At 39.2% G+C, this 243,793-nt stretch overlaps 1 protein-coding gene and 1 non-coding gene across 2 annotated transcripts; both read left to right on the plus strand.

The window, feature by feature from the left end:
* Positions 1 to 7,811: 7,811 nt before the first annotated feature.
* CCDC141 (coiled-coil domain containing 141) lies at positions 7,812 to 233,638 on the plus strand. Its single transcript, XM_052635681.1, has 24 exons — positions 7,812 to 7,913; positions 10,543 to 10,665; positions 65,441 to 65,632; positions 69,251 to 69,359; positions 83,612 to 83,865; positions 104,642 to 104,758; positions 139,970 to 140,164; positions 157,584 to 157,756; positions 170,789 to 170,930; positions 172,976 to 173,095; positions 175,389 to 175,580; positions 181,005 to 181,184; positions 187,402 to 187,581; positions 188,145 to 188,270; positions 190,694 to 190,882; positions 192,132 to 192,311; positions 194,537 to 194,686; positions 208,728 to 208,868; positions 209,585 to 209,773; positions 211,121 to 211,304; positions 215,111 to 215,223; positions 220,706 to 220,822; positions 230,045 to 230,892; positions 233,046 to 233,638. Exons 1-24 carry the CDS (start codon positions 7,812 to 7,814, stop codon positions 233,311 to 233,313), a joined length of 4,584 nt encoding a protein of 1,527 aa, XP_052491641.1. The 3' UTR covers positions 233,314 to 233,638.
* A 9,021-nt stretch (positions 233,639 to 242,659) lies between these two features.
* Positions 242,660 to 242,766, plus strand: LOC128044112 (U6 spliceosomal RNA). Its single transcript, XR_008199081.1, has one exon. It is a non-coding gene; the product is annotated as a U6 spliceosomal RNA (small nuclear RNA).
* Positions 242,767 to 243,793: the final 1,027 nt, after the last annotated feature.

The following is a 243,793-nucleotide window of genomic DNA, read 5'->3' on the forward strand; positions in this document are numbered from 1 at the left end:
GAAGAAGGTTGAGCGCCAAAGAATTGATGCTTTTGAACTGTGGTGTTGGAGAAGACTCTTGAGAGTCCCTTGGACTGCAAGGAGATCCAGCCAGTCCATTCTGAAGGAGATCAACCCTGGGATTTCTTTGGAAGGAATGATGCTGAGGCTGAAACTCCAATACTTTGGCCACTTCATGCGAAGAGTTGACTCATTGGAAAAGACTCTGCTGCTGGGAAGGATTGGGGGCAGGAGGAGAAGGGGACGACTGAGGATGAGATGGCTGGATGGTATCACTGACTCGATGAACGTTGAGTCTGAGTGAACTCTGGGAGATGGTGATGGACAGGGAGGCCTGGCATGCTGTGATTCATGGGGTTGCAATGAGTTGGACACGACTGAGCGAATGAACTGAACTGAACTGAACTGAACTGAGTCCCATTATCTCCAATTTGCAGTGAGGAAGCCTAGGCACAGAGGGGTAAAGGCAGCCTGGCTTCAGAGCCCCTAACCCATTGCCTTTGCCATTTTGAATGGTTTACTTCTTGTTGTTTTGGAATTACTATCAGTTTATTCTTCCTGTTAATTTTTGTACCCCAATAGAAATACCCTGAAAGTATCCCCTGATTTCTCTGGCAAGTTCTAAATGAAACCTTTAGTGATTCAGTCTGATTAACCACTGCCAGTTGTTTTCCCTTAATTTTTATCACTGTAGATTTCTATCTTGGCTATGTTTTTCATTGTTTATGGTCTTTTTTCACTGTAATGTTACTATTTTGAGAACAGAGACCTCTGTTTCGCTCTGTTTCACTCGCTGCTATATTCCTAATATGTTAGTGCCTGGTATGTAGCAAATGCTCATAAACTGTTGGTTGAATGAGTAAGTACTGAGTGAATGAATTGTTTCAAAACGTGATTCGATCAGTCAGCCAATATCATAAGCACCAAATCTGTGCTCTGTGTGTGTGTGCATGTGTGTTTGTGTGTGCATGAGTGCACTGCATTCTTACTTGCTCCATTGGGTCTGACTCTTTGCGACCCCATAGACAGCAATGGCACCCCACTCCAGTACTCTTGCCTGGAAAATTCATGGATAGAGGAGGTTGGTAAGATGCAGTCCATGGGGTCACGAAGAGTCGGACACGACTGAGTTGACTTCACTTTCACTTTTCACTTTCCTGCTTTGGAGAAGGACATGGCAACCCACTCCAGTGTTCTTGCCTGGAGAATCCCAGGGACGGGGGAGCCTGGTGGGCTGCCGTCTATGGGGTCGCACAGAGTCAGACACGACTGAAGTGACAGCAGCACCAGCAGCAGCAGCAGACTGTAGCCTGCCAGGCTCCTCTGCCCATGGGGATTCTTCAGGGAAGAATACTGGAGTGGGTTGCTGTACCGTCCTCCAGGGGATCTTCCCAACCTAGGGATCAAACCCTGGTCACCCACATTGCAGGCAGAAATTCTGTACTATTTGAGCCACCAGGTAAGCCCCTCTGTGCCTAGTACTCTCCTTCATATATATAGTTATATGTGTGTGTGTGCATGTTATATACAACACACACACATATATAGTATTTGCTAAATATCAAGTTCTCTTCTAAGTGCTTTGTGTAAAGCAACTCTTTTTAATCTCTACAATACTCTCTGAAGTAGTCTGCAAAGATTTTGAAAAAAAAAGTTAAGACATAATTCCTTTATGTAAAGAGCCTTAAATCTAGTTAAGAAATAATACCAGTGGAGTGAAATAATTACAAAACAATTCAAGTTTATAATATAAGCATAACATTATTAAATTTTAATTACAATTGCATTTGAAGGAAGGGGAATATATGTAGGCATTTCAACTTTTAAAAGGAACTGATAGGTTATCTTGGTCTTAAGAGATGGGAGGAATTCATATAGATGAAGGGGAGAAGCGGATATTTCTGGGTAGAACAACTGAATTAACGTGGAGAACAAAGATGATCTTTGAGGCTTGGGAATAATGGTGTACATTATTAGGTAGGTAGGAGGACAAGATCATAGACAACCTTCAAACCCAGGGAGAAAAAGTTAGACCTGAGGTGGCTAGAATCAGCGAACCACTGTGTGTGGATATGTGCATGTGTGCGTGTAAGTGTGTGGCTTTAAGAGAGCAGTGGTACATATACACAATGGAGTATTACTCAGCCATTAAAAAGAATTCATTTGAATCAGTTCTGATGAGATGGATGAAACTGGAGCCAATTATACAGAGTGAAGTAAGCCAGAAAGAAAAACACCAATACAGTTTACTAACACATATATATGGAATTTAGAAAGATGGCAATGATGACCCTGTATGCAAGACAGCAGAAAAGACACAGATGTGTATAGCGGACTTTTAGACTCAGAGGGAGAGGGAGAGGGTGGGATGATTTGGGAGAATGGCATTGAAACATGTATACTATCATGTAAGAATCGAATCACCAGTCTATGTCTGATACAGGATACAGCATGCTTGGGGCTGGTACACGGGGATGACCCAGAGAGAAGTTATGGGAAGGGATGTGGGAGCGGGGTTCATGTTTGGGAACGCATGTACACCCGTGGTGGATTCATGGCAAAACCAATACAGTATTGTAAAGTAAAATAAAGTAAAAATAAAAATTAAAAAAAAATTCATAAAGTCAGAAAAATGTCTTTGCAGCCATTAAATTATGTGGATTAAATGCAAAGTACTCATCCCATTCCTGGCACATAACTAGCTATAATTAAACAGTAACTTATTATTTACTGATAATAATAATAATAGAGAAAATTGTGCCTTACATTTTTAATCTGGATAAATAGACTTATTCTGTGTTATTCATATTAAGTCTAATTTGTCTTTATAAACTTAAATACAGTTTAATCAATAATAGCATTAAGACAAATGCTAAGAATGAGCAGACTCCACATATACTCCAGCAAAGAAAATGTGTCGTTTGAATGACATCCTCATAGAGCTAAAAAATAATCATATGACAAACTTTTTATACTATCATCAGTTACCTATATTTCATTAAAATGTGGTCATTGTGGAAAATAGTGTGGTATTTCTTCAAAAAATTAAACATAGAATTGCCATATGATCTAGCAATTTTACTTTTGGGTATATACTCCAGATAATTAGAAAGCAGGGTCTCAAAGCAATAATTTGTACACTCATGTTCATAGTAGCATTATTCACAAGAGCTAAAATGTAGAAGCCACTCAAGTGGCTGAATGCATGAGCAAAACATGGAATATGTATTCAAAAGAATATGATTTAGCCGTCAAGAGAAAATATGACCTATGCTACAGCATGGATGCCCTGGAGGAGGAAATGGCAACCCACTCCAGTGTTCTTGCCTGGAGAATCCCATGGACAGAGGAGCCTGGCGGGCTACAGTCCACGGGGTCTCAAGAGTTGCACACGACTGAGCGACTAAACCACACCGCCACCACCACAGCATGGACAAAGCTTGAGAATATTATGCTAAGTGAAACTGGCGGAGGTTTCGTCGCTCAGTCGTGTCTGACGCTTGTGACCCCGTGGACTACAGTAGTCAGCCAAGCTCTTCTGTCTATGGGCTTTTTCAGGCAAGAATACTGGAGTGGGTTGCCATTTCCTTCTCCAAGTAAAATTAATCAATCACAAAAAACAGCTGCTATGAGATACTTGGTGTAGTCAAAATCATAGAGAAAGAAAGTAGAAGGGTGGTTGCCAGAGGTTTTGGGGTGGGGTAGGGGATGGAATTATTGTCTAATGCGTATAGAGTTTCATTTTTTATAAGATTAAAGAATTACGGAGATAGATGTTGGTGAAGGTCGAATAACACTATGAATGTGCTTAATATCGCTGAACTGTACACTTAAAAATAGTTAAGATGGTAAATTTTGTCATGTGTATTTTACTACAATAAAAGAAAAATTTGGCGGGGAGAATGTGCTATTTGCAACTCTACAGAATTCAGTTATAGCTTTTTGATTCCCCATGGAGGATTTTTCACTAAAACTCAGCTGGTATGAAAAAAAAAAAACAAAAAAACAGGCATTTCCCAGAGGGATAAACAGAGAAGGCATAATAACCTCAGCAAGATCCTCTATAAACTTCAAAGAACATAAGAATGCCTGGAAGGTTTTTTGTTTTGTTTTGTTTTATCCTGCTTTTTTGGTGATGATAGGGGAGGCAGAGTATAAACAAACTGTAGCTCAAAAGCTTTCAAAAAAAGCCCATCTAATTATAGGGTAGCAATTTCTTTAGTACAGTATATTTTATACTTAGTATTTTCCAAACTATTTCCCAGGGTTAATAATGCAGCTTATAATTAAATATTATGCTAGATGAAGGGACCTAGACCAAGTTTCTAAATGAGCAAGATGTAGACAGAGAGGTCTAAACAACAGAGCTTCCAAGGAAGGGCTAAGAAGTTGAAGAGGAAAGAAATAGAAAGCAAGGGAAGGGGAGAAAAAAGTGATTCAAGTCTTTGGAAGCTGTTAAAGCCAAGAATTTGAATTAAAGGACATTTGTTAGAAACCACTTAAATTCATGCATGCAGTTTGCATTATCGTTCATGTCCACCAATGCAGAAAATATTTTCTACGCACCACTTTTGGGTCTGCCTAGAAAGATCATCTATACAAAGAAAGATACCATCACCTTTGCTGCTGAATAGCTGGATTAATCTTCTAACAACGTCTTACATGTTTCTGATTCCTTTTGCCCTTAAGCCTTGGAATTAATCAGATTTTCATGCTAGTTCTCTCTCCTCCTCACCTGTCTCTTCCCTTTCCCTTGCCTTGGGCCTGTGACTCCGCACAGTCCACACTGCCCTCCAAAGGCGTTATAGAGTCATCCACCTGAAGTGGGGCTCTGGGAACATCAGCACTCTTCTAACCATTGTCTGCGTAACCTATTTCCCCTTGCCTCCCGAGGGCCTTTATGCAACTGCTGACACACACTGAGTTTCTAACAGTAGATTTGCTCTGGGGCAAGGTGCACTGTGTACCTTGGGTGCGCTGTTTGCTGTTCCGGTTTGCCATGTACACAAAGGCTTAAGCAAGGCTCCTTTGGGCATTTTAGTTCAGGGTGTGGAGATTACGTGACACACTTGTCAACTCTCAATTTTTCTCGAGGGCAATTAGCTGAAAACTGGTTTCGCTCAATTTGTTTTGGTTTGTTTGGACCAACTGTTTGCTCAAGCAGAAGGAGCCCGCCTTGAATGCTGATACAGCCGCTACAGAGAGGTCAGGATGGTTCTCTGCAAGCTCTCCATCCCTGCCATAGGATGAAACCATTTACAGTGCTTCGGTGTCTCTTGGCATCTGCTCTCCTGAGCTTGCCCCAAATGCACCTTTTATGGCCTCTGCTGAAGTTCTGGAGCCCAGGAACTGGGGCCCGGGTGGTTTCCTTTTGCTGACCAGCAGGCAACTGGGTCATGCCCACATAACAGCAGAGCAGCCAGGATATGCTCTGGGAAGCAAAAACAATTGCCAAACCCAAAATATATGTAAAAACTATTTCCCCTTTGATTCAAAAATGTCATCATGAACAAAGCTGTGGTGCTGACTCAGCCTTCTGAAAAATGAACCTGTACCTAACCATGCTTTCAACTTATGCAGCTCAATTCCAGAAAAATAAACGACCCAATCAAAAAATGGGCCAAAGAACTAAATAGACATTTCTCCAAAGAAGACATACGGATGGCTAACAAACACATGAAAAGATGCTCAACATCACTCATTATTAGAGAAATGCAAATCAAAACCACAATGAGGTACCACTTCACACCAGTCAGAATGGCTGCGATCCAAAAATCTGCAAGCAATAAATGCTGGAGAGGGTGTGGAGAAAAGGGAACCCTCCTACACTGTTGGTGGGAATGCAAACTAGTACAGCCACTATGGAGAACAGTGTGGAGATTCCTTAAAAAATTGCAAATAGAGCTACCTTATGACCCAGCAATCCCACTGCTGGGCATACACACCGAGGAAACCAGAATTGAAAGAGACACATGTACCCCAATGTTCATCACAGCACTGTTTCTAATAGCCAGGACATGGAAACAACCTAGATGTCCATCAGCAGATGAATGGATAAGAAAGCTGTGGTACATATACACAATGGAGTATTACTCAGCCGTTAAAAAGAATTCATTTGAATCAGTTCTGATGAGATGGATGAAACTGGAGCCGATTATACAGAGTGAAGTAAGCCAGAAACACCAATACAGTTTACTAACACATATACATGGAATTTAGAAAGATGGCAATGACAACCCTGTATGCAAGACAGCAAAAAAGACACAGATGTGTATAATGGACTTTTGGACTCAGAGGGAGAGGGAGTGGGTGGGATGATTTGGGAGAATGGCATTGTAACAGGTATACTATCATGTAAAGAATCGAATCGCCAGTCTATGTCTGACGCAGGATACAGCATGCTTGGGGCTGGTGCACGGTGATGACCCAGAGAGATGTTATGGGGAGGGAGGTGGGAGGGGGGGTTCATGTTTGGGAACGCATGTACACCCATGGTGGATTCATGTCAATGTATGGCAAAACCAATACAGTATTGTAAAGTAAAATAAAGTAAAAATAAAAATTAAAAAAAAAATAATGAAGTAGAAAATTTGACAGGGGAAAAAATAAATAAATAAATAAATTGAGCTAAGGGTTTAACCAGCTATATCCTCCACTCTGGCTTCAGCCCAAAGATTTCCGATGGCTTCAGCAGCTCCAGAGTCAGTATCTCTGATGTGTTTGCATCTGACCTCTGACCTAAGCTTCAGTGTTATTTTCAGCTGTTCCTTGACAGGGAATCCAACAGCTGCTGTTTAATACCACAGACAGCTTGTGACACACACTGAGTTTCTAGCAATAGGATTAATCTGTCGATCTTAGGCTCTGATTTAAGCCATCTATAATTTTCCTGCCCCAGGCGTGGGGTGGGGGAGGGTTGGAAATAAAACCAAATCTTAAGTACAATGTTATTCTTTTTAAATGAAAAGTAGCAAAATATACATAATGTTAACCTTTAATCAAAAATACAAGTCATGCCCCTGCTACAATTAAAAGTAATTGGAAAATGTATTACTTCCTAGTAGTCATGATATCTGAACTTGAAAATCCTGTTCAGTGGAGTAGATAGTTGCAAAGAAATCCTGACATGCTGGATATCTATTGATAAATGCTCATTGAGATATTTTTAAAAGTCTCTAAGAAATCCAAGGCTCTGAGAAAAATGTGGCCGTTTCACATAAACTCCATTTGACAAGAGGCAGTTTTAGAAAAGCAGATTAATCCAAAAATGTATTTCAAACAATTTTGTGGCTTAGTCCCAGAATAAATACCAGAACTCTTTTTAAAGTACATCTTTCGGAGTTTGCTTTGCATGAAGAAGACTTAAAAAAATCTTGAGACGATTGATACCCAGGTTAATGACTGGCTGGTTTCAAAGTTCACCATCACTGTATAGATTCGATGGCTAAAGTACCTTGGGTTGTCAGGATGTAATTCGTTTTCCATTTGCTATCAAACATCAGCTGATAGGCAGAGAGCCAGAAGCTGCCCTCTGCATTTAAGATAATGGCCAAAATAACAGGCGCTCAGTATTACCATACTAGGGGTGTGGCGATTCTCTCCCGTTCTTTCCTCTCTCTCTCTCATGATAAACTCAATGAGGTTGTCTATTTTTAACCTCCTGTTCTTTCCTTTTGGCAGAGTAATCAGTGCGAGCGGAGCTCTTTCCCTGAATGAATCCAAGTAACCCCAGTGGTTGCCTTCTGAAATGAGCGGCAGCCACACATCTGCACACAGGCTGTCCAGCGCGTAAACTCTGGTTCTAACATACCATGTCCAGCCGAGAGAGTCCTGCTGTGGAGTTTTCTACAACGACAGTCAGTTCAGTAGCTGTGCAGGCTGGGGACTCCAAAATCGTTATAGCTGTCATAAAGGTAAGTGGACAACTTCCTTTTTTTCCTGTGTGGCAGTAGGCTTCTTGCTATGAGCTGATAATCCTAAAAAACATTCCACACAATCAGCAGTACACAGCATATAGAAAATAACCCAGCAAGTACATCTTAATGCTTCTTTAAATTGGCAACTGAGAGGACCCTCTGCTAAGTTTCAGCCAGTTGCTAGAGTTTCTCTTTCAGTTAGCCATAAAACATATACAGCAGCTTGATTTTTCAGAAAAGCAATAACAAACCCTACCGTATACTTTCAGTTTGGTTTTTAAAGACAAAGCGTTTGTGACCACAGGTTCGTGATTGCTAGGCTTAAGAGTCCAGTGGACCTGTGAAATGTCTGTGATTTTTGAGAGTGGATGTGATGAAGGAGGGAAGAGATAAGGGGCGGCATTGTTTTCAGCATGACGGAGCGCAGGGAACTCCTAACAAGAGACAGTGACACATGCCCTCTGCAGCTCTGGTTTTGACATGGTGAAGGCACTAGTAAATCCTTGTCACACTGGTGAGAGAAGGAAGACCCCACCAGGGAAGATGTGAAGGGCATGTGTCTGACTTGCCCTTAACCACAGGAAATTGAAGCCACTTGGGACTTACGGGATTCTGCATGTTTTATGTCAAGCACTTTGCCCATTTGCAAAGATGAGCACACATCTTTAGGTTGAAGAATGTATACATGATTTTATTCCCTATGAATATGTCCTATGAAAATTCCTGAAGCATTTGCTTGGATTTAGACAACTCACCACCTCAAGAATTCAGGGTTTAATGAAGGGAATCGGTGCTCACCAGCCTGTTACTTTCAAGACCCCGCCAGACTTAACCGAATGAGTTTTCTGGCCTTTGGTAAGAAGCATGGGCAATAAAGCCTGTTTAATTTCACTTAATTGCCGCAAATTTTATGTTACTGTGAAAATTCAAAACAGGAAAGCAGTACCTGACATTGAACAAAATGATTCAGTCTAGAAGCACTGGAAGCACGGAATGCAAAGTGTTCCTACCAAGGCCGCTTGCCCAGGGCTCTCGAGACTTTGTCTCACAATAACAGGGCCTCTGCTGAGTCCCTTGACCTCCATTCTTTTCAGAGGCAATGGATGGACGTGGAAAAAAGCGAGAAGCAAAAGCAGCAAAATTGATAACTTGCCATGTCATTTTATGATGCTCTGAGTTGCAATTATCAGCAGTGAGGGAAAAAGAGGAAAAATTACTGTTTTTTTTAATTCACTTTTCTTTCCCTCAAATATGAAACATTTATTTGAGTAGAATGAGGAAGAATGAGTATAGAATAAATGATAAGAGAATCAGGGCTAAATTGACAGAGAGAAAAAAGAAAAAAAAACCCTCTAAAATTAGACTGTAAACTCTTAACTAAAACTCTTTTAAGAAAGTTCCCTCCATCCTGCCCCCTCAGCTCCCTAAGTTCACTGCTGTGCTGTTTGAAATAAACTCCAAGCTGTTCAAAATGGAAAGTGCGTCTTAATAGAAGTGCTTGTGTCTGATTCATGCGGGCTTCCCGTTTCTAAGCAGTCTCCGGGTACTAATGATCTAGAATAGACGTGTAGCTTTCTCATTTAGCCAAGTGCACGTGCCTGCTAGTGCTTCCTCTTGCTGAATCGACATTGCTTCTTAAAAAAGCAATTCCTTAGCAAATGCAATGATGAATTGTATCTTGGGGCAGGACACTGAAAGGGTCCTTCATGTGGAAAAGAAGTTGGCTGCATTCAAATGGCAGTTGTCACCCATCCAACTTCACTGATGTTTTTGTGCATACTTTATTGACTATTCAACAATAAGATTTGAAAAATATTATGTTTTAACTTTGAAATAAACTAAGAGTTACTTGCTTCCTCTGCTGTTTATTCTTTCTGATTGATTCAGCAAGGTTAAAGACACTAATCAACATAAATTACATTTATGAAACCTTTTCCCTTTGGTGAAGGTCACACTTTACTTGCTCAAATCACTATTTTTATCTAGAATTTGTTTTTTTGAGCAAGAGAACATAAAATTGTGTGAATTATTCTATAATTTTTTAGTGTTCAATAATACATGCTGCTGCTACTGCTGCTAAGTCACTTCAGTCGTGTCCGACCCTGTGCGACCCCATAGACTGCAGCCCACCAGGCTCCCCTGTCCCTGGGATTCTCCAGGCAAGAACACTGGAGTGGGATGCCATTTCCTTCTCCAATGCATGAAAGTGAAAAGTGAAAGGGAAGTTGCTCAGTCGTGTCTGACTTTTTGCGACCCCATGGACTGCAGCCCACCAGGCTCTTTCATCCATGGGATTTTCCAGGCAAGAGTACTGGAGTGGGGTGCCATCGCCTTCTCCATCAATAATACATAACCTGTTGTAAATGTTCCTCATTTTGGAATTTTAAATTTAAATCTAATATGCTAAGAGAAAAGAATTTATCCTATGAATGAAAAAAAGAAAAGCCAGGGCATGGATTTATGTTAGAACTGTTCTGTTCTAATTTAAGTAGGACATGTCTCTATAGAAAGGTTAAACTCTTCACAATGTAACTGGAAGCTTTGAAAAAAAAAAAGGAGAAGGAGAAGAGTGAAAGGGAAGGAGTAAGGGGAACTAAAAGTGCATTTTATTCATTTTTATTTTTAGTGTGGCAAATGGATACAACTTCAGTTGGCTGAATCACAGCCCAATCTTCTAGAAATTGGAAGCAATCAAGATGAAACCAAAAAACTTCTTCACGATCATGAACTTCTTTTGGCCAAACTCAAGGTAAGATATTAAGATATGAAGCAGATACAAAATTAAGAAGAAATTAAAAGCTATTTCTTACACTTCCCCTTAATTCTCCCTTATGTCACTGACCTATGGCTATTTTAACTTCATGCCAGATAGATAACGGAAAAACACTATAGTTGAGAAAACACCAACATTGGAGAAAGTAACAAGATTTTTTTTTAAACTATCCCTAATGCGATAGACAATATGTAGTGATAATATTTTCACTGTGGATAAATAAGTACTTTCTTTTTTCCTGGCTGCCTCCATGAAAAAAAATTCCACCATTTCCATTTCATGCAATGTACTGTCAAGCTACAACAACAGATCCAAGCTTCTATTGTTAATGATACCTGCTGGCAAAAATAATATAGAGGGTTTTTCCCTCTTGAACTATTGAAAAGATCTGATTTTATATTTATTATTAAGAGTTCTTGAAACCAAAGAATTGTTTCAATGAAGAGTTATTATTGCATATATGTTGTGACTATTTAAGTTAAGAATCTAAAAACAGTATTGGTTTGAGATTGCCAGATAAGATATCTAATCAGAGACAGGAATATAGTTTGCGGGGTCCAGCACAAAGTGAAAAGCAAGAAGAAGCTTTTTCTTGGCCTGTCACAGTGTTTTTAAAATCTGTTATTTAATGTCTGGCTCCTTCGGGGAGGGGAATATGTTGGGGTCAGTGCAGCGCCTCACAGACACTGGGCCTCAGCCCCAGCTCAGTGTACAGGGTGTGGACCTCCCCAGCCTTTTTGAGCTGTGCCCTGACACCTGCCAGAGCAGAGGGCAGAGGTCATTGAGCAGGGGCAGGGGAGCAGACAGGATAACAAAGAGTTTGGACCACATGGTGAGTGAGCTCCCATCCTTCAGCACTTCCTCTGTTGCCATTGAACTTTACTTGCAGAACACACAGTCAAAGATAAAATTGTTAAGAACTTCAAGACAGTAATAGGTAAAACATTAAACCCCAAGTGGTTTCTCCCTCTGAGAATGGAACCCTGTGCAGCAGTGAACCCTGTGAGTAATAACCCTCATAGGCAAATGAATGTCATTACTAAAATCAAAGAGGCTGGATTCAGAAGTCTACAATGACTAGGTACTCTGTGTCATTAGCACTTTAATGTTACTTGCTTCTTTGAACATGTAGGCTGGAATTTACACTTGCTTTCTAGATTTAGAGGCAGAGCTGATAGGCCTCTGACAAGCACCAGCAGCAGTAGTAAAAGTAAAAGGATAAATCAGACTAAGAAGTTAAAGAAAGAATTAGTACTGGAGCAGGAGGTTATTAGAGACCAGAATTTATTCTCCTGTGTAGGTAGCTCCTTGTCCTTCAAGGTAGAAATCCCTGGTGACCAGGAAGTCCTTCGTATATCTTAAAAAACACATGCTGATGTAAGCAGTCTTTGAACCAGGGATCAAAAGACTAATTTTGCTAATTTTGCTTCCCTGGTGGCTCAGATGGTAAAGAATCTGCCTGTAATGCAGGAAACCTTGGTTCAATCCTTGGGTTGGGAAGATCTCCTGGAGAAGGTAATGGCTATGCCCACTCCAGTATTCTTGCCTGGAGAATCCCATGGACAGTGGAGCCTGGTGGGCTACAGTCCCTGGGGTTGCAGAGTCGAACATGACTGAGTGACTAAGCACGCACACACATGCCAATAGCTAGTTTAGTCTGGCTAACAATTCAAGGTTTTGCTGCTACAGAAAAAGCTCAATTTTATGACTTGTGGAAATTCAACACTTCCCTACAATTCTTGTTCATCCATAGAGGTTTACTTTCTCAAGGTCTCCTGTGTCCCCAGCCCCTTCATATATACCTGCCAACTGTTTCTGAAGTTAACCCAGAAACTGTATGTCTTCCCCAGGCCCTGCTAGCAGTCCATGCCCAGCCAGCACTTTCAGGTCCACTGATGGGCTGTGGGTAGTGGGGAAGTTCACAGCAATCTGGGTTTCTCGGGCTACCTTTTTTCCCCCAGCCCTGTTCCTATCCAGACCTACAATTCCAGGGAGAATTCTTTCTTAAGCAGAGCAGTTTGTCTCTCCTTAACAACTATGCTCAAATTTGCATGCCTGAATCTATGCAGGAGCACAGCTGGAAGAGGGTTTTCTATTAATGGATTCATGCATAGAAGGTGCTTGTGATTCTCAGTTGTGAAGTCTTGTCCTTTAATGCCAGTCTTCTGGACCTTAGGCTTTTATCTGTAAAGATGATTGGGAAAGGATGAATCAAAGGTTCGTGTCTATTGTGGATCTTGTCTTGATGTGCAGTGGAATAGTGGAAGCATTCTTCCTCTCTGCCTGTGGGTCTAAGAACATGAGGTCTTAAGTAGAAAGACCTTTTGACTTCCTGCAGATCTCTAGCCATGACCTCTTTCTTAGTGTCCATTTCCCGTACCCTCTCCTAACCCAACAAACCAGCCACTTACCCCCAGGAAATTTTTAGTAGTAGCATCATCTTGGTTGAAAAAAATCAAGGAGTCTGAAGTCTGTTTCATATTTGCTGACAAAAGACTTTTTTAAATAAGAAGAATGTGAATTCCATATTGTAAATGGCTGGAGTAACTTAATTTACCAGTTATTATGTTGTTAGGGTAGGTACAATCTTAACCTGTAGCAGGAAATTGTTGTACTGACTTATTTTTAATATGAGCTCTTTGAATGATAGGAACATTAGCAGTTCGATAAGCCAATAATATTTAATATTTAATGTTCACTCCAGTGTTTTCCCTATGCACAGGGCCCTGAGATTTGTTCTAATTATAAAGAAGAATGTACTATTAGGAGTATTGGGAGGGTGTAGGAGTTCTGTGCTGAGTCCACTCTGCTTTGGACAAAGTAGTTAGCCTTTCTGGTCTCAGGTTTTTTATTTGAAAAATTATGGTAGTAATTGATACCTTCAAATGTCTACAAAGGAAATCTGGGGGGGATATGCAATGATTTGCAGAAGTGCTTGCTGCCTTGAAAAGAAAAAGTAGTATACTTATTCTGTTGATAATTAATATATCAGGGAAATCTGGGTATTTAATTTTATAGGGAAGCTATTTTCTGCCTTCCATTAAAATTATCTCAAATCTTAATAATTTAGACTAAAGGGAAAAATTCTGGTGACACAGAGATTGTTAGAGTGTTTCTAATGTTGGTAATGTCTATACCCCAGAGACCTTATTTTCCTTTCATCAGAGTACTTAACAATTCTATGGAGTGTCCAGAGAGAAATATTTTCCTGTTTTCAGTGGGGGAACACATAAACATGTGGAGAAAACACTCATTCCCTAAAGGCGTCTAGATTCTCAAACCACACTCGATTATTATTTTAATGAGAAAGAAGGAATTCAGGAAAGGAGAGAGCGAAATGAAAGCAGGTAACAAATATCTGTGGCCCCTCTCAGCCCCTCTCAGGTGGCTCAAGGAGGAAAGAAGGGTCAGAAATGCCTTAGGAATGTTTCTGCAAACATTCTGCCCCTTATCATCTGTCATACTACTAACTGCATTGCTATTGTGCAATGGAATTACAACTATGTTGTTGTTGAGTCGCTAAGTCATGTCTAACTCTTTTGTGACCCCAGGGACTGTAGCCCACTAGGCTCCTCTGTCTGTGGGATTTCCCAGGGAAGGATACTGGAGTGGGTTGCCATTTCTTTCTCCAGGGCATCTTCCCAACCAGGGATCGAACCCACGTCTCCTGCATTGGCAAGTGGATTCTTTACCGTCTAAGCAACCAGGAAAGCCCAGCTACAACTATAAGAGCCAAGAAAACCTCTGGACTCTGGCTCCTGTATTTGTTTCTAATATATAATATTAGCATTCAGTGAAGAGTGACCCTATACAATGTAACACACTAAAAAGTTCACCTCTAACTTGACTCATAAATCTGTTGACTTCCTGATTCCAATTTCATCTCTGACCCAGTGAATGTGTATTTTAGTCCTATTTTTCTTTACTTAGTTAAAAATGAATAGTCAAAATATATTAGTAATAGTAGTCCTACTAAAACTTATTTCTTAAATAAGAATAGTGTGATTTTTCTCCTGTAAACTGCTATAAAATATGTAAATTCATATTTAGTGCAAATGAATCATTAAAAAAATTTTGTGGTAAATATATGAATTTGCAATTTCAACCATTTTTTTCATTTTTTAAAATTTATCACTCATCAAGGACCTTGGTTCTTGCCCTGCTTATGAGGAATAGGCTGATTTAGTCCCTTTTTGGGCTTCTCTGGTGGCTCAGAGGGTAAAGCGTCTGCCTGCAACGCAGGAGACCTGGGTTCGATCCCTGGTCTGGAAGATCCCCTGGACAAGGAAATGCCAACCCACTCCAGTATTCTTGCCTGGAGAATCCCATGGATGGAGGAGCCTGGTGGGCTACAGTCCACGGGGTCCAAAGAGTCGGACACGACTGAGCAACCTCACTTCAAGGACCTATGATGTATTTAGCATGGATGAAAAAAGAAAATCAAACATAAAGACATTTAAAAAACTTAGATTTAGTAAAAGAAATAAAACAAGAACACTATTATAATTAGAAGAAATAGTTAATAAGTACTACATGCATTTATTTATTTATTTTTTTATTGGGTATAGTTGCTTTACAATATTGTGTTGTTTTCTGCCGTACAACAGAGTGAATCCGCTGTAAGTATATATATATCCCTTCCCTCTGGACCTCCTTCCCACTGTCCCCACCCCCCATCCCACCAACCTAGGTCATCAGAAAATGCAGAGCTGAGATCCCTGTGCTATGCAACAGGTTCTCACCAGCTAGCTATTTTACTACATGGTGCCGTATATAGGTCAGTCCCAATCTCCCAGTTCATCCCACCTCCCACTTCCTCCCCACCACGTCCACCCATTTGATCCCTATGTCTGTGTCTCTTTTCCTGCCCTGAAAACAGGTTCATCTGGACCATTTTTCTAGATTCCACATATATGCATTAACATATGCTCTTTGTTTTTCTCTTTCTGACTGACTTCACTCTGTAAGACATCCATATCCATCCATGTCTCCACAGATGACCCAATTTTGTTCTTTTTAATGGCTAAGTAATATTCACTGGGCATATATATCACATCTTTATCCATTCATCTGTCAACTATATTTAAATGTACAATTCAGTGGCATTAATTGTGTTCACAATGTTGTGCATCCATTACAGCTATCAATTTCCTACCCGAGTTATCATCACCCCAAACAGAAACTCTGTACCTATTAAGCAAAGATTCACATTCCCTTCCCTGGTTAATCTCTCTAATCTACTTTCTGCCCTTAAGAATTTGTCTATTTTAGGTATTTCATGTAAATAGAACCATATAATGTTTATCCCTTTGTGTCTGGCTTATTTCATTTACCATATACTGTTTTCAAGATTCATTCATGTTGTAGCAGGTACCAGAATTTCATTCCTTTTTATGAATGAATAATATTTAAATATATGGATATGCCACATTTTATTTATTCATTCATCTGACCATGGACACTTGGGTTATTTACACTTTTCAGGTGTTGTAAATAATGCTACAGTGAACAGTAGTATACAAGTATCTGTTTGAATACCTGCTTTCAATCCTTTTGGAGTGGAATTGCTTGGTCATCTGGCTTTTCTATGCTAACTCTTTGAGAAAACACCAAAATGTTTTTCACAGTGGCTGCGCCATATTACATTCCCACCAGCAATGTACAGTGTGTTCCGGTTTCTTCACATCATTGCTAAACTTGTTATTTTCTGTGTGTCTATTTGAGTGTGCTTAATTATAGTCATCTATTTCCCATGAAGTGATGGGACCAGATGCCATGGTCTTTGTTTTCTGAAGGTTGAGCTTTAAGCCAACTTTTTCACTCTCCTCTTTCACTTTCATCAAGAGGCTTTTTAGCTCCTCTTCACTTTCTGCCATAAGGGTGGTGTCATCTGCATATCTGAGGCTATTGATATTTCTCCCAGCAATCTTGATTCCAGCTTGTGTTTCTTCCAGTCCAGTGTTTCTCATGATGTACTCTGCATAGAAGTTAAATAAGCAGGGTGACAATATACAGCCTTGACGTACTCCTTTTCCTATTTGGAACCAGTCTGTTGTTCCAGGTCCAGTTCTAACTGTTGCTTCCTGACCTGCATACAGATTTCTCAGGAGGCAGGTCAGGTGGTCTGGTATTCCCATCTCTTTCAGGATTTTCCACAGTTTCTTGTGATCCACACAGTCAAAGGCTTTGGCATAGTCAATAAAGCAGAAATAGATGTTCTTCTGGAACTCTCTTGCTTTTTCCATGATCCAGCAGATGTTGGCAATTTGATCTCTGGTTCCTCGCCTTTTCTAAAACCAGCTTGAACATCAGGAAGTTCACAGTTCACATATTGCTGAAGCCTTGCTTGGAGAATTTTGAGCATTACTTTACTAGCATGTGAGATGAGTGCAACTGTGTGGTAGTTTGAGCATTCTTTGGCATTGCCTTTCTTTGGGATTGGAATGAAAACTGACCTTTTCCAGTCCTGTGGCCACTGCTGAGTTTTCCAAATTTGCTGGCATATTGAGTGCAGCACTTTCACAGCATCATCTTTCAGGATTTGAAATAGCTCAACTGGAATTCCATCACCTCCACTAGCTTTGTTCGTAGTGATGCTTTCTAAGGCCCACTTGACTTCACATTCCAGGATGTCTGGCTCTAGATGAGTGATCACACCATCGTGATTATCCGGGTCATGAAGATCTTTTTTGTATAGTTCTTCTGTGTATTCTTGCCACCTCTTCTTAATATCTTCTGCCTCTGTTACATTCATGCCATTTCTGTCCTTTATCAAGCCCATGTTTGCATGAAATGTTCCCTTGGTATCTCTAATTTTCTTGAAGAGATCTCTAGTCTTTCCCATTCTGTTCTTTTCCTCTATTTCTTTGCATTGATCATTGAGGAAGGCTTTCTTATCTCTTCTTGCTATCCTTTGGAACTCTGGATTCAGATGCTTATATCTTTCCTTTTCTCCTTTGCTTTTCACTTCTCTTCTTTTCACAGCTATCTGTAAGGCCTCCCCAGACAGCTATTTTGCTTTTTTGCATTTCTTTTCCATGGGGATGGTCTGTACAATGTCTCCTGTACAATGTCACGAACCTTATTCCATAGTTCATCAGGCACTCTGTCTATCAGATCTAGGCCCTTATATCTATTTCTCACTTCCACTGTATAATCATAAGGGATTTGATTTAGGTCATAGATAGGGAAACAGTGGAAACAGTGTCAAACTTTATTTTTGGGGGTTCCAAAATCACTGCAGATGGTGACTGCAGCCATGAAATTAAAAGACGCTTACTCCTTGGAAGAAAAGTTATGACCAACATAGATAGCATATTCAAAAGCAGAGATGTTACTTTGCCGACTAAGGTCCATTTAGTCAAGGCTATGGTTTTCCCAGTGGTCATGTATGGATGTGAGAGTTGGACTATGAAGAAGGCTGAGCACTGAAGAATTGATGCTTTTGAACTGTGGTGTTGGAGAAAACTCTTGAGAGTCCCTTGGACTGCAAGGAAATCCAACCAGTCCGTTCTGAAGGAGATCAGCTCTGGGATTTCTTTGGAAGAAATGATGCTAAAGCTGAAAACTCCAGTACTTTGGCCACCTCATGTGAAGAGTTGACTCATTGGAAAAGACTCTGATGGTGGGAGGGATTGGGGGCAGGAGGAGAAGGGGACGACAGGGGATGAGATGGCTGGATGGCATCACAGACTCGATGGACGTGAGTCTGAGTGAACTCCGGGAGTTGGTGATGGACAGGGAGGCCTGGCGTGCTGCTATTCATGGGGTCGCAAAGAGTCGGACACGACTGAGCGAATGAACTGAACTGAACTGAACTGAATTATAGTCATCCTATTTGATGAAGCAGTATCTCAGGGTTGTTTTGATTTGTATTTCTGAGAAGACAATGGTGACCTACTCCAGTACTCTTTCCTGGAAAATCCCATGGGTAGAGGAGCCTGGTAGGCTGCAGTCCATGGGGTCGCGAAGAGTCGGACACGACTGAGCAACTTCACTTTCACTCTTCACTTTCATGCATTGGAGAAGGACATGGCAACCCACTCCAGTGTTCTTGCCTGGAGAATCCCAGGAACTTGGGGAGCCTGGTGGGCTGCTGTCTATGTGGTCGCACAGAGTTGGACGCAACTGAAGTGACTTAGCAGCAGCAATGACTAATGATGTTAAACATCTTTTCATGTGCTTACTGGACAGTTGTATACCTTCTTTGGAGAAATGTCTTTGCCCACTTTTTAATTGGGGTGTTTGTTTTTTGTTATTGAGTTATAAAAATTCTTTGCATATTCTGGATATAAATTCCTATAAATTCCTCATTATAGGATTTGCAGATATTTTTTCCCATTCTGTAGATTATCATTTCACTTTGTTCATGATGGGGTTTAATCATATATTTTAATAAAGTAAGACTGTGTGACTTGAATTTTATATATTTACATGTTGAAAAAAATTTATAGCATGTGTGTTGTGAATGTCATAGAATGCTTTCAGACAGGGTTGGAAGAGGACTAACATATTTTATAAGATCTGTGTCATAACAATGATTTACCCTAAATGTTTACCTCATATAGGAGACTTGTTTTCTCTCCTTTCTGTTTTCCTGTAAGACCCACAATTTAGGAAATTCTTCTCTCTCAGAAATGTTGGAAAGGATGCTTTCGGCCATGTCTCCTCTTCCTATAGGAGTGAGGGGCACTGTGCTACCAGTTGGCGAGACTAGGGGAAGTGTTCAGCATGGGGAAGCCAGCCTCAAGGCTCTCTCTGCAGACCATGACTGCCTGTGGCTGCGGGTTCTCTATTCTTTCTGCTTCTGCTGATTTGGCCAGATGTCCCTGCATGGCAGAACAGGCCGCAGTCTGGCCTACACAGAGCAGCCAAATACATGTCTATACTTCAGACCCTGTTCTCTCCAGAGGCAGGTCCCAAGGACTAGGTTTTAAAGAAAAATAAGTATAAAGTCAAATCAAACCCGTCCTCCAGTCCAGCTTTGCCAGTAAAAACAGCAGATATTTTGATCCATATGTATGGATTTAGATGTCTGTTTCTCAATTGATCTGGAATCTTGAGGGGAGAGAGGTGAAATTAATTGTCAGCTTCCAAATTCCAGCACTTAACTTATCTGTGGTTCAAAGGAATCTGTGTCGTAGTGTTCTCTACATGTAAAGTACCTGTCACAGTTTGCTGGTCATTTTGACGAAGGTCAGGGAAACAATACGGAACCAGTACAGGGTTCTTGGGGGAGTGGGAACCTAGTGGGCGGTATGATTTCTCTTTTAGGCTTTTGAGAATAGAGGGCTTTTCCATTTAAAAAACAAAAATATTATTCTCACAACTAAGAAACAGCAATACTTCCTAGTGATTCTCCCTGACTGACATAGCACTTTCCTATAGGGTATTTCTTTTCCCAGACATTGAATTCCAGTGCACAGTATGGAACTGTGGGGTGAAACAGAATTTCTTTAGAAATAGAATAGAATAGAAATAGCATTCTTTAGATTTTGAAAGTGCCATAGGCAATCTTATAAAATATTGTTTTTATGAGATAAGTTGGCTTAAGAGGCTAAAGAGTCCATGCCAATAGGCCTCTCAGACATGAAGTAAAGGCACATTAAGATTTGGGCTAAGCAGCCCAAACTGGTTTGTCTATGGAATATGTCCATACTTACTGAAGTCTTGATTCGAGTTGGTTTACTAGAGGGGAAGGAGTTCTAGAAGGAGACATTTTTGTCAGCACAGACACTGAATTCAGAGTAAAAAAATTTGGCAAGGATACCCTCTATCTTACCCGTGTCTTGGTTTAGCAGTCAAGGTTGGGCTCCTTGGCAGAAGCTGAAGGGTCCATGGGAAATACGAAACACTCATCATATTTCTCTGTGGCTGGGACACCAAGTGACACAGAGTCAGAAGGAACTGAAGTTTTTCCACACTTCTGCAGGGAACAGAGCAGGGCTCGGTTATAGCAAATACTGATTTGACAACCCTGGAAGGACCCAATATTTGGCAAGGTATGGTAAATTAAAGGTGACCATGATGTCTTTGGCACTCCTCCCATTGAGAAGTGGGGTCTAGGTTCATTCCCTTAAAACTGGGCAGACTCTGACTGCTTTGAGCAAATGAATATAGCATAGATGATGATGATGCGGTGCCAGTTTTCAGTCCAGTCTCAAGAGACTTTTACTTTTACTTCCTAAATAAATTCCAAATAGTAATTCCAAATAGTCATTCCTGGAACCTAACCTATTGAGTAAGTCAAGGACCATTATAGAGAGGCCCATGTGGAGACGAACTGAGTGTCCCAGCAGCAGCTCTGGCTGGCCAGTCGTGTGAGTGAGGCATCTGGAAATTGATTCTCCAGAACTGGCTGGAGATTCTCCAGAACCTGACCTCTACAGAGTGGGCACAAGTATTACCCACTTAGCCCAGCCTGCGAATGAATTGTGAGCAAAGTAAATAATTGCCATTTTAGGTCTTCAGAATGTGCAGCGGTTGTCACGCAGCAGTAGATAACTGGAACAGAAGGCAACAGTAATGCTGGCATCCTCTCAGGATTTTGAAGGCAACCCTCATGAATGAAAACAGACAAGCAGAAGGAAAGAAGAGTTTTCAGGGGTAGACAGTTGAGAAGTAGAGCTGCTGCTGCTGCTGCTGCCGCTGCTAAGTCGCTTCAGTCGTGTCCGACTCTGTGTGACCCCAGAGACGGCCTCCTACCAGGCTCCCCCGTCCCTGGGATTCTCCAGGCAAGAACGCTGGAGTGGGTTGCCATTTCCTTCTCCAATGCATGAAAGTGAAAAGTGAAAGTGAAGTCGCTCAGTTGTTTCCAACTCTTAGCGACCTCATGGACTGTAGCCTACCAGGCTCCTCTGTCCATGGGATTTTCCAGGCAAGAGTACCGGAATGGGGTGCCATTGCCTTCTCCAGAGAAGTAGAGCTAGGATTCTCTAAAATGAAAGATGGTATGATAATACTAATGATAGATAAAAAGAAAACTTTGAAGTTTGTGAATGATCTACTTTTAGAAAAACGAAAGCAGATTCAAAGATATCTGTTATAACGCTAGTCTCTTTGACTTGAATTTGATATTCTTTCTTGATCAGGAGGGAAAAATCTTTAGTTATAACTCAGCACACAGGGATGTGTGCAAAATATTATGGATATATTGTGCAAGGAGTGACTAATTCTTCCAGGAAAACCAGGGGAAGCTTGACAGAGAAAGTGATATATGAGCTGTTTTGTAGGTGAGTATGAGTTTTCCAGACATCACTGACCAATTTAAAGGACAAACAATGAACTAGAGGGAAAATACTTGCAATTTATATGACAACAAAAGGGTTATTATACTCCTTTATATTGATAAGAGAGTCAAATAAATATAAATACTAGACTATTCACAGAAGAGAGACCAACTGCCAATAAGCAGGTAAAAAGATGCTCAACATCAATAATGCTCTAAGAAATGAAACTAGATAGTGATAAAACGTAAATCATTCATTGTCTTACTTCCTGTTGTTCAGTTGCTAAGTCGTGTCTGACTCTTTGCGACCCCATGGACTGTACCATGCCAGGCTCTTCTATCCTCTACTATATCCCAGAGTTTGCGCAAATTCATATCCATTGAGTTGGTGACGCTATCTAACCATCTCATCCTCTGCTGCCCCCTTCTCTTCTATCCACCATTATAAGTTAACATATTGGTAACATCTGGTAAGAATGTGAGGAAAGCGGCATTCTATACTGTTGGCGAGAATCTGGATTATCAAAATTATTTTGGAAACTTGCAAGCATTAAAATGTAAAATGCTCACATCCTGAGACTCAGCAACCTCACCTCTGGGAATCTGTCCTTGGAAATGAAAACACTAGTTAAGAAACTAGATGAAGCTGCTTTGTTATGATATTAAGCATCTTTTCACATGTTTTTGATAGAATAACTTAACTGGAAACAACAAAAACAATGCCCAACAATGGGGGGATGAAGTATAAGAAGATTATTTATGTCTCTTTTATACTATAGGAGAGTATATTGAGCCCTCAGGTATATAGGAGGTATACCTATAATATATGGGTATATTATATAGGAGGTATTTTTACCTCCTTATAATATAGGAGTTATATTACTGGGGTGACACGAACAAACTCTTGAGTGTTTAAACCAGTGTTTAAACTTTACATTGTCACCAACATGTTCCTATTTGAAAACTGGGTCAAAAGTCAGGATCATAACTAGCATTTTTGAGGTCATAGACCTGTAGCTTCCAAGCTGTTAATTACTTAGAAAGTAGTCCTCCTTTAAAATACAAATCTACAAACAGAAAGTTTTTACAGAAAGTAGAACACATAGTGCTTATTATGAAAAAAAGGGTTTAGGGCTAAGATTTGGACTGAAAAGGCAGAATTCTGATGTTCAAGATATACAAGTGAGAGGTGGCCAATGTTAGATGATAGCACAGAATCTACTCACCCCCACTCCCAATCTTCAGTATACACCGAGTTAGACTAAATGTCAGGATAAAAATTTACCTTTTGTATTCTATTCAGATGATGACAGATACTTCTGCTCCGGAAAAAATGTACTTAATCAAGAATGAGGGAATTTTGTTTTGTTTAAGTCTTCTACACTCCCACCTGATTAGCCTTAGCCATAATGCATCTTGTCTAAAGAACAGACTTAGATTTACTTTAAGTATAAATGTGTAAAACTCAGGATGTTTTCAAATAACATGGCTCTGTCATTCTCATGACAAGTCTAGCTATTACTCCTCAGGAGAATACGGCGAACTTCTGATTCTGTGGTTGGACCTATCCTTCAAATGATTAATATCTGAGTCCTCCATCTCCTGCCTAACACATATTTGAAGTTTGGGGACTTGACTGAGATTAGAATTTTTGTCTTTAAAAAAAATGTCTTAAAATTGGATACTCATTCTACTTCCAGGAAAGATGGACTAAATACCCTCCACCCTGTCTCCATTCAATGCAGCTATAAACCTGGCAGAATGTATGTGTGCTGAGGATGCTGAAAATGAGGGACTACCATGTAGATTAGGGAAAGTGTCCAGAATTCCAAAGATCACCAAGCCAACAGTGTTGTTGCTTTTTCCCCCTCTCTTCAGTATTACTCAGCTCAGATCCAAAGCAAATTTACACCCTGAAGAATGCATCAGATATGGACAGAAAAATTTTCAGAGAAGTCTTCTCTCTCAGATCTGAGACCTAGGATGAGGACTTTTGTGAGTTAGAAAGGGAGGAAATACCTTGATTTTTTTTTTTTTTTTTGCCTCATGTTTTCCTATTCTCTGCTCCAACCCAGGCAATTCCCAAGTGTTGGTAAAGATGGAGGCAGTAGGCAGGGTCTAAATCTCTGAGAGAGGGGATCTTATCTCTGACCAAAGAACTGTGGTCCCCAGTCTAGTCACTCAGTTGTGTCCAACTCTTTGTGATCCCATGGACTGCAGCATGCCAGGCTTTCCAGTCCATCACCAACTCCCAGAGCTTGCTCAAACTCATGTCCATTGAGTCGCTGATGCCATCCAACCATCTCATCCTCTGTCATCCCCTTCTCCTCCCGCATTCAGTCTTTTCCATTAATACTGTCTTTTCCAGTGAATCAGTTCTTCACATCAGGTAGCCTAAGTATTGGAGCTTCAGCATCATTCCTTCCAATGAATATTCAGGATTGATTTCTTTTAGGATTGACTAGTTTGATCTCCTTGAAGTCCAAGGGACCCTCAAGAGTCTTTTCCAACACCACAGTTCAAAAGCATGAATTCTTTGGTGCTCAGCTTTCTTTATAGTCCCAACTCTCATATACATACATGAGTACTGGACAAATCATAGCTTTGACTAGATGGACCTTTGTCAGCAAAGTAATGTCTCTGCTTTTTAATATGCTATCCAGGTTGATCATAGCTTTTCCTCCAAGGAGCAGGCATCTTTTAATTTTATGGCTGTAGTCCCCATCTGCAGTAATTTTGGAGCCCAAGAAAATAGTCTTTCACTGTTTCCATTGTTTCCCCATCTATTTGCCATGAAGTGATGGGACCAGATGCCATGATCTTAGTTTTTGAATGTTGAGTTTTAAGCCAGCTTTTTCAATCTTCTCTTTCACTTTCATCAAGAGGCTCTTTAGTTCTTTGCTTTCTGCCATTATGGTGGATGTCATCTGCATATCTGAGGTTGTTAATATTTTCCCCAGCAATCTTGATTCCAGCTTGCACTTCATCCAGCCTGGCATTTTGCATGATGTACTCTGGATGTAAGTTAAATATAGCAAGGTGATAGTGTACAGCCTTGACATACTCCTTTCCCAGTTTGGAACCAGTCCATTGTTCCATGTCTGGTTCTAACTGTTGCTTGTTGACCTGCATACAGGTTTCTCAGGAGGCAGGCAAGGTGATCTGCTATTCTCATCTCTTTAAGAATTTTCCAGTTTGTTGTGATCCACACAGTCAAAGGCTTTGGCATAGTCAATAAGGCAGAAGTAGATGTTTTTCTGAAATTCTCTTGCTTTTTGTATGACCCAACAGATGTTGGCAATTTGATCTCTGGTTCCTTTGCCTTTTTTAAATCCAGCTGGAAAATCTGGTAGTTCTCATTTAATGTAATGTTGGAGCCTAGCTTGGAGAATTTTGAGCATTGCTCTGCTAGTGCGTGAGATGAGTGCAATTGTATGGCGCTTTGATCATTCTTTGGGATTACCTTTCTTAGGGATTGAAATGAAAACTGACCTTTTCCAGTCCTGTGGTCCCAAAACTTGTCATAAATTCACATTCCTTTTTTCTTCCCTCTTCTCCCCACTGCTTGGTACTGCAGATACAATGGTGGGAAGGAAATCAAAGCCCCAGGTTTCAGGCTAGAGGACCAGTAAGAGGGTATCTGTGGTACGTATTGCAGGCATGTGTCAAGCTGGTGAAATGGGAAGACAAAGAAGGTGAGAGAGCAGTCTCATGTTTCAGCTTGATATCTCATGTTAGATAGATGGCTGTCTGATTTTCTTAAAGAAATCCTAATTACTCTATGAGTAGAGAAGGAGCTCTAAAGAATCATGAGCTGTCAGATTCAATTTCACAGGACATGTTTTTTTACTTTAAGTTTCAGCTCAAAATATATCCCAAGTATTTATGTAATTGGAGCTAGAGGAACTCGAACCACTGAAGGCTGTTGCTGACTGCTTTCTGAAACCCTGAGATTTTTGATTCAGTGTTCCCATAAGCTATTAAACTTTTACTAATGTGTTAGACAGAAAACACTTCTTAGAGTAGCAATAAATAGAAATGTATAATATGAACCACAAATGTAATCTCATGTAATTTATTTTTCCAGTTTTATTGAAAGTTAATTGATATACATCACTACATAAATTTAAACCTTATAGCATGATAGTTTAATTTTACATATATTATAAAATGATCGCTACCATAGGTCAGCTAACATCTATCTTCTCATACAGGTACAATAAGAAAAAAAAAGAAAGAAAAGGGAAGGGGGAAAAAAATTATTGTGATGAGAACTGACTCTTTTAAGTTTCCGCTATATTATGCAGTAGTGTTAGCTATAGACATTGGATTGTACATCTTACAACTGTTAATTTGTACTTTTGAACCACCAGTTTCCCTTCTCCACACCTTCTGCCTCTGATAACCATCAATCTGTTCTCTGTATCCATGAACTCAGTGTTTGTTTGGTTGTTAGATCCCATATGTGACTGAGATCATATAGTATTTGTCTTTCTCTGTCTGACTTATTTCACTTAGCATAATGCCTTCAAGGTTTGCAGATGTTGTTGCAAATGGTAGAATTTGTTTTTTTATGGCTGAATACTATTCCATTGTATGAATATACACAACTTCTTTATCCATTCATCCATCAATGGACACTTATGTTGCTTCTATGTCTTGGCTATTGTAAATAATGCTGTTATGAACATGAGGGCTGCATCTTTTGAGTTACTGTTCTCACTTCCTTTGGTTATAGTCCCAGAAATGTATCATTCAGTAGTTTTATTTTCAACATTTTGAGGATCTTCCATTTTGTTTTCCATAGTGGCTGTACCAGTTTTTAATCCTACCAGCAGTGCACAAAGGTTCCCTTATCTTCACATCCATGCCAGCATTATTATCTCCTGACTTTTTGATGAGGGTCATTCTATCAGGTGTAAGGTGATATCTCATTGTGGTTTTAATTTGTATTTCTCTAATAACTCAGCTCAGTTCAGTTGCTCAGTCGTGTCTGACTCTTTGTGACCCCATGAATTGCAACATGCCAGGCCTCCCTGTCCATCATCAACTCCCGGAGTTCACTCAAACTCTTGTCCATTGAGTCGGTGATGCCATCCAGCCATCTCATCCTCTGTCGCCCCCTTTTCCTCCTGCCCCCAATCCCTCCCAGCATCAGAGTCTTTTCCAATGAGTCAACTCTTTACATGAGGTGGCCAAAGTACTGGAGTTTCAGCTTTAGCATCAGTCCTTCCAAAGAACACCCAGGGCTGATCTCCTTTAGAATGGATTGGTTGGATCTGCTTGCAGTCCAAGGGACTCTCAAGAGTCTTCTCCAACACCACAGTTCAAAAGCATCAATTCTTTGGCACTCAGCTTTCTTCACAGTCCAAGTCTCACATCCATACATGACTACTGGAAAAATCATAGCCTTGACTAGACAGACTTTTGTTGGCAAAGTAATGTCTCTGCTTTTGAATATGCTATCTAGGTTGGTCATAACTTTCCTTCCAAGGAGTAAGCGTCTTTTAATTTCATGGCTGCAGTCACCATCTGCAGTCATTTTGGAGCCCAGAAAAATAAAGTCTGACACTATTTCCACTGTTTCCCTATCTGTTTGCCAGGAAGTGATGGGACTGGATGCCATAATGACTAGTGAGCATTTTTTCATATACCTGTTGACCTGTAATGATGTTGAGCATCTTTTCATATGCCTGTTGACCTTTCAATATATTTTCTTCTGAGAAATATCAGTTCAGATCCTTTGCCCATTTTTAATTTTTTTTTTTGCTATTGAATTATAAGCGTTTTTATTCATTTTGGCTATTAACCTTTTATCAGATATGTGATTTGAAAATATTATTTTCTCATTCCATAGATTGTCTTTTCACTTTGTTGACCTCTTTGAAAAATTCGACACCCATTTATAATGAAAACTCTCCAGAAAGCAGGCATAGAAGGAACATACCTCAACATAATAAAAGCCATATATGATAAACCCACGGCAAACACTATCCTCAAATGCAAAAAGTTGAAAGCATTTCCCCTAAACTCAGGAACAAGACAAGGGTTCCCACTCTCACTAGTCAACATAGTTTTGGAAGTTTTCACCACAGCAATCAGAGCAGAAAAAGAAATAAAAGGAATCCAGATTGGAAAAGAAGAAATAAAACTCTTACTGTTTGCAGATGACATGATCCTCTACATAGAAAACCCTAAAGACTCCACCAGAAAATTACTAGAGCTAAGCAATGAATATAGTAAAGTTGCAGGATATAAAATTAACACACAGAAATATTTCTATACACTAACAATTAGAAAACAGAAAGAGAAATTAAGGAAACAGTACCATTCACCACTGCAATGAAAAGAATAAAATACTTAGGAATAAATCTACCTAAAGAAACTAAAGACCTATATATAGAAAACTATAAAACACTGATGAAAGAAATCAAAGAGGACACAAATAGATGGAGAAATATACCATGTTCATGGATTGGAAGAATCAATATAATGAAAATGAGAATACTACCCAAAGCAATCTATAGATTCAATGCAATTTCAAGCTACCAACGGTATTTTTCACAGAACTAGAACAAATAACTTCACAATTTGTATCGAAATAAAAAAACCTCAAATAGCCAAAGCAATCTTGAGAAAGAAGAATGGAACTGGAGGAATCAACCTGCCTGACTTCAGGCTCTACTACAAAGCCAAGGTCATCAAGACAGTTTGGTACTGGCACAAAGACAGAAATATAGATCAGTGGAACAAAATAGAAAGCCCAGAGATAAATCCACACATCTATGGACACCTTATCTTTGACAAAGGAGGCAATAATATACAATGGAGAAAAGACAATCTCTTTAACAAGTGGTGCTGGGAAAACTGGTCAACCACTTGTAAAAGAATGAAATTAGAACACTTTCTAACACCATACACAAAAATAAACTCAAAATGGATTAAAGATCTAACTGTAAGACTAGAAAATATAAAAATCCTAGAGGAAGACATAAGCAAAACACTCTCCGACATAAATCACAGCAGGATCCTCTATGACTCACCACCCAGAGTAATGGAAATAAAAGCAAAAATAAACAAATGGAACCTAATTAAACTTAAAAGCTTTTGCACAATGAAGGAAACTATAAGCAACGTGAAAAGACAGCCTTCAGAATGGGAGAAAATAATAGCAAATGAAGCAACTGATAAAGAATTAATCTCAAAAATATACAAGCAACTCCTGAAGTTCAATTTCAGAAAAACAAACGACCCAACCAAAAAATGGGCCAAAGAACTAAACAGACATTCCTCCAAAGAAGACATACAGATGGCTAACAAACACATGAAAAGATGCTCAACATCACTCATTATCAGAGAAATACAAATCAAAACCACAATGAGGTACCATCTCATGCCAGTCAGAATGGCTGCTATCTAAAAATCTACAAACAATAAATGCTGGAGAGGGTGTGGAGAAAAGGGAACACTTTTACACTGTTGGTGGGGAATGCAAACTAGTACAGCCACTATGGAGAACAGTGTGGAGATTCCTTAAAAAACTGGAAATAGAACTGCCTTATGACCCAGCAATCCCACTGCTGGGCACACACACCAAGGAAACCAGAATTGAAAGAAACACATGTACCCCAGTGTTCATACAGCACTGTTTATAATATAGGACATGGAAGCAACCTAGATGTCCATCAGCAGACGAATGGATAAGAAAGCTGTGGTACATATACACAATGGACTATTACTCAGCCATTAAAAAGAATGCATTTGAATCAGTTCTAATGAGGTGGATGAAACTGGAGCCTATTATACAGAGTGAAGTAAGTCAGAAAGAAAAACACTAACACAGTATATTTACGCATATATATGGAATTTAGAAAGATGGTAACAATGACCATATATGCGAGACAGCAAAAGAGACACAGATGTAAAGAACAGACTTTTGGACTCTGTGGGAGAAGGCGAGGGTGGGATGATTTGGGAGAAGAGCACTGAAACATGTATATTATCATATGTGAAACAGATCGCCAGTCCAGGTTCGATGCTTGAGACAGGGTGCTCAGGGCTGGTACACTGGGATGACCCAGAGGGATGGGATGGGGAGGGAGGTGGGAGGGGGTTTCAGGATGGGGAACACATGTACACCCATGGTTGATTCATGTCAATGTATGCCAAAACCCAGTACAATATTGTAATTAGCCTCCAATTAAAATAAATTAAATTTAAAAAAAGTGTCAATTCAGATCCTTTGCCCATTTTTAATTTCTTTCTTTTTTTTTTTTGCTATTGAATTATAAGAGCTTTTATTCATTTTGGCTATTAACCCTTTATCAGATGTATGATTTGAAAATATTATTTTTTCATTCTATAGATTATCTTTTCACATTGTTGATGATCTCTTTTGTTGTGCAGCAGCTTTTTAGTTTGATTTAGTCCCACTTGTTCATTTTTAATCTTGTTGCTTATGCTTTAGATGTTATACCCCCCAAAATTATTACTAAGACACATGTCAAGGAGCTTTGTTTCTATGTTTTCTAGGAATTTCATGGTATCAAGTCTTATATTTAAGTCTTTAATCCCTTTTCAGTTAACTTTTTAAAGTGGTGTGGGATACGGATTCAATTTAATTATTTTACATATGAATATCCAATTATTCCAGCACCATTTATCGGACTATGTAATTTTAAATTTCTTATTAGCCTCATATAGATTTTAGAGCGTTAAATACTTACTTTAGAAAATGATAAATGTCTCAAACCAACAATCTAGGTTTTTACCTTAAACAGGAAAAATAAAAACAAATTAAAAACTGAGGCAAGCAGACTGAAGCAAAAAATAAAGAGCAGAAATTAATGAAATTGACAACAGAAAAATAACAGAGAAATGAATGGTTCTTTGAAAAAGTTAGTAAAATTGATTAACTCTAGCCAGACTGAGAAAGGTTAAATGAAAGAAGATAAAAATTACCAGTATTAGGCATGAAAGAGGGGACACCACTCTAAACCTCACAAACATTAAAAATATAATGTAGGAATACTAGGAACAACTCTGTGCACATCAGTTCAACAATTTAGATGAAATGAACCAATTCTTTGAAAGCCATAAATTACCAAAACTCATCCAACAATATAAGTTTTTAAAAGTGAAGTTAATTTAGTAATATGTCTAATTTATCCTAATATGTCTAAATTATTCAACATATAATCATAAAAACTATTAATGAGATATTTAAAGTTTTTTCATTAAATCTTTAAAATCCAGTATTTACATAATACTTATGACACATCACAGTTTGAACTAGCCACATTTAAAATGAGTAGTGGCTATCATATTAGTGAAGATTTAGAGACTAAAGAAGATTAAATCTTCTGGGAATGAAAATACTTTATTTTTTAGCTCAGGAGAAGTCTGCTTATAACCAAACCAATGTATGCAAGAGTCTTAAAGAATGATTATGAGATGAGATTTCTTTCAGGTACAAAAATGAAAGAAAAGCATACCAAAATGTTTCTAATAGCAAATTATTTTTGAGGGTGATTAATGAAGCAGTGTTGTTTCACAGGAGTAGAAATATTTTTCCCAGTATAATATTTTCAGAAATGTAGGTGTGTAATTGTGTTTGCACTTGTGCTTTAATTTTCATTTTTTAAGAAGGCAAAAATGTTACTTTTATTAATGTAAAGATGAATTAGAGAATATTGATTAGTGTGAATGCCAAAGTGGGTGATGGTGGTGATGCTCAGTTGTGTCCAACTCTTTGCGAACCCATGGACTGTAGGCTGCCAGGCTCCTCTATCCATGGAATTTTCCAGGCAAGAAGACTGGAGTGGGTTGCCATTTCCTACTCCAGGGGAGTGAAACCAGGTCTTCTGTGTCTCCTACAGTGGCAGGCAGATTCTTTATCACTGCACCAACTGGGAAGCCACTGAGTGCCAAAGTAGGGACTATTAAATGAACTTCAGAGTTATTCAAGATTCCCACCCAGTATCAGGCAGGAAAGACAGCTTTGAAGAGCAGGAAAGAGCTAGTATTCTCAGCAGGCAGTTCTATTCCAAAAAGAAAAGGACAGTCAAGTATTGTAACTGAGCAAGAGGCATTATGGGGCTCTCCCAGGACAGACTCTACAATGTCCTCCACTTGCCTCTTGTTTGTAGAAAAGCTTTAGTTTCCCAAGCCTCCCCAGAGTCACAAAAGGCTGGCTCAAGAGTTAATGATGGAAAGAACATCAATATATAGTAATGACAAAAAGTAGCAGTTGGGTCAGGGGAACAGGAAAAGTTTAAACAGCAAATCATCCATATAGCAGTCACAGAATCTTTAGTTCCTCCATGAAGGACAAAGATAACAATCTGATTCACATTCCTGAGTAATTTTACAGCTATTAAAACCCTACCAGATGGAAGAAGTTAATTGCCTCATGAGCACATGGCCCCCACCTGGAGCCGGAAGATTGAGAATGTTAAACACCTGTGGCAGCACCGCTGTACCCTCACCATCAACCAATCAGAGTGTTGTGCACAAGCACCATGATATGAGCTCCCCTCCCTCACTTTGCCTCTAAACACTCTTCCCAGAAACCCATCTAGGAGTTCCGTGTTTTGAGCATTAGCTGCTTGGTCTCTGCTGAGCCCCGCACTTGCCTTCACCACAACCAAGTGTCAGTAGAATGACTTTATTGCTCGCGGGACAGTGGCCCAACGTTTGATTCGGTAACATTGCACATGTGTTTTAGCTATTAGAATTGATTTTACTTGAAGGAGTAATTTCTTTAAAACAAATTACATAAGCATTTTGAAAGGATGAAATGAAAACTTTGTACTACTCTATTTTGAAAGATTGATGGTAGAAGGCAGTAATTAAATGGCGAATTGTCCGGTTGTGAGTTCTGGAAGTGTTATTGCATATTTCATTAATAATTTCATATGTATTTATAATTATGTTCATTGCTCAAATATTGCTCAGTGAACTTATATTTTGTTGCTTAGCAGTACTAATAACATAGGATACCAAATGCAATGCAGATTCTAAGGATAACTGAAAGGCTTCTGTTAACATGCCTTGATTAATTTTGCTTAATACTGGTTAACAGATCATTAAAGACTGTATCAGAGAAGGTGATGGCACCCCACTCCAGTACTCTTGCCTGGAAAATACCATGGACGGAGGAGCCTGGTAGGCTGCAGTCCATGGGGTCGCGAAGAGTCGGACATGACTGAGCGACTTCACTTTCACTTTTCACTCTCATGCATTGGAGAAGGAAATGGCAACCCACTCCAGTGTTCTTGCCTGGAGAATCCCAGGGACGGGGGAGCCTGGTGGGCTGCCGTCTATGGGGTCGCATAGAGTTGGACATAACTGAAGTGACTTAGCAGCAGCAGTAGCAGCAAAGACTGTGTATTTTGTTACTTGAGTGATGAATATAGAGAAAGGATATACTTTTCATTAACATATTTATAAAACTTGGACCAACAAAGAATTATTCTTTGTATTGCTTAATTCATTTACAAGTGTATTATATATGCATAGCTCACGCTCCAAGGTTCTCAGTCTGATGACTATTTCCAGGCCCCAAACTGAGGCAGGAAAGCCAGAGAGAGGGAATGATACAGAAATGAACAGTCTACATGGGGCAGTTAGAGGTAGGCAGGCTTAAGTAGGTGGTTCTCATCCTGACAGGCATAAGAATCTTAAAAAATAAAAGCGCATGGATTATATATGCAGGCCCCAAAGCCCAAGTCTACTGTATGCTGGGACACCTGTACATTTTTAAAAGATTTTGCAGTAATTCTGATACACGAGAAGGAATAAGAAGCTCTGGCCCAAACTGAAAGAATAAGACAGCCACATTAAAAGGCTTGTGCCATCCAATGGAATAGGAAAAGGGCCAGCCAGGAAAGATTAGGGGCAGAATAATCAGGGTCTCATAACGAAAATTTGGGCAAATGGAAATTTCAAGACAGTATTGGATACTGTTGGAAGCAGCGGAGTGTCTGAGGAATGTGCCTTGAGATTTGACAGTGAGGAAGTTGGTATCGCTCTCTGAAACCTGTCTGGAATGCTCCCCTTTTATGCTGTTGACCACATCCTCTTCTGAGGCCCCTCGTAAGAACTTGTTGCCTGCCTACCTCTACTATAGTATCCAATTCATGGAAAACCTGTCTGTTGCATTTTTGTCTTCCTTAGACTGTGAACATGTTTCCACTTAGCCCTAGCACTGTGTGTAGATTATATATTCAATAAATGTTTGTAGAGTTGAGTGAATAAATGAATGAGTGAATGAATGAATACATGTACCCATTACATAATTTCAGGGACCATTCATCTCTATGTAGGAAAAAAAAACCATGTGAAAAAGGACCGTGGTAAAGAAAATAGTGATGGTTTATTATTTGCATACTGTACTCTCACAACAGTTGGAGGTTTTTAAGACTTAGTTATTAATGTATAGAACATTTGGGCTTCTGAGAGAACATGCTGGAACTTATAAATTACTCATACTATTGGTCTTCCTGTTCTATGTCATTATTCCTCTTTGAACTGAGGAATGAGCTGGAGGATGAGTTTCCAAGTGAATGACTGGTATCTTTATTTTGGAATGCTAAGTCACTGTCCTCTGAGAAGCACTCCCTGGGCTCCAGCTCCACGTTGGGCCCATCTGTCTCCACTGGTTTCCACTGAGCTTCTCAATCATCGCCTCTTTATTAAGTGCTGTCTCACACTCTACTATGGTACTCGTTCAAGTGTGGGCTGTATAGATGTGTTTAAAGTGTTGTTTATGAGCATTTACACCAGAATCATCTTGGGTGCCTGTTAGCTCTATGTGATAAGACAGCTGGGTAGGGCAAGGGCAATCCACACTTGCCACCTGCAGCTCCAGTGGGCTTTTCTTCATCAGTTAGCCTCGCTTTTAAAATTGGTTTGCTTAGTTGTTGTTTTTTATTTTAACATACATATATATTTCTCTTAAGAGTTTAAGGTCAGCATATATTAAGTTATCATCTAGATCATTTCTGCCTAAGTTAGTTGTAAGAGTTTTGGAGCCAAATTATGATATAATGTAAACATAATACAGTGGGTTTTTATAGAGTACTTACTACACGTCAACCACTTTTAAAATTTTAATATTGCATATCAAGTATATTACTAAATATTTTAAAAGTATTAATTTGTTTAATCCTTAAAAATAATTCTGAGCAGTAAATTTTATGAGCGGTAATGCACCTTGCATGTGAGCATGAAGCTCTGCCTGCCTAGACATGAATCCCAGAGTTGCTCCATAGGTGTGTGACTCTGGAAGAGTTCCTTGCCCTCTCTCTGTCTCCGTTTCTTTCCCTGTAAATAATAATACCTGCCTAGTAAGGTGTATGCAAGTGAGTGAGAGTGAGTGGGTGAGTTAGTGAGAGTGAACGAGTGAGGTCACTTCAGTCGTGTCTGACTCTTTGCAACCCCGTGGACTGTAGTCCACCAGGCTCCTCTGTCCATGGAATTCTTCAGGCAAGAATACTGGAATGGGTTGCCATGCCCTCCTCCAGGGGATCTTCCCCACCCAGGGATCAAACCCACGTCTCTTATGTGTCCTGCATTGGCAAGCAGGTTCCTTACCACTTGTGCCACCTCGGAAGCCCTCTGTCATTGGTATGCTGGAATTATAAGGATATCATGCCTCCACTGACCTAAAAGGACCACCCTGTAATTTCTCACCAACGTTACAGTCATGGGTCTCAGAGGATTTTCAGGAGTCCAGTTGTGGTAGCATCGGGATGACTCGGCTCTGCTGGACTAGACGCCCTGTCTTCTGCATTCCTGGCTCTGTGTTTGGCATTGCAGTGTGAGGAGACAGAAAAGAAGTGAAAGAGACATCCTGGGCCTCTAGAAACTTGTATAATGACACAGGGGGAAGTAACTGTAGGAGACCCATGAAGCTATGAAATAACAGTGATATAACATCATCAAGGCACTGGATGATTAAGTCCCCAGGTGACAACTGATGATAGTGAAAGTAGTATAGGCAACTTCAGATGACAAGAGAAATTGATTTAGCTGGAGCAGTTCTATGGAGAAGCTGGAATTTAAGGTCAACCTTGAAATCCAGGGCTGTGGGAGTAACAGGTGTAAGAAGTCTCATTTCTGGAGCAGGGCAGAGAGCAAACTCTTTAAGACAGAAGTAGCTCTCTCTTTCCTCTACTTTGGCTTCATCCTGTGGACAAATGTTAGTTTAGTACTTGTATTTATTTATCCTTCTGTTTGGTACAAAAACATCCCAGTGTTTTAGCTTTCATCAAACCTTAGGGAATGTGTCATTCTCTTTGTTGTTATTTTGGTGTTTTATTCAAGCATGGTAGAATTCAAATTCTCCAGTAAAACACACAATGACATTCTTGATAAGCCTCCAGGACTCTTTTTCTCAGTCACATAAAAAGCTACAGATCTGAGGGGAAGGTAGTAAAATCTAAACAAATCCAAGGGTATCAACACATCCCTCAAACAACAGGAGCCGTCACTAATAATCTAATCCGTGCACCTGTAGATTACTTCTAATTATATTATTTACTTCGTTTCACAAAGCAGACATAGAAGTCATTTTTATGCAAATACTCAAGAAGAAAAAATTTAAGAAATGCATTTATGAAAAATTATGTTGTAGAGTTCTTTGCTAACTGCTGCTGCTAAGTCGCTTCAGTAGTGTCCGACTCTGTGCAACTCCATAGACGGTAGCCCACCAGGCTCCCCTGTCCCTGGGATTCTCCAGGCAAGAACACTGGAGTGGGTTGCCATTTCCTTCTCCAATGCATGGAAGTGAAAAGTGAAAGTGAAGTCGCTCAGTCATGTCTGACTTTTCGCGACCCCATGGACTGCAGCCTACCAGGCTCCTCCATCCATGGGATTTTCCAGGCCAGGCCTAATTCTGTGGCCCCAGCTCTTGCCCTTGGCAATGGTTCACACCCTGAAGAGTGGCTTCTCTCTGGATCCTAACAAATCCTTTGGGTGCATTTAAAATATAATCTTTTATTGGGTCTCTACAAAAATCTTTTTAGTACAAAAATTGCTTTGCAGTAAATTGAGGAGAAGAAAATATCTGATTCTATTTACATTTAATTATAAAGGAACTAAGTTGTAACTTTGAAAGGGAAAGTTTGCTCTGGCGTTTCCTTTGTGAGCAGATTTTATACTAAAATGGACCTTTTATGGGCTTTTAGTAAATGGCTCTGGTTTGACCAAAATAAATAAATAAATAAATAAAGCCTACTTATTTTGTTGAATCTAAATTGACTGATTCAATGCAATGCCAGAGTTTCCCAAGTTACTTTTCTTAGTTTCATCTTTTTCTGTCATGGCTTACGTTACTGACATTTCCTAGCAACAACAGAACCATCTGATAGTTTACTAATTTGGTTTTAGCACGGGAACCACTGAAAGAGCTGCCCTGAAGAATTCTTAACTGAATGAGGGCCGTGGTCAGCTTTCAGTTCGAGGCTATTTCCACCCTGAACAGCTGTGGCCCTCACGCTTTTCAGCATCCATTAGCTGCAGCTTCTGTTTCAAACTGGAGGCCAACCAGACATCGAGTTCCGTTATGTGTGCCAGCTGGGATGAGGGGCGGCCCTTACAAACAGGGCAGGATGGTAGCATCATCAAACAGACGTGTGCAGTCAGGTTTTCACAGCTGGAATTAGGTGTGGCATGTTGCTTTTTCCTTGCATCAGAAAATATTTTAAGCCAGAAAGCCATTTTGTTTCCATACTGTATGTGTAAACTAAAAATTAAATTTAAGAAGTATGGTATACAAAGGAGGGTATAACCTGTGTTGATAGTGAAGTGAAAAATAAAGTACCCATGAAAAGAAGTATGTGATTTCCAAATCATTTATGATCTTTCATTATCTTACATTTTGGCAGTTGTTAGTAATGACTGATGACTAACAGATACTAACCTTTATGGAAGAACAGTGGCCAAGCACTGTGCTAAACACTTTCCATGCATCATCTCATTTTATCCTTATGACAATATTATGAGAAAAGCACACTGCCCCTGGAAGCCACCAGTCTGTTTTCAGAGAGGTTTGATGTCTTGCTCAGGGCGGATACTGGCTGACCTGGGACTCCCACTCTGATTAAAATCCAGTTTGTCATGATCTATCCACTGTGCTGCATCCTGAGGTCTCCTGGCACAAGCTGAGCACTCAGGCCTTGTCCTGTCTGGAAGTGTACCCTTGAATTCACAAAAAGTGCTGTCACATCACAGCCAACAATGAGGATGCCTTGGTCCCCGATGGGGAGGACAGACCTAAGTCTTGTCCAGTGCCGACATGGAAGATTCTTTTGTGCACATCCTCAAGGCCCCTGGTGAAGGCAGCGTGCATTGGCCAGAGGACTCCTGGTGGGGAACGTCACATGACTCACATATATAGGGCTAAGGACAAAATTAGGTACAATTATATTTTTAGATTTTAGTTCTAAAGATCCTCATATAGTTAAGAGTAGGAGAACAAAATACAGCTTGTATTGAGACATGCAAATACTTTCTATGGAGTTCTTTGGATTCCAAGTGATTCGATTCCTGGGTCAGGAAGATCCCCTGGAGAAGGAAATGGCAATCCACTCCAGCACTCTTGCCTGGAAAATCCCATGGACAGAGGAGCCTGATAGGCTACAGTCCACGGGGTCGCAAAGAGTCGGACACGACTGAGCGACTTCACTTCACTTCACTATAATGTTGTAATTATATTATAATAAAGTTACTTATAATAATAAAATAACACCAAGTTATTTCTCATGTCTTATCTAACCTGTGAGAGAGACTAAGAGCTGTACTGATGTATTTGAACTATGTTGTTTCAACTTTTTAAAGTTAATATTAATTATTATTTAAAAAATAGAATTTTATATTTTTAATATTGTTTTGTGCTTTAAAGTTTCAAGTTATATAGTTAAAGGCTAACAAGGCATTTTTTGTTTATTGAGAACTTACATGAGCAACAGTTAGAGTAACTGTGTGCCTGTACTTACTTGAGTAAATGAAACACAAGATCAAGTGGACAGTTAAGGAGATAAAAAGAATGTTTTGATATGGGTTACTGCAATTCTCATGATCAGGGTCTGAGACTGGGCATCTTTTCATCTGTTACCATAAGTTACGACCTATACATGCTAAAGCAATAGATCTTCTATTTCACTTGTCTCATTCAACAGATTTTGACTGAAAACATCAAGTATGCAAGCATTGATCTTGGGATTAAGTAGTGGACAAAGCTAACGGTAGTCATTGCCCTTCTGAAACTTATAATCTAATAGAGGAAGACACCCCCCTCCAGTGCTCTTGCCTGGAAAACCCCATGGATGGAGGAGCCTGGTGGGCTGCAGTCCATGGGGTCGCTAGCAGTCGGACACGACTGAACGACTTCACTTTCACTTTTCACTTTCGAGAAGGAAGTGGCAACCCACTCCAGTGTTCTTGCCTGGAGAATCCCAGGGACAGCAGAGCCTGGTGGGCTGCCGTCTATGGGGTCGCAGAGTCGGACACGACTGAAGCGACTTAGCAGCAGCAGCAGCAACTGTAGAATAATCACTTTATTTTTGATATAAAGCAAGGTATGAAGTAAAGAACATAGAGAAGGAAAACATGTAATAGTTGCGAGTAGCTTTGTCTACCTGAACACTACTAGAGGTGTTATGTAGTTAAATTAGAATTTCTGACACAAGTATGATATTGAGTAAGTATACACGAGTGAAGCCTCAGTGTTGATAGGTCTTTATAATGAATACCTCCCTCTTACCATTAATGTTCTGCACATTTAAAATCAAGGCTATGAGAGTCATTTATTTTTCTGAATATAAATATACCTCACTCATCAGTGGTGTAGATCACAAATATGTTCTATCAATTCCTAAAGTCTCTAGGAAGACTCACCCAGATGATAGAAATATTTGGGATATGTATTAAGTATTTGGATGTGTATGAAGAAATTGGATCCAAGAAGACTTTAATCTTACAATGGCAAGTAGATAGAGCCAGTAAGCTGTGTAACATTGGCCCTGTGGACATAATTATATTTTTGAATGAAAAAATAATTGTTAACATTTACAAAGCACAAGTTTCTGACCTTGGAGCTGTGGGAGGCTAAAGGAAATAGGACATGGTCTGGCTTCTGGAAACATAATCTAACGGGAACTAGATTTTTTTTAAATTAAGTTTCATTTATTTATTTTAGCTGTGCTGGGTCTTTGTTGCTGTTTGGGTTTTTCTCTAGTTGAGGGAACAGGAGCTACACTCTAGTTACGCTACACGGGCTTCTCATTGCCGTGGGTTTTCTTGTTGAAGAGCAGAGGTTCTAGGATGTGTGGGCTTCATAGTTGCAGCTCCTGGGCTCTAGAGAAGGGGCTCCATAGTTGTGGTGCGTGGACTTAGTTGTTCCAAGACATATGGGATCTTCCCAGATCAAGTGTCGAACCCACGTCTCATGCATTGGCAGGTGGATTCTTTACCACTGAGCCAGCAGGGAAGCCCTGGAAACTGGACCTTTTTTTTTTTTTAAATGGCTTTTAAGGAATTATTATCTGAAAATAAAGTTAATTTCCAGGATATGGATTTTATTTATTTTTGCTTTATAGAATCACTAGAAGTTTATTTTGTAGTTATATATTTCTCTTTGTCGTACCTCTGTGTGCAGTTGTGGTCAGCCATCACCAGCTTTCATCTGATCATGTAATAAAGAAAAGAATACCAAATGTCATGCATTAACCTTTATAAATCTACAGTCTTCATTGTGTCAATAAGCACACTGTTTAGTGCAGTGGTAGTTTCTTTTCCATGATAGGGTTTTCTTGATGAAAGAAGCATAATGTTGATTTCCATTCTAGCAAAACTCCTTAGTTGTGAGTCCAGGATACTTTCTTATCATTTCAATTGTGCCATCAGAACACATTTCTCCCCAAAACTTGCATTTCAAAATATATTATTGACAATGCAGTCCAATTTCATTTTCTACATTTCAGAGCTAGTGTGTTTATCAACAATTAGCAGGAAAAAAGGAGTCCTTCCTTCATATCACCTTAATATTTACCCTGCACATGTAGTAAAACATTTACCCTGTTAGCAGTATCTGCACAATAATTACACTTTAATAAGCAGATTTTCTAGTTCGAATTTGTTCTTTGAGTTGGCTTTCAGTATCATTAGCTAGTACCTGAGTGTGTGGAGCTGAGGTGTCATTGGAAAGTACCTAACCTCCCTTCCTTACTGCAAATTCATGAGCATTGGTAAGCAAACATCCTTTACTAATGCCTTAATGACTGTTTATAGAGTATCTTACTCTTCTACACACACAAGGCTACTTTATGAGAAACCCAGGAATCACTATAACGGCATACGAAACTTCTGATTGTGTTGGCTTTTATATTCAAAACTTTTTCAGAATCTGAAATTTAAGGCACTGATTTTACTTTTTTTTTTTTTCTTTTTTTGGCTATTTACCTTTTGCAGTAGCATCAGCTTGAAAAAGTTGAAAAAAAAAATTTTACTCTCCTGTAGAACACCCATGGCTGATTCATGTGAATGTATGGTAAAAAAACACTACAATATTGTAAAGTAATTAGCCTCCAATTAAAATAAATAAATTTACCAAAAAATCGATAAAACGTTCTTGCTCTCATCTAGCTTGTAATCTATAGAATTTAAAACTTTCTCTTTCACAGTTGTACTATAGAGTGAAATGCAACATCCAAATTAGAAAAGTGAAACTAGTGACGAAGGAGTCTGGGGAAAGGGGCAATTGCTTTTGGCTGGGGTAAATAAAAGGCTTTCAATGGAAGGGTCAGTATTGGAACTGGGGCGTGAAGCCTAACAGGCGGTGGAAATGGAAGTGTTAAGTATTCTAGTTAGAAAGAGCAGCAAAGGACAGAATGCATCCTTGATGTTACTAGCAAGAGACTGACAAAGGTAATAAACTTAACAATCTACTATTCTTGAAAGTTTGCACAAAGTTCATTCTTTGCTTTTAAGTATCCTCAATTAACTGCCTTCATTTTAGTGGTAAAACTAAGATTTTTCCCCATATGAACTAGAAACTGTAACCTGTATCATACAGTCTGTATTACGGATAGACCCTGCAGTGTCAGGAAAACATAGGCAGGATGCGCCACATATATTTGCTCTTTTAGGAAATTGCTATTTAGGGGACCGTTTAATGCTCCACTGAAGAGGAAATCCGTAATCCTCTCTGTGTGCTGCATGGCACTTGAGGTGGTATAATGTCCATAAAATATGCTCCACTTCAAACCGGTGATTTCAGAGCTACGCTTAAAATGATAGAGTGCATTTTTCAAGTATCACAGAATAGCCCTGGTTTCCTATTCCTTTGGAACCTTTTAGCATCTCTTTAAATAACCAGCTTTATGATGTTGGCCAGAGTATCTTTTTCTCAGATCCAATTCCAAAATACTTTCCTGAGTTTAATGACTAACCAAGTGGGAGAGGAAAACTTAAATTAAGCTGGCCTTGACTGAGTCCTGAGGCAAACTATTTTTCATGGATTGCTCATCTTAGGAGCTCTATGTCTCATTGTCAACACAAAGCCTGCTTACACTGTAAACTGGGCATTCCATTTTGTTCTGTTTAACAACTAGCTTAAAAAAAAACAAGACTAAAGGAAACCAAAATACGTTATTACTGCTACTGTCAACTAAGCGTTTTATTTGGTGACTGCCCTGAGCCTTCTTTAACCTGAGAATGGACTTTTAATATCTGAAATATGGTTTTGTTTTTGTTTTAAAGTTAAGACAAGATATTGATCTTTTTCTTTAGACTTTGTAAAACAAGTGTTTGGTTTTTTTTTTCACCTCAGATGGTGTCTAACTAATATTTCTTTATGATACTTTGTGTAACCCACATGCCACTTTCTTCTGATTTAAAGAAGACACAGGGTGAAAGGAGGGCTTCGTTATGCCCTGAAGCAGGTGACAGGGAATGAGGATGTAAAGAAGGACTCAGAGAAGACTCATGAGGTGAGGGCCCTTGTGTTTCTAACTCCCCAGAAACACCCTGATAAAACAGTTTGCTTCCAAATTAAGACATGAGTAGAACTGGAAGCTCATTTGTAGAATGGACCCTCCAGTTTACAGGGAATGATGTGTCTCCTTAGCACAGCTAACACCATCAAAAGATAGAACTAGTGTCATTATTAATTTTTTTGCAAAGGTCAATTATTATTTTGATAGAAATAAAAATGTAAGATGTCGGGAAAGTTGAACTTGTAGGTTGCTGGCAGGCACTTATTTTTGTTGTAAGTAATTATTAAATTCAGAGTATTTGAATAAAATTAAAATTTTGATCATTGTAACCTTCAAGTATTTCTGCTGTGTAAAAATTGAAATTCTAAATGAATAGACAGATGCATTTTTTTGGGTGTGCAACTCTTTCTCAGCCCCTACTAGGGGAAAAAAAAAGAATTCTATAAGTATGGGGCCTGACATAGGGAACACATTTTGCACTGAGGTTTGCTTAGGGGACAGTTCACCCCAACTTTACTGTTGCTAGCACCTTCTACCCTTTGGAAGCAGAGAGTCTTGACAGCTTAGAAAGTCCAACCTCTCTCTCTGACCCTCCAGCCTCAGCTGGAATTCAAACTATTTTCTGTGAGGCAAAATTCAACTCATGCATCAGAAGAGATCAAGGTATTAGTGTGCCCTTCCCTCTCACTCACTGATTCATTCCGTAGCTAATTAAAATTAGATATGGGCAATAAAAGATGAGTGTGATGGTTCCTGTGTTCCAAAACTTACACAAAGGTAGGGCACTAAAGGCATTTAACGTTTCCTTTTGAAAAACTTCAGTCCTACAGAAATTCTTCATCGAGATTTCCTCATTGTTAAGATTCTTCCATTAACATTGCTGTCTCTCTCTCCCCCTCTGTCCTCCACTCTCACTCTTGCCTTCTCGCTCACTTTTTCTTTTTGAGGGAAGGAGGGAACTACTTAAAGTTCAGTTTCAGACCTCAGAAGAGGAGCATTTTAACAAGAAAGTCCAGTAAGTTTAGAGAGGCTTCAGCAGAAATCTGTATAAAATATAGTTATAAGGGAAAAGGAGAGTATAGGAAGGAATCCGAGCATCCTTTATAAGATTTTTTTCCAGGTGTAAGAGGTATGGGTACACACAGCTGAGCAGTACCAAGGGCTCAGAGCTGAGCCAGTGTGGAGCATTAGCAGAACAGTAAATAATTTTTCATCACTGGGCTTCAGGCAGGGGAAAAAGGAATTGAGAAATAGGTTCTGGGACAAATAGGAATGGATATGTAGGCAGTGGTCTGATCATGGCGAACCAGGTATGCCACAGAGAGGAGGTTTCTCTTTATCTTAGGGTTGATGATTAATCATTGCTATGCTTTAGGTAGAGGGTAGTCTATGCCTAAAGTTAAAAGAACTATTAATACTATAAAAGAGAAATTATCAGGCTTCCTGATAAATCTAGTAACAGAAGTATTTTGGGAATTGATAAGCTTTGAATAGCTGTCCTACTTTTCCATCCCCAGAAGAATGGATATGTAGAAAAGCGCTTCTAAAACGTGGTTGTATATCATATTCAAGTGGGAAGTTGTTGTTGTTTTTTTTTTAAGAAACATAGATTCCCCAGTTTTTTAACTCCAAATCTGTTGAGTCAGAAGTGGGGCCTGGGAACCTGCATTCTCCCAGATCTCCCCCAGGTGGCGCTGGTGCAGCCAGTCCACGGCCGAGGTTTGGTGGCATCGCTCAGCAGCGGGAGGATAAGGGAGGATTCCGATGCATAGGTCTTTGCAAAGGGATCAGAACTGGTCAGTCCCCAGGATAGCTCTACCAAATGCTGTGAAAATACATCCATCACACCAGCCTGCATTGTTCAAGATGCCATTGCTATGTCTCTTTGTGACCTTGGAAAATATCTCAAAGTCAGCCTCATAGTAGGCACTCCACAAATGTCTGATGAATGAGAATTGCTGAACCCTAATGTTAGCAAAGGAGATGTCTAGCAGTATGTTATGTATCTTTGACCAAAACACTAAAATTACTTATTAAAATCAATGACATAGATAACCTAAAGTCCAAATATTTACTCAGACTTTTCAACAACTCTACCAATTTTTTTTTTAAATCAAGACTCAGCCATTTTGTTAAAATATCTGCTCTAAAGTAGATAACAGAAATAGGAGGTGACATCACTGTTGGATTCACTTTGTGAACACTGCCACACTTAGACTTCATGGACTAAACGAAGAAAATGTATTCCCTGGGACTCCTTCTGAGTCACTTATCATTAGGGTGTGATTGTGACAGATAAGCTAAGTGATGACAGGTACAGATAATAATGATAGTTAATCCAGACATATATTAAATAATAGAGATAGGAGACATCATTTAACACTGGTCTTGACAGTGATCCCATGATGCTTATTTCAGAAGTGTTTTGAAATGTGAAATATTTTATCATCTTACTTAGTACATAGAGACAGTAGTACTGCACAATTGTTACTTAACATTTCCATTATAGATGTCAAAACCAAGATTCTTGTCAGACTTTAAAAATTTGTCTTATTTCTGACCTCCAATGATTTAAAGTAAAACTGTTTTATTTAGTCATTGTGGGTATGGGAAGGGACTGAAGAAGCAGTTAGAAAGTGGGTGTTGGGGGAAAAGAACTGATCTTCAGTGACTGACACTTCACTCTGTTCAAAAACCATGTTCCAGAGTAATATATTTTTCAACTGTTTTTTTTATTCCTTAACATTATGGTTTATTACAGGATATTTGATATAGTTCCCTATGCTATACAGTGGGACCTTGCCGTTTATCCATTCTGTGTATATGGTTTGTATCTGATAATCCCCAAATCCTAATTTATCTCTCCCCTACTCCCTTTCTCTTTGGTAACCACAATTTCTTTTCTATGTCTGTGAGTCTGTTTCTATTTTGTAAGCAAGTTCATTTGTGTCATATTTTAGATTCTACATATAAGTAATATCATATAATATTTGACTTATTTCACTTAGTATCATAATCACTAGGTTCTCCCATGTCGGTACACATGGCGTTATTGCATTCTTTTTATGGCTGAGTAGTATTCTATTGTGTATAAATACACCACAGTTCTTTATTAATTCATCTGTTGATGGCCATCTAGGTTATTTCCATGTCTTGACTATTATTAATATAAATAAGATTGTAAATGAGCATTAGGGTACCTGTATCTTTTCAAATTGCAGTTTTCTCCAGTTAAATGCCCAGGAGTGGGATTGCTGGGTCATACGATAACTCTATTTTTAGTTTTTTAAGGAACCTCCATACTGCTCTCTTTAGCGGTCGTACCATTTATATCCCTCCCCCCACAGTGTAGGAGGATTCCTTTTTCTCCACGCTCTCTCCAGCATTTGTTATTTGTAGACTTTTCAATGACAGCCATTCTGACCCATGTGAGGTGGTACCTCATTTTAGTGATTTAAATTTTATTTTTAATTGGAGGATAATTGCTTTATAGTGTTGTGTTGGTTTCTGCCGTACAGCAGCATGAATCAGCCCCAAGTATACATATGTCCCCTCCCTCTTGAACCTCCCCCTCCGCACTCCATCCCACCCTTCTAGGTTGTCGCAGAGCCCCAAGTTTAACTCCCTGTGCTGCACAGCAACTTCCCCACTAGCTAGCTATTTTACATATGGTCATGTATATGTTTTCCATTCTACTGTCTCAATTTGTACCACCCTCTCCTTTTCCCACTGTGTCTACAAGTCCATTCTCGACGTCTGTGTCTCTATTCTTGCCCTGCAGATAGGTTCATTGGTACAATTTTTCTAGATGCCACATAGTAACAAGGTTTTTAAAGTGGCTAAATGATGCTGTTTATCATATACAGTTCTTTAGCTCACCCTCAGTTCAAAGATGAAGGTGATTTTAATGTGTTTCATGCACTCATTAAGTAAGTTCAGTTTGGCAAACCCATGAAAAATATGAACTAAATCTCTGAATGTGTTTACTTGTGTGAATAGGAGAATCAGTCATGGCTGGATCAGGAATACAGTGATGTTGTCAAAGCTTTGTCTCTCCGTCTCTTGGGCAAATTCTCACACATTGCTGGCAGGATGGCCAATCAGCTACATTAGGCTCACATCCTAAGCTTAGGAATTCTGGTGAAAGGTCTTTCCAGATAGCTCTCACAGGAAGGACTCTGGAAGAATCAGCTTTTTCCAGGCTTGAATCACCTTTCATCCCTGAGCCAATCACGCTTTTATCCTTGAGCCGTTCAACCAATTCATGACTAGGATGGGTCAATCCTATGTCGGTGCCTTTGCTCATCAGTGGGGGAGGGAGCAGGTTGGCCCTTCCTAAAATCACGTACTGTGGGTTTCTCACATAAAACACGGGTTCTGTGGACGAGAAGAAAAGGGATATTGTTTTGGCATAAAGGAAAGAAAAAATCAACATGCCTGCCATAGCAGCTTCATTTTCTCCTGAGTGTGTGTGTCTAGAAAAGGAAGAAAAGGTGACGTCTTCAATGGCAAAATCAAATTATGTCCTATCACTGAGAAAAAAATAGATTTCTTCAATAGTATAGACAGTGCTTTTATTTTTGTATTGCAATAAGGACTTGACTACTATGAGCCTCTTAAAACACCAGTATTGAAATATGGTAGAAAACAAAGTTAAACATGTCACAATCAAAGTGTCTAGATTTCAGCTGCTGCTTTTACCTTGTAAGTTGTAAGTACTCAATAAATGCTGAGTGAATTAATGAATTACTGTATTGCAAAACCATGGAATTTGATGGGACCTTAGACATCATCTAGTTAATCCCTTAGATGGCTGTGGACATCTGCAGTATCCTACAGAGTGGTTGTTGAATACTGTTTGGACAGTTTCATATGAAAACCCCCACTGATTTCCTCTTGGGGACTTCTTTGCCATATACTGACATCTTAGAAAGGATTTAGAAGCTGATAACTTTGAACAAAGGTGCATTCACATTGTTTAATTTCTTTTTTCTCTCCCTCTTTACCCCATACATGTAAATGCAAATAACAAATTACAATCAAGTGATATCTCAAATAATATTACCTGCAAATGAAACTCAGATAAACAAGCTGGACTTTGTTGAGGGAAATTGGGGCAGAATTCTGGCCAAGGAATTGATAGAAGGGAGACAGAGAAGAAGGCCACAGAGCTTTATTTCAGGCATAGATCCTTCAAGGGCAGCCTTGGAGCTGCCTAAGGGGGAGGCTCAGTAATGGCGATACTGGGTAGTTGATAGCTGGTGGGTTTCCTTGCGGCCGGTGGAAGTGTATTTTCTCTGGGGTTACAGAGAGGAGGGAAATGAGGTGTTGCCTCATCTGGAAGAGAGGAAAGTGCGGAGTATCCCAGGGAAGAACCTTGTATTAAGAAACACACACTGTATTGAATCAGGTTAAGGATGGGAAACAAACATCCATTCCTCTTGTGTCATTATTTGTTATCTCTGGTAACAAAAGCTCTTTATAGAGTGCAGTGTGCTGTGCTCCTTCATTGCAATATTACTTTTTTCTTATTGTTATATTTTTCCATAGATTAATCCTATATGTAAGCCATCTCTAAATACATCCCTCTTTGGGGTTAACTTGCTTTGTTCTATTTTTGACTTAAATAGATTATCCTAAAATATTCTCTGAATTTTGGTATGTTTGGTAATTTCACACTCTCAAGAAGCCAAAAGAAATTCTTCAGCTTTCAAAACTAGATTTTATGCTCTTCTATACTTAGGATGTATTTTAGATTACCTGATAGAGAGCATGTGGTGTGTTTTCAAGAAAACATTAGAAAATTGATATTCAGATCTCATTTGTAGGCAACAAGTTTCAGGTGATATCTTAATCCTGACTCTGAAATGTGATCTAATAACAAAAATGCTTGGCAGTAGAATTAGAATCAGATTGACAATAAATTATAATATTTATTAATTCAAAGACTGTTATATTTATATATAAACATAATTCACCCATCAGCAAATGGCAATTCTTAACAAATTAGTCATTAGTATGAATTGTATGATGCATTTTGAAACAAATTGGTCAGGACAGTTCTTAGCATTAGAAGAAATAGCAGGAGACCACTATAAACTTTGATTTAGAATGCATTTTATATCAGCATTGGAAATGTGGTTGTGAAAATGACAGAACATGTTTACTTTCACATATGTTTACTTCATTTTAGTGAGGCATAAAAAGGAATCTGTTGATGTCTTCCTAGTCATTCATATAGCTCTCAGCCAATAGGAACTACAAATCCCAGAATGCAACATTCCATTCTTAAACATAGATTTCCCACTCAGTTTGATGAGATAATAGGATTTACTATGCTTACTCCTTAGAAGGAAAGTTATGACCAACCTAGAGAGCATATTGAAAAGCAGAGACATTACTTTGCCAACAAAGGTCCATCTAGTCAAGGCTATGGTTTCTCCAGTGGTCATGTATGGATGTGAGAGTTGGTCTGTGAAGAAAACTGAGGGCCAAAGAATTGATGCTTTTGAACTATGTTGTTGGAGAAGACTCTTGAGAATCCCTTGGACTTCAAGGAGATCCAACCAGTCCATTCTAAAGGAGATCAGCCCTGGGTGTTCTTTGGAAGGAATGATGTTAAAGCTGAAACTCCAGTACTTTGGCCACCTCATGTGAAGAGTTGACTGATTGGAAAAGACTCTGATGCTGAGAGGGATTGGGGACAGGAGGAGAAGGGGACAACCGAGGATCAGGTGGCTGGATGGTATCACTGACTCGATGGACGTGAGTCTGAGTGAACTCTGGGAGTTGGTGATGGACAGGGAGGCCTGGTGTGCTGCAATTCATGGGGTCGCAAAGAGTCGGACACGACTGAGTGACTGAACTGAACTGAACTGGTGAAGTCCAAAATGCTCACTTGAACTTTACTAAACATAGACCTTTGTCAGGTTTAGTACCTTTCTATATTCAATTTTAAGAAGCAAAATATTTGTACTGTCCACCTCATCTGTATATGTGATAAAATTATTTTCATACATTAAAAAAAAATAGCCATTTCACCATAGTGAACTAGTGTAAAATTTAAGGACAAAATGATCAATTGAGAATTTTTCTGGAGGAGCAATTCTTTCTAAAATGTTCTAAAATCAATTCTTTCTAACATACTTGTTCTTTGGAAGTAGCTCACTGTTATTTGGACTCAGATTTAAATATCTTATTAATATATTTTGGACTTCTATTAGTTCTGAAATTATTAGTGAAGGCTATAGTGATTGGCATTCATGTAGGCACTTCTAATCGGAAATCATTTTCTATTAAAGGTTTGAAGTCATTTTGTTTATTCCTGCAGGGACCTCAGTATATTCTCCATCCAATGTTTTTATAAGTATGCAAAAATTATACTAGTAATGTAACTAAAATAATAGCTCACATTTATTGAATGTTTGCTTTCTAGTCATTCATATTGCCTTCAGCCAACAGAAACTGCAAATCCCAGAATGCAACATTCCATTCTTAAACATGGATTTCAGACTCATTTCAGACATTTATTGAATGCTTACTATATACCAGGCACTGTACTAAGAGCTTCCATGGATTACTTTGGTCAATCTTCATAAAACCTTAAAAGGTAGGTGGTATTGTTGTTCCCATTTTACAATAGGCCAAGACTTAATGAGAAAAATTAGCTCATAAAATGTTCAGAGCTGCTAAAGTGGATCTAACATGTGGACTGCAGCTTCTGTGTCTTAATTCACTATGTTATACTGCATACCTTGCATCACAAAGGAAACATTATTATTGTGTACTGTGGCCAGTACATCACCACCAGTGTAATAACACTTCAATTTTATGAATTTTTGTTGATGAGAAAAACATCATTTTTGAGCCTGAAAGGCAGGATTGCTACTGCTATTAAGCCACTTCAGTTGTGTCTGACTCTGTGTGACCCCATAGACGGCAGCCTACCAGGCTCCTCCGTTCATGGGATTTTCCAGGCAAGAGCGCTAGAGTGGGGTGCCATTGCCTTCTCCGAAAGGCAGGGTAGTACCTCAAAATTTTCTTCATGCGTAAACCTTGTTTCCTCCTGTAAGAAGTAAATTTTTAAATTTCATCAAGAAATGTTAAAATAGACAGTTGAAATAATTATTCCAGAAGCAAGCACTGAGCAAAAAAATCTTCATCTCATTTTCCAGATTGACTAAATGCATCAATGAAATTATCGGAGTAATTGATCAACTTTCACTTATGTTTCCTGGCAGCATATACTTCATAGCCATTGTGACTCCACAAGAATAATATCAAGTACTCTTTATGTTTGTGAAACATATCAGTTTGATGTGTTGTTGATGCTTCCTAGGAGCTTCACACCATCCATTACCCTGTCCTTAACCTTCAACCTTCCTGCATCAAACTCTGGGAAGACTTCATCTCTGGACTCTGTTAACCCTGCCACATCTGCCTCTATTCTTGAGGTTTCCTAATTTCCAGGTGTTTTGTTATCCAGCACATCTCTCCCCTTTTTAAACATACTCCTCCAATCCTTTTGGTTCAATCCTATGGTTTTTTCCCACTTGAAGCTTTACCCACGTTTTACCTTCCCCAAGTGGTACCACCACAAGACTGAGTGGGCAGAAGTGGTTTCTTGCTGGTTGGAAGGTATTGATCACACAGCTTGTCAGCAGGGAGCATCTCTGGGGCAGTTTGGTGTCACTGCAGCTACACATTTGACAGCGAGGTGCCTCCCCCAAGGCCCCGCTCATCATCCTACGTCCTCTGTCTCATTTTTTCTCAAATCGTGCCTCTCAGATCCCGAGGACTTCAGAGACACATTCTCAGAGATCCACGTGAACCTGGGTTATTACAAGTTTTTAATGGGATGATCTTAAGATATTTAAGTTGCTAAATTTCAGAGCTTACACTTGTATTTTTCGTGTGGTATCTCTGAAGGAGTAGTTTGACTTTTTTTTTTTTTAAGTGGTTTTTCAAACTGGGAGTGCACAAACTTGTTTTTTTGAGTTCTGAGTTCTCAAGATTGAGAAACACTGCTCTGCTATACTGGAAATGGGACTGGCTACACATTCCTCACACATCCACTGTGTGCTTCCTATGAATCTTGTACTCTGCTGTATGCTGCTGCTACTGCTAAGTCGCTTCAATCATGTTCAACTCTGCAACCCCATAGACGGCAGCCCACCAGGCTCCCCCATCCCTGGGTTTCTCCAGGCAAGAACACTGGAGTGGGTTGCCATTTCCTTCTCCAATTCATGAAAGTGAAAAGTGAAAGTGAACTTGCTCAGTCGTGTCTGACTCTTAGAAACCTCATGGACTGCAGCCCACCAGGCTCCTCTGTCCATGGGATTTTCCAGGCAAGAGTGCTGCAGTGGGATACCATTGCCTTCTGAGAGTTTAAAAAGTCACTGTCCTCAAGGCTTAGTGGGAAGTCAGATATATAGAAAGACAGTCATTATATATTGTAATGGTGCTAGTCAGTAGGTACAAACTTTTTAGAGAACAACTTTAGCAATTGAATCAAGAGCATTGAAAAAGTGGGATAACCTTTAACCCAATCATTCCACTCTTAGGAATTTATTTTTGGGGACTAAGAAAGAGCCACAAAGATTTATGTGAAAGGATTAAGAAGTCAAATGAAATGAAGATTGTTAGAACTGACTCAGCCTGATATATTTTACAATAGTTAAAAATGGAGGCAAGGTTTAATATTTAACAATAGGAGGATACTTAAGTTATGGCACCCTACTAATGGGTATTCAGTTCAGTTCAGTTCAGTTCAGTCGCTCAGTCGTGTCCGACTCTTTGCAACCCCATGAATCGCGGCACGCCAAGCCTCCCTGTCCATCCGGTGTTCACTCAAACTCACGTCCATTGAGTCAGTGATGCCATCCAGCCATCTCATTCTCTGTCGTCCCCTTCTCCTCTTGCTCCCAATCCCTCCCAGCATCAGAGTCTTTTCCAATGAGTCAATTCTTCGCATGAGGTGGCCAAAGTACTGGAGTTTCAGCTTTATAATCATTCCTTCCAAAGAAATCCCAGGGCTGATCTCCTTCAGAATGGACTGGTTGGATCTCCTTGCAGTCCAAGGGACTCTCAAGAGTCTTCTCCAACACCCCAGTTCAAAAGCATCAATTCTTCGGCACTCAGCCTTCTTCACAGTCCAACCCTCACATCCATACATGACCACTGGAAAAACCATAGCCTTGACTAGACAGACCTTAGTCAACAAAGTAATGTCTCTGCTTTTGAATATGCTATCTAAGTTGGTCATAACTTTTCTTCCAAGGAGCAAGTATCTTTCAATTTCATGGCTGCAGTCACCATCTGCAGTGATTTTGGAGCCCCAAAAATAAAGTCAGCCACTGTTTCCACTGTTTCCCCATCTATTTCCCATGAAGTGATGGGACCAGATGCTATTAGACAACGACTAAACATAATAATACTTTGCTCCAATACTTTGGCCACCTGACGGAAAGAGCCAACTCATTAGAAAAGATCCTGATGATGGGTAAAATTGAAGGCAGGAGGAGAAGGGGAAGACAGAGGATGAAATGGTTGGATGGCATCACCAGCTCAATAGACATGAATTTGAGCAAACTCGAGATGGTGAAGGGCAGGGGAGCCTGGCATGCTGCAGTCCATGGGGTCACAGAGTTGGACATGACTGAGCAACTGAACAACAAAAACAACAAAACATTATAAATATAGAAAATATTGAAAGAACTCATAATGTTAAGCAGAAAAACAACACATAACTTTCTACATCAGAGGTGAGCAAACATTTTCCAGTAATAGGTCACATTGGTTAATATTTTAGACTTTGTGGGTCATGTGAATTTGAGAGTTGAAATTGATAAAACTCTGCTATTTTAATGTGAAAACAGCCACAGACAGTGCATAAACAATTGGGCATGTTGTTTGTCAATAAAAATTTATTTATGGACATTGAAATTTGAATTTTGTATAGTTTTGGTGTGTCAGGAAATATCAATAGTAGTTTTAAATTTTTCATTTTCAACCATTTAAAAAATATAAAGCCTGTTCATAGCTTGCAGACCACATGAAAACAGATGGCAGGCTGGATTTGGACTGTGGGCCATAGTTTTCTGATCTCTGATCTATACTATGTGACTTTAAGTGTGTGTGTATGTGTGTTTGTATGTAGGCAAAACCATAAGAATATTAATGGTGGTTATCTCTGGGTAGTGGGATTATAGGTTATTTTTTTAATGATTTAAAAAATATTTTTACTCATTTTTAATATGAAATGACATTTTTGATCATCAGAAAAGTAAAAAAGAAAATTCACTATAATAATTGCTGTAATAGTGGAAAGCACTCTAAAGGGGTAAATGTCTCAGATTCATGGAGGCTGAGGGTGAGGAAAAAGTTGCTGAAAGAGTCAAAACTAAACAGTGTGTTGAAGGATGATGAAGAATTTCTCAAGTACGGTGAGTCACAGGAGAGAGAGAGAAGAGGGGTGGCAACAAGGAAAAGTGTTCTGGGCTGAGACTGGGAGGTTAAGCTGTGGGAAAGTTAGGGAACCACAAGACTGTCAGAAGGCTGGAGAGCAGTGAAAGTGAGCAGAGAGAAGATCAGAAAGAGAATCAGGCACTGAGGGTCTTACTTGCTGTGCTTACAGTTTGCATTTTTATCTTAAAGTCATTTGAAAGCCGTTGAAAGATTGATAAGTTGCTAAAGGAAGTGGTCGTATTTCTGATTTAGAAAGACCTACATGGCATCAGGGCAGAGAATGGATTGGGTAAGGGTGAGCTGGGAGGCAGGAAGACAAGTTGAGAGGCCATTGTAGGAATCCATGTGAGAAGTGAGAGACTAAACCAGGGTAAGGCGGCGGGCTGGGGAGTGGAAACAGAGGAAGGAGAAAGTTTGAATGAAATATAGGATGTCGACTAATTAGATCTTGGAATTGAAGGAGATATGGGGGAGAGAGGAATAAAAGTTGTCCTCCATGTTTCTGCCCCTGAAAGCCAGGTGAGTGGGAGATTTGGTTGAGAAGATGGCATGATCAGTTTTAGATGTCTTGAATATGAGAGCGCTGTTGGGTGTTTGTGGGCAATTTTTCAATACAGTTTAAAAATCAGGAGAAACCAATTACATAGACAGTGATTGTAGTAATAAGAACTTAGGCACTCACTTGGAAAGAAGTGTTAAATAATAATTTTCTTTTTCTCTTCCCCTCCTTCCCTCATGGATTATGTAGAAACACAGTCTAATCAGTACTAGTGGCTCATTGTGATAGTCCATTCAGACTCTGGGGTCACTTGCCCTTGAGACCACATTAAAATTTTGTGAAGAAGTTGAATATAGTTTGAAAAAAGTCACACAAGTGAATTTATTATAAGCTCCCTCGTCCTACCACTGACACCTACTTGTTGAGTGAGAAGAAATGAGCAAAGACTGTGGTTTCCTGGAGCACTGTGGCTCCACAACCTAGGAAGCTACCTGGATGTAATCGGAAGCTGATCCCCTGTGTGGAGGGCAGGGAGAAACAAAGAGATGGACCGCTCCAGGTGGCCGGTGGTAGGTTTAACAACCAAGAGAACTTATTTAGGAGGCTTGTCCTGGGCAGCCACACCCCTGTCTGCCAAATCTTAAAAGTTCGTATAGAGTCTTTCACTGTGTTCCATTATGTGTTCCATCCAGATAGTCTCAACACCACATCACTGTCTCAAAGCTGTGTCTGTGGGGGCAACTTCTGGAAGCCAGGAATGTAAACCTACTAAACATAGAGCAGGGAGTGAGGAGCCTCTAATTGCCTGGACCCAGCTTACAGGTCAACCACCAGGTCATGTCCTTTCAATGACCTCCCCTAATAGACACCCGAGAGTGAAAGTTAGAGTGTTAGTCACTCAGGCGTGTCCAACTCTTTGCAACCCCATGGACTGTAGCCCACCAGGCTCCTCTATCCATGGAATTCTCAAGGCAAGAATACTGGAGTGGATTGCCATTCTCTTCTCCAGGGGATCTTCCCAACCCAGGGGTCGAACCTGGGTCTCATGCATTGTAGGCAGATTCTTTACTGTCTAAGCCAGCAGGGAAGCACAACAGACACCTAGACATTTAAAAATTAGGCAGAGAAAGTGAGCCTGTAAAAGAGTGCCAAAGCACAGAAGGAAAATCAAAGTATACTTGTAGTTGATGGAAGAAAAAAAATTTTAAGGAGCACATAGCAGTATTAATCACAAACAAATGATTAAATGAAGATTATTTAGCCTTGACAAATGTAAGGTCATTGTGGATCTATACAAAAATATTTCACTGGCATGGTGGGAATAGAAGCTATTCAGAAGAGAATTGAGAAGTAAATGAGGATTAAGAAAAAGCTGAAGCATCAAAGAAAGGAAAACAATACAATCCAAACTAGATGCTTGTCTCCTCAATTTTCAGATATATTAGTACAGTTTGTATCATTTGATTAAGAGATGCTTGAAAAATTCTTGATGAATGGTTGAGAAAGTGGATGAGTAAATATGCTCTTGAATAACATCAGGTTCCATTAGGTATTATCTGCTCTGAATCCAAGGAGTCGTTGAAAATATGATTGTATTGTGTTTGAACAAGTGACTGATTTTAGCTGTAATGGAGGATAAAGAGCCCCTTTCTATTCAAGTGAAATAACTTGCTATAGATTCCTGTTGACTGAGGATATTTTAAGTGCTGTGGGGATAATATATAAACATTTAAACTGTAAAACACTATACAAATTTTATTATTTGCACTGCAGTATTTTTACTGTGCTAAAAAAATAAGACATGCAAAAATGAGATTTCTCCCCCTTTAGGTATGTTTTCCGATACTAATATATCTTTTGACCTTACGGCTTTTGATAGTCTTCAACCTGGAAGAGCAGCTTCCCTTCAATTAGGTAAGAAGTCCCTCTAGAGCCAACAGCAACTGCATGCATAACCACCCAGTCATGTCTGACTCTTTGCTATCCAATTTGCTGTAGTCCGCCAGACTCTTCAGTCCATGGGATTTCCCAGGCAAGAATACAGGAGTGGATTGCCGTTTCCTTCTCCAGGGGATCTTCCCGACCTAGGGATCGAACCTGTGTCTCCCACAGTTGAGAGAGGCCATTTGAAGAGATGGGGTGAAGGTGGGCTCACTTCAGGTGTTCAGAGTTATACCCCTCAAGGTTACCTGGTTTTAATTTTCATGATACGTTAATCCTATGAACAGTTTGAAAGAACTCTTCCAGTGTATATAAGGGATAAGAGACATAGGCTTGCAGGGTGGCATCAAGAGTCTTCTTGACAACTATGGGAAATCTGGGATCTGTGGCACTCTGGGAAATGAGGAGGCAAAATTTGGGACCATCTAAGAAAAGTATTTTTCCAAAAACTATGGCAGGTTTTGCTCCTAAACTAAAGGAGCCCTGTTGGTCTAGAGTGGGTCTGTGTTTCAGTTTTGTGAGACACTTCCTAAGGCTGATGTCAAATTTTATAAGTGGCCTCTAAACTCTCTAACAGCCTGTGAAATAAAGAAATGATTTTCAAGAGAAGGTAAATGAAACCTCGTAGACCTCTCATACATTCCATCACAAACATTTGTGTAAGGCATTCAGTGTTTTTCAGTAAGATTATTATCTGGGAGGACAGTTCTTCACTGAACTCCTCCCCCATAAATCACACAAACACATGATGACAATTAGAAATGCCTTAACATGACTGGTACTGGAGCTGTAAACATGAGCGAGATAGAACTCAGATCTCTTGTGTCTGTTTCACAGATTTGAAATCATCATTAACATACATGGGTAGTATGACCTCTAGCCCTCTGCAGTAGAACTTTATTTGCCTTTGTGTTTCAGGCTACCAAACTGATAGATCCTATTCCTTGAGGGAAGAAAGAGGTAGTCTTCTTGAGGACTCAGGATTAAAATAGAACAGTAAGAAATGAGTGTGCTTCCTAACACTTTTTACCAAGGTTGGGGAAGAAGTATCACAGAGATCCAAGTACTATACATCAAGCACCTGTATGGTGGAATTTTGCCTTGTGTACAGATCAGCCTCCGTTCCAGGAATATCCCAGAAATAAACCCCAACTGGTTATTATCTTAGATTTTAGATTGGTTTAGAAACGTCTCTATTCTATGAATCCTGCCTAGTTCACTCTGTTGAAATCCCTGTCTCGTCCGTTATTTCCGATGGTGTTTGATGGGGGGACATTAATTGTACCTGGCCTTGATCCCAGCACCCCAAGAGTGATCTGAATTCCAAGAGCATTTGGAGCAGATAGTTTTCTACAAATCTTCAAGACAGATGTCAACTGGCTTCCTTGGAAAAATACCAAGTGTAATTTTTACCAAATTAAACCCAGAAAGTTCTGCAAGAATTTTCCAGCCTTGGGATTACAGTGAATCAAACGTTTTATAGTTCATACTGGAGGTCATGGGAAAATCCCAAGGAAATATAGAAAACCAGAACTGTAGTCCTTCAAGTTGCCTGTCCCCAAAACTCCTGTATTATTTGTTTACAAAGTGTCACGTCAGTAGGAAAAGAACCGTATTAAGAGAAACCTAAATGTATTTGATAAGGCTAAATATACTTCCAAAGGCAACCCTATTTGATAGAGAAGTAGCCAACTTTCAGATTCATCTTACCACCATCTTGTCAAACCTGAGAAATATCACTGAAAGTCTAAGCGTTCACTTGCTTTGCTCTAGAATGAGTTTATTGCTCATTATTTCTTATTCCCTTCTGCATCTCTGTCATGAGACTGTCAAGTTTTTCTGCTTTCAGTTCTTTGTCATATGATTCAGCCTTTGTCATATGATTGCAGTATCTTAGAATTTAAAACTTCTAATTTAAGTCTTGAGCCATCATAAGTAAAAATTGAGGCCAAGTTATTCCATTTTAATGGTAAAATATATAAAATGGAGAGAACATAGACAATATAAAATTAGCCAGCCCTTGTCACATAAGGAGGAAACTAAGAAAGTGCACACGTTTGATCTAACTGTCCTGGCAATTTAGGCAATCATATGTGTGGTTAGCCTAAATACCAAAGAGGGTGGAGTGGGCAAGTGTTCAATAGATGTCTCTGAAGAGTTAGTTCATTGGCATGTTCAACCCACTCTACCTGAGGGAAGTTTTGAATTAAGTATGAAATTGTCTGGCTCTTTGTTGCATTATGAATTTTATTGTCTTTCTTTATTAAGTATGAGAGACCCTTGAATGTCTAATGCATAACAAATAATTTTACATTTGTGAATCTACCTGGCTATGCTAGGGTAACAAGCAACCCCAATGTTTATCAGCAGCATTATTTACAATAGTCAAGAATTGAAATCAGCCTAAGTGTCCATCAACAGATGAATGGATAAAGAAGATGTGGTGTATATTTACAATGGAATATTACTCACCCATAAAAGAGAATGAAATGTAGCCATTTGCAACAACATGCCCCTTTCTCTCTTTGTCCTGGGACGCCTGTAATGCAAGTGTTTATACTCTCAATTTGTCCCAGAGCTTTCTTAAACTATCATTGTTGTTCTGATTTCCACTACTTTGTCTTTCAGATTGGGTATGTGTTCTTTTGCATCACCTAATCTGTACTTTATTCCCTCTAGTATATTATTTCAATTATTGTATTCTTTAGCTCTTTTTATATCTGGGTGGTTTTTTTTGCCTTAAAAAAATTTTTTTTTTATTTTTTTACTTTACAATACTGTATTGGTTTTTGCCATATATTGACATGAATCCACCACAGGTGTACATGAGTTCCCAACCCTGAACCCCCTCCCACCTCCCTCCCCATATCATCTCTCTGGGTCACCCCAGTGCACCAGCCCCAAGCATCCTGTATCCTGTATCGAACATAGACTGGCGATTTGTTTCTTACATGATAGTATACATGTTTCAATGCCATTCTCCCAAATCATCCCACCCTCTCCCTCTCCCACAGAGTCCGAAAGTCTGTTCTTTACATCTGTGTCTCTTTTGCTGTCTTGCATACACGGTTATCATTACCATCTTTCTAAATTCCATATATATGTGTTAGTATACTGTATTGGTGTTTTTCTTTCTGGTTTACTTCACTCTGTATAATTGGCTCCAGTTTAATCCACCTCATTAGAACTGATTCAAATGTATTCTTTTTAATGGCTGAGTAATACTCCATTGTGTATATGTACCACCACTTTCTTATCCATTCATCTGCTGATGGACATCTAGGTTGCTTCCATGTCCTGGCTATTATAAACAGTGCTGCGATGAACATTGGGGTACACGTGTCTCTTTCAATTCTGTGTCTCTTTCAATACACGTGTCTTTATTTCAATTTATATCTGTTTTATGTTGATTGGTTCTTTTTATATTTCTTACCTCTGTTGGAATTCTTATTGTGTTCCTCCATTCTTCTTCTGAGTTTGGTATGTGACTTTATGACTGTTGCTTTGGACTATTTGGGCTTCTCCAGTGGCTCAGACATTAAAGGATCCACCTGCCAATGCAGGAGACACCGGAGACGTGGGTTCTATCCCTGAGTTGGGAAGATCCCCTGGAGAAGGAAATGGCAAACCCCTCCAGTATTCTTGCCTGGAGAATTCCATGGATTGAGGAGTCTGGCAGGTTACAATCCCTGGGGTCGCAAGGAGTCAGACATGACTGAGCAACTAACAGTTTCACTTTGTACTTTTTATCAGGCAATTAGATTGGTGCAAAAGTAATTGCAGTTTTACATTGTTAAACTTTGCCCTTTCATACTGGAATACATTCTTAAGTGTGGTTATGTAATATAGTGAATATAGTGAAGTCGCTCAATCGTGTCTGACTCTGCGACCCCGTGGACTGTAGCCTACCAGGCTCCTCTGTCCATGGGATTTTCCAGGCAATAGTCCTGGAGTGGATTGCCATTTCCTTCTCCAGGGGATCTTCCCAACTCAGGGATCAAACGCGGGTCTCCCGCACTGTAGACCGACGCTTTACCGTCTGCACCACCAGGGAAGTCTGGTTATGTTATACATCATTTTAAATGCTCATTTCTCACTTTGTTTTTTTGCTAGTGACATTACTTCCTGTTTACTTTATTTTAGACTATAGAAATGATATTAGACAAAAAACAAATTTGAGTGCTTTTTTTTATTCAAGTACAAAATGGGTTGTAAAGCAGCAGAGATAACGTGCAACATCAATAACGCATTTGATGCAGGAACTGCTAATGAACATACAGTGCAGTGGTGATTTAAGAAGTTTTGCAAAGGAGACAATAGCCTTGAGATAAGAAATGCGGTGGCTGGCCATCAGAAAGTGACAGTGACGAATTAAGAGCCATCATTGAAGCTGATACTCTTGCAACTACACGAGAAGTTGCTGAAGAACTCAGTGTTGACCATTTTGTGCTAATTCATCATTTGAAGGAAATTGGAAAGCTGAAAAAGTTCGGTAAGTGGTTGCCTCATGAGCTGATAGAAAATTTAAAAAAATTGTTGTTTTGAAGTGTTGTCTTTTCTTATTCTACACAACAATGAACTATTTTTTGATTGGATTGTGATGTGCATTGAAAAGTGGGTTTTATATGACAACCTGCGATGTCCAGCTCGGACTGGACTGAGAAGAAGCTCCAAAGCACTTCCTAAAACCAAGCTTACACCAAAAAAAAAAAAAAAGAATCTGATGTTCAGTTTGGTGGTCTGCTGACAGTCTGATTCACAGCTTTCCGAATCCTGCAAAACCTGTTACATCTGAGAAATATGCTGAGCAAATCGATGAGATGCACTGAGAAATGCGATGCCTGCAGCTAGTGTTGGTCAACAGAATGGGCCCAGTTCTTCACAACACCTGACTGCGCATCACCCAACCAAAGCTTCAAAAGTTGAACAAATTGGGCTACAAAGTTACGCCTCATCCACCATATTCACCTGACCTCTTGTCAACAAACTACCACTTCTTCAAGCATCTCAACAACTTTTTGCAGGGGAAATGTTTCCACAACCAACAGGAGACAGAAAATGCTTTCCAAGAGTTCATCGAATCCTGAAGCATGGATTTTTATGCTACAAGAGTAAACAAATTTATTTCTCATCAGCAACAATGTGTGGATTGTAATGGTTCCTATTCTGATTAGTAAAGATGTGTTTGAGGCTAGTTAAAATGATTTACAATTCATGGTCCGAAACCACAATTACTTGTGTATCAACCTAATACTTATCTCCATTTCATTAGGGTTTTTTTCACTAGGATAAAACCCTGGGTTTTATCTTGTTCTTTCATTTGGAACAAATTCCTCGTTTTAGTTTGGTTTTCTGAGTTTGTTTCTATGGGTTAGACAAAGCAGTTACTTCTCCCAATCTTGAAGGTATGATCTTGAGTAGGAGCATCAGTTCAGTTCAGTCATGTCCGACTCTTTGTGATCCCATGCACTGCAGCACGCCAGGCCTCCGTGTTCTTCACCAACTCCCAGAGCTTGCTCACACCCATGCCCATCAAGTCAGTGATGCCATCCAATCATCTCTTCCTCTGTCATCCCCTTCTCCTTCCACCTTCAATCTTTCCCAACATCAGGATCTTTTCCATTGAGTCAGTTCTTCACATCAGGTGGCCAAAGTATTGGAGCTTCAACTTCAGCATCAGTCCTTCCAATGAATATTCAGGACTGATTTCCTTTAGGATGGACTGATTGGATCTCTTTGCAGTCCAAGGAACTCTCAAGAAGTCTTCTCCAACCACAGTTCAAAAGCATCAATTCTTTGGCACTCAGCTTTCTTTATGGTCCAACTCTCACATCCATACATGACTACTGGAAAAACCATAGCTTTGAATAGATGGACCTTTGTCAGCAAAGTAATGTCTCTGCTTTTTAATATGCTGTCTCGGTTGGTAATAACTTTCCTTCATCTCCGAGGTATTAATAGACTGCACGTACGGGACAACTTGGGCAGGCTGGCTAGAGCAACAGGCACGTTTCAAACTTTTGCCTCTGCACTGAGACTCTAGTGAGTAAGTTAGTGTACAAGCCTCCTAAGAGTCTCAGTTTAGTATAGTGCTCTAGCTCTACAGAAGCCCTGCTGGTTTTCAAAGTCAGTTAAGGGAGCCATATCCTGCAGTGCTCGTACCAAAGGCTGAGGTGCCCAACATGAGGCTTGAACCCCTTGCTCCTTAGGACCTTTGAATCTGTGATATCCCTTCCCACTTGCGGATCCCTGCACTGGTGGTATGTATACTGACTACATTACATCTCTGCCACTTCTCTCCATCTTGATGTAGTTTTCAAAGTTTTCCTTAATTTTGGAAGAGCCGTTTATACTAGTCATCAGATGTTTCTCAGAATGAGTTGTTCTATATGTAATTGTAGTATCGGTTTGTCTGTGGGAGGACATGAGCTCAGGATCTTCCCACTCTGCCATCCTGATCCCACCTGTCAGATGTTTCTATATTTCATTTGGATTTTCAGTGACTCAACCTTTTAAAAAATTGATTCTTATATGTATCTCTCATTTGTTAATTTCTGATTTGATATTTAGTAAGTTAATCCCCTTTAATTTTTGTCTTAATTTAGGAGTCTTTTTCTATAATTTAGACTTGAATGTTTAATGTATTTTTTCTTTTTTTCAAAAAGAAAGTTGTCTAATGCTATGAATTTCATCTAAGCATAAAATATCTGTGTATCTTAAGTTTTAAACATAGTAGCCTCATTGTAATTTTTTTCTTCTAAATAGCCTGTATTTATAGCTTTTTCTTTATTTGATCTAGGAATTTTTCTTTAAAGTGTTTTCTTAAAATTTCTAAGAGATTTCTTTCATCATCTGGTCTTTTGTTGTTTATTTCTACTTGTACTGCATTTTGGTCTGACTGGGTATAGGTGGCGCCAGTGGTAAAGAACCCACCTGCCAGAGCAGGAGAGTTAAAAGACGTGGATCCAGTCCCGGGGTCAAGAATACCCCCTGGAGAAGGGCATGGCCACCCACTCTGGTATTCTTGCCTGGAGAATCCCAGAGACAGAGGAGCCTGGCGGGCTACAGTTCATAGGGTGTCAAAGAGTTGGACATGACTGAGGCGACTTAGCATGCAGGCACATACCTACTGTAAATATTTTAATGTCATAAACATCATGAGTGCCTTATTTCCCCTGTGAAGTGTGTAATTTATCAATATAAAGTACTGTTTTTTAATCACAATGATTTTTTGTTTTGATTTCTAATTTGTCTGAGATTAACATTGCTGCTGCTGCTGCTGCTGCTGCTAAGTCGCTTCAGTTGTGTCTGACTCTGTGTGACCCCATAGACAGCAGCCCTCCAGGCTCCCCTGTCCCTGGGATTCTCCAAGCAAAAACACTGGAGTGGGTTGCCGTTTCCTTCTAATTCTCCTTTATTTTTGTCTCTGCTAATATATTTCATCTCTTTATTTTAAGATTTTATATCTTTTTAGTTGAGGGATGACTCCAGCAAATATAAAGTAGTTGAATTTTCCCCCCTTAATCTGATACTGTTTGCCTTTTAATTGAAAAAATTAATGCATTCATGTTTTGAGTGTTAACTGATATTTAATTATATTCCTATCATTTTGGTTTGTGTATCCTAATAAATGTATTCTTATTTACTTCATTTTCTTCGTTGTATTTTGCATCATCACATGTTCAGTTTCCTTTTCTGTTGACATTTTAGAATTTATTCATGTTATTGTTAATGTATTATATTTTAAAATTGTGCCAATATCAAGAACAGAGTAGGATCTGTGGGATCCTCCTCCTGTCCCCAGATGAGACAATTATGAAAGCACATGTTGCCCTTCCTCTTCCACAGTTTGTTCAAGCAATAGGCAGTCTTGGTTACAGATATTCTAATTTTTACATTATGACTATTCACTTTCAAGAACTTACTCTTAACATTTACATTAAGCTTCACAAGCTTGTTAACAGTAACAACTATTTAGAATAAAAAGTTTTACTGGGTTTATTTGTCACAATATTTTTTCATGATTACTGCTTTCTAGAAGTGTTTCAGTTAGTTCTCTTTTTGTGAAATGTGAAGTTGGCATAGTATTCTGTACCCCTGTGTATGTAATCATGCAGTTTTTAAAATAAATCACTGAACTGAACTGATGGTGTTTCGACGACATTCAAATGTGGATGCCTTTAGCCTGGCGATGCTCCCCGTTTACCATCTCAACTGCTCTCTCCTGTATGCTATACTACCTGCCTGCACAACGATTTGTGTTTATAAATACTCTGCTGCTGCTGCTGCTGCTAAGTCACATCAGTCGTGTCCGCCTCTGTATGACCCCAGAGACGGCAGCCCACCAGGCTCCCCCGTCCCTGGGATTCTCCAGGCAGGAACACTGGAGTGTGTTGCCATTTCCTTCTCCAATGCACGAAAGTGAAAAGTGAAAGTGAAGTCGCTCAGTCGTGTCCCTCTCTTAGTGACCCCACGGACTGCAGCCCACCAGTCTCCTCCATCCATGGGATTTTCCAGGCCTTCCTAAACGACATATAATTTCAAAAATCTATGTGTTTAAAATATGATCCCAAGTTCTTACACGTGACACTCTGCCTTTTTTTTTATTCCTGGACTTAGGCTTTGGAAGATCGAGTATGGGAACTCCTGCAAGAAGCAGACAGGACTGCTGAAGAGAACAAGGATCAGAGTCAGGTCTATGATGCCATGGCCGAGACGCTGGGTGAAGCATGGGCAGCCCTGGTATCCATGCTTGAGAGGAGGAGGGAACTTCTCAGATTGACCTCTGAATTTTTTGAAAATGCCTTGGAGGTTTGTTAAAAAAAAACTTGCCCTTCTCCACTTCAGAGTAAATGGATGACACTCCTGAAAACCCTTTCTTTCTGAATAGACATTGTGATCAGATTTTTTTTAAAACAGCAGAATAACCAAGTTATATACATTTAAATTTTGATTGTCAAAATAAAATTTTTAATGCTTTGAATGTATACCTTCAAACAAAAATAAATGCAGTTAATTAAAATTGGCAAATATTAAGTAAAAATGGGAATTTTTACCCATAAGCCATTTTGATATATTTCTCTCTTTAAATAATAATAATGCAATTACTAAATCAAACAATTACCTCTGATTACAGGATTACTAGAAAATGCTGATCTAACATGTTCTTGTTAAGTAACAGTTGGAGGATGCAGTTTCTGCTGCTTCTTATGATAAGGCAACTGCAGAATAGTCCATAGAATGTTTGACTTGTCAGCATAGCAAATGACAGAGTACTCTCTAAGGCTTGTAGTTGAATTTCCATAGTTTGAGCTTGTTAAAATATATATGGAAGGAAAAAGTCTGGACCTAAGAAGATCATGATTTTTCTTGAATTCTGCAGTTTTTTTGAAGAACCCAATTTCAAAATGTGAGACTCAAAGAACAGTTTAAAGGAGGTGTTATATTTAGTGTAAGGTAGTTATTGGAAATGTCCCTTTTAACTTCTCTGTCAAGTGGCAGTACATTCATTTTGATGTGAGAGCACTGCTTCATTATGATAAAGCACTAGCTTTGAAAAATATGATATTTCCAAACTGAAAATTCAGGACTTAAATCCAAAATAATGAAAGAAAGGAGATTAGTATTAGAACACTAAAATTGAGGTAGGCAATCTCATGAACTCGTTTAAAAGTTAAAAGGAGGAGCAAAAACCTTACTGTAACTTTAAAGGTTTGTTTTTCACAGTTTGGACAAGGAAGTCCAACTCACAGATTATTTTGGGAAAAAGTCCCACGGATAATTTTCTTTCCTGAAAAGAAATAAACCAGGTGAAATACACCTACAAGGGTCAAATTACAGATACATCTGATTCATTTTGTCTTAGTAGGTGTGGTATAAGTATTAACTTCCCTTGAAATTCAGGTTGCCTGAGCATAGGAAGTTATCTTTTTTCAAACATGAAGTCCAATATTTGTTTCTCACTGTGTAGGAGCATTAATACTAGCTGATTTTCTATATGATGAGAAATGACTTCCAGATATTACATGAAATAAAAGGAATTATACTTCCTAAGTCAACCCATAATTCAGCCCAGTACTCTGATTCCTAGTGAAAAGATGAAGTTTCTTATATTATCCTCCTTCCAATTTTGTGAACCACTTCATACTTAGCTGGTGGAAAACTCCTACATGATTTTCCCTGCCCCTTGTGTAAGCAAAAGTAAGAAGAGGGTCTTTGAAAGGTGTCCCCCTGTTGCCACTTCCATCCTATACTGACTGTAAAAAGAAGAAAAGTAGGGAAAAGAAAATATCCCTGAGACAAAGGTTAATATTAGAACATTGGGGAAGCTTTTTCTGAGTAAAGCATTCTTTGTTTATTGGGTTGTCTTTTTAAAAAAGATGCCAAACAACAAGTTGAAATATAGATATAAGTTACACAGTGACTCCAAAATTTCTGGTAATGATCTACAGGGAAAACCTCCCAGATCACCTCCCAGGGTTTTGTTTTTCCTTTGAAATTTCTCTTCAAAGAATATCCTTGTAATCAACTGTTAGAATGATTTAGAGATGTGAATGATGTATAGATAGGATCCCCTTAGTGAACTCTGTGCATGCAGAATTTCTTTAGAAATACAAAATGACCTGTTATTGCATGGTTGATGGTTAGTACAAGATGACTTCAGACTCACAAGCTTAACCATCATATAGGTTATTCTCTCCTGAAACACTGTTCTTCAGTTTAGGAACACTGCCCCAGTTGACACTGGCTGATGTCTGTCTGCTGGTTCTAACAGGATGATGCCAGCCTCCTCTGTATTTCAGAAGAGGGTGTGCTTAGCAATTGCTCTCTCATCTTTCCATGCCATTTATATCTGGATTTTATGTTGCTGTAATCATCAAACACGGTAGATCTTTAAACTGTCACATAAAAATATTAGATATCACTAAATCCAAAGACGAGAGTTTGGATAAAACTTGAAAAAGATGACAGGCACTGTGATAGGCTTTTGTGTCTTTCTCACTGATACTTCTCTTTTGTGAGTTTATTCTATACATCATCCAAAGGTGAATTGTTGATTTGAATGCTCTCATAGATGGTAATAGTTTCCTGTGAACTTTCATGCTGAGATAAAAGTTGTTTGTCTACTACTGTGGATATGCTGTGGGCTTCCCAGGTGATGCGGTGGTACAAGAATCCACCTGCCAATGCAGGAGATACAAGAGACGTGGGTTCCATCCCTGGGTCAGGAAGATTCCTGGAGGAGGAAATGGCAATGCACTCCAGTATTCTTGCCTGGGAAATCCCATGGACAGAGCAACGTCATGGGCTATAGTCCGTGGGGTCCCAGAGAGTCAGACACGACAAAGCTACTGAGCGTGCACACACACACAAACACACACATACACTGTACTAGCATTACCGAGGATGTTTTGCTCTTTTCTAAAATTTGCTTCTAAGATTATTCCCCTGAGGATCTTGACATCACTTTGAGCATCTCCCTTTCATACTTCCTCTATGGAGAAATACAAAAAGAGAGGCTGGTCACATTCCTTACCATTTAGGGTGTCAAATAGCTGTTTCCTTTTTTTTTTTTTTTTTTTAAGTAGAGACATTTTCCATTTTTCTTTTTTACTGCATCTACTTTCATTTTTATTTGTATAAAAGTACATAAAGTCATTGATAAAAATGCAAACAAAATTACAAATTATACATCTAAAAGCTTACCATTCCTCATCTGTCTCTAACCTATTCCTTCTCATAAATATAACCCTTTGGTATGTATCTATTTGGACCACATATATTTCAATACAAATATATGTATTTTGCTTTGTATAAGAAATAGGATTAGACATCACTTTTCAGCCCTAAAATCAAGTGTAGAGATGGGATTAGACTATGTTCTGAGACTTACATTTTTTAATTCTACATCTAATTATTGAAGAAAAAATCAACTATGTATTTCAACCTCTTTAAGTGGATTTTTAAGTTAAATTTACTAATAACTATGTAGTTTACTGGCTACACAAACTTTTGTAGGTTTCTGTTAACAAACATTCTGTTTGTTCTTTGAGAAACTGCTTTAGAATGTTGACAGCGGCTGTATTTGTTTTATGGGACACAATAATTTTACTTGAAAATTTCAATAGACATTAGAACAGTAACCAAATGGGTTTATTTCAGCATGCACATGTATTTCCAGGTATGAAAGAAATGCAATTCAGACAGAGGAAAATTCTTATCTTGGCACTTTGCAAACTGACTACATGGGCACACAGACCTCATACAAACATGTGAGCCAGCACGTGCTCACATAAACACGCAAATCATCCCAGAAACACAAACACAATCAGCTAGGCCAATAATTCATGGAAAACATTTGCACATAACTAAATGTGGCACTTCGGTTTTCGTCTTTTCAAATGTGTTTCCCTTGTATTTCTGTTGTAGTTTGCCATTAAAATAGACCAAGCAGAAGATTTCCTCCAGAACACTCAGGAGTTTGAGAGTGCCGAGTCCTTGAAATCACTCCTTCAACTTCATGAACATCATACCAAAGGCAAGAACTACCTGTCTTCCTCACATAAGCTTTTTTTTCCCTTACTATTTACTCATTTATTTTGTGTGCGCCGAGTCTGAATTGCAGCCTGTGGGATCTTTGATCTTTGTTGCAGCATGCAGGATCTTTAGCTGTGGCATGTGAACTCAGCTGGGACATGTGGGGTAGAGTTCCCTTGCCAGGAATGGAACCTGGGCCCCCTGCGTTGGAAGCCCTGAGTCTTGGCCACTGGACCATCAGGGAAGTCCTCTCACATAAGCTTTTCAGAGTTCTCACGATGTGAATATGAGAATGCTCATGCATGAGAGCATATTTTAAATTTATCTGCTTATGAATACCTCAACTTGTTCCAAGTAAGGGTAAAGAAAGCTTTATTTTTGGTCATCTTCTACAAGAAAGAACTAGTTGTAAATGATGCTAAGGGATGGTAGAAGACGAACCTCTGGGAAGTTCGGTTATTCAGCCTGCTGGATCTCAGTTCCTGAGGAGGAGCCAAGGCCACCCTGCTCATCTTTGTATCCTCAGCATCTAGTGAGGTGCCGGCCCTGGGTGGATTGTCATGAAATATTTCCTGGTTAAATAAATGGTTGAATTCAGTGACTGTGCCTCCTAAGGGTCGGTAAATGAAGATCACCTTTTTAATAACAGCTGTTAATAAGGAAAATTTCTTTCACTATTGCAGTTAAAAGAAATAGTGACTTTTTTCCAGATGAAAGTCTAATAAAACACTATATAAAATTATTTTCAACTGCCCCTGAAACAACTATAAGAACAGCTTAATTGTTAACCAACAGTTTGTGTGTTACACCTTTTCCACCCCAATTTGGGCTGGGCCAGTACTGAAGTAAGGAAGGAATTTGCGGAAGAATAGCTGTTTACTGTAATCTTCTTCTGTGAAAGCAGATTAGCTAGCAGATAGGAACAATCACTTCTTTTCTTCCTAATGGATTCTTCTAATTATTACTGCCAAATAGATCTGAGTACAAGTAGAGGGCTTCCTGAATTCATTTGTCTCATTCTAACCCCATAGAAGGCCTCCCCAGACAGACGTTTTGCTTTTTTGCATTTCTTTTCCATGGGGATGGTCTTGATCCCTGTCTCCTGTACAATGTCATGAATCTTCATCAGGCACTCTATCTATCAGATCTAGTCCCTTAAATCTATTTCTCACTTCCACTGTATAATCATGAGGGATTTGATTTAGGTCATACCTGAACGTTCTAGTGGTTTTCCCTACTTTCTTCAATTTGAGTCTAAATTTGCCAATAAGGAATTTATGATCTGAGCCACAGTCAGCTCCCAGTCTTGTTTTTGCTGGCTGTATAGAGTTTCTCCATCTTTGGCTGCAAAGAATATGATCAATGTGATTTCAGTGTTGCCCATCTGGTGATGTCCATGTGTAGAGTCTTCTCTTATGTTGTTGGAAGAGAGTGTTTGCTATGACCAGTGTGTTCTCTTGGCAAAACTCTATTAGCCTTTGCCCTGCTTCATTCTGCATTCCAAGGCCAAATTTGCCTGTTACTCCAGGTGTTTCTTGACTTCCTACTTTTGCATTCCAGTCCCCTATAATGAAAAGGACATCTTTTTTGGATGTTAGTTCTAAAAGGTCTCATAGGTCTTCATAGAACCATTCAACTTCAGCTTCTTCAGTGTTACTGGTTGGGGCATAGACTTGGATAAATGTGATATTGAATGGTTTGCCTTGCAAACGAACAGAGATCATTCTGTCGTTTTTGAGATTGCATCCAAGTACTGCATTTGGGACTCTTGTTGACCATGATGGCTACTCCATTTCTTCTAAGGGATTCTTGCCCACAGTAGTAGATATAATGGTCGTCTGAGTTAAATTCACCCATTCCAGTCCATTTTCGTTCGCTGATTCCTAGAATGTCGACATTCACTCTTGCCATCTCCTGTTTGACCACTTGCAATTTGCCTTGATTCATGGACCTGACATTCCAGGTTCCTATGCAATATTGCTGTTTACAGCATTGGACCTTGTTCCATCACCAGTCACATCCACAACTGGGTATTGTTTTTGCTTTGGCTCCATCTCTTCATTCTTTCTGGAGTTATTTCTCCACTGATCTCCAGTAGCATATTGGGCACCTACCGACCTGGGGAGTTTCTCTTTCAGTATCCTATCATTTTGCCTTTTCATACTGTTCATGGGGTTCTCAAGGCAAGAATACTGAAGTGGTTTGCCATTCCCTTCTCCAGTGGACCACGTTCTGTCAGACCTCTCCACCATGACCCTCCCATCTTGGATGGCCCCACACAGCATGGCTTAGTTTCACTGAGTTAGACAAGGCTGTGGTCCTAGTGTGATTAGACTGACTAGTTTTCTGTGATTATGGTTTCAGTGTGTCTGCCCTCTGATGCCCTCTCTCAACACCTGTAGTCTTACTTGGGTTTCTCTTACCTTGGACGTGGGCTATCTCTTCACAGCTGCTCCAGCAAAGCGCAGCTGCTGCTCCTTACCTTGGACGAGGGGTATCTCCTCACCGCCGCCCCTCCTGACCTTGAACGTGGAATAGCTCTTCTCGGCCCTACTGCCCCCACACAGCCACCCCTCCTTGGATGTGGGGTTCCAAAGAATAGCAAGAAGAGATAAGAAAGCCTTCCTCAGCAATCAATGCAAATAAATAGAGGAAAACAACAGAATAGGAAAGACTAGAGATCTTTTCAAGAAAATTAGAGGTACCAAGGGAACATTTCAGGCAAAGATGGGCTCAATAAAGAACAGAAGTGGAATGGACTTAACAGAAGCAGAAGATATTAAGAAGAGGTGGCAAGAATACACAGAAGAACTGTACAAAAAAGATCTTCACAACCAAGAAAATCACAATGGTGTGATCACTCACCTAGAGCCAGACATCTTGGAATGTGAAGTCAAGTGGGCCTTAGAAAGCATCACTATGAACAAAGCTAGTGGAGGTGATGAAATTCCAGTTGAGCTATTTCAAATCCTGAAAGATGATACTGTGAAAGTGCTGCATTCAATATGCCAGCAAATATGGAAAACTCACCAGTGGCCACAGAACTGGAAAAAGTCAGTTTTCATTCCAATCCCAAAGAAAGGCAATGCCAAAGAATGCTCAAACTACTGCACAATTGCACTCATCTCACATGCTAGTAAAGTAATGCTCAAAATTCTCCAAGCCAGGCTTCAGCAATATGTGAACTGTGAACTTCCTGATGTTCAAGCTGGTTTTAGAAAAGGCAGAGGAACCAGAGATCAACTGCCAACATCCGCTGGATCATGGAAAAAGCAAGAGAGTTCCAGAAGAACATCTATTTCTGCTTTATTGACTATGCCAAAGCCTTTGACTGTGTGGATCACAAGAAACTGTGGAAAATTCTGAAAGAGATGGGAATACCAGACCACCTGACCTGCCTCTTGAGAAACCTATATGCCAGTCAGGAAGCAACAGTTAGAACTGGACCTGAAACAACAGACTGGTTCCAAATAGGAAAAGGAGTACGTCAAGGCTGTATATTGTCACCCTGCTTATTTAACTTCTATGCAGAGTACATCATGAGAAACACTGGACTGGAAGAAACACAAGCTGGAGTCAAGATTGCCGGGAGAAATATCAATCACCTCAGATATGCAGATGACACCACCCTTATGGCAGAAAGTGAAGAGGAGCTTAAAAGCCTCTTGATGAAAGTGAAAGTGGAGAGTGAAAAAGTTGGCTGAAAGCTCAGCATTCAGAAAACGAAGATCATAACATCTGGTCCCATCACTTCATGGCAAATAGATGGGGAAACAGCGGAAACAGTGGCTGACTTTATTTTGGGGGGCTCCAAAATCACTGCAGATGGTGACTGCAGCCATGAAATTAAAAGACGCTTACTCCTTGGAAGGAAAGTTATGACCAACCTAAATAGCATATTCAAAAGCAGAGACATTACTTTGTCGGCTAAGGTCCTCTAGTCAAGGCTATGGTTTTTCCAGGGGTCATGTATGGATGTGAGAGGTGGACTGTGAAGAAGGCTGAGCACTGAAGAATTGATGCTTTTGAACTGTGGTGTTGGAGAAGACTCTTGAGAGTCCCTTGGACTGCAAGGAGATCCAACCAGTCCATTCTGAAGGAGATCAGCCCTGGGATTTCTTTGGAAGGACTGATGCTAAAGCTGAAACTCCAGTACTTTGGCCACCTCATGTGAAGAGTTGACTCAATGGAAAAGACTCTGATGCTGGGAGTGTTTGAGGGCAGGAGGAGAAGGGGACAACAGAAGATGAGATGGCTGGATGGCATCACCGACTTGATGGACGTGAGTCTGAGTGAACTCCGGGAGTTGGTGATGGACAGGGAGGCCTGGCGTGCTGCTATTCATGGGGTCACAAAGAGTCGGACATGACTGAGCGACTGAACTGAACTGAACCCCATGGATAGAGGTGGCAGGCTGCAGTCCATGGGGCTGCAAAAGAGTCAGACACAACTGAGCAACTAAACAGCAACAACAACTCCCCCTTTAGCTTCATAAACCTGATCATGCTGGATAGTGACAGAAGGTGTTTTTAAAACCACAAACAAATTTTGTATTTTTAACACCCTCCAAAGGAGCCTAGATGATAGATCATTATTTTTCTAAAACTCAAAGATTCAAGGACTCAATCTTTCCTGTGTAAATTTTTTGAGATCCAACCACATATATGCATATATGTATGTTGTAACATATTTACAACATATATATATGTTGTAACAGGTTATGGTTCTATAGGACCTGTCACTAACAGGGGTTATAAATAGCATCAAAAGTATCAGTGTTAGAGCAGTGGCATACCCGTTTTTATACAGCAGCAGCAGTCTAGCTGAGCCTAAATTGGGTAAACAGGATCACCCAAAATTACTGTTAGTCTGGAAAGTGAATCGAATATTGGCCACTGAGATGGGTTCTGTGGCCTCAATTCAGTCTTTATCCCACCAACATGGTCATAATGCAGCAACTGTACCTCTGGAAACCTGACACTGACGGATGCTTTTGGTGAAGAGGTTTGGTACTAAGGCCTCATGTGACAGCACTTTCCAGAGGGACTGGAGGGCGAGGGCTTGTGGTGGAAGTAAGGGACTTTTCCAAAAACATTTGGGGAGAAACCAGAAGAGGGAGTGCCCTAATGCCATTGTTATTGTTGGCTCCTTCAGTTACTAGGATCTGTGGCTCAGTGAGCCATTTGTCATGGGGCACAAGCTGCTGTGTTTGGAGGGCTTAGGCTACAAGGCCCTGGCATCCAGCTGATGGTGGGACGGATGCCCTGCCTTCTAAGGGAGTCCACCAGACATCCTCTTACTCTAGAAAAATGGGTAACAGAGCTAGCCAAAGATAAGAATCATAGTTTACTTTTGTGATGACAAAATATTCTTCCATTCTGGGGGCATGTTTATCACGACTTTTTTGTGTTCCTCTGTGTAACACTTGAAGCACCAAGATTGCAGGAGGCTCTCATCAGGATATCTGGCTCTCACTTCATATCCCCAACGTAGCTTTAAGGGCTTTGTTTTCATAAAATGGGAGTTGGTGAAGCTTATTAGTCAACTAATTCAGCGGAATATAATTAAGATTAGCTGATTTGAAATGCATATTCAAGGGCAAAACTCTCATTTTCAGTTAAGGACGTTGTATCTTCTTAGTTCATTTAGGATGCAATAACAAAATACCATGGATTAGGCAGCTTATCAACAGCAGAATTTTATTCCTCACAGTTCTGGAGGCTGGGTGTCTGACATCAGGGTGATGGTACGGTTGAGTGAGGGCCCTCTTCTGGGTTACAGACTCCTCATTATGTGCTCACATGGCAGAAGGGGTTGGGAAGCTCCACGAGATCTCAAAGGACGCTAATCCCATTCATGAGAGCTTCATCCTCGGGACCTGTTCACCTCCCAAAATTCCCATTTCCTAATATCATCACATTGAGCATTAGGATTTCAATATAAGAATTTTAGGAAGGACACACATTCAGATCACATCAATATCTATTATCTTTAAATTTAGGGAAATAAATTATAGCTGCTGCTGCTGCTAAGTCGCTTCAGTCGTGTCCGACTCTGCGCGACCCCATAGACGGCAGCCCATCAGGCTCCGCCATCCCTGGGATTCTCCAGGCAAGAACACTGGAGTGGGTTGCCATTTCCTTCTCCAAAGCATGAAAGTGAAAAGTGAAAGTGAAGTCACTCAGTCGTGCCCAACTCTTAGCAACCCCATGGACTGCAGCCTACCAGCCTACCAGCCTACCAGCCTACCAGGCTCCTTCGTCCATGGGATTTTCCAGGCAAGAGTACTGGAGTGGGTTGCCATTGCCTTCTCCAAATTATAGCTAGACTGTAATTTATAATAAATTATAATATTATAATATAATATAATAAATAAATAATACATTATAACAGGACTTCCCTGTAGCTCAGTGGTAAGGAATCCACCTGAAAATGCAAGAGGTGCAAGTTCTATCCCTGGGTTGGGAAGATCCCCTGGAGAAGGAAATGGCAACCCACTCTAGTATTCTTGCCTGGGTAGTCCCATTTGCAGAGGAGCCTGACAGGCTAACAGTCCAAGGGGTGGCAAAATAGTCAGACGTGACTTGCAACCAAATAAGAACATAATTATAGTTAGGAATTATCATAAGGTTCTGAGATGTTGATTAGTGAGTAGCACAAAATGTGAATGTTAGGATGACAATAGTTAATAATATGATTGGAAAAACTTTAATCAAACCTATCTCTAATATTCCCTGTATTTAAATTTACTTCAAAACCTATACTTTTTTCTTCTTCAGCAATGCTAAGGTTGTGTTACATGTTGAAGACTTATTTCATAGCATTTCAGACATTACAGCCAGGATGAATGCATGGAAGATTTTACCCTCTGGAAAGTTACAGAATAAGTTCATTCCCTCCACTATGTGACAGTCTTGGAAGTAGTTGAAGACTAAATGTCCTATGTAATCTTCTTTCATTTAGGCGAAACATGCCTACTTAAAGTCTTTCAACAAATAATTTCCAGACTGCTTACCAGCCTGGTTGCTCTCAATACAACGACACATAATTAAGCCAATGTTTTCTGAACCCATGCCAGGTGAGAAACCCAGAGGCATGTGTATTGAAGAGAACCTGGCCTTTGTCATCAGGGAGCCTACAGATTAATGGGGGATGCATACATTTATTGGTGAATTTTGTTTCCTATGAGTTCTTCTGATTTACCACCCAGCATATTGTGTAGTAATAATTTATTTCCCTATTTGTTTACATTACCAGATTATATGATTCTGGAGGAGTGGAATTAGTACATTTCAGAATCTCCAGGGTTTAGAATAAGATCCAACTCAAAGTATGTTTATTGAGTGTTATTTGTATATAATCCCAATTTAAGACTCAGCAGCATGATGTAAAAGTGAGCAATAACTGTTGGTAAGAATGTAAATTGATACAGCCACTATGAAGAACAGTATGGAAATTCCTTAAAACACCAGGAATAGAACTACCATATGGCCCAACAACCCCACTACTGGGTGTATACCCTGAGAAAACCATAACTGAAAGAGATGCATGGACCTATGTTCATGGCATCACTTTTTACAATAGCTAGGACATGGAAGCAACCTAGATGTCCACTGATAGATGAATGGATAAAGAAGCTGTGCTATGCGTATACAATGGAATATTACCCAGCTATGAAAAAGAACACATTTGAATCAGTCCTAATGAACTGCTTGAAACTAGAGCCTATTATACAGAGTAAATAAGTCAGAAAGAGAAAGACAAATATTGTCTTTACATTGAAGAGCTTACTATGATACTGTAAACAGTTACACACATACAGTTACACAGGAAGTATGGGCAGGTGGCAGGGTTTCCACATATTCCTTATGCTTTTCTTCCTTTCACTAACCAGCTCTTAGACACAAAATGTCAAAATGTGACCTTGATGCTTTTTGAAAAGGAGAAAGACAAATGTTAATGCATATGTATGGAATCTAGAAAGAGGTGCTGATGAACCCATTTGCAGGGCAGCGATGGAGACACAGACATAGGGAACAGACTTGTGTACACAGTGGGGGAAGGAGGGGGGGGGTGAAATGAGAGAGTAGCATGGAAACATACATTACCATATGTCAAAAACATAGCAAGTGGGAGTTTGCTCTGTGACACGGGGACCTTAACCCATGCTCTGTGACAATCTAGAGGGGTGGGATGGGGTGGGAGGTGAAAGAGGGGTTCAGGAGGAAGGGGACATATGTATACCTGTGGCTGATTCATGTTGGTGTATGATAGAAACCACAATATTGTAAAGCAATTATCCTCCAGTGAGAAAACAATTTTTAAAAAATGAGCAATAAAGTACTACAGGGACATTAAAGAGGACAAAATTGTTTCTAAGGTCTGAAGAATCACAATTACACCCTCCAATTTTCCAATGGCCTTTTTATAATGGGCATAATGCTTAAAAAGCGTCCTTACAGGAACAATCATATTATAACTTCCTTTATCTTAAATTTCTACATATATTTTAAATGTAGCTGAGATATAGGTACATTGTGGTCTATTATACTATTCAGTATTTTCTCTACATTTGTATAATTTAAAAATACTCATTGAATAAGTTTAAGAAACACTATCTCATTGAGTAACACTGATATTTAAAAATACATTTGAAAGAAATATCACCCATGTTCTCAATGTCAAAATGTCAAAGCATCCCACACTTGATGCTTTTTAAAAAATACTCATTTGAATTTTAACAAGCTATAAATTCACTTTAACTGGTGTATACCCCTCATGGATCCATCTTGACTTTGTTATTTATACTTCATAATGACATATTATTAGTACAATATATACTTTAATATTACTTTTTTAGATATAGTCACAATTAACCAAAACAAACAAAAATTTATTCAATATCTAGAAGCCTCATATAACAGGGTATTGTGTTGTAAGTACGGTTTGTATATGCAAAAAATACAATCTTTAAGTGCACTATCAGTTCAGTTCAGTCGCTCAGTCGTGCCCGACTCTTTGCGACCCCATGAATCGCAGCACGCCAGGCCTCCCTGTCCATCACCATTTCCCAGAGTTCACTCAGACTCACGTCCATTGAGTCCGTGATGCCATCCAGCCATCTCATCCTCGGTCGTCCCCTTTTCCTCCTGCCCCCAATCCCTCCCACCATCAGAGTCTTTTCCAATGAGTCAACTCTTCGCGTGAGGTGGCCAAAGTACTGGAGCTTCAGCTTCAGCATCATTCCTTCCAAAGAAATCCCAGGGCTGAGCTCCTTCAGAATGGGCTGGTTGGATCTCCCCGCAGTCCAAGGGACTCTCAAGAGTCTTCTCCAACACCACAGTTCAAAAGCATCAATTCTTCGGCGCTCAGCCTTCTTCACAGTCCAACTCTCACATCCATACATGACCACAGGAAAAACCATAGCCTTGACTAAACGGACTTTAGTGGGTAAAGTAATGTCTCTGCTTTTGAATATATTATCTAGGTTGCTCATAACTTTTCTTCCAAGGAGTAAGCATCTTTTAATTTCATGGCTGCAATCACCATCTGCAGTGATTTTGGAGCCCCCCAAAATAAAGTCAGTCAGGTTTCCACCGCTTCCCCATCTATTTGCCATGAAGTGATGAGAACGGATGTTATGATCTTCGTTTTCTGAATGTTGAGCTTTAAGCCAACATTTTCACTCTCCTCTTTCACTTTCATCAAGAGGCTCTTTAGTTCTTCTTCACTTTCTGCCATAAGGATGGTGTCATCTGTATATCTGAGGTTATTGATATTCCTCCGGCAATCTTGATCCACCCTGTGCTTCTTCCAGCCCAGCGTCTCCTATGATGTACTCTGTATATAAGATAAACAAGCAGGGTGATAGTGTGCAGCCTTGACATACTCCTTTCCTGATTTGGAACCAGTCTGTTGTTCCATGTCCAGTTCTAACTGTTGCTTCCTGACCTGCATACAGATTTCTCAAGAGGCAGGTCAGGTGGTCTGGTATTCCCATCTCTTTCAGAATTTTCCACAGTTTCTTGTGATTCACACAGTCAATGGCTTTGGCAGTCAATAAAGCAGAAATAGATGTTTTTCTGGAACTCTCTTTCTTTTTTCATGATCCAGCGGATGTTGGCAATTTGATCTCAGGTTCCTCTGCCTTTTCTAAAACCAGCTTGAACGTCTGAAAGTTCACAGTTCTCATACTGTTGAAGCTTGACTTGGAGAATTTTGATCATTACTTTGCTAGCATGTGAAATGAGTGCAATTGTGCGGTAGTTTGAGCACTATTTGGCACTGCCTTTCTTAGTGGTTGGAAAGAAAACTGACCTTTTCCAGTCCTGTGGCCATTGCTGAGTTTTCCAAATTTGCTGGCATACTGAGTGCAGCACTTTCACAGCAGCATCTTTTAGGATTTGAAATAGCTCAACTGGAGTTCCATCACCTCCATTAGCTTTGTTCATGTGAGTTGAAGTGAAATGAAGTTGCTCAGTCGTGTCTGACTCTTTGCGACCCCATGGACTGTAGCCTACCAGGCTTCTCCATCCATCGGATTTTCCAGGCAAGGGTACTGGAGTGGGTTGCCATAGTGATGCTTTCTAAGGCCCACTTGACTTCACATTCCAGGATGTCTGGCTCTAGGTGAGTGATCACACCATCATGATTACATGGGTCATGAAGATCTTTTTTTGATACAGTTCTATGTATTCTTGCCACCTCTTCTTAATATCTTCTGCTTCTGTTAGGTCCATACCATTTCTGTCCTTTATTGAGCCCATCTTTGCATGAAATGTTCCCGTGGTATCTTTAATTTTCTTGAAGAGATCTCTAGTCTTTCCCATTCTGTTGTTTTCCTCTATTTCTTTGCACTGATCACTGAGAAAGGCTTTCTTTTTCTCCTTGCTATTCTTTGAAACTCTGCATTCAAAAGGGTATATTTTTCCTTTTCTCCTTTGCTTTTCACTTCTCATCTTTTCGCAGCTACTTGTAAGGCCTCCTCAGACAGCCATTTTACTTTTTTGCATTTCTTTTCCATGGGGATGGTTTTGATCCCTGTCTCCTGTACAATGTCATGAATGTCCATCCATGGTTCATCAGGCACTCTATCTGTCAGATCTAGTTCCTTAAATCTATTTGTCACTTCCACTGTATAATCATAAGGGATTTGATTTAGGTCATACCTGAATGGCCTAGTGGTTTTCCCTACTTTCTTCAATTTAAGTCTGAATTTGCCAATAAGGAGTTCATGATCTGAGCCACAGTCAGCTCCTGGTCTTATTTTGCTGACTGTATAGAGCATCTCCATCTTTGGCTGCAAAGAACATAATCAATCTGATTTCAACGTTGGCCATCTGGTGATGTCCATGTGTAGAGTCTTCTCTTGTGTTGTTGGAAGAGGGTGTTTGCTATGACCAGTGCGTTCTGTTGGCAAAACTCTATTCGCCTGTGCCCTGCTTCATTCTGTACTCCAAGGCCAAGTTTGCCTGTTACTCCAGGTGTTTCTTGACCTCCAACTTTTGCATTCCAGTCCCCTATAATGAAAAGGACATCTTTTGTGGGTGTTAGTTCTAGAAGGTCTTGTAGGTCTTCATAAGACCATTCAGCTTCAGCTTCTTCATCATTACTGGTAAGGGCCTAGACTTCGATTACCATGATATTGAATGGTTTGCCTTGGAAACTAGCAGAGGTCATTCTGTCATTTATGAGATTGCATCCAAGTACTGCATTTCAGACTCTTTTGTTGACTAAGATGGCTACTCCATTTCTTCTAAGGGATTCTTGCCCACAGTAGTAGATTTAATGGTCATCTGAGTTAAATTCACGCATTCCAGTCCATTTTAGTTCACTGATTCCTAAAATGTCGGTGTTCACTCTTGCCATCTCCTGTTTGACCACTTCCAATTTGCCTTGATTCATGGACCTAACATTCCAGGTTCCTATGCAATATTGCTCTTTATAACATCCTTTTTACTTCCATCATCGGTCCTATCCTCAAGTGGGTTTTGTTTTTGCTTTGGCTCCATCTCTTCATTCTTTCTGGAGTTATTTATTTCTCCACTGATCTCCAGTAGCATATTGGGCACCTAGCAACCTGGGGAGTTCATCTTTCAGTGTCCTATTTTTTTGCCTCTTCATTACTGTTCACAGAATTCTCAAGGCAAGAATACTGAAGTGGTTTTCCATTCCCTTCTCCAGTGGACCAGGTTTTGTTAGAACATCTCCTGGAGAAGGAAATGGCAACCCACTCCAGTACTCTTGCCTGGAAAATCCCATGGGCAGAGGAGCCTGGTAGGCTATAGTCCATGGAGTCGCAAAGAATCAGACACAACTGATGACTTTACTTTCAGGCAAGCTTTCTAAAAAAATTATTGAATATCTCTCTGTGCCAATCACTACAGTCGTGCTAAGGATACGCTCGTGATCCCTGTCCTCATATTGCATTGGAGCCTGGTGACAAAACCAGACATTAGTCAACTAACCTGACATATAAGTATAGAACTATATCTGTGAAAAGAGCTGTGAATGAGAGGAACATTGTGTTTGGGAACACTGAATAGGAAGATTTGTTCCAGTCTGATTTCTCCTTTGAGAAATTGAGCATTGACTAAACTTGAAGTATGCATAGAGTAAACGTAGAGAAGTAAGGGATGAGGAGAATGGTGTCCCTGGCCAAGAATGTAGGGAAAATTCTGGGGCAACAGGGAGTCAACTGTGTGTGAGGTAAAGAAGATATGGATGGAGGTAAAGAGATTGAGACCATCTGAAAGGAAGATAGGGACCAGACCGTGCTAGAACTGAAATCATGTTAAGGGGTTTCTCCTTCATTCAAAGACAATGGGAAGCCATTGGGAGGGTATGTGTGTGTGTGTGTGTGTGTGTGTGTGTGTGTGTGTGTGTGTGTGAGTGAGTGTGAGTGAGAGAGAGAGAGACATACTGTGTTTAGAAGCAATCTTTCTGGCTAATATATGGATTGGAGAGGAGATGTGATTAAGAGATGACTACACAAATTCACAGAACAGATGATACTTTCTGCTGTGGATATGGGCTTCCCAGGTGGCACAGTGTTAAAGAATCTGGCTGCCAAGGCAGGAGACACAGGATCTTCCTCCCTGGGTCAGGAAGATCCCCCAGAGGAGGAAATGGCAACCCACTCCAGTATTCTTGCCTGGAGAATCCCATGGACAGAGGAGCCTGGCGGGCTACAGTCGATGGGGTCGCAAAGAGTCAGACTCTACTGAGGACATGTACACACAAGTTCAGGGAACAGATGATGCTTTCTGTACTGGGGATAGAGAAAAACAGACAGATGCAGGAGATAGAAGGTGAAATCGACAGGTCTCAAGAGAGAGGAAGTTCGGGTGAGGGGCATGTCATGGCTGTCTGCTGGGTTTCTGGCCGTGGAGACTGGGTAGTTTTCCAGCTGCTCTTCCAGTTGATCCCCAAGTGAGGCTGCTCTTGCAGTGCGACTCTCAGCTCCCTCTTCTGCACTCTCTCCCTTGGTGGCCCTTTAATTTTCAGGCTTAAGCTTCCATTTCGACAAGATGTTGCCCAAACCTAAAAAGCTGTTTACTCCAGAGAGCACAAGTGGTGGCCCATTTGCCAGAGAGCCATGTTTTGTTTTATTCTTCAGTTAAAATTATTTTTAATTTAAAAATACAAATTACAAAACATTTAAAAATCAGAAACTTTTACATAAAAATCCATGTTTATAACTCTAAAATTCGGTAACTCTATCAACACTGAATCCATATTCTCTGATGTCCGCAGTTGATTGGCACTAATGACAGCTGATCCTGTGAGTCTTAGCACGTATTTTCCACTTTACCATAGTCTCTGGCATCTGGGCACCTGGACAGCACATCCACTGAGCTCTTGTTCAGTCATTGCGGGCATTGGCCTTGAAACCTCAGATTTAGTCCAATCACCTCAGGATGTAGAGTGTGCCAAGGAGAGTAGGCGCCTTAACCAGCATCATACCACTAAAAACGAACTGAGCCAGTGCTCAAATCTCAGAGTCTTTCCATTCCCTGTACTGATTTATGCTAATGCTGAAAACTTCAGCCTCCTACCACTTAGCAGTTGGCATCATAGCAATTGTTAGGCTGAGCTGTCTGACCAGTTGAATCACAGGCATTTTATGTTTACATGTTTGAATTCCTTATTTTTAATAGAGGTTTACATATATTTTAAATGATATGAAAAGTCCAACTATTACTATATAAAAGCTTGCTCATATCACTGTTGTTTGTTTGTTTTTCTCTCTAGAACTCTTAGAACGATCTCTAGCCCTTTTAAACAAAAGTCAAGAACTCACTGACTTCATAGAAAAAATCAAGAGTGATGGACCCAATGTAAATGCTGAGATGATTCAGGGAGCTCAAAACAGCTGCCTGAAGATCGACAGTCTTCTTGAACTTCTCCAAGACAGGAGGCGGCAACTAGACAAGTACCTGAAACAACAGCAGCAGGAGCTGAGTCAGGTTCTGCAGATGTGTCAGTGGGACCAACAGGAAAGTCAGGTAACCCGAAGGGGCACTGATGTTATCCTGACCTTGGCTAACGAAACTGGCTTGGTATGTGGATGATCTGTGTCCTGGGACAGCTTTTCAGTTGTCATGGTCAAATCCTTTGGTCTTTGATCCAAAGTACCATGTTGTTTTCCCAAGCAAGTAATATAAAAACAAAGATTTTATTTCTTCTCATTATAATCCTCATTTGTTTTTAGTGGGAGGATATCCACTAGCAGTTTTGAAAATGACTAGGTCTTATTGTTGGATTCTCTTTCTTGCTTCCATCCAGGTCACTACTTTAAGATACATTTTTCTGAAACTGGGAAACATTCCTTGTGGATTTCTTGAATGTTGGAGATGCGTGATGGTGCGGAATTGCACTAGATTGTTGCTAATGCCAGTGAAAGTCTATCAGCCTGAAATAGAGATACTGTTCTTAGAGGAATATTCTGATACCAATGAAGAAATGTAACCTTGGCCTATGGTTGGATGCTCAGTGGTTAGAGGGATTTGGGGTGGGAGGGTGATGAGCTGCAGGCTTGTTAGAGCCCACTACCCAGATTATGGGCCCCACGCTGGTCATTTGTCACCGTGCTTGCTGTAGGTTCCTTGTGCCCCAATCACTTGAAAGTAAGAGTGGATAGAACTCTTTGCAAAACCCCAGCTCAAATAGGTAGGATATTTATTGCTATGTTTAGAACTGCCCCAGTCCCATGCTTTAACCCATGCAGATTAAGTGGAAGGAATTTTTAGGGAGAAATGATGTGGAAGGAGGTATCCTGGTCTAGATGCATAGGAAAGGGGTCTCTTCATATACTTTATATTATTGCTCTGGTCTAAACTGGAGAGATTGACATAGAGCTGGTAATAAGTATGAGTCCAGGAGAACTGGTTCTTCTTTCAAGCTGGAAAAATGAGGATTGAAATGACAATTAACCTTTCAAGTAATACTTATCGAGTACCCACTGTTTGCTGTACTGCTGTGCTTAGTCGCTCTGTCATGTCTGACTCTGCGACCCCGTGGACTGTAGTCTGCCAGGCAACCTACTGTATACCAGATCCTACTGTAAGTACTGGGGATACACAACGTACAGGATAAAGTCTTTTTCCTCTAGGAATTTTCCTTCAACGCATTTCCTTAGGAATTTTCCTTCTAATCCATTTCCTAATGCTTAACTGTCAATAACCTCAGCACTATTGACAGTTGGTGCCAGGTAATTCCTTTGGGAGGCCGTCCTGGACACTCTAGAGTGTTGCGCAACATTCTACCTATCAGATGCCAGTAGAATATACTCTAATTGTAACAACCAAAAAGGTCTCCAGACATTACTAAATGTCCCCTGGGGGGCAAAATTACCCCCAGATGAGAACTACAGTTCTAGTGCTTTTTGTCGTTATTGTTCAGTTGCTAAGTCACGTCTGACTCTTTGTGACTGTAGCCCTCCAGGCATCTCTGTCCATGCGATTTGCCATCTAGAATACTGAAGTGGGTTGCCATTTCCCCTTCCAGGGGTACAATAATAAACAAATGAACAATGACAAGTGCTATAAAGAAGATTAACTAGGGCAGTGAATTGTACCTTTGGTTGATCTACTTTTAATCAGAGAAGGAATCATAGAAGGCCTCTCTGAGGAGGTGTCATAGGACAGACACCCAAATGCAGACACCTCCAGACACATAGTCATCTTGCATTTTGCCATCTCCTCCTCTAAGTCGCTATATATGTCTCAGCCCGTCTCCACTTTCAGCCCTTTTGCCTTGACTACCATTTGCTGTCCTGCTTCTGCTGTGCTTTGCCTGCTAAGCCACAGCCCTTCCCCACTTTAGTTCTTCCCCCACCACACCTTTACATGCTCAACACCCAGAATCCTTTTATCTAATGCAGTAGTCTTTAACTGAGAATTCTGGCACAGCAAGGGATTTCCTGGTGGCTCAGACAGTAAAGGGTTTATCCACAATGCAGGAGACCCTGGTTCAATCCCTGGGTCAGGAAGATCTCCTGGAGAAGGAAATGGTAACCCACTCCAATATTCTTGCCTGGAAAATCCTAAGGGTGGAGAAGCCTGGCGGGCTACAGTCCGTGGGGTCACACAGAGTTGGGCACAACTCAGCAACTAACACTTTCACTTTCTGGCACAGCAAAGGAGAATTAATGCTCAGGACAAGAAAAAACATAAAGTTGTTTATCAGACAACCGTTTCCAGAGTTCATTGACCTCCCTATTCCATGATACTCTACCCCTCTCCTTCTCTTTGTCCTTCTCCTTCTCCCCTAAGCCTGACCTGAAACCATGCTCCCAGAGATGCTGTTCACTTAAAAAGAAGCTTATTTTCTTTCTATTGAATTCATAACACCTATCCCCTACCTCTAGTGCTTCCAAGAATACATTAAAAGCTCCTCTAACTTTATCATGTAGAGTAGTTTATCCGTTTTAAACTACAACATCTCTTATCCAGAGACATTCTATCTGCAAAGAGGCTTTCAAAACACAGAACAGTTTCCCAAGAATGAAAAAGCAGCTACTGTATGTTTTATTTATTTTTAAGGTAGTAATTTTGCCTTTCTGCTTTGAGACTATGACAGTAATCATCCACTTATCCTCTGCAGTAAAAAATAAATAACCACATGAAGATTCAAAATGAACTATCTAAGAATGTGCTTAAGGGAAATCTAGATACCATGCCAACCCCAGAAAGCAGAAAGATGTCTTGATAATAACTAAAGTAAGAGATTACAGAAGGGTTTTGATTTGGTGAGTTCCCTAACTTGCATTGCTTCATATTTTGGGGAAAGTGTGTGTTCTTTTTGAGGGAATACTTTTTAAAATAGAATTTATTTATTAGAGAAGTTTTAGATTCATAGCAAAACTGAGCAGAAAGTACATGATATCCTTTGTTCCCACACATGCACAGCCTCTCCCACTATCAACATCCCCCAGCACAGTGGTACATTTGTTGTAACTGACGAACCTACACTGACACATTATTATCACCCCAAATCCATAGTTTTCAATAGGGTTTACTCTTGATGCAGTACATTCTATGAGTTTGGAAAAATATGTAATGACATATATCAACCATTTAGTACACAAAATATTCTGCTGCCCTAGGAATCATCTATGCTCCACCTATTCATTCCACTCTGCCTAATCCTTGGCAAAAACTGATCTTTTTACTGTCTCCATAGTTTTGCCTTTTCCAGAATGTCATATTACTGAAATTGTATAATATGTAACCATTTCAGATTGTCTTCTTTTGCTTATTAATATGCATTTAAGATTTATCCATTTTTTTCATGACTTGACAACGCATTTCTTTTTAGCACTGAGTAATATCCCATTGTCAGTCACCTACTGAAGGCCAGCTTGGTTGCTTCTAAGTTTTGACCATTATGAAAAAAGCTGTAATGAGTATTCCATGTGCAGGTTTTTGTATGAACATAAGGTTTTAATTCATTTGGGTAAATACCAAGGAACACAATTGCTGGATGATATATGCCAAGAGTATGTCTATAGGAAATGGCCAAACTGCCTTCCAAACTGGCTGTACCACGTTCGACAGAGAGTTGCTGTTGTTCCACGTCCATGTCAGCACTTGATGCCATCAGTGTCTTAGACTTTGGCCACTCTGATAGGAGCATAGCAGTATCTCATTGTTGTTTTACCAAGTCTAATCTTTAAATTGGAAATAATAACAATTCACAGACTTGTTCTGAGGATTAAATTCAATAACATGGGTAAAGCATGGAGCACAATGCCTACCATTTTAAAAGATGCGTAATAAATATTAGTTTTCTTGTCATCACTGTTCTTGGATATACCTTACAACTTAGAATTTTTTCTCCTTTCATTCCTATTCATCCCCCTGAGTTTAGTATTACTGTTGTTATATGTGTCTAAGTCTCTTAAAACTATTTAGTTTTTGGAGGCTGCCATAGGTATAGTAAGGCTTTAAGAATTCACAGTTGTGGTTACAAGAACCAGGCTTTCATTTAGACTCTACTCTTAATGGTCTAGAACCAAAATCAATTTAGTAATTATCTTAAGGATAAATTTTATTTTAAGTAAAACTGGTCTATTTCCAAAACATACAAACAACTCATACAGCTCAGTATCAAAACAAAACAAAACAAGAAAACAACCCAATCAGAAAATGGGGTGAAGATCTAAATAGATATTTCTCCAAAGAAGACATACATCTGGCCAACAGGCACATGAAAAGGTTCTTGCTCAGCATTGCTAATTAGTAGAGAAATGCAGATCAAAATAATAGTGAGGTATCACCTCAAACAAGTCACAATGATTGTCACCAAAGAGTCTAAAAATAGTAAATACTAGAGAGGATGTGGAGAAAAGGGAACCCTCCTACACTGCTGGTGGGAGTATAAATTGGTTCAGCCACCATGGGGAACAATATGTAGGGTCCTTAAAAAACTAAAAGTAGACTTATCATGTGACCCAGCAATCCCACTTCTGGGCATGTATCTGGAACAGACTATGATTTGAAAAGATACATGCACCCCAGTGTTCGTGTTGTTGTTGTTCTGCCAGTAAGTCTTTGTGACCCTATGGACTGCCGCATGCCAGGTTTCCCTGTCCTTCACTATCTCCTGGAGTTTGCTCAGATTCAGGTCTACTGAGTCCTTGAAGCTATTCAACCATCTCATCCTCTGCTGCCCTCTGCTCCTTTTGCCTTCAGTCCCTCCCAACATCAGGTTCTTCCCCAAAGAGTCAGTTCTTTGCAACAGGTGACCAAAATATTGGAGCTTCAACTTCAGCATCAGTACTTCCAATGAATATTTGGGGTTGATTTTCCTTTCAAACTGACTGGTTTGATTTCCTTGATGTCCAAGGGACTCTTAAGAATCTCCAGTACCACAATTTGAAGGCATCCATTCTTCAGTGCTCATCCTTCTTTATGGTCCAACTCTCACATCCATACATGACTACTGGAAAAATCATAGCTTTGACTATATGGACCTTTGTGGGCAAAGTGATGTCTCTGCTTTTTAATACACTGTCTAGGTTTGTCATAGCTTTACTTCAAAGTAACAAGCATCTTTTAATCTTGTGGCTAAAGTCATCGTTTGCCATGATTTTAGAATCCAAGAAAATAACATCTGTTATTGCTTCCACTATTTCCCCATCTATTTGCCATGAAGTAATAGGATTGGATGCTATGATTTTAGTTTTTTTCATGTAGAATTTTAAGCCAGTTTTTTCACTCTCCTCTTTCACCTCATCAAGAGCCTCTTTAGGTCCTCTTCACTTTCTGCCATTAGAGTGGTCAGTTCAGTTCAGTTCAGTTCAGTCTCTCAGGCGTGTCCGACTCTTTGCAACCCCATGAATCACAGCACACCAGGCCTCCCTGTCCATCCAGAATTCACTCAAACTCATGTCCATCGAGTTGGTGATGCCATCCAGCCATCTCATTCTCTGTCGTTCCCTTCTCCTCCTGCCCCCAATCCCTCCCAGCATCAGAGTCTTTTCCAATGAGTCAACTCTTCGCATGAGGTGGCCAAAGTACTGGAGTTTCAGCTTCAGCATCATTCCTTCCAAAGAACACCCAGGACTGATCTCCTTCAGAATGATCTCCTTCCAAGGGACTCTCAAGAGTCTTCTCCAACACCACAGTTTAAAAGCATCAATTCTTCAGCGCTCAGCTTTCTTCACAGTCCAACTCTCACATCCATACATGACCACTGGAAAAACCATAGCCTTGACTAGATGGACCTTTGTTGGCAAAGTAATGTCTCTGCTTTTGAATATGCTATCTAGGTTGGTCATAACTTTTCTTCCAAGGAGTAAGCGTCTTTTAATTTCACGGCTGCAGTCACCATCTGCAGTGATTTTGGAGTCCTCAAAAATAAAGTCTGACACTATTTCCACTGTTTCCCCATCTGTTTCCCATGAAGTGGTGGGACCAGATGCCGTGATTTTAATTTTCTGACTGTTGAGCTTTCAGCCAACTTTTTCGCTCTCCTTTTTCACTTTCATCAAGAGGCTCTTTAGTTCCTCTTCACTTTCTGCCATAAGGGTGGTGTCATCTGCATATCTGAGGTTATTGATATTTCTCCCCGCAAACTTGATTCCAGCTTGTGCTTCTTCCAGCCCAGCGTTTCTCATGATGTATTCTGCATATTATTTAAATAAGCAGGGTGACAATAGACAGCCTTGACGTACTCCTTTCCTGATTTGGAACCAGTCTGTTGTTCCATGTCCAGTTCTAACTGTTGCTTCCTGACCTGCATATAGGTTTCTCAAGAGGCAGGTCAGGTGGTCTGCTATTCCCATCTCTTTCATCTGCCTATCTGAGATTGTTGATATTTCTCCTGGCAATCTTGATTCCCACTGGTTATTCATCCTGGCTGCATTTCCCATGATGTACTCTGAGTGTAAGTTAACTAAGCAGGGTGACATTATACAGACTCGTACTCCTTTCCCAATTTTGAACCAGTCCATTGTTCCGTGTTCGGTTGTAACTGTTGCTTCTTGACCTACATACAGGTTTCTCGGGAGACAGGTAAGGTGGTCTGGTATTCCCATCTCTTTAAGAATATTCCACAGTTTGTTGTGATCCACACAGTCAAAGGCTTTAGTGTAGCCAGTGAAACAGACGTAGATGTTTTTCCGAAATTTGCTTGCTTTTCCTATGATCCAAAGAATGTTGGCAGTTTGATCTCTGGTTCCTCTACTTTTTCTAAACCCCACTTGTGCATCTGGAAGGTTTCAGTTCGCATACTGCTGAAGTCTGACTTGAAGGATTTTGAGCATAACCTTACTAGCATGTGAAATGAGCACAGTTGTACGGCAGTTTGTACATTCTTCGGCACTTCCCTTCTTAGGAATGGAACGAAAATTGACCTTTTCCAGTCCTGTGACCACTGCTGAATTTTCCAAATTCACTGACTTATTGAGTGAAGCACTCTAAATTCATGATCTTTTAGGATTTGAAATAGCTTAGCTGGAATTCCATTATCTCCACTAGCCTGATTTATAGTAATGCTTCCTAAAGCCCACTTGACTTCTGACTCTGGGATGTCAGCTCTAGGTGAATGATGACCACACCATCGTGTCTATCTGGGTCATTAAGACCTTGTTTTGTGTAGTTCTTCTGTGTATTCTTGCCACCTCTTTTTAATCTCTTCTGCTTCTGTTAGATCCTTACCGTTTCTGTCCTTTATCCTGCCTATCCTTCCATGAAATGTTCCCCTGATTCTCCAATTTTCTTGAAGATCTCTAGTGTTTCACATTCTATTTTTTTCTTCTATTTCTTTGCATTCTTTATTTAAGAACACCTTTTTATCTCTCCTTGCTATTCTCTGGAACTCTACATTCAGTTTGTATATCTTCACTTTCTCCCTTGCTTTTTGCTTCTCTTCTTTCCTCAGCTTTGTGTAAAGCCTCCTCAGACAACCACTTTGCCTTCATGCGGTTCTTTTTCTTTGGGATGGTTTTGATCATAGTGTTCATAGCAGCACTATTTACAATAGCCAAGACATGGAAACAACCTAAATGTCCATCAACAGATGAATGGATAAAGATGTGGTATGTATAAACAACAGAATATTGCTCAGCCATAGAAAGAATGAAATGATGCCATTTGCAGCACGTGGATGGACCTAAAGATTATTATGCATGTCTGAGGTAAGTCAGACAGAGAAGGATAAATATCATATGATATCACTATATTTAGAATCTAAAAAAAAAATGTTATCAATGAACCTGTCTACAAAACATAAATAGACCTATAGACAGCAAACTTAGGGGAGAGTAAGGGGAGGGATAAATTAGGGGTATGGGATTAAAATATACACACTACTATACGTAAAAGAGGTAACCAGTAAGGACCTACTGTATAGCACAAGAAACTATATTCACTGTATTGTAATAACCTGTAAAGGAAAAAAATCTAATATATATGCATATATATATTTATAACTGATTATGTCTGTGTATGTGTGTGTGTATATATATATATTGCTATATATCTGAAACTTACACAACATTGTAAATCAACTAGATTTCAATAAGAATTTTTATGAAAAGGTCATGAGGGACTTTCCTGGCAGTCCAGTGGTTAAGACTCTGTGCTTCTACTGCAGGGATTATGGGTTTAATCCATGGTCAGGGAGCTAAGATCCCATGTATCGTGTGTGTCCAAAAGAAAAAAAAAAAAGATCATGAGACCAAAAAATAAATTTTTAGAGTATATCAATAAATAAATTAATCCTTTCCTTACATATAAAATTTAAGAATCATTGTCTTAAAAGATCCCATGTTATGTTTTCTTTCACAAATGCCAGTAGCAGCAACTCAAGTATTTAATAATGGTCACTGTTGTTTCTTTGTGCTTTTATGATCACAGATCCTGGGACCAGCTTGTTCAATTCAGTTCAGTCACTCAGTCATGTCCGACTCTTTGTGACCCCATGGACTCCAGCATGTCAGGCTTCCCTGCCTGTCACCAACTCCCGGAGCTTACTCAAACTCATGTCCATAGAGTTGGTGATTCCATCCAACCATCTCATCCTCTGTCATCCCCTTCTCCTCCCGCCTTCAATCTTTCCCAGAATCAGAGTCTTTTCCAATGAGTCACTTCTTTGCATCAGGTGGCCAAACTATTGGGGCCTATTGACTGCATTCGAATCCTGACTCTGCCATTTACCAGTTGAGAACCTGTGCAATTATTTAACCTCCCTGAGTTTTCTCATCAGGGAAACCCATCAAATGTCTTTTCTCATCTCAACCCATAAAATGAACCTTCTGTAAAATGTGAGGCAATAGTACCTACACCACAGTGTTATTAGAATTATCAAACGAGTTATTCTATGTCAAGTGCTTAGAACAGTACCTGGTACATGGAAAATGCAATATTAGTATTAGCCTTTTTTATCATCATGTCTGAAAAGAACAGTGAAGACCCAATGCATTACATACTCCCCCAATCCTACTCATCTTTGCTCTCAGAAAGATTGGTCTTGCATTAAAGGCTAAATTCATTATTTATTTTGCTTTCACAGGGTATGATCAAATAAGTCACTTTTATAATCTTAGCCATACTTGTTTAATGGAAACTCAATTAGCAATTTTAAACAAAAATAGAATTGTATTTTTTCTGCTTATGATTTAATGTTTATCTATTAATTAGTTAAAACTATAGATTAGATTACTAAGCATACAAATAATTGCAAATTAGCATTTGACTTCTGCTGTGTTTTAGACTTTTATCCAAGCATGAGCATATCACAGGCACACATACATTAATTAAAGAAATAGCAAAACAAGCAAACAAAAACTAATAACCTATGCATATTACCTTGTTATCTTATTACCTAATACTCAAATTAAACATGTCCTAGAAAATCCCATGGATGGAGGAGCCTGGTAGGCTTCAGTTCATGGGGTCACTAAGAGTCAGACACGGCTGAGCGACTTCACTTTCACTTTTCACTTTCATGCATTGGAGAAGGAAATGGCAACAACCCACTCCAGTGTTCTTGCCTAGAGAATCCCAGGGACAGGGGAGCCTGGTGGGCTGCTGTCTCTGGGGTCGCACAGAGTCGGACACGACTGAAGTGACTTAGCAGCAGACATAGTCTTGTGTCAAAAATACCAGAGATAATTTTCATGTTCTATTTCACTCTCTGAATGTAGCACAATTTAAATAATATCTTCTTGATGTGGAAGTAGAGTCTCTTCAGTTTCTCACTATTATAAATAATAAGTAAGATTTACTATGTTGATAATTATGTGAACAAGGAAAGATTTTTAAATCCAGGTAGATAGAAGCATAATTATCTTACCTAAGTTTTCAAGTTTTTCCTGAATGTTCTATGGTAAAGTTTTGTTGAAGATACACTGAGGAAGATTAGCAGCAGGGACACCAAATTGATTGTGACTCTGTTAGTGATTTGAGTTCTGTGATTGTCATGTTCCTGGATGAACTACCCCATAAAGCCTGGAACACTGTGGAACCACAGAGACACATGCTTCACTGGAGGGTAAAGATAATTTTGTCAGTTCTGTACTTTTTTTTAAGGAACACAGGAGCTGTCAAACCTTGCATTGATAAAATATCAGCTTTGTCAATCATTTTAACCATGTAAGAAGAAGGAACATTAAATGGAGAATTAGAGCAAAGATTACGGATGAATAACAATGTGGATGTCTGAATATCTAATGCATCTTCTCTCGTAAGAGCCATTTAAAAGATGCATTTAATACTCCTCTGTTTCTAAGTGCTTATAACCTAAGGCTTTTGAACTGTAATAGTTCAGCTAATTTCCTTTGGAAAAGAAATCAGGTGACCACAATGATGGCAACTTAAAATTTACATCAGTTTCAGAAAAAAGCAGATGAAGACCACATACTTTTCTATCTTAATTGGGATGTGATAGCCTGAAAAGCATAATCATAGCATGTCCTCTCTTTCGTTTCTCAGATGTACAAATGTGCACTTGTTTTACATTTAAAGATGAGTAGCTGACCTTTTTTCCCAACTCCAGCAGCATCTTATTTTGCAGATAATCTGCTTCATTAATGAGAATCAGAAGCAGCTTGGAATACTTCGTGCATAATTAGTGATCTTGGCAATAAGATTTATGAATGTAATTTTTCTCAATTGCTCCAATCAGGAATAAGTGAGACAAACAAATAAATTAAAACGAAGTTATTCATGGTCTTTTTGTACAAGACAGTATCAAGGACATCTAGGAGAATTAAATAAGACATGAAGGCAGATAATCTTTTTACTACCCAGATCACATATGGCTTACAAGATACCCATCTTTGTGGGAAGAAAAGTGGGTAATAGAATTCATATTTGGAAGTTTTTTAAATTTGAGTACCACGTATATCATAATCATATGTCAATAGGCAATTAAAATGATATCTGCAATGACAGTGTAAGCGCAGCATCAGGGCACAAGTCTTGTACCTGCTGGGCAACTGCAAAACCCTGTGTGTGTGTCCACAGATGTATGCTGCTGCTGCTGCTAAGTCGATGCAGTCGTGTCTGACTCTGTGTGACCCCATAGACGGCAGCCCACCAGGCTCCTCCATCCACAGGATTCTCCAGGCAAGAACACTGGAGTGGGTTGCCATTTCCTTCTCCAACAGATGTGTGCACATACATGCACATACATGTATATTCTCCTTTAAATGATACTACCTTCTAACCAGGGTTTAGAGCTTGAATGGTTGACCAGCTTAAATTAATATGAAGTAACAAAAAATTGCCTGGCTTAGTGGCTACAACACAGTGAGGGTTTTAAAAAATCTTTGAATTTAGCTTAATTTTTAAAATTGAAGTATAATTAATTTACAATGTTGTGTTAGTTTCAAGTGTACAGCAAGTAATTCAGTTATATATATATGTGTGTGTGTGTCTATGTATGTGTGTGTATATCTATATGCATTCTTTTTTCAAATTCTTTTCCATTATGTGTGTATGCTCAGTCATTCAGTTGTGTCGGACTCTTTGTGATCCCCATGGATTGTAGACCTCCAGGCTTCTCTGTCCATGGAATTTTCCAGGCAAGAATACTGGAATGGGTTGCCATTTCCAGTTAATGGGTTACTCCACGGGATCTTCCCAACCCAGGGATTAAATCTGCATCTCTTGCATCTCCTGCATTGGCAGTCAGATTCTTCACCACTGTGCCACCTGGGAAGCACTGTCCATTATAGATTGTTAAAAGATATTAAATGTGTTCCCCTGTGCTAAACAAGTTTTTAAAAATCTTTGAATTTAGCTTAATTTTTTAAATTGAAGTATAGTTAATTTACAATGTTGTGTTAGTTTCAAGTGTACAGCAAGTGATTCAGGTTTATGTATATATGTGTCTATGTATGTGTGTGTACATATAATGGAAAGGGAAGCCCATTTCACACCAGTCAGAATGGCTGCAATCCAAAAGTCTACAAGCAATAAATGCTGGGGAGGGTGTGGAGAAAAGGGAACCCTCTTACACTGTTGGTGGGAATGCAAACTAGGACAGACACTATGGAGAACAGTGTGGAGATTCCTTAAAAAAACTGGAAATAGAATTGCCATATGACCCAGCAATCCCACTGCTGGGCATACACACTGAGGAAACCAGAATTGAAAGAGACACGTGTACCCCAATGTTCATCTCAGCACTGTTTATAATAGCCAGAACATGGAAGCAACCTAGATGTCCATCAGCAGATGAATGGATAAGAAAGCTGTGGTACATATGCACAATGGAGTATTACTCAGCCATTAAAAAGAATACATTTGAATCAGTTCTAATGAGGTGGATGAAACTGGAGCCTTTCCATTATAGGTTGTTAAAAGATATTTATCCCCTGTGCTAAACAAGTAGGTCCTTGCAGCAGCAGCAGTGTGTATACGTTAATCCTGAACTCCTAATTTATCCACTCCCCTACTATGAGTATAGCGTTTTGTCATTGGGTGACATAAGACCAAAATAAGGGTTGAATTAACTTATTAATGGATACTGGTATCTGATAGTTTGGTCCAGTAAAAGATATCCATGACTTTCCAAACGCTTGTAGATTAAAATTTATCACGGAATTTCATTTTTAGCACATATACTATTTCTAGAATTCACTCTAAGTTATGCAAAATATCTTAGTGTTTGTAGGAAAAGCATGTGATTTTGAAAGCAATAGAACCCCCTCCTAATTAGAATGCATGTTCCCACCATTACTTTCAGTGACATTGCCTGTCAAATGTAGTAACTGAGGGACTCTGGTACAGATGGTGTGGATAGCAATCCCAAATTTCACATTTACTTATGATATGACTTTGGGAAAGTTACTCAGACTCTGTGCCTCAGTTCCTTTTCTATAAATTGGGAATAATAACAATATCTATTTATAAATTTGTTATAGAAATAAACAAGATTATATATGTAAACATTCTTAGAGCACAGCTTGATATATGTCAGTGCTCAATAAATGTCCATATGTTCACCATATCACTACACCTTTTGATGATTACTTTCTGAGCTTTACTGGATAATCACCAAATTAGCCAGATCCCATACCAGTTTTCTAAATCATTCAATAATCTTAGCTTTCTAAAATTATGTGGAGGGGGAATAAATGCCATTTCATGGCTTAGTATCCAGACTATTTTATTCAAAAGCTCAACTTTTTTGTAAAATTAGGCTAAAAATCAATTTTCCTCTCCCTTTCTCCACCCTTTAACAATTTCTTTAGCTCATTTATACCCGTTGTAATTGATTACATTTTCATTAAACTTAGTTTTTCTCCTCAATATTCCATTCAGTTGGACTGATGGCTTCACAGCATTTTAATTAGACACCATTACTTAAGGCTGGTAAGAGGGTTGGGTGACATGCCCTGCGACTAAATTACATTCTCACCCGTGATCAGACTGCTGACATAGCTGTTTCCTGTGCATGCTACCTGGAAAAAGCTCCACATTGCTCCCTTTGCATGCATCTCCCCATTGTACAACCAGGTTAGCGGCCTCTCCTTAAGCTGTGTGCCTGTATCTTTCCAGCACCCTGAGCCCTTTGTTTCCCCTGCCTCTGGTGCTGGGAACTGTTGGCTTTCCTTTTCTCAACACCACTGCCGCCCCATACTGGGCAGGGAGTAGAACTCCGTCTCCTCCATCCTCATTTCCATGGTTCCCAGAGATAAACAAAGAAGCCCAGTTAATATTAGTGCTTTTCATAGGGTGACTCATAAGCAAACAAACTAAACGGCACACTTTAAAAGGATAAAACCTGCTTTAACATACAATAGTTGTTTATCTGTTTGTCTGATAGTTTCTGACTCTCATTTTTTCCCGACAACCCAGTGTTTTGGTCAGAGCCTCAGTGTGAACTCCATCAGGCACGTGACCTAGGATCTGGGATGATAATATGAAAATCAAACTTTGGTCTCACTCCCAAGTAGACCTGTATGTTTTTCTCCCTTCTCTCTCTTTCTCTCTCTCTCTCTTTCTCTTTCTCATATGCACATATACAGCAAATGGCTCCAGATCATTTACGGTGGAAACTAAATTGTACTGGGAAAATCACACCCTAGATATCTTAGGCAGAGATGCGCGTTACTCGGACACTGGGCTGGGTCTCTGTTTCCTTTCTTGAAAAAAAGACTTCCTTCTGCTGCTGGTAGGATTCTTCTTAATGGCTCAGAGTTAATGCTAGAAATAGAATTTAGGTCCAGAAACTACCCTGTATTGATTTTATCTGTTGGATTAAATAGTTTCCAGTGTTTAAGTAGTTGGAAGTTAAGAAACTGCCTAAACACAAGCAAGAGTTGAGGGCAATCTTGGGAAAAGAAGAAGTCCTTAATGTCATTTTTCCTGAAATATAGATGTGACAAGAGAAATGATACATTAACATAGAAAATAATCAGAAGACAGATATGTTAGCACAAGTCCGAATAATTAAATACATAAAATTATGGTTCTAGACAGGGAGATAGATTACCTGTGAAGCTCTTGAAGTAACAGAAATTTTGCCTCAAGACAAACAATGCATTTTAGCTTTCCTGCTGCCCATCAGTAGAGAATACTGGGATTTGATCATTTGTTGAGGAGATACTTATGCCTTCCAGTTGACTTCAGTAATTCATGGAGGGCTTCTAAGTTCCACATAAGAAGATTGTGAGCTTTGTCCCCCTAGAATCTCTGAGATAAAGTCCAAATAATAACAAGCCAATAATTAGACCAGTCCCAGAATACATCTCAAGCCACATTTTGTGCAGGAAATTCTTTATTTCCCTGCTTCTGAGCCCTCAAATACAAACATTAAAGACAAAAATTTCATGCCATTTCTTTTTGCAGGGGATCTTCCTGACCCAGCGATCGAATCCAGGTCTCTCACATTGCAGGTGGATTCTTTACCATTTGAGCCACAAGGGACACCCCTTCTAATATGTATTATCTCCTAATGGAGCTAATGGATATTTGAGGTCTGGTTACTGCCTAGCTAAATACAGAGCACATTTGATGAGATTGCCTAATACAAAATAATAGCAACTAGTTTCCCTACTGTAAAAAAGGAAAAGAACAAAACCTGTGGGAGCTAAAACGGTTGTTATAATACTAGCATGTCTTCAGAATCAAACCAGACATTAGAACTGTCACCTGTGGCCATCAACTATAATTGAAACCACCTTTTTTTTTTTTAATAATTGAAAGACTATCAGAACATCTTGAATTGAAGAAGATACATAACTGATGCCTTTTCCCTCTTTATCAGTTTTTTTGTTTCTAATAGTAACTTGTTATTTGACAAAAACTGCTCTGCACATGGAAAAAAAATGAAAGGACTTTGGAGAGATTTTCATCTTCCCTTAAGCATTTCTGTTAAGATGTTTGAATTGCTTATTGCTAGCTTGGCTCCTCCAGCATAGTTTTAAACAAAGATCAAAAAAGTAAGATCTGACTTCGGATTGTAGAACCAGTTGCAGAAAAAGAGACCAGGAAAGTTTACGGTCATGTGACGCCTAGCTTTGAGTGTAGCAAAAGGTCACCTTCTGCCACCTGAGTGGTTTGTGCTTGACAGAGCATTTTTCTATGGCTTTTGTTCCCAGCATTTCAGTCCTGACTTTGGAGCGTGCTATTGGGAACTGGAATTCTCAGTTTATCCTCATCGGCCTCTTCCTCTGAGGCAGTGCTTCTGGCAGGCCTGGCCCACGTGTCCATTCTCTCTAATGCAGCATTTCCATTGAGGCCCCGTGATTATTCACAGGACTTACTTCCATATTAGGATTAAACTCTGTAACTATAGTGTTGCATTTTGGTTTTCTCTTAAGAACATTCATAAACATAGCCTAATAAGAACCATTCCCTCTTCCCTGGAATTCCCTTCTCCAGACAGATGTGGTGAAGGGAAAAACACTCTGACCACAGCCTTTCTGCCTCACCCTGTGGGGGTCTCCTCCTGTTGCCTGTGTGACCTTGAATGAATTGCTTACCCTGACTGGGTCTCAGTTTCCATATCCATTGAAAAAGCAACTGTCTCCTTTGTAGGAGGTGTAAAGATTGCTCGAGAAAATCTGAGACCTGCCTGGAGTAGTACCTGACTCTGATCTGGGAAGGCCCAGATCACTCTCTTTCCTCATTCTTATCTCCCAGCAGGGGTCAAGGTGAGATTGGGTTATTCAATATTGCAAAAACTAGCCTTTCCTTGCCCAAAGCTGATAAGTTCAATAGTGTTCTCTGCCAAACTCCCCACTCTTTCTGGTACATTCCTGCCTCAGTTCTGCTTAATACATCTTCAGTTCCCAGACAGAAATGCTTACATCTCATCTAATCAAATAAAAAAAGTTGGGAAGAACCCATCTGTTACGTTACCTCTGCTTTCCTCAAAGCTGTTGTCTGAGCCCCCCTTTCCTTAGCCAATAAACTTCAAAATAGTCATTAGTTTTACTGCCTTACCCCTACTCAGTGACCCATTCATGTTTACCAACCAGTATCTCATCCCACTGTTCTCGTGATTCTGCGATTTTAAGTTGTCTGTAATACTTAGTCCTTAGATCTACATTTAACAGATTAAGATTATTCTGAATATCCTTAAATTATAGAACCATCCAAGAAGAAATACAACATAAGCCATAAATGTGATTTTTTAATTCTCTGAGCCACATTGAAAAGTGAAAAAAAGGTGAAAAGTCACGCAAACATGGGCTTCTCAGGTGGCACAATGATAAAGCATCCACCTGCAATGCAGGAGAAGCAGGAGACATAGGTTCCATCCCTGGGCCAGGAAGATCCCCTGGAGGAGGGCATGGCACCCCGCACCAGTATTCTTGCCTGGAGAACCCCATGCATAGAGGAGCCTGGCAGGCTACAGTTGATAGGGTCACAAAGAGTTGGACACAACTGAAGTGACTGAGCAGGCGCGCACACACACACACACACACACACACACACACGTAAAAAAGTGAAAAGCAAGAACACGTTTTGTTTAATCCAACATATCTAAAATAGTATTTCAGCACTGAATCAATATTAACGTTCTTAACAATATATTTTCATTATTTTTTATACTAACTATATGAAATCATTTGTGCATTTTTTTTTTCTTAGAGCATATGCCAATTTGAGTTTGTCACATTCCAAGTACTCAATAGCCATGTGTGGTTAGTAGCTACTTGTTTAGGACAACGCAGGTCTGTACCGTTTGACTGAGTTTTCGTGGTATCTCTATTTAACTTCCAAGGCACTCCTTGGTTTTTACTGAACATCCCTGATTGCTCTTTCTGTGCATCTTTGTAGATGTCCCTTCCTTTTCACTCTGTCTTCCTTCACCCTGTTTCTTTCCAATCCCCACTTCCCCTCTGCAAAAAAATCTACCCCACTCCTTCTCCACCTTAGTTCTACATCCTCTGAGCACTGAGTACATAGAATCTCATGTCAGACAGATGAGATGACCACAAACACATCACTTAGATCAATCTAAAAGGTAAGAACCAGGAAGAGAAAGGAACAATATTCTCATTTTCCCCCTTAGTCCATCATCACCCAGAACCAATGTCCGATGCACACTCTGAATTTTTGTTCTTTCTTTCTTTACACATGTTTCCAGATCTTAACTCATGTTTTTTTATCCTTTTGCAGGGACCATGTTCTAAAGAATGTCCTGATGCATCATTTATTGTCCTTCTCACTCAGGCTTTGGGATAACTGCTGATATAATCTAATGTTTATAAAAAATGTTTTTAGAGTATCTATGCAGCTGTCTGCAGTAGCTACACACAGAATACAATGGCTGATTTACATTATGGTTGACATACTGTCGGTTGTTTAGGGTGTCTTGCTTTTACATCAGACAGACTCCGTCTATTCTGTGTGCATCTCACAGCCATAAAGTAAATCTGATCTAAGATGCTGCTCACGTGTGTGACTGCCTCATGATGACATTTAACACCCCCATGATGAACCATTTTCTTCTGAGTGTTATGCCACTTCGTTTTCAAGTTTATTCCCAGGGTGCATTTAGGTAGTAAAAATGTGTAGCTCTAGAGACTTGGTATGCTTTATTAGGCAGGTGTATGACCAGGATATATGGAATACCACTGTAGATCTTGAACTACATTCTCTTATAGGAAATATGTATGGGCATGCCCAAAGGAGTATATCCGTTGGAGGTTAAAATAGTATTTGCCAAATCTAGGGGATGATGTCAGAAGATACCTTAAACAATCAAAATAACTGACTCCTTCCTGGCATTCATCACCACTGACATGTGTTAGATGACAAATCTTTGACTCACAAAATCGAACAGGATTATCTGAGGGATCAGACTTCTCACCTGTTTTTAGAGATTAGTGAGCACCTGTTTGTCCCCATGTTTTCTTCACTCAGATTCTATATTAACTTTCCCTATTAAAGCATTCTTGAGATTTCTGAGTTCCTACTACTTTAGATAAAAATAGACGACGCTCACTCCTGGCACTTAATAAAATAAAGGATTTCTGAAAGTTAGTTATATTCATGAGCCATTTTCTTTGATGAAACCCTTAAATCATCCCTTTTTTGTTTTTATGCAGGCCTATAGCATCTTTTGTGAGATTTTTAATGCAATTTAATAAATTAATGTACAAATTTTGTAGCTCTTGATAAAATACCCTCCATGGGTTCTAATATGCATGTAATACATATCATTTAGGTCTAATTTCTGGGCTGCCAGAAAGACAAACCACCTTCAGATAGTTATAAACACATAAACACGGCACTTTAGATATGGGGACTGGCTAATGGGCGTATTATGCACAGAGTACCAAATATTCTGAAGAGAATGAGGCAGACTTCACATGAAAACTGCTGCAGGGTCTCTATTAGTCTTTTCTTTGCACTGACAGTAGCCTAAAATGCCGGTTAACAAAGGTTTCCAATTAGCAGAAAGCTGGAGAGACCCTCTTGCTGCCCACTTGACTGCTTATTCCATGCTGGAAAATGCTAAGTCTTGGTGTAGACAGCCAACACTTATACCAAGCATCTATATACTTGGTATAAATCTATACCAAGTATAGATCTAGCTGTGTGATGTTATCAGCCCTGTAACAGTAATGGAGGGTATTATCCTATATAATCCCTAACTTGACTCCTCTGTAGTGTGTATGTATGTGTGTGTTGGTGGGGGAGGGGGGCGGCTATATGTTTATTGTGTGGACCTTCAGGACTTCAGGACTAACCTAGCTTCCTCCCTGGCCACATTTCTCCATGTTATGAAAATACAGAGAAATCCTGAGGCTGCTGCAGCCAAGACAAACTAGGCTGGACACAGTGGATATTCTGGACAATGCCCACCACTTTGAGTGGGCTGCTGGGATTCATTTTTCAAATGTGAAGTAATTTCCCCTGATACCAAAGACTTTCTGTTACCTGAGGATAGCAACAGGGCACAGTGGAAAGAGCATGGACTTTGGAATAACATAGGTTTGGGGACAAATCCTAGCTCTGCCATTTACTCTTGGCCCTGGATAAGTTGCTTAACCTCTGTTTATCTCAGCAAGATCAATATAGTATCATACTTGTTACAGAGTTGTTGAGAGACAAAGAGATGATGCCCAGAAAATAACTAGCAAATTGTCTAGCATATTGTGGGTTCTTAGGAATCAGTAGCGACAATGTGATCATAAGAATTATGCTGTATAAGATTTGAGAGTAAAAATCCAACTCCCCTTTAATTGGGACAAGGAATCTGTATCTGGGGGCCACAAGTTATTGGTCTCAGTTCAGTTCAGTTGCTCAGTCGTGTCCAACTCTTTGCGACTGAGCACGCCAAGCTTCCCCGTCGTTTCAACTCCCGGAGCTTGCTCAAACTCATGTCTATTGAGTCAGTGATGCCATCCAACCATCCCATCCTGTGTTGTCCCCTTCTCCTCTTGCCTTCAGTCTTTCCCATCATCAGAGTCTTTTACAATGAATCAGCTCTTCACATCAGGTGGCCAAAGTATTGGAGCTTCAGCTTCAGCATCAGTCCTTCCAATGAGTATTCAGGACTTATTTCCTTTAGGATGGTCGGGTTTATATTGCCTACCCCTTATCTAGCAGATCTTCCCGACCCAGGACTCAAACTGGGGTCTCCTGCATTGCAGGTGGATTCTTTACCAACTGAGCTATCAGGGAATTTTCTTTTAATCAGTCTCATGTCAACTTATATGATCGTTCTTAAAAAAATGTCTTTTATTATTTGTTGTTTTAATGCTGTGTAAGGTGCGTATTGTAAATCAAGTCTAAGGGATTGTAAGTTATGCCCTTAGCCATTTATAAGGTCTATGGAACTTTAGTAGCTTCTCCATTCGTTTTTTTGGATATAGATATTCAGGAGTTGTAGCAAACTAAGTATTTGTACATTATCTTCTAATAGTAGAAATATAATTCTAGAAACACTATATAATATCTTCACATAACAATGTAACTATACTCAGATTGATCATCTTATACAGAAAAGATTTATATTCTAAAAGAATGCATGGTTTATAGACTGTGTGGGATCTATTTTGGTTCTTGTTTGTTAGGAGATTTTAAATTTGAATTATTTTCTTCATGCTATGTGATCCAGTGAAATGATATGTTGTTTTTATAATTTGGGGGTATTTGTTTTTTCTCTTAAGCATGTAGAGACTGAAATGAAGAAAAATGAAATGAAAAGATTGAAATGAAGAAAAAACCTGATCATACTAGTGAAACACATGAGTTTATATATAAAAAAATTGAAGTAGTTTAAGTTTTAAAAACATGAAGAATTTTGATTCATTTATTCCAGTATCTGAAATTTGACCTCTCTTTGTTGCTTCTTACCTAGGTCACTTGTTGGTTTCAGAAAACTATAAGAGATTTAGAGGAACAAGGTCTAGGTACATCTCTTTCAGACAACGAGGAGCTTATTCGTAAGCATGAGGAACTGATAATAAAAGCAAAGGTAAGAGACCCATTAAACAAAACAACTGAAAACTGCATGGACTTCTCTTGAATACACTTCTATAGGTGATATAGTGGAGTAGTAAAAACTGGCTTTGTATAGTTTGCTTGCTGTTCGCATTTGTATTTTCCTTAACTTGTTTCATGTTCTTAGTTTTGCAAAAAGTAATTGCTATCAGTCAGGCAGCCACTTGGAGGTGCTTGGATGTGTAAAATGGAACCATCAACTGTTGAGAGCAGGAGGAGCAGAACAACCTCTAGCAGGGTTCCTCTTGCCATTGAGTCTTGCTGTTTGGAAACTGACTTATTTGTACATGTGAGAGTCTGTAAAGATTTTCCAAGGTTTCTGGTGCTCCATTTTGATTTTTTAAAAAACCTGTTCTAGGTAAACACAATCTGCTGCTTCCTCTCCCACCATCCTTCCAAATCCATCCTCCCAAACATATAAAAATGTGTTGCTTTGACGTTATGTTCAACTATTGCCTAGTAGGGTTGGCCCATTGTATTCCAGAGCTTCATGACTTAGCTGTACCTACAACTATCAACTACCCAAGATATTAATAACAGAAAGTTCTCTAAATCTTGATACTGATTAAAGTATTCACTGTTTTCACTCTACTACAAATGGACTTTCAGAATATAAGCTCCTCCTTGTTTCAGACAAGTTGACTACTTCTTTTCAGGATCCTGAGCCACTTAGGAGCCAGTTATAGATCTCATACAGAAGCTGAGTATTACTCCATATACTCAGTAAGTAGTTTTTGGGCCCAACTGGTTTTGGAAACTGAGGCAGAGAAACCTCTTTTTCTAAAGCATCCTTGCAAATAAAGTTATTTTCTAAAAAAAAAAAAATGTTTTCTGGGGAATTGCTGTTTTATTACTTTCTTCAACTACGGGCTGGCCTTTGGAACCCCTGATCTCAATGGCATCTTTAAAGATTTTCAAACATTGAATATCTATTTAGAGATGAAAGCTCAAACATAACTTGATAAAAATTGATGACAGTTGTCATCAGTTTGTGACACTAGATAATCCAATGGCAAGATAACTGGTTATTCAAGATGGCAGAGGTCCCTGTGTCACGTGGGTTGAAAAAGACCCCGTCAGTGTTAATGCAGAAGGGGGAGTGACACTGTCCCAGGGTGACCCAGGATGGCCTTTCAGAGGAAGGGATTTGAGCAGATGAACGGAGTAACGATGGTTGGTTAGGCGAGTGTGATCATTCCTAAATAAGGTAGAATAAGGGAAAACAGTGATAGACCAATTTGTCTGTGATGAGAGTTAAAGGTCTGGGCAATGTTCAGTCCAGAAATGGTAGACCCAGGGCAACTGTTTCAGAGGCCATCCTTACCCACAGCCATTCCCTAGAGAAGACATGCTAACAGGGCGTGGTCATTACAGAGAAGTAAACTTCGCTGGATGAAAAATAGAAGAGTATTCTGAGGCCACAGAAGGTGGGCCTAGATAACCTTAAAACTCCGAAAACCCTAAAGACTCCACCAGAAAATTATTAGAGCTAATCAACGAATATAGTAAAGTTGCGGGATATAAAATCAACACACAGAAATCCCTTGCATTCCTATACACTAATAATGAGAAAGTAGAAAAAGAAATTAAGGAAACAATTCCATTCACCATTGCAATGAAAAGAATAAAGTACTTGGGGATATATCTACCTAAAGAAAATAAAGACCTATATATAGAAAACTATAAAACACTGAGGAAAGAAATCAAAGAGGACACTAATAGATGGAGAAATATACCATGTTCATGGATTGGAAGAATCAATATAGTGAACATGTGCATACTACCCAAAGCAATCTACAGATTCAATGCACTCGCTATCAAGGTACCAGCGGTATTTTTCACAGAGCTAGAACAAATAATTTCACAATTTGTATGGAAGTTCAAAAAACTTCGAATAGCCAAAGCAATCTTGAGAAAGAAGAATGGAACTGGAGGAATCAACTTGCCTGACTTCAGGCTCTACTACAAAGTCACAGTCCTCAAGACAGTATGGTACTGGCACAAAGACAGAAATATAGATCAATGGAACAAAATAGAAAGCCCAGAGATAAATCCATACACCTATGGACACCTTATCTTCGACAAAGTAGGCAAGAATATACAATGGATTAAAGACAATCTCTTTAACAAGTGGTGCTGGGAAAACTGGTCAACCACTTGTAAAAGAATGAAACTAGAGCACTTTCTAACACCACACACACAAATAAACTCAAAATGGATTAAAGATCTAAATGTAAGACCAGAAACTATAAAACTCCTAGAGGAGAACATAGGCAAAACACTCTCCGACATAAATCACAGCAGGATCCTCTATGATCCACCTCCCAGAATACTGGAAATAAAAGCAAAAATAAACAAATGGGATCTAATTAAAATTAAAAGCTTCTGCACAACAAAGGAAACTATAAACAAGGTGAAAAGACAGCCTTCAGAATGGGAGAAAATAATAGCAAAATGAAGCAACTGACAACTAATCTCAAAAATATACAAGCAACTTATGCAGCTCAATTCCAGAAAAATAAATGATCCACTCAAAAAAAGGGCCAAAGAACTAAATAGTCATTTCTCCAAAGAAGACATACAGATGGCTAACAAACACATGAAAAGATGCTCAACATCACTCATTATCAGAGAAATGCAAATCAAGACCACAATGAGGTACCATTTCACACCAGTCAGAATGGCTGTGATCCAAAAGTCTACAAGCAATAAATGCTGGAGAGGGTGTGGAGAAAAGGGAACCCTCTTACACTGTAGGTGGGAATGCAAACTAGGACAGACACTATGGAGAACAGTATGGAGATTCCTTAAAACACTGGAAATAGAACTGCCTTATGACCCAGCAATCCCACTGCTGGGCATACACACTGAGGAAACCAGAATTGAAAGAGACACATGTACCCCAATGTTCATCGCAGCACTGTTTATAATAGCCAAGACATGGAAGTAACCTAGATGTCCATCAGCAGATGAATGGATAAGAAAACTGTGGTACATATACACAATGGAGTATTACTCAGCCATTAAAAAGAATACATTTGAATCAGTTCTAATGAGATAGATGAAACTGGAGTCTATTATACAGAGTGAAGTAAGCCAGAAAGAAAAACACCAATACAGTATACTAACACATATATATGGAATTTAGAAAGATGGTAATGATAACCCCTGTATGTGAGACAGCAAAAGAGACACAGATGTAGAGAACAGACTTTTGGACTGTGTGGGAGAGGGAGAGGGTGGGATGATTTGGGAGAATGGCATTGAAACGTGTATACTATCATGTAAGAAACAAATCGCTAGTCTAGGTTCGATACAGGATACAGGATGCCTGGGGCTGGTGCACTGGGATGACCCAGAGAGTGATATGGGGAGGGTGGTGGGAGGGGGGTTCAGGGTTGGGAACTCATGTACACCTGTGGTGGATTTATGTCAATGTATGGCAAAACCAATACATTGTAAATGTAAAAAAATTAAAAAATAAAGGAGACAGGATTTAGATGACAGTAACCATTATGCTTATTAAATTTAAAGTAACATGAAAAATACCTTTTCAGAGATGGTTGAAATGATGGACTAGACTGGAAAAATGGCAGTATTTCTTAAACGTGGAGATAGTATCTTCTTCATCTTGGTATTCCCAGCACCTAGGACAGTGTCTGGTATTTAAAAAGGTTGTTTGATTCATGTCTGCTTTTTAAACCCTCTTTCCAGAAGAAAGAAACATCCTTTTAGTGCCTGTCTGTGATTCGCTAGTGACTTTAAATAGTGACTTAGCCTCCTTTTATCTACCTAGCCATCCTTATCTTTATGTATTTATTTTTAAGTGTTTGGTCCTGAGTGTAGAGTTACACAAACTCTAATTCATCTTAGATCTCAGGGTTAGCTTCTTGGTTTATTTTATTATTTTCCCTTAATCTTTATCTTCCTCATATCCCCATTCTCATAGGCATCTACTCTAACAGTGTGTGTCTTTAGACATATTCCCATTCTTTAAATATATACGGAGTTACATGTTTTCAATCTGCATGAATTGTATTAAGGCATAGATTTCTTGTGTTTCTTTCCACAACACTGGTTGCATCTAACTTACATAATTCTTTGTGATCTTCACTATGGTAATTTCTAGATGCAGCATAACTTTGGAAAGTCCTGGAACATAGATACTGATGTCTTAATTCTACCCTTCATAATGTTGGTTGCCTTCCATTTCTTTATTCCTTACAATACTTGACCTTCTAGTCCACTGACTCTTCTACTGAACTCCTTGCTGCTCAACTCTTCTGCTGACTTCTTCACTTCAGCTATTAGGTTCTTCATGCCCAATCCCTCACACTGATTCTGCGTCATAATTTTTTTTCATGCTTCATCTATCTAATGTCCTTCTTTATATCCTAACGTGTGCTTTATTCATAGATTAAATTTTTGGTCTGTCCAGTGCATTAATTCTCGGTTCTCATACTTAGATATTTCAGTGTGTAGTGTGTGCATCAGGTGTTATTTTCCCCTATGAGTTAATATTCCCTTGGGATATCAGCAGCTTCATTTGGTAAAGAATGGGAGGTGTGAAAGCCAGTGCTCCAGCTTGTCCTTTTCTGGGTGAATTGGCTTCAAGGTACAAGGAGATGCCTCTGAGAGCTTGTTGTTAGTATTAGGGCTCTCCCACTTCTGGTTTGCTCCTTTACTCCAGATATACACAAAGGAGGGGACTCCTAGGAGGACCTCCCACTGATTGGACTCTGAACCCTGCTTTGTTCCAAAGACCCATTTCCCATATTCTTCCCAGCTTACTTGATGGAGAGTTGAGAGGGCACACCAAGAAAGAGTCAGGTTGCTTCTCTTTTATATATTAGCTGTCCACCTGTCAGAGTCCAGTCCTTTCCTGTTTATTTCCTCTGGTTGGTACTGGGTTGGGGCTCTGATTTTCTTTCCTGAAAATGACCGTTGACAAACAATGACCAGGCAGGTGGGGAGAGAAAGCATCACACTGAGAAAGTTGTCCCCTAGCATATCTCTTGTCTAAGGCATCTGACCTTATTTTACTCCAGAAATCCATGTGGCCCTGACACTGAGAACTAACCCCTCAAGGAAGGTTCTTCTCTATAAATTTTACCTTTGCTTTGTCAGCCTTTGCAGGAAGGGAAAGCTACATAACTTGTAGGATCCAGTTTAAAATGGAAATATGGAAGCTTTTCTCAAAAAGTTACTGAGATTTCAATACAGCAGCAGCAGAGTATTAAACCAAGCATGGGGCATTATAAATAAATGTTGCTGTGTGGCACAGGTCACTTACCCATAATGCTAGTCCTGTGTACAATGTTTGGATTTTTGAAAGGACTGAGAGACCTACGCTGGTCAAACATTTCCTTTAGTAATCTTTACTAACTCTTCCCACCTATACTAGCGTGTTTTCTAAAAATACAGATTTTAGTACTATCAGTTCAGTTCAGTCGCTCAGTCGTGTCCGACTCTTTGCGACCCCATGAATCACAGCACACCAGGCCTCCTTGCCCATCACCAACTCCCGGAGTTCACTCAGACTCACGTCCATCGAGTCAGTGATGCCATCCAGCCATCTCATCCTCTGTCGTCCCCTTCTCCTCCTGTCCCCAATCCCTCCCAGGAAAAGAGTCTTTTCCAATGAGTCAGCTCTTCACATGAGGTGGCCAAAGTACTGGAGTTTCAGCTTTAGCATCAGTCCTTCCAAAGAAATCCCAGGGCTGATCTTCAGAATGGACTGGTTGGATCTCCTTGCAGTCCAAGGGACTCTCAAGAGTCTTCTCCAACACCACAGTTCAAAAGCATCAATTCTTTGGCACTCAGCCTTCTTCACAGTCCAACTCTCACATCCATACATGACCACAGGAAAAACCATAGCCTTGACTAGACGGACCTTAGTCAACAAAGTAATGTCTCTGCTTTTGAATATGCTATTTAGGTTGGTCATAATTTTTCTTCCAAGGAGTAAGCGTCTTTTAATTTCATGGCTGCAGTCACCATCTGCAGTGATTTTGGAGCCCCAAAAAATAAAATCTGACACTGTTTCCACTGTTTCCCCCATCTATTTCCCATGAAGTGATGGGACCAGATGCCATGATCTTCGTTTTCTGAATGTTGAGCTTTCAGCCAACTTTTCACTCTCCACTTTCACTTTCACCAAGAGGCTTTTTAGTTCCTCTTCACTTTCTGCCATAAGGGTGCTGTCATCTGCATATCTGAGGTTATTGATATTTCTCCCGGCAATCTTGATTCCAGCCTGTGCTTCTTCCAGCCCAGCATTTCTCATGATGTACTCTGCATATAGGTTAAATAAGCGGGGTGACAATATACAGCCTTGACATACTCCTTTTCCTATTTGGAACCAGTCTGTTGTTCTAGGTCCAGTTCTAACTGTTGCTTCCTGACCTGCATACAGATTTCTCAAGAAGCAGGTCAGATGGTCTGGTGTTCCCATCTCTTTCAGAATTTTCCACAGTTTCTTGTGATCCACACAGTCAAATGCTTTGGCATAGTCAATAAAGCAGAAATAGATGTTTTTCTGGAACTCTCTTGCTTTTTCGATGATCCAGCAGATGTTGGCAATTGATCTCAGGTTCCTCTGCCTTTTCTAAAACCAGCTTGAACATCAGGGAGTTCACGGTTCACGTATTGCTGAAGCCTGGCTTGGAGAATTTTGAGCATTACTTTACTAGCATGTGAGATGAGTGCAATTGTGCAGTAGTTTGAGCATTCTCTGGCATTGCCTTTCTTTGGGATTGGAATGAAAACTGACCTTTTCCAGTCCTGTGGCCACTGCTGACTTTTCCAAATTTGCTGGCATATTGAGTGCAGCACTTTCACAGCATCATCTTTCAGAATTTGAAATAGCTCCACTGGAATTCCATCACCTCCACTAGCTTTATTTGTAGTGATGCTTTCTAAGGCCCACTTGACTTCACATTCCAGGATGTTTGGCTCTAGATGAGTGATCACACCATTGTGATTATCTAGGTCATGAAGATCTTTTTTGTATAGTTCTTCTGTGTATTCTTGCCACCTCTTCTTAATATCTTCTGCTTCTGTTAGGTCCATACCATTTCTGTCCTTTATCGAGCCCATCTTTGCATGAAATATTCCCTTGGTATCTCTAATTTTCTTGAAGAGATCTCTAGTCTTTCCCATTTTGTTCTTTTCCTCTATTTCTTTGCATTGATTGCTGAAGAAGGCTTTCTTATCTCTCCTTGCTATTCTTTGGAACTCTGCATTCAGATGCCTATATCTTTCCTTTTTTCCTTTGTTTTTCGCTTCTCTTCTTTTCACAGCTATTTGTAAGGCCTCCCCAGACAGCCATTTTGCTTTTTTGCATTTCTTTTCCATGGGGATGGTCTTGATCCCTGTCTCCTGCACAATGTCACAAACCTCCGTCCATAGTTCATCAGGCACTCTATCTATCAGATCTAAGCCCTTAAATCTATTTCTCACTTCCACTGTATAATCATAAGGGATTTGATTTAGGTCATACCTGAATGGCCTAGCAGTTTTCCCTACTTTCTTCAATTAAGTCTCAATTTGGTAATAAGGAGTTCATGATCTGAGCCACAGTCAGCTCCTGGTCTTGTTTTTGTTGACTGTATAGAGCTTCTCCATCTTTGGCTGCATAGAATATAATCAATCTGATATTGGTGTTGGCCATCTGGTGATGTCCATGTGTAGAGTCTTCTCCTGTGTTGTTGGAAGAGGGTGTTTGCTCTGAGCAATGCATTTTCTTGGCAAAACTCTATTAGTTTTTGCCCTGCTTCATTCCACATTCCAAGGCCAAATTTGCCTGTTATTCCAGGTGTTTCTTGACTTCCTACTTTTGCATTCCAGTCCCCTATAATGAAAAGGACATCTTTTTTGGGTGTTAGTTCTAAAGGTCTTGTAGGTTTTCATAGAACTGTTCAACTGCAGCTTCTTCAGCGTTACTGGTTGGGGCATAGACTTGGATTACTGTTGCATTTACATAGGAAAAAACAAGTTTGAATTCCTGCTGTCACTCACTATGCAGTCTTGGGTACACTTGAACTCTCTCAGCCTCACCATCTGCACCTGTAAGGAGGAGCCATGAATAATTCAATTAGAAAATATTTGTGAAGGTGCCCCCGTTTTAGTAATGCCTCCAAAAATGTTTCCTTTCCCATCCATGGTGTAAACATACAAATAATTTATATCTGTGGTTTTTAACAATGACATTCCTCATTCTTGGAGGAGGAATCCAATATTTTATGTCCTTACACAGCAAGCGGAATATTACACTTGGATTTTTTTTTTTTTTTTTTTTGAGTGTGGGTATAAGGGTAAGAAGGGGGAGTTTCTTTCAAAGGAGATTTAACATAGACATAAGGCCTCAAGCTGCGGATTCATTAATGAACCACATATAGATAATCTGGTAACATGGAGGAAAGTAGGTGTTTCTGCTCTGACAGCTAAGTCGGACAGCGGTGAGTTGCTCTGTATTGCTCCTTAGTCTACTCGTTATGTTCCTTTTAAATAAACATTCAAAATTCCTCTCTCATTGCTTACTGGAATGCATTCAAATACAAAATATGACAACTTTCAAATCTTATAATAAGCTTTATTTATGCTGTACTGAAAGAAATGAACTCAAAAATTTTTAATACAACTTTTAACTGTGAGTAATTATAACTATGAGTATTAAATTATACTTTCTTTAAACATGAAAAATGTTTTCCTTTTACATATGGAACAGGTTAAGAAATAGCAGGCATGTATGATTATAAACCACCCTTTGGTTAAGCACCTTAAATATGCTTAGATTTTATCCTGTATCAGTTTGGTGCCCCAAGGCTTGAATTCAAAGTCTGGAGCTCAGAGTTGTTTGTAAGGGGTATTAAAATAATATATTAAGAAACACTTCGTTATTGTCTCCTTTGAAAAGACATAATCATTACTTTGTCTGTACATCAGAAATAATGTTTATCCAAGAACTGCCTTCAGCAACCAACATTTACCTCTGCTGGGAGGAAACTTTTTCCAATTTGGGTCCAGTGTTTAGGGCCCTGCAAATTAGCTGAAAATAGACAGATTAACAGGGGTAAAGACAAGGTTTACTTTCACATAGTGTACATGGGAGGTTCCAGTAATGGAAAACTCATGAAATAGCCTAAAGTAAAGGTTTACAAAAATTAATTTTTCAAAAGAAAAGTTTTAGGGCTTCAGTGGGAGACTATGGAAGATTTTACTTGGCTTCTTGATGGTAGATGAGCAGTCTGTCTTCTTCCTGGCTAGGAGTATCCCAAGGGAGTGTTCGTGGCAGCTGAACTCATACTTCCGGAGCACAGTGTCAGTCTTCTTTTAATCAGAAAGCTGCCTGGGAAGGGGTCATTGGAAGCTGTATAGGAGGTTTCACTTAAGTTTAGGTAATACTTCTCTCTGTGGCTGGTAAGTGTTTAGCTATCTTCAATTTAAAGTCATTTTCATACCACCATGCTGCTGCTGCTGCTAAGTCATTCCGGTCGTGTCAGATTCTGTGTGACCCCATAGACGGGAGCCCACCAGGCTCCTCCATCCCTGGGACTCTCCAGGCAAGAGTACTGGAGTGGGTTGCCATTTCCTTCTCCAATGCATGAAAGTGAAAAGTGAAAGTGAAGTCGCTCAGTGGTGTCCGACTCTTAGTGACCCCATGGACTGCAGCCCACCAGGCTCCTCCATCCATGGGATTTTCCAGGCATGAGTACTGGAGTGGGTTGCCATTATAAACCCCCAAATTTTATAGTGTCCACTGTTATTTCAGTTCAGGCCCTTTGCAGTTGGTATACATTAAAATTACTTTACACAAGGGCTTTGAAAAAATACTGGCATCTGGATCTCATGTCTGGAGATTTTATGTAGTTTGTTTGGGGGATCAGGATTTTTAAAAATTCACTACCAATCTTAAGATAATGACGTTTTTTATCAAAAACGAAATCCAAATTTCCTGCTCCTTCTAAAAAATGGAAGAAGACCTGGTAATGTCAAGTTTATCTTTTCACATAGACATAGCAACTCTTGGCTGGAGCACAGCAATAGCTATTTCCTTTAGAAAGGAATGTGTGTTTCAGTTTGCCTTAGTCCCCACCATTCCTCATTGCCTCCTCTCCTGCCTTTGCTTCAGTTGTTTACATTATATACCTTTTGCCTGTTTGAGACCAGATGAGCAATGAGATACAATGTAAGTGGAGTAGTAGCTTAAACCAATTTGCATTTTAGATTACCTTGGAAACAATCTGAATGATAAGAATGGAAGGAGGTCATGCTGAAGGCAAAAATGTCTCAGGAAACAACTGAAGTTTGAGTGAGAGTAACTGTAGGTGGGATATAATATCTTTTGAGAGGGAAGTTATGAATGACTATTTTAAAGGCTTAAAGGAAACCACATAAAGCCTTATTTAGGGTGTGGTTACTAGACAGCAGCATCTGGAAATCATTAGATGTGCAAAGTCTCAAGTTTGACACACTGACTTAGAGAATTTTCCCATATATTTCATGTATGTTCATATTCTCATTAATTTTCATGTATGCATACTCAGTTGCTAAGTCGTGTCTGTTTGTGACCTCATGGATGGTAGCCCACCAGATTCCTCTGTACGTGGGATTATCCTAGCAAGAATACTGGAGCAGGTTGATAGTTCCTTCCCCAGAGAACCTTCCTGACCCATGCCCTGCATCTCCTGCATTGGCAGTCAGTTTCTTTACCACTGAGCCACCAGGAAACCCTTAATTTTCATAGGCGACTATATACTATTGATAAAATCCTTGATTACCAAATAATCTTTGAAGTTTATAAGGGAAGCAAACTGAAAATGGTATAAAGAAACATCATCTTCAATGTTTTAATATAGTAGAATTCACATTCCTCAACTTCAAGATTAAAACTATCTTCCATGATTAATCATCTAATCCAATTTTCCAAGTCATTGAAAATATTTTCCAGCTGTTGCTGAGTGATTTCATAAATTGGATTTGTGATCTTGGCCTCAAGTTCCTTCAAATAATATTATTTGGAGATTTTAAAAAAATATCAGTGCTTAGGTCCCACAGAAAGTTTATTCAGAGGAAAAAGTCAAGCTTAAAGCTACAAAATATTTATAACTATGAGATAAGGAAGTAAAGCAGTCTCTTGCAAGCTTATTTGACTAATTTAAATACATAATTGTCATCAATAGAACCGCCTCAAGAAGGTGGCTCCTTAAAAATATGTTTACTGTTTTATTTTTCTGACTATATAATACACTCTCATTTTGGAAAAATTAGAAATACCTAACCCAGTCCATCCTAAAGGAGATCAGTCCTGAGTGTTCATTGGAAGGACTGATGCTGAAGCTGAAATTCCAATACTTTGGCCACCTGATGTGAAGAGCTGACTCACTGGAAAATACCCTGCTGCTGGGAAAGATTGAGGGCAGGAGGAGAAGGGGACAACAGAGGATGAGATGATTGGATGGCATTACTGACTCAATGGATGGGTTTGGGTAAACTCCGGGAGTTGGTGATGGACAGGGAGGCTGGCGTGCTCTGGTTCATGGGGCTGCAAAGAGTCGGACACAACTGAGCAACTGAACTGAACTGAAAACTAGAGAAAATTAAAATCACTCAATGTGTGTGTATGTAAATATAAATGAGAAGGCAATATAAGACATATAAAAAAACTGAGTATTCCAAACTTGTATATGTATCTGTGTGTGTATACACTGTATGTGTGTCTATATGCAAAATTGTGTATCTGCTATTTTGTAGTGTGGTTTTTTCAATTAACATTATCTCATAAGCATCTCTCTATTCAAATGCATATTTCAAGTATGCTTCTTAATGATTGCTTATTACTAAACTGTGTAGATACAGCATATATTATTGAGGCAACAATGCATAGTATCTCAAAATATGGCACTGGAGTGAACAATACACTTGCAGGGCCTAGAGTTAAATCCTAGCATTTCTGCTTACTTCTGATATACTCGGGGGCAAATTCCTTCTCTATGTGAATCTAAGTTCCCCCTTTTGTGAAAGAGGGTAATAATTGTACCTAATTCATGCAGTTGTTGTATTATTGAGTATTAATTGTATTCTCATACACTAGTACTTAGCATGATGCCTCAGTTCAGTTCAGTTCAGTTCAGTTCCGTCGCTCAGTCATGTCCGACTCTTTGCAACCCCATGAATCGCAGCATGCCAGGCCTCCCTGTCCATCACCAGCTCCCGGAGTTCACTCAGACTCATGTCCACTAAGTCAGTGATGCAATCCAGCCATCTCATCCTCCGTTGTCCCCTTCTCCTCCTGCCCCCAATCCCTGTCAGCATCAGAGTCTTTTCCAATGAGTCAACTCTTCGCATGAGGTGGCCCAGGTAATGGAGTTTCAGCTTCAGCATCATTCCCTCCAAAGAAATCCCAGGGCTGATCTCCTTCAGAATGGACTGGCTGGACCTCCTTGCAGTCCAAGGACTCTCAAGAGTCTTCTCCAACACCACAGTTCAAAAGCATCAATTCTTCGGTGCTCAGCTTTCTCCACAGTCCAACTCTCACATCGTACGTGACCACTAGAAAAACCATAGCCTTGACTAGATGGACCTTTGTTTGCAAAGTAATGTCTCTGCTTTTGAATATGCTATCTAGGTTGGTCATACCTTTTCTTCCAAGGAGTAAGTGTCTTTTAATTTCATGGCTGCAGTCACCATCTGCAGTGATTTTGGAGCCCAAAAAAATAAAGTGTGATACTGTTTCCACTGTTTCCCCATCTATTTCCCATGAAGTGATGGGACTGGATGCCATGATCTTCATTTTCTGAATGTTGAGCTTTAAGCCAACTTTTTCACTCTCCTCTTTCACTTTCATCAAGAGTCTTTTTACTTCCTCTTCACTTTCTGCCATAAGGGTGGTATCATCTGCCTATCTGAGGTTACTGATATTTCTCCTGGCAATCTTGAGTCCAGGTTGTGCTTCTTCCAGTCCAGCGTTTCTCATGATGTACTCTGCATAGAAGTTAAATAAGCGGGGTGACAATATACAGCCTTGACATAATCCTTTTCCTATTTGGAACCAGTCTGTTGTTCCATGTCCAGTTCTAACTGTTGCTTCCTGACCTGCCTCACAAAAACACAATATAAAAGAGCCTTAATACCTTTTAGAACTGACACCCAAAAAAGATGTCCTTTTCATTATAGGGGACTGGAATGCAAAAGTAGGAAGTCAAGAAACACCTGGGATAACAGGCAAATTTGGCCTTGGAATGTGAAATGAAGCAGGGCAAAGAGTAATAGAGTTTTGCCAAGAAAATGCATTGCTCAGAGCAAACACCCTCTTCCAACAACACAGGAGAAGACTCTACACATGGACATCACCAGATGGCCAACATCGAAATCAGATTGATTATATTCTATGCAGCCAAAGATGGAGAAGCTCTATACAGTCAACAAAAACAAGACCAGGAGCTGACTGTGGCTGAGATGATGAACTCCGTATTATCAAATTCAGACTTAAATTGAAGAAAGTAGGGAAAACCGCTAGGCCATTCAGGTATGACCTAAATCAAATCCCTTATGATAATACAGTGGAAGTGAGAAATAGATTTAAGGGCTTAGATCTGATAGATAGAGTGCCTGATGAACTATGGACGGAGGTTTGTGACATTGTGCAGGAGAGAGGGATCAAGACCATCCCCATGGAAAAGAAATGCAAAAAAGCAAAATGGCTGTCTGGGGAGGCCTTACAAATAGCTGTGAAGAGAAGAGAGGTGAAAAGCCAAGGAGAAAAGGAAAGATATAGGCATCTAAATGTGAGTTCCAAAGAAGAGCAAGAAGAGATAAGAAAGCCTTCTTCAGTGATCAATGCAAAGAAATAGAGGAAAAGAACAGAATGGGAAAGACTAGAGATCTCTTCAAGAAAATTAGAGATACCAAGGGAATATTTCATGCAAAGAGGGGCTCGATAAAGAACAGAAATGGTATGGACTTAACAGAAGCAGAAGATATTAAGAAGAGGTGGCAAGAATACATGGAAGAACTGTACAGAAAAGATCTTCATGACCCAGATAGTCATGATGATGTGATCACTAATCTAGAGCCAGACATCTTGGAATATGAAGTCAAGTGGGCCTTAGAAAGCATCACTACGAACAAAGCTAGAGAAGGTGATGGAATTCCAGTTGAGCTGTTTCAAATCCTGAAAGACGATGCTGTGAAAGTGCTGCACTCAATATGCCAGCAAATTTGGAAAAGTCAGCAGTGGCCACAGGACTGGAAAAGGTCAGCTTTCATTCCAATTCCAAAGAAAGGCACTGCCAAAGAATGCTCAAACTACTGCACAATTGTACTCATCTCACACTCTAGTAAAGTAATGCTCAAAATTCTCCAAGCCAGGCTTCAGCAATATGTGAACTGTGAACTCCCTGATGTTCAAGCTGGTTTTAGAAAAGGCAGAGGAATCAGAGATCAAATTGCCAACATCCGCTGGATCATGGGAAAAGCAAGAGAGTTCCAGAAAAACATCTATTTCTGCTTTATTGACCATGCCAAAGCCTTTGACTGTGTGGATCACAAGAAACTGTGGAAAATTCTGAAGAGATGGGAATACCAGACCACCTGACCTGCCTCTTGAGAAATCTATATGCAGGTCAGGAAGCAACAGTTAGAACTGGACATGGAACACCAGACTGGTTCCAAATAGGAAAAGGAGTACGTCAATGCTGTATATTGTCACCCCGCTTATTTAACTTCTATGCAGAGTACATCATGAGAAACACTGGACTGGAAGAAACACAAGCTGGAGTCAAGATTGCCGGGAGAAATATCAATAACCTCAGATATGCAGATGACAGCACCGTTATGGCAGAAAGTGAAGAGGAACTAAAAAGCCTCTTGATGAAAGTGAAAGAGGAGAGTGAAAAAGTTGGCCTAAAGCTCGACATTTGGAAAACGAATATCATGGCATCCAGTCCCATCACTTCATGGGAAATAGATGGGGAAACAGTGGAAACAGTGGCTGACTTAATTTTTTTGGGCTCCAGAATCACTGCAGATGGTGACTGCAGCCATGAAATTAAAAGATGATTACTCCTTGGAAGAAAAGTTATGACCAACCTAGATAGCATATTCAAAAGCAGAGACATTACTCTGCCGACTAAGGTCCGTCTAGTCAAGGCTATGGTTTTTCCTGTGTTCATGTATGGATGTGAGAGTTGGACTGTGAAGAAGGCTGAGCGCCGAAGAATTGATGCTTTTGAACTGTGGTGTTGGAGGAGACTCTTGAGAGTCCCTTGGACTGCAAGGAGATCCAACCAGTCCATTCTGAAGGAGATCAGCCCTGGGATTTCTTTGGAAGGAATGATGCTGAAGCTGAAACTCCATTACTTGGGCCACCTCATGCGAAGAGTTGACTCATTGGAAAAGACTCTGATGTTGGGAGGGATTGGGGGCAGGAGGTGAAGGGGACGACCGAGGATGAGATCGCTAGATGGCATCACTGACTCGATGGATGTGAGTCTGAGGGAACTCCAGGAGATGGCGATGGACAGGGAGGCCTGGCATGCTGCGATTCATGGGGTCGCAAAGAGTCGGACATGACTGAGCAACTGAACTGAACTGAATAAATAAAAAGATGGTAAAATAAATATAACATAAAATCTTACCTTTAGTGCCATTTCGTAAATTCACAGTGTTGTGTAACTGTCCCATTATCTAGCTACAGAATATTTCTATGGCCCGAAAAAGGAACACCATAGCCATTAAACAATTTATTACTCTCTCCCTCTGCCCCTGATGATCATTAATCAACTTTCCATGGACTTACTTATTCTGGAATCATACAAATAGCCTTTTGTGTCTGATTTCTTTGTTAGTACGTTTTTAAGGTCCATCCATATTGTAGCCTGTATTGATACATTATTACTTTTTATGATGGAATAATATTCTACTGTATAAATATACTACATTTAATTTGTTGAGGAATCACTATACTATTTTGTGTAGCAGCTGCACCATTTTGTGTTCCCACCATCAGTGGGAAAACATGTACAGTGGGTTTAACTTCGCATCCTTGCCAAAACTTACTTTATGATCTTGTTCTTATGTTAAAAAAAATGTTTTCCCTAGACATCCTGGTGTGTGTATGTGAAGTCCTATCCAATCGCAGTATTTTTATTTGTATTTCCCTAATAACTAATATGCGGTTCAGTGGTAAAGAATTGCCTGATAATGCAGGAGACATGGGTTCAATCCCTGGGTTGGGAAAATCCCCTGGAGAAGGGAATGGCAACCCACTCCAGTATTCTTACCTGGGAAATCCCATGGACAGAGGAGCTGGGCAGGCTACAGTCCATGGGGTTGCAAAAGAGTTGGACATGACTTAGTGACTAAGCAACAAATAGTCAAAAATTCGTAATGTTGAAGATCTTTTCATGACCATTTGAATATCTTCTTTGAAAAAATGTTTATTCATCCCCTTTACCTATAGTGTGCTTTGATGAGCAAAAGTTTTTAATTTTGAGAAAGTCCAGTTTATCTATTTTTAATTTTCTTGCTTTTGCTTTTGATGTCAAAGCTATGAAACTATTGAAAGATCCAAGGTCATGAAGATTTACTCCTGTGTTTTTTTCTAATAATTTGGTGGCTTTAGCACTTACATTTAGGTTTTGCTCCATTTTGAGCTGATTTATATATATGATGTAAAGAAAGGGCCATTCTTTACAGGCAGATATCATTATTCCAGCACAATTTGTTGAAGAGACTATTCTTTCCCCATTGAATAGTCTTGGCACCCTTATTGAGACTGCTGCTGCTAAGTCGCTTCAGTCGTGTCTGACTCTGTGCGACCCCATAGACGGCAGCCCACTAGGCTCCTCTGTCTCTGGGATTCTCCAGGCAAAAATACTGGAGTGGGTTGCCATTTTCTTCTCTAATGTATGAAAGTGAAAAGCGAAAGTGAAGTCGTTCAGTCGTGCCTGACTCTTAGCGACCCCATGGTCTGTAGCCTACCAGGCTCCTCCATCCATGGGATTTTCCAGGCAAGAGTACTGGAGTGGGGTGAGGCTAACTGGCCACAAACGCATAGGTTTATTTCTGAACTCTCACTTCTATTTCATTGATCTATATGTGTGCCCTTATGCCAATGCCACACTGTTTTGGTTACTGTAGTTTTTGTAGTGAGATTTGAAACGGTTCTCGAACATTGTTCTTTAAAGATTGTTATGGTTACTCAGGGGTCTCTTGCTGTTCTACATGTTAGAATCTACTTTGCCATTCTTAATAAAGAGGCCATTGCAATTCTAATAGGAATTTGTAGATGACTTTGATAGTATTGTCTTTTTAACAACATTAGGTTTTCTAATCTATGACCACAGGATACCTTTCCACTTATTTAGGTCTTCTTAACTTTTTCAGTAGTTTTTGTTTTTTTTTTTAATCATTTTCACCATATGGATCTTGCATCCCCTTAAATTTATTAAGTGTTTTATTCTTTTTGATCCTATTGTAAATGAAAGTTTTTCTTCATTTCCTTTTCATATTATTCATTTATAGTCTATAGAGGGACAGTGAATTTTGTGTGTTAATATTGTACCCTGAAACTCTGCTGAATTAATTTAATAGCTCTAATAGTTTTTGTTAGAACCCCTTAAAATTTTCTATATATAAGGTCTTATAATCTGTTAATTTCCCCTTCCATAATCATTCGTCTCTTGTCCATCTATCTAATGGTAAAAAGACTTCCTTTCACTGTATTTTAGACCAGAGCTAAAACTAAAACTAAAGTATATTCATGAATTACCCAGGGATGTTAAAATGCATATTGTCTTTTGTGAGATCTGCGCTGAGACTTGAGCATCTGCATTTCTAACAAATTTCAATGTAATATTGATGCTATCGATCTCTGTACCACCCTTTGGGTGACAAACGTGTTGAAGGAGAGAACTGCAGTAGAATGAAAGGGAGTTTCAATGATGGAGCTGAAATATTGGGACAGTGTAAGAAAGATGTAAGTCTCAATAAATCTTTGTGTTTCTTTAGGTGTGGACATGATTTCTGAGCTTAAAAGTTGACTTATTTTTGTTGCTGGCAATTATTACTCAGGTAATTGAAGATCAAAAGAGCAGTATTTAAAATTTGATTGTTCCTTTTTAAAAATAGAAATCTTTCCCCAGAAATAGCACTTTCCTGAACTATTTTGTACAAAAGGAGCTACTTGTAGGTCTCTTAGGTTGTTCCGGAAGTGTGTAGAAATATCTAGAGTTCATATATTTATAGTTCCCAGGTTGTCCAAATAGTTTCAAAGTATTTCACAATCATTGTTGGCTGTTTTCTTCTCACTGTGGTATTTGTTAACCTCAATAAAGAAGCTGACTATTCTTCTATTTGAACTTCTATTACATCCCCAAATTCTTTTACTGAAGGTATGCAAAAGAAATGGTATAACCACCTAAAATATATTGCTGCAGTTAATCAGCTGACATCATCTCTGATGATTATAAGGAAAGTCTACAAAATGAAAAAGTGTTTGTTACTTTTATAATGTTTCATCTAATTTAAAAAATAAAATGGAGTCTGAATCTGAAAGGTCTCAAGGCAGAAATTAACTGAATCTTCAAACAGTAGAGACACCTGCATTAGTGCATTTCAATTCCTCTGTCTTCATTTTAGTGAATTATTTGTTTTACTTGTCTGATTTTTTAATGAACTTCCCAATTAAAAGCAGATGTCATTTTTCACAGAACATAAATTAGAAACAATTTAATTACTAGCAGGCAAAATATGTATAAATAGTATTGAATTTGCCTGCAAGCATTGGGAAAATCTATAAAATGATGGGATTTTTCCCTTTGTAACTGTACTTGAGCCTTCCTTAACTTATGGGTTAATTTAAAGCTCAGTGAACTGTGTACTTTCATTTCCAAGGGAAATTTAACCGAGAAAGTTTCTCAGAAATGTTTATGCCCATCTAAAGGGATGAATTAAGAAAGCAAATAAAGAATATTGTACTCTATGATCACTAGGTTGAAACCTACCGGCTGTCACCTTCTTATGAAATCTTTACCAGCTCATTAAGTTTAAATGCTTAGAAATATTTTTTTTGGTTATGACTTTTATAAATATTCTTCCTATATGTTCTTTTTTTTTCTTTTTCTTCTCCTCCTTCTCCTTGTCCTCCTCCTTCTTGTCTTTTGTCAGCCCTTAAATAAAAATTTCTGTAAAGCATGGCTTCATAAAGTTACTATTCTAACTCAAGGTAATATTACTATCATGGTAATAATAGTGAAGTTAAATCTATTTGAGGTGGATGCCAGAAGAGCCATGTTATTATGTCTTAATATGTTGTTGTTTAGTTGCTCAGTCGTATCCGACTCTTTTGCAACCACATGGACTATAAGCCCACCTGGCTCCTCTGTCCATGGGATTTCCCAGGCAAGAATGCTGGATTGGGTTACCATTTCCTTCTCCAGGGGGTCTTCTTACCCAGGGATTGAACCTGCGTCTCCTGCATTGACAGGCAGATTCTTTACTACTGGAGCTATCAGGGAAGCATGTCTTAATACAGTCATACCTTAAATCATTATAATCTTTCTGTGCTAATTTAGCATCCATTTGGTGACATTCAGTTCAGTGACCTTAGATTTCTGTGACATTCTTTTACTCCAAAGGCTTTCACTTCAACTTTCCACTCCTGTGGCCACACTTGTTTTTATGGCATTGCCCAAAGTGCTCTCCGGAGAAGGCAATGGCACCCCACTCCAGTACTCTTGCCTGGAAAATCCCATGGATGGAGGAGCCTGGTAGACTGCGGTCCATGGGGTCGCTAAGAGTCGGACACGACTGAGCGACTTCACTTTCACTTTTCACTTTCATGCATTGGAGAAGGAAATGGCAACCCACTCCAGTGTTCTTGCCTGGAGAGTCCCAGGGACGGGGGAGCCTGGTGGGCTGCCGTCTATGGGGTCGCACAGAGTCGGATACAACTGAAGCGACTTAGCAGCAGCAGCAGCAGCAGCAAAGTGCTCTCATCCTACTCTGCTTCCCTTTCACCATTTTTTTTTTGGCTTCCCTCTCTATACTATTCAGCATGGAAAAAGGCTATTTGTAAATAAATTCAGTCACCCATTTTCTCTTCTTTTCAAAGAAGAATCACCCATCTTCCTGCTTCTCAAAGAAGATGAAACAGTTAGTACACTTTTTCTGGATTAGATCTATTTAAAAAGTAAATGATCTACTATCATTCAGCCTTATAAATTCTCTTCTTTGAAAGTGGGAAAGTGAAAGTTAGTCACTCAGTCGTGTTTGACTCTTTGATACCTGCTGGACTGTAATCTGCCAGGCTCCTCTGTCCATGGAGTTTTCCAGGCAAGCATACTGGAGTGGGTAGCCATTCCCTTCTCCAGGGGATCTTCCTGACCCAGGGATCAATCCCAGGTCTCCCGCATTGCAGGCAGTTTCTTTACCATCTGAGCCACCAGGAAAGCACTTTATTGGCTGTTAATTCCCTGCTTTGTCCCCATAACAACCGGTTTGAATCTTTCAGTCTCTCAAAATTCTCATCCAGCCTTTACCTAACTTCACAGTCACTTAGTCACACAAAGTGAAACCTCTTGACTCTTTTCTTCCCTGTTCTTTTTGTCTCTTGTTCCACTTCTCTTCTCCAAATGTATTTCTCATTCCTCTCTTTTCCAAATTTAAGCCTTTTTCCATTCTTCTAACCCCACCTTTCTCACCTCTTAATTTTGTATATCTCTTTATTCTTAATACCTCATATTTAGTCACCCCTTCTCTTCTTTCAATTACATTTTAGTCTCTCACAAAATATAAAACAAGCATTGCTGCTCAACCTTTATGACACCATTCCACCTTTTTGTGACTATTCTGATAGGTTGCATCAGGTCCACCAACATTTACACATTGAAGTCCTAACCCCTGGTCTCTCAGAGTGTGACTTTATTTGGAAATAGAGTTATTGCCTATGTAATTGGTTAAGATGAGATTATTAGAGTGGGCCCTAGTTCAATATGATTTATCAAAAGGGGAAATTTGAACACAGAGGCAGACATACATAGAGAGAAGATGATATGAAAGGACAAAAGGAGAAGATAGCCATCTACATGGCCAAGAGAGATGCCTGAAACAGATTATATGCTCACAGCCCTGAGAAGGAACCAATACTGTTGACACCTTCATTTCAGACTTCTAGAAGGTCCGTCTGGTGAGGGCTATGTTTTTTCCAGTGGTCATGTATGGATGTGAGAGTTGGACTATAAAGAAAGCTGAGCATCGAAGAATTGATGCTTTTGAACTGTGGTGTTGGAGAAGACACTTGAGAGTCCCTTGGACTGCAAGGAGATCCAACCAGTCCATCCAAAAGGAAATCAGTCCTGGGTGTTCATTGGAAGGACTGATGTTGAAGCTGAAACTCCAATACTTTGGCCACCTGATGCGACGAGCTGACTCATTTGAAAAGACCCTGATGCTGGGAAAGATTGAGAGCAGGAGGAAAAGGAGATGACAGAGGATGAGATAGCTGCATGGCATCACCGACTCAATGGACATGGGTTTGGGTGGACTCTGGGAGTTGGTGATGGACAGGGAGGCCTTGTGTGTGGCGGTTCATGGGGTCTCAAAGAGTCAGACATGACTGAGCAACTGAACTGAACTGAACTGAACCTCCAGAACTGTGAAAGGATAAGTTTCTGTTGTTCATTCACTGAGTGTTTTGTACACATGTCCTTTAGTATCCATGGAGGACTGGTTCTTCCAAGATACCCCTGCAGATACCAAAATCTATGGATGCCCAATTCTCTCAGTCAGCCTTCCATATCCATGGATACTACATCCACAGAGTCAAGCAACCACAGATCATAAACATAGTAATATGTGTACTGAAAAAAAATCTGTATATAAGCAGATCCTTGAAGTTCAAACCCATCCTGCTCAAAGGTCAACTGTACTCTGTTACATGAACCCAAGAAAATGAATACAACTGCTTCATCTTCTGCTTCCCTTGACCTCCCCACCCATTAATCCTTTACATGCATTAGGAAAAGCTGTTCTTTCTCAAGCAACAGATGGCTTGAAGCACTCTGTGCCCTTGGTGCCTGAGACACCACCTTCTCTGGTTCTCCCATCTGTCTGGGGGCTCCTTCTAAACCTTTTTCAATGCCATCTCTTCTTCCACTCTCTCTTTACATATAATGCTTAAAATTTGGCTCTTTTTGTATTTCATATTTTGCTTGTATGAAGTTATCCAGTCCCACATTGATAATATAGGTTTTATCTTAATTATCTCTGGACCTTTTAAAAGATCTCCAACTCTTATGCCTTTTTTCAACTCCAGTCTTCTTCTTAGAAGTTCCTGTGGAACTCAGTTTTATTGAGGTATAACTGACACAAAATTGTAAAATATTTACACTGTTTATCATAATGATTTCTTATACGAACGTAACATTGTGAAAGGATTCCCCCATCTAGTTAATTAACACATCCATCACCTCAGATATTTATCACTGTGTGTATGTAAATTTTAATTATATAGTTTAATGTACTCTTAGCAACTTTCAGTTGTGTAGTACAGTGTTAACTGTAGTCGCCATATTTTACATTAGAGTCTCAGAACTTATTCATCTTATAGATGGAAGTTTGTTCTCTCTTACCATTGTCTCCTTATTTCCTCCTCCCCAGTCCCTGGTGATCACTTTTCTACTCTATTTCTATGAGTGTGATGTTTTTAGACTCCATATCTAAGTGATAAAGAGACTTAAAGTTTTATTTTATTCTTATATGAATAATATGAGAACGTGTGTCTAATAACAAAATAAATAATCCTGTTAGATTTGAGTTTTTCTCAGAGCCTGTTTATAATTCCATAAAATATTCACAGTTTACATCCAATACCTCTGGGGGGTAAACAAGGTTCTGGGAAAAGAAAGTTCTATTTGTTCCAAAACTAAATTGCCTTCATTCATTAATCCATTCACTCATTCACCCATGTGTTCATGCGTCCATGTGTTCAGTGCCTATCATGACATTTGGGCTTCCTCATAGCTCACTTGGTGAAGAGTCTGCCTGTAATGCAGGAGACCAGGGTTCGATTCCTGGGTCAGGAGGATTCCTCTGGAGAGGGAAATGGCAATCCACTCCAGTATTCTTGTCTGGAGAATCCCATGCTCAGAGGAGCCTGGTGGGCCACAGTCCATGGGGTCGCAAGAGTTGGACACGACTTAGCGACTAAACCACCACGTTCAGTAAGTAACTGGGAACCCAGACTGAGGAAGACTTAGAGGAAAAACTCACAAGGGGACTTTTAGGGAATAACCAGAAAGGGTTAGGCACCTCTCACCCTGGATGAATTATCTGCAAAGTAAACAGAAACAGTAAAAGGGAAATTGGTATGAACACTGTTTGATCGCAAAAAGTCCTATTGTTTGTTATGTCACTATGCAGTACTCTTGAAAACTGAATAGGTTGTATCCGTCAAGGGTTTTGCACCTTCTTTGTGCCGTTGCTGCTGTCTGGGGTTGAGGTACGGCATCACTTAACCTTTATGGTAGCTGATTTTTTCACTCATTTTGCTTCTGCATTCCGAGAACAAGAAGAAACCCTGGTTGTGTATGTTACCCACACATATGCACATTTTAAAATGTATTTGAAGCTTCTGGGTATTTAGCTTCTTGTTCCTTTTTTAGGTTTGGGATCTTATTTTGCTTATAGGCAACTTGATATCTCTGTTTTTTCATACTCCTTTTGAATAGACTGTTCTGGTCTAAAAGGCTTAGGATATATTCGGGAGAAATCTGTGAGAGTATTTGCTAATGGAATGTGAGTTTGTGTGAGTGTATATCCATGCGCACATGTGTACATGTGTGTCTAAAGGTCAGTGGTAAGTACTGACTTCAGGAGCTTAAGCACATTCTTTCCAGAGAGGCAAGGAAAAAATCCACAAACTGAATTGTTCTTTCTAATCTATATGTGATTAGATATCTAAATTCACAAACTGAATTTTTCTTCTTCACACTCAAAAATGTCTTCTGTCTAGCTTTGTACATTGCAGTTAAGGGCAATTCAGTCCTTTCAGTCACTCAGGTCAAAAGAGTCTTGTTTCTTCCTCTCACTCACAGGAAATCACCTGGGTCATGTCATCCCAGCAGATCTAGAATAGCCTATCATTTCTCATGATCTCCACTGTAGTCCTGGGGAATGACCCACCTCCATCTTTGCCTGGCTAATTGTAGTAGCTTCCTCAGGAATCACTGTGCATGCCTCCTTGCACCCCTCCACCCACAAAGTATTCTCAAATGACAGCCCTGTGCTTTAATTTCATTTTTTAATTAAATCAGATCCTAAGCACCAAGCCTTCCAACAGCTTCAACTTTTCTCAGAATAAAAGATTTCAGTGTTTACAAGCCCCTGCCTGTGGATCCCCCCACTCAGCACCCACCGTGCTTCTCTTCCTGCTTTCTCCGTGGGGTGCTCAGCTCTATCACCCTGCCTCCTTGCTGTTTCTCCAACCCAGCAGGAAGACTCACACCTGAAAGCCTCCAGCTGTGCCCTCCACCTGGAAAATTGTTTCTCCAGAGACTCTCCAGGCTCATCCCCTCACTTCCTGCCTGTCTTTGCTCAATCTCACTACTTGAAAAGGCCTACCCTGACCACCGTGTTTCACACTGCACACAACTCCCGCTCTTCGTAGCACCTGTCAGTCCCCTAACCTGCTCTATGTGACTTTATCCCACGGTGTGATCATCTTCAGACTAGCTAGAAAGGCACGATTTATCAAGTCATTTGGTTATAGACAAAATAAAACACACGTTACACCGCCACCGTCACAAACATTGGAGCTCCCCTCTTACCCACTACTTAATTCACTGTCCTGGATGAAATATGTAGAAGAATTCTTGGCATACAATAGGCCTGAAAATACACATTTGAACAAATGACTGCCTCGTAATTTTTATTGCTTTTATAAATGGGGTCTTTATTAGAAAAGATAATTGTCTATTGTTGCTGTATAGGAATGCAATTGGTTTTCTTATATTGATCTTGTTCATAGCAACTAAGAGCCATTGTTCTTTCTAATCTATATGTGATGTTCCTTGTGGGTAAAATGTATGGATTCCCCCTTCCCAACTTAATCCATCTGATTGAGGAATATCTTCATAAGAAGCGAACATCAAAACCTAATAATTCTCCCTGTAGTTGAGTTGTATGTTGAGATCCTGAAGATATCTCCAACAGATTCCCTGGAAAATTAAAAAGTAAGTCTTTTGAAGACATTAATTTAAACTGAGATCACCTCATCGGCCAGTGGCACACTCTGATTGTAGGCAAATTGTGTTAGATGAAAACAATTTGGCCAGCTAGACTTTATTAATTTTGATTTTAAAAATGGAAATATCAATACTCCGCAATCTAGCTCTGCTCCTTACTTAATCAACTTGAAGAAAATGTGATTAAGAGGAACAAAACTCTAAGAAAAACAAGGACAAGACACGAAAGAAAAAATAATGATTCTCAGACAACACAAATCTTGGGACAATTTCTTCCCAACTTCCCGTGTAATTAAATTTTTATCTAAAAACTGTGTTGAACCAAGGAAGAAGAAATAAATGTCTTTCTGCTCCAAATGTTATTTTGAAGATTTTGCTTATGAGTGTAATTTGTTTTGATTTTATTTTATTTAAGAAAATTCATTCTGCCGCACATCCTTTTGCTTCAGTCTTAGCAACAAGCACCCTGATCTGTGTAGCTGAACCGCAGGCTCCACTTGGTGGCCGAGCACTGAACAGAATAAAGGAAACAAGAAACTTCCAAGCAGCGTTTTTGTTTTGTTGTTTTTCCCTTGCATCTTTTGAAATATTTGAATGGACTGAGCAAAAAGAGAGCAGGAACTATTATTCAAAGATGACTTTGATGATATCTGCCATTTCTGCTGTAGACTGTCAGTCCTAATCCTGGTAAGGTAATTATGGAAAATATAGCTAAAAACCCAACATTTAATAAGACCTGAAATCCAGGAATTTGAAGCACAGCCAATTCACCATTGAATTCATTGAATTTATAGATGATTCACTAGAGAAGCACAAGCATGTATGAAATGGTGGCGGCTGTTTTTGCACAGCAGGGAAGTAAGGCTCAGGAAAGCAAAATGCTCTGCTGGAGACCACTTACAAAGTTTGGAATAAAAAGTGTCTTTTCATTTCTCCTCTCTTACCTGCAGTCTCTCCTTGAATCAATAGCTATGATTTCTGCCTTACGGCTGGGAGGTGAAACACCATACTTCTTTTTATTTCTAGGTGATACACAAAATCACAGCTTTCCCCTGTTTGCAATCTGTCTGTGTCTTTGCTGAAATGTACCACAGTGAGGGCAGAGTTCACATGGTCTGTGGACACTGAACTCGGTACTCATCCAATAGGCCAGCTACAGATGCCCAGGAAAGGGGCATGAGAAGAAACTGTGACCCTGTTTGCAATCCAGCTCAGCATGATCAGAGACTTTCAGCTTTTCAAGGGCTCACTGCCACTCTCCAAAAACATAAACATTTCTTCTGAAAAAATTTCCTGCTCAAAACAGACTTTCAAATATTCTCTGATTAAAATTGCCAGGTTTATTTTGTTTGTACCATCTGTTAATGCAATCATGTAAAATTCTGTGATTTGATGTCAGTCGACGCTGAACCAAATGGGACTGTAGACTTAGAGACTGAATGAGAAATGAGCTGTATCTAATGAGATGTCCTCCGAGGTGGCCCTGCTGCGGGAGCTACGCATGAGCTGGACTCATGCTTCTGCCAGACGTGTGTGATGTGGCCCAGTCGTCTCCACAACTGATAGTTTCTTAGTCGTTTACAGATATGCTCCCTGTTGTTTCTTGTCCCTCTTCTCCCACTCAAAAGTTACATTCTGAAGCCAAATTTATGAAAATAATTTACCACTTGGTGTTGGGTCATTTAAACTCACCCCATCCACTTCATCAGGGAAGCTTTCATGTGAATAATAGCTTACTAAACATATTGTGAGTATATTGTTTCTGTTCCATTGGAGTGACTAATATTTTACTTTTAAAATTGGCTGGATAGTTTTTATACAAATCCATAATTTTATGTGAAAAGCTAACCTGGGACTGTTAAAAGAGGGGGGGGAGAAGAAATCATTTTTGCTTTCTTGTCTATCAGCACTAATCCTCTTAAAAGTACCCTTTCAATCAAGAGATCCAGGAGAAGCTCAATTTCCTCAGCAAATGGAATACTGAAAGGTACAGTTTAAAAGGGTTACTACTGTGAGTGAAAAAGGAAAATAATGGAGTGACCTGTGGAGACACCCTGAACCCAGGAACACACAGTGCCACACAGATACGCACGTCCATCTGTCAAACTGAAAAGCCAAGGAAATGGCAGGCTTTGACTTTCTGCTGGCGGGGACAAGTCCTGGAAATATTTTATTGCAAAGTGACTGAAACCCAGTCAGAAGTTTAACACTTGTCAGGCAGGCAGCACTGGCTTAGAGAAAACAGACAACAGTATTCTCCACTGGGCTCCTCCAACCTAAACAAACAGGGATAACTACGTTTTAAAGTAGTGTGATGGATTCAGATGACTAAGGAAAGTTTTGTCTTGAAAAAAAAAATAAGAAAAATGGCTGGGGAAATACATTATCAGAATGGTATGGAAGTACATAAGAAACTGCCTATAGATATCCCAAAGAAAACAGAACCAATTTTCTGAGAAGATTGAATAGAAATATTGAGTGAACCTGGCTTCATTTACTGCTATAGAGTTCATGTGAAAAAGTAATTAAGAAGACTGGGGACAGAGAATAAGAAAAGATAGAAGGCACAAAATGGTCCTTTACAGTTTCCTTGGAAGGTCAGAGCCACACATTATGAAGCACAAAGTTAAAGTGGGTTTGCAAAGACTTGGCTCTGCTCCAGAAGTCTCTCTTTAATGTTGTTTGCAAAATTTATACCAAAGGCAGATTTATGAACTCTGTTAGAGAACAGGTATTTCTCATCTTATTCATAGAGAAGAGCTTTATTATTTTGGTTCAGTTGCTAAGCAAAATATAGCTTGAGTTTGACTGTAAATTCTCAGTTATATATTTATTTATTGAGAAATAATAAGCCTTCTGATTGCAAATCAGAAGATCCCCAGGTCATATAAGGACTGTTATCAGTTTCAGGGCCTTATCCAGACCTTATGGAGGTTTCATCTCTGAAATTCTACATTAATGTATTTAATCTTTTTGTAGTGTCAAAAGCACTGTTTGTCACCTCTCTGCAGAGCTGAAGCCTGGATAGTGATTGAGAAAGAAGGTTCTAGAGTCAAGCTAGCTGAGTTTAAGTCCTGGCTCTTTCGTTTACTGGGCTTCCCTTGTGGCTCAGCTGGTGAACAGTCCGCCTGCAATGCAGGAGACCTGGGTTCAATTCCTGGGTTGGGAAGATCCCCTGGAGAAGGGAAAGCCTACCCACTCCAGTATTCTGGCCTGGAGAATTCCAAGGACTATATAGTCCATGGGGTCATAAAAAGTCAGACGTGACTGAGCGACTTTCTTTCACTTGCTAGTGTTGACCTCAGGCAAGTTCTTAATCCTTCTGAGCCTCAGTAACTCCATCTGTAAAATGGTGATAATAACAGTTTCTACCTTGTTGGGGTATGGCAGAGATTACACAGATACAGCATGTAAAGCATTTAGCACAGTATTAGCATAGAGCCAGAAGAATCAAGCCTACTCTCTTGCAGACAGTTAAGATACCAACCCCAGGCTGAGCATGTAATGGATATAACCTATCTCTCCATATCCTAACCTCCTCTCCACTCTCCTTCCCTCTTGTTCTCTGCACCTCCATCAGCTTCTCCACATTCATTAAGTGGTCCTTCTCTAATGAGAACAGAAGATTTTGGTCAATGACAATTTTTTGAAAGAATTATGTCTTCATATATTAAGAATTTCTTACTTGAGTTCCTTGAGGATGAATGTCCCATAGATCTTAACATACAGAAAATGAAAGAATGGGTCCAAAGATAGGAAATGGGATTATTTAGTAGCAGGAGGAATTAGGACAAAACAAAAAGGAAACAAAGATTTATGGAAGCAAGTAAACCCAAAGCTGGTTCATCTGCTTTCAGCCACAACTACAGTGTTTCTCAACATTGTTCCAACTGGAGCATCGACCACTGAAAGTGTTTCACACCACATTTTACTCTAGGACCTTCAATGCTTGTTCAGTTCAGTTCAATTGCTCAGTCGTGTCCGGGTGTTTGCAACCCCATGGATTGTAGTACACCAACAACATCACCCTGTCCATCACCAACTCCCAGAGCATACTCAAACTCGTATCCATTGAGTCAGTGATGCCATCCAACCATCTCATCCTCTGTCATCCCCTTCTTCTCCCACCCAAAATCCTTCCCAGCATCAGGGTCTTTTCCAGTGAGTCAGTTCTTCACATCAGGTGGCCAAAGTATTGGAGCTTCAGCATCAGTCCTTCCAATGAATATTCAGGACTGATTTCCTCTAAGATGGACTAGTTGGATCTCCTTGCCATCCAAGCGACTCTCAAGAGTCTTCTCCAACACTACAGTTCAAAAGCATCAATTCTTCAGTGCTCAGCTTTCTTTATGGCCCAACTCTCACATCCATACATGACCACTGGAAAAACCATGGCTTTGACTAGATGGACCTTTGTGGAAAAGTAATGTCTCTGTTTTTTAATATACTCTCTAATTTAGTCATAACTTTTCTTCTAAGGAGCAAACATCTTTAAATTTCATAGCCGCAGTCAACATCTGCAGTGATTTTGGAGCCCAAAAAAATAAAGTCTGTCACTGTTTCCATTGTTTCCCTATCTATTTGCCATGAAGTGATGGCACCAGATGCCATGATCTTAGTTTTCTGAATGTTGAATTTTAAGCCAACTTTACACTCTTCTCTTTCACTTTCATCTAAAGGCTCTTTAGTTCTTCTTCACTTTCTGCCATAAGGGTGGTGTCATCTGAGGTTATTGATATTTCTCCCGGCAATCTTGACTCCAGCTTATGCTTCTTCCAGTCCAGGATTTTTCATGATGTACTCCACTGCTGCTGCTGCTGCCATTTCCTTCTCCAATGCATGAAAGTGAAAAGTGATAAGTTGCATAAGCAAGGTGACAATATACAGTCTTGATGTACTTCTTTCCTAATTTGGAGCCAGGCTGTTGTTCCATGTACAGTTCTAACTGTTGCTTCCTGACCTGCATATAGATTTCTCAGGAGGCAGGTCAGATCGTCTAGTATCCCACATCTCTTTCAGAATTTTCCACAGTTTGTTGTGATCCACACAATCAAAGACTTTGGCATAGTCAATAAAGCAGAAGTAGATGTTTTTCTGGAACTCTCTTGCTTTTTTGATAATCTAACAGATGTTGGCAATTTGATCTCTGGTTCCTCTGCCTTTTCTAAATCCAGCTTGAACATCTGGAAGTTCATGGTTCACATATTGAAGCCTGGATTGGAGAATTTTGAGCATTACTTTGCTAGTGTGTGAGATGAGTGCAATTGTGTGGTAGTTTGAGCATTCTTTGGCTTGCCTTTCTTAGGGATTGGAATGAAAACGGACCTTTTCCAGTCTTGTGGCCACTGCTGAGTTTTACAAATTTGCTAGCATATTGAGTGCAGCACTTTCACAGCATCATCTTTTAGGATTTGAAATAGCTAAACTGGAATTTCATCACCTCCACTATCTTTATTTGTAGTGATGCTTTCTAAGGCCCACTTGACTTCACATTCTAGAATGTTTGGCTCTAGGTAAGTGATCACACCATCGTATTTATCTGGGTCATGAAGATCTTTTTTGTATAGTTCTTCTGTGTATTCTTGCCACTTATTATCTTCTGCTTCTGTTAGGTCCATACCATTTTGGTCCTTTATTGAGCCAATCTTTGCATGAAATGTTCCCTTGGTATCCCTAATTTTCTTGAAGAGATCTCTAGTCTTTCCCATTCTGTTCTTTTCCTCAATTTCTTTGCATTGATCACCGAGGAAGGCTTTTTTTTTCTCTCCTTGCTATTCTTTGAAACTCTAATTCAAATGGGTATATCTTTCCTTTTCTCCTTTGCTTTTCACTTCTCTTCTTTTCACAGCTATTTGTAAGGCCTGCTCAGACAGCCATTTTGCTATTTTGCATTTCTTTCTCTTGGGGATGGTCTTGATCCCTGTCTCCTGCAGAATGTCACAAATCTCTGTCCATAGCTCTCCAGGCACTGTCTATCAGATCTAATTCCTTGTATCTATTTGTCACTTCCATTGTATAATCGCTTCCCTTGTAGTTCAGTTGGTAAAGAATCTGCCTGCCGTGCAGGAGACCTGGGTTTGATCCCTGGGTTAGGAAGATCCCCTGGAGAAGGAAATGGCAACACACTCCAGCATTCTTGCCTGGAAAATCCCAAGAACAGAGGAGCCTGGAGGGCTGAAGTCCATGGGGTCTCAAAGAGTTGGGCAAGACTGAGTGACTAACCCTTACTGTATAATTGTAAGGGATTTGATTAAGGTCATACCTGAATGGTCTAGTGGTTTTCCCTACTTTCTTCAATTTAAGTCTGAATTTGAAATAAGGAATTCATGATCTGAGCCACAGTCAGCTCCCGGTCTTGTTTTTACTGACTGTATAGAGCTTCTCCCTCTTTGGCTGCAAAGAATATAATCAATCTGATTTCTGTGTTGACCATCTGGTGATGTCCATGTGTAGAGTCTTTTCTTGTGTCAGTAGAAGAGGGTGTTTGCTATGACCAGTGTGTTCTCTTGGTAAAACTCTATTAGCCTTTGCCTTGCTTCATTCTGTACTCCAAAGCCAAATTTGCCTGTTACTCTAAGTGTTTCTTGAATTCCTACTTTGCATTCCAGTCCCCTATAATGAAAAGGACATCTTTGTGGGTGTTAGTTCTAGAAGGTCTTGTAGGTCTTCATAGAACCATTCAACTTCAGCTTCTTCATCATTACTGGTCAGGGCATAGACTTGGATTATTGTGATAGTGAAGGGTTTGCCTTGGAAATGAACAGAGCTCATTCTGTTGTCTTTGAGACTGCATCCAAGTACTGCATTTCAGACTCTTTTGTTGACTGTGATGGCTACTCCATTTCTTGTAAGGGATTCTTGCCCACAGTAGTAGATATAATGATCATCTGAGTTAAATTCACCCACTGCAGTCCATTTTAGTTTGCTGATTCCTAAAATGTCAGTGTTCACTCTTGCCATCTCCTCTTTGACCACTTCCAATTTGCCTTGATTCATGGACCTAACATTCCAAGTTCCTATGCAATATTGCTCTTTACAGCATTGGATTTTACTTCCATCACCAGTCCTATCCACAAGTGGGTTTTGTTTTTGCTTTGACTCTGTCTTTACCTTCTGTTTGAAGTTATTTCTCCACTGATCTCCAGTAGCATATTGAGTACCTACCCACCTGGGGAGTTCATCTTTCAGTGTCCTATCTTTTTGCCTCTTCATTATTGTTCCTGGGGTTCTCAAGGCAAGACTACTGAAGTGGTTAGCCATTCCCTTCTCCAGTTGACCACGTTTTGTTAGAACTCTCCACCATGGCCCAACCATCTTGGGTGGCCCTACACGGCATGGCTCATAGTTTCATTGAGTTAGACAAGGCTGTGGTCATGTGATCAGATTGGTTAGTTTTCTGTGATTGTGGTTCTCATTCTGGCTGCCCTCTGATGGAGAAGGATAAGAGGCTTATGGAAGCTTCCTGATGGGAGAGACCGACTGAGGGGGAACCTGGGTCTTGTTCTGATGGGCAGGGCCATGCTCAGTAAATCTTTAATCCAATTTCCTGTTGATGGGCAATGCAAGTTAACATTGTAAAAGTACTGAGAAGTGTTACAGTAAAGAAACCTGCTTTATTTTGTTTACCTCATGTTATTGACCAATACACAACACTGACCAATAACATTTGGAGAAAGCCTCTACTATTGTTATTTTGGAAATAGGAAACAGGAATTCCCATAAATAATGAAAAATTTTAGGGCATTAATGAACCATGGTAAAATTGATGCACAGAAAAGTGGGATTAATATTTAGTAAGTGCCTATTATGTGTTCAGAAATCATGCTAACTGTTTTAGAAATATTTGCTTTTCCCAATAAGGTTAAGATAATTGTTTTTAAGTGGTAGGGATATTTACAGTGCTTTACAAAATAATGTCATGGCACATATTAGCAGTCCTTAAGTGGGGACAAATAGCTCTTAAAAGAAGAAGAGTTTTGAGAACTCATGTAGCCCATCTTCATGCCTAAGAGTGGTCCTTTTGTACTCACTGAGAAATTTGGAGATTCTGAAGTCTCCTTACTCTCAATCCCCTGGAATGTAGCATTGTATGCAGACCTATGAATAGTCCTAGTTCTGCCACTTATTGGATACATAACCTTGAATAACATACTCCTTTGAGTCTGTTTAAATACTAGGAAAATAATAGCATGTAACCTAAGTTTGTGAGGGTTATTATTACCAAACATAGCTTATAATTGTTAGTCAAAAAATTGCCATTCTGTTAATTTGCAGTACTTATTCTTGCATCCATTGATCAAAATATTTTTCTCTTGCATTGTTATTAGAAAAGGTTATATGGAGTCCATAAAATAATATGCACAATTTCCATTTTCAACTTCTACCAACTGTGATTTGAAATACTACAATTTTGTGTATGTATATTTGTGTGTTTGTAGAACCAGCGTATATTTAATAATGTAAGTATATGTAAAATTACGTAAAACAGCAGTTTATGTATTGTTAAAGGAAAGAACTACATTTTAATCTTTCTTTATATTCCTAGCATGGTCCCAGGTACACAGTATTTAGCTGTCACGTGAAATGAATGAAAATAATAATGGTAAATTGCACTGAAATTATGTTTTATACAATATAATGTAACAAGTGTAATTTATTAACAGGACATTTTGCACTGTGGAGCTAGCCAGGCTAGAGTCAGACTGTAGTTTATAAAATTCAGTGCTAATTTTTGATGCCTTAGCAAACAGCCTATGCTTACAGCTCAGTCTCAGCTGACATGGTACCAGAAAATTCACTGACGAGACTCCTATGTTGGAGATAAGCATTATTCTACGCAACTTGATATGGCTTCAGTTCTTTTGCAAGAAATTTGAATTTCCCTTCTAATAGATTGAATGTTAATATTTTGGTGTACTTCAACTCTTTATTTTCTTTCTTCTCTGTTTACTGTTTTAAGCTTTAGTGTTTTTCACCCTCACGCAGTAGAAAGTAGAAAACTGCCTCTTTTCGCTTTTTGAAATGTTTATAAATCATTGATCATGAAACACTGAGAGGTGAAGCCAGGGTCGAGAAGGAGAGAGCACTGCACAATAACAGCTATTAACTTTGTGGAAAAGAACCGATCTTGATTTCAGTTCTAAGTGTAGGCAGATGCACAAACAATAGCTATAAATTATGAGATTTCCCTTCCTTTCTTGTGCATATTTGCCTACATTGCCAAGGAGACTGAATTGTGGGAGAGAGAGGTCCTTAAACTACTTAAGTGAATAAAAGGTAAAAATGAGTTAGAGATTGAAAAATGCTGGTATACCAAAAAAATGACCATATTTGGGGTATAATTTCAGATAGTGTTAAAGGAAATGGCAGGTGACCTGAATTCAGCACAACTAGACCCTCCATCACGGAGAAGGCGATGGCACCCCAGTCCAGTACTCTCCCCTGGAAAATCCCATGGGCGGAGGAGCCTGGTAGGCTGCAGTCCATGGGGTCGCTAAGAGTTGGACATGCCTGAGCGACTTCACTTTCACTTTTCACTTACATGCATTGGAAAAGGAAATGGCAACCCACTCCAGTGTTCTTGCCTGGAGAATCCCAGGGACATGGGAGCCTGGTGGGCTGCCATCGACGTGGTCGCAGAGTCGGATACGACTGACGCGACTTAGCAGCAGCAGCAGCAGACCCTCAATCACGCACACATCTCAGTTGATCTGCCCCTTTCTACTATCAACCCTCTTTTTTTTTAGCTTCTTTTCTGTGTCTCTTTTTAACCTACCATGTCATGGCACTCAAACCTAGAATGTAGCATTTACTGCTTTAGGATCTGAAAATAACGACAAGTGTCTTATACATTCAACACATCCCGCTGTCCTCTGGGCCTTACCCAAGATTGCCATTTATTTTATGTGTGAAAGCAACTGAAGAGTGCTCTCTTGCAGGAATGGAATGCTGTGATCGAGACGCTGAAGAGTGAGGCGCTGGGGCTTCTCCTCTCCAAGGAGCAGGTGCAGAACGAACACCTGCAGCTCTCTAACCAGAAACTGAATCAGCTTCAAGAGGAGTTTGGTCGGCTCATGGAGGAAAGGAAAAGCTGGCTAAGAAAGGCAAATGAGTTTTTTAACAGCGCAAACAAGGTAAGTGTGAGGTGAAGTTGGTCGTTTTAGGTCATCAGAGCAAACCAGTATGAGGCCTGTTTGCGTCAGCAGGCTGGCGCACATCACAGAAGCCTCGGGTCCACATAGAGTTTCAGAGTTGACAGCAGCAAAAAAGGAGCTTTGAAAGTATATTCCCCTCCGTGACTAAAACTAAGAGACTCTGTGCTTTGACATGTCAGGAGTCACTTGAAAAGATCAGGGGGAATTTTATCTTCGCGCTTTCATTGGTCTGTTTGAAGTGGACACCTGTGTGCCAACATGGCAGTGTTTCTCCTGGAGGAAGGGAATTATAAAATATATCAAGGTTAAAAAAATAAAACCCTGAAACTTTTAACAAAAAAGTCTTCCCATTTTTAAAATCCTCTTTCATTTCTTAGTAATGATACACAAATATTGCAGGCTTTTGGCACGCAGTCATAGAGTTCTGCTTGACTCCCCTGCCTTGGTTTGTCTTAGATTGGAGTATAGTTGACTTACAGCGCTGTGCTTCTTTCAGTTGTACGGCAAAGTGATTCAGTGATATATACATATATATCTTTTTTTTCAGATTCTTTTCCCTTAGAGGTTATTAAAAAATACTGAGTATAATTACCTGTGCTTTACAGTAGGTCCTTCTTGGTTATCTGTTTTATATATAAGAGCATGTATATGTTAATCCCGAAGTCCTAATGTATCCTCTGTTCCTTTGTAAATCAGCCAAAGGAAAATATTGTCTTAGATTCTTTCCAGGCCTTTTTGAGTGAAGGAAATACTGTTTCTCTTGTTGAGTCTTTTAAAATTGATTGCAGTTGGTGGCTCTGAGTGGTAATGTTCATGTACTCCTGTCACTTGAGTATCTGAGGATGGCAATATTTTTTGAAAAATTGTCTGCCTTTCTCAATTGAACATACACCTTTAAATTGCCTTATTGGAATTAATACCTTACATTTCACTGTTGTTTTTAAAACTGGTCAATATGACAGGAAATGAATGCGGAACCCCCAAAAGCTAGATATATTGTGATTTAAGGGCATGACATCAACAATTTGAATACTATGTCCTGGTAGATATGAAAACTGTTACTTAAAGTTTTTTTACTAATAAGAAACATGGAAAGCATGCATAGTAAAGTTCCAAAATAGAGGCACTAGGATTATGGTAGGGACAACATGTTAAAGAAATATTTGTCAAATTATTTGTTGCTTTGGATTTCTTTAAGAGAAGAAACAGACATTTTCTGGAGCTGTTGAGCTAAGTAAATGATAAGTGCTGGTTTAACTTCTTTTCAACAGTCCTATTTTTGAATAAGAGATTTTAAAATTTCTTATTCTACAAATTATACTCTTATTCTACAAAATGAGTTGGTCATCTGCCAGTTAATTAATGTTGTTTCTAAGGAAAAGAATTATAGAACATTGGGCTACAATGAAACGAAGTTTCAGCACAAGCCCAATACTTTATAGTCCTACAAAAAGTAGAGCTCTCTGTCTCATTCTCACTCTCTTACCCTTGCTTTCTCTGCTCTCATTATCTGGTAACTCAACAGGGAAATTTTTCATCTTACCTTATTCCTGCATCTTGAATAAGAAGGAATGCTATCTTTTGCAATAGTAATTTTTAAATAATTGAAGAATAGAGTGGTTACTTTCTCCAGCTTATACAGTAATTCAGGTCAAATCCTAACAAATCATATTTCTTAACCCCAAAGACTTGACTTCTAGATCCCATTTCATGATTTGAATGCCACACCATTCAAGTTATAATTAGTTCAATCGGGACTTATCCATACTAAGTTTATCCATACTATAGAATTCTCTATAGCCAAGTGGTACTTAGACAGGTGTAGAATTCATTCTCCCTTTTCAAAGCATCAGGAAAATAATCTCCAACTCCAAATCTAAGGATTCAGTTTGAAAGATGATGGAAACTTTTACCTCAGCAAAAATAGAACCTAAAATTTAGAAAGTGGATGTTTAAATCATGATTCTTGAAATGAATTATTTACCATATTATTAATAAGCAATAAATGGTTAAATAATGCATGAGCTTCCCAGGCGGCATAGTGATAAATAATCCACCTGCCAATCCAGGAGGCAAAAGAGACGTGGGTTCGATCCCTGGGTTGGGAAGATACCCTGGAATAGGAAACAGCAACCCACTCCGGTATTCTTGCTTGGAAAATCCCTGGACAGAGGAGCCTGGCTATAGGGTCACAAAGATTCGGACACCACTGAACATAGGCACGTGCTAGGCCCCAGCTTCTAAGATGAAATAATATAGTGAGCAAATCCATTTAAATTAAAGAAATTAACTCTTCTCGAGACTCGTAAATGGTATTTTTCTTTCTGACTTCTATTGTAGAGCCTCCAAATTTTATAAAACTCTTACTACTTTACCATGTTTTGGGCATGGCACTCATAAATAACCCTGGTTAAAATAAAGCACTGGATTTAAGACATTATTATAATTTTTAAATCCCTTAAAATATTTTTTTCTAGTCTGGAAGTTTTGTTTTCACTATTAAAGTTATATCTTCATTTTACATCATCAATTTATCTCTGAAGCATTGAGCTTTCCTTCTGAAAATTCACTTCATTGTGCCTTGAGTGTGCCGGGGTTTTTTTATTGCGGTTGTCTACATCCTTAATGAAGCCATGCTGCCAACAGCCGGGAGGTGTCTGAGGCTTTTTACACAACTTTCTAGCTAACATGTTTACTTGCCACAGTTCATGGATGCTCACAGAAGACTCGTGACTTCTGAATCAGTTTTGAAAGACTTTGCTACTCAAAGCCAAAGCAGTAACCAGAGTGTCAGAGGTCACATCAGTTCCCCAAATCCCAATTTCTCCTCCAGAGGCAATGCAGATGGGGCCCTCTGAATGAGGGCATCACTGCAGGGGAGAATCCTAAACTTGGGGAACTAGCTGTTTTGTAGCAAACAGTAAGCAACCCTGCTGTTTGTCTCAGGGGAGGACATTTCCTCAACCCTGGAGGTTGCAAATCCAACACTGAGAATAGCCCAGGTAAAGAGGGGCCAGAGTCAGGCATTCCGACCCACAGTAAGACAGACAGAAGCAGTGGGGATTTGCCCCACATATGCAAATCTGGATATTGGCACTGTGAAAAAAACAGGATATCAGGGCTTTAAGAAAAAAAAGAAGAAGAAACTTGGGCCTCCCTGGTGGCTGAGCTGGTAAAGAATCCAGCTGCAGTGCGGGAGACCTAGGTTCAATCCCTGGGTTGGAAAGATCCCCTGGAGAAAGGAACAGCTACCCACTCTAGTATTCTGGCCTGGAGAATTCCATGGACTGTTTAGTCCTTGGGGTTGCAAAGAGTCAGACAGGACTGAGCAACTTTCACTTTCACTTTTCACTTTACCTCGAAAACCAGTTTCATGCTTGATAAGTGAAATCATTTTTTTAGCACACAACCTCTTGTTCCAAGTTTGTTAAAGCTAAGCCAATATTCTTTAACTTCTGGGTCAACTACGAATGTGAAAAAATGTTAGTGCCATAGGTAGTATATCAATTAGTGAATGTGACAGCTTGAGTGTTTTTGCTCAGTAAAAAGCAAAATATATGATTTTTAAAATAACCTTTAACTTTTTTGAATTTTGTTAAAAAGGAATGAATGTCATAATCTCATCTGCAGAATGGACTATTCTTAGTAAGTTTTCCATGTCATATTTATTCTTTTTTCATCCAGGTTTTTATCATGTGTATCTGGTATATTGTGTTGCAATCATCAGGAAACCCTCTTTTCCTCTTCTTTCCTCCTCTTGTTATCTGTCCCTTTTTCTACCAATTCTATCCATATCTAAGGATGTTCTTATTTACTAGAGAAAAGTCACAGAATTTTTTAAATTGAAGTTGCTAAATAGGTAGTGTGGCAAATTTATGAGAATGATTACTTATTTTCTTTAGGGATTCATTTATTTTAAAAATATTAAAAAAATAATAAAAAATATTTATTGAGCTACGACTGTGTGTCATGCACTGTTCTAAATGCTGGGAATATAGCAGAGAATAAAGCATGCAAAAAGTCTGTAAGCCAACGTAACTCCAATTTGTGAAATTCAGTTAAGTATAATAATTGTCCACATTAGTAAGAGTGCCCCACTACCTTTACTCTGTAGCTTCAGGAGTGACATTGATTTCCTTTTCATCCTGTAAGGGGTCCGTGAATACCCAAGGCTCCAGAGTGTTTCTTACCTAGAGAGTGTCTCTGGTCTTTGGTTTGAGGTGTGATGGTTTGTGCCTGGAAAGAGCAATAGGTGGCAATGTTGGCACACAGGCCCATAGCAGTAGTGTTGCTACGGGTGCTTTTCTTTCTCTTTTTGAAAAATTATCCTTGTTGTTTAGTTGCCAAGTCATGCCCGACTCTTTTGCAACCCAATCTACGGACTGTAGCTTATCAGGCTCCTCCCTCCATGGGATTTCCCAGGCAAGAATACTGGAGTAGGTTGCCATTCCCTTCTGCAGGGAATCTTCCCAACCCAGGGATCAAACCTGTATCTCCTGCTTTGCAGGCAGATTCTACCACTGAGCCACTATTATAGTAATGTTATGTTATTCTCAAGTATACAACACAGTGATTCAGTCTTTTTGTAGATTCAGTTCAGTTCAGTTCAGTCACTCAGTCATGTCTGACTCTTTGTGACCCCATGAATTGCAGCACGCCAGGCCTCCCTGTCCATCACCAACTCCCGGAGTTTACTCAAACTCATGTCCATTGAGTCGGTGATGCCATCCAACCATCCCATCCTCTGTCGTCCCCTTCTCCTCCTGCCCCCAATCTCCTCCTGCCCCCAATCCCCCATCAGAGTCTTTTCCAATGAGTCAACTCTTCACATGAGGTGGCATCAGAGTCTTTTCCAATGAGTCAGCTCTTCACATGAGGTGGCCAAAGTACTGGAGTTTCAGCTTTAACATCAGTCCTTCCAATGAACACCCAGGACTGATCTCCTTTAGACTGTTTAGTCCATCTCCAATGGACTGGTTGGATCTCCTTGCAGTCCAAGGGACTCTCAAAAGTCTTCTCCAACACCACAGTTCAAAGGCATCAATTCTTTGGTGCTCAGCTTTCTTTACAGTCCAACTCTCACATCTATACATGACCACTGGAAAAACCATAGCCTTGACTAGACAGACCTTTGCTGTCAAAGTAATGTCTCTGCTTTTGAATATGCTATCTAGGTTGGTCATAGCTTTTCTTCCAAGGAGCAAGCATCTTTTAGTTTCATGGCTACAGTCACCATCTGCAGTGATTTTGGGGCCCAAAAAAATAAAGTCTGACACTGTTTCCACTGTTTCCCCATCTACTTTCCGTGAAGTGATGGGACCAGATGCCATGATCTTAGTTTTCTGAATGCTGAGCTTTAAGCAAACTTTTTCACTCTTCTCTTTTACTTGCATCATTACAAAACATGACTTTATTTCCCTGTGCTATACAATATATCTTTGTTGCTTATCTGTTTTATACACGGTAGCTTTTATCTCTTAATCTCATATCCTGTCCTATCCATCCTCCTCTGTCTCTCCACTGGTAGCCACTGGTTCTTTTTCTCTGTGTCCATGAGTGTGTCTCTGTTTTGTTGTATACATTCCTTTGCTTAATATTTTAGATTTTACATATAAGTGATAATACAGTGTATTTATCTTTCACTGACTTATTTTACTAAGGATAGTACTCTCTGGGGCCACCCACATTGATGTAAATGCAGAATTTCATTCTTTTTATGACTGAGTATATAATATGTATGTTTACACACGACATCTTGTTTCATTCAGCTGTTCATGGACATTTAGATTGCTTCTATATCTTGGCTATTGTAAATAATGCTGCTGTGAACGTAGGGTTTTCAAAATAATGTTTTCATTTTCTCTGACTGTATTCCCAGTGGGATTGCTAAATCAGATGGCAGTTCTATTTTTAGTTTTTCTGAAGACTCTCCATACGGGTTTTCATAGTGGTTGCACCAGTTTACTTTCCCACTGACAGTGCACAAGGGTTCCCTTTTCTCTACATTCACCAATATTTCTTATTTGTGACCTTTTTGATGATGGCCATTCTAACAGGTGTGAGGTGATATCTCATTGTAGTTTTGATTTTCATTTCTCATGATTAGTGATATTGAGCATCTTTCATGTGTCTGTTGGCCATCTGTATGCCTTCTTTGGGAAAAAATGTAGATTCAGATCTTTTGCCCATTTATTTTCAGTTTTTGATATTGACATATCAGCTGTTTACACATTTTATATATTAACCTCTTATCAATCATATAATTCCTAAATATTTTCTCTCATTCAGTAAGTTGTCTTTTTATTTTGTCAATGGTTCCCTTTGCTGTGTAAAAGTTTTTAAGTTTAATTAGGTCCCAATTTATTTATTTTTGCTTTTGTTTCCTTTGTCTTAAGAGACCAATCCAAATATATATATATATATATATGTATGTATGTATGTATGTATGTATTGCTATGATTTATGTCAAAGAGTGTTCTGCCTGTGTTCTCTTCCAGGAATTTTAAACTTTCAGGTGATACATTTAGGTCATCTTTAATCCATTTGGGGTTTATTTTTGTATATGGTATGAGGAAATGTTCTAATCTCATTCCTTTACATGTAGCTGTTTAGTTTTCCCAGCACTACTTAATGATGAGACTATCTTTTATCCACTGTATATTCTTATCTCCATTGTTGTAGATTAGTTGACCTTGGTGTGTGGGTTTATTTCTGGGCTCCCTGTTCTCTTCCATTGTTCTATTTATCTGTTTTTGTGCTAGTACCATGCTATTTTGATTACTGTAGCTTTGTAATATATAGTCTAAAGTCAGGGAGCATGATATTACCAGCTTTATTCTTTTTTTTCTTCTCAAGATTGCTTTGGCAATTCAGTGTCTTTGTGGTTTCATATACATTTTAGGATTATTTGTTGTAGTTCTATGAAAAATTTCATGAGTATTTTGATTGCATTAAATCTGTAGATTACTTTGGGTAGATATGGATATTTTAATAATATTAATTCTTCCAACCTAAGAAGACATTCTATCTTTCCATTTCTTTGTAGCATCTCCAGTTTCCCTCATCAGTTTTTATAGTTTTCAGTCTTGTGTTTTATAGTCTTTCACCTCCTTGGTTAAGTTTATTCCTAAGTATTATATTTTATTCTTTTTGTTACAGTTTTTAATAGGATTGTTTTCTTGCTTTCTCTTTCTGATAGTTCATCATTAAGGTATAGAAAAGCAACAGGTTTATGTGTATCAATTTTGTATCCTGAAATTTTACAAGTGCTACTGATGTTTTTCATAACCAGATTCAAATGGAGACTGAGTCATGTAACTCAAGAACCAGAGGGACTCCGTTATCATTTTAGAATTATCTACTGCATTTGGTGAGGCTATTTGCTAAATTACTCAACAAGAAATACAAGTATGGGTTGATTGTTGACATTGGATGATAGCTGGTTGGAGAAGAGTTTCTCTGGTTACCAGATGTTGCTAAGAGTTATGAGGACATGGCATGAAATATAAACATAACACTTATTATTATAATTCATCTTGATCTCTTCAAATTTTTATCTTTCATGATTACCTATCACGAAATAACATGCCAGATTATATTTCTGGCATGTTCACAAAAGAAGCTGTGGTTAATGTGTATTGATCACTCAAAATCTGTTTATCACTGTTAGGGAATGTGGTTTGAACCAGAAAGAGATAAATATACATTTTCAAAAGTGGAATAATATAAGCCTGTATTTATATGACAATGATGACTGACCCTAAATCTGCAAAACATGACTGCTGGGTCACAAACTTTCATTCCTATGCTTTCCATTCCCAAGCATATGATTTCATTGGAAAAAGAAAGCAGGGGAGACTGAGGCCAAAGCCACATGGTCTGCTTCTTGGGTCATCAGCCTAAAGGCACAGGTGAAGCAAATGTTGGGGTGACTGGAGGAACACACTAGAAACACTTTGAAATGTAGTAATTTTCACAACTTCTCCTGCTTCTGCCATCACTGCTGAAAAGTTGATATCTTTTTTTAAAGAATGATGTTGCTGTCTTCAGATATTTATAGCAATACAAAAAGTAATGCCTATAGCAGCATTGATGCTTTTGAACTGTGGTGTTGGAGAAGACTCTTGAGAGTCCCTTGGACTGCAAGGAGATCCAACCAGTCCATTCTGAAGGAGATCAACCCTGGGATTTCTTTGGAAGGAATGATGCTGAAGCTGAAACTCCAGTACTTTGGCCACCTCATGCGAAGAGCTGACTCATTGGAAAAGACTCTGATGCTGGGAGGGATTGGGGGCAGGAGGAGAAGGGGACGACCCAGGGTGAGATGGCTGGATGGCATCACTGACTTGATGGATATGAGTCTAAGTGAACTCCGGGAGATGATGATGGACAGGGAGGACTGGCGTGCTGCGATTCATGCGGTCGCAAAGAGTCGGACATGACTGAGCGACTGAACTGAACTGAACTGATAGGAGCATTATTGTTTCAGACAGAAACCAAATAATTAAGCACTGAGTTTGGTTAATTTTTAAAAATTTATATACACACAGTTCTACCTTTTTCAAAATAGATATGTTTTAGGCCAGATGTGAGAAACAATGAATGAAAATGGTCCAGTGTGGTACAGATTAAAAGAAGAAATGTGCCCAAGTAGAAAACCCAAAAAATGTTATTCAGAAGAAATTTGCTGAAGTGATAGAAATGAATTCAAGAACTTAAGCTAATTGTCATTAGACATCAAGGATAGTGTAACTGCTTTCGGTTTCATAATTCTTAGCAACCTCTGATTTCTCACTTTCAGAACAACTTCCATTTCTCTTAGAAAAGCAACTTCCTTTTACTCCCTCCCTTCTTCCCCATTTGCATTCAGCTAGAAATGGCAACCCACTCCAGTATTCTTGCCTGGAAAATCCCGTGGACGGAGGAGCCTGGCAGGTTACAGTCCATGGGGTCACAAAGAGTCGGACACGACTGAGCGACTTCACTTCACTTTCACTTCAGTATGTTGTGTACCCTGTATAACCCATTGTGGTCATGCAGTATATGGATAGTTGAGCTAAAGCAGTGAGAAGTAAAATCCTTTTCTTCAAGACCCCATCAGCCTCACTTGGAGGAGAGAGACGGAAACGGAAGTGTTGTGTGCTGTGGGAGAAGCCATGATGAAGTAACCCTAGGGCAATAGGGAACATAGAGGAGATCCTTAACCTGACCCAGGGAAAGCGTCAAGCAAGGCTTCTCCAGAGGAGCTACCAGTGAGCTAAACCGGAAGACTAGACATTAAGGGATCTGGGGAAGGCTACACAGTATAACACTGTGCCATGTTTGGGGAACCTAAGGTAATTTGTTTTGCCAAGAGTGTAGGGTATAAGCTGAGAGTAACGAGAGGCAAGGAGTAAAAGAGGCAAGCATTAAGAGGTCTTGAGTAGCATGCCATGAAGTTTCTATCTTATGCTCCCTCGTGAGGGACAGGGAGGCCTGACGTGCTGCAGTCCACGGGGTCACAAAGAGTTGGACACCCCTGGATGACTGAAAAACAACAGCAATTAGCATATGATTATTAAATATCTATCTAAAATAGAAAAGTTAATCAAAATTAAGGAACACCTTTAACATCTTAACATTTTTCATGAAAGCCCACAACTCAGTCTATATTTCATTGTCTTATAATTAAGACATTCAGTTTTGTTGTCATTCATCCATGAATATCTTTAACAGTACTGCTATCTGACTTCTAAGACATGAATGTATGCCTAAGTTTAGACTGTCGATCTCCTCCATTGGCAGTAAATATATTCTTCCTGGTACAGATATTTCTGGATAGATTTATTTCCCTTCGCTAAATTAAACTTCCTTCAGGGTAGGAAACATGTCAATTTTGTGTTCACCAGGACACCTAGAACAGTGTCTTCTGGGTAGTAGATGCTCAATAATTATTTGAATGATTAAAAGCAGTAGAATCTTAGAAAATGTGGAGCTTCAAGGTGAACTAACTATATTACATTGTTCATAAGAGATTATTTTGATCCAAGTTAGTTGAGATTAGGACATTCTGAAAGAGAAAAGCTTCATTACTTTAATACACAAGAACACAAATTTCAAGTTCAGTCTCTGTGTCATATCTGAGAAGGAGGGTAGTGATGTAGAAAAAGACTTGCCAATCACCCTTATCACCTCCTCTGAGAGGTCTTCAGGTAGCATTAATTGCTTATTTCTTATTATTCCCATAGTATTTCTCCGTGCTCCTTAGAGATAGATTGTCTTAATCATCTTTGTATGCCACCTAGTGTACAAAACAGTTTATTGAATAAGTGGACAAACGATTGACTATGTGACGAATCAATTTACATTTTGAACTTGAGTTTACTCTTTTCTAAAATGGTCTAACAATTCTTATCTACTTCAGGGAATATTCAGTAATGAAAGTTTTTAATATCAGTGATAAATGTAGAGAATATTTGCAGGGGAGAATTGGAGTGTAAATAAATAAATGAAATTGTTGGGTATTAAGAGAATACTTAGAAACATTTGCTAGGATGACACTTTTGTAAAAGGATATAATGGATTTTGGAGCCAGGCTGCCTGGGCATGAATCTAGTCTCAGACATTTGTCAGCTCTGTGACCTAGGGCAGTTACTTAACTTCTCTGTGCATCTGGCTTTCTAATCTGTAAAACAGAAATAATAATTATATGTATCTCACAAGAGTCTTTGCTCTACCTAGATGAGTTAATACGTGACTAGTGCACAGAGCAGCCAGGCACTCACTGTGTGCTAGTCATTATGTGTCCTTGTATGTGTGTTTAATATGCACTTGCTACTCTAACACGGCCTCAAGTGCTTTTGTTCAGTTTCATACCTGCAGCTCATAGCAGAGTACATGCTCCATAGATTTCAATAAATATTTGTTGAATAAATGGAAAAAATCAGTGCTTCGCACATTACAAATGGTTGTATTCAATGTTAATAATCTCAAGATCATCCTAAAACCATTTAGGTCAATTTAGATAAAAAGAAAACCATAAATTATAAATCGACTAGCTTGCTAATGTTCTACTTTGGAGTCTAGTTTATACATCTCTAAGATGGACTCATTTCAGAATAAGTAAGAAATGGTCAATGCATAAAGTTCTTCGCCCAGCAGCAACCAACTTGAAGAGCAAGGAATAAGCCAGAGCAACAGTAGCAGGCAGCAAATATGGGGAACTGACAATTACCACACCTTGTTGCCCCTGGCCTCCATGACATTTGAAAGCTTGCACAAGGCCTGAATTAGGAATTAGCTTGCCAAACTGGGACCCACCAGAAGCTATCTTGGGTGATATTTAAGAAAAGATGCTGAAGCTTTGTTTTGTTTTGTTTTTTAAACTAAATGCAGAGGAAAATTGAATCTCTGCAGATAAGGTAGAAATCAGTGCTCTGATCAGAAGCTACATTTTGTATATAGGTTCTAACCAAACTCATTCTCCAGCCTTTGGATTCATGAAAGGAAATGTTCAGGGTTCTGCAAGTGTTTCTTCATTTTGTTTTGTTTGTTTTCATGTTGTTTTCTCTTCAGATTAGTCAAGAAGTAAACAGTATTAAACATCTTTGTGAAACAGCATGATATAAGAATTATGCTGATGATTCATGGTTCCTGCTCAACATAATTAATCTCATAGCTATTTTAAAAAGACTACAGTGTGCCAAGTCTTGATATCATCTCTGTTTGATTTGGTGCAGCCTGCTTTGGATCCTGTGCTTAACAAGGGAAAAAGAAAAGATATTTATTAGCATCTTAGAGCACAGCCCAAGCAACTCCTTACTTTTTCCTAAGCCTGGGCCAAAAGAGATGATTTGTCTCCTCCTTGTCTTCTTAAGAACTGAGTGGTACCATGTAAAATAGTCAAAAAGAGCTAGAACCCAGAGGGAGAAAATGTTATCTTTGTGCCTATATCCTTGTTTATTCTAACCTACTCATAAACTTCTATTTGACCATCAAACAAAAGGTTTGAAGAAAAAGGGAGATGTGAAGGAAAGAAAAACCAAATGTGAAATATTCATTCCAAAGGGATTTACATGGAGGTCACACTGTTCTTGCCAGAAATAACCTGTTCTGTACCATGTGTGCAACGGAGAGATTCTTTCCAGACTGGATCCAGTATATCAGGTTCCTTACAGATCTAGTAAATACACAAGCACTCAGTTCTATTCTGGGGGTAGTTTAAGTGAGAACAATGATACTCAGATCGTTTTCTACATGGGAATAAGAGAAATGAGCTTTGCATATAATTCAGACAATTACCAGAGAAGGCAATGGCACCCCACTCCAGTACTCTTGCCTGGAAAATCCCATGGATGGAGGAGCCTGGAAGGCTGCTGTCCGTGGGGTCGCTGAGGGTCAGACATGACTGAGCGACTTCACTTTCACTTTTTACTTTCATGCATTGGAGAAGGAAATGGCAACCCACTCCAGTGTTCTTGCCTGGAGAATCCCAGGGACGGGGGAGCCTGGTGGGCTGCTGTCTATGGGGTCACACAGAGTCGGACATGACTGGAGCGACTTAGCAGCAGCAGCAGCAGCAGACAATTACAGACATATTATCTTGAAAGACTTCTCTTAAAATTAAGAAATTTAACTGTATTTGGGTTTAAAGATTATCCCCATTAGGGTTAATTTAGGATTAAGGATAAGGAATAAACTCTCTTACAGCACATAGGAGGTTTTTGTCAATATATTTGTTGGGCTCATGAAGGGAAAAAAAATCACTCACCTCCTTTCTACTGCTATAGTTCTGTGAAGTGTGATACACAGAGCAATTCATAAGTACTTTCCTGGCACTTTGATCTTTCTTAGAAAATGCTGTGGGAGAAAATCTGGCTATTTTAATTCAAAGTTAAACAACAACAACAAATTATCCTGGTCCTTGATCTACCACCTCCTCCTTCAAGTAAATGTTTAGCTTTTCAATTTATTTCTGTGCCATTAGGAAATGATCCTTTTATGATAACCTTTAGGAATGGGGTGGAGTCATGTCACACATGCATTTGATGTACCAGTGGCTTTAGAGTCTAATTCCCATGAAGATGAGACCAGTGGCCAAGGATCTGAGAGTAACAGCTGTTCAGTGGGGCCACGTGGAGAAAAAGTCACCCAGGGTAAGTAACAGGCAACAGGTGGCGATGCTCTTCTTAGTGGTTTTTCAAAGATATGTCTGATCAGCCAAGATTTAAAGAACCAGCAAATATTTTTCAAGTACTTACTACACTTCCGCCATCAACCCCTTGTTAACTTTCATATTTTCCTTTAATCCTCAGCACAATGACAAATGTGGTATGTGTTAAGATTATGATGGCTTAATTTTAAGATAGAATGGAGTTCAACTTGTAGGCAAGAAAAAGCACTTTTGAAGTCTCTATCCTTTCCCCATTCTCAGTAAGAACTTGAGAATTATCTTAAAGAATGATGCGAATGTCCTCATAGCTAAGTATAGCTGTCTCATTTATCCTTTAGTTTAGCTCAGTGGCTCTTAGTCCTCAGTGTAAGTATGTATTACAGTGCGTGTGCTTCGAGTGGTTAGTCGCTCAGTCATGTCCAACTCTTCGTGACCCCATGGACTGTATGCTGCCAGGCTCCTCAATCCATGGGGATTCTCCAGGCAAGAATACTGGAGTGGGTTGCCATGCCCTCCTCCAGGGGATCTTCCCAACCCAGGGGTTGAACCCAGGTCTCCTGCATTGCAGGTGGATGCTTTACCATCTGAGCCACCAGGGAAGCAAGCATACATTAAACTTTAAGCATGATTTAAGGTAGTTCATGATAATTTTGACTACACCAGATTTTTGCTTTAGGCACTGACTTTAAAACTAACCCTTGATTAACAAGAGAATCCACTTAATTCAAAATATGCAATAAAATTAAAAATACAAAACAGAATTCCAGAAAGAGTGGTTATTACAGTAGTGGCGTTTCAGTGTTATGGAAAGATTGAGAGAGCAATTCAAATCTAACATCAGGAACTGGAGATATTTGGCTCTGTTGCTGATTGCAGGAAAGAAAAAGGATCAGATAAGGGAGAGTTCTTCAGGTTCAGAGTTTCTTTACTGAAGCTATCTTTCTTTTACAGTCCTATAAACATAAGAGAAATTGATCAATCTTGCTCTGTATCTTTTCTCATCTGTAAGAAGGAACAGTAGACACTATTTGCAAAAAGCAAGTTTTTAAATTCTACTTTTCCACCCAAGATGAATGGTCTTCTTGGAAATGCCCCTCTCTCAATGCCTACCATAGAAATCCTTTTCTGCATGGCACCATAGTCCAGGATTTAAGAGCAGAGGCCTCAGGGCCAGACAGATTGAGTACAAATACTAAGTTTGTCCCTGGTACAAGTATGACTTTGTGAAATTCATTTAACTTCTCTGAGACACATTTTCCTCTGTCACCTAAGAAGGAAAATCTCTTGTTCCCTCGCATGGCTGTTAAGAACAATATGCCTGGAACTCAGCAGACATTCAAAAATATTTGTTGACTGACTGAAAAGTAATTGTGAAACACAAAATAGAGAAGAAATACATAGTTTTCATTAAACTATAGTGATTATTTGTATTACTTCCTATCATCTGCTAAATAAACAGGATGAATTTGCTTTATACACTCTCAGTAAATGCAAAGGGCAAATTCAGAAGACATGAGGAAAGACATTGGTCAGAAAACAGAATGTGTATACATGTGCTCAGTCATGTCTGCCTCTTTGTGACCCTCCAGGCTCCTCTATCCACTGAATTTTCCAGGCAAGGATACTGGAGGGGGTTACCATTTCCTACTCCAGAGGACCTTCCCAAACCAGGGATCAAACCTGTGTCTCTTGCGTCTCCTGCTTTGGCAGGCAGATTCTTTACCACTAGTGCTGATATTCTATTCTGGAAAAACATGTAAGAATATCAACATGTAAGTCGTATGAGAGTATTTGAGAGATTTCATTTGCTAATTCAAATTTTGTCCAGTTCCAATTCTGCCATTAAAATTCAATCCCTTTGGTGTGGAGAAAAGGGAACCCTCCTACACTGTTGGTGGGAATGTAAATAGGGGCAGTCACTATGAAAAACAGTATGAAGGTTCCTCAAAAAACTAAAAATAGAATTGCCATATGATCCAGTAATCTCATTCCTGGGCATATATCCAAACAAAACTATAATTCAAAGAGATACATGCACCCAAATGTTCACAGCAGCACTATTTTCAATACCCAAGACATGGAAACAACCTAAATATCCATCAACAGATGAATGGATAAAGATGTGGGGTGTGTGTGTGTGTGTGTGTGTGTGTGTATGTATATATGTATATTTGTATATGTATGTGTGTGTATACACAAGCCACTTCAGTCTTATACGACTCTTTGCGACCCCATGAACTCTAGCCCACCAGGGTCCTCTGTCCATGAGGATTCTCCAGGCAAGAATACTAGAGTGGGTTGCCATGCCCTCCTCCAGGGGATCTTCCTGACCCAAGAATCAAATCCGCATTTCTTATGCCTCCTACATTGGCAGGCGAGTTCTTTACCACTAGTGCCACCTGGGAAGCCCCATGTATATGTATATATATGTATGTGTATATGTATATATATGTATGTGTGTATATATATATACTCACACGCACAATGAAATGCTACTTGTTCATGAAAAGAATGAAATAATGCCATTTACAACAATGTGGATGAACCTAGAGATAGTCATACTGAGTGAAGTAAGTTAGATGAATACCATCTGTTTTCACTTCTATGTGGAATCTAAACTATGACACAAATGAGCATATATATAAAACAGAAACAGACTCACAGACATAGAAAATAGACTTGTGGTTGCCAGGGGGGACAATGGTGGGGAAGGAGGGAAGGATTGGGAGTTTGGGATGCAAACCATTATATAGAGAATGGTTAAACAACAAGGCCTTACTGTATATCACAGGAAACTATATTCAATATCCTGTGATAAACCCTGTGTTTATGTGTATCTGAATAATCTTGTTGTACATCAGAAATTAATACAGTTGTAAATCAACTCTACTTCAATCAAGTTTTTAAAACTCTTTGATGGTGGCCAGACGCAGAGGCCTAGGTGCTGTTACACAGCTCCGTGGTTGTAATCTCTATGTTTGGCTTCAAATGTGTTCCCTCAGCGTTAACCCAGCCTTGCTCCCCTCTTGGGTCTCTCTCAGGTCTCGGTGATAGTTGACTCATGAGACCTTTGCTCTCATTTCTCGCAAGTCCTCCATGGGATCTTCCTTGTTCACCTGGTTGCCACCAGCCGAGCTTTCTGGCTCGGGTGTAACAACGCAGGAAGCCTAGGCCCCTGCTGACCGTGGCCCAGTCAAGCTTGCTGGGATAGGAGTATTCTTCAAAGTGATGTGGAGCAGCCTGTAAAGTGACTTTTTTCAGCAGAGTGAAAGGGCAATGTGCAAAAGCTCCCTTGTTCTTCGCCAGCTCTTCAACTCATGTCTTGCCTCCAGGCCCAAGCTCACAGATGGAGACTTGTGAAGACCACAGTACTCTGATCCCTTTTTGCCTCATGTTGCCATAGTCCTCTTTCACTGTTTGTACATCATATACTCCTCCTTCTCAGTGCCAACTAGGCCTTCATGGCCAAAAGCGTAATTCCTCTCTGTGTTCATCCACTCTGTGCTAACTCTATAAGCTTAATCTCCCATACTTGGTTGCTGATCTGCTATAATAACAAAGGAAAAAAATAAAAGAATTTAAAAATCCCCTCTCAAGACAATATCTTGATTTGCAAGGTGATGTTCTTCTTTTTTCCTCCATAATCCTATTATGCATGTCAGAAGCTAAATATTTGCTTGTCTTAGTCTTTGCACTGCTTCAGAACCAAATCTCAATCTCTGTAGACAGATGCCTTGGGTAGAGTAAGCAGAAAATGTTATACTTGGAAAGGCAAGTGTCAAAAGCCCCCAAATTTCTTGAATACTTCCCCCTGGCATTTCAGATCCAAAGTGCAATTTATTGGGAATTTTTAAAAAGAATATTAAAAAGATATTCAACTTATGAAGTCTGCATAATATTTTGAAAAAATCTCATTTGTTCATTGTATTCAGGACAGAATGTGCAAAATTAAACCTGGTTCTCCAAATTTTATGCAGTTGTAACTGTGTTGTGTAGCTACATTTTCAATGTAAATCATTTTGGTAATTTTAGTGTTGACATTTATCTCTGCTGAACGAAACTATGACCAGTTTCCCCCAATGAAGCCTAAAAGCTATATGCTGTTTTCTAAGACTCGGATTGTTGTTTTTGGTTATGATCAAACCAATAAATTGAGCGGGCTGGTTTAATCTCTAGTATTTTATTGTACACATTGATGTAGACTTTACACTAGACAGGCAGAAAATGAAAGTATGTTTTCTTTGGCAGGCATTTGATGCACTTGGAAGAGTTGAAGCTTACCTTAAGCTCCTTAAATCAGAGGGTTTAAGTCTGCCTGTCTTGGCGGCGAGGCATGAGGAATTACACAGAGAAATTAAAGACTGCACAGCTGATGCTTTGCAGAAAGGACAAGCCTTGATCAGCCAACTAGCTTCCTGCAGGTAAGTGAAGTCTATTTCTTCCTCAGTGTAACAGGCTTTTTTATAGTGTCTGCAGCCTGTTTAAAAAACAATAATAAGAAGTTGTAGGATTATTTTTCTTACTTCTGATGTTCTGCTACATTGTAACATGGCATAGAAGGATCTGTTGAATTTTGGTCAACCGTAATTCTGAACACAGCATTGCTCTTCCAGAAGGGAGGCTATATTCTAACCTGAGGACCTGAAGGTGCTAACACTTCCTTTCTATGAGTTTCTGAAGAGGGAGGAAGGAAAGGAACAAAAGAAGAGACAGAGCTTTCCTTCTGTACACTTTAAACATCCTAGCATCTTCGTGGGATTTCTTCCTGGCTTTTAATTCATAAGTCTTGAGTCTATCCTGTCCCTTTCTGGAAAAAGTAAAGTTCTAGAATTCCCTTTCATTTCTGACCTTGATGGATCAATAAGAAAAACCCTAATTAAAAAATAACATTATTAATAACAAGTAGTAACTACATTTTAAATAGTTGAGAGCCCACCACATGCCCAACACTATCTCAACAGCTTTAGAAGCGCTATCTCATTAATCCTCACAGCAACTCTACAAGGTGTACAATATACTATTAAGGTTCTCTTTTACAAGCAACTGAGACACACAAAGATTAAGTAACTTGCATTCATGTAACTGGTTAATTAGTGGCAGAGCCAGAATTTGAATCCAAATACATGGACCCAAATTAATGGTCTAATGCATCCTAGACCTCTTGCTCTTAACCAGTGGGTTGTTTTTATGAGCACATTCAGTGAGTGTATCATTGTGAGCTTAGAGTTGGGTGGGAATGAGGAGAGAGAAGGACCTAAAGAACAGAAAGAGGATGCAGGAAGAATGTATGATCAAGAACAGAGATTGGAAGACAAAAGGGAGCTGACAGAAAGAGCAGATGATGGAATGGATACTGGCTAGGAAGAATGATGATAGGGCTTACATTTTGACATAGAGAGAGACAAAGATTTGTGCACATGGGATAAGCATGGTTTTTATCTTCCATATCCACAATCCCCTTGAAACTCAAGGGCATTCAGTTTGAGGAACAATGAAATAGGTCAAAGGTGGTAAAATTTTATTTTGTTTCTGTTTTAAACCCTCATTCTGCTCTATTTTAGATGCGTTTACACATGTTGATTCGGTAAGTTTGGGTTTAGGGTATTTTCTTTTCAAAAGATACTCTGAGGACTTTCCTGGTGGTCCAGTCACTAAGACTCTGTACTGGAGGCATGAGTCTGACCCCTGGTCAGGGAAGTTCCACATGCCACATGGTGTAGCCAAAGAAAGAGAAGACGGGGGAGCCTGGTGGGCTGTCGTCTATGGGGTCACACAGAGTCGGACACGATTAAAGCAACTTAGCAGCAGCAGCAGTCTGAGTTCAGACAGATATATTTAACCAGGGCTTGTGATGGTTGTTATAGGACCATGCAAAGCCAAGATCAGAAATAATCCAAGATTTTCCAGCCAGAGCTAAAAAGCTGAGGCTATGAGAAGGATAAATGCTTCTCACCTGATAAAAAAAAAACTAACAGTAGCTGTAGTTACTAAGTTTCCTTACTTTGGCTCCAAACCATGTATCGTGGTGTGTCCAGTTGGCCCCAGGAGCACAAAGGTACTTAGGTCTGGTCCCTATGGATATGAGAACTCCTTTCTCTCATCCTCTGCTCAAGGCCTTCCAGAATGCATGTTTCTTGGACCTGACAGAAGGTATCCTATGGAATGCCTAGACTTGTGTCTGAACTCCAGGTAGCTGTTGGACATTGATTTGAGTTATGTGATGATGGAGCAAGTGGTGAGGTCTCCAGCTATAATTGGGGCATGGTCCCATGTCAGTTTAGCAAGCAGTTCTCAGAGTGCAGACGATTATATTTCTCTGTTCAGGCTGTTCTTTACTTGTGGTGCTTTCCCTGGCCTTGGGCAGTTTCCCTTCACATAGGGGTGGCTCAGGAGGGAGTTAAAGACCCCTCCCTGACAGTCTGAAGACTGTCACTGGTATGCTGTCCCAGAGATTCTAGGTGCCTTGGCTTCCCTGAAGTCTGATCTCTGTCTCCTCAAATCAGTAAGTCCTTTGGACTCTGTTTGGTTCCATTTCCCTAAAGTTTGGTCTAGAAATTATCTCCCAGGCAGCAGGTAAGGCAGATGTAAGGCTCACCCCATTCATTTCCCTTCTCTCAAGGATCACTGCCCTGTGTTACTTGACCCTCAGTGTCTGAGAACCATTGTTTTATTTGCTTTGTCTATTTTTCTAGCTTAAGGCATGAGGGTCACTGCTCCTTGATCAAAAACTGAAGTTTGGTGTTCAGTTTTGATGCTTAAGTCCTGGCGCAGGAAAACTGGTCACAATTTATTACTGCTAGAGAGGGGAATGGCTGCTCCTGTATTCTGGTCTGGAGAATTCCCTGGACTGTATAGTCCACGGGGTCACAGAGTCAGACTCAACTGAGCGACCTTCACTTTTACTTTTTCAGAATTGATCCTGTTTGTTCTAATCAGGGATGCTTTATTTCCTATACTTAAATATAGAGAAGTGCTTCTGTTTTGTATTACATTCTACCCGCAGTGTTCTAGTGACTCTCTTTGGCTATTCATTTGGTAATGGTCAATATGTTTATTTTTATTTACTTAGCTAGTCTCAGTCTTTTTGCCTTCTTTGCTCTTTCTAGTCTAAATTTATATATACATAGTTTTTCAAAGGGGCATCTAAATTTCTATTCTTCAGACTGCAGACTGAATCTTAATAGAAGTAATAGTTAGCCACCATTTTAAGAAACTTGAATTAATAGTTAAGTAACTAGATTAAAAAATAATAAGAAGTAGAGTGTCTGTCAACATCCTAGATATATGAACTTTCATAGTAATTACAAGGTGTTGGTTGCCCTGAAATTTCACAAAATTTTACAAATCAATACTATTTCCATTTTGCAGGAGGAGTTGAAGGTAAAGAGCAATTCATACTTGGCAAAGGACATTCTGGAAATCCATTAGAAGCTGAATTGAAATGCATTAGAATCTCAGTTGCAAACCAGAGCCACACAGTTACTGACCTCAGTCCCATGCATTTCACTTGGGACTTGCTTCCCTTCCTCATGTAATGGTTTATCTGTTCAATGACCTGGGTCATCACCATGGGAGAGAAGCTGAACCTAAGAAGGAAATTTCCAGTTGCAGCCATGGCTGGCTTGAAACCGTAGCTTAGAATAATGGCAAGGGAAATAAACATGAATTCCCACAGAGAAAAGTATGTGTTGCTGAGCATCACAATGGCTTCCCAGACTTCTGATAGCCCGCCACACTACTAGGACACAAAACACTAACGTTCCTGCTGTCCTGCTATCAGGCACTTGAAAACTGGCATGGATAAGAAGCTTAGAACCTAGTATCAAAGGAGTTTTATTTCATGCATTCTGAGAGCCAAAACAATGCCATGACTTTTAAACTTCTTAACTTCTCTAAATGACCCTCAGTTTCTTCATCAGTAAAAATGGAGACACCCATTTTATAGAGAGGTGTTTTGTTTTATTTTTTAATCATATGCAGTAGCACCACTCTTGGTCCACAGGGAGCACCCAATAAACAACTGGTTCATTTACTTATTTACCTTCTATACAAAGAGTTTTAAAAGCAAAATGCTAAGAGTTACATGATTGTTTCAAATGACTACAGTGGAGTCAACTGCATCAAATCATATTCATTTTCACTAACTGGGGAAGGTTATATTAGAAATAGGGCAGATAAACACTTCTCTTGAGGAAATAAAAGGCAAAATCTAGTACTGGGGCACTCAAGAATTTCAGAGACCCTTAGATCTATTTTTTTTTCTTGTTACTTAAGAAAACAGAACTTCAGAAGTTCACATTTATCTGTGGTAAAGCTTCCCAGTAAATCTGAGAATTTTGTCATCATTTTTTGTGTAATTGCTATCTTTTAGGAACAGATCCACACTGTTTTTCTATCCTGGAATCAAATACCTTTGAAGCTGGGGCAGCTTCACAGAATCAATGGTGGTTATTTACGTTTCCTTGCATTTCTATTTCCTCCGTGCATTCAAGTGCTAATTCTAAGTCATTGTTAAATTGTTCATTATCTTTTCAGGGTGTGATATCTGTCATACAATCTAAATTCACTTTAATGTAAAAGGCATTTGAGCGCATTCGTTTGCATGTATTAATAGCTATGATGCAAGTTACCTATGGTGGGATCTGATAATGGTCACACCAGACTTACAGAAAGGTTGAAAGTTCTGGATTCTGGCCTCTTCACCTCCTCTTAGGTCTTACTTGGCATCATCTCTGAGCACTGAGTTTAAAGATGATCCAGAGGTGCCCTGCTCCCAAGCAGAATTCTGCATTTATTAAGCCACAGGAAGCTATAGTGATTGGAAGTGCTGGTCAGAAATGCTGTATGAGGATGAAGTTTTCCATAACTGGACAAAAACTGGGACCCTCCTGTTTTTTTCTCAGTGAGTGCTCAGCTCAGAACTCTAAAACAAAGAAAACATAAACAAAAACATGAGAGAAAATATGGACTGGGAGAAAATACTTGCACATGATGAGACCAACCAAGGGCTTAATTTTCAAAATATACAGATAGCTCATATAATGCAACAATAACAACAACAAAAAATCCAACCGCAATCGAAAAAATGGGCTGAAGATCTAGAGAGATGTTTCTGCAAAGAAGACACAGATGGCCAGAAGGCACATGCAGAGATGCTCAACATCACTAATTGTTAGAGAAATGCAAACCAAACCTACAGTGAGATGCTACCTCACACCAGTCTGAGTGGCCATCATTTTAAAAGTCTACAAATGACAAATGCTGGAGAGGGCGTGGAGAAAAGGGAAACATTCTACAATGATGGTGGGAAGGTAATTTCCCACCAACAGCCACTATGGAAACAGTGTGGAGTTTTCGTAAGAAAACTAAAAATCGAGTTGCCATATGATCCAGAAATCCTACTTCTGGGCATATATCCAGATAAAACTATAATTCAGAAAGATACAGGCCTCAGAAACATGGAAGCACCCAGTAAGACCAGGCTACCTTATAAAGTATTCATTTAGCTTTTCCTGTTTGCTAAAATTAACTTCAGATTTACAGGTAAACTTACTTCTGAATTGACTCAATTTCTATTTCTGCATAAAAGACTGTTTCAGTTTTCATTCTATTTTGTTGTGGTGAATTGAAACTTATAAACCTCATCCTGACTAAACACTTTAGCATAACCTTCAGTATTGCCCTCTTGCTCTAATATTTATTGTTATTTATTTAATGTTAATTCTTCATATGTTTATTCTTTACAGAGAAATAAAAACAGGAATAAGTTAGGATTTTCCTCTTTCCAAGATTTTCATTTATGTTGACAGCCACTGCTTACCCTGATTGATAATGTGAGTGATAGTGAAGTTTGGAGAGACCATGGTTCATTCAGTCACTCATTTTGTCATTGCCCAAATAATATTGTCTTTTGTAAATCAGATGCTCCCAAGTATCCAATGCAGTAGATGAAGTGCCTGCCTTCATGCTATTTATATTCTGGTGGGAAGAAATAGTCAACTGACCAATCAATAGATGAGATGCTCTTGCAGAGCAATGAGTACTATGAGAAAAATAAAAAGTGGAATGGGATAAAGAGTGCCTGTGGGAGGGGACCATCTTAGACATTGTAGTCAGGGAAGGATTCCCTGAAGAGAAAGAGCTATCATGCAAATAGCTGGGAGATGAGAGGCCCTGCAAAATAGCAGCAAAACCGTACCAGAAATAAGTACAGTTTTGCTAGAGGAGAGGGTGACTAGGGAAAAAGGCCTAAGACAAGATCAAAGAGTTAAGTGGGAGTTAGACTATGCCCAAATGCTCACTGGCAATAAAGGCAATGTGTGTGTGCTTTATCCACATTAACAGATTTCATCCTCAAACCACCGTATTATACAGGTGCTTCTATTATCATTGTCCTGTTTTTTCAGGTGGGGAAGCTGCCTCAGAGAGGTTCATGTAACTTGTCCTACCATCTGCCACAGTAGAAGGGGTAGAGAGAGTGCAGGTCTGACCACTGTGTTAGGTTGTTAGCTGTCTCCTCGCTTTCAACTTCAGTCACTAGCAACAAGCCTGGTGAAGGTGGTTTTTTTTTTTTTTTTTTTTTTTGAATTCTAGTGTATTTAGAATGTGCTCCATCTACCTTCTAGTTTCAACTCAAATCTCCCCTTCCATGTGAAGTTTTTCTTTCTTTCAGTTTATCTAAAACATTATTGAACATACGTATATAAGCATCTCACATGACATACCAGCGCTGGGCTTCAAGGACAAAGATGCATAAATCTGTTCCTGAGTCTCCAGAACCTTATTAATGGCCAGTCAGGGAATAAGACGTGAAGGGAGTGTTCTTAGGCCTGAGGAAGCCTTGGGGACCTCTTCAGAGAAGAGAGACACTGTCCCAAGCTCCTGTGGTCAGGATGGGTCAAGTGAAGGAATGAGACTCGAAAGGGCCATTGGTGGATTTGATCATCTAAGATGAGTGAAGGGTCTGCATCTTCCAACCAAGATGAACAGAATCAGTACCCACCACACAATGCTTTTTTAATTCCTGTACATTTGTTGGCTTTATCCAATAGTTTCACTTTTCACTCTGTGGTCTTCTGACTCATTCCTTAATTTTGACTTGTGATAGCATCATCTCTTCATCCAGACCATGACATCAGCTTGAGGTCAGCCCTTAAGGTCAACCATAAAGAAACCTCTTTTATGTTCCTTATCTCAATATTTACCTATTAGGTGACTTGATTTGAAATGTTAAGGGGCTAATGTGGCATAAAGCAAAGCTAATGTCAGGGAAAAAATATTGTAAAAGATCTTAAGTGGAAAACACACAAAAATAAATCACCCACCAACAAACTAAAAACAACAACAACAGAGAAACAAAACCAGAATCCCTTTGTGCCACAGAGTCATCCAAGATCACACGTTGTAGGAATTCTGCTAAGCATTTAAGAACTTAAAAGAACTTTTTTTCTCAAGTCTGATGATATATTTAGATGGTAAATGTCAAATCCTGAAAGTTGGGAAATTGCAAAGTTGAATTCTTGTGACAGTGTTAACTCAGCCACTTTTCCAAATATTTTCAAATCTATATTAAGTTGTTCTCTTTAGAGGTTGAGTAAATGTCATAACTGCAATCTGGACCTGTTACCGTTGTTAAGACTTGTATAATTTTGAAACTCTTAGTACGGAAGGCACTAAAAGGTTACCCTTTCCATTAAATCTATGACTGATTAGATTAGGTTCTTAGAAAATTTCTAGGAGTCACTCATTACAGCATGGATTTATTAACTGATAATGCTGTGATGTGAAATAGTGATGATCCCAGAGCAGAAAGGTTTGGAACTGCAGCATCTACAGAGGAAGGCTGACTGGAGGGGCACACACCTGTGCTTTGGACCACTGAAGGAGAGTTCTCTCCGAGAGGGCTTAGAGAGAAAAGAACATGGGAGAGATGGGAGTGGACATATTTATGAATAAAATGCTTATCATGGTGCTGTTTATAATGGTGCAAACCTGAAAACCACCTACATATGTCCGGAAAATAGGGAAATGTTTGAATAGTTTAAGGGCAAGCATAGTGTGGAATATTCTAATCCAATATCAAAAGAATGTTTTTGAGAAATATTTGAAGACAGAGCATCCTCACAAGATAATGTTGAGAGGGTAAAGTAGGCTCCAAACCACACTGCAGTAACTTTGGAGGGGAGAGGGGTGGAAAGGACTGCAAAGGGAAAAACTTTTTGGAAGGAAATACATTAAAATGTATGTTTCTATCTTCCAAATTATCTCAAATGAGAGTATTTGTCTGTTTAGCTATTACTGTGCCCCTTTTACCTGAGGATATATGTCATCAATTATGGAAAATGTCCCACAATTATCTCTTTAATTATAAATTTCCTTTTTTCTCTCTTTTCCTTCTTCCAGTAACTCCCAGTAGAAGAATCTTGGAGCCTCTCAGTCCGTCTCTTAACTTTCATATTTTTCATTCCTTGATCACTTTGCATTGCATTCCCTCAAAAATGAATCAGATTCATTTTTCTCTTATTAATTTTCCCTTTGTTTTCAACAGTGGGTTCTTCTGATTGTTTGCACAACTGTATTATTTTCACTCTTAGGATTTCTAACTCCTTTTTTCTATCCAATCTTGTTTTATTTCTGACTGTTCTTGTTTCAGAGTTTTTTGTTTCTTTATTATGGGTATTGATTTTTCCTCTATCTCTCTATCTTTCTTTATCTCTCTTTTCCTTTATCTCTCATCTGATTGCTCTACTTATTTTCATTTCAGACGGAGTATATTTAGCTTTTGATTGTTGGGTGTTTTTCCTTGGGATTCATTTTCCTCATGTGCTTTGAAATTGTAGATTGTCCTCTAAATGGAAAGTGTTTGTTGTTCAGCTTCATTGTCCTTGCTTTGTTCTCTCCTCTTTTCTCTTTCCTCCTGAGCAGCTTTGCAGTGACTTCTACCTGGACCTACAGGGTCTCCAGTCCAGCAGCTATCTTCTGCTGTTTGATCAGGGTCACCCAAGCTCACATGGAGATACTGTGGCTCTCAGAGGTGCAGCCAGTAAACCAGGTTGGGGAGGAGTGAGGCTTCCTGACTGCCCGGCAGTGTCTGATTCCTACAGCAGCTAGCTGTAGAGTTTTTCAATCTCCTTTTGTAAGGAGGGAAAACCCCATCACTGTTACTGATTTCTTCCCTTCATAGAGTTGCATGCTTTGGTTTCTCTGTCCTCATAGGAATGAAATTTGTGAGCATCTCTGCATGGATCTGAACCCAGGAACCCTGTAGCTTCAGCCCCACTTACTACTTATGTTTCTTTATTGTCTTGTGTGCATGAGAGATGTGTGTGGGTGTGATATCTGTGTGGTAGGCAGTGATTCAAAATGTATACAACATAAATCAGAAAAAAAAAATTATTGTGAAAACATGCATTTCACTTCCTCAGTTGGAATGGCACTTTTTCAAAGTAAGGATGAAAACTAGGGAGGTGGTTGTTTCCTGCAAAATAAAGATGTTAAACATGAAGAGTTCCTGTCAAGAGAAGTAGCAAGCTAAAGATAAGGAAGATAATTTCTTTCCCATTTTCAAAGTATAATTTGTCCATAGACAATAAGAAAAATATGATCAGCTGATTCCTTCTGATGAGATAGAGTAAGCTGTCAAGTGCTTACCATCTGGTTCAGCTCCTAATCCAGATGGACTGCCAGTAGTAATTTATGAAAGTTCTGAAAGCAACTTGCTGCTCTTGGGAAAGAATTATTAAAACATATTAGCACTGGGATTTACTCCCTTTCTGCAGCCTCAGTTTGTAACAAATGCAAAGGTGTAGGGCAACTGCTTCCATATAGGAAATATAACAGTTTATTTTTGAGCCCGAAGTCAATATGTCTCTGCTCTCTAGGGAAAAATATAATTTTTCTTTCCCCTTCCCTCCCCTCTCCTGGCTTAATGAAGAGGGGAGAAAATACTTCCATGGTGAAGTTTCTAACAAATGTCTAAAGAGCCTTCACAGTCTATCATTCCTGAGCCTCTGTGATGCTTGAAGAAGTCAAAATCGATATCAAGAATAATCCAATATACCCCATGTTCATACTACAGGCAGGAACCATTTAATCCATTCATAGAGTGCCTGAAGATCAAGCAATATTTCCATTGTAAATTACAGAGCTACAGATTTTCAGGCTTAGAAAGCAGGTCCACTGGTCACTTCTCTCCTACCCCATCAGGCAGCGTGTGAGCAGTGTGTCCTGAGTCAAAACAAAATACCCAGGGAACTTGGTTCTACCAAATTTCTTTGGTCTGTCCACAGTTCTTGCCCCATCACTTATGTAACACTACTGTGAAGTAATACTGGGTGACTAATGGAATTCTATTAATTTACTTTCAGTTCATGTAAGAATTGCTGGCAGAGTTTGAGGTCATATTTTTCCTTTGATCAAACAATCTGCACTTCAGACTCTGAGGAAATTGGCAATAGGGAGGCTATACATGTTTTAAAATGTTTTGGAATGTTCAAAAGAAATGTCTGGAATCTTCAAAAGAAAATATCTGGCATCAATTTTTCAAATTTCCAGCTGAAAATGGTGGGATAGGGCGGTTATAATCTGCAGATTAGGTTTTCATCAAGGAGGAAAGGAGAGGAAACAGACCTGGGGTCAGGAGTGTGACAGATAAAGGTTCCATTCAGAGGGAAGGGGTTAATGCCTCCTCACCTGACAGAGATGATCTAGCCAAGGACACAGACGAAAACAGGAGCTGGCTGTTGGGAGCAAAATGATTGAGAACTTATACTAAAAAAGAGGTCTAAGCCACAAATAAGAAGGGTATGCACACGGGACAGGCAATTCAGTCTGTCCTTGTAAGACTTGAAACAGAGGAGATAAGTATCAATGAACCTAACTATGAATCCTAAACCATCAAAGAAGAAATTGGGCAGTTTTCGGATAGCCTAAAAGTTCTATAACTAGGCAAAGGGCAATGTCATCCTGGTTTAAAAACTGTTGGAAACTGTTACTAGTGACGTTTTGAATACAATAACTATCTGTGCATAGATTTTTGCTCCTTAAATTTGTGTCTTCTCTTCCCTTAAATATTGATCAAAGTGTATTTTATTTAATTTGAAAATATGCATTGATTTAATTCTTAACAAGGCTTTGTATTCAAGGTTGCTTAGGATAAATGAATGAAAAGAATATTGCCTTTTCCCTTAATTTACAATGCAGTAGATACACAAGATAAGGTATAAATCACCACAAAATGAGACTGATTTCCTAGGTCTTTGAAAACTAAAAATGAATGATCCATTCAAAGACAGAGAGAGAGAGACATTCTATTTGGCTCGTGATGATTCATCTAAATTAAAATTGTGAGTTGCTAAAAAGCAGTATTTTTACAGAATAAATGCTTGATTGGCTTTTGTTTCCTGTTTCCATTCTCTGTGCCAGAGGGACCTTCAAGATGTGAATCTGAACAAGATATCAGGCCCCTCTAGTGGTCACTTTGCAAACTACCAACAGACATTGAATTATCTGGCCAAGACAATTTCAGAAGAGCATGCCTGCCAGGCTTATCCTGTTTCCATCAACAGTCAGTTCAAGGGAAAGTGAAATTTTAAAAGAATATCCCGCCCCCTTCCCGCCATCATATGTCAGCGACCCAGAAAACTTATTACCATGAGGTGGTAAAGAATGTGGACTCAGATTAGATGAATAGGTTCAAATCCCAGCCCTGCCATTTAATAAATGTGACCTGGGTAAGTTGCTGAGCATTTCTCTACCTCACTTGGCTCATCTGCAAAATAGAGATAACAGTTATAGCCAGATTACAGAGTAGTTATGAGAATTAGAAGAGATTACTTAAAACATTAAAAATGGTGCCTTGTCACCATAAATGGATTATTTTTAGAAAATGCTTTCCCATTTACTTTGACAAGCTTTACCTTTTGTATTCTCTGTACCTTCTTTCCACAGCACTTACTCACCTTTTCTATCTTTCTCATTCCAAATTTGCCTATTTTACAGAAAACTATAACATTTAGGACAACTGGGATTGTAAGGACCTGTTTAGCATACAAAGTCTAAAATATAGTCAAAATATGACTGCTATTACCAATACACTACTTTTATAGAATTCGTGGATATGAAGAATTATTTCCTAAACTCTCCTGATTTCTTGATTATACTCTTTACCGTCTCTGAGTTATTAAAATGTGCAACAAGTTTTAATGTTTTGAAACACTATGTGTCAGGAATCAGATTTCTCCAAAATCAAGCTTCTCTTGGCCTCTGGTGGTCCTACAGGACACACTTGAATCCCATGTACATTCGACAAGATTCTCAAGCTACCTGATGAGCCCTCAACTCTGGCAGCCTCATTGTCATTCCTGTGAAGTCTCTTTCCCTCTCAGGCATTTGGGATCCTGCCCTCATTTCATTACTAATTAAATTCATTTTTACAAAGCCGTAAATTAATTATTTGAGGTAAAACTACTGAATTCTGTATCTTGTTCCAAGATCTTTTTAAGCTCTGGATAATTAAATGTAAGAGTTATCAGCTCATCTTCATGAGTATTGGAAGGAAATGACTGGTGGGAAATTAAAGACTTCAGCTTCTCACATATTAGGAGAGGCTCTGTCTCAGCGATAGGTTGAACACCGTAAAAGTGCTCATTGCATCAGCTCTGTCCTTCCACTGTCTGGCATTGCTGGTAAGCCTGTGTTGGAAATGGTTTGGAAACGTGCTAGTGTGTCTTTAGACCATAGCAAAGGGGGTCCAACTCAAAGTTCATTTGCTGTTTTAAAGGCGTTTTCATTTTGTGAACTGCCATGTCACTTTTTCTCACAAGGCCAGCCCTTGTGAGAAAATTATACCTGCGTATAATTAACAGGTACAAAATTATAATATGAGGCTTGGTTTCTTTTTATGAACGTGTACATCAGATTCCTCATTATTTGTGATAGTTTGGTTTTCACCTAATGATTGCAGCCTTGAGTATTCGTAATCATTCAGAACCAAGACCTAACGTCACATGAATATTTTACCCTATTGGATCAGGCAGTGTTTCGTTAATTGGCTGATATACATTTCTATTCAAAGATCATCTTTAGATAAATGAAGCTTTCAAATAAACCCCCAGGAAAACTCTTGGCAGACATACTGTGCTTTCTGCCATAGGGCTCTCAAAACATCTTAGAGAAATATTAAAAAGTGAATCTTTAGGAAAGAAGATTAGACCTGGTTGCAAAAACGCATAACTCATATTTTCCCTCAGGACGGACTTAAACAAAAGAACATCATTTGGTTTTGCTCTGTGCCGTACCAGGACTGCAGCTTCTTAACTTCTATTATCCTGAAGCCTGAAGCTTAATAACTTTTATCAAGTCACACTTATGGAAGATTCATCTTGCAATGTTCCCTGTTCCTGGGGCTTCTCTATAAGGGTGGAGTGAACTAACAGCTGGCTTGTTCCATTCAGCTCTCGGCTGACCGGTGTCCGTGAGATTATGGGCTGCCTCAGAAGACGGGTAGAACATTTGACTGAACAGTGTTCGGCGCACAGGGAATTTGCTCTTAAGAGACAGCAATTCACAGCCTCGGTGGAGGGCCACCTAAGAGAGGTAATTTCATAAAGTGTGTCCTCTTTCAGGTATAATGCTATTTAGATGCGGCCCCTTACCTGGTGGTGACAGATGATGGTATGGCAATGACGGCTTGTGGGCCCATATGATGGGGACAGGCGTATCTCAGGATTCCCTTCATCCCACGTTAGGCTTTACATTCAAACAGAATGAAGCTGTAATTCGCTGCTACTCACCAACCATCCCTGCCCCAGGTTGCCAAAACTAGAAGCGTCATCCTTCCTGCCGCCCAGCCTCGAGGATGTTTACACAAAGGCAGCTCTCACTGTGCACAGAACTGTGTTAACTGTGTTCACTGAACCAGGTGCACAATTGGGATTGTGTTCTGCTTGAGGTACATGGTTCTGTGCACGGCTCCCATATGCATGCTTTGATTGACATGGCACCATACGATAGAAGAATAGTGGATAATGCTTCCCTGGTGGCTCAGTGCTAAAGAATCCACCTGCCCGCAGAGGAGACACAGGTTCAATCCCTGGTCTGGGAAGATCCTTCCTTTCGCAGAGAAACTAAGCCCCGTGCACCGCAACTATTGAGCCACATCTGCTGAGCCCACGTGCCCTAAAGCCCCTCTCCACAGCCGGAGAAGCCACTGTAATGAGAAGCCTGCACACTGCAGCCCCCTCTCATGGCAACTAGGGAAAAGCCAGCAGAGCAGTGAAGACCCAGTGCAGCCAAAAATAAATTTAAAAATTTTTAAAAAGACCAGCAGGCTGATACCAAAAAAAAAAAAAAAAAAAAAAAAAACCCAAATCATGAGTTTTACAGGTTCCAGGAATAAATTGCCATTATCATAATTTATTGAACTAAGACAGTGCAAAGTACCAAGGCCACTCTGAATAAAACCAGACATGTAAAATTCTTTCTCCAAAGTGAATACAACGGTTTGAAGAATTTTATTTCCTATTTTCAAAAAGGAATGAAACCAGGCAGCTACTATTTGACTAAACAAAAATTACTGGTCTATGGATGGAATTATAGCAAAACCTAGTAGTATCTCAATGACATTAATGCTAATGAACCATGTTGCAAAGGCTGGGTCTCAAATTTTCAATGATTTTTTTTTTTTTTTAATTTGCCTCAATGGACTTACATGTCTGACTTACACAAGTGGAATTAATAGACTTCACAGGAGAGGTCATTAAATAATCAGGTCTCTATCTATATTGCCTCCTCGCCTATTATTGATCCAGAGATGGGAATGTGAGCCTTGTTCTGACGCTTGGGTCCAGGGAGATTACAAATATGGTGGCAGCTGTAGTGTTGCATTCCCTGGAGCCTGAGATTCAAGCTAATGTGGTGGAGGTGGAGAAAACAGTAGAAACTCAAACAGCCATTGCTAATTGTCTTGCTACTGTGAAGTCAGAGCCAATTTGACTCTGGGAAGTATGGCCTCTAGTCAGAGCAAGGCAGTAGCTTGAATTGAATAGAACCCTTTACAGGTCACTATATTCATTTATCCTTGTATATTGAAGTCACCCACTTTCATCAATTAAGTCTCCTGAGCACGCTCCTGTGTTTTGTTATCACATATGTAGCAAGTGGTGCTGCCCTAAGTCCCTCAGCCCTAAATAAAATAATCCATAGAGTGATCTAATACTTGTGCTGAACCTCTGTTTCAAAATGTACCTCTAAATTGGGCTCCATTCAGCATATAGTGCACGGTTGTGATTTAATGAACCAGAAAAGTTCATCTTTATTGATGTGCTGACAAGTACATTATCCTTTCTAGGTAATATAGATAATAAATTTTTAGAGAATGTGTATTGTTGCTGATATCTCATTGCTATTAATAAGAGAAATATCTGTAAACATCTATCCTTTCTTGGTGGGTCAGTAATACTACCTCATATGAAGAGCAGCATTATTAAATATAAAATTCTGAAATATTTTAGACCATTTTTAGATTAAATTGATATATATTAAAGGGAAAGTAGAGAGCAATATCTATCTTTCCTACACATATACATGCATATATGTCAATATTTATTGCTAAGGCTGCAATATATTCTTTATTTCTGAAGGTTGAAATGTCCATTCAGAAAATCAGCACAATACTTTCCAATGCAATGGATGTCGGTTCCAGCCTTTCTGAATCAGAGAAGATTTTGAGTAAATATCTGGAACTAGATAAACAAGCTGAGGTAAATAAGATGAGTTATTATTATAGTTATGATTTTGTAAATATAATTTCTTTTCAGTAGCTATAAAATTTAATCCTAGGTCCCTTAAGGGCTGCAATTCTAAGTTAGTATTATGGGAAATAATGACTTAAAAAATCCTACTAGTATATGCATCTAAATTACTTATATGTGTATTTATTATGGTGTTTGAGCTCACAGAAACTCAGCATTATAGCCTGGTATTAGACACTCATTTGGCCCTCTTTCCTTGCCTGGGAGATGTTAGCAGCTCCTTCTGGGGGTTCCAGAGGAGGCAGGGAGAGTGCTTCTCTAAGGCTATTTGTAATTTTCTGCTAGAGTAAGTTGCAAAACAAAATTACCGAAAGCAACATGCATTAATGTAGATTCCAGGAGGTTTAAAAAAAAAACATGTTTGCACACCCAGTGTTTAGAGACAAAAGATGCCCCCTCCTCTATCTGAAATTTTCTCTAGCATCCTTTCACCCCTTTCGCATGGCGCTTGGGTTCAAATATTCCTGCATAAAGTCCCCTCCTGCCCCACCAGGTGGTTAGGAAGGTGGAACAAGTACCCATGTCTGCAGGAAAACGGCCTCGCTATTCCATCATTTCTTTTTTTAAATTTAATGTTTATTTAATGTTGGGATATTATTGATTTACAATTTGGTGTTAGTTTTTGCTATACAGCAAAGTGCTATACGTGTGTGTGTATATATATATGTATACACACACACATTCTTTTTCAGATTCTTTTCTCATACAGATTATTACAGAATGTTGAGTAGCATTCCCTGTGTATACAGTAGGTCCTTGTTGATTATTTATTTTTTTATGGTAGTGTATATAAAAGTGTATATGTCAATCCCAATCCCCTAAGTTATCCAAGAGTCTCCTTCACAAATAGCATCCCCACCTGAAACTCACAGATGAACCAATATTTAAGGGGGTGTTTTTAATTCATTATTTTTTTTAAAAAAACTTTTAAAATTCATTATTTAAAACATCTAAAATGAAATACATGCCTGAAGTCAATTTCATTTTTTTATTTTAAAAATTTGAGAGAAAGGAGGACATTTCATGGGGAGAAACTCCTCCGTGTCCTTTTTCCCAGAGTCCTCTGTGGAAGCAGCGCTTGTAAATGAAAGTTACCTTTGGTTAGTGGAGTATTTGGGAAGTGTATTAAATACAAGTGCAAGAGCAATCCCTCCTTGTTGTAAATGAGGGTGTAGCTTCTGCCTTTCATGTTTGCTTGGATCCTAGCCTGGTCTCACAGCATAGCTCTGTCACTGGCAATCATGTATGTAGTACATGCCTACCCATCCATCGACTCAGTGGTTAAATTCCATGTGCCAGAAATTGCACTCAAGAGAAAACATACAAGAGCCACCCTAGGCAAGTCAAATTCACTGACACTTTGTTATTCGGACCTCATCTGTAGCGTATTCCCTACATGCATATATATGGAATTTAGAAACATGGTAACGATGACCCTGCATGTGAGACAGTAAAAGAGACACAGATATAAAGAACAGACTCTTGGACTCTGTGGGAGAAGGCGAGGTTGGGATGATTTGGGAGAAGAGCACTGAAACATGTATATTATCATATGTGAAACAGATCGCCAGTCCAGGTTCGATGCATGAGACAGTGTGCTCAGGGCTGGTGCACTGGGATGACCCAGAGGGATGGGATGGGGAGGGAGGTGGGAGGGGGGTTCAGGATGGGGAACATGTGTACACCCATGGCTGATTCATGTCAATGTATGGCAAAAACCACTACAATATTGTAAAGTAATTAGCCTCCAACTAAAATAAATTAATTAATTAAAAAAATTAAAACTTATAAATAAAGATTTTAAGGAGACTGAATAATTAATATAGAATGTTTTTGAATTTAAAAATGAGTAAACAATTTCCATAAATTTATCATCTCTTATATAATACAATTAAGTACTTTCTAGAGCTATTAGTAAATTTCATAAAGCAATTATCATGTATAATTATTTTAAACATGTCTGTTTTATAACCTTTCTACTAAAACTTTCTCCTATCTCTACACACACAAAAAAGAATGTTCTAAATAAGAAGTATAGCTAATAGACTGAAAGAGTAATTTGAGATGGTTTTCATTTAGTGGTGCCTTTTCTTGAAGTTTGAAATATGTGCCTTTTTATTGAGGAGAGTTTTGGTACAAGTTCAATTAATAATCGTAATAGATGGCTGAACCGAAGGTAATGGAATGTGAGTGTTCATGATGCCCCTGCCAGCTACTGACCCCCTGCGCTTGGCTTTCATAGGCGACATCACATGAATTAGAAGCAGCTGCAAAACTCTTGACAGAGAAACATGATTTTGAACTTGATGAACTGGCATCGCTTTCTGCTAAAGCTAAATGGCTAGAGGAAGAATTAAACATATTTGGCCAAAGCATCAACTCCAGGTCACAAGTCCTGCAAACTTATGTGGCATTTCTAAAGTCATCGGAGGAGGTACAGTACCTATGGGCTGACGTCTTTGGCAACACGACAAAGAGGCTGTGTTGAAACACTTTTTACTGTGGCCTGCCATTATTTATAATATTCTAAACATAAAACAAAATTCTTTAAAAATCAGTCATTTTCTATTTTAAAGTAAGTCATCAGTCTCTTCAAAATACCTAAGCAATGTGTATGAATTATTTACAGTACACAGAATTAGAAATTATGGTCTGTTGAGTCTGATCTCAGATCCGTCTTGTTTAATGCTTCTTAATAAGTTTCCTCTGAGAGCTTCTTAGGAAGCATTATTTTGACTGGTTTGTACTAAATAATCTGTAAAATTCCCTCTGGTGGACTAGCATTCCGTCTCTCGATGGTCCCAGCTTCTCGAAGGTGACATCAGTAATAGAAAAGTAATTAGCCTCCAATTAAAATAAATAAATTTATATTTTTAAAAAAGACAAAAAAAGAGTAAAGTGCTGGAGTCCCACCTCTTAACTCTGGCCCCGGTGTACCCATGCTCTGTTGCTCAGTCGAGTCCAACTCCTTGTGGCCCCATGGACTGTAGCCTGCCAGGCTCCTCTGTCCATGGGATTACCCAGGCAAGAATACTGGACTGGGTTTCCATTTCCTCTTCCGGGGAATCTTCCCGACCCAGGGGTCAAACCCGCGTCTTCTGGTTGGCAAGCGGATTCTTTGCCACTGAGCCGCCAGGGGGGCACCTGTGTGCACTCTCCTTTCAGGGAGAGGGGTGCGGCTTCAGTGGCAGGTAGAGCTCTGCAAAATCTCCTCAGGGGTGAAGTCACCGAAGGCAAGTAGCCTTCTCCTCCAGTGCCCTCACCACACTCACCCTTACCTTGCACCACCGTGAGCCTGTCTGCCCTCTTTGCCTCTATCTGCTCTCGTTCTGCAATAGTCTGAGTTCTCGCCATCTGAAGGAAGGCCGTGCCCAGGCCTTGGGAGTCTCAGGGAACCACTGTCTCCTTTTCCACATCTTTCTTTATCCTGGATTTTTCTTTTCCAATTTTTCTTAACCTTGAACTCTCAGGGTTTGGCAGAAGTGCTACAACTGACAGGTTGTTCTGTTGATGAACATTTTCTCCAAGCCTGAAATGGTGGAGAAGGCACAAAGAAGCACTTGCTCTGCATCTTCATTGCGGAAAATGTACCTTCGTCGCTCCCAGTGCAGCTCTTACTTCCACTGGCCACTCTGGCCTCTGGGACCAGGGGCCTGGTGATTAGGACTGAAACCTCAGCTTTACAGACAGCACTTTCACAGAAGGACTCCCTGTCCTTTCATCTGCCCAGCTATCACTCTGTTTTCTCACCTGGCAGGGGCTCCTGTCCCCACCCTGGCAGGGCTTTCAGTCTGTCCAGCCTCCCGTGGGCTTTCCTTCTCTCCTCGCCAGCTTATTCAATTCCATTATACTCCCCATACCCTCACTTCCCTGGCTTCCACCCGAACTCTGCCAATTCCCAATTCTAGATCAGTCCAACACTCTGTTTACCCTGCTTCTCTTTCCAAGCTCCCAGACACTCCTGTGGAAAATCAAACAATTGTGCTGATTGGTGCTGTTACAAATTCAAGCGTCTTTTCCTCAGCTGAGCACCCCCTCCCCCCGCTACCATATGCCCTCTAGCTGCTGCCCGTTCAGTAGTGACTCTCAAGCTTCTTACCACAGTTTCCATTCCTAAATCTGCACCCTTAGCTTGTATGTGACTGAAAAAACACATGAGTCCATTGAGCCAAATTGCCTTGTCTTCTCTCAGCTTCCAAACCCACGGACGTATTCTCCCTTCCTCCACTGTCACCAATAAAGTGGGGTTTCCGCGTGTGTCCCCCCATAACCAGCCCTCGGTACCACCCTGTCTGCTCCCGAATCCTTCAGAACGTAGCTTCAGCATCCATTCTTGAGTTTTGAACCTTTGCTTCTTCTGTTTCTTCCCTCTCTTTCGCCTACAGTTCTCCCGAGCAGTCTTGCCCTCACTACGGCTGCCACTCTATAGGTTTCCTTCTTTCCCATCTGGACTCGTGGGACGGGAAGATGATGTTTCTTTCCTCTCCTTGTTGATCCTCTCCAGTCCTCACCCACTGCCACTGAGTTTATCCTTGTTTCAGTCTTGCCTTTTACCAACTCTTCACTCCATTGAAAACACTCTTATAAGCTTATTACTTGCTAGTTGACAGATGAAATGGTGTATTTTCAGTCTTTATTCTACTTGATCTCTCTGCCATATTTGTTTAACCCAGTTACTCATACTGACCTCTTTTGACTTTATAAAGAAAAACAGATTTAATGAGGTATAATTTACATACCATAAAATTTGCCTATTGTAGGATGTAGTGATTTTTAGTATTTATTTATAAAATTGTGCAAACATCAGTGCACTCCAGTTTTGGTACATTTCCACCACCCCAAAAAGAGCCTATGAATACTTTTTGTCAGTCCTGGTTGCCAATCCCCCAGCCTCGGGCAAGCACTAATCTGTTTTCTGTCCCTGTAGATTCGCCTTAGTTGGATATTTCACGGAACTGGGATAATCATCCTGTTTGCTTCTTTATCTGTTACTTCCTTTTCCTGATTCAATTCTCTGTTCCGGAAGTGTGGTGGGTCAAAGAGTTCTTTTCTGTGCTCTCTTTTGTGCTTTCTGTACACTCTCCCTGTAAAAATCACCTCCAACCAACACATTTTTGGTTTTCAATGCATCAGTAACCCAAAATTAGTTCTTCAGCCCCAACTCTTTTGAGCTCCAGGCCAATATTTTCAACTTCCAATTATGCTACCTACTGGTATTCTGAAGCCTCCTTAAAACTCAACAAAAACACAACTGCTTATCTTTTCTTCAAACGTGTTTCCTTCTGTATTTTGGCATTGATTAATGACCCCACCATCTTTCAGAAGTCCTGTGCAGGAGTTCAAAGTCTGTTCTAATCCCTCTGTTAATGAGCACTTATTTTGTATCAATACCTGAACTTTTAATTCCTAATTTTGTTTCATCCTTATAATATCCCTATATGTATTCACTATTATCCTCACTTTACAAATGAGAGAAACTGAAGCTCTAGGAAGTTAGACGACAGGTAGTAAACATCAGAGCTGAGGTTTAATCCCCAGTCTCCTCCCTTTTGTTTTTCCATATTCTGAAGGCCATGCTATCCTATATCTGTCTTTAGAGACAACCTATGAGATTTCTGAATTCCCATCTTTGTACCATCATCACCTCCTCAGTGCAGGTCCTCATCATCCTTGCTGAAGTTAAAGAAATTGTATCTGCCTGTTCTCTCTGCCTTCTGTAATTCTCCCCTTCATGCCTTTCAAAAAATGATCATTCTAAAGCACATCTGATCATGTTACCTCCTAAAATTCAGGCAATATAACAAATGTAATTTGTGATGCAAATTATAACTATTACTCTCAAATGGATAATGTATTACAGTTGATTATTAATTCACTTAAAAAAAAAGAAACTAGTCCATATTCAAGGGAATTCGTGTAATGACATCATGCTTACTTACATTCAAGGAGGTTTATTTTTGAGCAGTTAGGAAAGGAAGATGACTTAAAGTTTAGGTTTTGAGAATTTCACATAACTGACAGCCCATCAGATTGGCACCCCAGCCTGTAGCGCATGATGCCACTGAAGTTCTGATGGTTGTCATGCTGATTTTGAGTCACTGTGAGAGCTGTCAGTTGTTTCAAGCTAATGAGAAGGTGTCACATCATGTTGAGTAGAGTACCAAATATGTTGAAACCTGCTGGCTGGCTTTATCTCAACCCAATGATCATGCTTGCATCTTAACACTCAGTGTGTGCTATCTGGACTTCACCCACACCAGGATCGTTTATCCTGCTCTTAACCAGCCCGTGTTTCATACTTGTACCTTCACACTCATTATTCCTTCCATCTGGAGCCCCTTCTCCTGTTCCTTGTCACCCTGGACAATTCTGAAAGGCACAGATCAAGTGTTACTTCCGTTGTTCTTTCCAGTTTCTTTAGATAGAGTTGGTGGTCCCGTCTCAGTGTGCCCAGAACATGGTGTGCATACTTGTCTTTGTGGTATAATAATTTGCTTATGGTTCTCTTTCTCCCAGAATTATCTTTGGAAGCCCAGGGAGATAGATGCTTAGTTCTTACTATGAAATCTTAGGCGACCCCCTGGAGGAGGTAGCATTTTAACTATCTCATGAAGGATAAGTAGGAGTTGAAAACTGAGAAAAGATCACTCTGGGCTGAGGAAATAAGCATCAGTAAAAGAGAGGCATGAATAAATGGAATATGGGGAAAGAAGAGAGAACTTCTGTGAGCGCCCTTTGCAGCACTCATTAAATTAAGAAAGATGTTAAAATCTTTAAAATATAGTGACTAACCACTGCCTGAAATTTTGTACCTTCTTTAGATGGCTTTCAGTAGTTATGAACTCTTTGAGTCTTGTCCTATTGGCTGTTATACTGAAAGAAAGTGAAAGTTGCCCAGTCATGTCAGACTCTTTGCAATCCCATTGACTGTAGCCCACCAGGCTCCTCTGTCCATAGAATTCTCCAGGCCAGCATACTGGAATCAGTAGCCATTCCCTTATCCAGGAGATCTTCGCAACCCAGGGATCAAACCCAGGTCTCCTGCATTGCAGGCAGATTCTTTACCATCTGAGCCACCAGGGAAGCCCATTGGCTATTAAGTATTATTCAAAATGCTTAAAAAATTGTTTCAAAATTTTTCTACTACTTCTATAATACCCAGTTTTGTGTTCATCTATAGTTCTATAGGCACATTTGATTTTATATAAACTCTGTCCAAAGAGACTGATTTAAAATAATCTAGTACTGCTTACATTGGTTAGCCAATGAGAAAATATAATTCTAGGGAGGTGAAGTAACCTCAATAACATTTTCTCGTGGAGGCAGTTTAATATTAATACATGTATAGAAAATTCATAATTATTAGTACTCTTTTGTTCTGGCTTATCACTGAGGAGAAGCAAGTCATGATTTACTGATTATGAATAATTTTTTCACTGATTTACATTTCCTTTTGATTTGTAATCCTTGATTTTATATGTTTATATTTCTTCTGAATTATAAAATGCAGCTGTAAAATGAAACCACATTGGTCTTTGACATAAATTGTCCCCAGTTGCAAAGCATACACATGTACAGTACATAAATATGATTTTGGCTACAGTAACTAGGTCTTCTGGATAATAAGCTTGTCAGCTCAATTTACTATCCAGTGGTAGTCAGTCTGGTCTGTCAACAACCTACATAGATTTGTGTCTTTTCAGTAAGTTGACAGTACTTAATAATTATTTAAAGAATTCTGAAATGTAGGTTCCAAGTAAATGTTTATATAGACTTTTACTGGAATCTAGTGTTTTTCCCTTTAAAAATGTTTTGAAGTGTTCTTAACTTTCATTTATATTCTCTCTCTTTTTTTCAGGTAGAGAAGCAATGTCAGGGCCTAAAGGAGTTTTACCAAACTGATATCCTACGAAAGGAGGAGGGCGGTGCTGAAGCCAAGCATTGGTCTGACTCAGTGGAGAAGCAGTGGCAGCTATTTTTAAAGAGGAGTTTTTTAACGCATGACCTTGGGCTCGAGTTCCTTAATTTAATAAATATGGTAAGAATAACATTAAATGAGTCACACCTTCTTCAAGGATTACTTGTCAAAGTCAAGATCATAAATTCAAAATTTCAACTTTCATTCAGCCAGGCTGGTTTAGGAAGTTCTTTCTAGCTTCATTCACCGTGAATAGTCCTGAAGCCCAGCATTTCTGTGCTTTTTTGGTCCTAGACCCCTTGTGAGTTTATCATGTGAAGGCTATTGTATCTGTTAAGAAGAGAGAATGACAATAATCTGAATGCAACATTGTTATTATCACACAGAGTCCTCAGAGGTTCACCCCAAAGTTCTGAGTTATGTTGAGAGCATGCAACAAGATTCTTATAAGATTTCCAGAGGCTGAAGATAACATCTAGGATGAATCTTCATTTTGAAGAATATCTTATAACATCAGACTTTCATAGTGAAGCCCCATTGTACTTAGAAATGTACCCTAATTTTAGTTGTTAAGTTAGATTTGTAAAGTATGCTAGAATAATGCCAGAATACTTACATCAACTTCAGGCCCATCCACTACAGAACTCTTATTCTTAAAAGATGGTTAATCCACCTCTCCTTCAATACCTCAAGTATCTTCCTATTAAAACTGTTTGTTTTATATTAGAAAATGCCAGCTTCTAGAAAGGTTTGTTTCTTTTTTTTAATATTAAGTTGAATCTCTTTTCGTATCTGATTCTAACCCTCTATAGATCCACAGAGAAGAAAAATGTATTCATATTTCATCCCTCTTACACTCAAAAAATTTTCAAACCTGGAAAACTGTTGCAAAGTCTAATTTGAGTCTTCTCCAGCTAACTAGATATAAATCCTTTCTATTATTTAAGAGGTAGTTTTATTTTTTTCTTCATCCTAATCCTCCCTCCCAGAATTGTCCATGACTTGTCAAAACCATTCATAAAATGTAAACAAAAAGTAAAGTACCGCTTCAACACAAAGTGGACATCATTCTTTACCAATGAGAACTAAGATTATACTAGTGCTTTTAGCAATAATTTTACTTTATTGGTTCATGTTAAGCTTGTGATGAAAGAAAACTGTAATTGCATCACATTTTTTACTGCAACTTCTGCCAAGATGGGTCTTTCCCATTTTATATCCTTGTCGCCTACTTATCTATTACATACAAATGTGAGCTTTTATATTTATTCCTACTTTATATCACTTTGTTAGTTTTAACTCATGATTACATCTTGTTAAACTAATTTTGAGCCTGCTGTCTACTACATTAGCCATCTCTCCTGGGTTTAATTTCATATATTAATATGCCTCCCACGGCTGCAATTAGATCTTTAATAAAAGTGTCTGAGGGGCAGGTTGATACTCCAATCCATTAAGCAATCAGTTGATAAACCAGCCTTTAAAACAATCATTGACACTCCCAGTAGTAGTTTATTTTAACCAGCATTTCACAATCTTTTTCTCAAGTCTCTATTGAAAGATGCTGCTAAAAGGAAGGTCTATCTACCCAGTATCCTGTCAATTGTGTAAAATAATTTGGCAAAAACTAGGTTGACTCCTGGTGATCTAAGGGTTCTTTCTGAAGTGCTCACAATCTGTTTGATCAGTGATAATTTTATTGCCCTGGTTTTCAGTATAAAGCTTATTGATCAGTAAATCACATAGTCCAGCCATTCCCCCATCTGATAATCAGGGCATTTTTCTTTCTTTAATTTTCTGGCCCTTCTCCCATTTTCTGTAGATTTGCAAAGACTGCTGACATCTGCAGTTTTCTCAGAACTCTGACATGAGATGAATCTCAATCTGGAGCCCAAATTCATTTGAAACAGTCTCTAACTATTCTCATCTACTTTGAGCTAGAATTTCTTCCTTATCTTAGTTATTTCAAATTTTGTTGTTTAAAGACCATTCTTCTTAAACCTATATAGAAACAAAATATGCAGTAAATAATTCTAATTCATCTAACACTATCCTTAAGCATCAGTGAAGACCTGTTGAGTATTTTACCTACGTTCTTATATTTGTGCTTTACTATAAAAATGTTATTTTTTACTTGGAACATTTAGAACATATATTATCTATCTATATCCATCTTTAAGATTTTTACTTTTTTCAGTATATTGTTATGTGTATTTCTTCACTGTGTACTTCTCTAATTTGCACTTAAAAAGTAATTTACATATTTGCAAACTGCACTTTTCTTGGTCTAGCCTTTTTCATACTATCTTCCTTTTGAGAAATTATATTTTTCAGTTCTGGAATTTCTAGTTAGTTCTTTTTTTACTACATTATACTGCCAGCAAAAATCTCTTTTGTATCCTCTCTTTCTCCATCTTTCCTATACTTTCATGACCATATTAATTATGGATATTTTAAAGTGTTTGTCAGCAAAGTCTAACATCTGGATCTGGAATTGTTTCTATTATCTACTTTTTCTCTTGGTTTCTAGTTGTGTCATCCTGTCTTGGGATGATGAGTGAATATCTATTGAATGCTGGGCATTATGTATAAAAAATTGTGATTCCAGATGGTGTTATGTTTTTTCCCTAGGTAGGTACTGGTGGAAGATCACTTAAGCCAATCAGGAGCTGGTGAAGTTCAGTCTGGACTATAGTTCTGTCAAGGCTCCATCTATTCTGATGACCTTGGGCTTTCATTGTTTTCAAGCTGGAGCTTGGTACATTCTCTCAGTTCTGTCCGCCTGGCAGGTCTCTAGCTTGAGGAGTCTTGGGGGACTGCTAAAAACCTCCACTCTGCTTTTCAGAGGCATCTACTTGGGTTTTCTAATCTACTGCCCTGCCTGGTTCAGCCCCAGTATTTTGTCAATGTTCTAAGATAAACATCAGCTGTGTGCTTGAACCCCCCATGTCCACCAGTGTCTGTCAAAAGCCCTATTAGTTTCTGTGTTCCTCAGTAAAGCCTCATGATCAGCTTTACTGTGCACAGAGTGGGAAAAGGCCCTGGCTGCAGTAAGAGAGGTGACAGGTGAGCTCACTACTCTCAGATTCGTCCTTCCCTGGAGTCTTGGCCTCTTTAGTTCTTTTGGACTTTAAATAGATGCCTTCTGCACTTATTCCAGCTTTTCTGTTTGTCCTAGGTAGAAGCACTGCTCTGCCCCTGGCTACTCCATCCTACTCAGAAACAGAGTCCTTTATTCCTTATTTAGAATGTTTAAGATCATATGGCCAGATTTTCATTTAAGATCTGTAGCAGGAATCCATTAAAAATTTTATTTTATATCTGTGTCTAAACTTAGGTTCTCTGATATTCAAAGGTCCATTTAGAGTTTTCAGAAATAGTGTTCATTTTACTACATAACTTGGTGGCCTTTTATCTTGACATTATAAATGTGGTCACTTTAACTCAAGGTCCTTACCACTATCATATGATAAATTTTCCCTTACTGATAAGAATTATGGTCTACATAATTCTTAATTTTATTAGTTCAGTGACATTCTGAGATAGACAATTGTTGGTAAAGCAAGTATAACATAATTTTTATTCTTGTCATATCTTTTGGACATTAGGCTTTTAAACAAACATTAGTGCTGAAATGTGGTAACCAGTTTGGTGGTTAGGAAGGAAGAAGGCCAGCTGGCATTTTCTGCTGAGTGCTCTACTCTTGATTGTTGCCATGCTCAGATTTTTCAAGCTTGAAATGAAAACATTTTTTCAAATTCATCTAAATATCATCACAATGAGAAAAACTAATTTAGGGTAGAAATCTGGTAGACATCTTGATGAAAGTGCCAATTTACTAATGTATAGTGGCAAATAAAGAATGCTACCTGGAGTACTACCTGCCAGTTATCAAGATATCTGAAAAGCAAGATGTCAGAAGACCGTTCATTGTGTGTGAATCTCCATGGAGAATGGGATATCTAGTGCCCTATTTAGACCACATGATGCCAGATTTGTCAGTGACCTTATACAGAAGTCTATGGATTGAGTAGTTAGTGTTTACTAACCAGACCTCAGGCAAAGCATTTAATCTTTCTGAGTGGTCACAGTACTTAACATTTGCCAAATGCGTAAGCACTTTTCTTGAATCCTGGTAGCTAGGCATCAACAAATCCTACCATGGCACTCTCTTTTCTGGGCCTCATTCAGAGCATACACTCTTCAGATTATAGTTGTCATTGACATGCTACACATTCCAATTTTCCATTAGATCATGTATTATGTAACATTTTAATTAATAGTTTCTTAATAATATGTTAAAGATACCCTATCTTTCTTTATAGCATAGATAAAAATATGATTTACTTTAGGTATTTCTGTGGCTAATATCTTTCATAATATGTGCCTTGTACATCACAGTTATAGAATACACCATTTTATTATTAGATTCCCAAATTCATTGGAGAAATCACATATAGCACCTGCAGGCTTTTTTTGCAATTAAATGATACTTTATAATGTCTACATCAATATGATTATGCAATACTAATGCCATTTAAAATAATTTAAAAATAAGATGGCCCACCTATTATTTAAAATGTCCTGTTACAGATTCATGACACTATCTTCTAACTATAATCTAAAAAGTCTTTTGACTTTTAGATACCCAGCTGTTATTGCCATTATAGAAATTCATGTACAGTTGCTCCTTAGAAATTCAAGGATTTCCTGAGAAGAATTGGCCATAAAGCAGATTTTTGTTTTGCTAAACAAATATTTTTCTGCCTTTTTTGATGTTTGGACATTAAAGAAGTACATGGTTTTACTCCTGGGTCCTCTTATACTTTTCTCTCTAATTGAATTCCCATTATTTAAAACCATTGTTTAAAGGATTTCAAATCAGATAGCCAGAATATATGAAAGTTGGGAAGAGAAGTCTTGGAATTTAGATACCGTGCTTCTGGTATACAGGGTGTGTGTGTGCTCAGTTGTGTCTGACTCTCTGCGACCCCATGGCCTGTAGCCCACAAGACTCCTCTGTCCATGAGATTTTCCCCGCAAGAGTACTGGGTGAGTTGCCATTTCCTCCTCCAGGGGAATCTTCCTGACCCAGGGATTGAACTGTGTCTCCTGCATCGCCTGCACTGCAGGCAGATTCTTTACTGCTGAGCCACCAGGGTATAGAGATACAAACGTAGAGATACAGTTGACCCTCCATATCTAGGGCTTCCACATTCCTGGATTCAACCAACTTTGGATCAACAAAGAACACTATCCAGAGCTGGTTGAAACCTGCAGGTATGGAAAGCCAATCATGGGACTTAAGCATCCACTGGTTTTGATGTCTAGGGCAAGTCCTGGAACCAGTACCCTCCTCCCGTCCTGCCCGCATGAATACCAAGGAACAACTGTATATAGATGCACATTTCAGATCTCATAAAAGCGAGTAACTTGAGGAACTTCTCACAAGGAAAACTTAAAATAATTGTAGTGTATACAGTGGGATAGTACAAAAAGAAAAACCTGGAACAATTTGCCCCCTCATGGCCCCTAACACTGAGATATTGACATAGTCTAATGTGTGTTAAAAGGTGGAATCCACTTCAAACTGTATTCATTAAAATAATCTCAGCTTCAAATTTTCTGTATCCCTGTGCTCATTCAGTCTTCCTTTAAACCCCAGGAAATAAACAAATCTTAGAGGAGGGGACTGAAATGCCAGTGGAGTTGTGAACAACTAGCAAGCTCATGTCCAGGCATGTATTATGGGCTCCGAGAGCCCAGCCTGTGCACAGACCTTTCATGTCATGGTCCATGCGCAGGTTGGAAAAGAATTTCCAGACATAAGGCAGAAGGAGAGGAAAATAAAGTTTGTTAGAGTGAGAAACACTGTTAGAACAGCAGGCCTGCTCAAGGGAGAACCGACATTGAACACGGGTCCTTTAGTCCATTTTTATACTCAGAGTTCAAGGAGCGCGATAGGGGTCTTACAGGTCATTTGCTGATTGGACGAGGCACATACACTGGTGGAGGGAAGAGTAAGGCAAACACCTTCTTCCCGTAGGAGGGGAGGCAGGTTATACTGCTCAGGAGGGCCTGAAATCCTTAAATAGTTATAACGTGGGGGAGGGAAGGACAATAGGGTCTGTTTTTTTCTGTTCCTGCATTCCAAGACCATCCTGGTGTTTTTTTGTTCTTTTGTCCTTGGGACACCACATTTCAGACTTTTCCTGATGGCAGGACTGTGTTCTGCTTTGGCTGTGATAAAGCATTTGCCTCTTAAAAGAGTTGTATGCAAAATCATGTTGTATTTCTTGGAAACGAAAAGCCATTACACAGGTTATTAATTCCACAGGCAAAAGAAAATGAAATATTAAATGTGAAAAATGAAGTACACATCATGGAGAACACTATGGAAAGCCAGAAGGTGGAAAGGGAAGAACTCAGCCGCCTTCGGACAGCCTGGCAACTTAAAGCTGCTGCAAGCAAGCCCGTGAAACAGCAGTGGGCAGCATTCAAAGAGCAGCTTAGAAAGGTGAGAGAACATGCAGTGGGTTTTATTGAGATTTAAAAAGAAAGGAAATTCTGACACATGCTGTAACATGGAGGAACCTTGGAAATGTAAGTGAGATCAGCCAAACACAAAAGGATAAATATTGGGATTCCACTTTTGTGAGATACCTCGAGTGGTCAAATTCAGGGAGACAGAAGGCAGAATAGAGGTTATCAGAGGCTGAGGGAAGGGGGAAATGGAGGTTGGTGTTTGTCTGGGACAGAGTTTCTGTTTGGGAAGCTGAAAAAGTTCTGATGATGGATGGTGGTAATGATTGCACACCAAAGTGCACTAACGCCACTAATCTGCACATTTAAATTGGTTAAAATGGTAGGTTTTTTGTTATGCATATTTACCACAGTGAAAAGAGGGCTTGTGCTTTTATTCATTGGTGGTTTAGAACCAGAAGCTCACTCTAGGTAGTGAGTGTTTTCATGGTAGTTGAAAAGTTTGATGACACACCATGTCATCACTGGAATGATTATGATGTATTTGCTGGTGGTAACAAAGAAAACATATGCATAACTATCTAATGTCTATTTCAGACCACACACAACTTAAAACTTCTTCAGGAAGCGCTTATGCCTGTGTCTGCACTTGACCTTGGAGGGAGTCTCCAGACCATTTTAGGTCTACGGAAAAAATGGAATGAAATGAAGCCTCAGTTCCAGGTGAAGAAGCAAACTGATGACCTTGGGTGAATGAAAAAGAATGAAAAGCTGTTCAGTTGAAACTCACCTAATTAATTTTAACCATCTGATGAATTACAATTTTTTCAAAAACAAAAGGGTTGCTTTTCTAAAAGTCCATGTGTCAGACACATTTTTCTTCCTTTTTAAATGCAATGTGCTATATTTGATGATATGCAAACATTCAGGCTACAAAAGGTCCTTAACATATTCTTACCTTAGATTATTTTAATTTAAATTATTTCCTTATTAATATATTTATCATATATTTATTCTAATTCTTTTCCTAAAAGGTATAGATATGTTTTTGATTCAGAGATCTCAAGGCAAGGCTAGACCCTCTTTGACACAGAGGTTCTGCTGTCCTCTGTCACTGAAATTATCCCTGTGATGTCATTGTCCCCACCCACTGGCACCCCAGCCTTCTGCCACCATCCCAAGAATTTTGTTGTGCTCTCCCATTCTCCCTCTGAGAGCCCTCAGGGTGTGAGAGAAAAAACCATGAGTCATATTCCCAGGCCCTGATGGCTTCTGCACTCCTTAACCCCCACTTCCTGCCACTCCTGAGCCTGACACAATTGCTAGAAAAGTTTGCCAGTCATTTCATCCTCCTATCTGGGTTCTGTTCTTTGCTGCAAAGTTGATACCTGTGTTTCTGTTTGTCACTATTTTGCAAGTGTTGGATGTAAAGAATCCCAGGACTGGAAGTTTGAAGATTCCTTTAAGGAATACCTAATTTATGTTCCTTTAAGACAAAGCTGGGGGCTTCCTGGGTTGGCACAGTGGTAAAGAATCCCTTGCCAATTCAGGAGATGCAGGAGATGTGGGTTTGATCCCTGGGTTGGGAAGATCCCTGGGAGTAGGAAATGACAACCCACTCCAGTATTCTTTCCTGGAAAATTCCATGGACAGAGGAGCCTGGCCGACTACAGTCCATGGGGTCACAAGGAGTCGAGCATGTACATGCACACACGTGTGCACACACACACAAGACAAAAGTGATGTAATACATAACCACCCCCCCCAACACACACACACACACACACACATACCACTGTAGCCCACAGTGAACTCTTTCCTCCAAACTCCTAGAAAATTCTACTAGCCTATCTGTTTCTTTGTTATAGTCTGTGTCATATGTATCTGCATTTCATGTGTGCACACGCCCCTGCACATAAGCAAGTGTGTGTTTGTATAAATTCCTCTAAATCAGGAACTGTTATCAAGATTCTTTAGCTCTGTCACCGTGATGTGTATATATTTGATGGCCATGCACTTGATTTCAACTTGAATACCCTTACCAGGCCGCTCTTCTGCAAATTATCTCCTTAGCTTAAAGCATTTCCATTACTTTTATCCTTGATATAAAATCCAACCCTGAAATCATAGTTAATGGCCATACCACCCTGAACATGCCCAATCTCATCTGAAATTATCGTGGCTTCCTCTTTGAACTCTCCACCAGGATCTAGATTCCTATAAGGGCTATCTGAGCAGTGCTGGGTAGAAAGAAGGTGGTTTGTCCCTCCCTACAAGTGGTGGCTATTTGTGGATTCTGGGATGACTGCCTTTTTTTTGAGGGGGGGAATGACTGCTTTTAAAGCAGCATAGCTACTGTGGTGCTCAGCTGGTGGTTCATTCTGATCATTCTTTTATCCCAAAGGACAGATAATTCACCCAATGTACTTTTATACTTGTCTTCTTGTGGTGTTCTTATCATACCACCTGATTCTAGTTTTATTAAATATCACAGATGGTCATGGCCTTAGAGAGTATCTAGAATATATTTACTTAGCAGATGACTAGATGACTCTGGAGAAGGCAACGGCACCCCACTCCAGTACTCTTGCCTGGAAATCCCATGGACGGAGGAGCCTGGTAGGCTGCAGTCCATGTGATCGCTAAGAGTCGCACACGACTGAGCAACTTCACTTTTAATTTTCACTTTCATGCATTGGAGAAGGAAATGGCAGCCCACTCCAGTATTCTTGCCTGGAGAATCCCAGGGACAGAGGAGCCTAGTGGGCTGCCGTCTATGGGGTCGCTCAGAGTCGGACACGACTGAAGCGACTTAGCAGCAGCAGCAGCAGATGACTCTATGCTATGTCACAGAAATATATGACTTTCCATTTTGCCCTCTAACTTTGAAACAGTTTTTTTGGTGTGTTTTTTTAAAAATTTTTAATTTAATGTTAATTTAAATTTTAAAAAATATATCTGAGATTAGGATGGAATAATATATCCCTAGCATTACACACAATGCCTGGATTTGCAGGGATAGGGCTGAGCCTCACAGTAAGTATTTGTTAACAAGTAAGAGAGTGATTTGTTATTGAGATCTTCATATGTCAGTTGTAAAGTAAAAAGCTCTCTAGAAGCTCATTTTATTGCTTTCAACTCTTCAGCAACTGAATGATGAGGTTCAGTATATTATAAAAGAGTCAGAAGAATTAAATGGCAAAGGAGCACCTGTGAAAGAAAAGTCTCAACAGCTGAAGGACCTTATTCACTTCCATCAAAACCTGAAACAGAGAATCCGAGATTACGAGGACATCCTATATAAGATTATCCAGTTCCACCAAGTCAGAGAAGAGGTAAGACATACCATGGATGTCTGGAAGACTCTCAGTTTTAAACTATGAAATTAAAAATAAACGATTATGTAATAAATAAAGGCCAGGTTGCTTTTTCTGATACTAGAAGCTTTCTGCAATCTGGCTCCAGACTTTTCTCGCACTGAGCCCCATCCTCCCCAATCTACCAGCCAAACAGAGCTTTCCTTGGTCCCTCAAAGATGGCACCCGCATTCCTTATTCCAAGCCCTGACTCTTGAGCTGCCTTTATCTGTCAGGTCCTTCTCTCTCCTCTATACCACTTAAACCTTGTCCCTCCATCTAACAACCCTACCTCCCTTGGAGTGATTTCTCTTCTCTTCTAAATTCCTCGAACTCTCACTGTTTATTTCACACATCTGTCTTTTTTAATATATTGATTCTTAATTACTTTTGTTCCCCTAACAAAAGTTAGGGTAAAAGTAACTCAGGGTGTATGTAAGCAACAAAAGGTAGGGTATAAGCAACTAAAGGGAAGAAAAAAAATTTTATAATTGAAGTGTCAGTAGAACTTCATAGATATTGGCCTCTCAACAGAAAATACCACTGAGCACATACACACAACAGAAAATAGAGATGTATTGAAAAGCCTTGAAAATAGCCTCTGAATTTAGTCAAATCACAGGCCAACATCTTGCTAAAGTTTTAGGCTATGAACAAACAGTGTTTTCTTCTTTAATAGACCCGACAATGTTAGTCCCTTAATTTTACTCTATTGACTTGCACCATTATAACATTTATTTGTCTGTAATATTAATTTTAGATGGGCTTGTCAGCAGTGGACTAGCTAGTTAAATATTTTATAGGAAATAAGCAGTTTTTAAAAATCTATCTTTGAGAAAGACAAAGATACTTATGATATCACATGTGGAATCTAAAATGTACAATAAAATAGTGAATATAACAAAAAAGAAGCAGCCTCACATATATAGAGAATCAGTGGTTACCAGTGGGGAGAGGGAGGTGCGGAGGGGCAGTACAGAGCTAGGGTATTCAGAGGTACAAACATTTAGGTATAAAATAAGCTACAAGGATATATTGTACAGTTTAGGGAATATAGCCAATATTTTATAATAACTATAAATGGAGTATAACCTTTAAAAATTGTGAATCACTGTATCATACACCTGTCATTTACATAATATCATATATCAACCATACCTCTATTTTTAAAAAACTGTTTTCATAAAAATATGAAACCCAGATTAATTGTTAATGGCCTAAATTCCAGCTGGGAAGACTCTTCAAGTCAAGAGAACTGGAGTTTCCAGAACAGGCAAAGGAAATGAATGATGCTCGCAATGCCCAGGTCCTCCTCAGACGCTCTCAGGCAAAGCAGGTGCACATAGGCCATCTCCATAAACTGGCCCTCTCCTTGGGGGTGGATGTCATCTCATCAGTGCAGCAGCCTGTAAGCAACTTAGACACTGTCATTTTTACCTGATATGGCTGGGAGTTGGGCTGTAATATGAAAGAAACCAGGCAGACTGCCTGGTATACATACAATTAAAAACTACATTAAGCCATTGGGATACTTATTTGTGGTAAGTTTCTACCATGTCTAAAAATTTTTTTAAGGGAAAAAAAAAATCTCATTTTAAAAGTCTTGTTTAATACATCCTCAAATTAAGAATTTGAAGAAGGAGTTTTTGTTTCAATTTTATATCAGAACCCAATGTGTTATTTAGGAAAATTTAATCTGGAATTATTTCCATCTCTTTTAAGCTCCTTTGGTAAGGTCAGTCCAGTGGAAAAAGCAGATCCAATGACTGATGCCCAGAGGCCTGGGTGGAGCCAAGGTGCTTGGGCTCCTCTACTCTGGGCTTTTGTAGATAAAGTAACTTTTCTCATGCTACTTTAAAAGTTATAGAATTGTTATCTATAATGGCAGTTGGTTTTTCACATTTGAGATAAAGAGGAACTAAACTTTTAATTTTATTTATTTTAAATTGATACCCAAAATTGTAAACCTTTTAAGTATATTTGGAGTGACTTGGTATGTGAATCTACTAAAGTCTATGAGCTTTAACTACAGAGCAAGTTTTTATGATACAAATTTAACAATAATTGAAATTTAGTCTAAGTTTGAGATATACACTTGATTTCAAAGACTTAATAAGACAAAGAAAACCTTACTAGTGTTTTTTATATTTGGTTAAACAAACTATATTGTAAAAATTAACTTCACCAGTTTCTTTTTAATATGACTGCTAGAAAATTTAAAATTATTCATGTGGCTCATGTTGTATTTTTGTTGGACAATGCTGCTTTCACATGTCAGATCTGAAAGGTAGCCTTGAGATAGTCAGACCCAGGATCCTCATCTTCAGATGAAGAGTCTGATCCCAGAAAAGTTACTTTATCTACAAAAGCCCAGAGTAGAGGAGCCCAAGCACCTTGGCTCCATCCAGGCCTCTGGGCATCAGTCATTGGATCTGCTTTTTCCACTGGACTGACCTTACCAAAGGAGCTTAAAAGAGATGGAAATAATTCCAGATTAAATTTTCCTAAATAACACATTGGGTTCTGATATAAAAGTGAAACAAAAACTCCTTCTTCAAATTCTTAATTTGAGGATTTGAGGGAAGAAAAGACTACGTTAATACTATCCAATATGTATAACAATAAAAATCATAATGGCTAATTTTATTTCAAAGTTCACTTAAGATATCTACTAAACTATGTTGTTGTTGTTCGGTCGCTCATTCGTGTCCGATTCTTTGTGACCTCATGGACTACAACACTCTAGGCTTCCCTGTCCTTCACTATCTCCTGGACTTTGCTCAAACTCATGAGCATTGAGTCGGTGATGCCATCCAGTCATCTTGTCCTCTGTCATCCCCTTCTCCTGCCTTCAGTCTTTCCCAGAATCAGGGTTTTTTCCAATGAGTCAACTCTTCACATGAGGTGGCCAGAGTATTGGGGCTTCAGCTTCAGCATCAGTCCTTCCAATGAATAGTCAGAGTTGACTTCCTTTAGGATGGACTGGTTTGATCTCCCAAACTATATGGAGTGCAGTAAATCTAAAGTACTTTTTTTAATCTGAAAGAAATACAAAATTTCTGTCGCTGTTAATAGACTCGATTTTTCCCAAGAAGGAGCTTTCTTTTAAAGCGTTTTGTTTCATTAGTATATTTATTTTTAAAAGAAAAGAGCAAGGAAGACATCTCACTTTGCACAAATAGTATAAATTGTTCTCAAATTCACATCTGGCTTTGGCTTCAGGAGCCCCCTGCGCTGAGTAGAGATGGGAGCGCTTGCATAATGAACCTGAGGCTAACCTCAAGTTGACAAGAAAATTACAGTGTAGAAGCCAAATGTTTCTAATGCATATTTTATGCCTTTTGAAGTAAAAATTATACCTTACATTGAATGGTGTCTCTGAGGCATTGGGTATGATGAGCAACTCTTCAATACTGAAGTTTTGAGACTAAAAATCTAAGAGTTTGTCTTTCACAACATTGGATGTTGGTGTCTGGCTTCCTTCTGAAATCAAAGAAATTTAAGGTAAAATAAATCAGGAGCTTATTTTCTTTATTGTCATTTATGAGTTTCACAATGCAGGTAAATAGCGTATTGTTCTCATTGCCATTTTGCCCATTCCCTTCATCACTTTCACTTCTCTTTCATTTTCAGAACTGCTCTAACGTTTCTGCAAAGAACCTGCAGGAACAGCTGGACATGCTTGAAGGGGACTGTCTGACCTGGCGTGCCCAGACCGAGGACCATGAGCGGGCCCTGACCCGCAGCCTGGAGTTCTGCATTACAAGGGATGAGATAGGCGAGGTGGGAACACACACACAGAAACAGACACACACACACACACACACACACATGCACACACACACACAGTAAATCAGGAGACTTTCTTTTTACCCTTGACCTTTTAATCTACCAAACAGTGGCCTCAGGGCTCAGAAAGGTTGAGTATAGAGTACACTTTAAACTCCCAAAACTGTTGACGTCAGTATGTTGTCAGTGTGTAGAACCTGGAATGTAGTATTACGGTTCTTTGCTTGCTCCTCCGCACCCACCCCAAACCCTTATAGCAGTAGTTTTGCTTGAGTGGATATAGCTCATCAGGGCAGAAGGGTGACACCTTCCTGGTGCAGCCAGCTCCACCCTGCTGAGAGGCTATTTAAGTTACACTGACTCATGATGAAGGGTCAGGGGAGCAAGCTTGTTGTCTCAGAGGTTACAAAGTATTATCACTAAAGTCAAATGGCTGGTTTCATATTTACTCAAACCGAGTGGCTTCTCTAGCAAAGCAACTCCTAGAGAAAAAGAAATAACGGGTAAGAGGTATCTTCAGTTTTTATTGTTTTTTATTGTTTGCCACTTAATTTTTTTAACTGAAGGATATTTGTTTTACAGAATTTTGTGGTTTTCTGTCATACATCAACAAGATTCAGCCATAGGTACACCCGTGTCCCCTCCCTCCTGAACCTCTCTCCCATCCCAGCTTTCTAGATTGTCACAAAGCCCTTGTTTAAGTTTCCTGAGTCATACAGCAAATTCCCATCGGCTGTTTTACATATGGTGTTATAAGTTTCCATGTTCCTCTCTCCATCAGTTCAGTTCAGTCCAGTTCAGTCACTCAGTCGTGTCCAACTCTTTGCGGCCCCATGAATCGCAGCACGCCAGGCCTCCCTGTCCATCCCCATCTCCCAGAGTTCACTCAGACTCACGTCCATCGAGTCAGTGATGCCATCCAGCCATCTCATCCTCTGTCGTCCCCTTCTCCTCCTGCCCCCAATCCCTCCCAGCATCAGAGTCTTTTCATACATCTCCTTAATTCCACTGCCTCTCTCTCAACTCTACCCACCTCCCTCCCTAAGACACACACTGAACTACAGTGCGACCCTCCCCTAGTGAAACTTTCCATGCAAAGGTGTACTTGTTTTAGGAGAAAAATAAAGGATAGCATGGGCCCTGGTTCCTTACTGGAACTGACAACAGGACAGAAGGTACCATAATTCTAGACTTATCTCTTTTGAAAGCAAGACATTAAGTCCACTAATCTCAAGCCCATGAGGAAAGTGAGTGGAGGGGGAAAGAAGTAGTAAAACTTCTCGATTGTTCTGCTTATGCCCCAGTTACACAATTTCAGCCCAGTGAGTATCAACTGTTATCAACATCAGAGCATAGACGGAAGTATGAGTAAACCTGGGTGGTCGTCAAGCCCTTTTTGGCCAAAGGCAAGTGCAAGAAAGGAGCAGGACTGGAAGGAAAGAAAGAGGGGGAGAGAACAGGAGGGGGCGCTTGGATCCCATTCAGCAGGAGGGAAACTAGCATCCCCAGATTTTCAGCGGAGCAATGTGCCACAAGACTGTGGAGTTTCTGCTCCCGGTATGTGTTCCAGGAGCCACTGTGGGCCAGAGACTTTTTATTCACTCAGAGTTAAACACCTGGTGTACCCTGTCCTCTGTGTAGAATGGCCTCTTCCAGGTCATGTCCTGCAGTTAGCAACACTTCAGCCAGATCTTGTTAAGAAAAACAACATTGATTCTCCCCAAGGCTGCAAAATTTAGATTAGTAGTCATGGAAATATTTTTTTTACTACCTTCTCCTGAAATTGTTTTCTTTATTCGCTTACATCTTCCTCCTCTTCCTTAAAAAAAAAAAAAAAATTGTAAACTTTTCTTGCTGAAAATCTGTCTCTACTGTGATGTTCAGCCCTATTTTATTGAAAGCAGGAGAGAGCAAGCTAAAGGTTATTCCTGGCTGCCTGCAGCTCAGCATCCCTCTTCCTGAAGCACCGTGGCCTTTGTGGACCCGGGTCTCCCCACAGTGGTTCAGGCCCTTCCCATAGTGGTTCTGTTTACAGGCTGCCTCGTCATGACCCTGTGCTGGAAGCCAGCGGGCTGGGAAGACAGATGGCCCTTCCAGTCATAGCAGGGACGCCTGGGATTGTCTGTACCAGAACAAGAACGAGAAACCAGATACGTGTGGGTTTGATTTAGGAATCAGATATCCCTACAACATGTTCTTAAATATTAACAGAGTGATTCTTCTCATTTGCTTCTACTTCACATCCAACTCATGCTTGATACTAGTTACAGTTTCATATTTAAAGGATCTTAAAAAGTTTTGGCCTCTTTCCTTTCTTTTCTTTTTTTCTCTATTGAGTACAAAAGCATTTATTTTAACAAACTTTATATTTAAAATAGAATTTTAATCTGTCTACTCACAAAACCTAATTCAAAACATGATGTATTTATCTCTCTGGCTGATTTGATGTTATTCCTTTGCAAACAATATTCAATTTATAATTATTTTATGAAACTGTACTAAATGAAGTTTTTATTTTATCAGAGATCATTTCCGTTTCAGTTCAGTCACTCAGTCGTGTCCGACTCTTTGCAACCCCATGAACTGCAGCACGCCAGGCCTCCCTGTCCATCACCAACTCCCAGAGTTCACCCAGACTCATGTCCATCGAGTCAGTGATGCCATCCAAAATTAATTTTTATTGAAGTATAGTTGATTTACAATGTTGTGTTAGTTTCTGCTGTACTAACTGAATCAGTTATACATATACATATATCCACTCTTTTTTTAGATTATGTTCCACTATAGGTCATTAAAGAGTGTTAAGGAAAGTTCCCAGTGCTATACCATAGGTTCTTATTCAGGAAATATTAATATGTTAAAATATTTATATAAAAATTTGTTATAAGTCAGATACAACTTTGAGATGAGAATACTTTAGCCCAACCTCTATGATTATTTCTTATTGATTAATTTGTTTATTTTAATTAGAGGCCATTACTTTACAATATTGTGGTGGATTTTGCCAGACATTGACATGAATCAGCCACGGGTGTACATGTGTTCCCCCAGTTCCGAACACCACTCCCCCCTCCCTCCCCATCCCATCCCTCTGAGTTGTCCCAGTGCACCAGCTTTGAGTGCCGTTTCATGCCTTGAACTTGGACTGGCCATCTATTCACAGATGGTGATATACATGTTTCAGTGCTATTCTGTCACACCATCCCACCCTCTCCTTCTCCCAGAGTCCAAAAGTCTGTTCTTTATATCTGTGTCTCTTTTGCTGTCTTGTATATAGGGTCATCATTACCATCTTTTTAGATTCCATATATATGCGTTAATATACTATATTGAGGAGAAGGCAATGGCAACCCACTCCAGTACTCTTGCCTGGAAAATCCCATGGACAGAGGAGCCTGGTAGGACGCAGTCCATGGGGTCGCAAAGAGTCAGACATGACTGAGCAGCTTCACTTTCCCTTTTCACTTTCATGCATTGGAGAAGGAAATGGCAACCCACTCCAGTGTTCTTGCCTGGAGAATCCCAGGAACGGGGGAGCCTGGTGGGCTGCCATCTATGAGGTCGCACAGAATTGGACACAACTAAAGTGACTTAGCAGCAGCAGAAGCAGCCTACTGTATTGGTGTTTTTCTTTCTGGCTTACTTCACTCTGTATAATAGGCTCCAGTTTCATCTACCTCATTAGAACTGACTCAAATGCATTCTTTTTAATAGCTGAGTAATATTCCATTGTGTATATGTACCACAACTTTTTTATCCGTTCTTCTGTCAATGGACATCTAGGTTGCTTCCATGTCCTGGCTATTGTAAACAGTGCTGCAATTAACATTGGGGTACACGTGTCTCTTTCAATTCTGGTTTCCTTTGTGCATATGCCCAGCAGTGGGATTGTTGGGTCATATAGCAGTTCTATTTCCAGTTTTTAAAGAAATCTCCATAGTGGCTGTACTAGTTTGCATTCCTACCAACTGGTGAAGGAAATGGCAACCCACTCCAGTATTCTTGCCTAGAGAATCCCATGGATGGAAAGGCTTGGTGGGCTACAGTCCACGGGTCGCAAACAGCCGGATACGACTGAGCAACTTCACTTTCACCAACAGTGTCAGAGGGTTCCCTTTTCTCCACATCCTCTCCAGCATTTATTGTTTGTAGACTGGTATGAGATGGTACCTCATTTTGGTTTTGATTTGCATTATCTCTTCCCTGGTGGCTCAAATGGTAAAGTGTCTGCCTGCAATGCAGGAGACCTGGGTTCAATCCCTGGGTGGGGAAGATCTCCTGGAGAAGGAAATGGCAACCCACTCCAGTACTCTTGCCTGGAAAATTCCATGGACAGAGGAGCCTTGTAAGCTACAGACCATTGGGTTGCAAAGAGTCAGACACGACTGAGCAACTCGACTTCTCTGATAATGAGTGATGTTGATCATCTTTTCATGTGATTTATTAGCCATCTGTACGTGTTTTTTGGAGAAATTAGTTCTTTGGCCTGTTTTTTTTTTTTTGATTGGGTCATTTATTTTTCTGGTATTGAGCTGCATGAGCTGCTTGTATATTTTTGAGATTAATTATTTGTCAATTGCTTCATTTGCTATTATTTTCTCCCATTCTGAAGTCTGTCTTTTCACCTTGCTTTTAGTTTCCTTCACTGTGCAAAAGCTTTTAAGTTTAATTAGGTCCCATTTATTTTTGCTTTTATTTTCATTTACTCTGGGAGGTGGGTCATAGAGGGTCTTGCTGTGATTTATGTCAAAGAGTGTTCTGCCTGTTTTCCTCTAGGAGTTTAATTGTTTCTGGTATTAAATTTAGATCTTTAATACATTTTGAGTTTAGTTTTGTGTATGGTGTTAGAAAGTGTTCTAGTTTCATTCTTTTACAGGTGGTTGACCAATTTTCCCAGCACCACTTGTTAAAGAAATTGTCTTTTCTCCATTGTGTATTTTTGTCTCCTTTGTCAAAGATAAGGTGTCCATAGGTGCATGGATTTATCTCTGGGCTTTCTATTTTGTTCCCTTGATCTATATTTCTGTCTTGTGCCAGTGCCATACTGCCTTGATGACTGTAGCTTTGTACTATAGTCTGAAGTCAGGCAGATTGATTCCTCCAGTTCCATTCATCTTTCTCAAGATTGCTTTGGCTATTCAAGGTTTCTTTGTGTTTCCATACAAATTGTGAAGTTATTTTTCCTAGTTCTGTGAAAGATATCAATGGTAGCTTGATAGGGATTGCATTGAATCTATGGATTGCTTTGGGTAGTGTATTCATTTTCACTATATTGATTCTTCCAATCCATGAACATGGTATATTTCTCCATCTATTTGTGTCATCTTTGATTTCTTTCATCAGTGTTTTATCATTTTCTATGTATAGGTCTTTTGTTTCTTTAGGTAAATTTTTATTCCTAAGTATTTTATTCTTTTCATTGCAATGCAATGATGAATGGGATTGTTTCCTTAATTTCTCTTTTTGTTTTCTCATTGTTAGTGTATAGGGATACAAGGGATTTCTGTGTATTAATTTTAGATCCTGCAACTTTACTATATTCACTGATTAGCTCTAGTAATTTTCTGGTGTCTTTAGGGTTTTCTATGTAGAGGATCATGTCATCAGCAAACAGTGAGAATTTTACTTCTTCTTTTCCAATCCAGATTCCTTTTATTTCTTTTTCTTCTCTGATTGCTGTGGCTAACACTTCCAAAACTATGTTGAATAGTAGTGGTGACAGTGGGCACCCTTGTCTTGTTCGTGACTTTAGGGGAAATGCTCTCAATTTTTTACACTTGAGGATAGTGTTTGCTGTGAGTTTATCATATATGGCTTTTATTATGTTGAGGTATATTCCTTCTATGCCTGCTTTCTGGAGAGTTTTCATTATAAATGGGTGTTGAATTTTTCAAAGGCCTGCATCTATGGAGGTAATCATGTAGTTTTTATCTTTCAGTTTGTTAACATGGTGTATCCCCTAGATTGATTTGTGAATATTGAAGAATCCTTGCATTCCTGGGATAAAGTCCACTTGGTCATGATATATGATCATTTTAATATGTTATTGGATTCTGTTTGCTAGAATTTTGTTGAGGATTTTTGTATCTATGTTCATCAGTGGTATTGGCCTGTAGTTTTCTTTTTTGTGTGAATTCCTTGTTTGGTTTTGGTATTGGGGTGATAGTGGCCTCATAGAATGATTTTGGGAATTTACCTTCCTCTGCAATTTTCTGGGAGAGTTTGAGTAGGATAGGTGTTGACTCTTCTCTAAATTTTTGGTAGAATTCACCTGTGAAGACATCTGGTCCTGGGCTTTTGTTTGTTGGAAGATTTTTGATTACAGCTTCTATTTCCTTGCTTGTGATCGGTCTGTTAAGATTTTCTATTTCTTCCTGGTTCAGTTTTGGAAGGATATACTTTTCTAAGAATTCATCTGTTTCCCTTTAATCTTAAAGAGTGCTTTGAAAAATAAAGACACCAACAAGAACTGCTTTCAGATGGTACAGAATTTCTTATTTTTTGAAGATTCTGTGGTTGACCACTTCTTCATTAGTCACCTGTAGGAAGAAACCTTCCTCAGCTGCTGAAATGAGGCACTTTATAGTCTTTGCAGCACCACAAAGACTGCACAACCTGGATTTTGTGGTGCCTATTGGAGATATTAATTAGCAAAATAAGGATATGTGTGGCTTAGTTTGTACTGTGAATGTCAGAACCAAACTCTGAGCTGTAATAATATTTGATACTTAAAATTTTTCATTATTAGTAGTAATATTATTTAGTGAAAAGTGAAGGTGAAAATGAAGTCGCTCAGTTGTGTCTGACTCTTTGCAACCCCATGGACTGTAGCCTACCAGGCTCCTCAGTCCATGGAATTTTCCAGGTAAGAGTACTGGAGTGGGTTGCCATTTCCTTCTCCAGGGGACCTTCCCAACCCAGGGATCGAACCCAGGTCTCCTGCACCACAGGCAAATGATTTACCATAAATCAATATATTACAATAATTTTTTTTACATAAAAAATATAGTCAGGTACCCCATCAGAGAAGTAGGCCGAGCATTTGATTTTTTGAGTTAATTTTGAAACTCCGTATTTTGCTTCCAATGCATTTAAAGTGCTTCTTGAAGGTTCACTGACTTTGAACTGTCTACTAAAAAACACAACCTTCATACTGCCAGATTTTGTGGAGGTTTTTTCCACTCATTTCACACAAAGATATATTGGTATGCATGAATGTTAAATCTCACTATACATTTTCTTGCCTGACAGTATAAATAAGTTGTTAATACACAAAGCATTATAGATGTTCTTTGCCTTATTACATGACAGAACATCATCAGTTCCTTATTCTTTACACTTCTCTAGAAATTTAATAACTTGATATTAAGCATGTTTTCTTCTTGCAACCTGACCAAAAAATTTCCTTTACATTTACATTATGTTAGTGGAAATTTGTCACTGGAATCCCATTATGGGTCACAAACAATTACCCTGCAGAGAAGAATAGTAATGACAGAATTGGGTTGGTATTCATTTTCTCAAAGTAAATTTTGCAAACGGAAGTTTTCATATAATTATGTTACTTCAGCCTGAAGTTTTTACACTGAACCAACATCTTACCCATCAGGAAAGAAATGGAATATATATATATATACACATACACACATATATATTAATATATATGTATGTATGTTTGTATGTATTCCATATGTCATAGTTTCTTGTTCCAGTAACACAGATTCTTTTATTCTTCTGTCATTTAGTTCCAAGGAGATAAGGCACGTTAGCAACAATAAGTTAGAATACAGGAATGCTGCTGCCATAGATACATACACAATGAATAACACTCAGTTCAGTTCAGTTGTGTCCGACTCTTTGCAACTCCATGGACTGCAGCATGCCAGGCCTCCCTGTCCATCACCAACTCACAGAGTTCACCCAAACTCATGTCTACTGAGTCAGTGATGCCATCCAACCATCTCATCCTCTGTCGTCCCCTTCTCCTCCCTGCTTCAATCTTTCCCAGCATCAGGGTCTTTTCCAATGAGTCAGCTCTTCGCATCAGGTGGCCAAAGTACTGGAGTTTCAGCTTCAACATCAGTCCTTCCAATGAATATTCAGGACTGATCTTCTTTAAGATGGACTTGTTGGGTCTCCTTGCAATCCAAAGGACTCTCAAGAGTCTTCTCCAACACCACAGTTCAAAAGCATCATTCTTTGGTGCTCAGCTTTCTTTATAGTCCAACTCTCACATCCATACATGACTACTGGTAAAACCATAGCCTTGACTAGATCGACCTTTGTTCGCAAAGTAATGTCTCTGCTTTTTAATATGCTGTCTAGGTTGGTCGTAACTTTCCTGCCAAGGAGTAAGTGTCTTTTAATTTCATGGCTGAAATCACCATCTGCCATGATTTTGGAGCCCAGAAAAATAAAGTCTGACACTGTTTCCCCATCTATTTGTCATGAAGTGATGGGACCAGATGCCAAGATCTTAGTTTTCTGAATGTTGAGCTTTATGCCAACTTTTTCACTCTCCTCTTTCACTTTCATCAAGATGCTCTTTAGTTCTTCTTTGCTTTCTGCCATAAAGGTGGTATCATCTGCATATCTGAGGTTATTGATATTTCTCCCAGCAATCTTGATTCCAGCTTGTGCTTCATCCAGCCCAGCATTTCTCATGATATACTCTGCATACACCTGACCTGCCTGACCTGCCTTTTGAGAAACCGGTATGTATGCAGGTCAGGAAGCAACAGTTAGAACTTGACATGGAACAACAGACTGGTTCCAAATAGGAAAAGGAGTATGTCAAGGCTGTATATTGTCACCCTGCCTATTTAACTTCTATGCAGAGTACATCATGAGATGTACCAGTCCATCCTAAAGGAAATCAGTCCTGGTTGTTCATTGGAAGGACTGATGTTGAACCTGAAACTCCAATATTTTGGCCACCTAATGCGAAGAGCTGACTCACTTGGAAAAACCCTGATGTTGGGAAAGATTGAAGGCAGGAGTAAAAGGGAACGACAGAGGATGAGATGGTTAGATGGCATCACCGACTCAATGGACGTGAGTGTGGGTAAACTCTGGGAGTTGGTGATGGACAGGGAGGCCTGGCATGTTGTGGTTCATGGGGTCGCAGAGTCGGACACGACTGAGCGACTGAACTGAACTGAACCGAACTCTGCATATAAGTTAAATAAGCATGGTGACAGTACACAGCCTTGATGTTCTCCTTTCCTTGCATTGTTGTTGTTTAGCTGCTAAGTCATGTCGGACTCTGTGTGTCCCTATGGTCTGTAGCCCGCCAGTGTTCTCTGTCCATGGGATTTCCCAGGCAAGAATACTAGAGTGGGGTGCTGTTTCCTTCTTCAGGCGATCTTCCTGAGCCAGGGATCAAACCCACATCTCCTGCATTGGCAGGCGGGTTCTTATTACCACTGAGCCACCAGGGAAACCCTCTGACATTGTATGGTTTTTGCTTTTGACAAATGACTACGGACAGCCACCAACTGGCAGGAAAGGAAGCAGAAAAAGAGGGCATAGATGAGGCAGCACTATGGAATAGTGCAGTTAATTACTATTTTTCAGATTGATGATCTTAATTCATCATTATAAGGAAAAGCTAAATTATCATCATTCAACTAATATTACTATGTGACTACTGTCTGCCAAGCCATAGAACACAACAGTCCTTAGGAAACTAATAGTTTAGGGCAACTTAAAGCCCAAGTGCCTTCACAATCACAACTGCTCATCACTAGGCCCCAGTGTGAGTCCATTTAGTTAGTATTTATAATAGGATAGAAAAGACTATAATTTGTTTTGAAATGTCCATTCCATTGGGTTAAAATCTGTTGGAAGTTTGGTGTTTAAGAAGATAAAAAGCTGAACTTTTCAAATCATGGTTATCATGTTCAGAAAATAAAATGTAAATATATTGTGAGCACACAAAACTTGCAGAGTGGATAAATAGCTATTACTGAGATATGCTGCCACCTGCAATTTAAAATGAAGCAATTGTTTTCTCTTTCCAAGCTGCCCCACTTTCTGCTTCTACAAGACTGGCCATAAGCACAGGAAGACAGTCATGTGGTTGCTGAACAGGAGGAGGCCAAGAAAGTCTGGTCCTGAAATCTCTCCAGAACTAAAGCTAAAGTTACCATTAATAATTGTAGCAAGTCACTCAGGTTAAATTAGGAGTTTGGGGCCACTTCATTTCAAATGAAGCATCCCTGGGGTGTTATAACATTATAGCCTTCTTTCTGTTACTGAGAATGAGCATCAGAAAACTTTTTTTTTTTTCCTGGAGTAGGCAAAATGGTGGGCAAAAAATAAAGCTCATGAAATGGACATTAAGAGAAATGGACTACTTGTTTTGTATTTTTGCTTCTGGCCAATCATGTGCCATAGTTCTAATGAAAGCCTTTTATTTTAAAGACATTGTCTTAGTTTTAAAATGTCCCATGTCCCACATGTAAATTGGCCTTGCCAACAACAGACTCACAAATAATGCATCCTTGTGCCAAAGTTGCCTCAGCCAGCTTCATCAAGACTAAAATAGCAAGCCAGCCTCTTTGTTACCCATTTTGTTCCCCTTTGCTTCTTCCCTAAGAAGTTTTGTTTATGTCTAACCCTGAGAGAAGTTTACTGCTCCCTGGGAAATTTGGTGAAGATGCTCATTATGTTAGTTTCAAAAGAACTGCAGTTTTAAGTCTCAATGATTTTTTTTCTAATTACAGCTATATTCCACAGCAACTATGGAGGAGCTGGACAAGTGGAAAGATAGGAAAATCACACTGTCCATTTGCAAAAGTATCTTTCTCCTGATTTTCTTAAGACTTTCAGAAATTTTTATCAATACAAATTATAAAAACATTTAAAGATTTTGAATAGGGTAAACTTATCCTTGCCCCAAGGTTTGGGTGGTTTTCCTTCTTTCTGTGCTCTGGTTGAGCAGTTGTCTTGGCCATCTCCACCATTCCCCTTGCTGATCACCTAATAAAGTTTAAAACAGCTATATGCATGAACAATGATACCATAGCCGAGCAACCATGGCACTCAGTTTTTTTTTTTTAATACATATAAACAAGTTATATGGATATTGGATGGGAAGTTAAGTTTTCATATTAGAATGCGCAGGTAAGAAAATTAGACATGGCTAGATTTTTTCTGAAAATCTGGTTGCTGAAGGTAATTCATGCTTGCTGCCTTCAACTTGTATCTGCAATAGTCCTAAATTTGAGCTGGGAAAGGTGCAGGATTTAAGTGGATTTCCAGTGGGACCAAAAGAGAGAAGCGCCAGCAAGTTTGTCAAAGGAGATCATAAGTCAGAAAGAAACTGATCCCGTTTCACATACCCATAGCACCATGAACATTCTTTGGCCTTGTAAGTCATCTTCAGTGAAAGTACATACATTCTGAGGCAAACAGAAATAAAATTACACTTATCATTTATCAGCCGCAAATTTCTTAATCCAAGGTAAACTTTAAATGTCATCACTTAGAATTAAAAGGTTAAGGCCCATCCTTTCTTCATTTATCACATAGTTTTCAAATAGATGTTGATTTTTTTCCCATTTAAACAAGTGGGCATAACTCAGTGGTTATCAGGTTGATAACAGAGTCCCTCTTCCTTTGTCCAGATTGAAGTTTATAATATATGTTATGGTACAGTCATGGGGAAAAAAAAGAATATAAAATTTTGTTTTCCAATGGATACATGTTAGTGACTGTACATAGTTTTCCTTTCTTTTTATTTTACTTTATTTATTGTTATTAAAAATAAAAATTATATTTTTAACTGTAGTGAATGACACATAACATAAAGTTTACCATCTTAACCCTTTTAGGAGTACATATAAGTGATCTGCTGGAGAAGGAAATGGCAATCCACTCCAGTACTATTGCCTGGAAAATCCCATGGACAGAGGAGCCTGATAGGCTACAGTCCACAGGGTCACAAAGAGTTGGACACGACTGAGCGACTTCATTCATTCATTCATTCATAAGTGATTTTAGGGCATTCACATTGTTGTACTACTATGTCTTCATATCTTAACCTCATAAAATTGTCCTCATTTGTGGTTTCCCACTAATGTCAAACACACACATTTTAATACATCCACTGTCAAAAAATTTAAACATGAATTGTTTATTTTGTAAACATATCAGCTGAATATTATCTTTTAAATATTTTTTCTGAGTTCTAATGGAAGAATAATTTTCAAGTTTTGAAGTTATATTTCTTTCCACTCCTTAATAATATTATTGATTTATCCATTGGAATATTTTATGTGGTCTCTGTGCTTGTAATTTAAAGCTAATGCTCCATACTTTTATTTATCATATAAACAACACTGATGAAGTATAGGTAGAGCAAATGCAAAAATTGAATCAATATAATAATTTCCATGTATGCAGTTAGGGCTTTATCGATTGTTCTTTTCAGAAAGTGGAGAAGGCAATGGCAACCCACTCTAGTACTCTTGCCTGGAAAATCCCATGGACGGAGGAGCCTGGTGGGCTGCCGACTATGGGGTCGCACAGAGTCGGACACGACTGAAGTGACTTAGCAGCAGTTTTCAGAAAGTGTTAAATATCAAAGTTTTGTCTTTATAATATGCAGAATTTGAAATAAGAATTGAAAAGATGAGTGTTTTCTCCAGGCAGATAGTTTTTCTGCATTTTAAACCTAAAATCCAGCATGTGCACAACTGTTATTCCCTCCCAAATAATTTACTTGCTGTCATTGAAAAGAAGTTTAATGTTTTCCTGACTTCTTGTCATAGCTCAAATTTATCAACCATGACATTGTTCATTCTTGGCTGTTCAGTGCTCCCATATAATCTGAGATGCTTTATATTTTCTCTGTACTCCTCTTTGCTGACATTATAGAGTGAGTTTCCTGTCAATGTATTTATCCTTCTTGAATCTGCAGAAGGGCACAGAAAGCAGTGTGGTTAATTGAACTAGACTGCTTAGAATTTTGCTTCACTGATAGAGCTGAACTGTTTGTTTTTGAGAAAGTCATCATCTATGCCCTGTTTTCAGTGTACGGCCACGCACTCTGTTCATGCACAAGTTAGCATCGCCACCATGGGCAACAACTGTCACTTTACATTCCATTTATGAAGGCTCTCTGAAGTTAATGATTTATTTCTAAGAAGTAAATCTCTTCTGGAAACTGTCCGTGAAAAATGATTTTTAATTGGATTTGAACAAATACAGCCCTTTTCTTACTGACTCTCATACTACCTCATTAATGTCCTCACTGGGCTAAATGTTAACACACCGTTGACATCTGCAACATGAACAGCTCCTCAGGGACTTAATAAGTTTATTCATGATAACTGTAAGAGCACTGGAATATGGAAGGATCTGAGACAAATATTAGCACAGAGAGACTAGAATGAGTTGTAAAATAATGTCAGATAAATACAAATAAAATTAGAGTTGTTAAAAATCTATCACATATTAACATCATTCTTGTTTGAAGGCCAAAGGATGTTCTATAACTGTAATCCTAATTATAAATTACAAATCAAAAAATACTAAGAACAATTTATAATTACCTATACTTGGGGAACAGAGAAGGCAATGGCACCCCACTCCAGTACTCTTGCCTGGAAAATCCCATGGATGGAGGAGCCTGGTAGGCTGTAGTCCATGGGGTCGCGAAGAGTCGGACACGACTGAGCGATTTCACTTTCACTTTTCACTTTCATGCATTGGAAAAGGAAATGGCAACCCACTCTAGTGTTCTTGCCTGGAGAATCCCAGGGACAGGAGAGCCTGGCAGGCTGCCATCTCTGGGGTTGCACAGAGTCAGACACGACTGAAGCAACTTAGCAGCAGCAGCAGCATACTTGGGGAATATGTTTAAATTCACATTATATATTCACTTAGCAGACTTGCTTTCTATTTAAAATCACTTTGAATACATTTCAAAGGTTATGAAGATTTTGAAGTACAGATATCTTGATATTGCAAATGAATATCAATGTTCTCATTTTAAGGAAATCACTGGTTTCTTTTTATTGAACTGTAGCTCAAAGAATCATTCAAAGAAATAAAAAAGAAGTTCAACAATTTGAAGTTTAATTACACTAAGAAAAATGAAAAAGCTCGAAATCTAAAAGCTCTCAAATATCAAATTCAACAAGTGGATATATATGCTGAAAAACTACAGGTAATGAGAAGATACTTGTATATGTGTGTGTCTGTGTATGCTACAATTATTGCAAAATTATTTTGCATTTCAATTCTAAATGCCTAACCCTTAGGCTTTTTTTATACCATTAGAACTGAAAAGATAGTTTTTAGTTTTTATAACAATTGGGTGCTTCAAGTAAAATACATAATTTATTGATTTATCTCTTGAAGCAGCTCTGGAATGATCTCTGCCAAACCTATCCAGCCTTATTGCTCCCATTCTCCCTGCTACACACACACAAATACACACACACACACACCTCCTATACATCCCTTTTTCTTTCCTTGCACCCACCTATATCAGGAGCTTCTTCCACTGTTCCTGCAGGCCCTAATACCTTTCCTGATTATTGCTTATGCTGGCTAATTTGATTGCTTTCTCAGGAGACAGTGAGCTGAGTACAATAAAATATTTGATTTTATGGTCTTTGTCTTTTTTAAACAATCAGCATTCTCAAACTATGGAATAGATCCTGGTGTAGAGTAAATTTTCTCTATATTTGCTGAATGCTGAAGCAATAAACTATCTGAAAGGAAACCTATTCTTTCCAAACTGTGTTTTAATAATTATAATCTTAACATATTAAATGAAGGATGCTATGAAAATTTTTCAAAGTTTTTCCCTCAATATTTAATTATTAACTAGCTGAGTAAATAAAAACTGGCTGTCATTAAAAAAATTTTTTTGCCCAGGTTTTGAAAAGGAAAATGGAAAAAGTTGAGAATAAAACTTCTTTCTTAAATTATCCAAATAATAACGTGAATATCCTTTTGGAAGCCATGAGGGATTTGCAGAAGCATGTAGATGAATTTGACAAAGTTGTAACAGATTACAGGAAGAATTTGGACCTGACCGAGCATCTCCAGGAGTTGATAGAAGAGGTATTCTCTTCTTGTTGTCATGTTATCTGTATTGTAATTATTTTTTAAATTTCTCTGTTGCTTAGAACAATGCTGCATTAGCTATTACTGTCATTAAATTTGTGCATCATGCTCCTTTTCATGATTATATCCTTAGGATAATTTCCTAATGCAGAATTGCTGTACCAAAGGGATCATGTTACATGGTTTTGATCGTATTGTCCAGTTGCTCTTTGGAAAGATTTTACTAATTTAACTCTTCTTACCAGCAACATACGAGAAATTCTCATTTCTCCAAAACCTCGTCAACTCAAGATGTTTAATCATCATGGAGCTAATTATATTCACTGTTGAGTATCTGCTAAAATAATCAATAATGACTTATTTCACAGAATTTGAGAATGTTTAGGGAGAAAATTGCTGATTGGATTTTTCAGGTATAAAAATTCTTATTGGTATTATTTCATTTTTATCAAGAGGATAAATGGCAAAGTATACATAAATTATATGAAATTGCCAAGGTAAAGTCATTATTTGTACACTTCATAGTGAAGAAACTCTACACTTGAAGATCTTGAGCATTTTTTGCAGACCATAATTCTGAGTTACAAAACATCTCTCTTTCCCACTAATGCAATAGAGCTTTTAGATTTAACACCACATTAGGAGGATTGGAATGATCATTCTTCCATATCTGATGTATAGGTTTGCTGTACTTCTATGGCACTTATTTAAAGCCAACTCCTAACAGAGTCATGTGTTTCTACTTCTCACTCAGCATAAGTGCTTCTGGCCTTGGTCAGACACATTTCTTTCATCACAGTTATTTATTTTTAGTGAGAAAGTGTCTCAATTCTCCCCTATGCTTTGAAAATATGACTATTTTCTATCAAGAAAAGGTCAAATGCTATTCTTCAAATGATATTTCCTCCATCTACAGACTAAATCTTATTCCTAAAAGAATTTATTTGTTGGAGTGTGATTTGGGCAATACTTTATCCATATATTGTTAATGATTTCAATTAAATAGGCTGGATTTTGTGTGTGAGAGCTTTTTCTTACCTTTAGCTGATATTTGGATTCTTTTTAGTGCCATATGCTTTTTTTAGAATGTAAGTTCTTGTAAGTCTGAAACTTTTCTCTTAGGAATTATATTTCAGGCAAATCTAAGAAAGCAGACAAATCAAATTGATTTCCATACTTTCTTATCTGACTCTAATTTCCAACTGCAAAAGTATATGATTATGCTGTGATGTTTCATTTCTTAGGACTTAAAAAGAGCTCACATTAATTACTTCAGTGGACAAAATGAAGAAATTTGGGAGGATGGTGTCTCTTTAATCTGTGCTTTCTCCCATTTTAATTTAGTGTCACTTTTGGTATGAAGATGCAAGTGCCACAGTTGTAAGAGTTGGAAAGTATTCCACAGAGTGCAAGACCAAGGAAGCAGTGGAGATCCTCCACCAGCAGTTCAAAAAGTTTATCACACCCTCAGTGCCTCAGCAAGAAGAAAGGATTCAGGAGATCAGTGACCTCACTCAGCGCTTATACGGTGAAGTCTCTTTTAAGATACCCATTGATTCACCACTGGACAAATTTCTAGTGAACCTAGCAGACAGCAGAGCATGGCAAGCCCTCAGGGTCCTCACTACGCCAGCCTATTCTGGGAAAAGGTTCGAGATAAGAGCCAAAGTGAATAATAGGGAATAGAGGAAGGAACTCCTGGCTGCAGGAGATGAAAGCATGTGGATTTTTAATGACCATTTGTAGGCCTTCCTTCTCTCTTCCCTTTCTCCCCCATTAAAACCAGAATAGTACTCAGCTTATGTAGACAAAAATGAAATCTAATTTCGATTAGAGTGAGTCCTCAAAACTATACACAACTCCCATAGTCCTTGAAGTAGGGAGAAAGCTAAGACTAAGGTCTACAGCCCTCATGTTTCTATGAGGATTAAGGTTTGTGGATGTAAGAAAGGGCTGGAGGGTCTTCCCCTGTCTTCCTCTCATTTGTGGAATAAATAATACTTGTGTGCTAAGTCATGTCTGACTCTTTGCAACCCTATGAACTGTAGCCTACCAGGCTCCTCTGCCCATGGGATTCTCCAGGCAAAAATACTGGAGTGGGTTGCCATTACCTCCTCCAGGGGATTTTCCCGATGCAGGGATCAAACCCATATCTCTGGTGTCTCCTGCATTGTAGGCAGATTCTTTACCATTGAGCCACCTGGGAAGCCCTGTGGAATAAATGGGAGAGTTCAAATCATCATCTCACGGATTGTGCTTACCTCTTCTCCATGACTGTTGGTCTGACAAGCCTTTCCATGTGAAGAGGGCCCCCATTTAAAATGCTCGTTTGAGGGTGACAGTCCTTGAGGGTGCAAGAAGAATAATTTCATGAATTCCTTGACACTGTTAACTACAATGTAATTAACACGAGTAATTCCTAGTGGCAGAGCAAACATAGCCCCCAAAGATGGAGCAACAGTGCTTCATGTGGCTGCCCACAGCTGCTGCCTGGTGGATAGTCTGTCTTGTTACATGAAGCACTCACTCTCCATGGATAGCCATAAAAATTTTCTAGAACAGCATCTATTGCATTAGCTAATACTAAATTAAATGAGAATGAATTAGTAATAATTTTCCAAAGGAAATGGTAAATACATAGAAATAATAAAATATGAATTGAAAAATTAAAACTAATGTTATGCTTCATTCCTACTGTATAAGTGTACTAAAAAATTTTGGAGGCACTCCATTCCCGTGAAGTGGTTTATGTTTTCTTCAGGTATTATATTTTTTTACACTGTAGCATAATTACCTTTTCATTTGTCTGTCTTCTCAACTGAGCATAAGCTCCTTGAGGGTAAGAGAAATATATTTTATCACTAGGTTTAAGTGCCTATTGAAGTTCAGCACAAAGATCCCATAAAAGTTTCGATTATCCTCCTGTCTTGCAAAATCCCATTTTCTGCCTTGTGTGTATTCTTGGTCTTATCACCAACTGACATATTGTATGGTTATATGTGGTCACCTGGCTCTCCTTACTGAAGTATAAGTTCCTTGAGAAAAGGGATTTTGCCTGTTAATTCACTGCTTCATGGTACATACTAAGTGCTTAACAATTATTTGATGGCTAAATGATCACTGAATGAATAAATGAACAGCATGAGTTTTCATCTGTTCCGTTTGGAAGCTGTGCATTTTTTAGAATTTGCATCAGGTAAGATACTTAAGGAATAGTATAGCATCTTGCATCATTATTGAACCTAGAATTTTAATACAAATAAATTTATCTCAAAAAATTTTTTCAGTACCTATTATGTACTTTGTTCTGTCACCAAGCCATGTCTGACTTTGCGACCCTGTGGACTGCAGCACACCAAGCTTCCCTTTTGTTCACTATCTCCTGGAGTTTCCTCAAACTCATGTCTTTTGAGTCAGTGATGCCATCCAACCATCTCATCCTCTGTCATCCACTTCTCCTCCTGCCCTCATTCAGGGTCTTTTCCAGTGAGTTAGTTCTTCACATCAGGTGGCCAAAGTATTGGAGCTTCAGCTTCAGCAACAGTCCTTCCAATGAATATTCAGGGTTGATTTCCTTTAGGATTGACTGATTTTATCTCCTTTCTGTCCAAATGGACTCTCAAGAGTCTTCTCCAGCACCACAGTTCAAAAGCTTCAATTCTTTGATGCTCAGCCTTCCTTATGGTCCAGCTCTCACATCTGTACATGACCACTGAAAAAACCATAGCTTTCACTATACAGACCTTGTCAGCAAAGTGATGTCTCTGCTTTTTGATATGCTGTCTAGGTTTGCCACAGCTTTTCTTCCAAGGAGCAAATGTCTTTTAATTTCAAGGCTGCAGTCACTGTCTGCAGTGATTTTGGAGCCCAAGAAAATAAAGTTTGCCACTGTTTCCATTTTTCCCCATCAATTTACCATAAAGTGATGGGACTGGATGCCATGATCTTAGTTTTTTGAATGTCGAGTTTTAAGGCAGCTTTTTCACTCTCCTCTTTCACCTTTATCAAGAGGTTCTTTAGTTCCTCTTCACTTTCTGCCATTAGGTGATATTATGGAGCTGTGATTGATATAAAGACCTATACAACCCATTTCCATCATTCAGGAATCCACAGTCTGTGCCTAGAAGTCACAATATGGTAAATGCAGTGAGAAAGGTCTAAAATGTGTGTTTGCTAGAACTGCCATAACAAAATATTATATACTGGGTAGCTTAAATCACAAAAATCAATTTCTTCAAAGTTCTAGAGGCTGGAAGTCTAAGATCAAGGGGCTCAATTAGTTGGTTTTTACCAAGGCTTCTCTCTTCTTGCTCCCTCTTCACGTAGGCATCCCTCTGTGCACAAGCACCCCAGGTTCTCTGATCTTCTCTTGAGGACACCAGTCATAATGAATTGGCACCCCACCCTCGTGGCCTCTTTTTAACTTTATCTACCTTTAAAGGCCTCATCTCCAAATAATGTTACATTCTGAGATACTGGAGGTTGAGTTTTCAATGTATGAATTTTAGGTGAGACGCAATTCAGTCTATAACAATGTATAATACCATTTTAGTCTGAGCTGTGGAGTCCAGTAATCCAATTAAATCTCTTTTGAGCCTGGGATTCTTCATTTGGACAATACAGTAGAACCTTCTAGGGGAAGATTTTGTTAGCTAATGCATATAAAGTGCCTAGCCACAGGCAAATAAGATGCACTCACTACACAATAGATACTTGTATTATTACTCCAGTAGGGAGAGGAAAGTCCAGTTGGGAAAGATGAAGAATATTTCCACAAAGATCTTGACATTGGAGGTAGACCTTGAAGAGTGAGTAGGATTTATCCCAACAGAGACAGGGGTATGGGTATTCTTTCCCCATACAGGAAAGAATAGTCAGTGGTTGTGGGGAGTTTGAGAGAAAAGTTGCTATTTCAGTTTGGTCAGATATTAAGTATGTGAAGGAATTAGGAAGATATATTTTTGAGAGGGGCAGGTCGAAACTATATCACAGAGGGCCTTGACTGTGTACTTTCCAGGTAGTGAAGAACAGATGAATGTTTTGAAAAGGAGAAAAGAGGTTAGAGTGGAGCTTTATGAATATTAATATAGCAACACTATTCAGGTTACATAAGAGGGACGTGGTACAGCAAATGTAACCATTTTTCTAAATGCTTGGTTTTTCCAATGATGCTTTTGTCTATTCAACAAGTATTTAGTAAGTGCTTACTATCTATAGGCCCAGTGTCAGACACTGGGATAAATTAATGGGGTTAATTTATGGGATTTAGCCTGGGATTTTTTTTCTGCTAAGGACTTGACCTTTAAAAATGGTTTTAACACTTCTTCTCCCCAGGTTTTGAAGAAGGGCAGAAATATGCTGAGAAAATAGTGGCCAAACACAAAGAAGTTCTTGAATCTGTCACTGAACTTTGTAGCTCTCTCACAGAGCTTGAAGAAAAGCTGAAGGTAATTGCTTCTTACCAGAATATGTATGTTTAAAAGATATAAATTAAAATGTGTGGATTGAGTGTCTTCTGGTGCAAAGACGTTCTAACGCAAATTCTCAAGGGACATAATGTGCACATTTGTTTCACAGCTTTCTAACATAATTACTTGGTTGTTTTTAATAGTTAATTCTGTTTCTTTCCCATCACTGTGGACAAAAATATTGCTGAGAATGAGAGTTAAGCACAATTAAGGTGTCTCATTTACATTTTCATGGATCATATCCTAATGGATAAATGTGTGCCATTAAAATCAAAGTCTATATTGTTGTTAAGTTGCTTAGTCAGTATCCTTATGTTTTCATTCATAAAGAATGAACATAAGTTATTTTATTCTCTTCCAAATTGTGGCCCCAGAGAAAATAAAACTAATCTTCAGGTATTATAGTCATTGGACATTTAGCTTCATGGAAATATTAAACTAACCATTAGCATCTTTCATGGATTAATAAAATTGATGGTAAAAATAGGAAATATGTTTATGATTTGTCTAGGTAAAATCCAATTAAAATACAGAAATGTATGTATATACATGATGTATGTATACACACATATGTATTTTTTTGTCTTTGTCATTTCCAAGCTGATTTCATTAGTGCTCTTTTCATAACTGACTGAAAGAACCAGTTATTTAGGATTGAAACAGTGGTAAGGTAATTAAGAGCACAGACTCTAGGGTAAAACACAGCCACCTAGGAATACCAGCTCTCCAAATTATTGTATTGGTGAATGGGGATTTAATCTATTAAGGGTATATTTCTTAATGACCCTGAGTCTCTGTTTCCTGATCCATAAAATGCAGGAAATAGAGGAAGCTAATCGCAGGGTAGCCCTGAGTACTGAATGTGAAGACACCTATGATTATTGGTGGGATTTCTGTTGGTATGGAGACATAATGGTGCTCTTGCAGTTTGGAGCAGAATTATATTAATTTTCAGCAAGTATTTTTTCTATATGAATTGCCATGTCAGATATTTGAGTAACATTCTGTTCAAAATAGTTTGCTAAGTTTTTAATTCAGTGGGCATCCAATCAAATTGTTGTTTTTTCCTTTGGTTGAGAATCTAGATTTTTCCATTTTTACCATTTTAAATAACACTATAGTGAACATCTTTGTACATGAAACTTTTTTCTTTCTTTTTTATTATTGTATTATTATTACACAAAAATCCTTTTCTTTCCATAAATGTTTTGCAATTATAATGCCACCAGTAATGTATGAATGCACCTTACATTTTATACTATCTTTTTCAAAATTTTTCATTTCCTCCTCACCTTTATCCCAACCCCTGAGGATGTATCTCTTCTGACTTTTGAAACACAGCCCCAAAAATCATTGCTCTTTTTCACTCTTTGCTGCCGTCTATAGCATCTTTCTCTTTATGTTGTACATCTCCAAGTGAGCTCCACTTAAAACATATGCTCTCTTAAAGGGATACCCCTTTCCAGCTTTTCATCTTCATGCTATTCTTCCTGAAAGCTGTTTCCACTCTCTGCCTCCTTGCACTTTCCCCCTTCCTCCCACAACCCCTGGGGTCAGAGTAGTACCCTCTTTCTCATTCCCAACCTTCCGCTGGGTTATCTTTTGCTAGTCAGGAGCCCCCTATTTATTGACTCCTGCTAGATGATACTGCTAGTGCCATTTTTAAATTCAAAACACCTCCCTACAAACTCTTCTTTGCTTACCAAATGAAGTTCAGACTCAAGGTTTTCCAGTGTTCTGGAACTGATTGTCTTTCCAAACCATTGTGCTTCTCCAGGCATTATTGGTTCCTACCTCAGCGGTCTCCTACCCCACACTCCCAGGTCTGCTTCTAAATTTTACAGTCATCCCTCATATCCACAGTTTTGCTTTCCTCAGTTTGGGGTACCTGAAGTCAACCTCAATCAGAAAATATTAAATGAAAAACTCTAAAAGTAAATATTTTTTATGTTTTGAGTTACGAGAGGCCATATTCACATAACTTTTATTACAATATATTGCTATACTTGTTATGTTTTATGATCACTGTTATTAATCACTTAGCCTACCTACTTTCAGAGAAGGCAATGGCACCTCACTCCAGTGTTCTTGTCTGGAGAATCCCAGGGATGGAGGAGCCTGGTGGGCTGCCGTCTATGGGGTCGCACAGAGTCGGACACGACTGAAGTGACTTAGCAACAGCAGCTACCTAATTTATAAATTAAACTCTATCATGGATATATATGTACTGGAAAAAAAAATGTAGTAACATATACGTAGTATTTTCTGCAGTTTCAGGCATCCGCTGTGGGTCTTGGAATGTATCTTCTACACATAAAGGCGGAGTACTGTACTTCACGTACATGACCTTCCATCTCTCTTATCTAAATTGTTCTCTCAAGGCCAAACCCAAATGTCACATCCTGCACAAGTCCTCCCTTAGCTGCGTCACTCCCTCTCTGATCTGCTGTAGCACCAGTGCTCCTTCCTACCGTAATCATCACGTAGATCTACCATGCCCATCCAGCCACTCTCCTAGATTATGATGAGGGAACCCCGTTCAGTTCAGCATCCCACACAACATTTAACAATATGCTTGTCCTAAAACAGGTTTTCCATAAAGGTTTTGGCATTTATAGTAAACACCCAAAGGATTGGTACAGAAAAAGAAAAAAATCATTCAGTAGCTAGCTCAGAAAAGTTTGATCTGGGTGGATATAGAAATGAGGAAGGGCCTCTATGGCAAGAGAAACAGGCATCAGCATTGCCCTTAGGAGTTACAGCTTGAACAAAATCCTGCCAAAGGATGCTAACACTTTACAGATGTTTCTATGAGAACAGAAATGTCTGAGTTTGTTTTTTTTTTAATTTTTATTTTTACTTTATTTTACTTTACAATACTGTGTTGGTTTTGCCATACATTGACATGAATCCACCACAGGTGTACATGCGTTCCCAACATGAAGCCCCCTCCCACCTCCCTCCCCATAACATCTCTCTGGGTCATCCCCGTGCACCAGCCCTAGGCATGCTGTATCCTGCATCGGACATAGGTTGACTCTATGGCTCTCTTTTGCAGGAGTTCATGAAAAAAGCAGGCCTGGAAATCCCTGTCAAGGTTAAAATAGTGATAAAAATCCTTTCTCTTTGTGTAGAATTTTGATATTTACAGAGGATTTTCATAAATATTACCTCAGTGTTTTCCAAATAGCCTTATGATGGTAATAAGGTAGATGTTGTTTTCTTCATTTAAAAAATCAGAGGGTAAAAATGCTTTATTTGAGGACTCACACTCAGTTAGTGGTGGCTCTGGAGTAGGACTTTAGTTATAATTCAAAATCTAGTATTCCTTCCACAGCTGTCACTTTATTGTATTTTTTGTTAAAGTACAGTTGTTTTACAATATCATGTTATTTTCAGGTGGCACAGTGATTCAGATATATACACACACACACATATGTATTCCTTTTGAGATTCTTTTTCCTTATAGGTTGGTACAAACTATTGAGTATAGTTCCCTGTGCCATATAACAGGTCTGTGTTACTTACTGATTTTATGTATAGTAATTAACCATAAGTTTGCTTTGCATGTTTGTAAACCTCTTTCTGGTGTGTAAATAAGTTCATTTATATAATTTTTTTTCATATTCCACATATAAATGATATCATATGATATTTGTCTTTCTCTGTCTGGTTTACTTCACTTACTATGATAATCTGTAGGTACATCCATGTTGCTGCAAACGGCATGATTTCATTCTTTTCGTGGCTGACGTTCCACTGCATATATGTACCACGTCTTATTTATTCATTCATTTGTCAGGGGTCATTTAGGTTGCTTCCTTGTCTTGGCTATTGTGAATAGTTAGTTCTGTAATGAATGTTGGAGTGCGTGTATCTTTTTGAATTATGGTTTTCTTTGGTTATGTGCCCAGGAGTGGGATTGCTGGATCAATTGATATTTCTATTTTTAGTTTTTTAAGAACCCTCCATACTGTTCTCCATAGTGGTTGTACTAATTTGCATCCCACTTTGGAATTAGGTATAGAGTATATACCAAAGCAGAGTAATTTATCAAATAACATAAACCAGTGTAAGTTTTAGAGTTAGAAGTAAGAGCTGAATCTCCCCAGTAAATGTCTGCCCAAATCCTTTGAGTTGATGTAACATGTACGCTTTGAGAAGTGTGCCTGTTTCTTTAAGGCCTAATGCCCATGTTCCAGGTAGTATAGAGTATCTTCTGTTGCCATATTTTTGTTCAGTAGCTAAGTCACATCCCTCTCTTTTTAACTCTGTTAACTACAGCACACCAGGATTCCCTGTCCTTCACTATCTCCTGGAGTTTGCTCAAACTCATGTCCATTGAGTCAGTGATGCCACCCCACCATTTCATTCTCTGCCACCTGCTTCTCATCTTGCCCTCAATCTCTCCCAGAATCAGGATCTTTTTCCAGTGAACTGGCTCTTCACATCAGGTGGCCAAAGTATTGGTGCTTCAGCTTCAGCATCAGTCCTTCCAATGAATATTCAGGGTTGATTTCTTTTAAAGATTTAGTAGTTTGATCTTGCAGTTCAAGGGACTCTCTGGAGTCTTCTCCAGCGCCACAGTTCAAAACCATCAATTTTTTGGTGCTCAGCCTTCTTTATAGTCCAACTCTCACATCCATAAATGACTACTGGAAAAATCATAGCTTTGACTAAATGGACCTTTGTCGGCAAAATGATGTCTCTGCTTTTTAATACACTGTCTAGGTTGGTCATAGCTTTTCTTCCAAGGAGCAAGTGTCTTTTAATTTCATGGCTGCACTCATTGTCCACAGTGATTCTGGAGTCCAAGAAAATAATGTCTGTCACTGTTTCCATTGGTTCCCCATCTGTTTGCCATGAAGTGATGGGACAGGGTGCCATGATCTTAGGTTTCTGAATGTTGAGTTTTAAGCCAGGTTTTTCATTCTCCCCTTTCACTTTCATCAAGAGGCTCTTTAGTTTCTCTTCACTTTCTGCCATTAGAGTGGTATCATCTGCATATCTGAGGTTGTTGATATTTCTCCTGGCCATCTTGATTCCAGCTTGTGCTTCTTCCAGCCCAGTGTTTCTCATGATGTACTCTGCATATAAGTTAAATAAACAGGGTGACAATATAAAGCCTTGACGTACTCCTTTTCCTATTTGGGACCAGTCTGTTGTTCCATGTCCAATTCTAACTGTTGCTTCTTGACCTGCATACAGCTTTCTCAGGAGGCAGGTAAGGTATCTGGTATTCCCCTATTATAAAAAGAACCTTCTTCCTACTGGACCTTTGAACAACCAGTTTTGATTGGCAGTGAGCTTTTATCAGCAGAGAAAGTAGAAAGGGGAATGAAACCTTGAAATAACTGTATAAATCACTTCATGGGCGTATGCTAGCCTCTTGTGGGATACATTTGCTGAAAGACTGCCAACTTTACTGGCCCAGGTTCTCACTAATCTTCACTTTGTACAGCAGGGAGATGTTTTAAAGTTGAATCTGAATTTGGAAGACTTCCATGATGACTGCATTGACCTACTAAAAGAACCAGCGAGAAATAAGCAGACTATATTCAATGATGAACACAATAAGGTAAAGAAATCCATGTATCCTCAGGTATTTGTTACTTTCACTTCTTTCGTTTAGCATCATTGTGCATTGAACAAAAAATGAATTGAAGCTTTATTATCTCTCTGAAACGTCCAGTGTGGATGCAAGTGAATGTCCTTTTCCCTTCTTTTCTACTCATTACTTAGTCTTTCTTCTCTCACCTGTGCTTTTACCTCACAGTCTCTCCCACTGAATACTGGAACCATAGCATTTCACAGTGGCATTGGGACAGTCAGTCAAGCACCACATTATTGCCCAAACTTTTGTTTCTCCCATCTTTAACTGCCTTTCTTGTTGACCTTTCAATCCCAACTTCAAATTTCACTTCTCCCTCTTTATCATACCACCAAGCTATGATTCTGTTGTTTTACACTACCCATTGGAAAACCTTAATACATGAAATTAGATTGTATCTCATTTCCGTAGAATCTACTTCTAACATGATATTTCTAGGAATATGTACTAAAACATAGAATGCAACTGAAAGATAAACACTAAAGTATTTATAGAAATGTTAAATTATTTTAAAGTCTATGCATTGCATATAAATTAAGCATGTAGCAAAAACTGCAAATGCTCACAAAATGCAAATACATTTCAAAAGCATTATTTAAATTGCATCATTATGGAGTTTCAGTATAAGTTGTTCACTATCTATTCATAGCTCCCGGACTATAATTAGCTCTTGATTTTATGCATTGCCAAGTTTTTTCCCAGTATTTGTCTCTTTCCCAAGGAACTGAAGGGACAGCAGAGTCAACATTATTCTCAACTGCTCCCAAATAAAATAAAATATACCTTTTGTGGCACGAGAGTTTAAAAAATCTCCCTACTTATTGCCATCATCTCATAGAGAAAGACATCTTTTCTTAAACTAAATATGGTATTTAGAACTTCCTTATAAGCCCTTTTATGCAGGTTAAATCTATATCAAGGTCTCATGCTATTATACAACCACCAGGCAGCAAGTACCATATTAAGTAAACTGACTTTTTTGGTGGGATGGCCTTGTAGCATTTAAACCCTGACTCCTCTCTGAGGCAAAGGACAGCTGCCAAACCTTAGCTGGACTTCAGTCTTGTATCAGATGATCTTTGGTTACTCTGATTGTCTAAATCAGGTTTTCTCAACCTCAGTACGATTGACATTTTGACCCTAAGAATTCCTTGTGATGGGAGCTGTCCGGGTGCATTATAGGGTGTTTAAGAGCTTCCCTGGCCTCTGTGGACTAGATGCCAGCAGTATTCACTCTCCAACCATTTGTGACAACCAAAAATTGTCTATAGAAATTATCAAAGTCCCTGCGGGAGCAAAATCAACTTTGATTGAGACCAACTAGTCGAAATAATAAAGAATAACATTAGATGCATCACATTTTCTTAACTAAGTTGCAAGAGATACTAAATTCAACATCATATGATTTTTTTTTTTAGATTTACATTGTCAACAACATATATCTGCTAAAATTAGAAACAAAAGCTGTTACTACTGAAACACACTCATTTATACTTGGTAAAAATGCCTTTTCTTGCTTTTCTTGGAAAAAAAAATCAAAGGAACAGATTCCTTTTATTTTCACTGAGATTTATTTTCATTGAGAAATCACTTTTATTTTAATATAAATTAAAAGACATGATAGATCATCAGCTACTTAGGATAAAAGTGAAAATCCATGATTACAACTGTCAAGATCTCTCATTGACCTCATTTCACATATGCGTTCTGGCACAACTGGCAAAGTGAAAGGGTGGCAGTTAATTTTCTCTGTTAAACAGTTCAATCATATTTACCCTCTTATTGTCTGTATCATTTGCATTATAAGTCCAATGTAATGAGTTCCTAAAATGCCATGTGGGAAGATAACCAGAAGCACCAAATAAAAAACTTATCTGGAAGTCACTGCATTCAATTCTAATACCCTTACACAATGTTATTTTTCTCCAAAACATTATTTGAGTCAGAAAGAACAATTCCACCAAACTATTACAAGAATGTATTCATCACAAGATTTTTTTTCCTGGAGATAGTAAAGCGCTTCTCATCTTTCTGACTACAAAAATGAAGCTGGTGAAATTGGGCCATTCAGTAAATGCAGTGCCCATTGTACTGCTAACAGATCAGTGGTGGTGTTTTATTCCCTAAGGTGAGCACTGAAGCTAAACCCGCAGGAATATCTGAAAACCCCTAAGGTTAGGCAGAGGCACAGAGTAGAAGAGCCTCGCCTAAAAGCACAGAGCTATCCAAGACTTGTATTTACGGTTACAGAATTCTAGCACTAGAAGGAATTTTACAATTATCTGATCGAATCTCATTTTACAGGTGAGGAAACTGAGGCCAAAAGAGATGAAATATTTTGCCTTCCAGAAATCACAGAAAGTAGTGTCAGAACTGGGCTGGCTGGCAGCCCAGTTCTCCTGAATTTCAGCCATGTAACTTTTTTCACAAGACCAAAAGGGAGTTCTAAGAAACTGCTGCATACAAATATAATGTTATTATGTAATGATGCTGTAGATTCCCATGCCAAATTTTTCCCGCTTGCCATTCATCTGTTACACAATGATTAATAAAGGCGTAGCGTGGAAGTACTTTCGTAGCACAAAATTCAGGGGAGTGCTTTTATCAAAGTGAGCGAGGACAGCCCCTGGGCCTTCATCCACTAATCCTGATCACCTGGTTGGAGGAGTAAGATGTTCTTGAGGCATTTGCTTTGGCAAAAAAATGGAAAGGGCAAAAGTGTTCTTCACCACCTTTCTGTTCTCTCTTACTTGTCCTCCCCAAATTCTCAAAGGTACCAAGTTACCCCCTGACTGCCCAAATCCCCTTCCAAAGGCCTTTCCCAGAAATACCTTTCATAGCCCAAGCCCTGTGTTCAACATCTTTCTTTATCCACTTCCCACTTACCTTCCTTAAATCCAATTTGTCCCAAGAGAAGATTATCTATTTGTGGAGATATTTTAGAAGATAAAGTCTTGTGGTGATCACTTAAATTTCCCTCCTGGATGGCTCCCCACTCTATGGACTTGGACAATTGGTGCTATACATGTAGTTCAACAGATATAGTATATCCCTATTTTCTCTCTTCCAAGATGCTCATTTTGTTTGCCTACATGGTGAAGTGAAGTGAAGTTGCTCAGTCGTGTCCAACTCTTTGGGACCCCATGGACTGTAGGCTACCAGGCTCCTCCATCCTTGGGATTTTCCAGGCAAGAGTACTGGAGTGGGTTGCCACATGGTAGTGATTATAAAGTCAAGTGATAATGTCTATCAGTGAAAATGAAAGTTCAGAAATCCTGACAGAGATAATATATGAGGCTATAGATAAAAAAATAAAAAGACCATTTGGGCACACACACACAAAAAAGTTAATTGCTCATTAGATATGAAAGTGTGGTGAGATCTTTGAGGGGAAGAGTATAGAGAGAAAATTAGAGAACTTAAAGACAAGATCACAGTCATTCATATATTTAGAAGATGAGGAAAAAAGGAATCAACAAAGACAAAATTAAGAATGAGCTGTGTTTTGATGCAGTAAATCAGAGTTTCTCAGCCACTTTGCCAGAGCTCATCAGATTAAGGCAAATATATCCTGTCTGTGCTGAGATACATGGATTTATCTACCTCTTTCTACTAATGGCAGTGGATCCCTAATGGCTTAGGTAGTAAAGAATTTGCCCACAATGCCAGAAACTCAGGTTCGATCCCTGGGTTGGGAAGATCCCCTGGAAAAGGGAATGGCAACCCACTCCAGTATTCTTGCCTGGAGAATCCCATGAATGGAGAAGCCTGGTGGGCTAGGAGCCATGGGATTTCGAAGAGTTGGACATGACTGAGTGACTACACTTTCACTTTTCTTTTCTACTAATAGCAAAACATGGCTTTATGGTGGATAAATGTTAAAAATAGCTGGTATCTGTGAATGTTTGAAAACCATTTTTATAAAGGAAAACTAGTAGACCCAGGAAAAATAGCTTATTGAGTTCTAAAATGGATTTTTATAAAATTGCATAATGACTTTAAAACTGAAAGCTTGTTTCCATTTGAAAATAAAGACAGAAGTGCCAAAAGCTAACATGATTTATGCAGAAAAACTTGTGTTAAACTCACCATATTTTGCTTTCTGAGATGATTATTTAATAGAAAATTCTAGGTTTGTGCCATAGACAAAATTTATTGTGATTTCAGGAAGTCATTTAATTAGCACATTCACAATAACTCTCTTAAGTGGAGAAATGTGAACTGGACGGGCATTCAGTAAGGTTATAGTTGTGTCCAAGAGTGTTAAGTATTTCATCAGTATCAACCTGGAAGACAGTTTGCCTTGCCCTGGGGAGACAACTAGCTTTGTATTAAACTCTGCAGTGTTTAACACTTTTATCAATAGTTCGGTTCAGTTTAATCACTCAGTCATGTCAGACTCTTCATAACCCCATGGACTGCAGCATACCAGGCTTCTCTATCGATCACCAACTCCCAGAGGTTGCTCAAACTCACGTCCATTGTGTCGGTGATTCCATCCAACCATCTCATCCTCTGTGGTCCCCTTCTCCTCCTGCCTTCAATCTTTCCTAATATCAGGGTCTTTTCCAGTGAATTAATTCTTTGCATCAGGTGGCCAAAGTATTGGAGCTTAAGCTTCAGCATCAGTCCTTCCAATGAATATTCAGGATTGTTTTCCTTTAGAATTGACTGGTTTGATCTCCTTGCAGTCCAAGGAACTCTCAAGAAGTCTTCTCCAACACCGCAGTTCAAAAGCATCAATTCTTTGGCATTCAACCATCTTTATGGTCCAACTCCCACATCCATACATACCACTGGAAAAACCATAGTTTTGACTATGCAGACCATTGTTGGCAAAGTAATGTCTCTGCTTCTTAATACACTGTCTAGGCTTATCACAGCTTTTCTCCCAAGGAGCAAGCATCTTTTAATTTCATGGCTGCAGTCACCATCTGCAGTGATTCTGGAGCCCAAGAAAATAGTCTGTCACTGTTTCCATTGTTTCCCCATCTATTTGTGATGAAGTGATGTGACCAGATGCCATGATCTTAGTTTTTTGAATGTTGAGTTTTAAGCCAGGTTTTTCACTCTCCTCTTTCACGTTCATCAAGAGGCTCTTTAGTTCCTCTTCACTTTCTGCCGTAAGGATGGTATCATCTGCATATCTGAGGTTATTGATATTTCTCCCTGCAGTCTTGATTTCAGCTTGTGATTCATCCATACTGGCATTTCGCATGATGTATATAAGTTAAATAAGTGGTGTGACAATATACAGCCTTGACATACTCCTTTCCCAGTCTGGAACCGGTCTGTTCTTCCATGTCCAGTTCTAACTGTTGCTTCTTGACCTGCATGCAGGTTTTTCAGAAGGCAAGTAAGATAGTCTGGTATTCCTATCTCTTTAAGAATTTTCCGCAGTTTGTTGTGATCTACACAGTCAAAAGCTTTCATGTAGCCAATGAAGCAGAAGTAGATTTTTTTCTGGAATTCTCTTGCATTTTCTATGATCCAGTAGATGTTGGAAATTTGATCTCTGGTTTCTCTGACTTTTCTAAATCCAGCTTGAACATGAAGTTTTCAGTTCACATAATGTTGAAGCCTAGCTTGGAGAATTTTGAGAATCAAAATTGCAAATCAATAGTCCTGTATGATTCTCATAAAAACAAAAGAAGAACTAGTAAAGTCCCTTTCATAAAAACATAGCATATAGATCAAAGAAATGATGATTCCACCCATTACTTTCTACCTGGAAAGGAAATAAGTCCCAGAAATAAGCATATTTGGGGGCTAACATTAATTATTTGAAATGGTTCTGGAAAAAGATTTGAGAGAACTCTCTCTTATTGTCAGTAGAAATGGTATTGTTATTTTTAATGGAAAGTATTTTTCTACTTCAGGAATTATAGGGAGTAAATATATATATATCTCCTTGGATTCCCTTCTTGAGTCTATCACCATCTGAAAGTGAGACACTTGAGTCAGGAATTAGTAATCAGTTAAGGTGGATTGGAAGTCATGGGTGGGACGTTCCTAGTGGGTTTCCCAAAATTTCATCTGTGATGCGACAGACTTGGCTTCCCAGTCACTTGGGTGCACAGCTGAAGAACACAGGCTTCCCATGCAGAGGTTTTCAAACCTTAGAACCAATGTGGATGCACCCACTTGGTGGAAGGCAGATCCAAAAGAGAGAGCCTCAGAGAGACAGAGCTGACCATGCCTAGCCTCTTCTTCCAAACCCACAGCTGCATAAGTCAGTTCCTTCCTAGGGGGAGTATGGAGTAGGGGGATTAGCCTGGAGTTTTACCCAAATTTTTCTCCTCAGCCTGTTGCATAGGCTGCCCAAAAGAAGTCAGTGAGAAGTTGCCCGCCCTCTGCATGACCCTCAGATTAACAAATGTGCTTGCTATCCCATGAAGTTATTCTTAACATGAATAAAGTATCAAATTCTTTTACAGGAAAGCTCTGTTTCAGGGAAAAATATTCAAACAGGGGCTCTCAGAATGGCATACAGGAGATTCTTAGACTATTTTTGGATCAAAGTCACTGTGAAAAGGAAAATAAGCACTCCACTTTCAGGAAGAGGTGGAAAGAAAGAGCAAAGCTGTGGTGGGAAAACCAAAAGAAGGAGGGACACTCCCTATGAAATATGTGTTTATTTAGTAACTTTTTAATTGAAGTAGAGTTGATTTACAATGCTGTGTTAATTTCTGCTGCACAACAAAGTGATTCAGTTATACATATATATACATGTATTATTTCCATTATGGTTTATCATAGGATAGGGAATATCGTTTCCCATATACAGTAGTACCTTACTGTCTATTGGTTCTCCGTAATAGCTTACATCTGATAAACCCCCTCCCAATCCATCTCTCCCCTAACTTCCCCCTACCATGGAAACCACAAGTCTGTTCTCTATGTCTGTGAGTCTCTTTCTGTTTCATTTCTGCCATATTTTAGATTCCACATACAAGTGATACTGCATGGTATTTGTCTTTCTGTTTCTGATTTATTTCACTTAGTATGGCAAAGTTCCTAGGTCCATCCGTGTTGTTTCGGATGGCATTATTTCACTCTCTCTCTCTTTTTTAATAGCTGATTACTCTTCTGTTGTGTACGTACGTACCACATCTTTATCCACTCCTCTGTTGATGGACACTTAGGTTGTTTCCAGCTCTTTGCTATTTCCATGTCTTTGCTATTGTGACTAGTGCTGCTGTGTACATAGGGGTGTGTGCACCTTTTTAAATTAGAGTTTTGTCTGAATATATGCCGAGGAATGGGATTGCTGAATGATATGGTAATTCTATCTTTAGTTTCCTGAGGTACCTCCATCCTGTTTTCCACAGTAGCTGCACCACCTTACATTCCCACCAACAGTGTAGGAGAACTCCCTTTTCTCCACATCCTCTCCAGCATTTATTTTTTATAGATTTCTTAACAGTGGCCATTCTGACTAGTGGAAGGTGATAACTCTTTGTAGTTTTCATTTGCATTTCTCTAATAATTATCGATGTTGAACATCTTTTCCTGTGCCTGTTGGCCATCTGTATGTCTTCTTTGGAGAAATATCTATTTATCCTTTGCCCATATTTTATTTGTTGCTTAGTTGTATGAGATTTGGTTTGTCATATTGTTTACAAATATTTTATCCCACTAGTAATTTTTTTTTTTAAGAGAAAAGCTTTTAAGAGCTTCTGGCTTTAGACTCAGGATTTAAATTTCTACTAAATGGCTGAAGGAAACCAATTTTTCTCCACTGGGTTTATGCTTTCTCTGAAGATAAGTCATATCTGTAGAATAGTAGAAGGCACATTGTTTTGCTTTTAATCTTCAACCTGAAAACATTTATTTCTCAAAAATCACTTGTATATGTCAGGAGTAGAACTATGGGCTAAAATGAAGAACTCAAACTCAGAACAAAACACAGCTTTCTCGTGTGCAAGTGGTAATAACAGGACAAAACCCAGTAACTGTTAAATTAAGTGAAAATGCACCCCAAATGCTTTGGAAAGGCAAAGAAAGAAGTGGATATAGAACAAGCAGGTTGGGATAGATTAGATCTCTTTCAGCTTCAATATTCTTTTGAGTCCATGCCAGAAAGAATATTTGAACCTCTCATCAAACCAGAGATGGACATGGATAAGTGGAGAGAAATCCTAGAATAGAGTAAGTGAAATGGATCACTGCTTTCTCAGTCTCCTAGCATGGCCTATGTTCCACATGGGGCAGAAAGACAAGGGGCAAGCGTCCCTCCACTGTGTCTTGGGGCGTTCTCCAGCAAAAGGCCGCAATGTGTGATTGTTCCCTTTGTATCTACTTCCCCACTAGGCTGGCATCTCCAAGAGGGAAGGATTCTACCTAGTTTTACTCACCATTTATCTCTCCCATGTCTAGTACAGAAGCCAGAATATAATAGGTGCTCAGTAGATATTTTTCATTGTAAGAATAAAACTAAGGGTCTTTTAGAAAATAAACCAGTCATTAAAAAATGGCTGTGTCTATATGAGTTATCTACAGTTGTCAAATTCATAGAGACAGGAAATAGAAGGGGCTAAGAAGGGAAGAATGGGAGGTTAGTGTTTTATTGCTACAGAATTTCAATTTGTAAAGAGGAAAAGGTTCTGGAGATGGATAATGGAGATGTTTGCATGACAACATGAATGTCCCTAATGCCACTGAACTGTACACTTAAAAATGGTTAAAATGGTAAATATTAATTTTTTAAAAATAGTTTTTTTTAAATAATTTTTTAAAAAATGGGTGGCTTTCCTGAGAAAAAAGCAGGGTTATTCTTGGAGGATGTGAGGATCACCTAAAAAGAAGCCTCTGATGTTTAGGAACCACGTTCTATGAAGTGCAGACAGACAAGTAAACCAAAGCAGAATTTGCTAGTGGGAGAAGACTCCTCAGACCATGATTTGAGAAACATGGATCCAGTCCCACCCCATCATGAGAGATGAGAACCAGGGCTTTCTCTCCTCTATTTCGCAAGACCTGTCACCTCTCACTTAGTGGCTGCAGGTCAGTTTACCCATTCCTTAGTCATGGGACCGTCTACACTCAGGTTCAGTGGACAAATGGTTTCAGGTTCTGTGCAGCTGGGGCCAGGGCCCCCAGCTGTCACTCACTGCAGGTCTTCTCAAGTTGTTTCTCAAGCTGGCTTTGTCAACATTAACTCGAAACTTTGGCTTTTCCATTTTGAAGGAGCAGGCCCAGCCAGCAGCCACCTTGGCCGTCAATGGAGCACGAAAGGGTCAGCTTCCACAGGGCGTGAAGCAGCTGGTCCCCAGCAGAGAGAGTGCCCAAGGCCTGCTTCTGCCTGTGGACGTGCTTTCAGGAGAAGAATATGAGTGTGTTTCACCCGATGACATCTCCCTGCCTCCAGTCCCAGGAAGCCCTGATTCTCTCCTCGCTCCGTCTGACATGGAGCTGGAGGCGCATGTCAGCCCGTTCCCCCGCCATCACCTAAGCGGCCACCAGATGCAGATGGGGGCCAGCGGTCCAGGAGAGGCCCCAGAATCTGGCTTTCCTCCACCTGCTGCTTTTGCTGATGCTTGCAATAAGAGAGAAACGTTTTCAAGTCATTTTGAGAAGCCTTCCCCCCAGGTCCAACCTGAGCCCCCATTAACATCCCAAGGATTTCTGGAAAAGAGTACTGCCTTCCACAAAATCAGTGCTCAACTTCCAGAGAGCATGTGCAGTGAAGTGCATGACAGAGCTTCGCAACAGCACCCTCAGGCTCAGGGGCATTTGCTAGAAACACCAGAGAAAATGCATGCTGATAATAACGTCACTAAAACCCGAAATAGGCTGCATGCTTCCCAGGATGCATTCTCAGGCCTCAGGTTTCACCCAGGGCCCAGCCAGGCCTGGCAGAGGCAAATGGTTCCCCGAGAAGAGATGATAAGTACGGCAGCTAAGACCAGCATGGTCAGCCTAGCTGGCCAGGCCCCTAATTTCTCCAGGCTCCTGTCTAACGTAACTGTCATGGAAGGTTCTCCAGTGACTTTGGAAGTCGAAGTAACAGGATTTCCAGAGCCTACGCTGACATGGTGGGTAGCCTATAATGACAAGCCATAAACAGAAACGAACTGAATCTCTTCTCTGAGCAAATCATTCTGTGTGCACTAACTTTAAAGCCTAGGGGAAGCTGGTTAATGTTCTACATCACTGCAGCTGTGCATGTTTCAATCTCACATCAAACCCCCAACTCTCATTTTAGTAGCCACATGGCTAACACCCCTAAAAAATAACCATATAAAATAGTAGTTTAACCAAGTCCAAAAGCACTGCAACTTAGTTGCGCCATTTTTTGGTATCGGTTTGACATTCCACATTTCTAAAGATTGGGCTTGAACTTCTTTCCTACTGTTTATTTCTACACAAGCATGAAATTTTCTTGGTTTAATAACCTGCATTTGGTGAAAAAAAAAGCTTTTGGGTATTTCCCTTTTCTGTCATTTACCTGCTTCATCTTTTCCCTCTCGCAAGAGTCACACATGCTACTTTATTAACATCATTTATTTCACTAAGATTTCTTTTTATAAATTTCTTCAGTGTTGAAGATGGAATAAAAATATTCCCTTCATAGTTGCTTCTATGATAGGCAATAAACCCCTTTTTGAAAGGTGGCATAACGACTGAGCTGTGAACAATGTGGTTTTACTCTAGAGACATCATTATTTTTAGCCTATTTATTTTAATAAAAGTACAACACAGAACACAGGTTTTAAATCATTGTTGTTATAAAAGCAGTTCTAACTTCCTTAACATGTGGGTTACTTTTAAACATTTAGAAACTTTTCAACATTTAGAAACTTTTCAACCTTAAATATATTTCTTTGAGGACAAAGTTACTAAAACATGAGCACAAGTTTATACTTATAAACTAAGTAAAATAGCATTTGTTTATCATAATGTTCAGTAGACAATAACAGTTTCAATTACTGTGTTTGCCCATTGATGGTACTTGAAGTGTGGATCAGTTAGCTAAATAATTTATGAAAAAATGTTGGTCTCTCAGATTATTAAATGAAATTGCACTTGGATTACAGTGTAGCCATTTATGCTCTTTGTCTTATTCTGTTGTCCTTATAATTGCATGTTTTTTACAGATCAGAAATTTCATATTTATGAATTTAATATCAGTAAATTCATTATTTAATATCATTATTTAATTCATTATTAAATATTAGTTTCACTCAAAAAAAAAAATGTTGTGTGAAGTGTTTCTTGTTTTTGTCCACACAAAAGATGGCTTGGTTAGCATTTATTGTTGAAGAACTACTGTGATATTGTGAAAAAAATATCTTGCCCTTGAATTTACAACAATTTTTCTCAGTTAACAACTGGCAAGCTATCAGGGAATCAGTCTTAGGACACTCAGAAAAATGCAAAATCATCACTCAGGCACTGGGAATAGAAAGTGATTCAGGTTTGTCACCACTAGTTGGATGGAACAACATGGGGAAAAATAAATAAGCAAGAATCTAGAGTGTGCAAAATAAACAAATTATTTGCTTTATATAATGCTGCAGCTAAGTGCTCATATTCATAAGAAACTTTTAGAAATGTGTCATTAACAGTAACAATCCAATTGCATGAATGTCCTTTATAATTAGAAATCATTTTCTTCTAATGAAATTAATTCACAAAAATTACATGAGCTCATCTTACTAGCAAGTGCTATATCTGTACCTTCTTCTAAAGTGGCATATTGGTATTCTCCAGGGATCTTGCAGGATGAGTTTGATGGGGAAGAAAGAGTCTTGCTTCAGTAGACTCTAAGAAGTCACAAGCTGCTGTTTCATAGCAGCTGAAAGGACACAGGTCAAATAGAAGGTGCCATATCCCTCTTGGGGTAATTGTTGCCATGAGAAAATGGTGGCCCAGTGTGACCAGATGGCCTGGTTTTGTAAAGAGGAGTTGGATATCTGAATTTTCATATGCAGTGTTCTAATTAAATGTCAAAAAATTCAGTGTTTAAAAAACACAGTCTGAGTCCATCAAGTACTTCCTTGGCCACCAGTTGCCAACCACTGCTTGAAAGATAAACAGCTCCACTGGGTTTGTGGTTGCTGCAGAGTTCCTGCTAATGCTAGAAAATATTGCAGTAGCAATGGGCCCAATGGCAGTGTTTATTAGAACTTGGAAATGATGCAAATCAACCATGATCCTGACTTCAAAAATTGACTCTCTGCTTCAGGTACAAGAAGGGCCAGAAACTGTCTGCAGATGGGCATTTGCAGGTTTTACACAAGGAGACGAGACACTTGGTCTTCATTCCGAAGGCATGCGAGGCAGATGCAGGCCTCTATGTGGCGCGGGCCCAAAACCCTAGCGGCACTCTCTCTTCCAGTGTCATCCTCCACGTGACAGGTAACTGCAAGCCGCTCATCACGAGGATAAACTGGATCGTGCTGTGTGTCATCTATGTTACTGTGTCCCTTATGTACTGGCTACTCACACAGTAATGCAGGGTTGGCACCCATGGATGTCTTTCCCATGAGCCTAAAGGACAACAATACAGCTGTTTATTTTCCTGCATCTCCCATTTAGCATCCCCCACCAAGTGTACTTCCAGTCTAGCCATATTGCTTTTTTGGCTAATGCCACAGCTCTGTGAAATAATCAAAATTTCTTTAGTGTTTTAATGTATTTGAAGAGCTTGGTAAATCATTAGCAGTGAATCAGGATACATCTTTGAATTCTAGAAAGAGATGTGTTCAATATAAATCCCAGTCAAATTATACTATCTTTATTCCCTCCTAATTTAAGAGCATGCAAACCAAGGCTTACATAGACGTGCAGATGTGAGTTTTATTTCAAATCCAGTTGTTTCATAATCTGTTTTTAATTGTACGCATAAACATCTCTTTGTAGAATAAGAGTAGAAACGTTGAACTAAAATTGTTACTTTCATTATTGCACAAGATGTCTTTCAATTTTGCTTTTCCTGTTTTGATCCCATTTCTTGAAATATGTTCTATGTAGTTTCAACGTAGCCTACATTCCTGAGTCTGAGGATGGCACTGCACACAGCCATTCCCCATATTGCTCTCATGGGTTTGACTTTGGAGAATAGATGTGCCGTCAGCTTTAAATGGAGACAGAAACTTCCATCAGCTGTGTGTGTCACAGAGCAAGGTGGAGCATAGCTGCAGAGGTGGACCAGCAGTACCCCTGTCCTTCCACTGACGTGTTTCGGGCAGCCATGTGTATACAGTTGTAACCAGCTCCTCCTGCTTCTAGTCTTGTCCTGCTGCTAACCATTTTTATAGCCATTAGAGTGGTAAGCCGGGGAGCCTGGGGGGCTGCCGTCTATGGGGTCGCACAGAGCTGGACACGACTGAAGTGACTTAGCAGCAGCAGAGTGGTAAGGCATCACAGTGCTCATTTTCCCATTTGGAGATGGGTTCATAGTCTACCTCTTGGGCAACTGATGGTTTTAATTTCATGTCTTGTAAAGATCTGGGAAATGGCAAGTACTCTATGAAGGCCAAGGATAATAACATTCTCTCATGTAATTTGTCATCCCACTGCCTCCTGCCCACTATTTCTCCTTCAGATATTTGTTTCTTTAGAATATTAAAAATTAGAAGAGTGGAGTTAGTATGTGATTTTGAACTGTTTCCTTGTAGGAAAATGATGTTTTCTGAATTGAAACTTAAATCCTTTCTAATTTCTTAAGACTTTTTTTCAAAGATTTGAAATTAAACTCAGGGGGATATATTTAGTATTATCTCAGAGAGAAAAAGTATATAATAGGATGATATAAGATGAAGTCTTTCCTTTTCTTATAATTATCCCTGTAATACTGAAGAATGTTCTGTGCCTTTCTGAAACATATTATTCAGAAGAAAGGATCATCATTTTAGTTCATTAAAAAAAATAAGCATGTATAGGAGAAGCATTTGTTTTTAGATTTTAAATGTAGTCTTATCATGTTAGGGTAAAATCTATAGTTGAAAGAATATTCATTATACATGTTTGATAGATGGGAGGAATTAATTATGTTGCTGTAAAGACTGTCTGCAAATAAAAATATTTAAATTTAATATATTCAAGTTGATATTAAAAAGTTACTGGATGTTATCTGAAGATGTGAAATGTGTGGCTAAGTAAAAATATATGTGTGGCATATATTTTCTTGTGCTGTGTATTCAGTTTAATTTAAAAATTTAATCCCTTAATTTTCTTGAAAATTTTGACAGAAACCTATTAAACATATATGCAGAATCCCAGGGAATTCATAGTCTCTTAACTCACCTATGGATCCTTCTTGTCCAGTTTCAAGTGTTGTGAATATCTTGCCCAATTGCTATTCTCATTTGAAGCTAGAGAGTAAAACCTACTTATGTCCAAAGAGGGCTGGCAGACCCAGGTAATAAATTCTTATCTTACTCTATCCCTATCTTGTTAATTTAGTGGGATCTCCCATCCCATTTTGTCAGTTTGGTTGAATTTTTTTAATAGGAGAAAATCAAACAAAAGTTTAATAACATTTTTACATCAGACAGACCCAGAAAAACTAATTGATGCCAGCTTGGTTGAAATTTTGGTTTGAGGTTGTAAGGGCCTGGGAATCACTGGTTTGCTTTACCTGTTGCGTGCTAGTGATTGCTTATCCTTTGAGGAGCAGAATGGGATATATATCTAGCTATGGTGCATGACCAAATAAGGCATATGAAGTCCCTGATATATTTGATTTATCTATCAAACACAAGGTGTATCTATCTATATATAAGCTTTATATATATATATATCTCACATATTTTTATACATATATACATAGAGCTCAACTGTTAAAATAGAGCATTATGCTGATAGTCTTGTTATAGTTCCAGTAGCTGTGTGTCTATCTTTTTATCTATTATCTATTCATCCATCCATCTATTTATTAATATTTATCTATCTACCCGCTTACCTACCTACGTATTTTTCCGGGTTACTCAGTACCTAGTAATCCCCACAGCAGTGAAGAATAGCTTGCTGTTCAGTTATTCTTCAGGCTATATTTTAATTTCAAATACTTAAGTGTGATTATTCTTTTGGTTAAAATTTTTGTCTTGATGAAAAATTCCCCTTATGAAAGTGTGAACCAAAATTATTGGTTAAAAGTTGAGAAAAGCTTAGGAAATGGACATAATCTTTCTATTTTGAGAGATATATATATATATATGATTTATACCTATTTACTTCTAAATTCTGGACAGTTAGCAATATCAAGACACTTTTCAATAAGAAAATGAAAATGACCAAAAAAATTTTAAAGAACCTATACTTGATACCTTGAAGGAATGCAATGCAAAATGTGTTTTGAGCTTCTGATAAGGCAAAATCATTTTTTCCTGTTTTTATTTCCTAACAAAAGGATGTATAAACATCTGATGGTAAAGGTGTTTTGTTTTTTTTTTTACATTCAATTCCAGGACACATTTACCATAGGAATCCTCATATTTGAATCTTTGCATATTCTATAATATCTAAAACACTTGGAGAAAGAAGCAGGAACATTTAGCTGATTCATTCAATAATGCTAACCATCACTTAAAACCAAGACACAGGCTTAAAATAAATTATTGCAAGAACTCCCTAACCACTTCATCCAAGTTTACATTTCTTCCAGTGTCACACAAAGCCCTTCAGAACCTATGTTTCCATTCCTAGCCTCTGTTCCATCCCTTCTGATCAACACAAAGTGCTACCTAACTTCAAGTTGTGTCCTGTCACGCTCTTCTCTTCGCTCCTCCTTCCCAGAGCTGCCTTACTGTGGTCCACCCAGCTTCATGGGGCTTAATTCCTGCTTATCCTTCCAGGTTCTTTTGAGACACAACCTCCCCAGGAAGCCTTCTGACCCATCAAGTCCAGTACAGATGCTCCTGCCATGTGCCCTGCCATCATCCAAGCTGCCCTTGTCATGTCCCTTAGCAGCTGCATCGGAATTGCATGCGTGAGCATCTGTCTCCTGGCTAGAGTGAGAGATGCTTATCAGCAGGATCTGTGACAGCCCCGTTCATCATCATGTTCTCAGCACCTAAGGCATAGTCACACTCGATATTTTTTAAATTGTTCTCAGAGGTTAAAAAAATGATAAGCCTAGCTTGTTTTTTCCTTTTTCTTTTGGAGAGATGGATGGGAGAATGTAAAAACACAAAGATGTTATTTGTTTGCCTGATTATTATTTCCTGTTATGGAAATCAACCACTTAGAATCAGATTCTAACTGTGAAGTATACATAAAACACTCTCACCTAACCTATGAAACTTAAGAGAGAACCCTTCAGATCATCGGGCTTTCCTGGTAGCTCAGCTGGTAGAGAATCTGCCTGCAATGCAGGAGACTCGGGTTTGATTCCTGGGTCGGGAAGATGCCCTGGAGAAGGGATACTTACCCACTCCAGTATTCTTGGGCTTCTCTGGTGGTTCAGACAGTGAAGAATCCGCCTGCAATGTGGAGACTTGGGCTCTATCCCTGGGTTGGGAAGATCCCTTCAAGGAGGGCATGGCAACCCACTCCAATACTCTTGCCTGGAGATTTCCATGGACAGAGGAGTCTGGTGGGCCATTGTCCATGGGGTTGCAAAGAGTTGGACATGACAGCAACTAAGCACAGCACAGCTTCAGATCATCTGGACTACACCCAAATTGAAACTTTAAACTTAAAAATCTCTGATGGCTCTAGTAGTCAAAATAATGTTGAGGAGATAAAATCCAGGATCATTTTCCCAGCATTTTAAAGTAGGTATCAGTCAGTTCAGTCGCTCAGTCATGTCTGACTCCTTGTGACCCCATGGACTGCAACAATGCCAGGCTTCCCTGTCCATCACCAACTCCTGGAGCTTACTCAAACTCATGTCCATCGAGTTGGTGATGCCAGCCAACCATCTCATCCTCTGTCATCCCCTTCTCCTGCTTTCATTCTTTCCCAGAATCAGGGTCCCTTCCAATGAGTCAGTTCTTCACATCAGGTAGCCAAAGTATTGGAGTTTCAGCTTCAGCATCAGTCCTTCCAATGAATACTCAGGACTGATTTCTTTCAGGATGGACTGGTTGGATCTCCTTGCAGTCCAAGAGACTCTCAAGAGTCTTCTCCAGCACCACAGTTCAAAAGCATCAATTCTTCAATGCTCAGTTTCTCTGTAGTCCAACTCTCATATACATACATGACCACTGGAAAAACATCTAGCTTTGACTAGATGGACCTTTGCTGGCAATGCTTTGTTTTCCAATGGCCTTTGGCCAGGCAGGCTTCTCAGTCCATGGAATTTTCCAGGCAAGAGTACTGGAGTGGGATGCCATTTCATTTTTCAGAGCATGATCCCGACCTGGGGATTGAACCCAGTTCTCTCACATTGCAGGTAGACACTTCACCCTCTGAGCCACTGCTGCTGCTGCTAAGTTGCTTCAGTCATGTCCGACTCTGTGCGACCCCATAGACAGCAGCCCACCAGGCTCCCCTGTCCCTGGGATTCTCCAGGCAAGAACACTGGAGTGGGTTGCCATTTCCTTCTCCAATGCATGAAAGTGAAAAGTGAAAGTGAAGTCGCTCAGTTGTGTCCAACCCTCAGCGACCCCATGGACTGCAGCCTTCCAGGCTCCTCCGTCCATGAGATTTTCCAGGCAGGAGTACTGGAGTGGGATGCCATTGCCTTCCCTCTGAGCCACTAGGGAAGCCCAAAGCAGATATAATCAGGTGTAAATCATCATTAGGTGTTAAGTGGAGAAGTGGGTGTCTCACCTCACAGTGACTAAGTCCAAATTGCCAAAACCAGGATTTAGGTACATCTTAACAGTTACACTGCCCAAATTATCAGTATTTTATTGTGGCTGGGGCTCAATAATCTGATTGTGAACAGATCTAATTTAAAACTGACATTTCATTCATAAATGTAAATCTTAAAAAAAAAGCCAAATGCAAACATTTAGATTATTTGAATTCCAAATGAAGGAAGGAAAAAATACTGCATCTTGTTCCACGATATTTATTTTTATTCATGACCATTCCTTCCTAGAAATTGCCGTCTGAGGCTTTTGACATTCCTGTGGTAGGCACAGTATTTTAAGTGTGTCCATGAAATAAGTTAGCTGAAACAAAATGAAATATCTCCTCCTAGTACACTCTGATATTGTGTGTGTCAGTGCAAATGCCAGAGCATGACAGACTGCTTTCCATTTATAATAAGCAGAATCTTGAGCTGCATCAAAGAGCCAAAAGATTTGCATTCCCTAAATGAAACAGTGTCCTGCTCAAAGCAACAGCAATTCATTTTCTCCACTCTCTTCTCATGAGATGAGATTTGAATGTTATCAGCTGTGTATGAATTCAGCCTCAATATGGAAAGCACAAAGCTGCTGAATTTGGCTTTTCCCCAAGAATCTCCACACCACTATTCCCTGTGTGGGTGAGAGTTTATATAACAACGAACCACCCAAGCATTGGGGGTGGAAGTTGGATGCATGACACTCTTCCAGATGACCAAGTCTTTGATTCTGGAGTTTGAGTGTTTGGCCGGATAGCTCTACCTTCTGTTCAATAGAAATTTCATTTGTTTAAGCCAGGACTTGGTAAATCCAATTTTTTGGATTCTCTTTTTTAATGCCATAAAATTAATACCCTATCCTCCTCAAAGGACAAGGGAACAGAAAAAATTGTATAGACATAGATGTTTGTGTGCATATATTTCCAATTAGCACAAAAAAAATCTGGTGAAATTAAAACATATTTTAAACATAGGTATAGCTGGAAAATTTGATGAATTTTTTTTAAACTAAAACAATAAGTACGTAATTGGAAGTTTTCAGTTTGAATTCTGATGGATTCCTGCTATGGCTCTTTTCCCATTTAGAACCCACTTAAATATCAATACTTGTAAAATAATAGCTCCAGAACTGGCTAATGAAACAACCTTTTCCCTTTGTCATTCAACAACTGTTATTTTCCAAAAACATTATTGATTCAAACAATTACAAAATGGTATTTTCTTATATTAGCATTAAAATATAATGAAATTTTTTGAAGATAAAAATTCAAAAGATAAAATAAAAAGGAAACTTATCCAATGGCAAATAATCTGTAACTCTTATTATTCTAATAAAGGCAGAAGGCTACCTTTCTTTGTAACAAATATTATGCAGATCTCCATACACACAGGCTGTTGGCAAGCAGGGCAGCTGGAATTGCAAAGTAGGAAACAAGGTACCTGGCAGGATCAGAAAGCTAAATGCCCATCTGCTCCAAAGGGTCTTTTCTAGCAGCCATTGCCATGCTGACCCTCAAAGGCCTACTTCTGATGCAAGTTAATGCAGCTCTCGAAGATGCCTCTTAAACGTGCATTTATTCATTTCTGTTCATTTTAAAGGAGTAGTAGAATTTCTCATCACATCCTGGTCTGGGTTATCAGATTAAATAAGAATGTTTCCGCCACCAAAAGAAAAAAAAAAAACAACTCAACACATTCTTGTGAGGAAATGGGGTATATAAAAACCTTATCTGCTGTCACTAAGTGTGGGGAATTAGAGGACCAGAGGGGAGAAGAAACCAAACATCAGGATGGGAAAACTGAGTAAGCTTTGGATTTCATCCTCTCTCTCAGGATGAATTTCCTGGGGATTTAGGAAATTCATGTGGGGACCTCCTTGAGAGGAAGTTAGAGGCCCCGATGAAATGTGTCTGCATGACGTTTTTAGTTACTGGACTAGAGTAACTGTATTGGCGGTAGTGTCAGGGTGAGCGCTCAGTCCACAACTAATGCTCTCAAAAAGGCCATGGCAGACGAGAGACAGAGGAGCCACGTGGAAAATGGTGGCGAGTGGTGACAGAAGCTGGTTGCTGTGGTGCAGCTGCGGCAAGCCCTACACCAGAGGTGGGCCCCACCTGAAGGGGAGGAGCAATGAGAAGTTCTTCCCTAGAGCCTTCAGAGAGAGCCCGATCCTCCCAATGCCTTCATTTTGAACTTCTAGCCTTCAGAACTGAGAAAGAATAAATTTCTGTTGTTTTTAAGGCATCCAGTTTGTGGTATTGTCCTCCTTCAGTATACTTGGGGATTGGTTCCAGGACACCTCTTTCTTCCACAGATACCAAATGCTGAATCCCTTATGTAAAATAGCATTGTACCTTGGGACCTTCCTTTATCAGCAAGAGGTTACCTGCTGTGCATCAGCAGCTACCGAGGGCCCCCGACTGTTCTTTGTTACAGCAACCCCAGGAAACCAATACAAAATGTCTTAGAAAAATCCATTCAAGTTTTTCTCTGGGAATACTCACTAATAGACATAACTAGCGTTTCCAATACGCACTCCCAGGTTGTGATGGAAAGCCTCAGTTCTCTTCTTGATCTGGGGATCGCCTTGGTATATTTCAGTCAACCAGTAACTATTCATCCTCTAAATGAACACTGTCCCCTAGATACACCACAGTGTACTAAAACCAGACCAATGTTTTAACATAAAGCTACAAACCAATATTCCTCATAAACATAAACACAAAAATTCTCAACACAATACCAACAAATTGAATCCAACAGTGAACGAATAGACTTTCACGTACAATGGGATTTTTTCCCCAGATATACAAAGCTGATCCAATACTCAAAAATCAATCAGTATAATCCACCACATCTACAGGCAAGAAAAGAAAAATCATATGATTATATCAATTGCTTCAGGAATAACACTGGAGAAAATTTAATACATGTGTATGATAATTTTTTAAAAACTCTTAAGAAAACTAGTAACAGAAGAAGTTTCATCAACTTGATAAAGAACATCTACAAAAAACATCTAACTAGCATCATATTTAATGGTGAGAAACTCCTCCACTTCCCCCCACCCTGGGAAGAAGATAAGAACGTCCTCTCTCACAACTCTCATCCAACATTATCCTGGAAGTCCTACCTAGTACATAAGACAAGAAAAGGAAATAAAAGTTCTGTAGATTGGAAAAGAAGAAATAATATGTTTTTGTTTATAGAAAACATGATTTTGAATAAATATTAAATGAATATAGCAAGTTCACCAAAACCATTGTGCGGAAGGCCTGCACCAGTGGTATCCAGAAGAAAGGCAAGGAATTAACAAGAAATGAATCACATTGAATCGGGCATCTTTAGAGATCAAGACAAAATGTGGGCAATCTGAACTGGTCTCTTTTCCAGAAATTAATTACAGACATCATGGATACTCAAAATCTAGTTGCAACATCTCACACTTTATTTTTCTTGCAGCTTCCTGCATTACTTTGGGGGCTTTGGAGAGAGGTAAATTATTTGAAGTAGGCAGTGATCAATAGAACAAGGGAATATTTGATGTGGACCATATATCAAACTTTATCATTTTCTGCCATTGTCATTATCAGAGAAAGAAAAATAGACATTGTAATCATAGTGTTGTAGAGCTGAGCTTTCTCCAACAATAACATACTAATATTAGAACAAAAGCATTCCTTTTACCCTCTGACATCAAATCCCAGAGTGGTTGATGTATCAGTTGGTACTCTGCTGCACCGCAAGAGTGAATGTATCGTTCATGCCTGGACTCATGATAGCATGTGTCGAAGAATTCTTGATAGAATTTGGAGATAAAATATGTCAGCCATTATATTATACTTTAAAAAGTAATCAGTTTCATAATGCCACATCTTGGTCAATTAATAAAAAGATGGAATACAATTGACTACTTTGGCACCTACATCTAACTAGAAACTTCAACGCAACTAATCATTTTGTATTTTCTCAATGGTAACTATAAGTACTTTCTTCATCTCTATGTTCTGGAAGGTAATTTTCGGTCATATATATCACTTGTCTAAAAATGCAATTGGGTGCTCGCTTCGGCAGCACATATACTAAAATTGTTACAATACAGAGAAGATTAGCATGGCCCCTGCGCAAGGATGACACTCAAATTCGTGAAGCGTTCCATATTTTTATGACCCTGAGAGGTGGGATGGGGAGCGAGGTGGGAGAGGGATTTAGGATGGGGGATACATGTCACACCCATGGAGGATTCATGTCAATGTACGGCAAAAACCACTACAATATTGCAAAATAATTAGCATCCAATTAAAACAAATAAATTTTAAAAAATACAATTGGTATTATACCTTATCATTTAAAAGAAAATGTACTGATGTACCACAATGGCCAAGTGTTAAACTGTATTTTATCAAATTCTTTATAAATCTAATCATATTAAAAACAGTGAAGCACTGTTGTGTGTCTACTCAGGACTTGTAAATGGATATGCAAGCAAACCACTCAGTTTTTGTTCAAATCTATGGCAGCATATTACGTAATTGCACACACTGATTTACTATTAAAGTTAAAAATGGATCACAAATCATGACCAATGACCCAGGCATCACAGAATGTACATGTGCCCATCATGACAACAGTCTAAGGCTATGGGCTGGTTTTCCTGACACATGAGTCCCATTCTTCTGGGCTCTGACTCTAAACCATCCTAGGTAAAAATTCAGTAGGCTAGCAGGATGGTACCACCTCACAGAGAACTTCATAATTAGGAAAATATATGCTTTCTCTAAATATAAGAAATTTTTAGCTGGCTTAATCACAGTTTTGTAGCTCAGTGTGTCACGTGTCACTAATGTCATTGTGAATTAATAAAAACCTTTTCAAGAGTCTTGGTATGGGTTCTTATCCATATGAATTAGGTAATATGTAAATTCCCAGATGAGGTATGATATAATCAGATTAGGAAAATACCTCTTGTTAGTGGAACCAGTGCCATGAGGAACTGATGACCAAGAGTTAAAATAGGCATTTCTTATTTTAATGGTTGTATAATACAGACATATATTTATGTGCATTTTTTTTGTCTACTAAGGACCCATGGACTATAGCCTACCATGCTTCTCTGTCCATGGGATTTTCCAGGCAAGAATACTGGAGTGGGCTGCCTTTTCCTTCTACGGGGATCTTCCCAACCCAGGGAT

This window comes from Budorcas taxicolor, chromosome 2 (assembly GCF_023091745.1).
Source record: "Budorcas taxicolor isolate Tak-1 chromosome 2, Takin1.1, whole genome shotgun sequence".
Taxonomy (NCBI): Eukaryota; Metazoa; Chordata; class Mammalia; order Artiodactyla; family Bovidae; genus Budorcas; species Budorcas taxicolor.

Excerpts from the sequence above, each read along its gene's own strand:
- CCDC141 (XM_052635681.1), top strand. The coding sequence starts at position 7,812 with ATGTCCAGCCGAGAGAGTCCTGCTGTGGAGTTTTCTACAACGACAGTC. Across the intron at positions 157,757-170,788 it reads AGCCAACTAGCTTCCTGCAG|CTCTCGGCTGACCGGTGTCC; the intron begins GTAAGTGAAGTC and ends TGTTCCATTCAG. Across the intron at positions 190,883-192,131 it reads TCCACCAAGTCAGAGAAGAG|CTGGGAAGACTCTTCAAGTC; the intron begins GTAAGACATACC and ends CCTAAATTCCAG.